Source organism: Amblyraja radiata, chromosome 9 (genome assembly GCF_010909765.2).
Source record: "Amblyraja radiata isolate CabotCenter1 chromosome 9, sAmbRad1.1.pri, whole genome shotgun sequence".
NCBI lineage: Eukaryota > Metazoa > Chordata > Chondrichthyes > Rajiformes > Rajidae > Amblyraja > Amblyraja radiata.
This window is the reverse complement of record NC_045964.1, coordinates 24,910,786-25,199,143: the sequence shown is the minus strand read 5'-3', so window position 1 is coordinate 25,199,143 and position 288,358 is coordinate 24,910,786. Positions and strand designations below refer to the sequence as shown.

General features: G+C 41.7%; 8 protein-coding genes across 17 annotated transcripts; 4 read left to right on the top strand and 4 right to left on the bottom strand.

The window, feature by feature from the left end:
- Positions 1-23,248: 23,248 nt before the first annotated feature.
- arg2 (arginase 2) lies at positions 23,249-41,019 on the top strand. Its single transcript, XM_033026918.1, has 8 exons — positions 23,249-23,400; positions 23,622-23,694; positions 35,447-35,621; positions 35,729-35,888; positions 36,043-36,137; positions 37,001-37,105; positions 38,989-39,122; positions 39,222-41,019. The coding sequence occupies exons 1-8, from the start codon at positions 23,284-23,286 to the stop codon at positions 39,422-39,424; spliced, it is 1,062 nt and encodes a 353-aa protein (XP_032882809.1). The 5' UTR covers positions 23,249-23,283; the 3' UTR covers positions 39,425-41,019.
- On the bottom strand, positions 39,871-51,580 carry vti1b (vesicle transport through interaction with t-SNAREs 1B). The gene is made up of 6 exons (XM_033026917.1): positions 51,365-51,580; positions 44,898-44,953; positions 44,548-44,733; positions 41,050-41,223; positions 40,838-40,899; positions 39,871-40,241 (listed from the first exon to the last, which is right to left on the bottom strand). The coding sequence occupies exons 1-6, from the start codon at positions 51,498-51,500 to the stop codon at positions 40,145-40,147; spliced, it is 711 nt and encodes a 236-aa protein (XP_032882808.1). The 5' UTR covers positions 51,501-51,580; the 3' UTR covers positions 39,871-40,144.
- A 9-nt stretch (positions 51,581-51,589) lies between these two features.
- LOC116976884 (retinol dehydrogenase 12-like) lies at positions 51,590-78,251 on the top strand. 3 transcript variants are annotated; one of them, XM_033026916.1, is made up of 7 exons: positions 51,590-51,910; positions 58,730-58,848; positions 68,966-69,121; positions 71,564-71,668; positions 74,320-74,529; positions 75,046-75,235; positions 77,695-78,251. In XM_033026916.1, exons 1-7 carry the CDS (start codon positions 51,906-51,908, stop codon positions 77,795-77,797), a joined length of 888 nt encoding a protein of 295 aa, XP_032882807.1. In that variant the 5' UTR covers positions 51,590-51,905; the 3' UTR covers positions 77,798-78,251. The 3 variants fall into 3 exon arrangements, with proteins under 3 accessions (XP_032882807.1, XP_032882805.1, XP_032882806.1); XM_033026914.1 differs by having other exon boundaries at positions 51,737-51,852; XM_033026915.1 differs by lacking the exon at positions 51,590-51,910 and adding an exon at positions 52,514-52,716.
- A 1,561-nt stretch (positions 78,252-79,812) lies between these two features.
- zfyve26 (zinc finger FYVE-type containing 26) lies at positions 79,813-162,668 on the bottom strand. 5 transcript variants are annotated; one of them, XM_033026908.1, is made up of 42 exons: positions 162,531-162,668; positions 160,212-160,497; positions 157,902-157,980; positions 156,940-157,029; positions 156,107-156,662; positions 155,026-155,138; positions 151,349-151,513; positions 149,212-149,300; positions 147,607-147,770; positions 146,046-146,237; positions 144,084-144,791; positions 141,979-142,071; positions 139,689-139,754; positions 138,222-138,373; positions 134,074-134,266; positions 132,546-132,809; positions 131,949-132,068; positions 130,419-130,583; positions 129,500-129,724; positions 129,169-129,274; positions 125,283-126,022; positions 123,745-123,944; positions 120,966-121,070; positions 118,932-119,054; positions 118,079-118,255; positions 116,966-117,215; positions 115,355-115,453; positions 114,579-114,745; positions 108,513-108,649; positions 106,891-106,919; positions 106,665-106,801; positions 104,514-104,734; positions 101,610-101,757; positions 99,541-99,750; positions 97,621-97,839; positions 95,668-95,865; positions 95,371-95,576; positions 92,678-92,816; positions 92,497-92,556; positions 89,601-89,783; positions 89,329-89,379; positions 79,813-83,982 (listed from the first exon to the last, which is right to left on the bottom strand). In XM_033026908.1, exons 2-42 carry the CDS (start codon positions 160,448-160,450, stop codon positions 83,776-83,778), a joined length of 7,785 nt encoding a protein of 2,594 aa, XP_032882799.1. In that variant the 5' UTR covers positions 160,451-160,497; positions 162,531-162,668; the 3' UTR covers positions 79,813-83,775. The 5 variants fall into 5 exon arrangements, with proteins under 5 accessions (XP_032882799.1, XP_032882800.1, XP_032882801.1 ...); XM_033026909.1 differs by having other exon boundaries at positions 147,619-147,770; XM_033026910.1 differs by having other exon boundaries at positions 155,026-155,105.
- A 12,214-nt stretch (positions 162,669-174,882) lies between these two features.
- On the top strand, positions 174,883-205,654 carry LOC116976881 (galectin-related protein-like). 2 transcript variants are annotated; one of them, XM_033026907.1, is made up of 4 exons: positions 174,883-175,049; positions 188,575-188,663; positions 198,269-198,443; positions 205,220-205,654. In XM_033026907.1, the coding sequence occupies exons 2-4, from the start codon at positions 188,620-188,622 to the stop codon at positions 205,361-205,363; spliced, it is 363 nt and encodes a 120-aa protein (XP_032882798.1). In that variant the 5' UTR covers positions 174,883-175,049; positions 188,575-188,619; the 3' UTR covers positions 205,364-205,654. The 2 variants fall into 2 exon arrangements, with proteins under 2 accessions (XP_032882798.1, XP_032882797.1); XM_033026906.1 differs by lacking the exon at positions 174,883-175,049 and adding an exon at positions 187,469-187,979.
- A 14,880-nt stretch (positions 205,655-220,534) lies between these two features.
- Positions 220,535-242,467, bottom strand: plek2 (pleckstrin 2). Of its 2 annotated transcripts, XM_033026904.1 has the most exons (9): positions 242,113-242,465; positions 235,799-235,963; positions 234,177-234,358; positions 230,722-230,813; positions 228,820-229,007; positions 225,760-225,861; positions 223,626-223,709; positions 222,183-222,264; positions 220,535-221,185 (listed from the first exon to the last, which is right to left on the bottom strand). In XM_033026904.1, the coding sequence occupies exons 1-9, from the start codon at positions 242,158-242,160 to the stop codon at positions 221,058-221,060; spliced, it is 1,071 nt and encodes a 356-aa protein (XP_032882795.1). In that variant the 5' UTR covers positions 242,161-242,465; the 3' UTR covers positions 220,535-221,057. The 2 variants fall into 2 exon arrangements, with proteins under 2 accessions (XP_032882795.1, XP_032882796.1); XM_033026905.1 differs by lacking the exon at positions 222,183-222,264 and having other exon boundaries at positions 221,066-221,185; positions 242,113-242,467.
- Positions 242,468-255,362: 12,895 nt separating this feature from the next.
- eif2s1 (eukaryotic translation initiation factor 2 subunit alpha) lies at positions 255,363-271,437 on the bottom strand. Its single transcript, XM_033026901.1, has 8 exons — positions 271,249-271,437; positions 266,413-266,654; positions 264,450-264,529; positions 263,186-263,337; positions 261,839-261,945; positions 260,600-260,697; positions 258,997-259,140; positions 255,363-255,894 (listed from the first exon to the last, which is right to left on the bottom strand). Exons 2-8 carry the CDS (start codon positions 266,651-266,653, stop codon positions 255,769-255,771), a joined length of 948 nt encoding a protein of 315 aa, XP_032882792.1. The 5' UTR covers position 266,654; positions 271,249-271,437; the 3' UTR covers positions 255,363-255,768.
- Positions 271,438-271,770: 333 nt separating this feature from the next.
- atp6v1d (ATPase H+ transporting V1 subunit D) lies at positions 271,771-285,111 on the top strand. 2 transcript variants are annotated; one of them, XM_033026903.1, is made up of 10 exons: positions 271,771-271,884; positions 272,718-272,891; positions 278,041-278,158; positions 278,743-278,822; positions 279,200-279,267; positions 280,696-280,740; positions 281,801-281,904; positions 282,166-282,232; positions 283,792-283,870; positions 284,687-285,111. In XM_033026903.1, the coding sequence occupies exons 2-10, from the start codon at positions 272,851-272,853 to the stop codon at positions 284,823-284,825; spliced, it is 741 nt and encodes a 246-aa protein (XP_032882794.1). In that variant the 5' UTR covers positions 271,771-271,884; positions 272,718-272,850; the 3' UTR covers positions 284,826-285,111. The 2 variants fall into 2 exon arrangements, with proteins under 2 accessions (XP_032882794.1, XP_032882793.1); XM_033026902.1 differs by lacking the exon at positions 271,771-271,884 and having other exon boundaries at positions 272,632-272,891.
- Positions 285,112-288,358: the final 3,247 nt, after the last annotated feature.

Here is a 288,358-nt window from a genome sequence, read left to right as displayed (position 1 = left end):
AAATAAGATAAGACACAGGTCGGTGGTTGAGCAAGTAAATATTCAAACAGCAAATCTATTATATTCAACAGATAGATTTATCCATGAGAAAATACATAATCAATGGTTAACAAAGGACGTCAATGATAATGTTAAATTGCAAATATTATACAAAATAGCAAAGGCAAGTTGAAGACCAGAGGATTGGGAAGTTTTCTGGTTCCAGCAGCAAAAGATAAAGACCTATAAGAAAGGAGAAAATTGATTTTGAGAATGAATATCAAAGCAAACTGAAAGTTTCTACTGATTTGATAATAATCAGGATATGGTGGTAGTTGTGGGACCCATAATGAAAGAGGCTGGTGAATTAATGACAGGAAACAAATAAATAGCAAATATGGTCATCAATGATTTTGTTGTTGTTGTTGATGTTGCTGCTTTGCATCAGTTTTCACTTGTGAAGGATATTTCAAATATCCCCTAGAATAACAGACAGGCTAATTTCCAGTCATAAAGTGGAACTTATAAAAGTCTCAATCATAAGGGGTAAATTATTAGAGAAACTCACGGGGATAAGGGCAGATAAATCATCAGGAGTCGATAGCTTGCACCCAAGGGTGTAGAGGAAGTGCTGCAGAGACAGTGAAAACATTGGTTGAAGATTTTCAGAACATGATGAATTCAGCGTGGGGGCTCATGAAGATGGGATAACAGGCAATGTGATTCCATTGTTCACAAAAGGAGGAAGACAGCAGGCTAGGAACTATAGACCAATTAGTTTAACATTTCTTGGTAAATTCCTGGTCTAACTATAGACCAGCTTTTTGGATACATGTCACTGTTCCTCCACTGACCTGTGTCTTAGCTTATTTTCCCGTTACACCTCGGACATCTTTACCTTCATCTCTTGTGACAGAGTCAATAATTGAAGAGACAATAACTAATTCTTTTGGAAATTGTAATATAATAAAACATAGTCAACGTGGTTTTATGAAAGGGAAATTGTGTTTGACAAATTTGCTCGACTTCTTTGATGATATGACAGGAAGACGTTAAACTATTAATGTAGTGATATTTACATTTCCAAAAGGCGCCTACTGGAGCGTTACGTAAGATACTGGTGCGTAAATCAAGAGCCCAAGGTATTAGAAGAGGCATGTTAGCATGGATTGAAAATCATTAAATATCACGACTGATCGTTTATTTTTAGAACCGCTTCTCTGAACAAACCCCGTATTCCATGATAGTTTTAGGTTTAGTTTAGTTTAGTTTAGTTTAAAGATACAGCGTGGAAACGGGCCCTTCGGCCCACTGAGTCCGCGACGACCAGCGATCCCCGCACCCTCACACAATCTTACAAACTAGGAATAATTTACAATTTTTACTGAAGCCAATTAACCTGCAAACCTGTACATCTTTGGAGTGTGGGAGGAAACCAGAGCAGCCGGAGAAAACCCACAAGGTCACAGGGAGAAGTACAAATCTGTACAGACAGCACTCGTAGTCAGGATCGAACCCGGGTGTCTGGCGCTATAATGCTGCAACTCTACCGCTGCACCACTGTGCTGCTCTGATAGCCTTAAATTCCTTGATTCCTTGTATATGAACATTTAACATTTGTATTTAATGTCAGACAAATGAAAGGATTGAGACAGAGAATCCCACTACCGGCACTTCTCCCCAATATTCCTTCTGGTTTCAGCAAGTTCCGCCACATGTGAACGATGGCGGCCTCACCTAATTTTTAAACATTACGGAGGTTGGTGGGAAGGTGGATGGGATTTGGCCGCAAACAGTAAACAAGCATGAAAGTATATAGGTTAACCCCAGGAATGATTAGGTTAACTTATGATGAGCTTTTGTTGGCACTGGGCCTGAATTCGCCGGAGTTTAGAAGAATGAGGGGGGACCTCATTGAAACATACAGAATTGTGAAAGGCTTGGATAGAGTGGATGTGAAGAAGATGTTTCTAGTGCGAGAGCCTAGGTCTCAGAATTAAAGGACGTTCTTTTAGGAAGGAGATGAGGAGGAATTTCTTTAGTCAGAGGGTGGTGAATCTGTGGAGTTCTTTGCCACAGAATGCTGTGGCGGCAAAGTCAGTGGATATTTTTAAGGCAGAGATTGATAGATTCTTGATTAGTATAGGTGTCAGAGGTTATTGGGAGGAGGCAAGAGAATGGGTTTGGGAGGGAGATATAGATCAGCCATGATTGAATGGTGGAGTAGACTTGATGGGCCGAATGGCCGAATTCTACTCCTATCACTTATGACCTTATTGGTTGCTTTTTTCCTTGGCATAAAAAATTCACTGGACCTGAATCTACAAGAGTGGGCCTAAATAGATGAGAGTTCATCTTTAATAGCTAATACTATAAGCGGACGGTATTCTGTCGTACTACTAACCTACTGGCAAACAAAAATGAATTTCAGTGTACCCTGTGGTCTTGCACATGGAAATTTCCTACTCTTTTATCTGAACTGGACTCATCTGACCACACACAATATATTTTGGTTCATTGCCATATCAGTTTGAACTCAAAGTCATTGCATGGAACGGCAATGTCGAAACTTTGTGCAAGGGCAATATTTACAAAATGTCGCACTTTATCCTTGTGAGCCTACAGTGTAAATGGCACTTGAAATATCAAGGCCCTTCCAGCTTGTTTCATGCAAGAATCAGGCAGAATTCCATGCTCAGTTACAGATTGTATGCAAATAATAAGATTAATGCAAACTAATATCTAGCTAAATATCATGAGCAAGATTAATTGTGAATATGTCATCTATATTACTAAAAGTCTGTTCTTGACCGGTTTTGGCCATCTGTGCTGCGATTTCCGAGAGAATGCCGCCACCTACGGCCGTCATTTTTGGCCACCTTGCTCAGAGCCCCCCTCCGCCATATGTGTGCCGAGGATTTGTCCCGTCGATGAAAAATGACAGAGATATTAATGATTTTACAAAATTCCCCATTCTCTCTGCTGCCCCTGCTGGCGGCAGGGGGGAGGGACTATAAAACCAGGAAGTGGTGTGCCTCAATCAGTGTCTGCAAGCTGGAGGAAGGCAGAGGGTCACGTTTCTCTGAGCTGTGAATAACACTGAACACATGTCTACTCAAATGTAAGTGTCCTTAGTGGTTCTAAAACGCTTGCAGAATGTGTCTATTGGTTCTAAAATGTTTGCAAAAAGTGTTTATTGGTTCTAAAATGTTTGCAAAAAGTGTCTCTTTTGGTTCTACAATGCTTGCAGAATGTGTATTTTTTGGTTCTAAAATGTTTTTTAGGTTCTCCCCCCCCCTTTCCTCCCCCCCACCTCACCCCTCCTCACCTCTCCTCCCCCCCCTCTCCTCCCCCCCCTCTCCTCTTCCCCCCTCTCCCCTCCCCCCTCTCCTCTCCCCCCTCTCCTCCCCCCCCCTCTCCTCTCCCCTCTCCTTTCCTCTCCTCCCCTCCTCTCCCCCCCTCTTTCTCTCCCCCCTCCTCTCCATCCCCTCCCCCACCATTCTTCCCCTAAATCCCCTCCCCTCCACACACCCCTACCCCCTACCCTCCCCCCTCCCTGCTCCCCACCTTTCCCCCTCCCCTCTCAGCACACCCCCTCTCTCCCCCTCTTTCCCCTCTCTCCCCCTCTCCCCCCTCTCCCCCCCCCCGCCTCTCTCCCCCCTCTCTCCCCTCCTCTCCTCCATCCCCTCCCCCACCCTCCCTCCCTCCCCTAAACCCCCTCCCCTCCACACCCCCTACACTCTTCCCTCCACCCTCCCCCCTCCCTCCCCCTCCCTGCTCCACACCTCACCCCCCTCTCAGCACCCCCTCTCTCTCCCCCTCACTCTCACCCTCTCTCTCTCCTCCCCTCCTCCCCCACCTTTCCCCCCTCACCCACCCACTCTCTTATCCTACACTCCACCCCCCTATCCCTCTTGCCCCTCTCTCTGTGTCTCTGTCTCTCTCTCTGCCTCTGCCCCTTCTCTCTCTACCCCCGCCCGCCCCCCCCCCCCCCCTATCTAGATGTGACTGCAAGTTGGGGGCTATGTGTCAGTAGATAGGGTGGTTATGGGGTAAAAGGAGCAAATTAATAATATTAATATAATAACAAGGGGGTAATTAGCGTGAGTGCGGGGGGGGGGGGGGTATAGTTAGTGTGTGTGACGCTGCGTGCTGCCTCCCCCCCCTCCCCCCACAACTGCACGTTGGGGGAACAGACCCAACGGGTCTGCACTTGGTCTAGTTAATTTATAGAATTCTAAGCAGATCTGGACCTACACTTCATTTCAAAAAAATGAACTATAAATGAACTGAAAATTTTGATTCATATATTGAACACTCCTTTACTCATAGAATCATTGATATTGTGCAAAGGAGATAGTTTAGACTTGTTAACACTGCTTTGCATGTCCTCAAAATAATGTTTGCATTTCAAATATTTAACCAAATCTTTTTTAAATTTTCTTATTATTCTGCTCGTGGCACCTAGAAATAGACTGGGTGACAACCAAGAATAGTTTGGTGACTACTGGAGAGACAGTTTACAGCACGGAAAGCCGGCACCCGGGAAAGGCTGGGTTAGCACCACAGTCTGTGTCTTTCGTGAGAAAGACACCCAACAAAGCTACGGAAAGGCCTAATGAACCACCATGGCCTAAAAATCCATCAGGCGAGAATGAAATGCTCGGAGAAGGAGAAAAAGGTGCAGCGCACACAGGCCTTGAACCTGGTGAGACGCAGGAGGAGCCCGGCCAGGACTCACCCCACAGAGCCCAGTCCCTCCACGCACTAGAGTCTCCCAACCGCTGCAGGGTAGTTATTAAGATGGCTGATCCATGGGCGGTTGCTGCTGGGACGCAAGTCGGGGCCTGATCAACCCCGGCTGGGTCGCCTGGGCGAGGGTGTCTGATGTTGTGTGACCCGAAACACCCGATGACCCCAGGTCACATCACTGAGGATGCGTCTCAGCGCATCTAGAAGATGTATATTTTTCACATTGTCTTTGCCCCTGAATCAGGCTGCTCAAATCCTTATCTGTATCTTTGGTGCCAGTGATCTTAATGAATCCAAAGCAGTCCTGGCCCTCCTGCCTTGTTCCACTCACCACAAACGTCGGCCTTTCAGAACCTTCTACCATCATCCTAATTCATACTAATTGCTATTCATTCATAACCTTTCCGTTTGACCTCCAATTCTTCCCTGTTTAAACAAAGTCTCAGTTTTACTTTTTTCTTCTTCTTTGCTTTCAAATTATTCCCTGGTCTTACTGTTCCTTATTTTTGTAAACTCCTGCAGTCCTTTAACCTGCTCCATTATCAATACTCCTCCAGTTTTGGGCTCTTTAATTCCTTTCCCACTGCTTCAATATAAGCTGTCATTTTTTTTAGTAGTGCCAAGGAACTGCATATGCTGGCTTATCAAACGAAGACACAAAGTTCTGGAGGATCTCACTGGGGCAGGCGGCATCTCTTGAGAACATGGGTAGGTAATGTTTCGGCTCGGGACATTTATCTTCAGAAGGAAGAAGAATTCATCTGAAGAATCCCGACCTGAAACATCACCTATCCATGTTCTCCAGAGATTTGCGTTACTCACCAAGTCACTCCAGTATTTTGTGACAGGCATGTCTTTTAACTATTTTTATCCATGGAATTCTCACTGTCTTTTACCTTCTAATGTGTTCCTTGAAGCCTATTTTTTTGATCAAGCCTTTGATCATTTTCCCAAATATCTCCTTATGTGCAATAACAAATATTGTTTTGTTTTTTTATTGTGCCCTCAGGAAATGTTTTAGGATGTGTATTCTGCATTAAATCTGCTATATAACTGAGAACGGTTGTTATTGGTTGACTCTGCTAGCAGTTATTGTGCTTGCCACATCAAAAAAGTTTTTTGTTGTTACTTCAAAAGTGCACTGACAGTCTCAAGCTTGAAATTTTTTAATCCATGATAAATGATTGTTTTACTCAGAACATCAAAGTACACCACATTCATGACAGGACTTTGAAACATGTGGACTTGGATCTGTTAACGATTATCTGCCTGTTTACTGACATCACTAAGTATTTCCATTGCTTTTCAAGCAAACTGGTTGATTTTTAATTTCTCCAACTACTGAAGTATTATTCAAAGCATAAACAGACCATTCAAAGTTAGGGTTCAAAATAAGGATATTCTGGATTCGTTCATCAGATTAGTTTATTGCCGGTGTCCCAGGGTGTAAAGAAAATTATTGTTTGCATAAAGCTAATTTGTTCATTTAGTTCATTATTATTAATATTGTCACATGTACCGAAGTACAGTGAAAAGCTTTTTTTGTTGCCTGTTTTTCTGTTAGTCTACAGATACAGGATAAAGGGAATAACGTTGAGTGCAAGCTGTTGTAATAAAGATTTTAAAGAGTGGAGTCATTTGTTCAGAAGTGATAAGAGCAGAATGATGCCTATTCGGCCCATCAACTGTATTCCACTATTCAATCATGGCTGATCTATCTTTCCCTCTTAACCCCATTCTCCTGCTTCTCCCCATAACCCCTGACACCCGTACTAATCAAGAATCTATCTATCTCTGCCTTAAAAATATCCATTGACTAGGCCTCCACAGCCTACTGTGGCAATGAATTCCATAGATTCACCACCCCCTGACTAAAGAAAGTCCTCCTCATCGTCCTAAAGGAACATCCTTTCATTCTGAGGCTATGGCCACCAGTCTTGGACTCTCCCAGATGTGGAAGCATCCTTTCCTCATCCGCTCCATCCAGGCCTTTCACTATTTTCCTCAAAAGTGAATTTGCTAACTATATTCTTGTATGAGTACGCAACATTTCTCTGAACTAATTTTTGGAGTTCATTTTCAGCATTCAATATCTGGACCTTTCCTGGTGATGTTTAATATGTCAGTGATGTTTGAGATTTCTCTATCTGCTTATTTACGTTTAGTCAGATCTCATTTACAGCTGCCTTAATTTCTGCAAGAAATGGTAAAATTGGGTCACAATGAGCTGATCTGAAATTCCCAGCATACTCACATATTTAGGCCTATCTTGTCGTAGAGTCATAGGGTAATATAGTGTGGAAACAGGCCCTTCTGCTCAACTTGCCTACACTGGCCAACATGTCCCAGCTACACCACTCCCACCAGCCTGTGCTTGGTCCATATCCCTCCAAACTTGTCCGATCCATATTGTTGACCCCTAGCTTCCAGGAACTGTGGACATGGTGTTACCAACAACAGGATTTCAGGAGGTGCTGTGAGCCAACTTTACTGCAAAACACCTCTGTAAGTTCAGCAGCCTGTAGAGGCCTGCCCCTGAGTTCAGCACAGTGGCCCAGTGATAAGGTTGCATCCTTACAGCACCAGAGACCCGGATTCTATCCTGACCCTGGATGCTGTATGTACGGAGTTTTTCTGTTATCCCATTGATCACGTGGGTTTTCGCCGGGTGCTCCCGTTTCCTTCCACACTCCAAAGACGTGCAGGGTTGCAGGCTAATTGGCTTTGGTAAAATTGTAAATTGTCCCTACTATGTAAGATAGTGCCAGTGTATGGGTCGAACACTGGTCAGCATGGTCTGATGGGCCTGTGTCCACGCTGTATCTCTAAAGTCTAAAGTCTCCTTCTTCTTCTTGGTGTGTTGCTACACTTTTGCAAGCAACTGCATAATGCAGGCTCTGGCATATGGGTTCTGGTTTGCAGGGATCTGGGAGGGGGCAGGTAAGTAAATGCTCCATAGTTTGGGTTGCCTCCCCACAGTCACATTCGGTTGGTCCATCATTGTTGTACCCCCACCTGCATGAGGACCTTGCACCGTCCGGCCCGTGTTCTGAGGCTATTGAGGCAGAGCCAGACTGGCCATGTCTCTTTCGCTCCCAATGGAAGAGACTCCTCAGGGTATAGTGTCAATGTGTGGGGTTTTGATTGTAGGTGTGTCACTCAAGCATCTATCCTACAGGTGCGGGGGTTATCATTCAGGGGTTGAACTGCATGTTGGAAGCTATTTCTGGATTTTAACCTCTTTGGAGCCTGGACGTGTTGGAAGAGTGGGTGACGAGGGTCATCCTCCTGCTTGGTGTGTTCCACTTTTGAGGATACTGCTCTTCTGATTGGAGGGGGTGCAATACCACACAGCAGGTACAGGTCGTCAACTCGTGTGGGTTTGAGGCAACCAGAGATGGTTCTGCATGCTGCGTTTAGCACCAGATCCAACTTCTTGGCGTGTGAAGAACGTTCCCAGACTGGGCAGGCATATTCGGCTGCTGAATAGCGTAGTGCATGAGCAGTACTCCGGTTGGTTCCTGGAACTGATCCCCATTTAGAGCTGGCCAGCTTTCTCAGGATGTTGTTTCTGGCTCCTATCTTTGCTTTTGTCTTGATATCATGGTCTTTGTAGCTTGGGGTGCGGTCCAAAGTAAAGGGCCTGTCTCACTGGGCGATTTTATTCGGCGACTGCCGGCATCATATCAGTGTCACTAAAAATGTTGAACATTTCAAAATCCAGCGGCGACAAAAAAAAATGTTGTGACACTTGAAAAAACACCGCGCGTCAAACGTCATCGCGCCGCGACACGCCGCAAATTTTTCGGTGACCTAATACATCAGTCAATGCTGACAGTCACCGAAAAAATCGACAAGTGGGACAGGCCCTTAACTCCAAGGTATATGGGTTTGGCTGAGTAGGCTAGATTCTTCCCATAACAGTGAACAGTAAATTTGCAGTTCGCATCACGGTTCTTGAGGTGGAAGGCGCTAATTTGTGTTTTGTCTGGGTTTACCCATAAAAGATTAAGTAAATTGCCCGTAAAGTCTACTTATTCCAGCTATTAAAGGCATGAGGATCATTTTAATATCTCATTTAGAAACATTTTTTAAATAATCTTGATATTCTGAGATATTTACACAATTTTACAATTGAAGAAATTTCTGAAATTATATTTTATAAATATAAACATAAGTAATTATAAGAAACTAATGCAAAATAATGTACAAAACTAACTAACGATTATTTTGCTCCTTAGGCCAAAACTCCTTAATCTGCTGCAAAATAGATTGATGGCAACTCTAATCTGGTGCTAGATTCAAGAGGCAATTCCCCTGTTTATCCATTCTGTGTATCGTTTGATAACTGTGCAGAGATGACCATGGCTTCCTGCTTTCTAAACAGCTAAACACTGTCAGAGCTCAATGCAATTGTTGTCATCAGCCTGTCAGAAACAGAAAAGAGGGTGATTAAATTGATAAATCTGGAACAAGACACCAAATAGTGATAGAAAACAGCTGACTTCTACCTTGCTGTGGATCTCCCAGTTTGAAATTATTTCCACCACCTTTTAAAGTGTTTGGACGAAACAGGCCCTTTGGCACCGTCATGTAAACCATCAAAACCCTACTTTTACAATAATCCGAGAGGACACAAAGTGTTGGAGTAATTCAGCGGATCTGGCAGCATTTCTGGAGAGCATGGATAGGTGACGGGTCTGAGGAGGTGTCTCGACCCAAAATGTCACCTATCCATGTTCTCCAGAGATGCTGAGTTACTCCAGTATTTTATGTCCTCTTGTGTAAACTAGCATCTGCAGTTCCTTGTTATTAACATAGTTTTGTTTGGTTTAGAGATACAGTGTGGAAACAGGCCCTTTGGCCCACCGAGTCCACACCAACCAATGATCCCCACACATTAACACTACCCTATCCACACTGGGGTCAGTTTGCATTTATATCAAGCCAATTAACCTACAATCCTGTATGTCTTTGGAGTGTGGGAGGAAAGTGAAGATCTTGGAGAAAGCCCACGCTTATCCTATATAATAATCCTACCCTTATCCCATTTTATTCTCCTCACATTCCTATCAACTTCCCCAAGATTCATGGAGGCATGGAAGCAGGCCCTCCGGCCCACCTAGTCCATCGAACTCCCATATGCTATTCCATGTTAGATGTTCACTTGCACCTCCTCCAACCTCAACTACTGCATTCGCTGTTCCAACTGCCGACTTCTCTACATCGGCGAGACCAAGCGCAGGCTCGGCGATCGTTTCGCTGAACACCTACGCTCAGTCCGTCGTAACCAGCCTGATCTCCCGGTTGCTCAGCACTTCAACTCCCCCTCCCATTGCCAATCTAACCTTTCTGCCCTGGGCCTCCTCCATTACCAGAGTGAGGCCCAGTGCAAATTGGAGGAGCAGCACCTCATATTTCGCTTGGGTAGTTTACACCCCAGCGGTATGAATATTGACTTCTCTAATTTCAGATAGCCCTTGCTTTCTCCCTCCTTCCCCTCCCCCGTTCTCCTACAAGTCCTACTGTTTCCACCCACTTTCTATCTTTTTCCCTTCTCGCCCCCACCGACTTCAGTCTGAAGAAGGGTCTCGACTCGAAACATTACCCATTCCTTCTCTCCATAGATGCTGCCTCACCCGCTGAGTTTCTCCAACATTTTGTGTCTACCCGCTATTCTATGTTATCTCACTTTGACATCTTACACACTAAGGGCAATTTTGCAGAAGCCAATTACAACCTGTACGCCTTTGGAATGTGGGAGGAAGCCGAAGCATCCGGAGGAAACCTACGCATTACAGGGAGAATGTACAAAGTCCGCATAGACAGCACCCATAGTCAGGATCAAACCCGGGTCTCTGGCGCTGTGAGGCAGCAGCTTTGCCGCTGTGCCACTCTGCCGCCTAAATTAGGGATTATGCAGAAAATACAACCTCTTCACATCTCTCTGAAGAAGGGTCCCAACCTGAAACGTCACCTATGTTCTCCAGAGATGCTGTCTGAACCACTGAGTTAATCTGGCACTTTGTGTCTTCTCTTCACATCAGCCCCGCTTTAAATCTGCACCAATCATCCTCAAACCACCATCTAATGGGAACCACATCTTTCTAGGTTATTCCAACCATCATGATCCATCGAGCTTCTTTCAAATCTATCAACCTACTCTCCAAAGCGAACAGCCTATGGTTTATAAATGTTCATTGTAATCTTTCTATTTTTACATGCAATCCATCTCACTAGCATTATCCTCACTGTTTACTATCGTTGTCTGAAAATTTTGACATTTTACCTTGCACGTTGATATTCAAGATATAAATATATATAATCATTGAAATAAGCTGCCCATTTAAATTTGGTGCCGTGATGGGATTTGAATTTAAACTGCATGTCAATAGATTCTAGTTCCATAACTTAACTCAGGTTTCATGGCTGTTTGTTAGTTTTTATTTCAGATCTGCAGCATCTATCTTTATCACGATCATTTCTGTCTTGCAGCCCAAAAGAAAATAAAGCTGCACAATTGATCTTATGTCCTATGGTACAGCTGAGTAAAATGGAATCAATCCCAACATGGCTAGGCAGAGATAATAAAAGAGCAGTGTCATCCAATGTAAATCTATCCCGTGTACTTGGCCTACAAAAGAGGTCAGAAAGAGAGAAGCAAATTCCTAGATTACAGCTCATATAACTGAATGTAGTAACATCATCCTCTCATGTAAAGTACCACACTTAAAGCCGCTGCTTGAAATAGTTGTTATTTGTACTGTCATTTGGTTTTGCTTATGGTGTTTACATCCAAAAGAAATCTTCAAAATATTTACTTCAAAAGAAATATTCTCAATCATAACCAAACAATTAATATAGAGAGCCACTTCAGCTTCAGACAACTAATTACCATTGCAACGATCAAACCATAATGATATGGCCTAATAATGCCCCTTGCCCTCCCCAGAATCACTTCATTTTGAATACTAGAACACAGGCAAACAGATGTGTCCCAACCTTATGAATAATTGTAGCCAGAAGCAATAATAATGTGGACTCAAAAACGTCATAATAATGGGGATTCTAAAACATCAGAGTCCTAAGGATCAACTCAAAATTGATCAACAATGGATATGGTTATTTCACGTTAAAATAAAGCAACTCAGATACTGGCGATCTAAAGTTAAAAGAGAAAATAAGACAGAAAGTGCAGGAAAAACTCAGTGCTTCAGGCTGCATCTATAGAGAACATGGATAGGTGACTATTCAGATTGGGACCCTTCTTCATAGTCTGCATCCTGCAGTAAATCCCCCATAAGCTCCATCGTCTGAGACACTAAGATGTGAGCTGTTTAAAGATTGAGAATCACTGCTTGAATTTTACGATACTCTGTAATTTAATACGTGAAAATAACTATCACCGTCAGAAAGCTCAAAAGTAAAATGCGTTGGTTTCTTCTCATTTATTCCAAAGCATTTAATATGCATGAAACAACATGATGAACAAGAGTATTGTGGGCTATTCCACAGCAGTTATAGGATAGAAAGTGTGCGCACCTCAAACAGAGAATGAAATTATCAGCCAGTGGCTCTTTGCACAGTTATTGGGTCATAGTCATAGAATGATACAGCATGGAGACATGCCCTTCGGCTCAACTTGCCCACACCAGCCAACATGTCCCAGCTACACTGGTGCTACCTTTCCATGTTTGGCCCATATCCCTCCAAACCTTTCCTATCCATGTACCTGTCTAATTATTTCTTAAACATTGGGTTAGTCTCTGCCTCAACTGTTTCCTCTGACAGCTTGTTCCACACACCCTTTGTGTGAAAGCCTTCATCTTGTCCAACACAACACTCAAAACTATGGTGTTTTAATCAAATTTATTTTCTGTCACATTTCTTCTCAGACATCCAGTTTTGGTTGAGGTATAATTTATATTGATTGGGATAGTCAAAGCTATTGTCACAGATATACCTCCTCCAAACCATTCCTTTCTCCCTGATTTAGACCCTGGCCAATGTCACAAGCAGATCACATTCCTGTCAAACTATTTATAATTTGGGCCTCTGACTTTGGGGGCAGCACAGTGGCGCTGCAGTAGAATTGCTGCCTTACAGCGCCAGGGACCTGGGTTAGATCCTGACTATGGGTGCTGTCTGGACAGAGATTGTACGTTCTCCCTGTGACCACGTGGGTTTTCTCCGGGTGCTCCGGTTTCCTCCCAAACTGCAAAGATGCACAGGTTTGTACGTTAATTACCTTTGGTAAGATTGTACAAATTTCACAACAGCAAGAAATGTTTAGTCCATGGTTTTCTGAGAAACAGTTGGGACATTTGTTCCATTGGGCAATATTTATTTTTAATAGAATGAATGCAGTAACGATCTTTATTGTGAAACCAGTTATTGATTTATCTTTAAATTTCCTCGCACAGCTGACGGCACAGTGGCACAGTGGTAGAGTTGTTGCCCTAGAGCGTCAGAGACCTGCGTTTGATCCTGACTACGGGTGCTGTCTGTACGGAGTTTGTACGTTCTCCCTGTGACCACGTGGGTTTTCTCTGGATGATCGAGTTTCCTCCCACATTCCAAAGACGTACAGGTTTGTAGGTTACCGGTAATTGGCTTCTGTAAATTGTCCCTAGTGTGTAGGATAGTGCTGGTGTACAGGGTTACCACTAGCCACATCTTCCCATCTCCACCCCTTTCCGCCTTCCGCAGAGACTGTCCCTCCGCAACTCCCTGGTTAACTCATCCCTTCCCACCCAAACGACCCCCTCCCCAGGTACCTTCCCCTTCAACTGCAGGAGATGCAACACCTGTCCTATACCTCCTCCCTCGACTCTGTCCAGGGACACTGACAGCCCTCTAAGGTTAGGCAGAGGTTCATTTGCACCTCCTCCTACCTCATCTACTATATCTGTCCAAGATGTGGGTTCTGATATATCGGCGAGACCAAGCGCAGATTGGGCGATCGTTTCACTGAACACCTACACTCAGTTCGTCTGGAACTACCTGGTCTCTTGCCAAACACTTTAATTCCCCTTCCCATTCCCACACTGACCTTTCTGTCCTGGGCCTCCTCCATTGTCAGAGTGAGGCTAAACACAAATTGGAGGAACAGCACCTCATATTTCGCTTGGGCAGCTTACAACCCAGTGGTATGAATATTGATTTCTCTAACTTCAAGTAACCCCAACATTCCCTCTCTCTCCATCCCACCCCCACCCAAGTGGCACCAGCTTCTTGTTCTCACCTTGCAAACGGCTAACAATGGCCTGTTTCATTTATCACGTTACCTTTTGGGTTATCTTTCATTCATTTGTTCTATATCTCTCTATATCACCGTCTATATATTTTGCTTCCCTTACCACTGGCTCTGGTCTGAAGAAGGGTCTCGATCCGAAATGTCACCCATTCCTTCTCTCCTGAGATGCTGCCTGTCCCACTGAGTTACTCCAGCATTTTGTGTCTAACTCTGATTTAGAATTAAACTGAAGACACAATGTGCTGGAGTAACTAAGTTAATGAGGCAGCATCCCTGAAAATTATGGATAGGTGACGTTTCAGGTCAGGACCCTTCTTCAGACTTCAGAATTAGTGACTGATCGGCTGGTAGTTGGTGGGGAGTTAAAGTGGGCTTTGGAACTCAGTGATAGAAAAGGTGGAGATAGCAGATTAGTGCATTAAAGAAATACTGGATGATCACTTTAATCTGCATAATCTGCATTAATATTAAGCAAAAACTGGAATGGACACCTTGTCTAATGGCTCCATGGATATCATAGCCACAGTGGATTGAGGTGCCTCCGTCTGAGCCATAATATTCCATTATTCTGTGATCCTTCCTGTGAGCAGTTTAGCAAATAGGGCTTTAGGGTGGAACAGTGGCGCAGTGGGTCGAGCTGTTGCCTCACAGTGCCAGTGCCCGGCCTCAGGTGCTGTCTGTATAGAGCTCGACCATTCTCCCTGTGACTACATGGGTTTCCTCCGGATTCCTCCCACATCACTACGACGTGCAGGACTGTAGGTTAATTTTCCTCAGTAATATTGCCTCTAGTGTTTAGAGAGTGGATGAGAAAGTGGGATAACAGAGAATTGGTGAGAGTGGGGGATCGATGGCCGGAGTGGATTCGGTGGCCCAAAAGCCCTGTATCTTTCAATCAAAATATTTGCAAGATGGTGGTTTTGTGATTAAGATTGTGGAAGGTTTTGGTCCAAGGATCCAATGAGTAGTCAGGCAATAAAATAGTTTCCAGTTAAGATTGCGATGTGATCCCAATCAAATTATTTCCATTTGGGAAATCCTTGTCTGCTACTCACTGTTTTGCAGTTTTATCATGTTATAATAAGTATCAGCTCATGTGGAATCAATATTATTGACTGAAACCTTAAGGACCCTCATTCAGAATGTGGATTTAGAATTCCAATGTGTGCTGTGGGCCAAATCCTAGGTACTTACTCTGGCACTGAGTGTATGATTCGCTGTGATAATGAGCTTAAATTCCCTTGAAATTCTTAGCTCAGTAAAAAATTCAGATAGTAGACTGAATTGTGGTATTTATTTGACATGATTTATTGATTTAGAAGCGGTATGCATTCAAGCTATCTCCTGACTTGATAACTCTCTTTGGCGCTGTGCAAATCTATCCTTTGGCCTCTTTCCCCCACGCCACACCAGCCTCCTCCCTTCTACTTTAAATTCCAATTCTGGGTGCATTAAGTCTCTGTGTCAATTGCCCCAGTCCAAACCAAGTGTGGTATCCCCTATTTTCCTCCTTGTAGTCTCCACATATTCATAGACCTGGGCTGCAGGCTGTAGTTGGTCTCACTGTAAAAGTTGCCTGGCTTTCTGAATATTCCGCTTTACAGGCATTCAGCATCTGCAGTTTACTTGCTATTTGATTCATTAATATGATTCATTTTAGTTCTGGCTGTTTCTCGTCTCCAGTTTATTACCCCCTCCCCCTCCCTTCTACTTTCAGTCAGAAGAATGGTTCAGACTCAAAATGCTACCTATTCGTTTTCTCCAGAGATGCTGCCTGATCCACCTGCTTACTCCAGAATTTGGTGCCTGGCTTCATTAATAAGCAAGTTGTTTCTGATATTCTGAACTCTGAAATGAATCAAAAACATTTCAAAATATGTATAGGGGCAGGATTTACTATGTTGGCTCATCTCGCTGCTATCTATTATCTTGCGCACTCCATTAGGATCTAAGGTGGCTTGTTCACTTCTCAGTTCTGTGGGTATTGATGTGACTGGCGGTTCCAATGCAGGATCCAGAGGTACTACTGGGGTGAAGCAGGCAATGCCTGATGGTGCAGGTGGCTTTGTTAACACCACTGCTGGGCTGGATCTATATGGGATTTGAGTAGTAGGACAAAAAGGAGGGTACCATCTTAGCTGGTCAGTTTGAAAGATTAGGAAATTAAAAGAGAGTACACTCAATGTTAAATTAGGTAAAGCCAAGAAAATAAAGTGAAATAATGACTTGATTAGAGAGAAAAAAGGCAGAAAGTAAAAGTAAATAAGTAAAATTTAATTCTACTTATTAAAAGCAAATGTAACTGTCCAAATTTAACATTTGGACATTTTTTAAATATCCTGTCAATTGTTTGATTGAAGAATTAATATTCCACACTTACAACAATTAAGTTTGTTATAATTAACTAGAGGGTATAGGTTTTAAGGTGAGAGGGGAAAGATTTAAAGAGGACATTTGGGGTATGTTTTTAACACAGAGGGTGGTAATTATACGAGGGAGCTGCCAGAGGTAGTGAGGGTAGATACAATAATAATGTTTAAAATATATTTGAATCGGTATATAAATAGGACTAGTTTCTCAGAGGGATATTGGGCAAATGCATGCAAGTGGGGCTAGCTGGGTATTGGGGGTTTGTTTCCGAGCTGTGTCATTCTGTGACTACAATGAACAAGTGTTTGGACTTCTAACGTACCCTCGTGATTGTAAAACGCTTGAAGATAGTCTGAGAACAAGATATAACTCCGTTGTTTTCTCCCCTTCAGACAGATATAGAGGTCACCTTCCCCTGAACTATGTTTTCCTCGTTTCCAGAGGAGTCGCCAGAAATACCCTTCGGGATGGGAGTGGGGGTGGGGGGGGGGAGGTGAACTGTGCGAGTAAACATCTCGCACACTGTGTTGGCGGCTGGAAATCTTGTAGCCTCAGCCTTCACCAACGAGCGAGCACTGGGTTACACGTCGACAGCGGCAAGGTTAGAATTCCTGCGTAGCTGACTGGGGAAGGCAGATGAACAGTACACAACTTCAGTGCAGGTCAAGTTTCTCACACAATCCTGTAGGAAAATCCCCAAAGCAATCGCAGTGCCAGGCACCGCGCGGAAACTTTTATTCCTGTTGTTGACTCACGAGTGCTGGAATAGTACCAGCCGCATCCTCGTCTATTGGACGCAGCTTTGTGTGGCCAGACCTATTGCATGGCTTATCCCGGCTTGTTTAATGTCCATTGGCCAGGGTTGGTCGTTCTGTAGCCTCCTCTGTCCCTGGGCACTGTGTGTTTGGATTAACAGGTCCCGGTCCCATTGCAAGGGTAAACAGACTGCGCCCCATTTCTGGAAAGGGTGCAGAGAAGAATTACAAGGATGCTGCCAGGGCTAGAGGGTCTGAACTATACAACACATAATCCTCCGCCATTTCCGCCACCTCCAACGTGACCCCACCACTCGCCACATCTTCCCATCTCCCCCCATGTCTGCCTTCCGCAAAGACCGCTCCCTCCGCAACTCCCTCGTCAATTCTTCCCTTCCCTCCCGCACCACCCCCTCCCCGGGCACTTTCCGTTGCAACCGCAAGAAATGCAACACCTGTCCCTTCACCTCCCCCCTCGACTCCATTCAAGGTCCCAAGCAGTCGTTCCAGGTGCGACAAAGGTTCACCTGTATCTCCTCCAACCTCATCTACTGCATCCGCTGCTCTAGATGTCAGCTAATTTACATCGGTGAGACCAAGCGTAGGTTGGGCGACCGTTTCGCCGAACACCTCCGCTCAGTCCGCCTTAACCTACATGACCTCCCGGTGGCTCAGCACTTCAACTCCCCCTCCCATTCCCAATCCGACCTCTCTGTCCTGGGTCTCCTCCATTGCCAGAGTGAGCAACAGCGGAAATTGGAGGAACAGCACCTCATATTCCGTCTGGGGTCCTTGCGCCCTTATGGCATCAACATTGAATTCCCCCAATTTGGCTAGCCTGTGCTGTCCCCTCCCCTTCCTTCACCCTCTAGCTGTCTCCTCCCACCCTCCCATCCGCCCGCCCTCGGGCTCCTCCTCCTCCCTTTTTCCTTCTTTCTTTCCCCACCCCCCATCAGTCTGAAGAAGGGTTTCGGCCCGAAACGTCGCCTATTTCCTTCGCTCCATAGATGCTGCTGCACCCGCTGAGTTCCTCCAGCAATTTTGTGTACCTCCTATAGGGAGAGGCTGTCGGCTGGGACTCTCTTCCTTGGAGCGCAGGAGGATGAGGTGTATAAAATCATGAGAGGAATAGATCGGATAGAGACAAGATAGAGTCACTTGCCCAGAGTAGGTGAATCGAGGACCAGAGGACATAGGTTTAAGGTGAAGGGGAAAAGATTTAATAAAAATCTGAGGGATAATTTTTTCACACAAAGGGTGGTGGATATATGGAAGAAGCTGCCAGAGGAGGTAGTCGAGGCAGGGACTATCCCAACATTTAAGAAACAATTAGACAGGCACATGGATAGGTCAGGTTTGGATGGATATGGACCAAATGCTGGCAGGTGGGACAAGTGTAGCTGGGACATATTGGCCAGTGGAGGCAAGTTTGGCCAAAGGGCCTGTTTCCACGTTGTATCACTTCATGAGAAAGCCAGACACGCAAAAAGGGGAGAGACCTAATTGTTTCAGTATTGTTATTACACGTTTTGTTACATATACACTTTAAATGGGTCGATTGTAACCATGCATTGTCTTTCTGCTGCCTGGCCAGCAACAGATGACTTTGGTTGAAATAGGTGCTATCACAACATTTAAGAATAATTTAGACAGATACATGAATAGAACAGGTTTAGAGGTATGTGAGCCAAACGCAGGCAGGTGGGACTAGTGTAGGTTGGCTCATGCAAGTTCCCATGGCTACTCATTAGTAGAAAGGAGGAGGAGGAGTTGAAATAGAGACGTTAAGGGTGAGAACAAATTTCACAAGGAAGTGTGTCGGTAGAGAGAACTAGTTGGATCTATGATCTAGAAATAAACAATGAGCCCCAAGTCCAATGGGAGTAGCTGTGAGGGACAGAGCATTGGAAGTTGTTTATTTTTTACTTTAGTTTAGAGATACAGTGTGGGGGAACAGGCCCTTTGGCCCACCCTGACCAGTGATCCCTGCACACTAACACCTACCTACACACACTAGGGACAATTTACAATTATACCATACTAATTAGCCTACAAACCTGTACGCTAACCGAGACCAGGGAGAAAACCCCTCTCCCATTGTTTTCCCATCCACTTCCCCCACTGATCCCATCCCCTCAACTTCCCTCCTTTATAAGGTTTCAATCATTCTCATCAGAGTCCATAATCTGCAGCCTTTAGTTTTTTCTACTTATCCCCTCTTCACCCATCGCTTGTTGCTATCTCCCTCCCCCATTTGAATCTACCTATCTATCTAATGCCAGCTCTAAACCCATCCCTTCCTCCTCACCTTTACTTTCTCCCCTCTACTCAAACAGTACAGATAAAGGGTCCTGATTGAAATATCAACTATCTATTTCCCTCCGATGAATCCCTTCAACGGTTTGCTTTTTGTCCCTTGTTCTTAGGTAGACTAGACTTGATGTCTTTATTTTAATAGGAATAAACTGCAAATGCTGGTTTGTATCAAAGATACACACATTGTGCTGGAGTAACTCAGCGTGTCAGGCAGCATCTGTGGAGAAGAAGGATAAGTGACGTTTCAGGTCGGGACGCTTCTTCAGAGATGGAGTGGGGGGGGGGGGGGGGGGTGGGCGTTGGTAGAACTTTAGGCAGGAAAATTCCTGGATACATCATGGCCGGCAACAGATGACTTCAGGATGGGTGGTCCCTGGTGGGCCAATTATTGGGTAGAGAAGGTGTGATCTCAAGAGGGATATACTGTTGTGAACTGTGGAACTGGTTAAATGACTAAGATGGTGGGAGGGGGACAAGGATGGAGGGAGATGAGGGAGGAGGGTAATGTTAATAGCAACTCTACCACTGCGCCCCCGTGCCGTCTTACTCTAATTCTCTAATTTTAAACAACTTGTTTAAAATTAGAGAATTAGAGAAGGATGGCACGGTGGTGCAGCGGTAGAGTTGCTGCTTTACAGCGCCAGGGTTGCAGAGTTTGTACGTTCTACCCATGACCGCGTGGGTTTTCTCTCTGGGTGCTCCGGTTTCTTCCCACACTCCAAAGACGTACAGGATTGTAGGTCGTTTGGCTTTGTTAAAATTGTAAATTGTCCCTAGTGTAGGATAGTGCTAGTGTACTTGGCTAGCACACGTCTGCGCGGACTCGGTGGGCCGATGGGCCTGTTTCCTCACTGTATATCTAAACGAAACCAAACTAAATTCACCATTCATACCACTAAGTCATAAGCTACCCAAGCAAAATATGAGGTACTGTTCCTCCAATTTGCGTGTGACCCCACTGACATTGGAGCGACACAGGACAGAAAGGTCAACATGGGAACATTATATTATATTAGTGGCATAACCAGAAAGGTAATTTATTTGACATCCATAGATATCAATCTGTTCTGCTTTATCTTGTTAGATTACAATTATTTGCTTTCCAATCTCTGTTACAATTATTTGCTTTCCAATCTCTGGCCCTATCCCCAAACTCTATCTCCACTACATTGACAACTGCATCGGGGCTACTTCCTTGACCCATGCAGAACTCATGGACTTTGTTAACTTCACTACCAATTTCTATCCTGCTCTCAAATTCACTTTGACCATTTGGTTTCTTGATCTCACCGTCTCCATCACAGGAGATAAGACTATCGACAGATATCTATTATAAACCTACTGACTTCCACAGCTATCTGGATCACACTTCTTTCCACCATGCCTCCTGCAAAGACTATCCCCTACTCCCAATTCCATTGTCTACGCCACATTTGCTCTCAAGATGAGGTGTTCCATACCAAGATATCTGAGATGTCATTATTTATGGAATGGAGATTCCCCTCTTCTATCATAGATGATGCCCTTGCACGTGTCTCCCCTTTACCCCGCAGGTCTTCTCTTGCTCCCGTACTCCCTAGTCGCAACAGGGACAGAGTACCCCCAGTCCTCACCTTTCACCCCATCAGCCGTCGCATACAGCACATGATCCTCTGACATTTTCACCACCTCCAATGGAATCCCACCATTAGTCACATCTTCCCAACTCCACCCCTTTCCGCAGAGAACGTTCCCTCCGCAACTCGCTGGTTAACTCATCCTTTCCCACCCAAACCACCCCCTCCCCAGGTACTTTCCCCTGCAACCGCAGGAGATGCAACACCCGTCCCTATACGTCCTCCTTCGACTCTGTCCAGGGACCCCGACAGTCCTTTCAGGTGAGGCAGAGGTTCTCTTGCACCTCCTCCAGCTTCATCCACTGTATCCGTTGTTCAAGATGTGGACTCCGGGTATGTTCCAGGCGAGACCAAGCACAGACTCAGCGATCGTTTCACTGAACACCTTAGCACAATCCGCCTTGGCCTACATAATTTCTCAGTTGCCAAACACTTTAACTCCCCTTCCCATACTGACCTTTCTGTCCTGGGCCTCCTCCATTGTCAGAGTGAGGCCAAATGTAAATTGGAGAAACAGCATCTCATATTTCGCTTGGGCAGCTTACAACCCAGCAGTATAAATATTGATTTCTCTAACCTCAAGTAACCCCACCCTAGTCGTCATACTAGTTACCCTGTCATCCTGTTGAGGTCCTTGCTGACCAGTATGTATACTCATTATCACCTATCCCACAACCAACAATAGCCTATTGTGTGCCCCACATTTCCTCAATTATCTTTGCTATTTGCATCTCTTCCACTCATTTTTCCTAAGTACTGTCTTTATCTCTCATTCCACTTTCCCCTGACTCTAAGTCTGAAGAAGGGTCTCGACCCGAAACGCACCTATTTCTTTTCTCCAGAGATGCTGCCTGACCCGCTGAGTTACTCTAGCTTTTTGTAATAGTCTTCGGTTTAAACCAGCATCTGCCGTTCCTCCTTACACAATAAGCGAGTTTGGTATTCCGAAAAACGCAAGGAATCATGGGATTTGTCAAAGGTCACAAGCGATAAAAACTATCGGCAGCCGTGCTGCAGCATGGACACGGACCTGCACCTCATCTGCAGCCAGGACCAAACCAGATGCTAGCTCTTACCACAGTCAGGAATAGAGATATCAAAGTTTCAAAGGTATCAAGTCCAGTCTCCCTAAGAACGAGGAATAAAAAGCAAACTGTTGAAGAGAATCAGCTGCCTGATCAGCATCAGTTGTGGGAAATGGACTGTTGACATTTCTGGTCAGGATCCTTCATGGATTGGAACTGAACAAAGATCCAAGATGGAGCCCAAGCCATGCGACTCTTTGTGTGCTAGTCACAGAGTGGGTCTGCTATCACACATTACAATTGTTCCACTTTAAAAATCTCCCTTTATCTGTACAATTATATCTTTCTCTGTGGATGGCTCGACTGTAATCATGTCTTTCCCCCAAACTGATCAGCGAGCAACAAAGGCTTTTCACCGTACCTCGGTACACGTGACATTAAACCAAACTCAATCTTGTAGCGAGGAGATAAGTAGGGAGGAGTGGGATAAGAACTGGCATGCACCTGTCGCCTCTGAGTAGAAGATGAAGACATGCAAGCTGCAAAAAATGCAAGAGGAACCTGTAAAAAATGCCTCCCACCAACACAAGCTGATATAAAGTAGAATCTGCAGGAAGAGTGGTGACTTGCACGCTGATCTAATTAGCTCTGCCAATCTCTCTACGTCTTGGAACGTCAACAGCACGATGCCCTCTTGAACAGTGGCGCCTTTTGCTATAATCAAAGGCTAACAACCGAACAAGCTTTAATGAAGGCAGCCATCCTCAAAACAGAATAACAGATAGCACCTGCTACAACAGTGTAACAAAGTGTATCAAGTAGTCCGACTTGGTTTTTTAAGGTACACATGCACACATTGCAACACATAAAACATTAGCTACATGGGCAAGGTGTTCCCGCGTAAGACATGAGCAGTAAGTAAAAGACATGAGAAAGTAAGTAAAAGTGTAGAAAGAGAGGACACCATTTATCTGCTCATCATGGTTGAGTTTGTCAGAGCTCTGAAAGTTTATCCATGCAGCAAGTATGCTGTAAGCTAGAAGATATTTTAAAATATTCTGTTGCATTGTGGCAGTGTATCCACTTACACATTTTCCTTTGAAAGGGTCCCCGCCCCTCCACTGACGCCGGCTGCGCAGCGGCCAATTGCAGCGGGATGATGAAACGCTAAGTTATAAAAGGAGGCGCTGTCTCCGCATTATTTGATTGGAACCATGTCTCTGCGACCGAGGTTTTTGCACCTTTTGGGAAAACAAGCCGGGGCTTTTCCCAAACAGAAACGTTCGGTCCACTCCCTGGGTCTGATCGGTGCTCCATTCTCCTATGGCCAGGTACTTAATAGTTGCATTGACTTAAAATCCGACGGAAAAGGGAGGGAGGGTGGTTTGTAGAAAGAGAGCGTGTAGCTGAAACTGCCCACCTTGGAACGTCAACAGCGTCCACATATCTAATGCATTTTGAATCAAAACCGGTTTCTGTGTGTGTGGTTCGTTTTGCGATGCTTCCTGCATGTGTTTTGTTTTTGTTTAATCGAGTTATTGTTTCATTGCAGAAGCGGCGAGGAGTCGAAGGTGGGCCCCAAGCAATCAGGGACGCCGGGTTGGCCGATCGCTTATCGTCTCTGGGTAAGTACACGGCTGCAGGCAGCGGCGTGGAGAGTGAGTGAGTGAGTGAGCCCGGGCGCCCCCACTTTCTCCCTTCCTCAATGCAAAATAAAACCCAGCTTCTTCACCTTTTGAACATCATTAATTTATTTACATCCTTTTTTTCACGGGTTCCCTGCTCGTTGGCGTTTTGTCCGTGTTTTTTCTTTTAAATTGAGCAGCAGCTGTAAATACCTAATCCCGGTGCTTTACTCCCCCTGGCTTCTATTATTAAGACTTTCCACCACATGGCGTAGAATGTCATGTGGAGGACGGGGACGTAACTCGGCGCTGTAGCCAGAGTGCAGTATCAATCGTAGAGCTGGAGAGCAGTAGGAATCAGTGTTACTTCAGACTCCAGCCTCCCAAACAAGTGGGAAAGAATACTTTGTAGGAAGGAACTGCAGATGCTGGTTTAAACCGAAGATACACACAAAATGCTGGAGTAACTCAGCAGGACGGGCATCACCTCTGGATTCAAACCCTGAATTCTGGATTGGCATCTCTGGAAGACAATTCCTTCTCTCCAGAGATGCTACCTGTCCCGCTGAGTTACTCCAGTATTTTGTGTCTATCTTCTGGAAAGAATACTGAACAGGATAAGAAAATGGGGAAAAAAACAAACCAAAGATTTTGGAAACGTGAAATATAGAGAAATTTACTGGAAACACTTGGCTGATGCTAGGTCTGACGAAACAAACTTTCTTATCTTTCCATGCAATAAGTGTTACTGCCGTTTTTTTAATGTTTTAATTGTGTTGACTAGAATGTGGTGTGTTTGTGTGGCATATCAGTGAAATCGATAAATGGCATAATTATCTTCTGATTTCTCTGAGACTTCATCAGCTTGAAGGGCCGAATGGCCTACTCCTGCACATATTGTCTATTGTCAATAAAACGTTTTATCATAACAGCTGATCTTGTGTTTGCAGCTTGTGGTGTTTACAATTAGTTGTTTAAGAAGTGGTGGTTCGAGTGGACAGGGTGGCAAATAAGGCTTTTGGCACATAAGACATTATCAGTAGCAGCTGTAAAAAAAGATTGGTGAGGCCGCTCTTGGCGTATTGTGTACAGCTATCGTCAGCCAGCTATTTGAGAAAAGACACAAAATGCTGGAGTAACTCAGCAGGTCAGACCGCATCTCTGGAGAACATGTATGGGTGATGTTTCATGTTGTGACTCTTCTTCGGACTGATTATAAGGGGACGGGAAGAAAGCTGTAAGAGAGGACAGGACAAAGCCTGGCAAGTAATAGGTTGATACAGGTGAAGGGGGCTTGATAGGCAGATGGTTAGACGAAGACAAGGTATCCAAGCAGAATATGAGGTGCTGTTCCTCCAGTTTGTGTGTGGAAGACGCTGGCTAAATGAAATATGCCATTAAGCTGGAAAGAGTGCATGAATGGTACTAGGACTAGTATGACTGAGATTTTGAGATGTTGGGCAGGACTTTATTCTTTGAAGGTAGGAGACTGAGTGGTGATATTATGAAGGTATTTAAAATCGCGAGGGACATAAATAGGGTGAATACAGTCTTTTTTCCCCAGCGTAGGTATTCACAAAATTCAGTGCTCTGGATTGAAATGAGAAATTTCTTAAGAAACTGCTGAATCTGGAATTATCCAACCCAGAGGTTCAGTCTTCAAGTTCAGGCAAAACTGTCTGAAGAAGGGTCTCTATCTGAATCGTCGCCCATTCCTTCTCTCCTGAAATGCTGCCTGTCCTGAGTTACTCCACCATTTTATGTCTTTGGGCAAAACTAATATTGATTACAGGACGTTAAAAAAGAATGGGATTTAAGGACAGTTTGAGAAAATGGATCTGAGACAAAGTTCAGCTGTAGTGAATGGTGAAGCAGGCTTAAAGAGTAGGATACTTATGGGCTTGTCCCACTTAGGCGATTTTTAGGCGACTGTCATAGTCGTAGCAGGTCGCTGAAAAACCAGCGATTGGACTAATGGGCCAGTCCCACTTAGGCGATTTTTTTTAGCGACTGCCGGCGACTACGACAATGGAATTCACCGAAGTCAGCACCGGCGACAACCTACGTTAACCTGGCAACAACCTATGACAGCACCTACGTCAAGCTACGCTCATTGGCGTCAAACTCATGGTCGCCACCGTTGCCGAAAAATTTCCAATAAGTTGAAAATCCAGCAGCGACAAGAAAGACGCTACGACACATTGGGCGACTGAGGAGACTACTCACGACCATACAGGGGACAACCGGCAACCATGTGGCGACGGCCTCGTCGCCTGTAGTCGCCGAAAAAAATCGCCTACATGGGACAGGTCCATTTGTGGGTTGAGTCACCTACAAGTGACTTCACTGTGGGTGTTAGTGTGGGTCACACTTTCCTCTTATAGATAGAGTCCTGGTCCAAAGATTTGAGTACAGAATCTAGGGTGATAACTCCCTTGCAGAAATGAGGACTGGAATTGTTAGCCTGGATTTTCTTGGAAGAGACATTAACCAAGGCTTCATTCTGCTCTCTTGCATAACTGGGGTATCATTGCACCATTTTTGTCCTTGGAGTCCTAACAACATTTCTTTCAACTAACATCACTAAAATTAAATTATCTTGTGCCTATAGCTCTTTGGGACCTTGTACATAAATTAACAGCTCCATTTCACAGGGTGACCACAGCAAAAAACATCTGCGTGTAATGTGCTTTGAGTTCATGACAAGTCTTAAAAAGCCAGACTTTTTTTAATTGAAAAATAAGTCCTCTGGCAGAAGTCAGGGTTGCAATGGAAGGGCACTTCAATGACATGCCAGAGCTTGCCTCTGTGGCGAAGATTGATCATTCAACATCTGATTGTCCCATCTCTATAATACTAAAACCCTTCCTATTGTTTGTGTTTGTGCCCGCGATGTGTCAATTTGGTTTTCCTATCTTCTTCCAAACACTAGGCCACAGCCTTCTCATTTTCACATATCCTACTCACATTTTCCTGGTGTGGCGATAAACATCTTCCAGTCACATTCCCACATATATTTCTGAAGATATTCATCCTTCAAATTAAAAAAAAAAAAGCCCCTAAAACTCACCCAGTTTGGGGGGAGAAAACCCGAGTGACATCACAATGCATGACGGGGCACTCCGGGAGGAAGGGGCACTCCAGCGCTCGCGGTGAACAGGGAGTGGCGGCGGCTGCCGGCGCCAGTGGGGAGGGTGGTCCTGTGGTCCCCGGCTGGAGCCGAGCCTGGAGCTGGAGTGAGGGCCGAGCCCGGGGCTTGGGATGGGACCCTGACTGGGGCCGAGAAAGAAGCTGCCGCTGGGGCTGGGTTCATGGACTAGCCGGGGTCAGGGACGTGCCCGGAGAATGAAGTCGGGGCCTGGACTGGAGCCCCAGGCGGTGGACGAGCTGACGGCTGCAGTCTACAGCCAGGCCTGGGCAGAGTACAAGAACCAGGCCGAGTTCCAGGCCCTGGCGCTGCTCTACGACCTGGGTTGGTCTTGGTGAGGGGAGGAGGATGAGGGTAATGAGGAGGAGGGAGGTGGGGTGGGGTGTGGGGTGGGGTGGTAGGAGATGGGGCTTCTTCTACATTTTATAAACTAGAGTATTATAGCATGGAAGCAGCTTGGCCCAACTTGCCCACACTGATCAACAAGTCCTATCTGCACTAGCCCCACCTGCCTGCATTTAGCCCATATCCCTCTAAACCTGTCGTATCCAACTGTTAAAACAAATTGCTCAGCAGGTCAGGTACATTTGGTGGGAGGGAAATGGAGTTTAATGGTCGGGTCTCTTTCTACAGATGCTACCTGACCTGCTGAGTGTTTCCATTGTTTTCTACTAGTTCACATTTTGCAGCATTTACATCTTTTTGATCAAACTATCCTTGCAGACCTTCTATCTTTGCAGACCTTGAGATTCCACCATAAACCCATACCGCATTCTTTCCCTGGCAGCTTGGAAGTCTGCTTCGGTTTAGTGCTTCCTACAACTATACAATTAAAGCTGTACAGTTATTTTTTTTAATGGTGTTGAATTATGGATAATGCAGAATTCTGTGCTCCATGTACAGGAGGGAAATGTATGTCCGACTACTCTCTCCACTTCATTTCTGTCGTGCACCTCACTCAAACTGAATCCACTGGTCGTTAGATCTGTTATTGCATTCCATCAGAGTCTGCTTTTGCTGGGCTTCTCAGCATATTGTTTAATTTTGTTTACTGTCATGTGTATTGAGGTACAGTGAAAAGCTTTTTATGTGCAGAAAGACTATATATGATTACAATCGAGCTGTCAACGGTGTACAGATTCAAGATAAAGGGAATAACATGTAGTGCACGATAAAGTCCATCAAATGCTAATGTTGGAGTAGGGGTTGAAAAGAGTTGTGCGATTAATGAATGATTGCTGATCCGCTTCTGGGACAGGCACGCAGAGTCACCTTGTTTAGGCACCATCTTTCTTTCTTCATTGCAAGGACTTGCTATTCAGAACCTATCAGATGAGGACCAGTATAGATTGGAACCCCCCCCCCCCCATGTGGTCCAGTCGGAATGGCTGGGAGGAAGAAAAAATAATTGTCCCTGATCGAATGGCAGAGTAGACTCAATAGACCAAATGGCCTATTTCTACTTGGAGTGATACAGTGTAGAAACAGCCCCTTCAGCCCAACTCGCCCACACTGGCCAACAATGTCCCAACTACACTAATCCCACTTGCCTGGGCTTGGTTCATATCCCTCCAAACATGTCCTATCCATGTATCAGTCTAACAGTTTCTTAAATGCTGGGATAGTCCCTGCCTCAACTACCTCCTCTGGCAGCTGGTTCCATACATCCACCAGCCTTTGTGTGAAAAAGTTAATCCCCGGATTCTTATTAAATCTGTTTCCCTTCACCTTGAACCTATGTCCTCTGGTCCTCTATTCCCCAACTCTGGGCAAAAGACTGTGTATCTACCCGATCTATTCCTCTCATGGATTTTTTAGCTCTCTAATCTCCCCTCATCCTCCTGCACTCCTTGGAATAGAGACCCAGTCTACTCAACTTCTCCCTATAGCTCACACCCTCTAGTGCTGGCAACATCCTCGTAAATATTTTCTGAACCCTTTCAAGCTTGACAATATCTTTCCTATAACATGGTGCCCAGAACTGAACACATTATTCTAAATGCGGTCTCACCAACGTCTTATACAACTGCAACATGACCTCCCAACTTCTGCACGCCATACTCTGACTGATGAAGGCCAAAGTGCCAAAAGTCTTTTTGACCACCTTATCTACCTGCGACTTGACCTTCAAGGAACCATGCACCTGTACTCCTAGATTGTTCTGTTCTACAGCACTACCCAGAGTCCTACCATTTACTGTGTAGGTCCTGGCCTTGTTCGACGTCCCAAAATGCAACACCTAACACTTCTCTGTATTAAATTCCATCAACGATTCCTCCGCCCACTTGGCCAATCGATCCAGATCCTGTTGCAATCGTTCACAACCATCTTCAGTAACTGCAAAACCACAAACTTTTGTATCATCAGCAAACTTGCTAATCTTGCCCTGTATGTTCTCATCCAAATCATTGATGTAGATGACAAACCGTAACGGGTCCAGTACCGAACCCTGGGGCACACCACTAGCACAGACATCCAGTCTGAGAAGCAACCTTCCACCATTATCCTCTGCTTCCTTCCATGGAGCCAATTTGCTATCGCTCCTTGGATCCCATGTGAACTAACCTTCCAGAGCAGCCGACCTTGTCTTATGAACTTATGAATTCAGGGCAACTGCAACGATTGTAGTGTAATGGTGGACTTCACTGAGGCAGTATACAGAGTCGGCATGTTTCTGGTACCCACAAACATTCAGAGATCTTGGGAGTGCGGTTTTATCTTGGCCTTAAAGACTCGTGGTCTCGGCGGCACCGATCCTCTGTCTGCCACCATCTTGAAAACGGCCCTTTGTCCAGCATCCACCACTGCTGCCAGATCCAGTCCAAGGATGGAGAATCGTGATTATTTTTAAGAACACTTAACATCCATAGGTAGTGTAATTCTACTCAAAGTCTGCAAACTCAAATAACTCAACCTGAACACTCTGTTAGGTTCGATTTACGCTTTTGGGAATGTTAATGCATGTTTGTTGTGTACAATTGCAACTTGCTATCATTTCACTATACCCTTTTTAGTTTGCTCCTAAGAGTTGATGGCTTCTTTATGTGGCACTCACAATTTGTTGATTGAATTGGGGTTGGTCATGATGGAATTTGACCATTTAGTTTGGTGGATTGTTAATGCAATAGAAGAGCTACCATGTTATTATGCCCGTAGCATGCAGATGCTGGTTTAAATCGAAGGTAGACAAAATGCTGGAGTAACTCAACGGGACAGGCAGCATCTCTGGAGAGAAGGAATGGGTGAGGTCGGACCCTTCTTCAGACCAAGGGTCTCGACCCGAAACGTCACCCATTCCTTCTCTCCAGAGATGCTGCCTGTCCCGCTGAGTTACTCCAGCATTTTGTGTCTACCTTTAGAAATTACAAGATGTTCTTCAAGAAAGTAGAGGAAATTGTGCCCAAAGCACAGTAAGTGGGATTAATGGACTTCCTTTGAAATTGACCAATCTTTTGATCTATTGGCAAATTCAGCATCTCATCATCTGAAGAGCCCCATCTAATAGAATCTTTCACAGGGTAGGAATAATGCAAGTTAGAGGCAGTTATACTGAAATTTAAGATTGCATCTTGATTACTGTAATGATAGGCATAAACCTAGAGTTTAATCCCTAGTAATGCAAGTTGACACCAGAGGGCCTGAGGAGCATTTTTAGCCTTCAGTGAAAGCAAAATGAACTTTGATAAATATTATGGGAAAAAACAAGCTCAAAAACATGAGCATGAACGGATGAATAGAGGAAGGCCCACTGAAGTATTGATCACAAAGGGTAAATTTAAGATAGATTTCAATAAATTGATACTTAAGATTTTTGTTTACTTTGTGTATGTGCCACACTCGTGTCATGTTTCTTGGTGGGAACACTAAAAGTAGCTCCCAATTAATGGAATGGTAATGTACAATCTGTCCCTTTTATTGGATACATGTGGTTAATATAACATGTGGCTTACATCTTATATTTCAGTGCAGCTGTGGCAAGAAGCCAAAACAGCGAGTAGTATTCCTTTAACAAGGAAAATAAAGAAATGTGGAGTTGAACTCTCTGGCAAAGTGCAGTATAAAAAAATAAACCTTGCCTTTCATTCATATGAAATACTGTATCTTCAATTTCTGTTAACTGAAGACTTAATGTTTCAGATTAATGATTTCATCAGAACCATTCCGATGAAAGGTCATTAACATGAAATATTATTTTCTTCTCTCAAATGCTTTCTAAATTGTTTTTTTTCGAGCCTTTTTAAAGATTTGCAGCATCTATTATTCTAATTATGTTCTACATGCTGTGTGTTCTTTCTGCTAACTTTTCAATATACAAATAAATATGCTGGATAAAGAATAATTAATGATGGTTTGAGATCTTGTACTATTAAAGTGGAGTGTCATCCAAAGTAATTTCTTTCATCATTGAGCATTAATATTATTTAATTAGTTGAACTAAAAGCTGTAAATAACCAGGAGGATCTCAGCAGATTGAGTAGCATGTGAAGATCTGGGTTTGGGGGAGGAGTGGGAGGAATTGTTGGCATTGGAGGTCAAACCCCTTCACAAGGACAGAGTGGAGAAGGAGGATGACATAATGTTGGAGTAACTCAGCGGGACAGGCAGCATCCCTGGAGAGAAAGAATGGGTGATGTTTCGGGTCGAGACCATTCTTCAGTCTGAATAAGACTGAGTTCCCGCTGAGTTACTCCAGCATTTTGTGTCTACCTTCGATTTAAACCAGCATCTGCAGTTCTTTCCAACACGTGGAGAAGGAGGATAGCCACTATAGTGGGGAGAGGGGTATGGGTGGAATGGGCAAGTAGGGGGACCAAGGAATAGTGATGAATTACGGACAGATGGAGCCAGGTGTGGGAGGGATAGAGTTGGGAGGCAAAGGGGGTGGATCATAGATGGTAGCATATACAAAAGCACAAGTGGAGGGAGGGGTGGTGGTTGAAGGTGGAGACAGCCAGGACGGTGTTAAGCTGGAATGAAAAGTGCACAGATGGCTGAATAGACAAATTAAATTTAATGCACAGAAATGTAAAGTTATACAGTGAGGAAAGATTATATAGAGTAAATGGCACAATTTTATAGGCTATGAAAAACCTTGTTGTAACAGTCCATAAATTCATTACATGTCATTACATTTTGAGTGGCTGGTAAACTATGGGATACAGGACTTGCAAAAAACTGATTGCATCCAAATCAGGTTGCTACACCTTGGGATGGTTATGAAAGTGCTGAGCAGACTTGCCAGAATTGTCCTACGGATAAGATTGTGCCTACAAAATTAAGAGTGTTTATATGTCATAAGAACCCAAACAATGAACTTTGTTCAGTAAATACTGCAGTTGTACGGGCAAAGCTGAGGTTCTTGGAGGAAAGAAAGTTAAGAGGGAATTTGATAGTGTACAAGACGTTGCTGGGTTTAGAATTGCAACAGAGGGCTGCTTTTCCCTTATTACGTCATTCAGTGACAGAAGTGCAGATCTAGTCTTCAGCAAATGATTCACAGATGTGAAAGAACTTACTTATGTGGCAATCTGGTTATGATATGAGACACGGTGACTGCAAATATGGTGGAAACAGTCCAACAGGTAATAGGATAGACACAAGAGAAAATAATTTACTGTCGCAGACGGAAAAAAAAAAAGCTGAACTGCATTCTATAAAGAGGAGACTTGGATTGTTTCGTAAAGAGTTAGCATGGACTTAGTGGGCAGAATATCCTCCTTTGCCATAATGCTATCGTTTACGCATTAGTTATTATGCATGTTAATTTTAGTAGATCCCTGTTCTTGATTCAATATGAATTTTCCTTTGATCCCACATGCCTGACATTTCCTTATTATCATTTGAAATATACCCATTGTGTTTAAGGGGACACTTATATTCCTAATTATAAACATTATTTGTAATGTTTTTGATGTTTAATTTTTTTTTAATTTTAAATTATTTAATGTTTTACATTTTGTATATTTGTGATCTACAAACATTATTTGATTTTGATATCTCATAAATTGATCTTTGCTTTCTGTTTTGCTATTTTTTGCAATTTATTCACTAGCCCATGAGAAATAAAACCAGGAGTAAACTATTTAACCTCTTTTTTTATATTCTGCCATTTAACAAGATCAGTTTCCAGCACAAACTCATCACATAATTCCATTTTTTAACAGATCTGGTGACTGAGCTTCCGTAGCCTACTTGATTGAGAATAAGACAGTCTTATTTGAGTAAAGACATTTCTAATTTGTCTGTATTGGTTGACCCTTTATTTGGGTCGGAAACCATAGACATGGCAAGCATCATTTTGTCCCTCACATGGTAAGCCCAGTAGAACCTTTATAAATCTCTTGCCGTCCACCAGGATATAGGTTTTTGTCTTTGTGATTTGATGTTGCTCGTGGTGCTTTTGGCAATTCGAACATTCGTTCCTTGAGATTATATAGTGGTTCCGTATCACAGTAATTCTTTACATTTCCTTCTAATTTACTGGGAGTTTGTACAGTTTATCATGAACAGATTATCTTATGACCTGAGAGTAGGCTTTACCCAAAGGTAGAATCTACCTTGTGGCTTTGAACACCTTTAACTTACTTACATAGACTTTACACAGAACAATACAGGGACAGCCCCTTTGGTTCAAAAGCTCCTTGCGGACATAATGCCAAGTTAAACAAATCTTCTTTTTCTGACTCCTACCCTATTTATGCCTCTCAATTGTATGTAAAACTATCATGTCTCCCCTCAATCTCCAACGATCCAGAGCAAACAATCCAAGTTTGTCCAAACTGTCTTTCTAGTTAATATTCTCTAATCTAGGCAACATTCTAGTAAAACTCCTCTGCACCCTCCAGAATCTGCATATCCTATAATGAGCCGAACAGCTCAGCACACATTACTCCAATGTGGGATTAAACAAAGTTCTATAAAGCTGCAATGTGACTACGTGCTCCAACCACTGAAGGCAAGCGTACTACATGCCTCCATCATTCTGTCTACTTGTATTACCACTTCCAGGGAGCTCTCGACTTGGACTACAAGATCCCTCTATATATCAATGCTGTTATGAGTCTAGCCATTAATGATATACTTTCCCTTTACATTTGACCTCCCAAAATGCAACATTGCACACTGGCTTGGATTAAACCATCTGCCATTTCTGTAGCTTTTCTATATCGCGCTGTATACTTTGACAGCATTCCTTACTCTCTGCAATTCCACCAGTTTTGGTGTTGTGTGCAAACTTACTAATCAACCCATTAACATTTATGTCAAAGTCGTCTATATGTATATTGCCATCAAGAGGTTCCAGCACAGATCCCTGCAGAACTCCAATTTTCAAAATATGATTGTCTGCAAACTTATAGGAATGTAGCTATAAACTAAATCTGCTGTGTACATTAAATTGAATGAATGCTTGAGCACCTTTGGCTGCAGAAACTATCCTTAAGACACTCTGGAAATTGACATCCTTTCCTCAATGAGTTTTTTTTTAAAAATTCTCACATTTAACCTTTCTTTTGTTTCAGCATTATGTTTTGACATGTAACAAGTATTTCCTGCAACTACTTCCAAGATCATAATTTTTTTTTGATTTTGCTTTTAATTGTACCCATTGACTCTTTTGCCTGCTTAGAAGTTAGATCCCTGACCACGACTGAATTACTTTAATCACCATGCGCCCTTTCCCTGTGCTCCTTCATAGGATAGAGATGGAAAATAATAAAGAATGCTTATTTAGGTAAATGGATAGATTTTGGTTATTTTATTGTCATATACCCACGGTGCAGTGAAATTTCTACTTTGGCCGATGCACATAAAATAAAGTGTGCAATAATGACACACAACAATAAGTACAAACAATAAATGCAAAGCAGCAGAATGGTGCAAAGATTGTAGAGCAATCTGAAGCACAGAAAAATAAAATACTGGTGCAATAACTAATTGAGATAGAGTTAAGAATATGTAGCAGCACTTTCAATCAATCTGATAGCCATGGAGAAGAAGTTGATCTTAAATCCAGACGTCTAGCCTTCAAGGCTTCTGTATCTCTCCCAGAAGGAGGAGGAGAGAAAAGGGTCAGAGGCATCCTTGACAATGCCAAGGTGGCAGGCATCCTTGACAGTGCACACTGTAGTCGGTCTTGGAATGTTTTTTTAAGAAATACAGGTTCTTCAGCACACCAATTCCACGCCGACCAGCGATCATCTATGCACTAGTTCCATCCTACGCACGAGGGATAATTTAAGAGGTTAATTAATCTACAATCCTGTACACCTTTCAAATGTGGGACACAACCAGAAAACCAAAGCACCTGGGGAAAACCCACACAGTCACAGGGAGAGCGTACAAAGTCCCTGTAGTCGGGATCGAACCTGGGTCTCTGGCGCTGTAAGGCAGCAACTCTACCACTGCAATACTGTTACTGGTTTACTAATTAATTTGCATTTAGAGTTAGAGTAGATTGGGAAAGAAGAAACCATATTGGGTAGGATGATTCAAAAAAAATCTCAAACATGGCTACCCAAATCATTCTAAAAGAATAAAATTCCAGATTGTTTGGCAAATACTTTTTTAAACTGTGCAAACTAATCAGCATGTGTTAATTTCCAGGTTGGAAACTGCATGACTATGGAGACTTGAAATTCACCACTGTACCAAATGATACATCATATAAGAATGTTCACCACCCAAGGACAGTGGGTTTAGCAAACCAGACATTAACAGCAGCAGTAAGTCGAGCAGTTGGGGAAGGTCACATAAGTGTTATGCTTGGAGGAGATCACAGGTGAGTATCAGGAGCAGGCAACTAAAAGTTTTAGCTCTCATCTCTTACTCACACCTAATACTGTTGCACATGGACTGCTAATTTATGCATTTCTTTATCCTAACCAGTTTAGGAATTGGTTCTGTCCACGGGCATGCCCAACAACGTCCAGATTTGGGTGTCATCTGGGTGGACGCACACTGTGATCTAAACACGCCCCTTACATCCCCTTCTGGTAATCTGCACGGACAGCCAGTGTCATTCCTTATAAAAGAGCTGCACGACAAGGTAAAAACCATATTTGAATTAAACCAGTTAAAAACATTATCAACTTCGTACACATTGAAGATGTACATGTCTATCCTAGAATTTGATTAATTTCTCCAGCCACATTTTATCAATGGGTAACTTTTATTTGATTTACAAATTGTATTTATTTCAGATCCCATTACTTCCTGGATTTTCTTGGGTCACTCCTTGTATATCTGCAAAGGACCTGGTTTACATTGGAGTGCGGGACGTTGATCCTGCTGAAAAGTAAGGATGTTTTCTAAAATTGCCCACTCTTTGTATATGAATGAGTTGAGATTGTTTGGAGCTTTGGCTCTGAACATGTGCTGCATCTATGACGGATGTTGGGGTGGCTTTGATTCTGCAGAGGCAAGGTAGGTTGAACAGTTCCATCGTCCAACAGATTAATTCCACTCCGGTGGGAAAGCTTGTTGGAGAAAGACTGAGGAAAGCGTTGGGTGATTATGAGACATTGTTTGACACTTGTTTACACTGAGATTAGGTCGATGCAGACCCATTTAAGAGTCTGGCTTGTATGCCTTCGTGTAGCAGAGATGAGAGAAAATCTTGCAGGCAACAAATTCAAGAATGCTGCTCCACAATTCCTCTAATTTGATGGTCAAAGCTTCAAGTCAAAAAAGGTCAAATCTAGTTACTGAAATATAATTGATGGATATCTAGATTAAAAGATGCATGCATGATATTTAACTAAGTATTTACAAGTATTTATTTCACCATAAATATATATTCAGAAAGTCACAGCATGTACTATCTTTCATATCCTCGGGATGCTTCAATATGCTGTATGATATGCGTGGTAACTTGTACAAATATAATTGTCAGGTTTTGCACGACATTCTCAAAAGCAAATAAAAATGTACAACTTCTGTTTGTGATGCTTGACACAATGCGCAAAAATAATTACTTTCTTGGAAAGAATATGTATCTGTGATACCTCAAATGTCATTATTACTGTTTGCAAATCCAGATGGCATTTGCATATTAATGGCCTAGAATTCATAAATTCTACCTTGAATTGCCAATAATGTAAAATTAGTACCAATAGTCTATAATGACAACTATATATTTTTTTTAATTCTTGCCACCAGCTATATCCTGAAACATCTTGGCATCAAATACTTCTCAATGAAAGAAGTGGATCAACTTGGAATACAGAAAGTAATGGAAAAAACATTTGATCATCTCATTGGAAAGTAAGTAAAATAACTGTTAAACCTGCCTATATTCTTCACACTGCCCAGCAATGATAGTTACATTGAACAGTACAACACAGGAACAGGTACTTTGGGCTATAATGTGTCTGCTGAACGTGATCTGCCTGCACATGATCCATATCCCACCATTCCCTGCATGTGCCGATCTAAAACACATTTAAATGCCATTATAGTATCTGCCTCCACTACCACCCTTGGCAGTGTATTTCAGACACCCACCACCATCTGTGTAAAAGGAATTTGCAGTGCACATCTGGGTTTAAACTTAGCCCCTCTTACCTTAATGCTGTGCGCTCTAATATTTGATATTTCTATCCTGGGGAAAATATAGGTATAATTTCATAGTGTCTACCTTTTCTATTCCCCACATAATGTTGTATACTTCTATCAGGTCTCCCATCAACCTCAAGTGTTCTCAAGAAAACAATATTTCTGCCCAACCTACATTTGTTGCAAATAACCTCTCATCCAGGCATCATTCTGGTAAATCACCTCTGCACTGTTTCCAAAGCCTCTCTATCCTTCCTGTATTGAGGTGACCAGAACTGCACGCAATATTTCAAATGCCTAACCAAAGTCCTATAAGGCAGCATCATGACATCCTGACTCTCAGACTAAATTCCATCTGCCATTTCTCTGCCCATTTCTGTAGCTGATCAATATCCTGTTGTAAACTTTGACAGCTTTCCTCAACGTCCACAGCTCCAGCATGGGTGTCATCTACAAACGTACTAACCCACCCATTTACATTTATGTCTAAGACATCTATATGTATATTATAAGCGGGAGATCACATCACAAATCGCTGCACAACTCCACTGGTCACAGACCTCCAGCCTAAATATAATTCCAGCACAACTTTGTCTTCTATCAATAAGTCAGTCATGAATCCATACAACCAAGTCATTGTTAACCCCATGCACTTTATTGTTTGGTTCAGTTTACCATGGGGGTGTTATCAAATACCATGCGAAAATCTATGTTGACAATATCCATCGCCCTATCCTCATTTTCACCTCCTTTCAGAACATATCAGGAACATATGGAGCAATTAACCCATTGTATTGCAAATAGGAGTAAATCCTAGTCTGAAGAATCTTCAATAGAATTTCCTATCATGCCCGTAAGGCTCACCAGCCCATAATTTCCTGGATTCTCTCTAGTTCCCTTCTTAAATAAAGAAACTATGTTAGCTACTCTTCATTCCTCCAGGACATCACCTGTGGCTAGAGAAAATGCAAAGATCTTTGTCCAGGTACCTGCATTCTTTTATCTCTGTCCATAACCTGGGATTGGTTCCTTCAGGCCATGGGGATTTATCCATATTCTTCAAACACCCCAACACTGCCTCTTTAATCTCAAACTGCCCTTGCATATTAGTATTCTCCACACTGATCTAACTGCCTGCCACGTTCTTCACCTTGGTGATTACAAATACAAAGTACTCATTTAGTACTCCACCTACATCACAGACTCAAATTCCATTATCCTTGAGTGCTCCTAGCTTCTCTTGTATTTAATGCACATATAAAAAGCCTCTGGAATTTCTTTAATTTGACTCGCCAACATCATTTTGTGGCCCTTCTAATCATTGTATTGGTTCTTATCACAGGCCATAAAAGAAAGTTCATTTAGCTAAGTTCTCATGGAAGGATGGGGCTAAAGGTGAGAGTAGGTGGGGAATTGTACTAAAATTGTTCTGCAAGGTATTATCCAGATGATAAATTACCTCCACTTTAAATTGTGGGTCAGCATAACATGATTTCTAAAGCAATTTGTAAATTTCTTTAAAAGTATAGATTTGTTTATTTAAGAGGCAAAAAATAAATGTGAATCCAACAACCTGGTGTGTTGCTTTACAGAAAAAGACCATTGCACCTGAGCTTTGATGTTGATGCTATTGATCCATCTTTAGCTCCCGCTACTGGGACTCCAGTGATTGGAGGGCTAACTTACAGGGAAGGAATGTATATCGCTGAAGAAATCTACAACACTGGTATGAAACAATGTGTAGAAGCAGTTGGTTGCATAGCCAGAGATTTATTTTTAAGGTAGTTTTTCACTTGTTAACTTGTACCCATTGTTTCTCTGGCAGGAATGCTATCTGCAATGGATCTAGTGGAAGTCAATCCTAAACTTGCAAATACAGAAGAAGAACTGAATGCCACAGTAAATATTGCCGTGGATATTATTTCTTTTTCTTTGGGACAAGCACGGGAAGGATCGCATGGCAAATGTAGTGAAATACCAACTCCCGATTCTGCAGATGAAACAAGTGAACAGACTGTACGGCTTTAGAACTGACAAAAGACAAGTTGGCTGTTACAACAACCCCATCATTCAGTACTCTGAGAGAAAGGACTTTGGGGCTGGGGGGATCTTGTAAAAACGTTCCGCTCCTTGTTCTACATACTTTCATTTTGGGATTCTCTAATAGGGCATTGTTCTCTGACCATCGGCTGACATCCCACTTCTCTACAAGGTATTACGAACAACCTTCAGCTCTGAGCTTTCCAAACATTCCAGTATGAATAGGATTGGAGCCAATACCCTATTCAACTATCTGGAGAGAGATCTGGATCACTCGAAGCATCACCTCTGGCAGAAGAAGTAAATCTGCTGGCAGAAAGGCTGTGTTCGTGTATGTTAAAACTGTGATTCGTACTTCTCCTTCCAAAATGGTCGAGCATACTTTTTAAATGACTTGACCTCAACAGAAACGTGTTCAAGCCCCTTAGGACATGTTACATATCAAATGACTTTATTAAAAGTTTGTGCACATCACTACAATGTAGTTATTCGCAGTAGCATTTAAAGAATTGAAGTGCAAATTTAAAATTGCTTCACCTCAGACAAAAGTAATTCCTGTAATGAGAAGGGTCTTGTAGTTGAAGTCCTCTCAGCAGGTTGAATACATGAAGAAAAATTATTCATCGGTATATGGATTTTCATGTACTTCAATCATCTTCAACTATGAATCCTAGGCACTGCAGCCAATCTATATATGCATGACTTAAGTCAATGGTTGTGGAAAAACTTGAGGTATACAACAGTTCCAAGAATTGCCACTTCCAGAAGAATAATAATGCCCAGTAACAGCTTGTTTGTCATAATCCTGGAGAGATAAAAACATTAATTTGAGAAATGTTACGCCTAGGTCAAACACTGGCTTTTATAGCAGGGAGAGATCACTTTTATATGGCACTGAAGGGTTGGGGAAGAAATTTTCAGATTTGTTCCAATGCACTGCTTCAGTAAGAAAGCAATTTTTTTTCTCATCTTATAAATTTTAGGTGAATTTTTTTCCTCTGGGTGTTCAGCTACACAAATGGAGCAACAATTAATTAAAAATACCTGCTTTGTAATCAAATTGTGTGACATTGGATGCTTATTCGCATTCCCTAAAAAAAACAAGGGAGTAAAAGGTGCAAGTCCACATCAGTAAGTATCCTAAGGACCAGTTTGGACATTTTTCGAATTTAAATATCGAAACAGCTGGCGCTCAAGTTATGCAGGGTACAAGTGCACTACTGCCTTTACAGTTCTATGGATGGAAATGTACAGTACTGGCTGCAGAAAATAATTCCTGCTAAACTATTTCAGATGCAACTTATTGAGAGCAGTGCCGAGGGGCTACTTCTTTGTTACCTTGGAAAATATGTGGTACTAACTTTGTTACATCAGGCAATTTTAGTTGCTCTTAACTCTTACCTTCTGGACATGGCATGAAGTATTTTCCGACTTCGACTCAAATTCTCACCCGTATTAATTAGCTTCAGAACAAAAAACAGAATTAATATCTCCTTGTTTGATGTGCATAAATAATGTACAACTTTTGATATTTTCAGATTGGAGCATTTTATATTCTGGTATTTCCAAAATAAATGTTGTACAGGGTACTTGCATACCTAGTGAGGACTTACCCTATCTTTTGAACGTTCCAGTTGCTCTCTCTGCTCTCCAAGTTCTTCAATTATTTCTGAACCTATCTGATCAGTCTCTGCTGCTATCCTTTGAGAACGGTCTACACTCTGGCTAGCTCTGGCAAGACTGTCTGTACCTTGCAAAAGCAAAGCACGCTGGGAGCTTAAGTGACTCTGCAACAGAAAAAGATTGTTATTGGAATTTACTGAAAATCTGAAATGCTTATGAGTCTGTTTTTAAGTCAGACATCAACTAAAGATTTAATTTCCTTAAACTTTAAGATTTATAAGATTATTTTGCCAAGCAAATCATTACACCCAGATTCAACCTAATCAATATTTAATCTATCCTTTTGTCAGTCTTGGGGACCACGCTTTTATAGTATATAACAAGTTACTGCAAATAGAAACATAGAAAATAGGTGCAGGAGTAGGCCATTCTATATGATTATGGCTGATCATCCAGAATCAGTACCCTGTTCCTGCTTTCTTCCCATATCCCTTGATTCTGTCATCCCCAAGAGCTATATCTAACTCTTGAATACATCCAGTGAATTGGCCTCCACTGCTATCTGGCAGAGAATTCCACATATGAAGGCCAACATGCCATTAGCATTCTTCAATGCCTGCTGTACAAGGACACACAGGTCTCATTGCACCTCCCCTTTTCCCAATCTGACACCATTCAGATTATAATCTGCCTTGTTTTTGCCACCAAAGTGAATAACCTTACATTTATCCACATTAGACTGCATCTGCCCACTCACCCAACTTATCCAAGTCATTCTGCAGCCTCATAGCAACCTCCTTGCAGCTCACACTGCCACCCAGTTTTGTGTCATCTACAAACTTGGAGATGTTACATTTAGTTCCTTCGTCTAAATCGTTAATATATATTGTAAATAACTGGAAAGGCCCATTAATTCCTACTCTTTGCTTCCTGTCTGTCAATCAGTTCTCTATCCATGTCAATACCCTACCCCCAATACCATATGCTCTAATTTTGCACACTAATCTCTTGTGTGGGACCTTGTCAAAGGCTTTTTGAGTTGAGATACACCACATCCACTGGCTCTCCCTTATCCATTCTACTTGTTACATCCTCAAAATTCCAGAAGACCAGTCGAGCATGATTTGCCCTTCATCGATCCATGCTGACTTTGACCGATCCTGTCATTGTTTTCCAAATGTGCTGCTATTACATCTTTAATAATTGACTCAAGCATCTTCTCCAGTACCGATGTAAGGCTAACTGGTCTATAATTCCCTGTTTTCTCTCTTAAAAAGTGGGGTTACATTTGCTGCCCTCCAGTCCACAAGAACTGATCAGTTTAAAATGATCACCAATACATCCACAATTTTTATGGCTTCCTCCTTGAGTACTCTGGGATGCAGACCATCAAGCTGTGGGGATTTATTTGCCTTCATCCCAACAGTTTACCCATCACCATTTCATGACTAATGTGAATTTCCTTCAGTTCCTCTCACGTTAGATCCTCTGTCCCCTCGTATTTCTGGGAGATTTTTTTGTGCCTTCCTTAGTGAAGACAGAACCAAAGCACTTGTTTAACTGGTCTGCAAATGTTGTTTTATACCAAGGATAGACTCAAAATACTGGTAGGCAGCATCTCTGGAGAAAATGGATAGGTGATGTTTCCGGTCGGTACTCTTCTCCAGCTGATCCAGTATTTTGTGTCTGTCATTGCTTTTATAGACTTGCCTAAGGGAAGAAAGCAATTTTTTAATTCCCAAAATACTTTATTATGTTGCTGTTTGATTAACTTGGTATAGTAAAAACCATTTTATTTTCAAAAATTAAATAGAACAAGGGAAGCTGGATAGGCAAGCAAATGAATGCCTGAGTTTTAAAGTGAACTAGACCAAGAGGGACCCGTTGGGTCCCATCCCATCAACACGCGGTTGCGGGGGGGGGGCCTGTGGCGTCACACACACACTGAGCACCTCCCCCACACACAGGAGGGGGGTGGAGGAGGGAGGGGAGGGGGGGGAGGGGAGAGGGAGAGTAGAGGAGCGGGAAGAGAGGAGGTGCAGAGGAGGGTGGTGGGGTGAGAGGGACAGAGAGGAAGAGTGGGACAAAGGTACAGAGAGAGGGAGGAGGGGGGGGAAGAAAGGGCGTGTGAGAGGGAGCGTGTGGGGGGCAGAGATGGAGCGGGGGCGAGAGTTTCAGGGGTTGGGGTTGGGGGGGGGGGGGCGCATCGTCAAAGTTGAGGGCTGGTTCTCGAACGCAATAATCACTTGCTCCCGGCAGATCGAACAAGAAGACAAATTGGGTTTTTTCAAAGGTCTTGCGAGCGGCACGGCCAGGCGAGTTCTTCAAAAGCAAGCCGGTGACCTCTGGATCTGCAGAACCTGCCCATTCTTCCTGCAATAACGACCGCCGCCGCCATGTTGTTGAACTTCAAGAAGCCCAGCGGAGTGTGCTGGATGACTTGATCACGTGTTCACGGGCTTCAATCCACGTAACTGGCTGCGCATTGAAAAGTCTGCGCAGCTGGTCGCGAGGAGCAAAGGCATTGTGACGTCATGCAGGTCGCTTCTGATTCAGTTCTATTTAAAACAATTTTAGTAAAAAACTTGGCAAATAATAAACCAGATTTTCAGATGAGATTTTTGAATTCATGAAGTAAATCTCTACCAGAATATATAAACATTTCACTGTTACCACTTCGGGTTTTGATGGAGATATGACTGACAACCAACCAAACAAACAAACTAACGAAAATAAGTTGTAATAGTTCTATGATATGATGCCCCTGACAAACTGGGTATTTCCTTCCAAACAGTCCTACATAAAATATGGGCCTAGGACCACAACATAATAATGCAAACTGAAACAGAATCTGACTGAAGAGTTACAGATTGTACAGAAAAAAGAAATAATGATTTAAATGCACAATCGGATAATCATATTGGAATAAAATAAACTTTGGTTATGGATCAATGCATCTGACACAAGAATCTCAGGTGTCAAATGATCGATTACTTTAACTAATACAATTACATCATTGGTGAGTTTCACAAGTTACCAATAAAAAAGAACTACCGATAAAAAAATAATGCTAATTGTGTATAAACACAAAAAGCGAGAGTAACTCAGCGGGTCAGGCAGAGAGAGAGTAAAAGATATGCAAAAAGTTATGATGATCAAGGAAAGGTGGAGCCCACAATGGTCCATTATTGGAGGTGGGCTAGGTGTTAACGAATTATACAGACAGTGAAATTAGTACGATGAATAGGGTGGGGGACGGTCTCCAATGCAAAATTGACACTGGGCAGCAGATAAAATATATTACAGAATAAGTGGCATATGCAAAACGGAATTTACTGTCAATAATTCTACGGGGTTTCGGCCCGAAACGTCGCCTATTTCCTTCACTCCATAGATGCTGCTGCACCCGCTGAGTTTCCCCAGCAATTTTGTGTACCTGGGATTTATTGGGCCTCATTATACAATAATACTTTAGTTGCAGTACTTACACTTTGTTCATTTTCAGCACCATGCACTGTATACTTAAAGTCACTATGTACTCCATATCCAGTATTGACATTTCTTGCATCACGCTGTAGCTTGATGACATCTTTTCTGTATGATCGGATTTTGATATTCATCTGATTACGAAATGATGATGGTGCATTCCTCAATTCCTTTTCCATTCCATCCAACTAGAAACAATAGTATCCAGGAATAAGGGCAGCAGGTTTACAACAGGCTTAAACTATGCCCCCTAAAATTTGTAGCCAAATTAATTGAGTAAACAGTCATGCAATGGGAACTAAAATATTCAACTGAGTGACTTTTAATTATGTCTCTCTAATTTGGTACTTACAATTTCATTTGCTTCCTCCACCTTTTCATCTATTTCCCGTAGAAATCTTTTCTGATCTGCAAAATATGAAATAATTTTAAAAAGCACGATTTCAATAAATAATAGGTTGCATCATGATTCAGTCCTCACAAGCCCATTAACAACACCAACCCCGATTCCACCAGCTTCAGATAGTAACAAAACAAATCTTGAATATTTTTTCTCCATTTTAATTCTCGGGGCCATTGAGTTACTGGAGAAAAAGGTAACATGGTTTGATCTGTAAAATTATTTGGATTACTTTGTGCTCAAAGTATGGTTATAATTATCTTGAGTACGAGATCTATATAGGTCAGTGACTGCTTATTTACAGTCATTGACAACTACACACTAGTTCCTTCAGTGCTTCAGATATTTATGATTCCAATGCCTGTATTCTTTTAACTGGTCTAGCACTGTATTTTTCAATTATACTTTTGATAATTCTTCAGTGGATTATCGTCAACTAATTGTGATCGCCTTTGCATTCCCACGTAATCATGTTTGCAGCTGAAGAAAAAAAGCAACAAAATTCTAGGGTGAAAAGGATTTAAATCATTACAAAATCCTTGACAGCTATTAAATCAGTACTCACAATCACAATAATACTTTATTAGCCAAGTATGTTTTGCAACATACGAGGAATTTCATTTGTCAAGTCAGTCATACAAATAAAAAGAAACCAAACATACAAAATACATTTTAACATAAACATCACCAGTGACTCCTCCACATTCCTCACTGTGATGGAAGGCGAAAAAAAAAGTAAAAATCTCTTCCCTTCTTTGCTCTCTCACGGTCGGGGGCCTCGAGCCCTCCATTGATGGGACGATCTTGACGCCCATAGCCTGCGGCGTTTGAGCCTTCCGCATCGGGGCAATCAGATCCTGCATCGGGGGATGTCAGCTCCCCCGCACCGGACGATCAAACCCCACGTCGGGGCTGGTCGAACCTCTGCGTTGTTGGAGCTCCCGACTAGCCTCTCCCGAGACTGCGAGCTCCGATGTAAAGTCCGCAGGCCGCAGTTGGAGCGATCCCAGGCAAGGGATCGACTCCATTGTTAAGTCCATGCCCCGCGGTGGGGCTCAAGTCAGTCCGAGGAAGCCTCCAGCTCCATCAATGGTAGACCGCAGAGTGACCGGAGATGCGACCCCAAAAATAATCGCAGCTCCGGCAAGGTAAGAAACTGAAAAAAAAGTTTCCCCCACATAAAACAACCGGAGAACATTTACACAGACTTTTAACACACACTCAAAATTTTAAAAGATTAAAAAACAGACAGACTGTTGGCGGGGTTGCCAATCGTTTGGCGCCCCTGGTGGTATGCACGTTAAATATGTTTAAGTATTGAGGATGCCAGGAGTACTTAATGTTTTGTGTGAGGCCTTCAACATACATCAAGAAGCCTGTAGAAAGGAACTGCTCATGCTGGTTTGTAGCAAATATATCCACAAACTGCTGGAGTAACTCAGCGGGTCAGGCAGCATCTCTGAAGAAAAAGTACGGGTGATATTTCGGGTCAGGAGTCTGAAGGGTCCCAACCCTTTTCTCCAGAGATGCTGCCTGACCCGCTGAGTTACTCCAGCACTTTATGTCTATCATAAAGAAGCCTGGCAGACTTGCTTATCCTTTTGAGATTAGAAGAATCTCAAAACTACATTGAAACCTCCAACATTTTGTGGGATTTCACTTGAGTCGATACAGGGGCGATGTTTCCCTAGGCTGCAGAGTCCAGAAATAGAGATCACACCCTCAGAATGAGCCAATCCTGACAAAGTCTAGAAGATATGTTCAACTGGAGCACACTGAACCTTTGGAATGTTCCACCCGAGAAGATTCAGTCACTGCATATCAGCAAGGACATTAAAAAATTAAGGGAATCGAGGTAGGGGTTGGAAAAGTGTCACTGAGCTAAAAGATGACAAACAATCTTACTGAATGATAACAGCAGAACACAAATTAAAAGGGCTACTACTATTAGAAATTACTAATTACAATTTGTGTTACAGGTGGGTAAGGTCATCCATTGCTGAACCTTGTCAAGGTCTTTATCAAGATAAAGAACCTTATTAATGTCTTTATCAAGATAAAGACATTAATAAAACTAGTTTTGCCCAAAACAAATAGAAGCCTGGCAGACCTGTATATGAGCTGATGTGTCAGCTCAAAGCTCTTCTGAGACTTCTCACCAGAAATAAACACACATGCTTGAATTGCTTGTCAATACAAGGTCGGCTGTGATGCAAATTAGGGAATATACGGCCTGAGCACTTCTCATCATGCACCATTAAGTGAGCTTGTCTTAGTTGCAAGCTTGTGATTCCAATGCCTGTGGAATTCATTATTCAATTTTACCATTGTTAAATTCAGAAATGTTACCTTTTAAAATATTTACATCAGAACAATGTGGAAAATCAAGACTGTATATCTGGATAGCATTGCTAAGGAAGATCACACACTGAATTAATTTATTTTAAACTGAGATCAGAATGCCAGCGCATAATCAATTGCCATGCAGCAGGCTATTTAAAACATTAACAGGTTTCCACTGTCTCAAAACTGTCACTCTGTTTTTTTTTTAAATCACAAGCACTACAAAAAAGTTATCAACTTTAAAAGAGATGAATAGCTACTTCCTTCAGGCATGAGAAAGGAATAAACAGCACAAGTGAACACTGAAATACACTTCCTTAACATTTGGGCCAAATCATAATCGGGAGTTGTCTTTCGGACATGTAATTATAGTTGCAGAATCATATATTGTAATATTGGTTTATTATTGTCATGTGTACCAAGATATAGTAAAGAAAATATCCAATCAAATCATATGATACAAGAGTACATCAAGCCATACAAATACAGCAGGTGGTCTAAAAAGAAAAATAATCAAGTGTAGAATATAGACTCCACCATTATAGTGTTACAGATCCAGAGAATGTGCAGATAAAAAAGTGTAATGGCTGCAAAGAGGTAGGCTGGGACATTGAAGCATCACCCTTCCCTTAGGAGAGGTCCATTCAGTAGTCTGATACCCGCTATTTATGAATTTGGTGGTACATGCTCTCAAGCTTTTGTATCTTCTTCCCAACAGGGGATGGACAAAGGGAGTGACCAAGGTGTACATGATCCTTGATTATATTGGCAGTTTTTCCAAGGCATCATGAAGTGTACATGGTTTGTGTAATAGACTGGGCTGTATCTACAACTCTCAGCAATTTCTTGCAGTCTTGTGCAGAGCTGCTGCCAAACCAAGTTGTGATAAATCCCAATAGGATGCTTTCTGCTGTGCAGCTATAGAAATTGGCAAGAATCATTGGAGACATGACCTTTATCTTGCTAACGCTGAGGGAGTAATTGTCATTTTGTCACCATGTTACTAAGCCCTCCATCTCCTTCCTGCACTCTGTTTCGTGATTGTTCGAGGTCCAGCTCACTACGGTGGTGTAACCTGTGAACTTGTAAATAGAGCAGAATTTGTTCGCTAAGTCATGAGTGAATGGTAAGGGACTGAGAATATATTCCTGCAGGACACCGGTGTTGAGAATTATTGTGGAGGATATTGTGTCACCTATTCTTACTACCCATATTTCCCGGCAATGAAGACGCACCTGCGTCGAAGACGCACCCCCATTATGAGTTGCTACATTTTGAAAAAAAGGCTGTCAGGACAGGATCAAGGGTTTGGTTTAGTCAGTATAAGGAAGTGAAACTCCTTCAAGGAGGCAATCTGGACCAGGGAGCCTCCAGCTTTGCCTGTCCCACAATGCGTTGTGCGGTTCAGGTCTGAGGGACGGGGACTTCCTGGCTCAGGGAGATCACATAACGGGGGGAGAGAGAGAGAGCCCGTGACGGAGCAGCCAGCCTTCTGCCCAGTAGCTACCCGCCAACCACCACCTCCACCGGTTGCGCCTGTGCCGAAGGACATCGTGTTTGGCTGGCGGAAGGGCCGGCAAAACGCACTGAGGTGGCGGCCGGTTCCGCTGTCCAGTCCCGGAGGCCGCTTGCAGCCGCCCAGGTCGGCTGCGTGCCCCGCGAATGGTTGCAGTTCCCAGGTCGGCTCGCTTGCCTCAGGTCTGGCTGTTGCGCCCAGGTCGGCTCGCTTGCCCCATGTCAGGCAGCAGTTCCCAAGTCAGCTGCGTGCCCTGGGAATGGCTGCAGTTCCCAGGTCATAAATCCACACTGTCTCTAATCATTTTATTATTCTGTTTTAGACATTCAGAATAACAAAATTAATAAAGACAGCATGAATTTATAAGGCATTTTGTTATCAATCCTTAATTGAAGGGGAAAGTTTAGAGATGCAACAATAGCCCGTAGATCAGTACAAGGAGGAAGCAAGAAAACGTGGTACATGTGGGAAAACAAGGAGTGATAAGAACATGGGGAGCGTGAGTTTACAACTGATTTTTAGAGTATTGAAAGCCACTAGAGATTGGTGAGCCTGCTGTCAGCAGAGTAAAAGTGAGGAGGGTAGCAAAGTTGTGATCTTATTGTCGAAGCTTTTTAGGAGTGAGACCACTCAGTCAAAAGTACAAGTATTGGAAATGTTGAACAAGTAATGTAAAAGGACACAAAGAGCTGGAGTAATTCAGCAGGTTTGATAGCATCTCTGGAGAACATGGTTAGGTGACGTTTCGGGACAACACCTTTCCTGCTTTATAATTCCTGATGATCTAAAGCTTAAGCATAATCCTTCTGCGATATAATTTAAGGAAAAATAAAGAAAAGATTTGCGTTACAGCAGGTTTAAAATAAGAAATGATTTGTGTTACAGCGCAAGGGGAAGCTTGATTTACTCTACTGGAATAATGAGAGAGCAGCAATGGAAGTAAGGTCAGTCACTCAAGCAAATATCAATGGCAACTGAAAGATAGGAATGAAGGTAACAGAGGGACACTGAACGAGAAGGTTTGGAGTAAAACAGGATAAAATGCTGGGAGTAATTAGCGAGTCAGGCAGTATCTCTGGGGAACACGGATAGGTGGTGTTTCGGGTAGGGGCCCTTCTTTAAACTTGGAAGAGTCCCATACGAAAATGTCAGCTATCCATGTTCACTAGAGATGCTGCCTGACCCGCTGAATAAAGGGATCAGGGGGAATGGAGAGAAGGCAGGTACAGGATACTGAGTTGGATGATCAGCCATGATCATATTGAATGGCGGTGAAGGCTCGAAGGGCCGAATGGCCTACTCCTGCACCTATTTTCTATGTTTCTATGAATTACTTCAGCACTTTGTGTCCTTGTTTTTAAACCAATATCTGCAGTTCCCCATGTCTACAAGAAGATTTGTAGAATTGGTTAGATAGCAAACAAAATCACTAATATCAAGGACAGAAATTAAGACACAATGGATTTGGTAGTGGCTGAATGGATTTGGGCCTATCAGATTTGATTGGCAAAACAATGAACTGCAGATACACAAAAATGCTGGAGAAACAGCATCTATGGAGCGAAGGAAATAGGCAACGTTTCGGGCCGAAACCCTTCTTCGGCCCGAAACGTTGCCTATTTCCTTCGCTCCATAGATGCTGTTGCAGCCGCTGAGTTTCACCAGCATTTTTGTGTACCTTCGATTTTCCAGCATCTGCAGTTCCTTCTTAAAAACAATGAACTGCAGATGATGGTTTACGAAAAAAAAGACAATGTTCTGGAGTGTCTCAGCAGGTCAGGCATGCAAGTGTCATTTCAGGTTGGGGTCGTTGCATCTTAAGATCAAGACTGCCACAGTTTAGTTATAACACATTTTAGAGGAGATAGAGGAGCAGAAAAATATTGCCTGGAGAGATAAGTCTTCACCTCTTAGCCTTCTTTGTGCACATTTTAAATCTCAGCAAAAGTCGAGTTTATAAACTGAGGCCCACGGGGAACTGTTAGAAGTTTGGGTGAGCAATTAATTGCTCAAAGACAAACTGAAAATACTGGAGAAATTTCGCTGGTCAGGCAATACATGTACAGAGAGAAACTGTCAATGATCTTTCCTCAGAATTATCCATAGATGCCTGAAGAAGGGACCCATATTCTCCGGGGTTGTTGTTTCTACTATTCTCCACAGATGCTGCGTGCCCGCTGAGCATTTTAAACGTGTTTTTTGTTTGTTATTTCGGATTTCCTGCATGAGCAGTTTGTTTTGTTTTGTTATTAGATTATTGGCGAAATCAGTGGTTTACATTTATCCTTCGTTGCGGATAGCAAGCCCGTCCTGGCCCTGCATTGACAGCAGGGATTTGCTCCATGGGCTGAGACATTGTAGCTGAGTCCCCGAGAGGCAGGAGGTGGAGTCTGGACGACCCCTGCCCTCCCCGACCCCCCGATCTCCCGGGACCCCCGTTCTTGCTGACCTTCACCCTCCGATCTCCCGGAAAATTGCCCATTGCGGATCAGCTGGATCCTCGTCCCCCGCTCTCCCGGGCCCAGGCTATCCCGGACCCCCCGCTCGTCCGGACCCTCACCTCCCGAGCGCCCGGCCATCTGCTCGCAGCGGCTCGCCAGCTCCGCGCTGACAGCGCCGTACGCCTCGTGCAGCTTCTCGAACTCCTCCGAAGACATGCTCGCGGCGTCTTCATGCAACCGCCGCTGCTGCCGCATTTCCGGCCGCCGCTCCACGGGGCGTCGCTCGGCCCAGCGCCGGGCCCAGGCCCTGCCCCGTCCCGTCCCGCCTCCCTCACCGCCACCGCACACGACGGCTGTCACATGAACCGCCGAGCGCTCCCACGTCGCAGCTCACACTTCACTCATACTCTGCTCATCATTCCTCGCCCCGTTACACCGGCGTGCGGTCTCCGAGCAACCACCATCTCCCCCCCCTCCCTCCCTCCCTCCCCTCTGTGCCCGGGGCCATGGCCGCCCACGGCGTCCTGGGAGTTGTAGTTCTTATCTCGTCCGATTCTGGAATAAAAAGACAAGAAACGACTGGTAATAATCAGCAGGTCTTACCCAGGTAGCATCTGCGAAGGGAGAAGCAGAGTTAACGTTTCAGTTTGATTAACGTGAATGAGGTGAACACAAAAGGTCGGAGTAACTTCGGCAGCATCTCTGGAGAAAAAGGAAAAGGTGAGACCTTTCTTCAGATGAGACGCGAATGAGAACTGGGACTGAAAGCGGGCAATGAGTGGTTCCACCGCCATCCATCCCTGGGCTTGTCTGAAGATAGGACTCGGCCCGAAACCTCACCTATTTCTTTACTCCAGAGCTGCTGCCTGACCCATTGAGGTACCGCAGCACTGAGGTACTGTGACTATCCTGGGCTTGGAACCGAGCAGCAGCGGGTGTAACCCCTGCATCCCCCCTCTCTCCATCTCTCCATCTCTCCCCCTTCCAAGTCACACCAGCTTTTCGTTCTAACCTAGCTACAGCTAACAATGACCCGTTTCCTTTATCATTCATTGTCACTTTTTGGGGGTATCTTTCATTCATGTGTTCATATCTCTCTACATCATCGTCTATATCTCTCATTTCCCTTTCCCGTGACTTTCAGTCTGAACAAGGGTCTCGACACAAAACATCACGTATTCATTTTCTCCAGAGATGCTGCCTGTCCCGCTGAGTTGCTCCAGCATTTTGTGTCCATCGTCGGTTTAACCCAGCATCTGCAGTTCCTTCCTACACAGCAGCTGGCGTTTGACAGGAGGGAGCAGCGCCCGCGGGATTGTGGGTGTTGTCGTTCCAACGCCATCAATTCTCGGGGCTTTGCAACAGAGCAGCTCTTTGCATCCGCGGTTCTGGCCATGTCGGTCCTATTCAGCTTTATCGGGATCTGTGCAATTGCTGCTCTTCTTCTAGCTGCTTTTGCTCCATATATCAGGTTCGCGTCTCTTATATATATTTCAAGCATTGCTAATGTCAGCTATTGTCTGTTATTTAATATTTCTACCACCTACAATTTTTTGAAAAGAAATCGTATTTGGTCTCGGAGTAGCGAATCTGTAACTGCGGAAACGTGTATGATGTTATTTTCGAACCAAGTTGAACCTTATCACAGTTTAAAACAGTTTTATAAGTTTGCTGGGCTGCTACATTTGACATTAAATATTCTTAGAGAGTCCTGATCCATGCTAATTATTGAAATAAAAAGCAGAGCAGCTGCGTTTTGCAAAATTCGTCAGTGCAAACTTTGAATACTCTAGCTTTTCATCGAATAAATTGGTGAGAGTAATATTTCCGGTGCTTTTTCATCAAATTGCGTTCCTCCCCGTTAAATAACAGTTTGACGCAATGGAATAATAGGGTGAATTCACGAAAGGTCCGAAAGGACCGAAAATTTTAACTGGGGGACAAGCGTCACTTCCGGTACATGTTAGTGGATGGGAAAACACGCACTTTCACACCCGTTAAAAACATCGAAAACGGCCAGTTTTTGAGCTGCAATTAACTGTGCCAGTCGGGGTGACCGTGAGGAACAGCTACCTAAATTTACAGTCCCGCGCCGAAATAAATGCACATTTTAAAAAGGACTGGTGAACAATTATCGTTCTGTCAGCAGAGAGCACTGCAAAGACGTTTAAAATAATGTTCAATGCGATGAGGGTTGGAGCTCCCGATCAGGTCATGGGCGGGACCTCTGTCCCTTTAATTTTGGTTGGTTACTTGGCGTTCCGGCTGTTGTTTCATTCTCTGCCCTGCGGATGAATCCCAAAATCATTTTTTTTCTTATCAAGTCGGCTAGAGGTCGTGAATGACGTGACATAACCCAAGTCCAAGGGTACAGATGAGGTTTACCCGAATGCAGCCCGGATTAGAAGGTTTCAGCTATAGGGAGAGGTCTGATAGACATGGAGTGTTTTCTCTGGAACGTCAGGCCGCATGGCCTACCCCTGCACCTATTTCTATGTCTATGTCGGAGGTTGAGGGGAGACTTGATAGAAGTGTATACATTTATGAGAGATATAGGCAGTCAGAACCATTTCCCAGGGTGGAAATTTCCAATACTAGAGGGCATAGCTATAATGTGAGAGTGGAAAGTTTAATGGAGATGTGCGGGGCAAGGTTTTGACCTGGATAGTGTTAGGCTTCTTGAATGTTGTTGGGATGGCCCTAATCCATCATTAAGCATATCCCATCACTTGTCTTCCTTATAGCTGGAGGAAGAACTGAAAAGAGTCAGGAGGTCTGTCTCCATACAGATACTCAGCCTGTGAACTGCCCTTGCAGCTCCATCCAGTTAGGTTTCTGGTCAATGGTTATCATCAAGATCCTGATGGTCGGGAACTCGGTAATCGGTGTGCAAACCATCCTCAAAACTTGTAAATAAAACAAATTACAAATCCAAAAATCTAGATATAGAAGAGGAGATGGGGTGAAGAATTATTACTATCAATCTCTGAAAATAAAGCTGAATCTTTGCATGTCTACAGAAGCCCTCAGCCATCATTTCGATATTTTTCAATGATTATTCCAATACTATCCTGAATAACCTCTGCTTTTCCCTCAAGAAACTTAAGGTGATCCTAAATTCTGCTCCCATTTACAAACTCGCACCGTGACTCAGTCCTGCACATACTGACCAACTCTAACAACCGATTCAACAATGCCACAAATTAAGAATTTGTTCTTTATTCCCTCAGTCCTTCAGTCGCCTCATTCCTCTCTGTTCTATAAATGCAGCCCTGCAGATCTCAGATCTCTCCACTCTCCTATCCTGGACTCTGCCTCCTCTTGATTATAATTGCTCCATCAGTGGCCATGGATTCAGTATGAAGAGGGGTCCCGACCTGAAACGTCACCTAATTGTGTTCTCCCTAGATGCTGCCTGACCCGTTGAGTTACTCCAGCACTTTATCTCCGTTTTTGCATAAGCTGACTGATTCCCAAGCTCTGCAGTCACAAGGAACTGCAGATGCTGGAATTCATGCTCTAAGCTTCCCTTTCTCTCATCTTTTAAAGATGCTCATGAAAATCTAAAATATACTTATAAACTGCAGATGCTGGAAGTCTGAAATAAAATCCATTACGCTTTTGGAGGGAAAATGCTGGGTGTACTGATTCATTTGTGCATGTTCTCTGGAACCACAGAGTAAAGTTTCACCAAAAATTTCATCAACTTGAAAGGTTAACTGTTTCTATTCTCAGTAGCTGCTACCTGTCTTGCAGAGTATTTTCACCAGTGTCTTCACCTAAATCAGTAAGCATTTGAACAGCTGCCTTAATATCTCTGAACGGATCATGGTGTAAAATCTTAACATTCCCCTATGTACATTATGTACAAATATGTACTATGTACAAATCTTAACATTCCCCTTTCTACAGTTTATTTTTAAAGGTGCAAAGTGCAAGTTATTTCTGTGTAACACAGTCCACCCTTCACTCTCTGACATCCAATTAATGAATTAGTCTATAGCTTTGCTTTTACTGATGGTGGATGGATTGACTTTAGGGGCATTGCATGAGATTAGTAGTAGGAGTATGTCATTTAGTTCTCCGAGGCTGCTGTGCATTTCAATATGATCATGACTATTCATCCCAAATTTGGTACTCTACACCTGCTTTCACCCTACATCCCTTGATCTCTTTAGGTATTAATACTACATCTAAATACATCTTGAATGTATTCAACAAGTTGGTCTCAACTTGCTTCTACGGGTTCATTACTCTTTGGGGTCAAGATATTTTTCCTCGTGTGTAGGAAGGAGCTGCAGATACTGGTTTATACTGAAGATAGACACAAAATGCTAGTGTAACTCAGTGGTTCAGGCAGCATCTAATGCATGGAAGAAGTGTTCCGACCCAATCCGTCACCTATTCCTTTTCTCCAAAGATGCTGCCTGACCCATTGAGTTACTCCAGCATTTTGTGTCTATCTTCATTCATTCCTGCTGGGTTATAAGTTAGCCAAGCAAAATATGAGGTCCAATATCTCCAGTGTGCTTGTTCGCTCACTCTGGCAATGGAGGAGGCCCAGGACAGAAAGGTCAGTATGGGAATGGGAATAGGAGTTAAAATGGTTGACAATGGGGAGATTCAGTAGGCCTTTGCGGGAGACCCAGCGTAGAATACCTGTACATCGGCGAGAACAATTGTTGAGATGAGAGGGAGGGCTGACATAAACAGTATGAATAATGCTGTGTTAGACATATCTTAAGATATATTTGAGGATCTCACCCATGGGATAAATGCACTAGCAACAGCAAATTCGAGTAAGAAACAAGGATCTGCAGGTGCTGGTTAATACACAAAAGGACATAAAGTGCTGGAGCAACTCAGCAGGTAAGGCAGCATCCCTGGAGAACATAGATAGGTGATGTTTTGGGTCGAGAGCCGAAATATATAAGACTGGTTTGGGGAGAGAAAATAAGTTATGATGAACAAGTGTTTTCCAGGTTAAAGGACAGTAGGCAATGAAAAAAAATAGTGACTACTGTTTATCATTTAAACTGTTTTCACAGTTTCAGCAGTAAACAGTAGCCTTTATCATTTATCATCAATGAGAAGATTCTTAAATTATTAAAAACTTAATAAGTTATTTTGTCATTTAAAAATGTTTTGAATGAAAAAATTAAGAATCTTTCTAATTTTTCAATGATAAAGGCTACTGTTTACTGCTGAAACCATGAGAACTGTTTAAATGATAAACAGTGGTCACTATTTTTTTTCATGATTGACAACTTGGGCTTGGGCTTGTTTCAATATTTGCAGATGACTCAAAGCTTGGAAACATGGTAAACAAGGAGGAAAGGCAAGGTTTTCAGGATAGTCAGGCTGGTGGAATGGGCGGATACAGGGTAGGTGAAATTTAATGCAGAGATGGTATCTCTTGATAGGGAAAATGAGCTAAATGGCTTTCTTTGTACTGCAGAGTTTGTGTTGTAGCATTAATCTGGGAGAAAATTAAATTGCATTGGCACGGCCTGGGACAAATGTCAGCACAAATTTGACAAACTATATGGAGGAAAGCTATAGGGGAATGAAGAGGGAAATGCAACCGGTGTCTTGTATGTGGACCTTCAAAATAGAATCGACAAAGTTCCTCATAATAGGTTATGTAAGCAAAATTAAACCCCATGTGACAAAACTGGCTGAGGGGCAAAAAGCAGTAGGTAGTGCTGAAGGATTGCTTTTCTTTCGAGAGAACTAAATGCTAAGTTCCTGATGTACCAGAGGGCAGAAAAGTGTGTTCCCCAAAGACCAGTACTAGGATTTCATACTCCTTTCCAGCACATATTAATATCCATTATTTGGAAAGGCAGATCATAACTACAAATTTCCAAATCCTTTGAAACTCTGAAGTATATCGCAGAGAAAACAGAAATAAAATAGGCCGATCCATGACAAAATAATTAATTAACACATTTTGACAGAAACAATGAAATGTGGCAGGACAATTTTTAAAGAGTTATAGGAACAGGTACTGTTTTAGTTTAGTTTTTTGTTAGAGATAAAACCTGAAAGCAATTTTACATAGGCCAATTAATTTACAAACCTGCACATCTGTGGAATGTGGGAGGAAACCAGAGCACCTGGAGGAAACCCACATGGTCACAGAGAGAACGTGTAAACTCCACACAGATAGCACCGGAGATCAGTATCGAATCCCGGTTTCTGGCTAGGTGACGCAGCAGCTCTAGCAGCTGCGCCATTCTGCGTCTCTTTTTTTAATCATCTAAAATCCTTGAAGGTGACAAGATAAGTAGAAAAGGCAATTTTGTTTTAAAAAAGGAAAATTGGAGAGTAGAAAATAGCAGAGGCTAGAAATTGAAAAAAAAAAATGGCAAAAGTATTCAGCAACCATCCATGGGGAGAGAAACAAGGTTAATGTTTTAGATTGAAGACACTTCAATAGAATTGGAAAAGTGAGAAAACAATTGTGGAAAGAACATGGGCCATCTTTGTGATAGAGTACATATCAAAATTACTACAGATTCACTACGGTCTGACTAAATAAAATCTTCCTCATCTGTCTATTGGTACGTCCTTTTATCCTGAGTCTCTGGTCCTGGACTAGTAACCCTCAAACACACCAAAGAAAGTTTGAATTCATGAAAAACAATTGAAGATACATTACAGAATATTGAATTGATGTTCAACAGATGCAAAGCTAAAATGGGTTGCTTGTGAAAATACAGGTTGGAAATCTGAAATAAAAAACAGAAATTGCCAAATACGCTTCAGGTCAGGCAGTTTCTGTGGAAAGAGAAACAGTTAACTTTGGGTTAAGACACTTCATTGGAATTGGGAAAGTGAGAAAACAAGATATTCGGAGAGAAAGTGGGGGAGATGGGTAGAACGAAGGGAGTACCTCTGATGGATGGTGACCAAATTAGATAATGTGCTTTATACTCCCTTGCCTGTGCTATAATACAGGTGTCCATCAGATAAGGCAATACACACAAAGAGAAAAATGGACCCAAAATCACAGATGGAGGCTTGAAAGAAATGGCTAGATCTGATACAGGTGGGAAGAAAGAGGAAGTTTTGCAAAGTTGGAGGCCATAAGACATAGGAGTAGAATTAGACCATTCGGTCCAGCAAGTCTGTTCCACCATTCGACCATGCCTGATCCAATTTTCCCACTAAATCCCATTCTCCTGCCTTCTCTCCGTAACCTTTGACGCCCTAATTAATCAAGAACCTATCAGTCTTTACTTTAGAAATACCCAGTTACGGCCCCCACAGCCACCTCTGGCTATAGAAGTTCCTGCTCATCTACATTTCTAAAAGTATGTCCTTTTATTCTGAGGCTATGCCCTCTGGTTCTAGACTCTCTGATATAGAGTCCAGAAGGCTGTGGTGTGCCTAGTTGGAAGATGAGGTGGATCTGTTTGCGTGTGTTGGGCCTTCTTGTAAAGATCTCGTTAATGCTTTCTTTTTAACTTACTCCTCAGGAGGTGTGCAGCTGGTGGTGTATGCACATCTGACACCAAACTAAATGGGAAAACTGTAGTGATTACAGGGGCTAATACTGGCATTGGAAAGGAAACCGCCAGGGATCTGGCACAGAGAGGTGAGATATTGTCAGGAAATAACAGTGTATGAATTTCAAATCGATTAACAAACATGGTTTCATGTCCGTTTGCCTTTGTCCAAGCTCTTCACTGTATCTCAGTACTTGTGACAATGATAAATTAAACTCAACTAGCGAAGTGAGAAAGCCAAACTTGGTTAATGAGACTGTCAAAGTTTGTTTCTTAAAAAGCAGATAGCAACAAACGTTAAAAGTAAACTATGGCAATCTTTAATTGATTCGTCAAACGGGAGTGGCAAGATCTACAATGAGAAGCTCAATTCTTCTCGGGCTCCACTCACAGAACAAAGAAAAGTTAGCACAATTATACATTTTTCTTACAAGTAAAACACTCCTACCAAGTCTGAATATGGCATGACTGAAATATTTTATAGCCTTTCAGAATATAAGAAAAGCTGTGTCCAAATCTAGCTCATCCAATATTAAGTTATTACTTATCTCTGGAGCGTCAGCTATTTTTTTTCAGGCCCACACAAAGCTTTTCAAAAAGGGGGGTGGCATGACAGGATTACAAAATAATGTGCGCGCATCACACATCACGAGCACAAAGTCCCTCGCGGCCGGGGTCCAGGGGCCGCTTAAGAGCCCTGGAAGCTCTGGGGTTTTAGATGCTTTCTGGTGCATTCTGAGCCTTATATTGGAGCATTTTTGCACCAAATTTATGACCAATATTTCAGAAATAATTTTGGTCAAGAGTAATAAGTGGGTGGAATGGGATGATTGGGGTCATTGTTGTATACATTTTCTAAGATCAAGAATTGAAGTTGTCCTTGTTTTAATAATCAAGTTGTACTGTTGTAAAATGTTATGTAAAATGCTATAAAGGAGCATGCAAAAACTGCAAATAAATATATGTTTTTGTAGTAAAAAAAACCTTGTTTTAGAAAATGTTTTGTGTGTTGATTTGACTGCCTGTTACTGTTAGACTGTGTTAGTGTGTGCAGTGTACCTATAATGGACCTCGTGATCTAACAACTTCACATCACATCCATTTCAACATGGAATAGTGATGTGAATACAACATTTAGTTCGACTTCAATTTCCATCATGAAAATTGAAGTAAAACTAAATGATGCATTTACATTATCGCTTTACTATGATCGCTTTCAAACTAACCTATTTACTGTCATATTATTATAACAAATTCTAGTTCCATGTTGACTCATAAACAAGATCACAAATCACATTTTGAATCCTCAAACACAATGTGATTGTGATTAATTGCAGAGCTGCCAAGTTTCACCGAGCATTTCCGTATTTTGATGGCTGAAAATCAGTATTTTGTTGGGGAAATCGGTATCTCACATAAATGCAATAGAATATACTAAGCAGAAATTGGATTTTTGAAAACCAGTATTTTGCATGCAACCTCATGTGTTCTCAAATATCAGTATGGAATACTGAAAATCAGTACTGAATTATGAAACCAGTTTTGAAATGTGAATTTATAATTCTTGATTTTGATTCAATAACATATAAAATATATAATAACATCGCTATACTTATAAAACTCTGATCTTGCATGTGTGTGTGTGTGCGTGTGTGTGTGTAATCACATCTTCTCGAAAACATGATGCGGTAACAGTAAAACTTTTACATATTCCGGTAGAGAAATCTGAAAATGTCATGCTTTATTTATCGAGTTATTAATGAAAATGGTCAAGATTTTGTTTTGGCGACGGGAGAACGGTCTCCTGACCAGCGGTGAGGCTCCGACGCTTGAGGCGATGGACCGGACAGACAGACACCTCAACCCCCCCTCCCCCCCCCTAATCTCTCCCTAATCATCCGGCGGGCCGCAACCAGAATTTCGGGTAATTTCCGTCAAAATGGAAACGCTGATTGGGCTCTCGGGATTTTTTCTTACTCTGGGAAGCACTCAACACATCCCCCCTTCGGACAGGCCATGTTACTGCAGGATTCCATCTTAATTTCTTTATTACAAAGACAACCGGTCCTCCATATTATGTTCCATATAATTTACAAAGTCATTCAGACTTGGCACCGAGCCATTCTTTTGTTCTACGAGACCATGCTTTTGTAGAAGAATGACTCAATTTTAAGATTTGACATTAGATTTGACTATTTGCTCTTTCAAGACTATGGCAGGGCTCTCACTTAACTTTTTTTCTCTGTTGCCAGTCGGGCAACCTCGACAGCTTTTTTGGTTGCCAAATGACAGTTTAGGTGGTCATTTAAGACGGCTTGCATGATGCGTGCGATGATGTGCTCGAACGAAGTGCGTAGTTCCCAGTCGGAATTATGGTCAATGAAGCATTCACATATTATTTCTGCTTCAAATAAAGTCACAAACTAAACATATTCACCAATCAAGACATGATATATACCACAATGGCATGCAGCAAAATTACAATACAGTATCTCATCTCTTTTTACACGTTGCAATGAATGCAATTTCTATTATTTCCTTCCACTTCCAAACAAAAAGCTAGTTGGGTTATTCAGCATATGATCAACCTCGGTGAGACCAAGTGCAGGCTTGACGATCGCTTCGCACAACACCTACACTCAGTTCGCAATAATCAACCTGATCTCCCGGTGGCTCAGCACTTCAATTCCCCCTCCCATCCGACCTTTCTGTCCTGCGCCTCCTCCATGGCCAGAGTGAAGCCCACCGCAAATTGGAAGAACATTTCGTTTGGGTAGTTTACACCCCAGCGGTATGAACATTGGCTTCTCTAATTTCAGGTAGTCCTTGATTTCTCCCTCCTTCCCCTCCCATTCCCAGCTCTTCCACAGCCTACTGTCTCCGCCTCTTCCTATCTTTTTCCCGCCCCCCCCCCTCCCCCTCCTGACATCCTTCGCTCCATAGATGCTCCCTCACCCGCTGATTTTCTCCAGCATTTTTGTCTACCCATTCACACAAGTTCTGTAATCCCACTTTCCTCACCAACTCTCTACACATTAGGGGCAATTTTACAGAGACAAGTTAACCTACAATGCGTCTTTGGGATGTGGGAGGAAACCCACACGCTTGCAGGGAGAATGTGCAAATTCAACACAGACAGTGCCCGAGGACAGGATGGAACGCAGATCGCTGGCGTGTGAGGCAGCAAGTCCACCAGCTGTACCACTATATTTTATTTTCCAACACACAAAAAATTATACGTTGATAACTTTGGTTATAAAAAAAAAAGAAACTATCCATTTTCAGTCTTAAATCTCTAAGTGACGCTATGTCCTCCTTTACAGCTACTGTATGTTTTAGTTCAGTTCAAGACTATGCGGAAGTACATTGGCCATAAAGTTACTGCCTAAAATTGCCAGAGACCCGGAATTGATCCTGAATATGGGTGCTGTCCGTATGGAGTTTGCTCCTTTTCCCTTTGATCACATGGGTTTTCTCCGGGTGCTCTTGTTTCCTTCCACATTCCAAAGGTGCAGGAACCTTTTTCGGACCCAACCCAAAAAGTAATATTTTCCTTTTGTCCAGAGATTCTGTCTGACCTGTTGAGTTACTCCAGCGTTTTGTATCTATCTTCAGTTTAAACCAGCATCTGCAGTTCCTTCCTACACACACGATACTATACAATAGAATTTTATTAATCCCAATAGGGAAATTGTGTGTGTTCGGTGGGCCGAAGGGCCTGTTTCTTTAAATTAAACTAAAAACACTAAAACCACAGGAAATCTAAAGAAGGGTCTCTACCCAAAGCGTCATCCAATTTCTTCTATCCAGAGATGCTGGCTGCTCCATGGAGTTTCCCCGCACAATTAAAGCATGGAATAGTCTTCACCCTACCATAGTTACCCAACCAGACGCAACTACATTTAGGGTAGCTCTTTTTCCCCCAAGAACCCTTTTTTGCTGAAGTCCAAGTCAAGAGTCAAGAGAGTTTTATTGTCATGTGTCCCAGATAGGACAATGAAATTCTTGCTTGCTGCAGCACAACAGAATATGTAAACATAATACAGAACAGGAGATAAAAGTTCAGTGTGTCTATATGCAGTGTAGCTGCTGCTGCTGCGGCTTGCTGCAGTGTAGCTGCTGCTGCTGGTGGCGCCGACGATGGCGGCCACGGTGTACTGCTCCTTGTTGTTTTGTATGTTTGTTCGTTTGTGTCATCTGTGAAAACTCTACAAAGATTATTTTCACGAGAGGTACTCATAAACATCGGACCTACAGTACCCCCAAACATCGTTCCGGATTTCTCTCACTCGCTGGATTATTTGGACATACTCGTCGGCGGGGCTGTGGCTGCGTTCAAGGTCTTGAGACGGAGGAGGACCCGTGGGAAGCGCTCTGGAGCACTCACCCGACTCCGGTGACGAGGATCACGCACACCACTCCTGAGCATATTCCTGGCAAACGTACGTTCTCTCAAGAACAAAGTGAACGAACTGCAATTTGTGCATCTGACAAACAAGGACTTCTCTCGAGCTGCTGCCCTGTGTTTCACCGAGACCTGGCTTTGTGAGTCGACCCCGGACAGCGCGCTGCAACTGGCTGGCTTCCAACTTCACAGAGCGGATCGCGAAGTGGAGGCAGCGGGGAAATCAAGAAGCGGTGGAATATGCTTCTATACCAACCAGGACTGGTGCAGCGACATCACGGTAATGTCAAATTTCTGTTCTCCCAACCAAGAATCCTTCTTTATAAACTGCAAACCCTTCTACTCTCCATGGAAATTTAACTCCTTTATTCTCGCTGGAGTTTACATTCCCCCCCCCCCCAAGCCTGCGTACGTGGCGCAAATGCAACTCGCTGACCAGGTAATGAGGGTAGAGAGTGACTTCCCAGACTCCATGGTCATTGTTTTGGGGGACTTTAACAAAGCTAACCTCAGCCGTGACCTTCCAAAATACAGACTTCATGTTACCTGCCCCACCAGAGGGGAGAGAACACTCGATCACTGATATACGGCAATCAAGAACGCATATCGCTCTGTTCCTTATTACGACCTACAGGCAGAAACTAAAAGCTGCTAAGCCTGTGGTCAGAACAACGAAAAGGTGGACAAGCGAGGGCATTGAGAACCTACAATCCTGCTTTGACTGCACGGATTGGAATGTGTTCAGGGAAGCAAACACAAGCCTCGATTAGTATACGGACATTGTATCATCAAATGTGAGCTTTTGCGAGGACAGTTGCATTCCAACTAAGACCCCGGACCTGGTTCACCAAAAACAAGCCCTGGTTCACTGCAGAACTCAGACAGCTCCGACGGTCTAAAGAGGAGGCCTACAGGAGTGGGGATGCAGACCTCTACAGGCAGGCCAAGTACAAGCTGAGAAGAGGAATCAGAGCTGCCAAAGAAAGGTACTCTGAGAAGTTGAGGAGCAAGTTCCCAGCTAGCGACTCTTCTTCAGTTTGGAAGGGCTTGCAAGAATTACCAGCTACAAGAGGAAAGCCCCCCGCCCTTGTCAAGCTTCTCAGGTTTGCGGATGACACAAACCTGATTGGACTGATCCAGGATGGGGAGGAATCTGCCTACAGACAGGAAGTGTCACAGCTGGCGTCCTGGTGCCGTAGCAACAACCTAGAGCTCAATGCTCTTAAGACGGTGGAATTGATTGTAGACTTTAGGAGAGCTTCCCCCTCCCCTCACACCACTCACCATCAACAACATCACAGTCACAGCTGTGGAGTCTTTTAAGTTGCTGGGAACCATCATCTCCAAAGACCTTAAGTTGGGGGCTACCATCAACTTCACAATCAAAAAGGCACAACAGAGGATGTACTTCCTGCGGCAGCTGAGGAAGCACAATCTGCCACAGGCAATGATGGTCCAATTCTACACGGCCATCGTAGAGTCTGTTCTCACCTTCTCCATCATGGTCTGGTTTGGCTCAGCCACCAAGCACGACACCTGGAGGCTGCAGCGAATTGTCCGATCAGCAGAGAAGATTATTGGCTGCAACCTTCCCTCCATTGATAAACTGTACACTGCAAGGGCCAGGAAGCGAGCGGGCAAGATCATCTTTGACCCCTCTCACCCTGGCCACAAACTCTTTGAATCACTTCCCTCTGGAAGGCGACTCCGGATTGTCAAAGCTGCCACAGCCAGACATAAAAACAGTTTTTATCCACGAGTAGTTGCTCTACTCAACAGCCAAAAATCTGTAGCCTCCGGTATTTTGTTGGTTCACATGCTTGATCAATGGTGTTTTATCATTAATGTCTTATTATTATTAATGTTTAGTGTTTTCTGAGTCATTCGTAACTGTCACTGTATGTCATGTTGTTACATGTGGGCGGAGCACCAAGGCAAATTCCTTGTATGTGAATACTTGGCCAATAAACTTACTTACTTATACCATAGACCATATATATACACCAAGAAGCAATAGTTACTCCAGGGAGTTACTCCAGCTCCAGGGAGTGATTCTGCGTTGGTTTTCAGCGGTCGCGGCGAGGTGGCGACCAGACAGCAATGGCGGCCAGATCTCCCACAATGCAAAGGGAGTGAGAGAAAGTGCCCGACGCCGACCAGTTGCCGTGGCAGTGCGCATGTGCAGGGCAGCACATGTGCACAACCACGGCCGATGATGTGCTGGCCGTGGTTGTGCGTATGTGCAGGGGGTGGATGTGCAGGCCGTGGCAGTGCGCATGTGTAAGGCGGCCGGCCGTGCCGGTGGATGAGGAGCGATCGGAGACCCGGCGGCCCGGACACGGATGGCGGGCGGAGACGGAGAGTGACAGAGAGAGAGAGAGAGAGAGAGATAGAGAGGGGGGCGATCAGAGTTGAACGATAGGTGTCCCGGATGCTTGTCAAGCCGAGCAAAATGCCATGGCTCTTAGGTTGCACGGCGGGATTTTAGGTCGCCATTGGCACGCGGGCAACCGTTAATTTCGAGCCCTCAATGGTCAAAACGACAAACAAAGACCGTTGGGTGTTCTTCTGCAAATTATCTCATCTCTTGATCATAGAAAGAGCTTTCTGGCCACAAAGAATCATCAATGTCATTCGAAGGTTATGCATGACTAGGGAACAGTTTTATCCCAAGAGCTATAGCGGCTCTGAACCGGCCCTAATGAGTGCCCCCCCACCCACCCCTTTTGGACAGTCTCCCTCAGATGGTCACGTCAATCAATTCAGCTTGTTTATTTATGTATTGTATTTATTTACCTTTCTTGTACATCAGTGGAGCTGCACACTAAATCTCGTTGCACTGACGTGCAATGACAATAAAATATATATTATTATTATTATATTATTATAGAGCCTTGCTTAATGTGTGGAGAGGGAGGGAAAGAAGTGATAAAAACCTTTTCATAGCATTCAACCAAACCACTGACAACGTCTCTAATCAGGAACATATTAATACAGGGGAATAATCACAAGTACCTAGGTTTATGTCATAGGAACATAATTGTCAAGTATTTTGTTCTTATCCTCACTTCTTTCCCTCCCCCAAAACACATTGAGAAAGACTCAAGAGCATAGTGGGCCCTAGTCATACATAACCTTCTTGTGACATTGATAATTCTTTGTTGCCTATTCCTGTGATCCAGAGTGACGTGATTCCCAAAAGAACACCAGATGGTCTTTGTTTGTCATTTTGGCCACTGTTCCATTAACCTAATTTGGCTTTCTCATTTCACTTAGCATGGACAAAGTCAAACAGACATGAGTCACAGATTTAGTTCTAGCCAGTGCAAATCCACATGTCACCAACTTGTTTATAGAAAACATGATTTTGATCATTTGAGGTTAAACCAAAAACTTGCCTTTTAAATAGCCATTTTAGAATATATCTTGTATCACATTAAGGAAGAATAGTTATTCTAGTCTCCCATGTGATGAAGTGCTTTCTGAGGTTGGTTATGACAAAAATTAACTCCTGGCTCAATGAACTGGACCCATTTCCATTCGCCTACCATCACAACAGATTGGCAACGGATCCAATCTCGCCCGCTCTCCACTTACCACTGGAACACTCGGACACAAGGAACATGTAGGTCATACGACCACAGCTTGCCATTTAACATCATCAGACATCGTCACTCCCAGGGGTACTGGGTCTTTGCTCTTCCCAATGCAACTGTGTCCTTGACTTCCTCATTGGCAAATCTCAAACAGTGTGGATTGGCAGCAACACTTACTCTTCATTGACCATAGGCACAGGAGCACCTCAGGATGGTGTGCTCTTCCCCTTGCTTGACTCTCTCTAAACCCATGACTGTGTAGCCAGACATAGTTTCAACACCATCTTTACATTTGCCAACATCGATATTGTCATTGGATGAACAATGATTAACGACAAGTCAAAGTGCAGGAGGGAGATTGAGATTCTGGTTGAGTGGTGCCAGAACAACAATCTTGCTCTTACCAATGACAAGACCGAGGCGATGATTGGTAACTTAGAGTTATACAGCATGGAAACAGGCCCTTCAGCCCAACCTACAAGACCCATCTACACGTTCCACCTGCCTGGGTTTTGCCCACATTTCTTTAAATCTATACTATCCAATGTTTCTTAAACATTGCAATAGAAACATAGAAAATAGGTGCAGGAGTAGGCCATTCGGCCCTTCGAGCCTGCACCGGCATTCAATATGATCATGGCTGATCATCCAACTCAGTATCCTGTACCTGCTTTCTCTCCATACCCCCTGATCCCTTTAGCCACAAGGGCCACATCTAACTCCCTCCATAGTACCTGCCTCAACTACCTCCTCCGGTAGCTCATTCCATACACCCCACCACCCTTTGTGTTAAAAAAGTTACCCCTAAGGTTCCTATTAATTCTTTCTCTCGCTCACCTTATGTCCTCTGGTTCTCAATTCCCCTACTCTGGGCAAAAAACTTTGTCCATTTACCCAATCTATTTCTCTCATGATTTTGTCCACCTCTATAAGATCACCCTTCATCCCTCCTATGCTCCAAGGAATAAAGTCCTAGCCTGCTCAACCTCTCTAAGTGAAATCTTACTGAAGAGCAGAAAACAAAATTTAAAATCTGACCAAGGCTGGGAGCTAAACATGCAGGGGTATTCAATATTCAGGAAGGATAGATAGAAAGGAAGAGGAGGTGGGGTGGCATTGCTGGTTAAAGAGATTAATGCAATAGCAACAAGAGACATTAGCTTAGATGCTGTAGAATCAGTATGGGTAGAACTGCGAAATAGCCAAGGGCAGAAAACACTTGTTGGAGTTGTATACAGACCATCAAGTAGTGAGGTTGGGGATAGCATCAAGCAGGATGGGTGACATTAATCTACATATAGATTGGGCCAACCAAATTGGTAGCAGTACTGAGGAGGAGGATTTCCTGGAATGTATACGGGATGGTTTTTTAAACCATTATGTAGAAGAACTGACTAGAGGGCAGGCCATCCTAGACTGGGTATTGGAGTCACTGAAAGTAAGCATACAGGTACAGCAGGTAGTGAAGAAAGCTAATGGCATGTTGGCCTTCATTGCAAGAGAATTTGAGTTAAGGAGCAAGGAGGTCCTACCGCAGTTGTACAGGGCCCTGGTGAGACCGCACCTGGAGTATTGTGTGCAATTTTGGTCTCCTAATTTGAGGAAGTTTCTATTATTGCTATTGAGGATGTGCAGTGTAGGTTCACCAGGTTTATTCTCGGGATGGCAGGACTGACATATGATGAAAGAATGGGTCGACTGGGCTTGTATTCACTGGAATTTAGGATGAGGGGGGATCTTAGAGAAACATTTATGTCAAAGGATTTGACAGGCAAGATGCAGGGAAAATGTTGCCGATGCTGGGGGAGTCCAGAACCAAGGGTCATAGTTTAAAAATAAGGGGTAGGCCATTTAGGACTGAGATGAGGAAACATGTTTTCACCTAAAGAGTTGTGAATCTGTGGAATTCTCTGCCACAGAAGGCAGTGGAGGCCAATTCACTGGATGTTTTCAAGAGGGTTAGATTTAGCTCTTAGGGCTAAAGGAATCAAGGGATATGGGGAAAAATCAGGAACAGGGTACTGATTTTAGATGGTTAGCCATGATCATATTGAAAGGCGGTGCTGGCTCGAAAGGACAAAAGGCCTACTCCTGCACATATTTTTCTATGTTTCTACATTGTGTCAACATTAAGTAAATGTATGATCGTGTATATAAACAATAAGTACAATTAAAACCTGGTACTAACAAATGGGCTTCTCACAGGTGCTCGAGTAATCATGGCCTGCAGAAATTTGACCAAGGGAGAAACTGCAGCTCAAGAGATTCGTGAAGTCACTGGAAATAAACACGTCATAGTTCGGGAACTGGATTTAGCCAATACCAAGTCCATATACCAGTTTGCTGAAAATCTCACTCAAGGTAATTCATCCCTACGAGTAATATTTTTATTTATTTAATACTAACCAGTTGTGATCATTTAAATTGATCAAGGAATGTAAAAAGTTGAAATATTCTGCTGACATATCACTCAAGATTGGGATTAGTTCATGAAGATAAAGTTCCAATTAATGACAATAATATTGAACAGTTACTACATTTTAATATTTACTAACAAATCTAACAAGGTAGACAAATTATTGAAAACAAGATTTTTAAAAACAAGATAAAGAAAAAGATTTTAAAACATGCGTCTGTTAATAGAGAGTGTCGGGGATTAATTGATAAACCAAACACAATGGATATCCTGAGATCCTGAAAGAAGAAGCCAAGCATCTCAAAAAATTCAAGGAATGCAACTTTGAATACGGGTCTGGTCATTATTATAAAAATAGTTATAGAAGCATAGGAGGCAGTGCCAAAAAACAATTAACAAGAACTATGCTGGAAGTGAGATTATAACTATAAGAAGGGACTGAACATGCTGGGCTCTGTTCTGCAGAAAGGAAAAGAGCGAGAATGGCCCAGAAGAGTTCATTCAGATTTAAGGCTTTAATAGAGCACATGCAGAGAGGATTCCTGCCGTAGTCAAGACCAGAACGAGTGAATATAAAATGGTTACTAATACATCCAATAATGAACTCAGGAGACACTCTTTTGACCGACAAGCTGTAAAGATAAATGCCCTGATATTTATGAAGATGAATGAAAAAGGAATGCAATAAATATACTAACCAGCTTGGATGAAGAAGTATGGTTTTGGAGTATGAAGCAGAAGGACCCATCAATTCATGGAAGGACCCATGAAGGTCATCAATTTGTTGCATGATTTACTTTTTATATTCTCTCAATGAATTACACTGGCTGCTCTCAGTTGCTACCTACTGGAATTTCAAAGCATCACATACAGAAAGGACTGAAGAAGGGTCTCGACCCAAAAACATCACCTGTTCCTTTTCTCCAGAGATGTTGTCTGACTCGTTTTTGTATCAATCTTTGGTTTAAATCAGCATCTGCAGTTGTTTCCTACACATCAGGAAGGGTGATAGATTCAGCTCATGAAAACCCAAATTTAATTGTGATATATTTTGGGCAAACATCTATCATGGAATGATGGACCTTTGTGAAAACTGGGACACAATTCAACCTACTGTGTAAATGCTAGCTGATATATAGAACTGTTTAGGTTATTCCCAGTTCAATTGAGGGTATGGGGAGAAGGCAGGAACGGGGTACTGATTGGGAATGATCAGCCATGATCACATTGAATAGCGGTGCTGGCTCGAAGGGCCGAATGGCCTATTCCTGCACCTATTGTCTATAATTACAGCCTCTTATGAGTTATATTCCACTAAATAAATGTACCATTGGACATTCATGTTGGAATTTTTCACCAAAGTCCACAAAACACACTCTCCTGCTGCGTTTAAAGTCAACAAGGTGGATTGATAAGAGGTTAACCAATCCTCTCCATCCTGCCTGTCATGATATGCAGCCTTAATTTAAAGAGTGCTAGGCTATCATTAAAGCAACGCAGCATGTAAGTGAAGTGTGTATTTTCATGCCTTTATCGCTAATCTTAATGTCACTGGACATGAAGACTGTTAAAAGATTGGAAATGGTGGCTCTGAATGTCCAGGTACAAGAGAGCCACCATGTTCACCTTCTACATGCACATTGACTCTGCCTCACTATTTCCTAGTCTCTAAGATTAATTTCTCTGCCAACTCCATTTTCCTACCCAGTTACCATATTCCGTAACTTCCTTGCTGTCCAGAAATTTTTTTTTAAAATCACCCAATGCTCTATGGAGTCGAGCATCTCAAAGATTCGCATCCTCTTTGGAAGTAATTTTTTTTCATTTTGAACTTCGCTCTTTGAATTACAGAATTGTAATAATTAAAGATTAGAACAAAATTCTGAGCCCATAACCATGCCAGATGAAAGAGCCTCTCAGCAGCATTACCAGGATTGTTTTTGTCAGTGTCTTATTTCTTATTGCAGAGAAGCAAAACTGAGCAAAAGTGTCCAAAACCTAACTAACTCTTGGTAATAAGGCATAAACCCTGATAATCTGTCAGCATATCAAAGAGAGAAATCAGCAAGAAGATGTAGGATTCTAAAAACAATAATGTCCAGGTTCAGGAATAGCTTCTTCCCAACAACCATCAGGCTATTGAACACTACGAACGTCCAATACACTCTGAACTATGAACTGATTGTGTTGCACTAGGGATTTATTTTTTGTTTTTATATGCATAATTTAAATTTTTTTATTGATCTTCATTTTCTATGTTTTTTTTATACTATTATCTATTGTGTACTATGTTCACAAACCTGTTGTGCTGCTGCAAGTAAGAATTTCATTGCTCTGTTTTGGTTTATGTGACTTATTTTCTACTGCCCAATTCTATTTAATGACAGAGGAAAAAGTAATCAACATTTTGATCAACAATGCCGGAGTGATGATGTGCCCCTTCACGAAGACAAGTGATGGGTTTGAGATGCAATTTGGTGTAAACCACCTGGGTAAGTTGTTAACAAGTTCTGTGTAATCTTGTTATGGGTAAACTGGCTGATGGATTTAGCTGTATCACAAAAGTGCAATGTATCAAAAACAATTAGTTGACTGAGATATGCCTTGGGAGATTCTTAATCAGAGAACTGTTACAGCCCTTTGGCCCACCCTATCCATGCCAAACAAGTTGACATTCTGCACTCGTCCCATTAGCTCGCAACTTGCCCATATCCCTCTAAACTCCCTCCTATCCATATATCTGGTCTAATATCTTTTGAAAGTCAGAATAGCATTTGCATTTATTGCTTCCTCTGGCAGCTCATTCCAGTTACAGACTACCTTCTGAGTAAAAAAGTTGTCTCTGAGGTTCCTCTTAAATCTCTCTCCTCTCACCTTAATCCAATGCCCTCAAGTTTTTGAAACCTCTACCCTGGGAAAAAGAGCGTAAGCATTCACTTTATCCATGCCCCTCATGATTTTGTATATTTCAATAAGGTTACCCCTCAGCCTTCTGCGCTTCAAAGAAAATATATCCCAACCTATCCAGCCTTTGCATGTAACTCAAGCCCACACGTCCGGGTAACATCCTGGTGAATCTTTTCTGTTCCCTTTCGAACTTAATAACATCATTCATATAGCTGGGTGACCAGAATCGCACACAGTGCTCCAAGTGTGGTCTTACCTATAACATGTCCAGCTCCATCATGATATCCCACTTCTGTTGTCATTACCCTTCCTAAGGAAGGCAAGTGTGCCAAATGCCTCTTTATCACACTGTCCACCCGACCTGCCATTTTCATGGAATCATGCACATGTACTCCCAGCTCTCTCTGCTCTACAATACTGTGCAGGCCTCTACCAACACAGTCTGACATGCCAAAGGGCATTACCTCACACTTATCAGTGTTAAATTCCATTTTCCATTCCTTGGCCAATCTGCAGAACCGATTTAGATCCTGTTGTAAATTTCAATATCCTTCCATCTGCAAAATTTAATAGACTTCAGGTGGAGAAAGGCCTGTTGCTGCTTGTTTATTTTCCCTTTAACATATGATTGTTCTTACAAGATCTACAAACAGTTCTTGACATGTTTTAACTTTTTACTGATTTTACAACCTATTTTTCAGGATTGAGGTAATTTCTCATTTATCTCATCTTTTATTATTTCATTGTTAATGAAACCCTACTTTTAACATTCTGTTCTCTCTTGTCAAAAAATAAAGTATTCTAGAATATTTATTTCCCGACTTTGGTTATCATACCAGAAAATAAAAGTAATTGCTGCATGATCAAATCCTTAAATGTCTCTTTGGTCCGTAAATTCTTTTTGTTCTGATTGTGTTTTGATTTTTGGTGTAGTATTTTAAATGTTACCTATTTTTCATCTTATTATGCCTTTTACTGTTACTAAACTCTTTGACCCTTCCTGATATAATTGTTTAACTTTATCCAAATTACTATTCTGCTATTCAGATTTACTATTCTCTTCATACTTATAAATTACTATACATAAATACTTTATTACTTTAATTAACTTTACAGTTGTATTTAACCAAAATAGATATGAAGATGAACCCTTTTATATTTCTGTTTGACCCATTACAGATCTTGTTGTTAAAAAAACCAAAAATCATAGATTTAAAAATTTGATTGTGTAAAACCCAAATACTTGTTGTCCTGACCCCTTTAAAGAATTCCAAGGTGAAATAATCTTATCTGCAATCTAACAAGATGACACAAATACCCAAGTGTGAAATTCAATTCCAGCAAGAATACAAATAGTTCTCCAACTCATTCAGTCTTCTTTTCCATTGAAGTCCACAAAGTTAAATTTCAACTGACTAATCCAGCCGGGTACTTCATGGATAGGCTTCATCCTTATGGATGAAGTCTTCTGAATGAGTTGCTAAATGAAGCCCCTTTCATGATGCATGTCACCGACTAGTGTTCATAGAACAGGCTAATGTTTCTCTATTTGGAACCACCAAAAAGAAAAAGCAGATGAGTGTTGTTTAGCACATTGGTTCTTCAGCCCATTCTGTACACATTTGGCTTGAAAGTAATAACAATTACACCACCAATTACATTTATTGTTGTGAACTGCTTCCAAGACCATGAGTAATTAGGTGCTTGTAGAAACAAGAAACTACAGATGCTGGTTCACAAAAAGACACAAAGTGCTGAAGTAATTTCAGTAATTCAGCAAGTCAAGCAGTATCCCTGGAGAACATGGATAGGTGACACTTCAGGTGGGAACCCAGGAGAAGGGTCCCGACCCGAAACGTTACCTATCTATGCTCTCCAGGGATGCTGCCTGACCCGCTGAGTTACTCCAGGGCTTTGTATCTTTTTTTTTGCTGTAATAAGGTGCTTGCTGAGTACGTCTTTTTTAAACTTCTGGGCATAAAAATCCTCTAAATTTAATTACTGTTAATATACTGATCCAAGTATTGCACCACTTAGTAAGAATGATGAATTTATAATTGGATGGCTGGAGGGAAGAAGCTGTTCCTGAACCTGGACTTTAGTTTTCAGGCTCCTGTACCTTCTTCCCAATGGCAGGGGTGAAATGAATATGTGACCAGGGCGGTGTGGCTCTCTGATTATGCTAGCTGCAGAATCTAAAATCAATGATGATGTTGTATTATTTGCATTTCTTTAGGACATTTCCTGTTGACCTTCCTGCTTATCAATCTCATTAAAAGATCAGCACCCGCTCGCATTGTTAATATATCGTCCTTGGCTCACAACTTTGGCCGAATCAATTTTAATGATCTGCAGAGTGAGAAGAGTTATGACGGGAGTTCTGCTTACTGCCAGAGCAAACTAGCAAACGTACTGTTCACTCGGGAATTGGCCAAGCGTCTGAAAGGTATGCTGCAAATATTATCTCCAAAATATCACTAAAACAGTTACAGAAATTGCCAGTCCCTAGTCATTGGTTTATTTCAAAAAGGTACAGCAAATTAGGGTTTAGTTTGCCTTTACGCTATGAATCTGATGTCCCTGCATCTTTCATCTAACAGATGCCAATAGATAATCCATTAATACTGATTAATAGTCCCAGTGTACAAGCATTGGCAGTCTTTACTTTGCTGGTGGTAAGAAGCTTAGTGGCTTTAAAGCTGTGATCCAAAGTGGAGACATACAAACAGATATATCCCAGTTCCTCATCACAAAATGCTGGTAAATACACATAGGATTCCCAAACATTAACTGACAAGCTACCTGCGCCAATTAGGAAAACGGTCAATTTCTCAATGATTCAGTTAGCAAAGGCAAGTGGGTTGCTGTGATGCATGCAGTGTGAAGGCAGTGTGAAGGCTCTAGGTTTGATTGAGATGTCGGCTTATAAACTGGTGTAATACTCATGTTTTACTTAATGCAGACACCAAAGTCACAGTGAACTCTGTGCATCCAGGCTGCGTGAAATCAGAACTAACCAGACACTCCTGGGTCATGGCTCTGGCATGGAAGATTCTCACTTTCCTCATCAAAACACCAAAACAGGGTGCACAGTCCAGCATATACTGTGCAGTTGCTGAAGAACTGGAAGAGGTTTCTGGTAAACATTTCAGGTTTGTAAATTACATTTTTTTGTCATTTTAATTTAATAAACCTCTATGTGCGAAAATGAGAACAAGTATACAAAACTTCAGAGTGTCATACAGATCAAAAACAGGCCCTTAGGCCCAACTCGCCTAAGCTGACGAGGATGCCCATCCATGCTAGTCCCATTTGTCTGCTTCATGTTTCAATTAATTCAGCAATGATACAATTGGCCATTGCAGTGTGATTTGAATAGTTACATGGATAGGAAAGATTTGGAGGAATACTAGACCAAATGGGATCCGTTGGGTCCCGTCCCCCAATGCAGGGGGGGGGGGGGTCTGAACACAATATTCCACCACGGACCCATTGGTCCCAATGCTCACCACTCCCTAGAGAGGAAGGGGGGGTAGAGAGGAAGGGGGAGGGGGGAGAGAGAGAGAGGGAGAGGGGCAGTGAGGATGGGGGTAGAGACGGTGGGGGTAGAGACCCAACCCCATCTCCCTCCTCATTTCCCTCATCCTCCTCCCCTCACTCTCATTCCATGCTCCAGGACCAACCCAGGTCGTAGAGCAGCGCCAGGGCCTGGAACTCGGCCTGGTTCTCCTACTCGACCAAGCCCTGGCTGTAGACCCAGGTTCATCCTTGGGTCCAGCGGCAGCCCCTGGCTGTCAGCTCAGCCACCGCCTGGGCTCCAGTGCAGTTCCGACTTCACCGTCCCTGACCCTGGACCCAAGCTTCGTTCCAGCGGCGGCTCCTTTATTGGCCCGTCATGGCACCGTCCCAAGCCCAGGGCTCGGCTCTCACTCCAGCTCGAGCACCTGGCTCAGCTCCAGCCAAGGCCCACAGCGCCACCCTCGCCACCAGGTGTCGGGCGTCGGCAGCCGTCGCATGAACACTGGAGTACCCCTCCCTCCCAGTGTCCCGTTCTGCCTTGCGGGGTTTTTTCCCCCGAATTCGGTGAGTTTTCGGGCAGGAGTGAAGGAGGGGGTGGTGTTAGAGAGGGAGGGGGGTAGAGAGGGAGGGGGGGTAGAGAGGGAGGTGGGTAGAGAGTGAGAGGGGTTAGAGAGGGAGAGGGTAGAGAGGGAGAGAGGGAGAGGGGGCGAGGGTAGAGTGGGAGGGGGTAGAGAGGGAAGGGATAGAGAGGAAGAGGGAGAGGGTAGAGAGGGAGAGCGACAGGGGGGAGAGGGTAGAGAGGGAGAGGGACTGGGGGAGAGGGTAGAGAGTGAGGGGGAGGGAGGTAGAGAGGGAGAGGGGAAGAGATGGAGGGGGGTAGTGACCCCACATCATCTCCCTCCTCATTTCCCTCATCCTCCTCCCATTTCCTGCCGCAGCACCTGCCCAGGTCGCAGAGCAGCGCCAGGGCCTGGAACTTGTCCTGGTTCTTGTACTTGGCCCAGCCCTGGCTGGTTCTTGGTTCCACCGGTGGTTTCTTTCTCGGTCATGGCCCCAACCCAAGCACCTGGCTCTGCCCTCACTCCAGCGTCTCCAGTGCAGGCCCAGACCCAAGCGAGACTGCAGGCGGGCGTGGACTCGAGGACCAAAAATTCCAGCGTGGTCCTCCCCCCCCCCGAAGAGCCGGAGTACGTTGTGATGTGATTCTTTTTTTTTGCCAAAACAGTTGAGTCTGAGACGTGTTTAAAATTTAAATGATCAATAACTTTGGGAATATAGGTGGAAATGCGATGGGAATATGTTTATGACCTCCACATGAATAAAAGTGAGTAGAATTTGTGAAAATGGGAAGGCTGTGGCCTAGCGTTTGTAAGGAAATGAGGACAGACAGACAAATGAGCCAAAATGGGCAAATGGGACAAGCTTAGATGGAGCATCCTGCTTGCATATCAAGTTGAGCTGAAAGGCCTAGGTCTTTGCTGTGTGACTATGACTATGATTGTATTAACTGGAGAAATAGGAATGGGGAAAATCAGATTTAAAAATGTTGATTTTCAGTGAAATGCAGGGGAAGGATGGGAGAAAAAGCAGACAGATACAATACTGCCCTAAGTTGACAAAAGGAAGCAACTGACAATTTTGTCAAAATTGAGTTATTGCTTGGTTCAGGGTATTTGAGATATGCTCTACACAATGGTAAACAAAATAAGTCTTCTCCGAGTACAATTTGAAAATATTTATACCAGAGAAGTAAGAAATTCCATCATAGAGAGCTGAAAGAAAAACACGTTTTCCTCATTTACAAGAAAAAGCCTTTCTGTCAGTTGCTTCCTTTTGTCAAAGTAGGACAGATACTCATCTTATGTGGTGCTGATTGCTGATAGCGATTAATAGCTGTAAACAGCATCAATACATTTAGCAACGTACCAGAGACAAAAGTAAGAGAGAGGACAAGTTTGAAAAATAATGTTACCCTTTTCAGGAATGGTTAGCAAGATTTTGGGTCAGTTGCCAATGTTGGTAAGGAAATGAATAACAAGAAAAGAGCTCTGCATCTTACTGTCTCCATTTCCACCATTGATTTTCTGTACAGCGACTGCCAACCAGCATTTGTGGCTCCACAAGGTAAAAATGATGAAACAGCCAAGCAGTTGTGGGATGTCAGCTGCAAACTTTTGGAAATTCAGTGGGACTGAATTCTCAATTGATGGAAATGGAAGAAACCCAAGAATAAAGCAAACTGAAGGTTTATTCTTCATTTCTGTAGCAACTTTGAGACCTATTGTAAGAAAATTGATCTCAATTAAGTTGACTCATTTCTTTTAGACCATCTAAACAACAACCTATTCAATGTAACCTGCAATGGCTATATGTTGCAGATATGTGCAGTCTGCTTAAGAATGTTTACCAAGATTTTGGATTAGTTTGCAAAATCAGCTATTCTGTCAAAATCTAAACTCATGAGGCTGTGAAATGTTGACAATTCATTAACTGCTTCAATACATCACTACTGCAGCTGCAAGTCACTGCAACACTGTAATGACCAATGTATTTTTGTGCTTGAGATTCAAATCTACATGCAAAATGAGGGTTAGGTATTTTCAAAAGTGTTATCATTAGGAAATAAAGTAATTAAAATTATCTATTGCACTTCTGCAGTTTCTTGTAATTATTTGTTGGGTTGTTCACAGAATGACTTAATCAATAATGGATACATTGGTAATGGGCAAAAGCATAATTGGTTCCTGCTTCACAGATAAGCAGAGTCACTTGAAAACCACTGTCCAAATTCTTGCTGGTATTTACTCCACTTAAGTGGCAACCAGTCAGGATGTGCTGTCACACTCTGAAATCTGAGAATTACTGACAAATTGAAAACACCAAAAATTGCTAGTTCGCTCTATGGCTAGGTTCCAGGTGGAGTATGAGACACTCCATGAGTTTAGTCACTCGTTGTGAGTGAATATATACATTGCCAATTTATGTGCTGTTTTCAGGGGTATATTGAAGATGGGAAAATTGGGGATTGGAGCAATTCTCAACACACATTGGTGTTCTCTGGTGCTCACTGTCACTTGACCAGGATGATTTTTTCAAATCTATTAAACTTAATATATATTTTTTTAATTAGTTAATTTACATCCTATGAATTAAACCCTTCACTAGTGAGGGGAAGGATGTAATATGCATGCCAATTCTGGCTTCCCTCCGAGCTGCTTCTTCGCCCCTTCCTCGCGGCCTACCATCGGACTGGAGCGGCGTTTCCTGTCTGGATCGGCTAGGACTACAGCTTCAGCAGCGGCACAGCGCTGGGACACCATCACGGAGCCGGCGATGCCCTACCCGGGTCGCCGTGCGGTAAGCTCCGGAGTGCTGTGACTGCCGACTCCGAGTGGCTGCGGGCGGCGCTGGATTTAAAACACCGCTGAGCTTGGGATCCGAGATCGCCAGAGTCGGAGCTCCAACCAGCGCGGCCTGAGGACTTTGGGTGTCGCGGTCTCTGACGAGGAAGTGGCCGCTCCAGACATTCCAAGCCGCTGAGGAGTGTTCACCCGACGCCGGAGTTCCATCTTCCCGGCAAGAGGGCCTATAACATCGGACTGGCTGCGGAGGCAACAAATAGGTCCCGACCTCGGGTGATCACAGAGGAAGAGGACTGAACGTTCTGGTGCCTTTCCCCACAGCTGAAATTTTTGATTTTGATGTTGAATTCTATAATGTGTTGCGTCATTTTTCTTCTTTAAAAAAAAAAAAATTCTATGGATGTACGGCAACAATTATTTCTTCTATGTAAAGCACTTTGGTTTCAACGCGAGATGATTTAAACGTGCTATATAAATAACATTTACTTACATACTACTAGAAATAAAGCACAAACATATATTTAGACAATCCGATCATAAAAAGGTGATTTGTAATTCAGAACAGAAATATTGATGCATAAAATTGTAATTTTGATTGGCAAAATTTACTGGTGCAGTAGTCTTGATAAAATATACGTTAGATGCTGTTTAACCTCCAGAATACAAATATTCACAAAGATTTGTCAGGAGCTACTCCTAAAATGGTCAGGTTACAGTCAGCCAGTTTCTTAGAAGGTTAGACAAATAATCGCATCTTATTTGGCATGTAACATAAATTCCCATGGTAAAGCTGTGGATTATATGTAAAAGTGTTTTTTACAGTGCAGTTCAATCATAGATGCTCTTACTTTAAAGTAAAACAATTAGAACGTCCAGTTTATTCAGATATTACATTATGATAGTACACAAACAAAAACACATTTTTCTTTTACAGTTAGAGCCCTCAATATGATTATTAAAATAAATCTCCTCTGCTCCATTTGCAACCTGCATCACTTCTGAAACACTCTTATATGTCAGCCACAATTTTCACATACAAGTCTTTTAATTTCAGAATTGTTTAGGCAAGATCTGTGGAACAATATGTTTCCCTACCAATTACAACAACTCTAAAACTAGAAAAAAATATATATCATAGGCAACAGCAAAAGGGGGACAGCTCTGCATATTTTGCTTCTAGATGCTTTTATGACAAAGGAGAAGTTAAAATGGTGTTCAGAAAGGTCAAATAGTCTAGCATCCCCCTCCAACTCCATCTTCCAATTACCTACCTGTCAGATTTGGCACCAAACTGATGGAGCATTTTTGATGGAACAACAAATCATTAAGAATTAAGCATTAAAAGTTTCAGCAGAGTGTTGCTCATTTTATTTCGGAGAAAATATCAGCCTGTCAAACAGTTTGCAATTGCAGCAGTGAAGTTCGCCACGAGAAAATCCCAGGTGGAAATGAAAGGCAGGGGAAGGGCAAAAGTAGAAGGGAAATGAAAAATACACAATTTACTACTTATTTCTGCTTAGCAATGAAATTCCAGTAAATGATTTTTATTGATTCCTTCAAATATTTTTCAAATTCAGCTGAACTCTTAGGCCGCATCATCTTTTGCTCTTTAAGGCATTTAATGCAAGTGCAATAAAGTGCCATTGAACGATTGAAGAACTGTCCAATGCTAATCTAATATCTGCTAATATTCAAGAAACTATTCTGAAGTGGAAAGCTATTTCTTGCATTTTAATAACCTGGCGATGGTAGTGAAAAGGTCCTATATACCAGACCAATCCAACTGAGTTTAAATATAAACTCAATTTAGCATTAGATCATACCTAGACTTTAAATAGAACTGGATAACGGAAAATAACAATACTAATTTTGATTTAAAAATGAGCAAATTCCAAGGAACAAACTTTGAGATAATGTCATGATGAAACTTACAAGTCATCTACAGTATTTAAATTCATTCATGTGGTCTTGTTACCAACCTAAGCAACATGAATTATTTATGCGTATAAATTGTATAATTTATATTCAACTTTAAAATCTGTCATACTTTGTTTTGTGTTCCTTGGAATTTGCTCATTTTTAAATCAAAATTACTATCGTTATAAATTATTATGGCAAAAAATATATTTCATGATGGGAATTGGGTGAAGCAAATATGAAGATTCCATTCAATCTCACTGCACATTTATAAGAACAATTTTGCACTATGATGCATCTTCTTTAAAAATGAAGAATGGCATTACAACATTATAGCACATTAGTAAGTGTTATAGCTTTTCAAGAGGACTAGTGTTTACAAGGTTGTTATGAATTAGGAATGTGCCATATTGAATATAGTATGTTTGCAGCTTTGTCGCACACTAAATACAATATACCTAGTCTTTATGGAATCTTCCATATTACTATGCCACATGGTAATTTTTTGCATATTTATATTCCTGCATTATCATGTGAACTATAGTATTTGCAAATAAAATGCATTAATGAATGTTATTAATTATTTCCCTTATATTATAAATGTTCTAATCAAATATATGTATGATGATGAAATGAATATTATACCAACTCTGAAAAAGATCCTAAGAATTTAAATCTGTCAAATAAAAATCATAATTGTACATATTGAGAAAAATAAGGATATGGATGTGAAAGAAAGCATCACATTAGCAAAAAAGAAAGAAAAAAACAGGATCAATTATTCATTACATGAATTGCAGAAGATTAAACTAAGATACATGTGGTCACCTTCTCATTCTCCATTATTTTCATAGATATTTTCTATTCAAGCTAGGCATGTCATTTTTAGATTGTGGTATTTATTCAAAGTGACAAGCTACAATTTTCTAATGTTTGCATCAGTACTCAGTCAACCAAAAAACAAAGGACATTATTACAACATTCAGAGTTTAGCATAATTGTTTGATAACATGTTCGTGAAAATTTGAAGATACACTTTCATAAAATATTGCCACTGGCATAAAGTATCAGAGATCATGGTTTAACCTTTCATCTTTATCTTTGAACAATCGAAAGTGACCACTGATAATATTCACAGTGAACTCTCCTCCCAACTCAACATTTATTTAAACTTTACTGCTAGTATCAGCCACCTACACATCATAAATTATTTGTTGCGACAATGAACATTTGCAGACTTGATCACTGTGTTATACTTTTCACAATAATTAGTTTATTTCTTGACCATGCCAAGCAAATGATTATACATTTATACAATTACATCTGATCAGGAAGGTACAAATAGTAAAATAAAAATACAATAGGAAAACTGAGTTCAGTACTTAAAAATATATTCTTATTGAAATGGAGGTATGTACACATTTGTATTTAAAATTCTTTTTCTCCTCTATGTACACAATTAGTATTTTAACTGCTTACTTAAAATACAAATACATTGTTATTTCGATTCAGTTTCATAAGTATATAATCTTTAAAGTTAATGGGTATACCACCATAAACTTTTTTTTTACCCCAAATTATCTCCAAAAATAACTCGACTTTTAAATTGAAAACAACTATTTCTCCAGAAGGAACTGATGACAGATATTGATGTTGTATTTCTTTGAAAGGGAGATTTTCTTTTTACTATTTGCTACAGAATTAGAAGGTTTACATAATTTAATCTCTTTTAGGTCATTACATCATCTAATCCCATAGGGTTGTAGTAAGGAGGGTGAAGGAGGAAATATTTTCCTGGATACATTGTAAAAGCTGATCTTCAATGTACCCATATTGGCAAGAATAAGGGTAATGGGCAGACTTTGAGCTGCCTACAGTACTGTTGGCACTCACCATCTCATGTCGCACTGCACAAGATACCAAAAGGCTACAGGCGCTCAAGGAAGTGTCAAGAACCAGTCCAAAGAAAAGCAATGGTGATGAAGAGAAATTGATAGGAGATGGGGGGGTGGGGGGGGAGAAAGAGTAGTACTTTAACTTGCTCATCTCTAGACCAATCAGTCATGAAAGTTACAGCAGAGCTCACAATCCATGGACTGACAACTGCGTGAATATCAGTAATTCTGGATATATCTGAAGGAATGGGTGGACATTCCAGTGTGGCTATGGACATGACTGCCAAAGGCAGCACATGCGGAAGAGGTTGCTCAAGGACAAAGCTTCAGGACAGTCAGAGGCGAGCAAACAAATTTGTTTTGATGGCACAATCTTTTCACAAAAGTAGATTACAACAGAGATTACTTTAGAAATCTGTTAATTCTGATTTCGCAAGTTTCGGTTTTCTGCAAATTGATCGAACTACAGGTACTACAGGATTAATGAAAACATCCAGAGAGACTTTCGGATCACAGCCACCAGAAGAAAAACAACATGAAAATAGGTTCAACTCAAGCTCAACTAGTAACTTGAGTGGTTCACACTCGAATTAAACCATACCTCACACAATTCAATAGTGCCAAAACATAAACTTATTTGAAGTGCAGTCAACACTGACTCAGTTATTACAGTGTTATATATCAATTGCATGCTTGTAGCCAACTCCCATTTTACAGACCGTGCCAGATTTGTAGTGACTTGACACATGTCCAAATCTGAAATGGAATGGGCGGGGAAAAGAAAATGCATGAAAACAGTCCCAAGTGCAACAGTAACCTTTTAAAATTCAAGTAAAAAAGTTCAAAGATTGCATAAGAAAACGTGACAAAAAATACTGCTATTTCCATGATTGTCCAAATAACTTCAGAACGTCATTCCCTTCCTTCATCGATAAAATGTTATTTCATGGCAAATTTTCTTGAGGTAGCAATTTAGATCCTGTGCAGCCTCGCTCTCCTTTATTTATTGCCATGGGTTTTTTGTGTTTGCGTTTTAGGTTGGTGTGATTTCAGCCAGTCCCTACAGATCTTTGGTATGAGTTCCTCCTGTGCTCTTTCAGCAGCCTCCAGCACTTCCCGTACACTGCACACAGCCTGCACAACATTGAGCTTCACCGCAACCAAATAGGCTGAGCGGTATTTATTACATAGCAAGAAAGCTTTGATCTGCAGATATAATCAAAATGTTAAGTTACAAGATACCCGTGGGAACATGCAGATCAGGGTCCTGCAGGTGGAATACGAATTTTAAAAATCACAAGATTTTGTACATCACTATATACAGTTGGTAGAGCTGCTGCCTCACAGCTACTCGGAATCGATCTTGAGCTTGAGTACTGCCTGCGTGGAGTTTGCACCATCTCTCTGTGACCACAAGACAAATTGGAAATACAAGGGTGGAGTTCAAGGGAAAGAGAGTATAGGAAAAGTTACGAAAGACACCAGAATTAATGGGGCAGAAAGCTCACGAAGGGATAGGAGAGTGGCCAAATGAAATATGAATCAATGTGAAAGGTGAGAAGTAATGGATTAAATGTATTATATATGAATGGAAAGTATAAGAAGTAAAGTGGATGAGCTTGAGGCTCATTTAGGGATTGGTAGATATGACATTGTGGGGATTACAGAGACGTGGCTGCAGGAGGATCGGGACTGGGAACTGAATATTCAGGCTTATTCGTCCTATAGAAAGGACAGGCAGGTGGGCAGAGGAGGTGGCGTAGCTCTGTTGGTGAGGGATGAAATTCAGTCCCTTGCGAGGGGTGACATAGGGACTGATGATGTGGATAGAATTGAGGAATTGTAACGGTAAGAAGACACTAGAATAGAATAGAATGCTATTTATTGTCATTCAAACCTGGGTTTGAACGAAATTCCATTTCTACAGTTTTTTTTACATTACAAACACAATCCAAGACCCACACTTAACATAGTTTACATAAACATCCATCACAGTGAGTCTCCATCATCTCCTCACTGTGATGGAAGGCAAAGTCTTTATCTCTTCCCTTTGTTCCTTCTCCCATGGTCCAGCAGTCCAACTGCAGTGTCGAGGCGAACTGGGGCTCCGATGTTAAAGCCCCTGGCGGGCGATGGTAAGTCCTGAGGCCGTTTAAGCCACGCCGGGCGATGTTAGGCCCCGGCTCCATGTCCTTAAACCCGCGATTCCAGCGGGAGAAGTCGCCGTTGCGGAGCTCGGAAAAGCGGTCTCCCACCAGGGACCTGCGAGCTCCCGATGTTCCCGTCCACTGGGTCTGCGGCCGGTGCCTCCGAACTCCAAAAGTCGGGTCGCAGCCGCGCGCCACCACAGCTCTTCCCGCTCCGAAGTTGGCCAGCTCCGCGATGTCAGTTCCGCAGGCTCGGCAACTGGAGCCCTCAGGTTAGTCCCGGCCAGAGGTCGCCGCCGGCTCCACGATGTTAGGCCCAACGTCATCCGAGACCCGACAGGGAATAGTCGGGTCCCCGCACAGGGAAGAGATTAACGGTTTCCCCCACAGCCCCCCCCACCACCCCCCACATATACACAGCTAAAAAAATAAATAAAAACTGACTCAAAGACATACATTTAACAAGACAAAAAATGGGAGTTATCTCCAGGCTCCCATACAGTAGCCTTGATATAGGGTGCAAGCTGCAGCAGGAGTTAAAATTGGCATGTAACACAGGTAATGGGAGATTTCAATAAGCAGGTAGACTGGGAAAATCAGGTTGGTTCTGGACCCCAAGAAAGGGAGTTTGTAGTGTGCCTCCGAAATGGATTTTTGTACTGGAGCCTACCAGAGAGAAGGCAATTCTGGATTTAGTGTTGTCTAATGAACCAGATTTAATAAGGGAACTCAAGGTAAAGGAACCGCTAGGAGGTAGTGACCATAATATAATAAATTTTAATCTGCAATTTGAGAGGGAGAAGGATAAATCAGAAGTGTCAGTGTTGCAGTTGAACAAAGGGGACTATGAAGGCATAAGAGATGAGCTGGCCAAGGTCGACTAGAAAAGGATCCTGGCAGGAATGATGGTGGAACATCAAGGGCAGGAATGTCTGGGTATAATCCAGAAGATGCAGGATCATTTCATTCCAAAGAGGAAGAAAGATTCTAAGGGGAGTAAGAGGCAACCGTGGCTGACAAAGGAAGTTATGGATGGAATAAAACTAAATTAAAAGGTGTATAACATAGCAAAGAGTAGCGGAAAGCCAGGGAATTGGGAAACTTTCGAAGGACAACAGAAGGTAACAAAAAGGGCAATACGGGGTGAGAAGATGAAGTACTAGGGTAAACTGGCCAAGAATATAAAGGATAGTAAAAGCTTCTTCGGGTATGTTAAGAGAAAAAGATTTGTAAAGACTAATGTGGGTCCCTTGAAGGCAGAAACAGGTGAGATTATTATGGGGAACAAGGAAATGGCAGAAGAGTTGAATAGGTACTTTGGTTCTGTGTTCAATAAGGAAGACACAAACAATCTCCCAGATGTACTAGAGAACGGAAATAAATTTGCATTAGGCGAGAAATAGTATTGGTTAGACTGATGGGACTGAAGGCTGATAAATCCCCAGGGCCTGATGTTCTGCATCCCAGGGTACTCAAGGAGGTGGCTCTAGAAATCATGGACGGTGATCATTTTCCAATGTTCTATAGATTCAAGATCAGTTCCTGTGGATTGAAGGGTAGCTAATCTTATCCCACTTTTCAAGAAAGGAGCAAGAGAGAAAATAGGAAATTATAGACCAGTTAGCCTGACATCGGTGGTGGGGAAGATGCTGGAGTCAATTATTAAAGAAGTAATAACGGCGTATTTGGATAGCATTAAAAGGATTGGTCCAAGTCAGCATGCATTTATGAAGGGGAAATCCTGCTTGACTAATCTTCTGGAATTTTTTGAGGATGTGACAATTAAAATGGATGAAGGAGAGCTAGTGTATATGGACTTTCAGAAAGCCTTTGATAAAATCTCACAGGAGATTAGCGGGCAAAATTAAAGCACATGGTATTGGGGTAGGGTATTGACATGGATAATTGGTTGGCAGACAGGAAACAGAGTAGGAATAAACGGGTCCCTGTTAGAATGGCAGGCAGTGGCGAGTGGAGTGCCGCAAGGCTCTGTGCTTGTGCCGCAACTATTTACAATATATATTAATGATTTAGATGATGGGATTAAAAGTAACTCTAGCAAATTTGCAGATAACACAAGGCTGAGTGGCAGTGTGAACTGCAAAGAGGATGCTAGGAGGTTGCAGGATGACTTGGACAGGTTGAGTGAGTGGGCAGATGCAGTATAATGTAGACAAATGTGAGGTTATCCACGTTGGTGGCAAGAACAAGGAGGCAGATTATTATCCCAATGGTGTCAAATTAGGAAAAAGAGAAGTGCAACGAGACCTGGGTGTCCTTGTACAGAGGTCAATGAAAGTAAACCTGCAGGTACAGCAGGCAATGAAGAAAGCTAATGGCCTTCATAACGAGAGGATTTGAGTATAGGAGAGTAAAGAGGTCTTCTGCAGTTTTACAGGGCCCTGGTGAGACCACATATGGAGTATTGTGTGCAGTTTTGGTCTCCTAATTTGAGGAAGGACATCCTTGCTGTTGAGGCAGTGCAGCATAGGTTCACAAGTTTAATCCCCGGAATGGCGGGACTGTCATATGCGGAAAGATTGTAAAGACTGGGCTTGTATTCACTAGAATTTAGAAGGATGAGAGGATATCTTATAGAAACATATAAAATTATAAAAGGACTGGGCAATTAGATGCAGGAAAAATGTTCCCAATGTTGGGCGAGTCCAGAACCAGGGCCACAGTCTAAGAATAAAGGCGAGGCCATTTAAAACTGAGATGAGAAAACACTTTTTCACCCAGAGAGTTGTGAATTTGTGGAATTCTCTGCCACAGAAGGCAGTAGAGGCCAATTAACTGGATGAATTTAAAAGAGAGTTAGATAGAGCACTCGGGGCTAGCGGAATCAAGAGATATGGGGAGAAGTGACACGGGTTACTAATTGTGGATGATCAGCCATGATCACAATGAATGGCGGTGTTGGCTCAAAGGGCCAAATGGCCTCCTCCTGCACCTATTTTCTATGTTTCTATGTTTACATGAGTTTCCTCCAAGTGCTCGGGTTTCCTACCACATCCCAAGGACGTGCTAGTTTGTAGGTTAACTGGCTTCTATAAATTGCCCCTAGTGTATAATAAGTGGGAAAGTGAGATAACATAAAACTAGTGTGACTGGGTGATTGATGGTTGGGGTGGACTCGGTGGGCTGAAGAGCCTGTTTCCATGCTGTATTTCTAAACTAAAAATACCGAATAGGCCAAAGGATCAAGCAAAAGAATACCAGACCATTGGTCCTGGATTACTAAAAGGCATGAATGTCAATGGCTAAACAAATTATATGGACTGCTTACCAGGTCAAAAAGCCAGAGAGCGATGTGGAGAGCTGAGATATGCTGAGATATGCCGCTTTAGATATGAGAGTCTGAAAATCAATCCTTGATCCTATTCAGTTCATTCACTGGCATGGAGTCAATGCTCACATGAATGGTAACAACCAGCATTTATTTATTTTACCCTCACGATCACCAGTCTAACATTGTCTAACATGAAACTTGAGGCAATTTTCTCCACTTAACCAGAGGGATGATCAATGTTTTAAGCATTTCAAAATTAAATTTTGCATTGTCTTTAAATTACTCCCTTTCTATGTTACTTGCTCTAATGCAGGGTTGACAGAGAGGCCAATGCACAAAGTTGTAGTAAAGGAGGTTGCAATTGATGAGAAACAAGGAACTGCAAATGCTGGTTTACGTAAAAGACACAAAATGTTGAAGTAACTCAGTGGGTCAGGCAGCATTTCTGGAGAACATGGATAGGTGACTTTTCGGTTTGGGACCTTGATTAGAACTGTTGCAGTGCTGTCACAAGGACAGATGTCAATACATACTCAGTTGTATGCAGTAAGGTAGATGTGGGGGTGGAAGATTGCAACCTTCACGTGTTCCGCCCCGTTTCGACGAAGGCAATCAACCTGGCGTGCACAATCAAATAGAACAAGTTGTCCTACAACTTTAGGCTGTGCACGCAATACGCAAGAAGGTAGATGTGCATGGATGGGAAGAGCGGGTGGGAAGAGGTAGAGAATCTTGGTAAAGGAACAAAATGTATTACATCATACCCAGATGTTGCTTCCTTGTAAATTTTGGAGCATTTTATGTACAGTTCAAATTTTGATGCACTGCACCTTTACTGGGTTTATCTTACATTGCCATCTGCTGTCCATGACTTGCCTATATTACAGTTCTTCTTAATCTAAAGACTGTTAAGAGTTTTTGAATACCGCTAATGTGACTGGAGCAGTAGTTTGCTACTGTAGTAGCAGGTATTTTGCAGGTACAGTAGCTTGCAGGTATTCACCTTGCAATCTTCAAATATATACAATCTGCTGAATCAGGAATTAATCACTTCAAACCCAGTGTAATTCCCAAATATGAAAAGGTTATCTCAACATTTCCAAAATTGCCTACCTTATTATCATCTTTCTTCATTTCAAGAATCAGTTTCTCTAGCTCTTTTGACTGAAAAAAAAGGATGAATGTCTTAATCAATTCATGGAAATATTACAGCAGATATTTAAATGTTTAAATTTAGCTGTACTGCGACCCCCACATCTAATATGTGTTTAGTACAACTGGATGGGTTAGAGTTGCATTTAAATATTGTCCTCCTAGGTGGAAGCAGGAGATAACAGCTTTCAAGACCAACTGATCATTGGTAATTACATTTACATTGTTCTCACCTGTGAAAGGTGCTCATCAGCACCTTCAATAAATCGGAGGAGGAGGTTATCCGTGTCGTCACCACTAGCAACTCCTGATTCACTCACACATTTCAGCAACTGTCTGATTTGACAAACCTTGTGCTGCTGCAGAAGATGTTTTGCTGCTTTATCATAGACAGCAGCTGCATCCAACTGAAAGTCCTGAAGATAAAAATAAATAGGCATTAAGGAATACAAACTGGACCAAAATATGTGACATTGTGTTGTACAGTTAGAATAAAACTTGACAACTGGAACTGTATCTGCAGCAGAAAATTTGCAGGAGATATTGAAGAACTTTCAATGGTAGTACATGAGATTATGAAATAGCTGACAAGAGGACATCAATTTGAAAATGTCAGCGCAAGAGCAAGGAGTAAGACTGCTATAAATTCCTTTACACATAGTGTGGAACGTGATCTGCCTGATGTCTGTGGGGATGTTACATGGAAACAGTTTATTTTCCCAGACATTTTTTTCCCCTGCTGGTCAGTTTCTAGAGTAACTTTTAATTGCATCTCTAATTCCTGATTGAAAATAGCATTTTAACCAACTCAGTCCGTGTAATGCGAATAGTGTTTCCATCAAATCGCAATTATTCACCCATCACAATATGTTCAATTAGCATTATGGAATCACATGTTACAGCACAATCCTTGTAATACATAATTCCATAAATACTGTGCATCCCACATCTTTATAGTCCAATCATTTTCATATCCTTAGCTTTTCCATGGTTTCCTGAAAATCTATGTAAATTATATTAGCAGTATTTTATTTATCTAATGCCTCTTATTTCATAAGATTATTGATCTGTTATTTGGGAATATTTTTGGACTGCCCCCAATTTAACTTTCCCTTTAGCACTTAAGAATTTCCTCCTGTATTGAAGGTTTTAACAATTATCCCTATCTTAGTTATCAGTATCTGTATCTGGATAAGGATTATTACACCTTGCATCTTTTTCTACTGTAAAGAACAAAGTGCTGGAGTAACTCACCGGGTCTGTGTCCTTTTGTATCCTTTTTACTGTTTTTTTTTTTTAAACTTAAGAGTTTACAGTGTTTTCTCCCCAGCTTCCCTCAGAATCTGCTCATGTACACGTTGTGTATTAATGATTAGGCCTCTTAATTTTTTTTGTATCATCTTCCATTCCATTCCTTACTGCACCTACTTTTTGGGAGTTATACAATCGCAGTAGCCATCACCTCTGAACAACAGGTAGCAACTTGATTTATCTTGCATTTCACCCAGTTGGCAGTTTCTTATTACTGTCTCTTATCTGGAGGAGATAGTTGAGGCAGGTCCCATTGCAAAGTTTAAAAACATTTAGACAGGAACATGGATAGGACAGGTTTCAAGGGACTAGTGTAGATGGGACATGTTGGCCGGTGTGGGCAAGTTGGGCCGAAGGGCCAGTTTCCACACTGTAAGACTTTATGACTATCAGTTCTAACTAGACTGTCCTTTCCCTACACATGTGTTTTTTGCCCTATTTTTTGTATTGTTAATTTTCTGTTATATTTCCTAGTTTTAAATGCCATTCTTATTTGTGAATTTAATGTTTGTTTCCTTTCAATGAAGTTTATTTTTCTATTTTCAAGTTTGTTTGTATCTCCTGGTTCAACCACCAAACCAAAGATGTCTTCCTGCCTTTTCATGCGTCAGTAAATTTAAGAAGGTTCCTTTTCGATCTATTTACCCGAAACCCAATCCCATACTAGATTACAAAAATGTACACATTTTTCAGGGGACATTAACAGACATCTGGTCAAGCAATCTGCATCAGTGTTCAAACCTCTCCTCTTGCCTCCCTCCCATCTTCCCTCTAATCTCGTATGTTGATCACTTCCTTTTAACTGCATCAACACTCCCTGTGGTAGGAGTTCCACATTTTCACTGCTCTTTTGAAATAAATTGCTGGAATAAAATGTTTTGATGATAATTAATTGCTGACCCTTCATACTGCTGTCCTCTATTTATGCTCTTCCCTTCAAGTGGAACGTTCACTCGGCATCTACTCTATCAGAAGCTTTTACATTTAAAAAGCTGTTACAGGTCTCAGCCTTTTCTTGTACAAAAATGACTCGGTGTTCAACTTTTCCCAGTATGGATGCCCTCACAATTCCAGTATTATCTTCATAGGTGTTTTTTGTACCCTCTCTACTAATTCCACACCTTTTGTTATAATGTGACAGATATAAATGTATGCAGTGCTTCAAGTCTTGTGTAGGCAAAGTTCAAATTTATCCTTCTGGAAATAGGTCTAATGTTTGGTTTGCTTTTTTGTGGACTGTTAATCAGTGGTACAATTTGCAGTGTATTTATAATCCATGGTTTAATTTCCTTCTACATCACATAGATGTTATGTTATAAGCAATCCTATTCTTACTTTGCATTTATTTTATTCATCTGTGTTGAAATTCATTCGCCAATTGTTTGCTTTGTTCTAAAAAATGTTTCCATATGTTTTTGTAATTTGACGATCTGCAACCAAGAGTGAACCACTTTCCCTCCCCCCCCCCCCCCCTAAAGTTTGGATTGGTGAGGTCCTTGTCTTCCAGTAGGACCCTATTGCTTTAATAATAGAATGATTATGTGCAGATTTAGACATTTGAGGTAATGGTAACAAAAGCTCCATCCTGCTCTCATGCATAATTGCTTTTTAGCAGAGATAACATAAAGGGGTTCAGAACCAGAATTTTAACTTGGTTTCTCCATCTTGCAGTCCAGGTGTGGAATCAATTACTGACATTGTAGTATCAGCACTATTGATCGCAAGACTCAAAAGAGAATCATACCTAGAACAAACAGAGTTATACAGCTCAGGCGAGCAGAGGAACTATAAATTTATGAAAAATAAGTTTTACATTACCTGAATGACTCTGAAAGAAATTCCAAAGCCTTCTTCGATATTTTTACCTCCAAGCAGAACCTGGAACAAGGGCAGCAATGACATTATTGGCAACTTCATACAAAAATAGTTTCTTGTTTAGTGGTGTCTTCTTGAATGTTTCTGGGAATAACAGTGAAAGTCACACTGTTGGACAACACACCTTGCATGCAACCTCCATCTTCATTTTGTTATTTCCAAAGAGATTGGCAAGAGGTCCACTGATCCTTGAACTACCCGAGATCTCACATCGATGCAAGAACTTGGTAACTTCAATCTGCAGCTCAATTGTGTTAATGTACCTGGTAATAAACACACAAAAAAGATTTTGCACATGATCGGCTGAATGACAAGCAAGAGATAGCTTTGGAGTTATTATTGGATTGCCTCTGTTAATGTTACTTGGATATGGTGCTCGGATTTAAACTTCAATAATAAATCTATCTTATAGTGCAATCAAAAAGAGGAAATTATTGACTTTTACGATGGCACAAAAGAAAGATGGAATTACTGTACTTTACTAAGACCCTTTTAAAAATATGCAACAAAATATTGAGAAAGTAGGCAAGCAGGCGCATGTTAGGTTCAGGTAAATAAACTATTTTATAAAGTGGTTCTCAAGATACGAGTCTTGCTGTTTGTCCTGAACAGCTATCTTTAGCGTGATGAGGCAGTCCCATCCAAATAGATGTGAATTATAAAATATTGACATAATAATTATGTAATTTAAAGCTTTGCCCCCTTTCCCCCTAACTTTTACATCTGGTAAAATATCTGCAAATATTTATCGTTGGGAAAGTCAGAACCTCTTTCTTCCCCATCAACCCTCCCAATAAAATTAATGATGCACATGACAATTCCACTGCCAGAGTTTATAAACTGTACAGAAAAATATGACGATCTAATTCATGTCTATCTACCACCATTTTGTCCAACTTAAACTACCAAGAGAATTAAGAAAATACATGAATTAGTTACAGCAATGTTTACCTCTTCCTAGCTAAATCCAGCTACAATTTAGCACATTTAAACTGCAGCAATTAGTGTTTTGAAAAATTTCAAGCATGATGGAAATTATTAATGTAACATTTATAATATGGACAATTCACTTTTAATGCTCTCTTGCGAGGGGCAAATTTCTATTCCATTGGTGAGGACCCACAGTCGAAATCCGAGCCTAATTTTGAACTTGGGTTAACCAATACCCAAGTTGTTTCCCTTTATGTATACAGGTGCACAACCTTTTATCCGAAAGCCTTGGGACCAGACACTTTTCGTAATTCAGAATTTGTCGGTCTTCGGAATGGAATTTTTTTAGCGTAGATTTTAAAGGCTGGCTCAGTGGTAGAGTGCTCGGCTCATATCCGCAAGGTCGCGAGTTTGTGCCTTGATCCCGGCAGTAAACTCGGTCGCGAGTTTGAGTCTTCAATGTAGTTTTTTCTTGCAGAATAAATGTTTGTATGAAATGCAGTGTAGGAGAGGTGTACTGACTGTGTGGGCAGAACTTTGGAAGTGATTGCCCACCAGTCTAAAAAGCCGCGGTGTCTCCCTGTCCCTGGGGTAGCAGGGGGCGATCAAATAGCACAATACCCCCCTCCCCCTCCAGAGGAATCCGCTCCCCGATGGGCCGCTACGGCGACAAGTGGCAGTTTGCCCACAACCCGAGTTGCGCCCCCTCATCCGCCACCCCAAGAACAAGACGTACCTTGCACACCATCAGCTTCTGCCCCTACGTGTTCCTCTGGAGTTGGAGCGGGGCTGGGCTGGAGTTGCTGCTGGCTGTGGGTCTCTGGGATCTCCGTGCTTGCAGTGGGCCTGGGGGTCGGTGTCCCGTTGGTCCTGACGTCTCCGGCCACCCCCATGGACAGGAGCTGAGACTGGGAACTGTACTGCCCTTGCCCCCTCCCTCTGCAACTGCAAACAACCCCACTCTCCTGCAAGGGCGGTACAGTTCCCAGAGGATGGCAGGTGGCCGGAGACGTCAGGACCAACAGGAACCCGCTCCCCGATGGGCCCCTACGACGCCCCGAGCTGCGCCCCGTCATCCGCAACCCAGGTTCCTCTGTAGTTGGTGGGGCTGGGCTGGGCTGCTGTTGGCTGTGGGCCTCTGGGATCTCCGTGCTTGCAGTGGGCCTGGGGGTCGGTGTCCCGATGAGGGGGCGCAGCTCGGGGAACAGCTTCTGGTGGTCCTGACGTCTCCGGCCAGTTTGCAGTTTTCCTCTGGAGTTGGAACGGGGCTGGGCTGCTGCTGACGGTGGGTCTCTGGGATCTCCGTGCTTGCGGTGGGCCTGGGGGTCGGTGTCCCGTTGGTCCTGCTGCAATCGCCGACGTGAAGACAGTGCAAAGCCCCCGCGCCGGTGCAATGGGCGGGGAGCTGGAGTGGGGAGGGAAGGGGTCACACACATGGCCGGGAAGCAGAGGGGTGTAGGTGGGGTGAAACTGAAGGGAGCGAAAATCTGCTGCTGCCTGCCCCGCTGAGTTAAAAAGTTCCCACGCAAGACTCACGATACACTGTGTATCGTGAGTCTACCGTGGGAACTTTTTAACTCAGCGGGCAGGCAGCAGCATATTGTCAATTATTAACCCTCCCGCGCAATATAGCCTCACCTTCTCTTTTATGAATGGGGATTTAGTTCCCCTTTCTTCGAGGACCGACCGGAGGTTCCGCTGTCACCTCTGCGGGCCGCCCTTGGTGAACGTTTTCAAGGACCTTTCTTCAAGGACCGAAAAAATGGCCGCTATTCGGAGGTTTTCGTTATTTGGATCTTCGGATAAAAGGTTGTGCACCTGTACCTTGAAAATATTTGCAATCATTTTACTAATAAATTATTAGTCCAAGAGATCTTAGCCAATTACCTCGAGACATCTGCTGCAGACATTTTCTTGCGAAAAGAGCTGGTAACTTTTTTCCTGGTTGAACTGCGGTTGGAAACTTCTTGCAAGTACGTTTTCAGGTGACCTTTGGCATCTACCAGGCAGTTTTGTTTAGCTTCCAATGCACTATATGATTCTGCTTTATGACTGAAAAACCTGATGCACGTCATGGCTGCTCTCATATGGTCCTGAAATGAAGACATCGCCAAATATTGATTTACAGGATTGTAAATACTTTTCTAATGGACTTCAGACAAATTAAATTTGCGATTACCTTACCTTCATAAAGCGCTGCAGATCGTAGAGAATGTTGAAGAAACCCTGTATCTGCAGATGTTTGCAGGATGCAATAAGATGGCGACTCCATTTCTCCAGACTTGGATCCAGTTCCTCCATCAAATTTTCTAAAGCATGTAGTTTTCCAGTTTCATAACTTGGGATAAAAATCCCTCGGATGAATACTTCTTCTGGACAATCCTAACAGTTGGAAAGCATACATTGTTCAAAATGCAAATCAGCACATCGATCGAAGGTTTAAAACAGTTGCATCTGTAAAATCCCGAAAAAGAGGGCCTTTAAACAATTGAAAATGTAAACATAGTCCTGAAACAATTACCTACCAATCTTTTTTAGATTTAAGGATTTATAGGAAAGATGTCAACAAAATAGAGAGAGTACAGAGGAGATTTACTAGAATGTTGCCTGGGTTTCAGCACCTAAGTTACAGAGAAATGTTGAACAAGATAGTTCTTTATTCTTTGGAGCGCAGAAGGTTAAGGAGGGACTTGATAGAGGTCTTTAAAATTATGAGAGGGATAGACAGAGTTGACATGGATAAGCTTTTTCCATTGAGAGTAGGGAAGATACAAAGAGGACATGATTTGAGAATTAAGGGACAAAAGTTTAGGGGTAACATGAGGGGGAACTTCTTTACTCAGAGAGTGGTAGCTGTGTGGAATGAGCTTCCAGTGAAAGTGGTGGAGGCGTTCGATTTTATCATTTAAAAATAAATTGGATAGGTATATGGACGGGAAAGGAACGGAGGGTTATGGTCTGAGTGCAGGTAGAGGGGACTAGGTGAGAGTACGTGTTCGGCACGGACTAGAAGAGCCGAGATGGCCTGTTTCCGTGATGTAATTGTTATATGTTGTTATATGTTATAAATATAAACACATTGTATTTTAGATTAGAAATACAGCATGGATAGAAACACTTCAGCCCACAGCATTAATGCCGACCATTGATTACCCATTCTCTCTTGTCATATGTTATCTCACTTTCTTATTTACTTTAGGGGCAATTTAAAAAAAATTTTTTTACAGAGGCCAATTAACCTTCAAACCTGCTCATCTTTGGGATGTGGGAGGAAACTGGAGCACCCGGAGGAAACACCCGGAGGGGGATCATGGAAACTTCACACAGACATCATCCAAGGGAATCTCTGGCACTGAGGCAGCTGCTCTACTAGCTGCAACCACTGCAATTTCACGTTACATGTTTTGAAAATTGGTATTTTTGTTTTATCCTAAGATAAACAATAGGAAGTAATGTTTGTATCGACCTTCAGTGCAAAAGAGCATCCTCCTAGCCCTGCTCAGTTAATTAGCATAATCTTTTAACCCATGTGTCTTCACTACTCCTTCCACATTCAAACCAAATTCTAAAAGATTTATTCTGAATTCCCAAATGGACTTATTGGTGAATATCATGATGTAAGCCCTCTAGATTTAGACTCTGTTCCACCTAGATTATGCCCTTGATTAATGTCGGTAGCTAGAAGATTCAGGAATAATCTAGATCAGAGTTTGGCCTGCAGGAATTCACCAAAGAATTGTTTTAAACTAACACTATCGAAACGTTAAAGAAACATTTAGACAGGTACATGGATAGGACCGGTTTGGAGAGATATAGGCCAAAAGCAGGGAGGTGGATGGGACATGTTGGCTGGTGTGGACTAAAAGGCCATGACTCCACTACTATCAGAATTTATTTTCAAATTGCATTAATTTCCCTTAAGAGCATTCTCACATTCTCCAGTTGCAAAAGCAGGGAGGTATCCTGCATCCCGTTTCATTCCTTGGCTGTAAATTCCTGCACCTGAATCCACATCATTAATAGGCAGGAAACACCACTGTACCACCTTACTACCGCACTCATGATCCTTCTGCATCAGTGATTTTATATAAATTTATCAGTGGCATGTTGTAAAATACATCGAGAGCAGTGCCTTACTTTGTTCAGCAGATGCTGCAGTGCTTCTCTTGTGCAGTTGTGTCTCATATAAAAACTAATAATGGCCAGGTTGGTGCCATAACTTTGCAGGTAAAACAAGCATTCCTCGTAAAAGACTTGTTGCTTGACCTTTCCGTCCCCTTTAACTTCTAAACCTACACCATCAACCTTCAGCATGGCCTCCAGGTCTCTCAATGAGGCGAGGATGTCATCATCCTGCTGTTTATGGAGAAACAAAAATAAACATAATCATGAAGACAGGATATAAAGGCCAGAGCAACTTGTCTGAAAGTTGATCAAAATAGCATAACACATCACAAAATGTCAAGCATCGATGATGGAAATCTTCTTAAGTGACAATCTTCCATGTTTCAAATGTTGACATCGCCGTCATCGTCCGTCCTGAAAAGGACGCAAGCTTCTGGCGACAATTAGTGGGAGCCATCACTTGTTGCAATAGATGGTGGTAGCAGAATTAGCTTAGGACACTTCCAGTTTCCAGCCCCGCGACGTGGACGCTTCTGCTATGGGGTCGATGATGAAAATAAAACCTTGCAATCTTTTACAATAAGTTAACAACATACATGAGAAAATAGCCATACAACAACTGGCCATGCTCCCAGACTGAATGTCTGTTAACCATCGGATGTTTAAAGATACTAACAGTGATTGAAACTATTTTTATAGATTAAAATTAATTCATAACAGTTAGGAGCAGAATTAGGCCATTCAGCCATCTTTGTCTGCTTCAGCTGTCTACTCTGCCATTCTGTCATGGCTGATCTACCTTTACCTCTAAACGCCATTCACCTGCCTACGCCACATAATCCCTGACATCCGTACTAATCAAGAATCTGTTTATCCCTGCCTTCAAAATATTCATTGACTTGGCCTCCACAGCTTTGTGTCAATTAATTCCACAGATTTACCACTCTAAATATGATGAATAAAGTGATGAAAGTCCATTAATGAACCAACCAAATGGTTCTCTATTTCCATAGAGATGTTATTCAGCTATTCAAATATTAAGATACTCAGCAACCAAGACCTGTTGATATTTTATTATGATAAATCTATAATAAAACTACTTAATGTTTCATTTGATCAATACGTCGAGGATATGTCGAGGATTAATCTGGGGTAATAAAAATTGTGCCCATTCAACCAGTTTATAGAATAAGAGGATTGAGATTGTACAAAACCTTAAATCATAACTTCAGGTAACTATGGGGAACTTTGAGAGTAACAAATGGCACGATGGCTGTCTATCATTGTTTTTTCACCAACATTCAGGAAAATCACAATCTGACTGTCGATAAAGATCATATTCAGTTTGCAAATTTCTAACTTGAATATCTAGTTCACGGAGTATTTCTCTGCATTAAAAGCTCACTCGGACTTTCCTGATGAGGGTGTATGTCTGTCAGAGGAAGTTAAGTGTGTTAAGTTAAGTGTGTAAATGCCAATGCATCAAAGCCCATCCGTACAGCTGATTCAGGAAATGGAATTCAATTCTATGACCTCATAGCTTAATGCTACAAATAACACATATATAATGTGACCTTTCACTAAAATAGGGTCTTTGATCAGTTTTAGAGGTTTGTGGTTCTTCTTTTTAAGTTGCATAATAGATTTTAATATATTTTTTAATAACTTAATTGTGGTCTGAAGTAAATTAACTATATGGTGTATTTTTTAATTTATAATTTTCAAATAATTTTAAACTGCTAAAATTGCTTAAACTTCAGAATAGCGTCATCCCAAATATCTGGATGGACAGAGCATTTGTGACCACTATGAACATTATGAACACCATGAACACTGACCTCCCCGCCATGTCTCCTCAAGCATTTGTGAAACCCAAATCAGTCCACCAGAGTTACCATTTATATATCGTATTGCAAAGTTAAAAATCATTACCGTAGAAAAATATGGTTTTACAGAAGTCTCCAGGTGCTGCACTATTTCTTGCAGGAGTGAGGAGCCAAGAGTTAGCTGATTTTGGTCGAAAGGTGGTTTTAAGCAACGACTAAATTTCTCCCGTGCTCCAGATAAATTCCCTACTTTGAGGCAGGCTAATCCCCAGGCATGCCAGACTCCACTTGGATCCAGGCCACTCTTGGTTGAAACCTAGAAAATAAAAGTCATGGACTTCATACAATCTTGCGTCCGATACAAATTGAGTAACAGGAGTAATCAAATGATATTTATATTTATAACATTTAAAATACTTAAAATAATGCATTGAACACCCAACTCAGAACATACCTCAAGATATTACTGTTTAACTCTAAAGGGCCTGTCCCACTTGTGTGTCATTTGTGCGTCATTTGCGCGACATCCGAAGAATTGGTTGGCGCGTCATAACGCAAGCGTGGTGGCGTATGCAGTGGCGCGTAGTGGCGTATGCAGTGGCGCGTGGTAACGTGCGGCGCCCCAGGATTTTGGGATGCTCAAAATCCTCACGCGCCACCTGTGTGACGTATCCCTTGCGCACGCTGACGTGCTGATGGCATACGCTGATGTACTGACGGCGTACGTGTAGCGCATGGTGACGCATGGTTACACACAGTGATGCACGAACATTGCCTATGCTAATTTATTATGCATCACCATGCGTCAATGTCCGTAACCATGCCCCGCCCGTCCGCCATCAGCGCGCCATTTGCGCATCATTTGAGCGCCGCACCACGTGACCAAGCGCGCGTAGTTTTGAAAAATTTTCACTGGGAAAATCCTTGCTACAGAGATCGAACTAAGTACGAACGACATCGCAAATGGCTCCCAAAAGAAGCAGGACCCTCAAGAGCACATGGCGCGCGACTGTCGTACTGCTAGATGATTTTCGGGCGACTGTCGAGCGTCAGTCACTACCGGCCTGTCGCGTAAATGACACCCAAGTGGGACAGGCCCTTAACTCAAAAAAGGAAGAAGCACAAGTTACTGTATTTGCGATCACAGGAGATCGCATAAATAAAAAATTCTAGATGGCACGAGGAACTACGGATGCTGGTTAATAAACAAAAGGACAAAGTGCAGGAGCAGGTGAGGCAGCATTTATGGAAAACAAGGATAGGCGACATTTCAGGTCGGGACCCTTCATTCAGACTGATTGTAGTAACGGGGAGAAAGCGAGAAGAGAGGTGGGTGGGGGAGGGGAGGGAAAGCGGAAAGCATTGATGGAAAGAAAGAATTGGATCAGTTTTATTCTCAAACTTGTTATAATTACTGATTACAACATTGGAGGTCATTCAACCCACTGGATCCACATCGGTTTAAGCAGAACAATCCCATCAGCCTCATTATCCTCATCCTATTTACCTTGTAGCTTTTCAACATATTCCCTCTTACATGCATGTTAATTTAAATTGTTTCTTCTTATAAATTACCTATAGTACAGGGTAATTTAGGATGTAGAAAGAAACCAGAACATCTAAAGAAAACCCCAGTCACAAGGAGAACGTGCAAACTCCACACAACTGAAGGCCAGATTTAAACTTGGGTCCCTTGATTATAACGAAGCAGTATTAACTGCTGTTCCACCAGACCATTCTCATATTGATTTTTTAGTCTGCATTGACAAGCTCTGAATTAATATATTTAACTGAGAAACCGAACTGATACTTTCCCTGCAGCAAGTGTCTAGTGTACCACGATGAGTTATTAGGCAACTTGTTTGACTTTAAATTAGAACGTTGCTGACTCAATATCTGGTCAACCAAATTACAATGGATGCCAGCTAAATTATTTGCAAATTCTCACTGCATGCGTATTGGTTTTGATAATTCCTTACATAATAATGGTGACTCCAATCTTTAAGTCATCGACATGAAATGAAGCTTTAAAATACTATTGCAAGAGTCTTGTCATCCTGATAGACAATTTCCCAGTACTTCAATGTTACCACACCATACGCCTACTAGATGTCAGATATTAATTGCATCCCTGATGGCAGAAAATATATATTTGAAATAAAATTTCTCATTTACCTCAACTGCCAATGCGTAGTATTCAGTTTCCAAAAGCTTATTTCTCAATCTTGTGATGGCTGCTGGTTGAAGGATTTGTTCGAGGGATGGCACATCTTGGTAGTTAGCAGCGACCAGAATCTTCACTACATCCACCTTGCTGATATAACTGCATAATGTGACAGAAAACATGAAATTAAGCTTGAACAAAAAATATTCTACGAGAAATACGATGCGTAATGAAGGTCTTGTTCAATTTCAATATCTCTGGAGGTAAAAGAATGCCACAGATATTTTCCACTAACATGCGGATACTGTGACAGTCATAAAAGCACTTAATGATCATCATGTTGCACATGGAAGACTACTGGCTGCAATTTGAAGAGTTTTTCAGATGCAGAAAGCCTTCATAAACTAGCTGTGTGAATGGACAAAGACACAGCACATGGGATAGAATGAAATTAATATGAGGTCATCAACTTTGGTTGAAAAAAAGAGAAGAATATCTTTTCAATGGTGGGAGTATAGACGATGCTGGTATTCAGGAGGACTTGGAAATCCATATACTGAAAGTTTGAATGAAGATTCAGCAGACAAATAGCAAGGCAAATTATGCATTGACCTTTACCAATACAATATTTGACCGCAAGCAGAGATAGATACACAGAAACAAAGAACAGGCTTGGCGGGCCTGGCTTAACAGCTGCAGCCCGCCTGCAGTCCGTCTGTTTTTTCTTTCTTTTTGTTCCTTTGTCCTGTTTTTAATTATTTTTGTTTTATTAAGTTGTGTATGTGTGTGGGTGGGGTGGGAGAAGCATGTTTTGGTCTCTTCCTTCGGGGAGATGTGACTTTATTTCTGTCATATGTCCGTCTCCGTCTGCGCCGAGGCCTAATGGCGGAGCTGTGGCAGCGCTCCAGCGGCAGCGGCAGCAGCGACCCGACTCGGCCTCGGAGCTGTGGCGGCGGCGGCAGCGGCTACCCGACTTGGCCTTGGAGCTGTGGCGGTGGCAGTGACCACCCGCGGAGTTTGAACCGGCCCGTTCGCCGAGCACGGTTGAGCCGCGGGACTTACCAGCACCCGGTGGGGTCACAACATCTGGAGCCTGGATCGCCTCGGCGCAGAGGGAGAACAAAGAGGGAAGAGACAGAGACTTTAAGATTTTGCCTTCCATCACAGTGAGGAGCTGTTTGGTGAACTCACTGTGGTGGATGTTAAATTTGTGTTGATTGTGTGTTTTTGTCATTTTTATTATATGTATGACTGCAGGGCAACAAAATTTTGTTCAGGCCGAAAGGTCTGAATGACAAAAATAAAATTCAAATTCAAATTCAAAACAGTATAATACAGGAACAGGCCCAATGCACACATGTCAGCACTGAAATCCTATCTGCCTTCACATAGAGTGTATCCTACTTTTTCCTGTCTTTGTTTGTTCCTGTGTCTGTCTAAATCGCCTAAATGTTACTATTGTATTCAAGCCACCTCCCCTGGCAGCACGTTCCAGGCACCTACCACACTCTGTGTAAAATAAAAGTCTTGCAAATCTCCTTTAAGCTTGCCCTCTCTCGCCTTAAACCTACGCCCTCTAGTATTTGACATATTTCTACCCTGGGACAAACATTTTATCTACCTTACTTGTCTCACATAATGTCTAGTGGTTAAGGGCCAGTCCCACCAGCATACGATTGCATGTGTCTAGCGCGACCAAACGTGGTGGCTTGAGGCGTACGGCCTCGGTCCAACTTCCGTCTGGAGTTGTACGGGGCTGGTCCCGACATCATACTCACCAATCAGCTGGGCAGGAGGCGGGCTGACTGAATTTGGACGTCGCACGGCGTTGGGCGGTTACGTCATCACGCAACGGCACGCCGGGCGGTGACGTAATCGCGCAACACCACGCACTAGGCGTACGCCGTCAAGACGCTGCGTACGGCATCGAGACGCTGTGTACACCCGTCGAGGTGCTGCGTACGGCCTCAATGCGGCTGCGGGCTGACAGGCCGTTGTCGCGCGGACAGTGTCAGTTTTTCGGAACCCCGCACGATTTCGGGACCAGCCCCGCACAACTCTACGGCTCCGGCGATCGAAGTGAGACCGGCCCTGCGAGGCCGTACGGCTCAAGCGACCACGTTAGGTCGCGCCAGCCGCATGCAGTCGCATGCTCATGGGACTGGCCCTTTACTCTACCTATGGAAGGATACGCTTGCAAGAGAGGGAGTGGAGCAAGGATTCACCAGATCAATTGTTGGGATGACAGATTTATCATACAAATGATGAGCATATAATTCTCTTCAGTTTATAGGAATGAGATGTGAAAAGTACAATTTTTCCAATGAGACTTCAATGGGTAAATATCAAGCTGATATTTTCCTATCTGGCCTGTCTAGAACCAAGGATAACAGTTTTAAAATAAGGAGTTTGACATTCAAGATGAGAGGAAGTAAATAATTTAGATTTTCTACTCAAAACCTATGGGGATGCAGTCGCTGTGATTTTTGGTTATGAAGGGAATCAAAAGGTATGGGTCAACCACCACTTGAGAACCTGTAGACTAATCCAATGGCAATGGCGCTCTGTGCACAGAATATCCGAACATAATAGGTAGACACTAAATGCTGGAGTAACTCGGAGGAACAGGCAGCATCTCTGGAGAGAAGGAATGGGTGACGTTTCGAGTCGAGACCCTTCTTCAGTCCGAACCTATAGCTGTACAGACCCAATAACATTACGAATTTAAAGAAGCCATGCACTATTTTTGCACTTTTTGTATATAATTTTTATAAATAAAGTTAATAAAATGGCAATTTGTTGTATGAGACCATAAATCACAGATGTTAGCGATAAAGTGCATCTTTGTTTTTATTGCAGCTGTTCTTCCACATTAAGAGCCAATCAGTTTCCAGTTACCATGCGGAGTTCCTCACCTGTCACAAAGAGCCAAGTCCTGGCTCCTTCCTGCTTTCACAAACATCATTTTAGCACTAAATAGGAGTTGCTTCATGATGTCCATTAAGAGGCATGCATCCACTTCTGGGTTTGTCAATGCTCGTGAGAGTTTGCTGCAATGGTCTATCAGTAGATGGCCGCATACCATACTATTGCTGTGCAAATTAAGTATGGCAATACACAGAGAAGCACTGGGAGCCTGCAAAACATATCAGTAATTTTACAGTTTCATTGATTGCCTTCATTTCTGCACATTTCCTACTAGCCTTCATCATTCAATGTGTTCCCATGTCTTTGTCAACAATAACAAGACAAGCTGCAAGGTGGTGAATTTCAGACTCGGCTTCTCTTCCATTTCCCATCACCTGTGCCTCACTTCATGGTGAAAAAATTGCCTTCGCCACAATGCAAGAGGAAACTCGAGCTACAAACAAGGACTTTTCAAGAACAGTCACAACTACATGCAGGAACAATTACAACAATCAACAACTGTCTCCTGAAGACTTGTGCTGTGCCGTCTAGCCCAGTTGATGTACGCATCAGCGAAGACTATCAATTATATCTGGAACTATTCACATGAATTATTGAAGAACTTAAAATTGCTTAAACAGCTTTATTTCATGAAACTTTTGGATGTTTTTGTTTACAATATATGGAAATCCATTGAGGTTTTAATCATTTCTTTCCTCAGAAAAAATATTGAAAAGCATTCCATTAAATTCTACCATATGTTTTAAGTACTATTACAATGTTGTAGTGCGTGGGTCTCAAAAGGAAGCACGAAGTCCAGTGTTTTGAGAGGCACCTTTAATTATGTTCCTCCCGGTTGTAGGGAAGACCAAACGAGAGAAAGATGGCACCCAAACCCCTGCCTTTAAACCCTCTGGCTAAGGGCCGCCTCCGGACTGAACCACTCCCGTGCCGAGGGGTTCGACAGGTATGATGGCATGACCCTTGGGGGCCGCCACAATGTTGTGTTTAGTTCAGTTTAGAGATACAGGCCCTTTGGGCCACCAAACACGCAGCGATCAGTGATCCCCGTACACTAGCACTATCCTACACACTACACCGCTGAACTACTGTGCCGCCCCAACACTGCATTAAACAGTGCATTATTCATACATTATATAGTGCATTACACATTGCATTATACAGTATTCCCAACAGTGCATTATATTACAGTGGTAATGCTTTAATTCTGACTCAGAAGGTTGTGATTATAAACCGGATTCCAAGAATTTGGTATGTAACCCAGGCTTGCATTTCGATGAATTGATGAATTGAATGCTATAATATTAGAGCTATTGTCTTTCAGACTAATCAAGCAGGTACTGGGTATCTGAAAACCCCCCACAGAAAATGCCGGATTTACTCAGTGGGTCAGGTAGTATCTGTGGTAAGAGAAGCAGAAAGAAAATGGGGAGAGAAGGGGGAAGTACTTAAAGCAATTATAAATGGAGAAAAATATGAGGTTCATGGGACCAATAGTTGACATGTTCTAGTTCTTATGAAATATTAAAGTTGTTCAGTTGGGTGCAATTCAGTAGAAATTTGCTTTATTACAGCTGTAAGATGCATGCCACTGACTTTTTTTTAATGTAGCCATGAAATGAGCTTGATTTGTTTTGTAGCCATGTTCTTTTTGTAGCCATATTGTGAAATATGACACTCAAGAAATCTCAAGAGATGACTTAGGGACAACATGGTAGGATGGGAAACAAATTCATATCTTTGGGAGTCTTGTTTGCATTAATGCCGAACAATTTTAAGCTATTATTTAGAATTTGTAGAGGTGGGTTCAAGAAAGGATCAACACAAGTTATCTGACTACCATGGGAAAATAATAACATTTATTTTGCATAGTGTACACTGCACAAGTATATTGTCATGTCAGACTATCTACTAAAATAAATGGATTATATTGCAGAATGTATATGTTACTGGCACTGAACTGCCCAAGTAATCCATAATGTTTTTGATATTTCATTTCTTTTGAAGTGATCCACAGCTTGTCATGGTTGTAACTGTAACCGATGTGCATCAAACAGAAATTCAAACTATTTAATAGTTTTGCAACAAAAATAATAAAAGGTACAAATACAGGAGAGCAATGGGTTTCTATTTCTCACCTGTTCATAGAAAAACTCACTGCGCTCAATTTCATTTTCAACCTCGTTCAGAGTCAGACTCCAATGTACCTCGGCAACTCTTGGCATCTGTAAAGCGACAGCAAGTTCCGAGCCAGTATCATCGCAACTTGTGGCATCTAATACACAAAAATGGAGTTGTACACTTGCATCATTAAGATAAGAAAAAACTAGAGAATATTTTCAAAAATATTCTTGGGTTGCTCACCTTCTCCTTCATCCAGTTGTTCTTTTTCTCTATAGAAGATGAGATCAGATACAGAAAAATATATAGATTAATGCACAGTATTAATCTTTTTTAAACTGGAATTTAAACTTTATTAAATAATTGGCACTTCAAGAAACCTTTATGTATTGTTAACATCCAATGTTTATACAAGCTTTAGTTTGTTTCAATTGGACACACTTACTTTCAGGGCATATTATAACAAACTTAACTTTCAAAATTTATGATCAGCTTGATCAATGTCCAGGATGTATATAGTGACTGGTAGTTGCCAAAGCAGAGTTACCTTCCTGCTCTTTATGCACCTTGTTCCATCTGTTGCAGATCATATCCCCATTCTGTCACTGAATTTGGATAATTGTTTGTAATTATCTGATACTATTTGTATTGCAAAATAGGTTAAGATCTAGCACCAGTTTCTGCCAATACTATTAAAATTTGACTATTCCCTTTACGTGGAAAACCTTCCAACCCCATCTCACACCCAGAATTGTTTCCTCAATATCCTCGAGGGTAGGATCTAGGAAAACATATCCTGAGAGTGAGCATTGGGTCATAAAGCTATTGAGCATGGAAAACTTGCCTGTGCCGATCGATCAAGTTGAAATTCTGGGCTAGTCCCATTTGCCTGCATTCAGCCTATATCCCTCTAAACACTTCCTATTCATACCTCTGTCCAAATATCCATTGAAAGTTGTGATTATAAATAGGTAATTATAGGTGGGCTATAGTTTAAGATTGTTCACTACTACACACCATTGTATTCAACAATACAAAGTCAATGATACCAGGCAATCGCTCTGGATGAACATGTTTTGCTTCCACTCTAGTCCTGGGGGCTCCAAGGTGACTGCGAAGGCCAATGTTTGACCCGCAGACTCAGTCAGAGAAGGGACCTGCGGATGAATAATGTGTGTCGTAATGTGCTCCTCTCACTCTTTACTTTAGGCTTCTATATGGGGATTCTCAAGGTTTCAAGGTCAGTTTATTGTCACGTGTACCTATTAAGGTACGGTGAAATTCTAATGCAAGGGCTCAAGATTCTCAATTTTTGAGGATATCCATAACTATTCCCTTCTGTTCACCTGGTCAAGTCTAATCTTGTGACAGGCAAGAACTAAAAATACTTGTTATGAAGCACAAGAAGGATTTTAATTTTTTTAATTTTTTTAAACACCAATAAAGAGTGCCACAGATTGCAATTAATATCACCTTCTTGGAAAAGTCAGCTTCAAAAAGTTAACCACCACAAGAAAAGCTGGCTTTTCCAAGCGATGTAGATGCTGTATCGTTACATGTATATTCAGTGTTGCACTAGACAGCATTCAACTGCTTGATAAATGATTAACATAGTAAGGCATTGGAAAATAAAATTTCATTTAATATTTTTAAATGTAGTCAAATTACATTGTAAATATGAATTAATTATAGCCAGATGAGTGACATATTTGAGCAGAACTGATTTTCACCAGATTCTAATAAACGCATATGATAGTACACATGCAAACATTGCAGTGTTTCCAGAATAAACTTGGTTATCTACTTATCACAATAGGCACTGCTGCCACTTGATGAAATCTAGTCCAGAATGAGGTCAGGCTTACTTTGTATGATAATAATTGTAACACTGGTCGCAAACCCGTGCTGGGTTCTCTCTGCAGTCCTTAACCACCATTTTCTTTGCTGAGCAAGACTGGCAAACAACCCGACCACAGCGCCTGCAATGATGTCGACGATTGAACTAGTCAAGAAAGATAGCTTTAAGTTAGAATATTATATATGCTACTTTATGATTCAGCAGATCTTTGAAAGTCACATTCAAATTTTGCTTCAGTTTGTAGCACACATTCTTTTCTGTTTAAACCACTGCTAAATTCTTATAAATCAAGAACTCTGCAAATGCTGGAAATTTGAAATAAAGACAGAAAATAGTGAAAACACTCAATGTGTCATGCAGCATCCGATGTAGATTCTCGAATCAGAATCGTTAACTCAGTTTCTCTTTCCATAGATACTGTCTGCCCTCAAACCACTGACTCTGTAAGCCTTCAGCAACTTCTACATTAAAGACTCTACCATTCATTCTTTTATGTGAGCATCAATTAACAATTGATTCGACAAGAGCATCTGTGCACCAGCCAGTGTAGCATTTTACACATTCACATTCCGCTACCTTGGCTTCATTAGCAAGGTCAGCATTTATTGCTCATCCCCAAATGCCTTGAGTAGATTGTGATGAGCCAGCTTCCTACACTTTGACAAAGATATTGCTTTGTGCAGTGTTCAAGGATTTAGATCCAGCAATGGTGAATGGCGTCAATATATTTTCAACTCAAGCTTGGAAGCAGTGAAACAAAAACTGCACAAGGTGGAAATGTCAAAGATGAGAAAGCATAGCTTTAAGGTGACAGGAGCGAAGTTTGCAGGAGATGTGCAGGGCGAGTTTTTGTTTTGAAACACAGAATGGTGGGTGTCTGGAATGTGTTGCCTATGTGGTGGTGGAGGGAGATACAATAGTAATAGCATTTAAATAGCTTTTGGATAGGCACATGTATATGCAGGGAATGGAAAGATATGGATTATGTGGACTGTGGGAGAAATGGGTGCGAATCTAGGTGGGCACAGGGAAGAGGGGGGGGGGGGGGAGATGGGTGGGGGTTATGCTTGTTGGTTAGTTACCTAAAATGGAAGCATTCATTGTTCATACCATTGGGCTGCATGCTACTCAAGTGGAATACGAGATGCTGTTTCTCAAGGTTGCATATGGCATCACTCTAGCAATGGAGGAGGCCCACGATAGAAAGGTCCATATGGGAATAGGAAGGAGAGTTAAAATGGTTAGCAACCAGGAGATCCAGCAGCATCTCATAATTCCATAACTATTTGAAAACTAATTGGATTGTGCTTGCTGGTCCCAAAATGCACACCCACTCATCCTTCAGTCACTTGCCCTGCCCAATTCTCCATGGCAAGCTTTTACCTCTCCCTTGTAGGGCACTCTGATATTGCCTGATGAAACTACTACCCCATCTAAGCTCTTGGTACTGTGGTAATCCTGTCTATATTCGGGCAATTTAAATCACCGACTATGACAATTCTTCCATTCATGAAGGCAACTTACCATGACTTTTTCAATGCCAATCAGTGATAAGCAATAAATGCTGGTGCTGCGTTCAGCACTAACATAGTATCAAAACAAAGGTAGTGAAGTCTAACATCTTCATCATTAACAGAACTAGCTGAAAACCTGCTCCCTCCAGTTAATTATTTCCCTTTCAACTAAGATCCTCTGAAAGTCTTTGAACGTTTTTTATCCAATAGATATCCCTGCTGAACTTTCAGTTGAAAGAATAGTTAAATAAATCAGCAGCTATTAGCTGTACAAGCTCAATGATTTGAAAATGTAATCCTTGATATCAATACATGAGCTTCAAAGATTTAGTTTTAAAAGATTTTGTGCAAGTTTGCACCACAGAATTAATAAGCTCTGAAAGCTATTACATTTCACAGTCTCAGATCAGTCAGAGGAAACCACTCATATTTTTAGAGCTTTTTTCAGCTGGTTTTGCTAAATTGTTGTTCAATCTGTATCGGTGGAAAAGTCCTTTGAAATAGGATCACTCTATAAATGAAGATGTCTTCTCTAGGAAAAATACGTGCAATGTACAGATGAGTATAATTCAAACAACTGGTCTAAGCAATCCCATTTCCCTTTTGAATGTTCATTGGGCATTTGCAATATGGCTGTTATTTCAAGTATTTGGACATTAGGTTCTGGATCCAGGATGCCCAGTTAAAAGATGAACCGAGATTAAAATAAAACAAAGCCTCCATCAAAATGGAATCATTGTACAAAGTTGGAAACCACAACAAAACTTGATTACAACTGTCAATAATGCAGTTGTACATAATGTTCTACAGAGGATTTCAGTGACAGGGAGAAATTGCTTAGCCTTGGATTGTTTTCTCTGCAACATTGGAAGTTGAGCGGAGACTTGATAGAAGTGTATAAAATTATGAGAGGTATAGGTAGGTTAGACAGCCAGAATCTTTTTCCCAGGATTGAAATGTCCGAAGCTAGAGGACATAGCTGCAAGGCGAGAGGTGGAAGATTTAATGGAGACATACAGGGTTTTTTTTTATTTATTTTTTACACAGTGATGGGATCCTGGAAAGCATTGCTGGGGTGGTGGTGGAGGCAGATACCACAGCGACATTTGAGAGGCTTTTGGATGGGCACGTGGAAGTGCCACGAATATGATATATTAATGAATATGATATAGTTGGGATCACGGAGACATGGCTTCAGGGTGACCAAGGCTGGGAGCTGAACATCCAGGGATATTCAATATTCAGGAGGGATAGACAGAAAGGAAAAGGAGGCGGCGTAGCGTTGCTGGTTAGAGAGGAGAATAACGCAATAGAAAGGAAGGACATTAGCTTGGAGGATGTGGAATCGATATGGGTAGAGCTGCGAAACACTAAGGGGCAGAAAACGCTAGTGGGAGTTGTGTACAGGCCACCTAACAATAGCAGTGGAGTTGGGGATGGCATCAAAACGCTAGTGGGAGTTGTGTACAGGCCACCTAACAGTAGTAGTGGAGTTGGGGATGGCATCAAACAGGAAATTAGAAATGCGTGCAACAAAGGTAAAATAATTATAATGGGTGACTTCAATCTACATATAGATTGGGTGAATCAAATTGGCAGGGGTGCTGAGGAAGAGGATTTATTGGAATGTATGCGGGGTAGTTTTCTAAACCAACATGTAGAGGAACCAACGAGAGAGTAGGCTATTCTAGACTGGGTATTGAGTAATGAGGAAGGGTTAGTTAGCCGTCTTGTTGTGCGTGGCCCCTTGGGCAAGAGTGACCATAATATGGTTGAGTTCTTCATTAGGATGGAGAGTGACATTGTTAATTCAGAATCAAGGGTCCTGAACTTAAAGAAAGGTGACTTTGAGGGTATGAGACGCGAATTGGCCAAGATAGACTGGCAAATGATTCTTAAAGGGTTGATGGTGGATATGCAATGCATTTAAAAACTGCATGGATGAACTACAACAATTGTTCATCCCAGTTTGGCAAAAGAATAAATCAGGGAAGGTAGTGCCACCGTGGATAACAGGGGAAATCAGGGATAGTATCAAAACAAAAGATGAAGCGTACAAATTAGCCAGAAAAAGCAGCCTACCAGAGGACTGGGAGAAATTCAGAGTCCAGCTGAGGAGGACAAAAGGCTTAATTAGGAAAGGGAAAATAGATAATGAAAGAAAACTGGCAGGGAACATAAAAACTGACTGCAAATGTTTTTATAGATATGTGAAGAGGAAAAGATTAGTTAAAACAAATGTAGGTCCCTTGCAGTCAGAAACAGGCGAATTGATCATGGGGAACAAGGACATGGCAGACCAATTGAATAACTACTTTGGTTCTGTCTTCACTAAGGAAGACATAAATAATCTGCCGGAAATAGCAAGGGACCGGGGGTTAAATGAGATGGAGGAACTGAGTGAAATCCAGGTTAGCCGGGAAATGGTGTTAGGTAAATTGAATGGATTAAAGGCCGATAAATCCCCAGGGCCAGATAAGTTGCATCCCAGAGTACTTAAGGAAGTAGCCGCAGAAATAGTGGATGCATTAGTGATAATTTTTCAAAACTCTTTAGATTCTGGAGTAGTTCCTGAGGACTGGAGGGTAGCTAATGTAACCCCACTTTTTAAGAAGGGAGGGAGAGAGAAAACGGGGAATTACAGACCAGTTAGTCTAACATCGGTGGTGGGGAAAATTCTGGAGTCAGTTATTAAAGATGGGATAGCAGCACATTTGGAAAGTGGTGAATTCATTGGACAAAGTCAGCATGGATTTATGAAAGGTAAATCATGTCTGACGAATCATAAGATTTTTCGAGGATGTAACTAGCAGAGTGGATAAGGGAGAACCAGTGGATGTGTTATATCTGGACTTTCAGAAGGCTTTCGACAAGGTCCCACATAAGAGATTAGTATACAAACTTAAAGCACACGGTATTGGGGGTTCAGTATTGATGTGGATAGAGAACTGGCTGGCAGACAGGAAGCAAAGAGTAGGAGTAAACGGGTCCTTTTCAGAATGGCAGGCAGTGACTAGTGGGGTACCGTAAGGCTCAGTGCTGGGACCCCAGCTATTTACAATATATATTAATGATCTGGATGATGGAATTGAATGCAACATCTCCAAGTTTGCGGATGACACGAAGCTGGGGGGCAGTGTTAGCTGTGAGGAGGATGCTAGGAGGCTGCAAGGTGACTTGGATAGGTTGGGTGAGTGGGCAAATGTATGGCAGATGCAGTATAATGTGGATAAATGTGAGGTTATCCACTTTGGTGGCAAAAACAGGAAAGTAGACTATTATCTGAATGGTGGCAGATTAGGAAAAGGGGAGATGCAACAAGACCTGGGTGTCATGGTACACCAGTCATTGAATGTAGGAATGCAGGTGCAGCAGGCAGTGAAGAAAGCAAATGGTATGTTAGCATTCATAGCAAAAGGATTTGAGTATAAGAGCAGGGAGGTTCTACTGCAGTTGTACAGGATCTTGGTGAGACCACACCTGGAGTATTGCGTACAGTTTTGGTCTCCTAATCTGAGGAAAGACATTCTTACCATAGAGGGAGTACAGAGAAGGTTCACCAGACTGATTCCTGGGATGGCAGGACTTTCATATGAAGAAAGACTGGATAGACTTGGCTTGTACAAGCTAGAATTTAGAAGATTGAGGGGGGATCTTATAGAAACTTACAAAATTCTTAAGGGGTTGGACAGGCTAGATGCAGAAAGATTGTTCCCGATGTTGGGGAAGTCCAGAACTAGGGGTCACAGTTTAAGGATAAGAGGGAAATATTTTAGGACCGAGATGAGAAAATCATTTTTTACACAGTGGTGAATCTGTGGAATTCTCTGCCACAGAAGGTAGTTGAGGCTAGTTCATTGGCTATATTTAAGAGGGAGTTAGATGTGGCCCTTGTGGTTAAAGGGATCAGGGGGTATGGAGAGAAGGTAGGGATGGGATACTGAGTTGGATGATCAGCCATGATCATATTGAATGGCGGTGCAGGCTCGTAGGGCCGAATGGCCTACTCCTGCACCTATTTTCTATGTTTCTATGAATAGAGGAATACGGATCATGTAAAGGCACTTGAGATCAGTTCAGGTAGGTATCATGTCTGGCACAAACATTGTGGGCTGAAGGGCCTGTTCTTGTGCTGTACTGTTCTATATTCTATGTAATGCTACTTCTGCAAACAAATGCTGAGATTTGTTGTTTTCCCAGCATGAAAACAAAGGTGATTGATCTACAGATTCATCCACATAAAAATGTTTTTGCAAATCATTTGCTGTAGAGTTCATGTTCAACAGCCTGAACCCGTGGGTCAACAAGATAGCGTTTAATACAGCGTTTATATGGTTAATATATTTATTAATTTCCATGAATATGAAAGCACTTTTTTCTTATGGAAGACTGCATTTCCTTTGCTTGATAAATCTGTGGTGAGAAGCTGCTGGAAGTCAACACAAATCATAGCAAAAATTCAAATTCAATTTCGACTCTGACATTTCAGAGAACCTTTCCAAGGCAATTAAATAAAAAAGCTGGAAAATGTTGTGAACTTTACCTATATATCTCCTTACCATGGTAAACCTTTCCTTGTAACAGACCAAGCAAAACATTGCCTTGCTGTCAGGTACCCAGTCTTTTTTTGCAGGTGGGTTTGCTGGAGGAACAAATTCACTGGTCGATTTAGATCTTTGAATGGATTCTTCTTGAGGGTTGGATGGTCCATGAAGAGTTGGATTAACTGGAACAAGAAATATGAAGATATAGAATAAAACAGAAAATTAAGATAATTGATATCCAATGATTGTTGTAATTAAGAGTAAATTCTTTGTTAAACTATCTATTAACTAACATAGAAAATTATTGGCTCTGAACATTTATTGATTCTGTAAAAGTATTTATAACAGATCAACGAAACAAGGCGAGAATGGCGGACATTGGATCACGATTATTTCACACAAGATTGGTGTTGAAATCTAGATGAGAAAGTGGAGAGACGAGGAACTGCAGGTGCTAGTTTACAAAAAAGACACATAGAGTTGGAGTATCTCAGCGGGACAGGAGCATCTTTGGAGAACATGGATAGGTGATCTGGGTTTAGACCCGTCTACAGGTATTATGGTGGTGGGAGAAGGTGAGAAAGCTGGAAGAGAGGACTGGCAGGACAAAGCCTGGTGAGTGATAGGTGGATACAGGTGAGTGGGAATTTGATAGGCACATGCTTGGGGATACAGCAGGATTGTGGATTGAATTTAGAATTGCTCTAACTAATGATTGCTACAGATGCATCATGGACCAAATAACTCCCTGCTGTTGGGTATACGTTATGAATTTTTGATATTATTCTCACCTGAAGGTAAGCTTGTCGCTTGTTCGATATTTGGCAATTCTGCGAGACTCTCTGGTCCTGCACTCTGAGTGAGCAAATCTTGCAGATTAATTACAGAATCTAGACAGAAGAAATAAGACATCACAACTGGTTTAATGTCACGTGTAAAGTACAAAATTCAAGAGCTCAGAGTTAAAGCAGTTTCCCTTCAGTTTTCAGGAATCCTAAATGCAAACCCGTAATTAGTCCAGGAATAATGATATACTCTTGAACATAAATACTGGGTAAGCTATCTTAATAGCAGGACAATAATAATTAAGTCTAATCACTTTTCACCCTAGTCCGGAAAATTGGTTAAAAAAAGGCCTGTGATAAACTCCCCCATGGTAGGCTGATCCAGAAGATTAAGATGCACGGGATTCACAGTGATTTGATTGTACGGATTTAGAACTGACTTACTAATAGAAGACAGAAGGTTTCGGTAGAAAGGCGTTATTCAGGCTGGAGGTCTGTGAACAGTGAAGTTCCCCAAGGATCTGTGCTGGGTCTCTGTTGTTTGCGATATAAACAACTTGGACATAAATGTAGATGAGCTGGCAAGTACGTTTGCAGATGACACCAAGATTACTGTTGTTGCAGACTACGAGGAAAGCTGTCAAAGTATACGGCAGGATATAGATCAGTTACAGAAAGGTTGGATAAATGGTAGATGGAGCTTAATCCTATAGCAAGTGTGAGGTGTTGCACTTTGGGAGATCGAATCAAGAGGAAAGTATAAAGTTAATGGCTCAACAGCATTAATCTCCTTAGTTTTGAGATACAGCATAGAAACAGGTCTTTCGGCCCACAGAGTCTGTGCCGACCAATGATTACCCGTACACTAGTTCTATCCTACACACTGGGGACATTTTACAGAAGCCGATTAACCTACAAGTCTTGGGAATGTGAAAGGAAACCGGAGCACCTGGAGAAAACCCATGTGGTCAGAGAGAGAGCGTGCAAACTCCATACAGATAGCACCCGTAGTCAGGATCGAACCCGGGTGTCTGGCGCTAAGGTAGCAACTCTACTACTGTGACATTAAAAAAAGATTCAAACTCTACATGGAGAAATAACGGCAAGTTTTGAATTATAAAAATATGAAATAAAACTGAAAAGTAACAAGAAAATAGTTACAAACGAATAAAACACACCGATCAAGATGAAAATAGTTCACGTGGGCTATGAAGTAAAGCATACCCGAAAAGCCACAGAAGAAGACATTAAAACAGATGTAATACTGGCAAACTGCTGATTTTTTGTATTCAACATAGTTGGAAAACATCAGGAGTGTTTAGCAAGTGGAAATTTACATCCCAGGATTGGACATGTGTGAAAATGAAATGGAACACATAAAGGAAATTATGCCAAAAATCTTTCAGTTTAGTTTATTGTCACATGAAAAGCTCTTGTTGCGTGCTATCCACGCATTGCGTGCTCCTGCCACATCGAAAGACAATGAGGCAATTGTTCCAATCAAACAGTATCTAATAAAATCTGGTAATTCTTCTACCTGCAATTTGCAATGCAGCCATCCTACAAGTACAAAAGTAGTTCTTCTTCACAAAGAAATAAAAGCAGGACAAATGTTACCTGATCGTGTTTTCTCTCGCACTGCATACGGAACTTCAAGAGCCTTGGCTGCATATTTGGAAAGAAGGCAATCAATGTCTTCAATGGCAAAACCTGCTTCTTGCCCCACAAGCAATTGATGAAGTGTCTGGGTCGCTACTGAAGCCCAATCCACTTTCATATTCATGAGTAGTTGCTCCAACATTAACAATGGATTTGAGGACAGGTGTGAATAGGCATCATGTGCAGACTCCGGTAATGTTAGTAAAAGCTACGAGAAGGAAAATGCACAAGAAAAGTACATAAATCAATTGCTCACCGGGCATCAAAACTGATGAGCAAAATAATAAAATAATTCCACAACAATTTAACATTTTCAATGATTAATTCAAAGCAAAGCTTGAGTAAGAACGGTTGTTTATCTGTGTCAAAACATTCAAATGCACATTATTTTGGAATGTAGAATATGTTATGATAGTAACTTGAAAAGTTAGACACTTGCACCATTAATGAAGCCGCCACCTTAGTATATAAAATCGTAAGTTCTTCTAACATTTCTACTTTTAGAATTTGCTTTCTACGCAACGGCTTCTTTATCATCACGTGTACCAAAGTAAATACTTTTTATACTTTTTGGCATATTTTGACATACTTTTTGGCATACAGATCAGCAAGACTATCACCATGCAAATTCTAACATTCATTTTTAACCGAGTTTTACATATCAAAGAGATCAATTCCCTCTGCAGATTCATAACCAAACTAAATTGATCTTTTTAACTATGCTGATGTAGAATTATTCCTAAAGATAGATACAAAGTGCTGGAGTAACTCAGCAGGCCAGGCAGCATCTCTTGGGGGGAAAAGGAATGGGTAATGTCACCCATTCATTTCCTCCAGAGATGCTGCCTGACCTACTGAGTTCCACTAACATTTTGTGTCTATCTTCGATATAAACCAGCATCTGCAGTTCCTTTCTAACTAGAATTATTACTACTTTGGTTTGGCTTTTTTTTCCTGAACGATTAAAGGATCATTGCAACAGAACTGGAAATTCCAATACCGAGTGATAGTTTATGAAAGGGCATTTCTGATCAATTTGAGAAACAAAAGACTGGTCCTACGAATCTTTACCTTGGATCCAATGCGCATTGCTTGAATTTCATGACGTCGTGCAGCAGAGAGACTCTTATGAAAGTGAGTGGTAAGGTAATTGGAAAGAAAATGGCAAGCAGCTAGTCCCGGGTGCTGATCCAGAGCTTGTTCACATATAACTTGGCACATGTCAGGATCACAAATCCCCTGCAGAAGCTAACAGAACAGAATGAAATAAGCTGATATTCAATACACATTAAAAAATACCAAGCCTGTATGCCTATTACAGGGTCTTAGTAATTAAACTGCGTTTATCCATTTTGTATTTCAATTGCTTCTATCTTCATTTCTAACACAATTCAAGAGGACTATGACATAATTTATTATATTTTCAATACAATAACACAGTATATCAATATCAATGTATCCATACAAACTATTAACAAGCCGTTTTGAATTTATATTGAGCTTTATAAAGATTGCAATTTTTCTTGTATAGAGCAGAGCAGTTTCAAAAAATATCTTTCTAATAATTTTCATCCAGCATCTCATGAGAATCAACAAATTATTTTGAAAAATTATATAAGCAAAAGTCATCTCCCAACACACTCAAGTGACTATTATCCAACAGAGGCTGGAGATGAGGCATTGTCAGGCTGTTCATCTGTGAAGAACCACACAGCTCAGCAGGTAAAGCTGGGTTTAAAAGGGGAATGTCATGTTACAGCTCAAGAACAGCACTTAATCCTCCAAATAGGTTTATAGCCCATTCTGGACTCCATATCAAATCTAACCTTTCCAACATTCACAGTATTTTACTTTGGTAGTGCAAATTCATAATTATCTCTCTCATAACAGCACAAGGTCATTTTATTTTTATTATAGCACTTGCCTGGAAAGCTCGCTCTCCATCTCCTAGCTCAAGAAGGTGAATGAGATATTCATGCCGGAGTTTCACTGTGAAGTGCGTTGGAACAGGGTGCAACTGAACCCAAGCCTCACAAAGCTCAAACTCCTGGAAATAACAATTCATCAACCTCTCAGTGAACAGCATTTAATAAGAGCAGTAAAATTGAGACACTTGAAAGTACAGATGCCGGGAACCTGAGCAAAAAACAAACTGCTGGAGGGATAAATCAATAAAAGCAACAACATTTATTTACATAGTGCCCTTGAGATAGTAAACCATCACAAAGCCCTCCACAGGAGTATAAAGGGGCTGTCCCACTGCGGCGACCTAATTGGCGAGTTTGCCCTCGACTCATACTCATAGCATGGACGACACGAGGTCCTAGGAGGTCTTTGTAACTCTCCTTCATGCTCGAGAGTAGTGCCCGCGTACTCGAGGCCTTAGCTAGGTCGCGGCTTATTTTTCAACATGCTGAAAAATGCCCGCGAGTAAAAACAAAAAAGGTCGTGATGGAAAAAAATTGATATTTTTTTTTACTCGTAGGTTTAGTCGAAGTAGGTCGTAGTAGATCGGCATGTTATTCGTAGGTAATCGAGGGTAGTCAAAGGTAATCGTAGATAATCTTCACCATAGTTGAAGGGAGGTCGAAGGAGATCGTCTTCACTTTTCACTGTTCGGTGTCCAATTTTCCCGAAGCTTGTCGAAGCTTTTATAAGCCTTTATAAATCAGAGCATTGAGTATAGAAGCTGGGATGTAATGTTAAAATTGTACAAGGCATTGGTGAGACCAAATCTGGAGTATGGTGTACAATTTTGGTCGCCCAATTATAGGAAGGATGTCAACAAAATAGAGAGAGTACAGAGGAGATTTACTAGAATGTTGCCTGGGTTTCAACAATTAAGTTACAGAGAAAGGTTGAATAAATTAGGTCTTTATTCTCTGGAGCGCAGAAGGTTAAGGGGGGACTTGATAGAGGTCTTTAAAATGATGAGAGGGATAGACAGAGTTGATGTGGACAAGCTTTTCCCTTTGAGAATAGGGAAGATTCAAACAAGAGGACATGACTTCAGAATTAAGGGACAGAAGTTTAAGGGTAACATGAGGGGGAACTTCTTTACTCAGAGAGTGGTAGCGGTGTGGAATGAGCTTCCAGTGGAAGTGGTGGAGGCAGGTTCGTTGGTATCATTTAAAAATAAATTGGATAGGCATATGGATGAGAAGGGAATGGAGGATTATGGTATGAGTGCAGGCAGGTGGGACTAAGGGAAAATAATTGTTCGGCACGGACTTGTAGGGCCGAGATGGCCTGTTTCCGTGCTGTAATTGTTATATGGTTATATGGTTTAAGCTAGTCTTCAGCATAGTCGAAGGAGGTCTTCAACATGACACTTTTTCAAACTCTTCTAAACTCGCCAATTAGATCGCCACCTAGTGGGACGGCTCCTTAATTGAACAAAATTTAACACCGAGATATCAAGAAATATTGGGCCAGAGAGTTAGGTTTAAGTAAAATAGGTAAAAGAGGTAAAGAGATAGAGAGCTAATCCTTGTTCATTTGAAGTAAATATGGTCAAAAAGCCAGTTGTGGAGTGCAGGAGGATGCCTGGGATCTCTTTAACTGGATACACACCCATTTCTCCCTTTTACCTTTCCCCGTCCCCTTCCTCCTTCATTCCTTCCTCTGGCTTCACAACTCAGGCCTCTTCATACACTTTTTGTCTTTCCATATCCATTGTCCAACCATCTGCTAATCTCCCCCCCCTCATCCGTATCCACCTATCATTTGCCAGACTTTGTCCCACCCCCACCTCTCCAGCTTTCTCCCGCACTAGTACAATCAATTGTAAGAAGGGTCCCGATCCGAAACATCATCTATCCTTGTCACCAGAGATGCTGCCTGACCCACTGAGTTACTCCAGCATTTTGTGCCTTCTTTTAAACAGAGCATTCAAATAGGTTAGCAGCAATGATGGTCAAAAAGAAATCGTAAGAAGCAAAAAAGAATATTTTCTTACCCTGCACTTCAAAATGATGTCCATCACAACACGTGGGTTCTCACTGGATTCAGTTCGTAGTTCTTGCCAACCATGCCAAGGGATTGGAGACCTAAGATTAAGGATCTAACAACAGAAACATTGATTTTAGGATCAAGAGGCCCTCTTTTGATTCCCCTACCCTTCGAAAAGGACTGTGTGCACTCACCCTATGTCCTTCATGATTTTATGCACCTCTACAAATTCATTCCTCAGTCTTCTATGCTCCAAGGAATAAAGCCCTACACTGCCATCCTCTCCCTATATCAATCCCTCAAGTCTTGGCAATATCCTCAAATATTTTCTACATTCTTTCCAACTTAATGGCCACATTCCTATAGCTGGGTGATCAAAACTGAGCACAATACTCAAAGTGTAGCTGTACTAACTTCTTGTGAGACTCAAAATAGCATCCCATCTTCTATACTTAATTCCACAACTACTATATTTGCTATATTTAAGAGGGAGTTGGATGTGGCCCTTGTGGCTAGAGGGATCAGGGGGTATGGAGAGAAGGCAGGTACAGGATACCGAGTTGGATGATCAGCCATGATCATATTGAATGGCGGTGCCAACTCAAAGGGCCGAATAGCCTACTCCTGCACCTATTTTCTATGTTTACTGAAGTCTAGTGTGCCAAAAGCCGTCTTCACCACTACTCACAGCCCTACTGTTCAACATGAAGTTCTAACCTAGTTTGATTTTCCAAAATGCAACACCTTGCACTGACCTGAATTACATTCCATTTGTCATTTCTCAGCCTACTTACCTAGGTGTCACAATCCCACTGTAATTGGAAATAATCTTCACCGTTTACGATACCACCTGATTTAGCATCATCTGCAAATTTACTAACCATGCCTTATACATTTCCATCCAAATCATTTATACGGATGACAAACAAACAATGGACCCAGCACCGAGCCCTGCAGCACACCATTAGTTACGGGCCTATATATTTTTTTTTAAAACAACCCTCTATTTTCTACTATCAAATCAATTATCATCCAATTACCATAGCTAGATCTCCCTGAATCCTAAGTCTAACCTTTCAGAGCACCCTATCATACAAAACATTATATTAAAAAAAACCTTACTGAAGTCCATACAGACAACATCTACCGCCCTGCCCTCATCAATCTTTGTGGTTACTTCTTCAAAAATAACTACATCAAATTCATAAGGCATGATCATCATGGCTAATGTGATGCATACATTTAAGCCATTTTTTTCTCCAGCTTCTCATTTCTTGGATCAGGCCTAGAGATTTACCTCAGTGTCAATAGAATCTCAGCATCACCCCTGCATGCAAGTGTAACAGCAAAATCACTGCATATTGGTTCTCCAGTAAAGGAGACTGCATACATTGTGAGCACCAAGTACAGACATTAGATTGGAAGAGGTTCAGGTGAATCACAGAATTAGGGTGGAACAGTGGTGCAACTGTAGAGTTGCTGCCTTACAGCGCCGAAGACCCGGGTTCGATCCTGACTATGGGTGCTGTCTGTACAGAGTTCGTATGTTCTCCATGATAGAAGAGCACACAATGCAACATGTGTGGTTGTCTTGGCCTATCAGAGATATTCTCTTTGTCTGATCTATCCCTCCCACACCCTCTTTGCAACATAATGCAACTCTTTCTCCACATTTCTGATGAAGGATCTTTGATTTGCAACAAACTCTTTTTCCACAGATGCTGCTGTGTAGGCTAATGTTTGTCGCTACTAAATTCTGAATGTTTATCCATTCTTCACCCATTTGAAGATTGCTCACCTTTTGCTCGGCTCGTACACGCTAGAATTTAGAAGATTGAGAGGGATCTTATAGAAACTTACAAAATTCTTAAGGGGTTGGACAGGCTAGATGCACGAAGATTATTCCCGATGTTGGGGAAGTCCAGAACAAGGAGTCACAGTTTAAGGATAAGAGGGAAGTCTTTTAGGACCGAGATGAGAAAATCATTTTTTACACAGAGAGTGGTGAATCTGTGGAATTCTCTGCCACAGAAGGTAGTTGAGGCCAGTTCATTGGTTTGATTTAAGAGGGAGGTAGATGTGGTCCTTGTGGCTAAAGGGATCAGGAGGTACGGAGAGAAGGCAGGTATGGGATATTGATTTGGATGATCAGCCATGATCATATTGAATCAGGCTTGAATGGCATACTCCTGCAGCTATTTTCTATGTTTCTATGTTCCCCCCCCCCCCCCCCCCCCCCCATCAAAAATGGAGATAAATGTACATGGTGGGGATCCTGAATTTATTGCATATGTTGGACTTCTTGAAAAAATATTAGTTTACTATTATTGGAAGTGCAAATTAATGTTACTGATGTTTTATCCTACATGTTAAAAACATCTCATCCTCTAATAATTTTACTTCAATGTGAATGATGTTGTGGGACATCTACAAGCATACAAGTATAAATATTTTTGTTTAATCACAAAACATCACATAAGATTGAAAAATTACAAAACATAGCAATACTTCAAAAACTTCAAGTGGCCATAAATGATTTAAAAAATAATTTCCTACATTCACAGACCCAATGATAAGTAGCTCCTGCTTAAAACATTGTACAGCAAATTATATTTTAAGAATGATTCTGCTGCTAATTAAGGCAGAACCTGTTTACAACATTCATTTGGTGACGCTGAGACAAGTTCTGTGATCTCACATCATCCAACCAACAATTTCTGGTTATCTTGTATAATCACGTTTTTCTTATTAAAATATTAATGTAACCATAACTGGATGCCACATACCTTCTGATAAACCTGAAGTTCCTTTTTCTTTGCAAGCAGATCAGACTTTAATTCTCTTTTGTTCATATTAGAATCACTCAGACAATAAAACAGAACCTCAAGACATGCTTCAAGTGGCCATTTTTCTATGCAGTGAAGAACCAGTTTTGCTCGTAGAATACCATTTCTGATACGGATCAGATATTCCCAACCTTTGTTCTCTGCCAAAGTTACAGAAATTGTTAATAATTCTAACGGCTGTGGTAATAATTAAGGCAAAATACAAAAGAGAACCACGTTATAAATAGAAGATTAAATAGATCCAAATCGGGTGGACCAGTAGCGCAATGGCAGAGTTGCTGCCTTGCAGCGCCAGAAACCTGGGTTCGATCCTGATTATGGGTGCTGTCTGTATGGAATTTGCATTTCTCCCTGTGACCTGCATGGATTTTCTCCAGGTGCTCTGGTTTCCTCCTACACCACAAAGACGTGCAGGTTTGTAAGCTAATTGGCTTGGTAAAATTGTCCCTAGTGTGCGTAGGATAGTGTTAGTGTGCGAAGGTCGCTGGTCAACGCGGACTTAATGGGCCAAAGGGCATGTTTCCGCGCTGCTTCTCTAAACTAAACAAAAGGCATGGTTTTTTTCTTAATTTTAAGAATGGCATCAATCTACCAATATAATAGGAAAGCCTTGCTCAACCATGTCATTGCAAACCCCATTAATCATTAATCACCATATTTGGGACCATGCTCCTAGAAACTATTCTCCCCTTCTAAGTAACAGTTTAAAATTTTAATCGGGCTTAAAAGCTTGAAGACTTCAGTAATAAAATTCTTACAGGATTGGGCAGGCTAGATGCAGGAAAAATGTTCCCGATGTTGGGGGAGTCCAGAACCAGGGGTCACAGTTTAAGAATAAAGAGGAGGCCATTTAAAACTGAGAAGAGAAAAAACTTTTTTACTCAGAGTTGTGAATTTGTGGAATTCTCTGCCACAAAACACAGTAGATGCCAATTCACTGGATGAATTTAAAAGAGTGTTAGATAGAGCTCTAGGGGATAGCAGAATCAAGGGATATGGGGAGAAGGCAGGCACGGGTTACTGATTGTGGATGATCAACCATGATCACAATGAATGGAGGTGCTGGCTCGAAGGGCCAAATGGCCTCCTCCTGCACTTATTTTCTATGTTTCTATGTAATAAGGGGTAGGCCATTTAGGACTGAGATGAGGAAAAATGTCTTCACCCAGAGAGTTGTGAATCTGTGGAATTCTCCGCTACAGAAGGCAGTGGTGGCCAATTCACTGGATGTTTTCAAGAGAGAGTTAGATGTAGCTCTTAGGGCTAAAGGAATCAAGGGATATGGGGAAAAAGCAGGAATGGGGTACTGATTTTAGATGATCAGCCATGATCATATTGAATGGCGGTGCTGACTCGAAGGGCCAAATGACCTACTCCTGCACCTATTTTCTATGTTTCTATGTAACTTGCTCTTGCTTGAGTATATGGCAATTTTTCTATGTTTTTAATACTTGATCACAAGAGTTCAGTAATCTTACCTTCTATGACAGCACAACTAAGCAGGATATCTTTTAGATTCTCAAACTCTTCAGTCTCATCACCGTACAATTCAAGAACCTTCAGCAAGCCAAGCCAGCGTCTATCAGACAAGAGCTGTCTGAACACTTCTGTTATTGTGCTCACAGCTCTCTCAGAATGAAGGCCTGACAGCAAAAGGGTAATACATGGATTGCCGCACAGAGAGTCCACAAGACTGGTGGTTTCTTCTTGGGTTTTCGTGAAAGGCTCAGCCATTGTAGAAAGAAAATGCTCAAGGACTGGAAATCCTTTCATTAACTCCTCGCACTCCTTGCAGATCTGTTCCATGTCCAGGGGTGCCTCCGTACGACCACTTAAACGTTCCTTCCACGACAGACTGTGTTTAAGTGCCCTGTGCCCTTGGGTAGCTGTTAAACAGACAAGGACTGCTAGTAACTGTGAATGTGACTTGAGAAAATTCAGACCAGAAGGAATGAGACAATATGTTCCCAAGGAATATTCTGATAATTCACATTCAGGTATCTCTTCTGCCAAGTCCAATGCACTCGAGAGGGCGAATCCTAAATCAGGAAGACAATCTTTGGTGTATTCTTCAATCTGTTTACTTATTTCACTGAGAAAAGATGGACAGTGTCCGAGTTTCCTGGTGTTCCTCAATGGAAGACGCTCACAGCAGCAGTTAACAATGATCTCTTGTACGTTTAACTTCAGTTCCTCCTTGTGCAGTAGCATGAACAACCTAATGAGAGAATTGAGAAATCTATAATCAAGCTAGGTGAACTCATGCCATTGGAATCTAATATATCAATAGGTTGAGAAACATTCATAATGTAAAATGGTTGTCACCTTGACAACAATACTTTCAAAAGGGTAATGAAATTCAGCATGTAAGTTCTTTAATGGACCTGTCCCACTTAGGCAATTTTTTCAGCGACTGCCGGCGACTGTCATAGTCGTAACAGGTCGCCGAAAAATCGGCGACTGGATCCCCCAACGATAAAGTCTACAACAATGTCTACAACAACCTACCACCTAGTCGATGTCCAGCTACCGACAACCAGCGACCCATTAAGACGTCCACCTACGACCACACCTACGACAACCTACGTCCACCCGCTACAAGCCATGACCCTATCAGCGACAACTGAAGCCAACTTAAGACAATTCAGTCACCGGTACCTGTCGCCGGTTGACGTGGGTAGTTGCCAATGGAATTCACCGAAGTCAGCACCGACAACAACCTATGTCATCCTGACGACAACCTACGACAGCACCTACGTCAGGAGAAGCTCATTGGCGTCAAGCCAACAGTCACCGAAAAGTTTTGAACATTTCAAAATCCAGCAGCGACCAGAAAAACGCTACGATTCTTTGGGCGACTGAGGAGACTACTCACGACCATACAGGCGACATCTCGGCGATAGCCTAGTCGCCTAAAAAATCGCCTAAGTGGGACAGGCCCATAAGGATTTCAATAATGTTTTAAGATGTAATGAAACTAAACATTTTTTGGACTTGCATTATAATTCAGAAAACTATCAACTCTGTGAGAATATACAAATTTTCAGGAGGGGAACAGGGGCTCTTGTGTACCTGCAAAGTACAAGGCTGTAGTCGGGGGTGGAGGTCAGGAATGTGGCCAGGTGTGCAGTAACCTCACTAGTGTGACCTCACCTTGCATTTCAATAACTGGGAAGAATTATGGAACACTCTCCTCAGTTTCGCCTGCTTGCAGAAAATTGGCTCCATCCTGTGTTTGCTTCATAATGATGTGATCCTAATCAATTCTTACTTGTTCTTACTTGCAGTAGCACAACAAGGGACAACAAATATTCCAATATGCTGGAATTGGTTAAACAGAAAATGTAGAAAATGAAAAACACTTACATGGCACTATTGACCATAATTATATATCTTAATTAGATTCATTGAAAGTACTGCACTGTGCAAACTCAAATTACTTCCTTCCAGAAATCCTGCTGGCAACTCTCCAGTGCCATGCTAACTATTTCCATAATCTGGACTATGATAGCAGTGAGGATTAGTGTGAAAAAAAACAACTTACTTTTGTCCCAACACATCTTTGAATCTTACCCCTTAGGATTCCCCTTCCCCCTTACCTTCAACAAACTATACACAAGAGGGAATGATTAAGTGCTCATCCTACACCAGAAACCAAGGGCACAGACACCCAAGCACAAATTGACAAAGCTGTAGCATCCAGATGATGTATATGTTTATGCATGCTTACAGACCAAGCTCCAAATCATGCTGCCAGTCCCGTGCCATGGTGTCCACTGTCATAGTGTGATCAGGAAGATATTTGTGGCACAAAATAAGAAGCAAAAATTCATGGCTTTCAGATTTTCTGACAGAATGGTTCAAGGAGCTTCAATAGGGATATAAGAAAATCCCAGAAAACATTACTAACTGTATTTAGATGCATTTGCTTCTCTTCAATATACTTTATCACCATATTCTGCCAATGAAAACATTGAACAAGAAAATAAAATGTTTCAGGAGTATAAATGGCATTAAAACAAAATCTCCCACTTTGTAAAAGCTGGATACACCTATAGCACAGCATTAAGGAGCTTCACAAAAACAATTCAGTCAAAAGATTATTTCCAGAATATGGATCAAGTACATTTCAGGTTTACTCAACTATCCACAAAGAATTCAAAAACATGTTTATATCATTTTACAGCTTTATCCTCCATTTGCAAAACCTGAAGTTCATATTATAAATGTAGCACAACAAAATTTATCTTTTGTTCTGAATTTATGCTTTCTGACATCACTGCTACATTTCCATTTCAAGTTGATTAATTTTATGTGAAGAAACGCTGCCTGACCTGCTAAATTACTCCAGTACTTTGGAAAGGTAAAATAAATCAACTTTACATACTCTGCCTGATTGAAACAATTGTGAAATTATATCTTTCAAAGTCAGATGAATAACTCAGAACATTCACGTCAAGGAGTTTGAGGAACAAAATGTGCATCGCAAATACCACAGGTAATTATTTGCAGATTAACGGTTAATCAAAATCAGTTTGTACACTGCGTGCAAATCAAACGAGGGCTGCACGGTGACACAGCGGTAGAGTTGCTGCCTTACAACACCATAGACCAGGGTTTGATCCTGACTATGGGTGCTTGTCTGTCATCGAGTTAGTACGTTCTCCTCATGACCTGTGTGGGGTTTGTGTGTGTGTCTGTGTCTGAGGGTGCGTGCGTGCGTGTGTGTGTGCGCGCGTGCGTGTCCCAGACTGATTCCTGGGATGTCAGGACTTTCATATGAAGAAAGACTGGATAGACTCGGTTTGTACTCGCTAGAATTTAGGAGATTGAGGGGGGATCTTATAGAAACTTACAAAATTCTTAAAGGGTTGGACAGGCTAGATGCAGGAAGATTGATCCCGATGTTGGGGAAGTCCAGAACAAGGGGTCACAGTTTAAGGATAAGGGGGAAATCTTTTAGGACGGAGATGAGGAAAACATTTTTCACACAGAGAGTGGTGAATCTCTGGAATTCTCTGCCACAGAAGGTAGTTGAGGCCAGTTCATTGGCTATATTTAAGAGGGAGTTAGATGTGGCCCTTGTGGCTAAAGGGATCAGGGGGTATGGAGAGAAGGCAGGTACAGGATACCGAGTTGGATGATCAGCCATGATCATATTGAATGGCGGTGCAGGCTCGAAGGGCCGAATGGCCTACTCCTGCAGCTATTTTCTATGTTTCTATGTTGGATAGTGCACGGGGATCGCTAGTCGGCGCAGTGGGCCTAAGGGCCTGTTTCCGCACTCTAAACTAAAACAAACTAAGTGACTAAAACAATTAACATCATGATGGAAATCAGAAAAACCATTACAGCTTTACATACCGGTCAGGTGAAGTTGGCTTCTCAAAAAGCAAATGTGCAAAAAGTTGCGATGGAGTCTGCTGCAGAACTATGAAAGGATTTCCTACTTTTATATCTGCAAGTTGATCTGAGATTTAAAAACAAAATCACAATTAAACTACACAATAACTCAAATTACCCAAGATTAACACAATTTTTACTACTATTATTTTTCTCTTTCCTCTCCTCCAACTGTTTGTCAGCTTTATACATATGACATGATTTTATATAAAGGTCTCACTTAAAAAATAGAACTAAATCAATGCAATTTTGAATACTTAAAAGATAGGATTAATATATTCATAGGCCTTACCAGTATCTCGGTTCATACTTCGAACAAGCACTGCTGAAAGGGTGTTGATATAATCAAACATGCTTCGCACGTAGTCTGGTCTAATTTGATTCTCCGTCGAAGCTTGAATCTGTCGATCCAAATTCTTCAGCAACTGCTTCATTTGGGAACGAATCGTGTGTCCTTCTGAATCCTGAGATCGAGAACTTGTTTGTTCAAGGCAATTGAGTATGTTCGTTTTTGTCTCTAAGACAGACAAAAAAGTTTTTTTTTTTTAAAATTCATGCTGTGCTTTATATTTTATGTTTGCTTCAGCATTGTCTACAGAATATGTCAAGAACCTTACAACAGATATCCAATTCCGACAAGGACATTATTGTTTTCCTAAAAAGAGACAAAAAAGTGCTGCAAAAGAATGGGCATACTGCACTACAACTGGGAATGAATTTAGAGTGTAGGCCAGCACTAGAACTAACAGTTGTTGAAGTGCGAATATCCCCAATCAATATATTCAAAAGGTAGACCTCAGGAAAATAATTTATACTAATCCTAATTCTAAAAAAATATTCCTTAAGTTTTGTTAATTCCTTAACTTTGCAATGTGTATGTGCTGAGGCAAGGTCTAGCTACACAAATCTGGATATGAGGGACAATGGAAGCTGTAAGATGCTGTATTTATCTATATGATGAAAATAATAGATGATTGTCAGAGAGCCATAAAGACCTACATCATAGGAACAGGCCCTTTGGTCCGCCATGGCTGTGTTAACCACTATTTGGTTCCAAAATAAATATTCAGTACTATTGACATATAGTGAGTAGAACAATACAGTCAGTTCCACAAATCTTGCTGGTATACACACCATGAATAACTGCAAGATCGTTCTGAATTTCAGAAATCACATATTGGAGTGAGACAGACTCCATTTCTATTACTAACCTGTGGACTTTATGGCTGTTTGAAGTTTCTGTATCACCTGCTCCAAGCACTCTGAAAGGTTAAGTTGTGAAGTGACGCAGTCTTCAGAAAGTTCAGTGTAACAAGCTAATAGAAGCTCTGTCAAGCTGCAACTGAGGTGTCTGGTAACTCTGTCATCAGCGGACTCTGGCAACACATGAGAACGATGAACTACTACCAAACATTCTTCACATACAACTTGCATACATATTTTGTGGTGTTGCTGCCTCACAGCTTCAGTGACCAGTGTTCAGTCCTGATCTGTGGTGCTGTCACCCACCCTGTAACTGGGTGGGTGATGTGCAGTTGGCAGGTTAAATGGCCATTGTTAGCCGGCCACTAATGTGTAGGTGAGTGGCACAATCTTGGGGGAGTTGATGCAAGAATAGGTTGCAAGGTAAATCAGCGGGTGAATTGGATTGCTCTATGAGCCAGCATTAACTCGATGGGCCAAAATGGCCTTCTGTAATGTCAAATAGAAATTCCTTAGCTAAAAATGTTCCGCGAAAACCATTAAAAAGTTGGAAATTTGTTATTAAAAATAATATTGAAAGCCAGTGTACCTGTTCAATTTTTCCCAATCTAAAGGTTAATTCTCGGGATGGCAGGACTATCATATGCTGAGAGAATGGAGCAGCTGGGCTTGTACACTCTGGAGTTTAGAAGGATGAGAGGATATCTCATTGAAACATATAAGATTGTTAAGGGCTTGGACACACTAGAGGCAGGAAACATGTTCCCGATGTTGGGGGGAGTCCAGAACCAGGGGCCAGTTTAAGAATAAGGAGTAAGCCATTTAGAACGGAGACGAGGAGACACTTTTTCCTCACAGAGAGTGGTGAGTGTGGAATTCTCTGCCTCAGAGGGCGGTGGAGGCAGGTTCTCTGGATGCTTTCAAGAGAGAGCTAGATAGGGCCCTTAAAAATAGCAGAGTCAGGGGATATGGGGAGAAGGCAGGAACAGGGTACTGATTGGGGATGATCAGCCATGATCACATTGAAGGGCCAAATGGCCTACTCCTGCACCTATTGTCTAGCTATTAAAGATAAGTGTGTTTCTCTTCTAATATTATTAGTAGCTTTAAGCACCTACAATTCTATTAATTTATCCACTTCTGTGTTTTTTTTTGTATTTTCCACAAGACTGTAGCTGTCACACTAGGCACCACCAGAATACACCTTACAGATGAGGCAAACATAAATTAACCTAAAAAACATTGTGTATTTTAGGTAATTTGTAAATACAAGCAATCAATTTTATACTCCTAATGGATAAAACATTCTTAGCATATATTGGACTAAGGGGCGTCGCACATTTTATATTTAAGGGAATTCTTACCAATAGAGGATATACAACTTTGAGTTGGACTCAATGTTCAAATTTAACTGGAGTAATTTGAACAGCTTCTTCAAAATAGATAATTTTGGAGACAAAGATAAAAGAGAAGAAAATTACAGCATATTTCCATAAACCTAAGGAAGGTAAAGTTAAGAGAAAGGAAGGTAACTTTACTGATTTTTGTTGGTCCATGTGAGCTATGAGAAAAGTTCAGGATTTTGCTCATTTGTTGAAGGACTGAAGGAAAACCTTGGATTCCATCGGGATGACAACCAGCAGAATCAAGTTTTCTACCTGTGGTGCACACAATGTAAGTATAATCGATCAGTTTGGAAGCTTGATGACTGAATACAGAAACAGTGATATATGAAAACACAATAAATAACTGAATAGCAAAGTGCGGTGTGGTCTGAACTGAGTTCATTTTACATATGTACGTGCTTGAATTAATGTGTCTCGAGGGACTGGAGATCAGTCAAGTAAATTGCAGATTCCTTCTGAATAGAAGCTTGGGCTATTTTGTACTCTAACACTTTGAATTTGACGCATCTTCATGCATGGAAGGTTCAATATTAATAGGTAAGATTTTATACGTTGGAAAAAAAATCAATTTTTTTCCATTCAATTGCAACCTTCCATCGGCACCATCACAGCACCAAGTTTATTCTTAAATTAATCAAAACAACATTAAGACTGGTTCAAATTTCCAGCAATATTTAGCACCTTGGTTTGTTCACATTCTGTTCAATTAACAAAAAACATTTATCTTGCCTTTTGCCTCAAAGGTTGCCATTAGTTTCCTTTCTGCAGTCTCCAGCAGCTGTTTACAGGTTTTCCATAATTGGCACTGGGTACAAGCAAGATCAAAGACAGCCATTGCAGGAGCACTGAGGTCATCCAGGACATCATGGAGAGGGTTGGTTGGCTCAATCTGTACCTTACTCTTCCAGAAGTCCTCCAGTAATGCTGAGCTGGCAACCTCAGACGAATTAATCAACTTCTCAACAACATCAGAAATGGAATAAAACACCATTCCTATAAATGAAAGATATTATCGTGATAATCGACCAAAATACCAGTAATCTAATAGTGTAACATATGTGCAGGAAGGAACTGCAGATGCTGGTTTATACCGAAGATAAACACAAAATGCTGGAGTAACTCAGCGAGACAGGCAATATCTCTGGAGAGAAGGAATAGATGATGTTTTGGGTCAAGTCCCTTCTTCAGACTGAGAATCAGGGTAGAGGGAGACAGAGATATGGGTAAGGTGTGAAAACGATAGATCAAAGGGGACAAAGTTCAAGGAAAATGTAGAATGTACCATTGTTAGCTATGGGGAAGGTGATAGCAGCATCTCACCCAACAAGTAAAGATAAATTTTGAAGATACTGCTTTGCACCGGGTGATGCCGTCAGCGATGGCAGCCTTGCCAACAGTCTGTCTGTTTTTTTCGTCTTTTTTGTTATTTTTAGTGTGTTTTAAAAGTATGTGCTAATGTTCTCTGGTTTGTTTTATGTGGGGGGAGGGGGTCGGGGGAAACTTTTTTCAATCTCTTACATTGCCGGAGATGCAATTGTTTTCTGGATCGATTCTCAGGTCGCTCTGCGGCCTAACATCATGGAGCTGGCGGCCTTGCTCGAGACTGACTTTGAGAACCACCGCTGGGCCATGGACTTACCATCAGAGCCTGCGATCCCTTGCCTGGGATCGATGCTCCAACCGCGGCCTGCGGATTCCACCATCGAGGAGCTCGCAGTCTCGGGTAGAGACTGATGTCGGGAAGCTCCAAAGTCGCAGAAGGTTCGACCAGCCCGACCCGGGATCCGGTCGCCCGGAGCTGGGAGCTGAGATCCCTCCGATGCGGGAGCTTGATTGCCCCGATGCGGAGGGCTCGACCGCCGGCTGCGGGAGCCAAGATTGCCCAACAACGGAAGGTTCGAGTGCCCCGACCACGGAAGACCAAAGAAGGGAAGAAGATTGAACTTTCTTTGCCTTCCATGACAGTGAGGAATGCGGGAGAGTCGCTGTGATGGATGGTCATGTTAAAAATGTATTTGGGTGTCTTGTTACTCTTTATTGGTATGACTATGACAATTCAAATTCCTCTTATGTTGCAAAACATACTTGGCTAAAGTACTATTAGGATTATGATTATGAAAACTAAAAATACTGACATTATTCCCAAATAACCAAAGCAACTTTCAGCTTTCATTGCTTAGATGCTTTCAAAATTCAGGCATTAACAATCCAGGTGTCCAAAATCATATGCTGAACTACAAAGGAATCTGATAGCTACCTGCTGCTGCAGCATCACCGATTGCTTGAAGTGTGAACCGACCAACACTTAGTTTGCGATTAACACTGTCCATGCCTTGGTTCTCCATTTTCTGCTCTACTCTAGCAAGTTCACAGATCACTTGCTGGTATCGTTCCATGAAGATCAGTTCACCATAGCAGTAGGAAGATTGCATTTCAAACATCAAAGCAACCTGCAAAGAATACATAATGGTTTTGTCAAGACACTCTCGCAAATAGGGAGAGTGTTTATTTGTCATATGCACCAATGAAATTATTACTTGCTACAGCTTTAAAGTAAATTAGATGCAATGTTAAGACCATTAACTTGCTGAGATTTCAGAATCTTTATACTGGGGAAGCAGTTCACAGATCCTATGTCAGGTGAGGCTTAGCACTTGATCCACAGACCCATTCATTTCAATAGCGATAATGTGAGGTACAAGAATGGAAGTTAGATAGTTTTTAAATTCTACATTTGCAATAATTTTTGTGGAATCGACGTAGCTTGGCTGGAAACAAAGAACTACAGATGCTGGTTTATAAAAAAAGGCAATGTGCTAGAGTAACTCAGCAGGTCAAGCAGCATCTCTGGATGCATGTACTCCAACGTAGCTAGGCTATGTGTGAAAGATTTTCAGTAGTTTTGTGGCTGGTGCTTGTTCTGGACACACTCTTTCCTATCCCAAACACCCGCCATGTGTTCTTGTTCTTTTTGTGCAATTCTCTGGTATTGCTGAAGCCCTCACCAATGGGCCCAGTAAGAAAGCTCAGCTTTACAGATCTGAAACAGTTAAGTACTGCGCCAGTGGTGAGAACAGTTGGCTGGATGCATAAAGCAAAATCCAATCAAAAACAGCAAGTTCGATGCTGCAAACTCAGTAAGAATGTAAATACAACAGCAAGAATGAATCTTATTTTGATGTGCAACTTATTACATTCCACTTTTAGTCATAAAATATAAAAAGTTATTAAAGCACTATTTTATGAAAATCTAAAAATGTTGTAACTATATGGCCCTTGAAGTGAGGGGTGACTGGGCGGATAAGAATGGGGGAGTAGATTAAAGATGAAGGGCGGAGGGGAAATAGAGAAAAGAAAGGGCAAGGACAATTGCCTTTGGTTTTCTAGGTCAGCTCAGGGGCAGTTAATTGTTACTGACATTGGTATGAAATGAGTTGCACGTAGACCAAACCAAATTAGGATGGCAGATTTTTTTTCCATAATGAGACCATTTGCGGTTCTTTGTACACGGAATTTATTATTTTCAAAAGAGACGTATTCCTTTGTCCACACAACAGCAAATGGAGAGACTTATTGTTCATTTTGATTCATGGAAAGTCTAAATCACCTGCTGAAACTAGACAAGTAAAAGAATACTGCAGAGTACCCAGTTAGAACAGGTGGTTATGTCAGCACAATCTTATCTTCAAAGCAGTCAAACCAGAAATGTACTGAACTTATCACGGTGTTATTAATTCAACTAGAAAATTAACATTTTAGTTACCAAACTGAATATAGGTGGTCAACAAAATATTGATTTTGTTTTGCTAGAAAAATCAAAATATCCACCCTAACAATTAAACTATCCCTCAATACCTTGTTAGTAAGTCACTTATTTACCATTTCCTTAATTAAAAATGATTTTAACGGCCATTATTTGTAGAAACTTGTAAGAAACTTCATTAAGAATATTGTGTTCAGTTCTAGGCAAAGCAGCTCAGGATCAACGCGTTGAAGCCAAGATTCTCTAACGATATCAGCACTAAATAGAAAATTATTAAGGCAGGTTGCTTGAGCAGATTCTCGGTCTCCCGAGTATGGAAAGGATTGAAAAATTCTCTTTTAAGGGTTTAAGAAAATGAAGAATATTGACAGAGTTGATAAGGAGAAACAATTAGGATAGCAAGAATTAGCAGCATAACCTTAAATGTTATGCTTAATCATGCAAGGGTGATGTCAGAAATGCAAAGAAGGATGTTTGAAGAACAGGTCAAACTCTCAAAACTCTGCTGAACAACTGAGAACAATAAAGTGCAGAATTGAAGGTAGACACAAAATGCTGGAGTAATTCAGCGGGACAGGCAGCATCTCTGGATAGAAGGAATGGGTGACGTTTCGGGTCGAGAGCCTTCTTCAGACCGATGTCAGGGGAGTAGGTGGGACAGAGATAGAATGCAGTCGGAGATAGTAATGGCCCTGTCCCACTGTACGAGCTCATTCAAGAGCTCTCCCGAGTTTTTAAAAATAAATCAAAGGCGTGGAAGCACGTAGAATGTACGTAGCTGGTACATCGGAGCTGGGGACGTCTCTTAGCGGCTCGTAAAGCTAACAGCAGGTACTCGGGAAACGCGATAAGCTCGGGAAGACTCATGAAGATTTTTCAACATGTTGAAAAATGTCCACCTACGAGTACCTACGAGCAGCCATTACCGTAAATCTCCGAGTTCGAATCAGGGCAAACACGGGAGAATGAACTCGTACAGTGGGACAGGGCCATGAGACTGGTGGGTGAACTGGGAAGGGGGAGGGGATGGAGAGAGGGAAAGCAAGGGCTATTTGAAGTTAGAGAAGTCAGTGTTCATACCGCTGGGGTGTAAGCTGCCCAAGTGAAATATGAGGTTCAAGGTTCACATTTATTTGTCACATGCACCATAAGGTACAGTGAAATAATTTACCATGTAGCCATACAATTAAAAATAACTCAACACACAATAGAATTGAACATAAACATCCACCACAGATTTCTTCACGGTGATGGAAGGTAATAAAGTTCAGTCAGTCTTCCTCCTTTGTTCACCCGTGGTCGGGGCCATGAACACTCTGCAGTCGCCGCTACGGACGGCCCGATGTACATGCCCCCTCGTCGGGATGTTCGAAACTCCGACGTCGGGACAGATCGAACACACTCGCGGCTTGGAGTTCCTGAAGCAGCCGCTTCCTTACCGGAGACCGCGGCTTCAGAATGTTATAGGCCGCAGGCCGACGGTCGGAGCTGTTCCTCCAATGAGGTGCTGTTGCTCCAATTTGCGCTGGGCCTCACTCTGACAATTCAGGAAGCCCAGGACAAAAATGTCAGATTGGGAATAGGAGGGAGAGTTAAAGTTCAGAATTGAGACAGGTAGATTTATTCTCACCGGGGATATTAAAATTAAGGAATAAATAGATTAGAAACTGCTAATTCCTGATATGACTAAATGACAGAATATACTCATGGGGCCAAGTGGCCAATTCCTGTTCCTATTGTTAAAATGTTCAACAAGATTAACAGTTGCCTGCAGTATCAGGTGTCCATGAATTATCAAAACTAATGTCAAGGAACTAATAGTATGATCGTCACTTTTTAGATAATACCATTCACTACGTTCCTATTTTAATGATAACAATGTGGCAAATGAGGCTCTTTAAAGTTATATAATTTATCTTCTGGTTTTGTCAGGATTTTCTCTGAACATCAAATGACAGAACTATTCCATCACCGCAACATAAAAAAAAAGTTCTAAAAAAAAAGTGAAATATAATTGTGAGTAGCTACCAAGATTATGAGTTACTCCAGCATTTTATGTCTATCTTTGAGTCCAAATAAATCAGGTTTGCTTCTAATATGTGAAATTTCAAAGACAGCTAGCTCTCCCTTCCCTGAGCACAGTGGCAGTCAACACATCTTTTAAAAAAAACATTGATCAACAATTTATCCTTGAATATGATTTAGTAGTCGTTAAGAACGTGCCAATGTTCAAACAATTCAAACAATCATTCTTTATGTGCAATTCCATAGAAAGATGTAGAACTGACAAGATGAGTATGGATTAGGAGCAGGAGTGGTGAATGAAGACAGGGAACAACAGAGGAGAATCATACTAATGATGATTAATTAATATTAGTTTGACTAATATAGATGCAGCTGCACCCGCTGAGTTTCTCCAGCACTTTTGTCTACCATTAGTTTGACTAACTTGAGTACCAATAAGCATTTATGCAACATTTTATATCAAAGCAAATACATAGAAGAGGAAGGTCCCTAATGGAAAGAATAGGAAAGCAAACATTTGTTTCCACATTCAGCATCGTACTCTTAGCGCAATTTGAAAATTACATACGAGGATTGGTCATTACATTCTTTATCCAGGAAACTAAATTCCAATTTACCTGATGTGCTTGGGAAAAGTTTTCTCTCAGGATACAAGATATGAGAAGGGACTCTGGTGGAGCCAGCATCATAGGAAGTAGAAGATTACGATGGGGGATTTGAGCCTTAATCCCATGTTCATTTGTTGCAGTCAAATTTACAACACCTCCATCTGCAGTGTTTAACATCAATAAGTATGAACTGAAACATGATTTTGGAAAATGCAAAGAGAAGCCAATGGTATGTATATTTTCAAAAACATTCAACTAAACAACAAAAAAATTGATAGTTTTATGCTTTGATGAACAGAAATTGTATTTCAGTTATGTACACTTAAATATGCTATCAATACTTTGTTGTAACTGTTGTTAAAAGGTACTCTGAGAAAATGTCATACACAACTCTTCCCTGCCACATCAGTACCAAAACGAAGTATGCAACGTTTTCAAATTCATTTTGTCAGCGGACAGAGCAAGGATTCGAACAGTGATAGGACACACTCTGAACAATTTCCTACTGATATTTTCATTAGGAAAATTGAAATTGGATAAATGTATTATTCCTTGTCAGATATGGATGTCTCTGGCAGGGCCAAGGTTTATTACTCATCCTAATTGTTCTTGAGAAGGTGGATTTGAACTGCTGCTATAGTAAACTGTATACCTCAAAACAAATCACACAATAAACACAAAAAAATCTTGACAACAGTTCAATTTTATATCCAAGGTAGAAATATTCAATGGTGAGGAAGACACAGGCTTGGAAAATTATGATATAAAATGTTCGATTGGCATTAAGATTAATCAGGGGGTAGAAAAACATGGGATGGAATAAAATGGGAAACTGTCGATACTTATGCGGTACTCATAGGTGTCCTTAATCTACATTCAGATTGTTTAAATCAAGAGAGAGAACGTGTCTGCGTGTGTTGTTTTGTTCAGATCAATATATCGAGGAACCTCCAAGAGAACAGACTTTCATGGACTGCGTACTGTAAATTATCCATTCCACAATCTTGTGCAATATCCTTTAAGGAAGAGTGACCATTACATCATAGAATTCTTCATTGAATTGAAGTAATAGAGTCAGGAACTAGGGTGTTGAATCTGATTAAAGACACCACGAAAGTATAGAGTGAGTCGGCTATGATAATTTTGGAACTTGGCTATCACTGAAAGCAGAGGCCAATTAAATGCATTCAATGAGTAGAGAAATATATCACTTAAGCTGAAGGGATCAAGCAAAGTGGATGATCAGCCATGATCATGTTGAAAGATGGAACAGACCCAAAAATGCCAAAAGGACTGGTGCTGCTCTTATTTTACATGTTTATTTATGCTGGCATCCAATCAGACAGCATTCCAGCTGTTGGCAAAAGATTATATGATTCAAACAACTCAACGAGGTGACAGTATTTACTTTGCTCATAAACAAAATAAAACTACTGCTGCGATCTTTAAATTGTAAATCTGCTATCCATAACATACCTGAGGTGCTGGTACTTAAATCACCACTCATACTCTCCACTGTCAACTGAGAATTAGAACTCTGTTCTGTTAAGACAGAAAATTAAGAGAGGAAATTGTTGAGAGTGAAAAATAACTGATAACAAATTAGGAGATACAGCATCTCAAATGAGACAAACCAAATTTTCATGTGATAATGAACTCTCTGCTATCCATAGATATTTTGCAAGCTTTTAAACAAGAGGCTCAATCTCATCTTTTATCTGATTCAGTACAGCACCTTCTACTAGGAATCATAATAATGTAGCACAAAATCACTGGAACTTTTCAAGCAGAAAGCATAAGGAAATATTCATACAGAAAGCAAACCTATGTGGGATTGAGAGGAGGTGATAACAGGCTTCTTTTTATATTTCAATATTAATTACACTCAGGAAAAGTGAAAGACTTTCACTTGCAAAATTAATGTTTGTGCTACAAGTTTTACAAGCACGACTTACCATACTATTAAATATTAATTTCCATCGGAATGCAGTAACACTATCTTTATCTGGAAGTGGATATGTACAATTATTTCATGCTAATAAATAAAACACAAATGCTGCAAATACTCAGGTCAGGCAGCTTCTGTGGAAAGAGAATCTGAATGAAATTTTCAGTTCAGTTAACTTTTATGAGAACCCAGAGAAGTTAGAAAACAAATTGTGACAGGTCCAGTTCAAAGTAGAGGAAGGTTTATTAGTTGCAGTTAATCTGTCTGGAGGAGGCACAAGTAGATAGAGATGAATGAGAACAGAAGAAAGAGAAGGAAAATGAGGCTGGAATTAAGGCACTGACTGCAGTTGATGAAAATGTGAAATAAAAGAGAATGATGAAATATCAAGCGTCAGACATCTTCCGTGGGGAGTGAAAAACAAAGTTATCATTCTGTTTTGATCACGGTTTCATTAGCATGAGCCGTTCTGATAGATGCAGGAAAGACTAGCTATCTGAAATTGTTGAATTCGAGGTTCACTCCTGAAAGCTGCAACATGTCTTGTTGAAAGATGCAATACCGCTCCTCATTGAGCTTCAATTAAAATATGGAAGAGTCCAAAGACAAAGTCAAGTAGGACAGGGATGGAAAATTAATGTGACAGGCAACTGGAACATTCTGGTCACCCTCATGGACTGTAGGACACCCTGCAATGTGCTACACGTGTTCAGTCCATTGTGGTTACTCTGAGTTTTTAAGAAGGAACTGCAGATGATGGAAAATCGAAGGTACACAAAAAAGCTGGAGAAACTCAGTGGGTGCAGCAGCATCTATGGAGCTCCATAGATGCTGCTGCACCTGCTGAGTTTCTCCAGCTTTTTTGTGTACCTGTGGTTACTCTGAGGTTCTGTTCACCCTTTCACCTCAATCCTTCATTCTAACCTGTTTATCTATGGCATGATACACTATTCCAATAAAGCTTAAGATAAGTCTAGTTTAGTTTCGAGATACAGCATGAAAACGGGCCTTTTGTGCAGAATGCATGGTGCTATTTTCCAGTTTGCATGTGGCCTCACTCTGGCAATGTAGGAACCCCAGGACCAAAAAGACAATATGGGAATGGGAAGAGAAAACCAGTTAGTTAAAAATGACCACTTCTGACGAAGTCATTAATATACAACACTATCTTGGTTATTTTTCTCTCCCATATTATCTTTTGAATGAAATTTCCAGTAACTGCAGTCTTCAGTATCTTATAAGTCAAGCATTGATTTTCTCTCTCTCCTCTGTTCTCATTCACCTGCCTCTACTCACAGCTTCTCCAGACACATAAGTTACAATCCAGCAAGCCTTTTCTCACCACTTAAATCATTCAGTCTCCCTTGGACTCCGACCTAGCAGACATTTCCTTTTATGCCTCTACCATTTTTTTCCCCTACAATTTAAACTTGTTTGCTTTCTAACTTTTCCAAGTTCTGATGGAAGTTCCACAACCGTCATTATTTCCATTTTTCTCGCTCTACATCCTATCAAATATTTCCAGGATTTTTTGTTTTATTTCAAAATTCAAGCAATTACAAGTTTTTTGTTTTGAAACCTTCTCACATTTCAATGCAACTTCTGTAGGAATGGTGGGGTTATAAATGCTTGTGAGAGAAACAAAGGGCCATGAACATCATTGTAGCATTTCTGTCTAATTGTGCACGTGTGCATGCCTGAAATCAAGATCATATTTACTCAATAATAAAACAGAGCACTGCAAGTCTAACCATTAATGTCAAAGTAAAAGTTTGTTCGACATCTTTAAAGGAATATAGGAAATATTGCTTTTCTTACCAATTCTGTTCCTTTGAGCTTTGTTTCTTCTCTTCAATGTAGAGCGCCTTGACAGAGATGGATGCTTTTTAGTGAATGACCGTAATTCTCCTTCTGCAAAATAAAAATGTATTACAGATTGATCTAACTTGTGACACACAGCACCAGCAACAACACATGTTTATAAACCAATTTTAGCACCATGAGCCGTCCCCAAAAAAAGAAATATAAACTTTGGGGTAATGAACAATTTAGTAATAAAAATATGGTAGATCGAGTTTCTTCATCAAAGCAGTACTTTTTCTTCCCTCGAAAATATCAACTTGCAGCAGTAAAGTTCCAAAGTACTCTTTTAAAACCAAACTTAAAACCAACCCTTGCTAGCATGTAGTACAGTGAGTAATCCCAAGATATACAACCCAAGTGATCCTACATTTGTAATCTTCTGCCTAACTATCTATATTAACTTTGCAGAACTTCATCCCTTTTTATTCCAGACCTTTAAAAAATAAAGCGATTAGTTGTATTTTAACTGTCAATTTTCCAGATGTTGTAACAATCACTGAGAAATCATAGGCATTAGAACAAAATTGAGAAATTGTAGACATTAGAACAAAATCCAATTTTCTTGTGTCTTCCAGTTTTTGAAGGCTCTAGCCAAAATCTAGTCATCCTTATGGGCCTGTCCCACAGGCGATTTTTCAGCGGACTGCCGGCAACGGTCAAGTTGCCGGCAGTCGCCCGAAAAACCAGGAACTGGAACGGCGACTGTCAGAGTGGAACACACACACACACAAACACATCGCAAAGGTGGGGGGCCAGGGCAAGCGGGGGGGGGAAAACACTGTCTGAAATTCACATGGTGCAAAGCCAAGGTGATACAGACACACACCGCAATGAAAAGGAAGGTTGGCGCTGTAATTAAGATGGCTAGCACACTGTACGGTAAGTCATTTAAAAGAGTGGTGGAGAACGGGGGAGAAGGGGTGGGTACAACTTTTAAGAAGCCAGACAACTTTTAATATGCCAGGGATACACAGCTGTGAAGTTCGGCAGACATTTAACATTACCGGTCGGTTATCCTTGGTTCTGAAAACTCCTGCTTACGTTTTTTTCCCCAATGAGCCAATGAAAATGATCGGACAGCAAAGGTGATTAACTAAAACTACCTACGACTACCTACAACTACATGGCGGCCCCACTACAACTGCACCTACAAGATTATCGATTATCTCCATGGCGACCAATTTTTGGTTGCGACAATTTTTTTCAACATGTTGAACATTTTACAACGACCATACTGTGGCCGTGACTGGTTCCCAGAATGCGGGAACTCCTCGTGACCATAAAGGAGACTCACCCAACACCACCAGCGACATGCGGCGACCATGTGGCGAGCGCAGTATCCTGCACTCGCCTAAAAAGTTGCCTGTGGGACAGGCCCATTAGTCTTAAGGAAAGAGGCAGAGGACTAAAGAATTACAAATTCTGTCTAAACTTTACATCACTGTTCAAAAAAAGGGATAAACCATACAAATGTAGGATCACTTGGGTTGTATATTTTGGGATTACTCCCTCTGCCACATGGTAGCGAGGGTACAAATAGAATAGGACAGATTAATGCATAACTAAAAAACTGGTCAGAGTGAGGCCTTTAAGTACTAGGATCAATGGGATTGCTTCTTGAAGAAGGACTGGTTACATTTAAACTGGAAGGGTACCAACATCCCTGAAGGTAGATATAAGGAACTGCAGATGGTGGCAGAAAACAAGACAAGTGCTGGAGTAACTCAACTGGTCAGGTAGCATCCAACTCCGGAGAACATGGATAGGTGACATTTTTGGGTCAGGGTCTTTCTTCAGACCGATTGTTGAGGTTTGTGGGGGGGGGGGGGTGAGAAAAAAAGCTAGAAGATAGGAAGGGCAGGACAGAGCTTGGCAATGAACTGAGTGGGACACTTAAAAATAAAACAGCTCCAACAATGATTACTAATCCAAATATCCTTAAGTAATCTAAAAAAAAAACTGAAACAGTGTTCTTTAACCAATATTTTAACACGTCATTTTAGGACTGATAACTTTTGAAAGCTATTTTCATGTATATTTAATAATGACAAGATTCTTACCAGCTGTGTTATTGCTTGTTATTATTTTGTATCGCCATTGGGCTTCACAGATATACCTGGAAAGCTGAGCTAACCGGCTTCCAAAGGAATCTGTGCCAATCGAGCAGTTTAGGCACTCCACTAGTTGGATATCATCTTCAGATACATTGTCACTTGTCCAAGGAACGTGGCATTTCATTGCCTCCAGATGACCTTTTATCAACTCAAGAAATATATTCATTGTTGTTGGATTTACTAAAAAGTCATTACCGCGGCTGGTGCTGCTCATAAAATGATTCAGATCTATATCACCCAGCTGTTTTGTGGAGGAATCATTTTCTGCAAACTTACTAGACGTTGAGAATATATTCTTAAACTTGTGCGTGCAGTCATCCTGGACCATCCCAGAGCCCTTCTGTGTGGCATTCTCTTCTAAACCAGTATTTGAATGCTCACAATTTGAGACGTTATAATCCACAAGTTTTACAGTGGATTCCAGCTGTCCTACATTGAACCCAAATTCCTTCACCACTTGTATTTGTTCCGTGTCTCCCAGTTCTTCAAGCCAAAATTGCTGTTCTAGTCCTGCTTTATCACCAATGAGGTCATTATAAGACAAGAACAATAATGAGAAGATATTTTCCAACACCTCCAGACGGAAAGGAGCAGGAAGCACTTGCAGAAATTCCTGGCATTTGGATAAATACAACTTGAAAATGGCAGAGCCACCTGTTTGAATAAATAAAGATTGTGTTATTATTTAAAACTAGGTGTGCTCCATGTTGCTACTAAACGTTTCTACATCTGACATTCATTTCAGTCTGACAGGTTATTGAAGTGCTCCTTCTACTAAACTCAAGTCACACAAATTGAGGTGGTGTAACATTAGTTATTTGATTTCTACTGAATTCAGTCTGAGTCGCAGCACATGCAGGGATGAAACGGACAGGGGAGAAAACATGATAAATAAAAATCAAACTGCTGGGGGAACTCAATGTGACAGGCAGCATCTGTGGAGGCAGAGTGATAGTTGCCGATTCAGGTTGAAACCCTACATCATGAGATCTGCCTCCACAAATGCTGCCTGACCTGCCAAGTTCCACGAACAGTTTGCTCCAGATTCCAGCGTCTGCAATGTCGTGCCTCAAAATAAAAGCACCCAGAGAGTTGTGAATTTGTGGAATTCTCTGCCACAGAAGGCAGTAGAGGCTAATTCACTGGAAGTATTTAAAAGAGAGTTAGACAGAGTTATAGGGGCCAGCAGAATCAAGGGATATGAGAAGAAGGCAGGCACTGTTTACTGATTGTGGATAATCAGCCATGATCACAATGAATGGCGGTGCTGGCTCGAAGGGCCAAATGGCCTCCTCCTGCACCTATTTCTATGTTTCAAGCAAATTGCCCATTGACTTTGAGGTCAATGCTCTCCCAAGTGGTCACTTAGTTGAGTGGTTGCTAGCCCAAATAAACCAGATTCCACTCACAAATCAGTAACTTCAACATAAAAATATTTGTCAAATGAAAAAGTAAAGAAGAAAGAAAAACTGAACATTTGCATTGATTGACAAGCTTTTAATCTAAAGCAAACTCTTACAAGTAAAAGTTGAAACCTAATATATCACAATATCTTTGAATTTATTACTTTAAATTGGAAAATAAAGACTGAATTATAGTAATAGAATAGTATAAATTGTATAACAACCCAATAAGTGCAAATTATGGTGGCACATTGATACACAAACATGCTGGCGGTTGTATATGCAGCAACATGCACTTGTAATTGTCGCTCAAGAGGACAAGAACCAATGGCACCAACTGGGCACAAAAGATTGCTATGATTAATGAATATAACGTACAAAATTAAAATTGAACATTTTCAAAAGAATAATTTAAATATATCTAGGCTAATTTTTAAACTACATGAACTTCCGGACGAGAAAGAAAAGATGGATTGAAAGATATTGCCAATGGCTTTATTTTTACCTTGACTACCAGATTGATCCTTTTCAATCACAGCATCTTTAACAGCTGCATCCAACGCCCAATATGGACACTCTTTACATGAAGTTGGCTGGTGTGCGTTTATACAGAGTGCATATATGGCATATTTAATAGCACACAATGCCTGATACAATGTCACATTCCGCCTCTGCGTCATGCCCAGACATCTTGCGCCTAACATACCAAAAAGAGACAAGTAATGCAAAGGAAACAAATATTTTACAAAGAGATATTTATATTGGTGAACTTATCCACTCAGAATAAATAATTATCTAAACCATCTAACTCGTCATCAAGAAAAAAATAATAATGTTTTTTTTTCAGGTACGAGTTCCCATTAACAAAACAATCTCAAATGGTTTGCTGTATTGCTTTGCATTTACTCCTGTAAATTAGGCTACGAAGAACGATGGTCAGAGCTGATGCTGTAGAGAACTTACACGCAGATAGAAAATTGCATCACCAAACACAAATTCCTGACTGAGAAATATGACACATGGAGAAGACAGCTCACCACTCTTGTACATCTCCTAATGAACATGGTCTGCCTTTACTTTTAGCCGAGTAGGAATGTATAAAACTCAGGAAGAAGTTTCATCGTTAAAAAGATAAAGTACATCTCTTTTCAGTTTCCCCCAAAAAATCTTTCAACCAGGTGTAACTGCAAATTGCCTACTGAATTCATTACCCATCAAACTTCAAGAATTAAGTAGACAAGTATTGCACATTTGAAATGAAAGAAAATGACAGAAACTCTCAGCAAAGACAAGCCAGCACCAAGGAGGAGAAAAAGAGAGCGACCAATTCAGATCTATGAGCTCACATCCAAATTGTGAATACACCAAGAGATAAACAGATTTTAATATGGAGTAAAAGGAAGTCTGTGATAGGGTATGAGGAAGAGCAAACTATATAACAATAATATAGCAAAAAAGCACTAGAAACAGTGTACATGCAGAATGATTATTGGAGTTATTGAAGAAATGCCAGAAATCTGAAACAATGTTAATGGAAATGCTTATCATGTGAAATCAATAAACTCAATTTTAAGTCCAGAAGGCTGCATAGTGCCTTGCCAGAATACAAGTGAATTTACGTTGTGCGATGTGGGGATAGTAGTGGAGGCCAGTTATATTCAACAAAGTTAAGCACTGAAAAATTCCATCATTTTCTACTCCATATTTCCCCAAAGTTCTTCAACAATTTCAATCATTTACACCTCTACTAGGCTTTTAATGCATTGGACTACCACTTTATTATTTTCATTTAATCTTTTCTATCTTCCATGCCTCCACAGATCTTCCCTTTTATTTTTCCTCATCATTTCCTCTGCATCCTAAAACCCTGTAACTCTCTAATTGTTCCGAGCTCTGATGAATCTGAACAATTCACTTTGTTTTTCTTGCCAAATCCGATGCCTAATCAGCTGAGTACTCCCAAACATTTTCTGTTCTTTAATTACACATTTGCATTCAACATAGTACTTGAGGTTAATGCCACAGAAATGCCTTATAACAATTCAGGATAACCAAAAGAAACTAACAATTAACATCACCCTTATCATTAGCAGATCGTTTCTGGAGTAAATCAATGACATCTTCCGTATTCAGTGCAGGTAGGTTGGTAAAATGATGCAGACTATACAAAGCAGAATGGCAATCCAAACTGTGCAGGTGATCAATAAATTTCTTCTCAGGAATGTAGTATCTAAGAAATGTATTTAAAAAAAGAACAGGAACACGAATCAAGACACATATGCGAAACAAACATGACAATGAGGTCAATTAAAATCTGCATGAGAAATTGTCCCTATAATTGGAGTGTTACTTTCTCTTTGTACCTGTACATTACAGTACTTATGCATACGACAATAAACTTGACTTGAAATTGCTGACTCGGTCATGCACCAAACTGCCCTGCTGCCCTATTAATGTACTGTAGAAATGGTGGCCAGACCAATCAGGCAGCTTTATTAAAGTGTGACTATTAGGCTACAATGATGCACAAGGAAATGCAGCTATAAATGAAGAAAATGGACAAAATTGAAAGAGCCCCGATAAAAATACTGCCTTTACTCTTGCAGGGGCTAGGAATGTTTCTTGTAGATTTGGAAAAACATCTTGCTGATGTTCAACTTCCTACTGGCTACATTTTCCAGAGGATAGAAGAAAGAACCTTTATTGATAGTCCCACAGTACCTGTCCTGTGACACAAAAATTGAATAGTCCTCTTATTTGAGTCGGCCAAAATAGCACAGACGATGAACCACATGCAACCACATGCGTGGCCAAAAGGATTTATCAGCCAATAATTAACTGATTTATTATTTTAACAATGTGAAAAGAATTACTTAGTCATGTAAAGCTGGCATTTAGTCATTTATATTTATAACCACCAGGTGGCACCGCAATGGCAGCCTCACCAGCAGCCTGTGCGTTATTTCGACTTTTTTTTTGTTATTTTGAGTATCTAAAATGTATGTTTTACTGTGGGGAGGGGGAAATCGGGGGAAACCTTTTTCAGTCACCTACTTCAACGGAGATGTGATTTTTCTCCGTGTCACATCTCCGTCCCCTCCCCACGGCCTAACAACTGGATTGGTGCGGCCTTTCCTGGAGACCGGCCCCGGAGCTTCAAGCCGTAAGCGCGGCATTGACTTACAATCGCAGAGCGGTTGACCCTTTGCCGAGGATCGTTGTAGAAGTGCTTCGACCGTGGGCCTGTGGACTTTAATACCGTGAAGCCAGCGGTCTCCGTCCGGTAAGAAAACGCCGATTCGGGAGCTCCATGCCGCGGAGTGTTCCGATCCGTCCCGACACCGGAGTTTCGATCATCCCGACGAGAGGGCTTGAACAGCAGACTGTCGGCAGAGGCAGTGCTGAGGGTTCAAGGCCCCGACCACCACGGGTGAACAAAGGAGGAAGATGACTGAACTTTATTGCCTTCCATCACATGTGAGGAAAGTTAATTCCACTGTGGTGGATGTTTATGTTAAATTTATTGTGTATTGCGTTCTTTTTACTTGTATGGTAACTCAAATATCACTGTACCTTAATTGGTGCGTGTGACAATAAATGGGAACTTGAACTTGAAACACCCCAGGGGTAGAGTGACGTGATGATGGGGAAAATAATAACAAGGTCTTTACCTGTTTTCTTTTAAACACCACTCAAGCACCTCAATCTGAGAAGACAATCCAGAACAGAAGTTGTGCAGAACAGCATCACAATACAAATCCTAAAAGAAAGAACATCAAAATGTACGTGAGCTGTTTATTTACAAACCCGCACTATAATGCCTCTTGAAATACAATCAAGGAAAGTTGTATTGTTTTGCCAATTTCAAATTATTCCGGAATAAGCCAGTTCGGTATTCCAAAATACCCAAGGAATCATGGGATTTTTCAAAAGTTATTCGAGAATTTAAAAAAGTGAACGGGGTGCCTGGTAGCGGGGGAGAGCAGGGTATAACAGCGAGAGAGAGGGGTTGATGCTAGTGGGAGACAGGGAGAGGTGGGGGAAGAGAGGTTTCAGTTACGCAGACAACCACTGGTAAAGCCATGGCTCGTTGCTTCTAGGAGAATCGAGAAAATGTCCTCAATCGAGAGAATGCAACTTCAGAACCCCCTCGTCTCGACCGCGCTGGAGATTTCCGCGGGCACAAGGAACAAATGACCTAAAGTTTGCATTGAGTGAACTGAGTGTTCTTACTGTCCTCGTCGTACACCAATGTTGTGTGAGAGTGGTTGGATCCCGGGATCGAGGAGTCAGCACCCAACAGGTGAGCAGGCCGCGGTAGCTGGTGCCTCTCCGCTCGCCAATGGCAGAACTGACACCTCTACTCCCCGGGTCGGGCGCTGCCTCCACGACCCCGCTGCTCGGCGGCGGCCGACTAGGATTCCAGAGCATCGCCGATGCCTCACATCAGCTCCTGATCCCCCGCCGCCTGTCCGGATAATGTGACCGATGTTGGTTGAACTGAAGCTTGGATCTAACCGCTCTCACAAAACACCGGTGTATGGCGAGGACGTTTAGAACACTCAGAACCATAAAAAAAGATGGTCCCTCGATGCCTCAACCTTTCAGTAGGGTCCTGTCTGTTCTGACCATTGGTCTCAACTCCACTTCAAATGGAAGCATTTTAAAAGGAGTCTTTGGTGTCAATGTATACAAATCCTTAAAGGTGGCAGGGCATGCTGATAAAGTGATTAAAAAAAGCACTTTGATTGTTCAGGTTTCCAAAGAAAGGAGCAAAATAGAAAATAAGTTATATAGGTGTTTAGATATGTCTTAGTGCCCTAGACCTAGGAAGGATACAGATGAAATGTACCTGATGTTACCACAGTATTGAGGGATTTCAGTTATGAGCAGAGGAAAAATCTGACTAGTACTCTTGTAAGAGAGAAAGCTAAGGGATGAACTGATTTTAATAGAGTAGGTAGAGAAAATCTAAGCCCTCTAAAGAATGGGGTAATTACTAGATAGCGTAAATTTTGGAGTGAAAGATCTAGATAGGAATTATAGGGATCTGGACTGCTCGATCTTAAAAAGTAATGAAAGCAAAAATAATGTTTGAAAAGTAGTTTGAGGTACCTGTGAACTATAAGAGCAAGGACAAAAATTCAGAACGTGAAACAAAGCATCTACCACAAACAAAGGCAGACAGAATAGGCTCCTTCCTTGCTGTGTCTGTATGTTTTTGATCCCGGGTCCCTGAAGTATCAAGGCTACGGCACTACTGGATCCATTTTTTAATTTCACCGAGCTGACTGAAAATCTTAAAGCTGCAGGAGAACAGTTTGTAATTGTTAAACTCTCGAGAAGTCTCAGCTGGAATTTGAACTCAATGAGTAAACTGGTCTAGATCTCAGCTGCTATATATATATATATATATATATATATATATTTATATTTTATATATATATAAATAAATAAATGAATGGATAAATAAATTATATATATATAAATTATTGGAAGCAGCTGAGATATATATAGATGGATAGATAGATAGATAGATAGATAGATAGATAGATAGGAATAAACATCTTCCAATATATATCTATTGCAGAAATGAAATTGCTAAGTTTAGGAAAGTAACATGAAACTTTAGCATGATGTTGTCTTCATTTATAATCCTTGCTATTAAATCAAAATGAGAATAACTTGCACTTGGGACCCCGTTTACTTAAATCATCATTCTTCCTGAATGGTTTGAATCTCAATGAATAACTATGAGAATGCAGTGAGCAAGCAACTGAAAGACTCTACTACCAATGCTAACTATACCTTATTTTCATGAAGAGTACACAGTAGAGTCTGAGCTGATTCCAAACTTTGGCAATAACTCCATCCCAGTAACACCAAGAGTCGTGCAAAGGGCTTAAAAGTGTTCTTCAGCAATTTACTTAAAGTGCTGTAGTCCTCCCGCTTTATTAACTGCAAGGCAGTAACCTACCAAAAAATGAGTACACAATCAGTGTATATTCATAAAATTATTATTCAGCTACTTCTCTCATTCGAGCACAATTTCTTAAACCATATAGTTCATCGTCCAAGTGGTGATCCTGTTGAAATTACTGCTGCTCTGCTTTGCCTTGAGTAAAACCTGGAGCTGTGAGAGGAGGGCGAGTGAGACATTGGCAAACTTAGACTAATGACACTGACAGTGTTTACAAAATAGTACTACATCCACCGTGGAGAAAACAAATGCCTGAAAATTAAATTATCATTCATTTCTGGCATTAAAGGATCAATCTCAATTTATTTCCATCAAATATTGTATCATGTACACATTCTGTTTTATGACGAATGTATACTCAACTTTGTTTCAGTGTCATTATTTAAATTACAATTGTAAACACCATTTTGTCAAAACCATCTGTAGTGAATTACAGTAACTACCATGGAGGAAGCACCTGCACTATAAAGGAAATGATAGTCAGAAAAAATAGAGGCATCAATAGCAGTTTTATTGTGTAAAAGAGAGAAATTATGCTTTAAAGTCTGTCTCAGAAAAGAGTAATTAAGCACAGACTCGACTCAGCAAATGAGAATTCACTGTTCATCAGAAGCACCGTCCATATATCAATGACACACAGTAAATGGTCAACATTAATGGAAACTGACTTGAGGGGCTAAATGGTTCACTCCTGTACAATGTTCATTTGACCAGTCCTTTTGCACTTTGCAGGATATGAAGCCACATTGTGAATCATGTTCGATGATCTAACAGTCATAATCTGTTCAACATTTGAGAACGCTAGTGGAGAATTGAAACCAGCCTAAACCAGATGACGCGAACACTCCAACAAATGATTACAAACGAGAGCCTCCGAAAAACAACCTCAAACACAGTTTAAGGATAAGGGGGAAATCTTTTAGGACCGAGATGAGGAAAACATTTTTCACACAGAGAGTGGTGAATCTCTGGAATTCTCTGCCACAGAAGGTAGTTGAGGCCAGTTCATTGGCTATATTTAAGAGGGAGTTAGATGTGGCACTTGTGGCTAAAGGGATCAGGGGGTATGGAGGGAAGGCAGGTACAGGATACTGAGTTGGATGATCAGCCATGATCATATTGAATGGCGGTGCAGGCTCGAAGGGCCGAATGGCCTACTCCTGCACATATTTTCTATGTTTCTATGAACCTTGTACAGAGTTTGTAACAAAATGTATAATAAACGTGTAAATTACAAGGCAAATCTATAATATTAATTCCCAAAGGATTTACAAGAATTTTTGTCTTTTTAAAACCAAATATCACTACAGCTAAGACTCAATGACAGTGAAATAAAAAAGACAGCTGATGTTCCCTCTAACTCTTTGTTCACACTGGGTGCGCTGAAATGAGATTTAAAGTAATTAGAAAAAGTTTGCAATTAATGGAAGTGAAACATTTGTCAGAAATATGTACTGTGATGGTGAAAGGGAAAAACGCGAGTGTTGGAGGTTGAAAGATACAGCATGGAAACAGGCCTTTCAGCCTTTCGAATCCACACAATCCATCGACAACCCGTTCACACTTATTCCACTTTCTCATCCATGCGCTTCACACTAGGGGAATTTACAGAGGAATTAACCTACAAACCCTCACAGCTTTGAGATGCGGGAGTAAACCAGATCACCCAGAGGAAATCCATGTGGTCACAGGAATCCATTACAAACTCCACATGGAGAGACCTCCACATGGAGGTCAGGATCAATCCCGGGTGTCTGACGCTGTGAGATGTCTTCTTACTGGTAATACAAACTGACAATTGGAGCTTTCATCAGTAATTGCTGAATAAACCAGTACGTAAACCACACATTAATACCAGTTCATTACCACAGATTAATATCAATACTAAAAAATGTTTAAATTTTACATATGAAGTAAAAATATGAACATTGAAAATTTACATAAAACCTTCTTGCTCGATAATAAACATTGATACTTAATTTGCTATGGCATAAAGATTTGGAAAGACTATAATAAAAACAGAAAATGCTGCCAATACTTAACAGCACCTTTGGAAATAGAAATACAGTTAACATTTCAGATCAATAGCCTTTCATCAATTTATAATTCATATCCAGAAGGAAAAGGTTGAGAATTTCTCAAAGCTATACACTGCAGCCTTTTTCAATCATTGTATGTTAATTATTACACTGGACACCAATTCACATATGAGAAAGGACAGTGTGCCAATCTATGTCACCCGGCCTTTTTTTGCCATTAAAAATGTTGCCCATCTGACTTTCCTGCACTAAAAGATATCTGCAATATGAACTTACACCAAGTCTCTTGTTGTCATAATAAACAACATGAATTTACATTTAAGCTCCATCAAACTTCCCCCTCCTTAAAGCAGGATGACGAATTAAAGCCAAGCAATGTGGACAAGTCTGCCCCAGAATCTAGAATCATAGTTATTGTAAATGGTACCAAATATTTATTTATTTATCACTTTCTTCAGTGATCTATTCGCCTTTAAAATTTATGCTCTACATTTCCAACCAGTAATGAGATATTGCATCTTACTTCTATTAATTTTACTTTAGTGGAGCCCTGCAATAGGGGCATTTGTCCTTAGCAACTTTTTAAATAAATTATTGATAAGGCTGAAATATGTTAAAAATATAAGAAAAGCGTACAGCTTATATTTAGTCTCAAATCAGGCTTTTCTCCAGTAGATTAATACAGAAAGGCAAGTTTAGGTTTGCCTCAGGTTGCTGTATATTGAGATAATGAATGACTAACATTTGTCTACCAAGTGACAAATGGCTGATGTCTTTGATATGTAAAATGCCTTGCATCAAATGTCCGATGTCTGTGAGCGAGGAAGTGACGAGAGCGGAAACTAGATTGATCTAAGGGGTATTAACAAATGGCCAATGTCTTTAAAATGTAAAATATCTTGTACCATATGGCAAAATGCCTTTGATGTGATGCATTCTGTAGAAACCTTTATTTTCCTGTACCTCTGACCATGACTAATGTTTGTGGAATGTGCTAAGGTGACAAAAAAAACTACATAATACGATGTAATTCTGTTGTTCGAGGAAGTGGATGAGGACAGTGAAGTGCCTGTATTGCTCACTTGACTAGAGTTCTCCCTCCCTTCCATCGGCCGATAATAAGTAAAGTTTTGAACTGGTCTAAAAACGTTTGTGAGTTGTCTGTGTATTAAAAAGCGAACCTGTTTAGTTGTTATAAAAGTAACTTTTTCATTATGATCATTTATTTTATTACATATCCCTTGGAGCTTTGCTGTGCATAACGTTCAGAGTACTGGAGTTTATAGTTACACAAATAAATCATTGTGGAACAGAAGTTTAAAAAGTGTACACTTTTAAAAGTTAATAAAAGCTTAGAGATAATTGACGCTTGGTGAACATTTTCAGAATCATTCCTATATTGTTATTAATTAACCGATTCAAATGTCAGTATCAAGGCTTCCCATTGATTTACTCCCAATACATACCAGAACCTGTTCCAGAAAGTGCTTACTATGGCTTGTGCTGTAGAAATATGCTGCCTTCCAGACAGGAGGTTCCTCCGAGTCTGTAAACAATGCGAGAATAACCCTTTCAGCTTCTAAAAGTTCATAAGAAACAGAAAAAATGTTTTAATTAAAACTAATTTCACATTATGTGATGAATCTCACACTGCCATATCCCTCCATCCACACACACTTGCTCTCAATTACCGTCCAATGGCAAACTTGAAAGGGGCATCTATAATGGCCATAGCAACTTAATAGAGCATTGACTTTCATTGCAAAGTCATTCCTCCATACTGAATAATTCCTGCCAAGGAGGAGATTGAATAACCATTTTTATTGAAAAAGGCAGGCTCTGAAAAATCAAATATTTCAAATAAGTTTAAAAATAACTTCTGCAGTATTAATATCAAACTACGTAATTTCCCATTTCCTTCAGATACACAACAGAAGATGAAAAAAGTAAGAGTCTTTTTCAGGCCTCAATCTTTATTATATCTACTGGCTAATGAAAATTTAATGGCAGAATACAAGATGGTCACTGTTCAGGGTAAAGCATTAGGCAACCCCAATTATAAATGTTAAAATTATGTTGTTGTAATAACATATAATAGAGGCCAAGTAATTACAAAGGTGAACCTTGGTCAATGATAAATTAGCTTATTTAAATCAGATTAATTATGAAATGTGTTTAAATTGGCCCTGTTATTTAAAAAAAAAAAAAAAAAAGGTAAATTGGATATTACATTTGCCCTAACTATATTCCTGTTGCTTAAAAATTGTACACAAGGATATTATTGTGGTCTGAGTGAAGCTTGTTATTTCTATAACCTCAGATAAACACAAAGTGCTGGGGCAACTCAGCGGGTCAAGCAGTATCTCTGGGTGCTAACATTCACATTCAACAAAGCTGTTAACATTCACATTCAACAAAAAAGGAAAAAGTGGGGATGAGAGGTAACATGAAAAAAAACCTGCTTATAAACCATTAGCTTAAATAGTAGCAAAGGAAACCAAATGCAGTAATTTCTGTAAGTGAGCACCTGAAGAATGATGAAGTTACCTCTGTCAGGTGAGATTTGTGCAACTAATTTCTCTTTACTCTTCTCGATGGATGTAGCACTATATAAACTGATCAGAGTCTGGTTCTGTTTTCCCAGCATAAAGCCAAGTAGGTGATCCTCATTCAGTCCATATTCTGTTGCACAACAAGCACTGTAGAGTTCCTCACACAACTGTCGAATTTCAACGGCCTGCCTTTCCACATCAAACGTAAGCACAGAAATTACAGCATAAATTTGGTCTGCAGTCAACTCATGCATGTCCACGTCAGATCCATCCACGACTTCTCCCTGGCGTGCTTTCTTCAAGGAACAGAGAGCAGAATGGAGAAAGTCAATAAATAGTTTCTGTAACGCATGATTGTATTCCACAGCAGAATTGTTGCTGTCTTCCACCAGAAGATAACTAATCACAGCCTGCACAAGTTGAGGGTTCCTGGATAAAAGATTATATAAAGAGGAGAATGCTTCAGAACTTAGTTTGTGCTGACTGTAGTCCACTTTTTTCTCAATCACCAGATCAGGGTTATGGCAGTTTAAAAAAATATCATGGAGCTCCTGCACAGAAAAAATTACAGATTATTAGCAAGACTAAATATTGATATCTTTCATCAATAACTAAATCATACATCATCTCAAGAGCATTACCAAAAATCAAACATACCATGACACTAAAGTTGCCAAAGAACATTTTACCTACTTAATACCATTACCCGTACCTGTACTTAACCCGTACGGCAATATTACATAAAGAAATTAAAGTTGAATAATAGTTGACAGCCAACTTCGAAAACTGGCATTCAAAAGAATCACTGAAATAATTTAGATACATCACCTTTATTACATCTTGTGAGACCTGTGGTTGTAGCAGTTCCAGTAGCAAAAAAAATTCAATGTCTCTCCTTATAAATGGCGGTAACGATATCTGATGCAAAAAAAAAAAGTTGTATTTTAGAATAAGGCAATCTTCGGGTAGCACAGAGGCACAGCTGGTAAAGCTGCTGCCTCACACCTACAGAGACCCGGGTTCAATCCTGACCTCGGCTGCTGTCTGTGCGGAGTTTGCACATTCTCCCTGTGATCGCGTAGGCATCCTCTGGGTTCTCCCCACAGCCCAAAGGAGTGCGGATTTGTAGGTTAATTGGTTTCTGTAATCAGCCAAAAGTGTGTAGGGAGTGGGTGCAAAAGTGGGACAACATAGAACTAGTGTGAATGGGTGATCAATGGTCGACTGATTATGGAAATCCACAAGAACTAAATTAATTGTAAAGGTTCAAAGGTTCATTTATTGTCACATACACCAATTGGTGTAGTGAAATTTGAGTTGCCATTGCAGCACATTAATAAGAATACAACATAACATTATAAAGGAATTTAACATTAAACATAAAAAACATGTCCCCACAATGGTTCCCACTGTGAGGGAAGGCACAAAGTCCAGTCCCCATCCCCTTGTCCACCCATAGTCGGGCTTTTTGAGGCCTCCGCAGTCACCGCTACAGCGGCTCAATGTTTCAGGCCCTTCTCGCCGGGTGATGGTGCTCCGGCGTCGGGAAAACCCTCTCAGCGGCTTGGGATACCTGGATACCCCCCCCCCCCCACATAAAAAGACTAGACCTCCAAAACAAAACACTATTTGAACATGCTAAAAATTTAAAAAAGCGAAAAGACAGACAGCTGCAGGTAGGGCAGCCATACCCAACTGGACGGCGCCCCCCTAAAAGGTGTTATCTGGAAATGAATGCACAAAAGTACTGATATTAACAAAATTTATAGAATCACTAAGTACCTATTTACCTGATCATGTGACCACCACAATTCCAGCTCCAAAAGCCACAGCCAGGCAAGCCAATGAGGACTTGAAACCGATTCCCATCTGCAAATAGACGACTTGTTAGAGAGCAGGCAAGGTAAATTTCAAGAGTAACAAAAAATTAAATGCATTATTTATAAGACAGCTACAATGTTTTCTTCAATCTAGTTTTGAAATATTTAGGAACAATGAACTGCAGTTGCTAGTTTACAAAAAAATAAGACACAAAGTGCTGGAGTAAGTCTTGCAGCATTCCTGGAAAACACGGGTGTGTGCTGTTTTGGGTTGGGACCCTGCTTCAAGCTGAAATATTTAGTCTTCTGAGGGGTGGATAAAGCAGATACAAAACAGTTTACAAAAGTGTTTGAGTCTCCTGTAATATAGATCACGAACAACCCATGGATGAGCTATATTTGTTAATCTGTCTGATAGCTCAAACCATGGCTCAGAGATGGTAAAGGTCAAGCAGTCTCTGTACATGTTTAGTGATCCATAATAGATGTGCACGAGTTCATGTTGGGCAAGGGCACATTTACACATGCTCCATGCTGACTGCTCCAAGCTCAGCCCACTAACATCTGCTGCATCAGTGCAACTACCCATACTGACTCAAGTAATCAATAATTTCAGGAAAGAGCAAAGGAAGAACAAGATATATTTTATTGTCCTTGATGCAGCACCCAAATATCCCAGCCTACAGATTAAATGTTTCCGTGGGCATTATTATTTTAAACCAGCAATATTTTGGATGAATTATAATTGCAGTTCCTTTTGTTTTGGTGAATTGTAATAATGATCTACAACTGTGCCTGTTGACAACCATTTTTTTCACATCCTAAAAGTTATCGAAGGAAGGGGACAATGAGCAGGTGGGTGCCCGAAGGGAGGAATGGGAAGGAATTTGATGGATACAGGCCTAGACCTATGGCGATACCTGATGAAGCGACACACTAAAAGATTGGGCCCTGTGATAATCACTAGCGGGCCAGTGATGAGTTGAAGGGCTGAGAAAACTGCAGATCAGGAGGTAGACAGGAGGGCTGACCTTCAGGGGATGTTGGCCTCATGGGAGAATAGGTGGGAAATCCACAAGAAGTGAATAAAAAATGCATTCTACAATAAAGGTCTTGAGAGTACAACAGTAACGATGAAGTAATTTGTGTGGGATATTGTTTGAATAGTTAGTACTTTTAAACAACCCATTAAAGAAAATGTTCCTAAAACGAAACCCAAGATGGAAGACCAAGGAAAGACATTCCCTTATGTTATTTAAAAAAAATAATGAAGTAGCTCATTCTAAGGAAAAATGGATTAGAGAAAACCCTTGTTAAAACGTACCATGGGTGGGGAATAATATCAGTTATTGCCAATTGCCCGCTACAACCGAGTAAGGGATCCGCTCCAACCGCCACTCTGTGAAACAACGAGCCGTTTTCAAATTTTTTTAAGTTAAAAATTTTGCAAGCTAAAAATACTAAAGGCTGTTTGTTACGTTGTTAAGTGTCCATCAAGCAATTGCATGTCAATTTCAATGCTTTGTCGATTTCAATAGGCTTCGCAGCCTGTGTTCTTAAACTAGAAGCCGGTGTTCTTAAATAAACAGTCCTCTATAATTGAAATCCATTATAAATAGGTCTGCAATAATGAGGGCTTACTGTATTTAAATGCTTTGCTTAAGTAGTCAATGATGGGAGTTAGAAATTTAAGATCATCAGCAAACGTAGGAAGAAATGCAAGGAGAAATCTCCCATAAAGAATGGATTTTGAGTTCCATGTTTTGCCTCAGGGCTCAATTGAGGCAAAGCCAATCCTTCTTCGCTGTCTGAAGATGGGTTCCGACCAGGAACATCACCTGCCCATTTCCTCCATTGATGTTGCCTGACCTGCTGGGTTTCTCCGTCGCTGTGTTTTGCTCAAGATCCCACTATCTGCAATATCTTGTATCTTAATTTCTTCTTTTGCCTGAATGGTGAGAAAGTTACATTGGCCCCATACAGAAAGGTACAAATGAATTTATGGTGAAACCAAATATGCGCATTAATGTATTGCAATGAGGTAAGGATGAGAGAGAAATATTGTGTGGAGAATTAAAAAAAACTGTAGACCTATTGGGCAATATAGACAGCTTATATGGTATAAATTTATTTTTAGTTTTTGGAGTTTTAAAGCAAAGAAAGACATGGGACAATGGTTTTTTTTAAAATATCAAACAAGATGGTCATTTTTAGTTTGATCCATTACATCTCTATGTTGTAAATTTATATGGTCCCAACAAATTCCCTCAAAGTACTCACAACAACTTGTATGGACAGGCAACAATTGCTTGAAGGATTTCTTTCACTTGTTCAGCACCTCCTTTCCACTGCTTTAACTGGGGCATACAAGCTTGCGCTAGGGCCCAGTGTCCCTGCCGCAAATGCTCCCTGAAGAACACAAACAGCCTCTCCAATGAATCCTCTTCCTCTCTTCCAAACGGATGCATTTCCATAGTCCTCATCCCAGTGGGTAAGTTTGATGACGATCTCTCCATCATAGAAGAAATCTGTACTGGACACTTATACAGCACTTAAGATGCATCATCTGTAAATAAGAAATGTACATCAAAATCAGTTTACTAATAGCTATAACTGTTGTTATGCACAATGCTAAGCACAAAAGATACAGCCACCTAAATTTTGCATTGTTAATTTTAATTACTCTACCAATGGCGCCCATTATTTCAGTGCCTGTTTCATTCCTTTGAAAGCTGTTATATGTATCTCTTCTCCATGCCTTCCACTATGCCATGCAAAAGCTAACACCTCAAAAAGTGCAAATTTACAGAAATTAAGGATTTAGTGATTTAAATTTTCATATTGAACTTTGTATCTTGTGTATCGAATTGAAACTGAGAAATTAACATAATCTTTTTAAAAAATAATAGAAGCACAGAGAGATTTAACACTGATATTATTAAGGAAGAGCTCATTTGTTATCTTTGAAATTTTAGACAATGACAGTTTGGCTCCAATTATAGATTCCAAAATATTTATCATTTTGCATGATTTCTAACATGGCGTCAGTTGGCCAGCGGCTACAATTCAAAAATCATCTTGATCTCACACCTTTAAAGGACTTAAACTATTAAATGGACTCTAGAGGTGAATTCATTTTGCTTTTGCCAATACATATTCAAAACTACCTGATATTAATAAATAAACTGGTGAATAATAACATAATATGAAATAAACTATGGAACAAGAACATTTTAGAATTTAAGAATGTACACTCAACATACTTTGAGCTGGTTGCAAGTGCCCCCTAACCATTACCCACAACAGACTTTCACTTCTCTCAATTTCATGCTGCTTTGTATTATTTTAAAATAAAATCAGTTCCCCATTTTCTACCCACAACATTGAAATGTTAAAACCAAATGAAAAATCAGGGACTACAAACCAAATTCAATAGAACTAAAAATCTGGCATTTATAGTATTACACATTATATTTTACCATTCAGTCCCATCAGAAACTCACTGTGTAACTCAAACGACATTCCTCCAATTTGCCAAATTAGATTTTGCTCAGAACAATCATTGAAATTATTTCTCAGCCTGCAGGGCAACCCAAAAAGATTTACTGATTGACCAACAGCTAATTCATAAATGTATCATACCCTCCAGATGAAGTCATTTTAAAATCACAAATTAGTGTACCCTACTTGCACTGTTAAGAATACAAATCCTTATCAGGTTACTTGTTTAGCTTTCAACCTGAGTGTACTTGATGAAATCAGGTGAATGAGATGCTTTTCTTTTTTCTCAATAATAATGATTTAGTCAGACACTATTACATAGAATCATTGAAATACTTAATTTTGCCTTTGCTGCCATTTGGCCCAAGTCCACACAGTAAGTCCACCAGTCCAAATTCCGTTGTTCTTTAATCAGCCCTGCAAATTATTTTCCATAAGCATCTCTCCAATTTCTTTTTGAATGTCTTGCTTGACTCTCATCCTTACAAACTGCAAATTCGAGATTGTACCAGCTTGTTTGTATACAATCATTCTGCCTTTTGCACCCCTGCCTCCATCGCCATATCTTGTCAATTATTTGCGAGAATGTGGGAAAGCAGAGTTCTCAGTCCTGGTTAGTGTCTAATAAAACTATGCAACCTCCATTCTGCCAATAGGGCTTGATTGCCATTTTTGGAGCTGCACCTGAAGCGCTGGCCATCATTCAAGCGAGGTCTTGACACAATCTCCTGCGAACTGCATCTCAACGAGGCGCAGTAGAGTCAACATTTGCTACACTGATTAAAGCCTCATCGTCAAAGTTTGCAACTGGTTAGGAGCAAAAGGAGATGCATAATTGGAAAAGTAGATTTGCAAACTATTAAATGTGTGAGTTTATGTTGTCAGAATTTATAGAGATAACCGAGTAGTTTTAATCACTAAGCCAGAGTGCATGACTTAATGTGAGCTCAGTTTTAAATCTCCTGTTTTATAGCCCAGGCCCGGGACTTCAGATCGTCCCTAAACAGCAGAGGTGTGCACAGACCCCTCTTCCAGCCCCCCGCCCTTTCCTCTGCGAAACTGCCTGCCTGGGCCAGTTCCAGTCCCCACAAGCCTTACTTTCCGTGGCTCAGTAAGACAGAGTGGATCTCCTCCAGCCTTCCTTCCGCCGGTCCGGTCCGCTCCAGTGTATAAAGGGCCATCCACTCCGGCTACCAGTCACTCTCCCACATCCTCACCAGCCATGGCCGTCTGGGCACCACGTGACGCGAGCGCCGTCGGTCACCTGACCGCTCACGGGCCGGGTCACGGGTCACAGGCGGCGCGGTTCCCATGGAAACGGGAGTGTACCGGCGCCATTAGAGGCCTGGATGGAAAGGAGCGGAATTCCGGCCTTCGCAGAGTTTTACTCGCTGGCAATAACTATTTCATTTGAGTCTCCCGCTGCCGGCTGCGGACGTTATCAAAAACAAATCTGTACCTTCAAAGTACCATAAATGCAACGTGGGGATGAATGGACATGTCCTGTGGGGGCAGATGCAATAGTGGCGTTTAAGAGACTTTTAAATAGGCACATGGACGTGCAAGGAGTAGAGGGATATGGATCATGTACAGGCTGATGACATTAGTTTAACGGCATCGTGTTCGGAGCAAACATTGTGGGCTGAAGGGCTTGTTCCTGTGCTGTACTTTATTATGGAAGATAGACACAAAGGCTGGAGTGACTCGTGTATAAGAAGGAACTGCAGATGTTGGAAAATCGAAGGTACACAAAAAAGCTGGAGAAACTCAGCGGGTGCAGCAGCATCTATGGAGCGAAGGAAATAGGCAACGTTTCGGGCCGAAACCCTTCTTCAGCGGGTCAGGCAGCATCTCTGGAGAAAAAGGATGGGTGACATTTCAGGTCGGGACCCTTCTTCATTGTCCCATGTTCGGTATAAACCAGCATCTGCAGTTCCTGTCTACACACTATTCTATGTTCTCTCTACCTCTGATGATCCCAAAGGCTTTCAGTGGATTACGTATTACATAGAAACATAGAAAATAGGTGCAGGAGTGGGCCATTCGGCCCTTCGAGCCTGCACCGCCATTCGTGGCTGATCATCCAACTTAGTATCCTGTACCTGCCTTCTCTCCATACCCCCTGATCCCTTTAGCCACAAGGTCCACATCTAATTCCCTCTTAAATATAGCCAATGAACTGGCCCCAACTACCTTCTGTGGCAGAGAGTTCCAGAGATTCACCACTCTCTGTGTAAAAAATGTTTTTCTCATCTCGGTCCTAAAGGATTTTCCCTCTATCCTCAAACTGTGACCCCTTGTCCTGGACTTCCCCAACATCGGAAACAATCTTCCTGCATCTAGCCTGTCCAATCCCTTAAGAATTTTGTAAGTTTCTATAAGATCCCCCCTCAATCTCCTAAATTCTAGCAAGTACAAGCCGAGTCTATCCAGTCTTTCTTCATATGAAAGTCCTGACATCCCAGGAATCAGTCTGGTGAACCTTCTCTGTACTCCCTCTATGGCCAGAATGTCTTTCTTCAGATTTGGAGACCAAAACTGTACGCAATACTCCAGGTGTGGTCTCACCAAGACCATGTACAACTGCATTAGAACCTCCCTGCTCATATACTCAAATCCTTTTGCTATGAATGCTAACATACCATTGGCTTTCTTCACTGCCTGCTGCACCTGCATGCCTACTTTCAATGACTGGTGTACCATGACACCCAGGTCTCGTTGTATCTCCCCTTTCCCTAATCGGCCACCATTTAGATAATAGTCTACTTTCCTGTTTTTGCCACCAAAGTGGATAACCTCACATTTATCCACATTATACTGCATCTGCCATACATTTGCTCACTCACCCAGCCTATCCAAGTCACCTTGCAGCCTCCTAGCATCCTCCTCACAGCTAACACTGCCCCCCTGCCCTCGTGCTGTCGGTATTTTTTATGGGGAAACAACCAGGCAAATTTGTGTGCAGCAATGTCCTGCAAACACCAATGTGATAATAGGGAGGTTTCACGGCAGTCGGGTCACGACCCATGACCCGTACTGTTGCTACGCTACGCCAAGTGGAGTACACACGATGAACTGCAGGTAAGCACTAACCATTGTTTCCAGCGTAGCGGGCCCGTTAAAACCAGCCAAAATTGTCAATTTTTGCGCTGTAAATAATTATGGAAATCGGGATAAGCGTGAGAGACATTTATCCTTTCAGAATTCCAAAAGTGAGGAGAAATGACGGTAGATAGAAGCGAGAGCTTCTCTTCCCCCCCTCCCCCCCTCTCTCCCCCCCCTCTCTCCCCCCCCCCTCTCTCCCCCCCCCTCTCTCCCCCCCCCCTCTCTCCCCCCCCCTCTCTCCCCCCCCCCCTCTCCCCCCCCCTCTCCCCCCCCCCTCTCTCCCCCCCCCCCCTCTCTCCCCCCCCCCCTCTCTCCCCCCCCCCCTCTCTCCCCCCCCCCCTCTCTCCCCCCCCCCTCTCTCCCCCCCCCCCTCTCTCCCCCCCCCCTCTCTCCCCCCCCCCTCTCTCCCCCCCCCCTCTCTCCCCCCCCCTCTCTCCCCCCCCCTCTCTCCCCCCCCTCTCTCCCCCCCCCTCTCCCCCCCCTCTCTCCCCCCCTCTCTCCCCCCCCTCTCTCCCCCCCCTCTCTCCCCCCCCCTCTCTCCCCCCCCTCTCTCTCTCCCCCCCCCTCTCTCTCTCCCCCCCTCTCTCTCTCTTCCCCTCTCCCCCCCCACTCTCACCCCCCCTCTCCCACCCCACTTCTCCCCCCCACTCCCTCTCCGTGTACCTCCGTGTCCCTCTCCATGTGCCTCTGTGTCCCTCTCCGTGTGCCTCTGTGTCCCTCTCTCTCTACCCCCCTCCCTCTCTTGCCGTGCCTGCAAGTTGGGGGCTATATGTGAGTGGATGGAGGGGGGTAAAAGGAGTGAATTAATAATATTAATGTAATATCAATGGGGGTGGTTAGCGTGTGTGTGTAGGGGGGTGGTTAGTGTATGTGAGGGGTTGGTTAGTGTGTGTGTGACGCCATACCCCCCCCCCCCCCCACCGCAACGTTGAGGGGATGGAACCCAACGGGTCCCACTTGGTCTAGTTACACATAAAAGTTTATCTACAAGACAGTAAAATAAACAAAATTGTGTGCAATAAAATAAGATATTATGTCTTATTGGTAGTGCAAGAGGTGGCCCATAGTGTTCCCTTGTCGAGACAGAATTAGGTATGTCTGAAGAAGGGTTTTGACCCAAAACATCACGTGCATTTTCTCCAGAATATTCTCCAGTATTTTGTGCCTATCTTAGGGTTGTGCAAGTTGGTGCAAGACCTGATAGGTTTAAGATTAAGCAGTTAATATTTCAACATTGCCCAAATCAAACAGATCCACACCATTCTATATCTTAAGAATATTCATCGGAATCATTGAAGATTATTCACTCTTTTGAGGGCAGCCTAAATTGCATTTATATTCTTCAGGGAACGGGGGGGGGGGGGGGGGGGGGGTTCCCTCTTCTACCATGGATGAGGCTCTCACCAGGGTCTCTTCTATACCCCGTGACTACTCTCACTCCCCATTCCCCCCACTCGGAGCAAGGGCAGAGTCCCCCTTGTCCTCACCTTCCACCATACTAGTAGCATCGTCACAAAATTTTGAGATTTAAAAAATCAAGTCTGCAATTTATCCCATCAGATAAAGCATAAAAATAAGTTTAATTTGACACCTAATTCACTTTCATATCTCAAGTATTTAAAAGGTTATGGCCATTTTCATACTCGGAAATTAGCATCTTGTTCCCTATTGATTTTCTATGGACATAACAAAAAAGCTATGATCGTGGACAATCAAATGGCCATAACTTTCTTAAAAATTAAAAGAACTGAATGAAATTTTCAGTTATCATAGATTGAAGCATTCTGAAACAAATATAAAATAATCTTACTTGGATGACCTGAAATTAAAGCATATAATTAGTTAGTTACCCAATTGTAGCTAATTTCAGACTTCAATTACTAGATCTAAACATCTATCCATTTCTTAATAAATGATTAACATTTTTAAATAGCCTAAGTGTCCAAATAATATTCACAAATAATTCACAATAAAACATGATTTTTAAATCTCATTTACATTAATTTATAGGCCAAATGGAAGGAATTTAGTGTTCAATTGCTGCAAATTAAAGTCCATTTAAATCAGCTTTCTAGTGGGATCCTGTGAACGCGCTGGTTTAGAACGTTCACATTGCGCTAGATTTGTGCCCTCAAATTCCCAGAAAAATACTGCGGGATATAATGGGGCCCAAATTAGCTACTCGCAACATTAAACTTTGTATAAAGGGATCTTAAGAAGCCCTTTTTAACGTAAAAATAAACAGCCTACCTTCCGTTTTCCCCTGTATGAGATCCGGCCCGTTGTCGGCGGTCGGGGGTTTAGAGGTTAATTTTTAACCTACTATAACAAGTAAAGAAAGCCCTTAAAACTAAAAATAGCACCAGCTACGGAATCTTCCAGCGATTTTTTGTTAATAATTAACTAGGCTGAAAAACCTCGATTTGAACAGCCTAGGGAAAATCGCGTTTTAAACCCACCCCCCTCTAAACGGCGCCAAAATCGCGCACACGGGCTGGGACAGATTTTCAGCGACGCTTCAGGTAGGCTTTGCAACATACCTAATACCAGTCGTCAGGTACAACAAATAATCCTCCTTCATTTTCGCCATCTCCAAAGTGACTCCACCACTTGCCACATCTTCCCATCTCCTTTCCGCAGAGACCGCTCCCTCCATAACTCCCTGGTCAATTTGTCCCTTCCCACCCAAACCACCCCCTCTCCGGGCACTTTCCCTTGCAACCGCAAGAAATGCTACACTTGTTGCTTTACCTTCCCCCTTGAATGTAAAGCATTCAAGGATCCAAGCCGTCTTTACAGGTGCGGCAGAGGTTCACCTGCACCTCCTCAAACCTCATCTATTGCATCCGCTGCTCTAGATGTCAGCTGCTCTACATCGGTGAGACCAAGCGTAGGCTTGGCGATCGCTTCGCCGAACACCTCCGCTCGGTTCGCAATAACCAACCTGATCTCCCGGTGGCTCAACACTTCAATTCCCCCTCCCATTCCGAATCCGACCTTTCTGTCCTCGGCCTCCTCCATGGCCAGAGTGAAGACCACCGTAAATTGGTGGAGCAGCACCTTACGTTTCGCTTGGGCAGTTTGCACCCCAGCAGTGTGAACATTGACTTCTCTAATTTCAGGTAGTCCTTACTTTATCCTCCCCTTCTCAACTCTCCGTCAGCCCACTGACTCCTCCTCTTTCTTTCTCCCCCCCCCCCCCCCACCCTCACATCAGTCTGAAGAAGGGTTGCTTATTTCCTTCACTTCATAGATGCTGCCTCACCCGCTGAGTTTTTCCAGCATTTTCGTCTACCTTTATATCTTGATATTTTGTTTCAGTGAGTCGTGCTTTTGCAAACTTTTTTTTGTGTTGAATCCACTGTTTTTGTATATTTCATTGTTACTCTTTATACCACTTAGTAGTTTATTTAATTTATGTATATATTTTAGTGTATTTTGTTTGATAACCAAAGTTTTATTTTGCTGTTAAAATGGTGATGCCCCTTTAAGGCTACAATTGATTTGAAATCCACAACCTCTCTTCAGGGGATCAATGGTCCGTGGAAGACTGCAGCTCCAAGATTTTGTCTTGTCGAGCAGCACTACCAGCTGCGTCCCTATGCCTTTCTCCCGGGGGAGCCTGTACCATGGGACACTAGGAATTGCAGTTGCTGGTAAATAAACAAGAAGATACAAAGTCCTTGAAAAACTCAGCAGGTCCAGGGTCAGGAACCCACCCAAAGGCTTGTCGGTCGACAGGACCAGTAATCTGCCGAAAGGCTCATCGGACAGTTTAACCGGGAGGGAGCTGGAGATGTCGGATGTGAGACGTATGAGCAGGAAAGAGGGAAACCTGGGTAATGCCTCCAGCGCCTTAAAGGTAGACTGCAGGAGATGCTCCTGGGACACAAAGATGGTGAGGAGAGGAGAGGGACGTTGGTTCACGGTAACTGCTCCTGTACACCAAGCGCGCGGGCTGACCGGACTTTGGAATTTGAATAATGGCGTCAAAAATTACAGCACCTGCATGTATAATATATACAAAAAGAATTTCACTATGCTGTTGCATATGTGACAAATAAAGCACTATTGACATAAACTACAGAAAGGATTGCTGACCCCATAACATTCGTCATCCCCTTTACCATTCATACTCACCCCCACCTCCGACCCACCCCAACACTATCAGTGGTATACAGCCTATCTCAATTTTCCACAGGTCTTAAAATAACTGTATTTTAATACCCTTCCCCTTCCCAGAGGTCAGACTACCACAGTACCTCCTTTGTCACGGATTTAATAACAAAGTTAAGATTGTTGCTAAGTGAGCGGAGGGATGTGCATTCAGATAGGATGAATTTGGAGGGGAATAAAGAAGTCAAGACAGTTAATGTCGCACTGGTAGTTTGAAATTAAAAGGTCCAGTCAGAGCAGGGGTACAAGAGGGGGAAAATGTTGGAGGTTATTGAGATCATCACTCGTAGATGAGGATTCCTTCCCACATAAAAAGGGGTACAAGGTCCAGTCTGACACCAGGGGTACAAGAGGGGGAAAATGTTGGAGGTTATTGAGATCATCACTCATAGATGAGGATTCCTTCTCACATAAAAAGGCCTTGAGGCAAAGGCATTGGAAGCAGAGCTCTATATCATGGGAGGTCGTAAACTTTTACACTTACAATTGACATATACTTATATGGACACTGGATTATCTATGACGAATGTGTTTTCCAAAAGCCAACTAGCATAACAACAATCTCGGTCTTAGCTCATCAATCAAAATCTCCTCTCAGGAAACATGATGGAAAATGAGGCAAGACTAACCATATATTGGAAAACTAAATCTCAAATAATCAATGTATCAATAGGTAACTTGTCTGAAAATTGTTTCAATACTTCACACAGACGCAAGTGAAAAAAAATATATTGCATAAGATGAAAGTAGTACCTATTTAAATTGAGTAGTGGTGAAACATGTCAGTCATGTCATATATTTTGGGAAAGGCCACAGTGGGATCATTTAAGAATTATTTTTAGTTATGAAGTTTCTTTTTGGCCAAACACACGATATCTTGCCAAAAAGAATGGAAGCATTTAGCATTACTATAATTGGAAGTAAATATTTTAAAAAGCAGCATTTTAGACCAGAAATATTTCTTCATCGCAACACAGCATGAGAAACTTAAGCTCAACATTTTTTTTTGTTGTTTCTGTTTTTAACAGAAAATAAATAATTGTGACTAACAACATTATACTCTTATCAACATTTGGACTAGTGCCCATGAAAATATTTCAGGAAGTCCAGGCAGCAAATTATACCGTACTTTGTTTGTACCTTCTCACTTCTAGCGTCTACTGAGAGGATCAATTCTCATCTATACTGCTTTGTCACTAATGAATCAGATTATGTACGATACAAAGAAAAGTACCCTCTTTTGGACTCCCATACAGCTTTTCCTGCATCAAAAAATATTGGTGGCTAATAAATTCCTGATTAATCTTGTGTCAACATGTCCTGATGTAGCTCTAACATTTAAAAAAGTATTCTTAACATAGAACAGCCCAGCACAGCATAGGAACAGGCCTTTCAGACCACCGCATTTGTGCCGAACAAATGAAACTGTTTATTAAACAAATTAAACAAGTTAAACTAATCTCACCTGCCTGTACAAGATCCTTATATCTCTATTCCCTGCACTTTTGTGTGCCAATCTGAAAACCTCTTAAATGCCACAATTGTATCCAGACACTCAGTGCTCTCCATTAAACTTTCCCCCTCTCACCTTAAAGTTATGCTGTCTATTGTTGGACATCTCCATCCTTGGAAAAAGGTTCTGACTGTCTACCCCACAATAACCCCACTCTCACCATCGACGGCACCACTGTCTCCCCATCTCCCCGGGCCCGCAACCTTGGCGTGATCTTTGATTCTACCCTCTCCCTTGAGCCTCACATCTGCCATGTCATTAAAACCTCCTTCTTTCATCTCCGCAACATCGCCAAACTCAGACCCTCTCTCAAACCTCCCGCTGCTGAAAGACTCATCCGTGCCTTCATCTCCTCCCGACTGGACTATTGCAACTCACTTCTCCTTGGCATCAGCTCCACCTACATCAACCAACTCCAACTGGTCCAGAACGCAGCCGCCCGACTCATCACCCACACCAAATCCTGGCATCACATCACTCCAGTCCTCAAACAACTTCACTGGCTTCCCATCTCCCACCGGATCACCTACAAAGTCCTGATCCTCACCTACAAAGTCCTCCACCATCTGGCCCCCCCATATCTCACTGACCTCATCTCCCCCTACCAACCCTCACGGTCCCTCAGATCCACATCAGCCGGTCTCCTCTCCATCCACAAGTCCAACCTCCGCAGTTTTGGGGACAGAGCCTTCTCCAGGGCAGCTCCCAGGCTGTGGAACTCCCTCCCCCAACTGATCCGCAATTCCGTGTCCCTCACCATCTTCCAGTCCCGCCTCAAGACCCATCTCTTCACCTCTGCCTATCCTTAGCCCCACGTCCCCCTCCCTTTTCATCTGTGCATGAATTGCCTCATATTGTGTTTTGAATTGAATTCTGTCTTTAATTTGTGTACTAGTCATGTCTCTACTATTTATTTCATTCCCCTTACATGTTTTTCTTCTACCTGCTAAATTTTTGTAAGGTGTCCTTGAGACTCTTGAAAGGCGCCCATAAATAAAATTTATTATTATTATTATTACCCTATCTAAGCATCATAATTTTATATTCTATCAAGTCTCCCCTCAACCTCTGACGTTCGAGAGAATTCAATCCAAGTCTATCCAACCTCTCCCTATAGCTGAAACCCTCTAATCCAGGCAGCATTCTGGGAAAACTCCTCTGCACTCTCTCCAAAGCCTCCACATCTTTCCAATAATGGGGCAAACAGAACTTCATGCAATACTCTAAATGAGGCCTAACCAAAGTTCTATAGAGTTACATCGTGACTTCTTCACTCTTATATTCAATGCCCCAGCAATGAAGGCAAGCATACCATATGCCTTCTTTGCCACCCTATCCGGCGGATGGCGGATGTGCGGGAGTGGGCGCCGTCTGTGTATGGCAGCCTGCCCGCAGTCCGCCTCTACACCTTTCTTTATTTTATTTTATGTTAGTGGAGGTCTTTTATGTGGGGGGTGGGGGTGGGGAAGGGGGAAACTTTATTCTTAGTCCCCTACCTGGTCGGAGAGGCAGCATCCCTCCGTGCTGTTTCTTCGCCCCGTCCTCGCGGCCTACCACCGAAAGGGGAGCGGCGTTTTCCTGTCGGGACCGGCTGGGACTACAGCTTCGGCGGCGGTAGCGCAGCACTGGGATACCAACAAGGAGCGGGCGATGCCTACCGGGTCGCCGTGCGGTAAGCTCCGGAGCGCTTTGGTCGCCGACTTCCAACATCGCGGAGCTGTGGCTGCGGGCGTTCGGCCGCGGGCGGCGCTGGATTTGGATTTGGAGCGCCGCAGAGCCAGAGATCGAGTTCGCCGGGGTCGGAGCTCCAGCCGGCGCGGCCGGAGGACTACGAGTGCCGCGGTCTCCGCTCTCCGGGGAGGGGACAGCCGCTCCAGACTTTTCCAAGCCGCTGAGGAATGTTTCACCCGACGCCGATGTTTCATCTTTACGGCAAGAGGGCCCTGAAAATCATCGGACTGGCTGCACGGCCACAGATGGGCCCTGACCTCGGGATGTTTCACAGAGGAAGAGGACTTAATTTTCTGGTGCCTTTCCCCCACAGTGGAAATGTTTTGATTCTGCTGTGGGGGGATGTTTGTGTTGAACTCTGTAATATGTTGTGTCCATTTTTATTCATTTTTTTTAAAAACCTTTTTCTATGGTTTGCAATGGAACTTATTATTATTTAAATTATGTAAAGCGCTTTGGGGTCAATGCAAATTGGCTTAAAATGCGCTATATAAATAAAGTTTACTTACTTACTTACTTACTAACTATCCACTTGAATCCAAGATCCTTCTGCACATCAATGGTGTTAAGGGTCTTACCAATAACTATACTTTCCCTTATATTCAACCTCCCAAGTGCAACAGCTCACACTTACTCTAACTTCATCTGCCATTTCTCCTCCCATTTCTGTAGCTGATCTGCATCCCGCTGTATCTTATGACAGCATACCTCACTGTCTGTAACTCTTCCAATTTTGTGTTGTCAGCAAACTTACTCACCAACCCATCTACATTTATGTTCAGGTCATTTATTATATACAGGTATTACAAACAGCAGAGGTCCCAGCACAGATACCTGCAGTACTCCACTGGTCACATATCTTCAGCCAAAATATCTACCTTCCACCACAACCCTCTGTCTTTTATGAATTTACCAGTTTTGAATCCATATGACCAAGTCATCGTGAATCTTACCAATAGGCCTACTAAAATCCATATATACAACATTCACTAGCCTACCTTTATCAATCTCCTTCATCACCTCCTCAAAAAACTCAATCAAGTTAGTGAGACATGCTGACTATCCCTAATTAGCCCATTCTCTTCCAAATGGAAGTAAATCCTATCTCGATGAATTCTCTCCTACCACAGGCGTGAAGCTCTCTGGCCTCTTGTTCCCTGGCTTCTCTCCACTGCCCTTCTTAAACAAAGGAACAACATTGGCCATTCTCCAGTCCTGAGAGACCTCACCTGTGGCTGGGGTAGAAACACAGATCCTCTTCACTACCCCCACAATCTTCTCTCTTGTCTTCCTCAATAACCTGGGATAAATCCCATCAGGCCTAGGGGACATCCACCTTAATGCTCTTCAAGAGTCTCAGCACCTCCTTCTTAATCTCAAACTGCCCTAGCATATTTGTATTCTCCACACTGATCTTGTTGTCCTCCAAGCCCTTCTGCTTGGTGAAAACAGGTGCAAAGCACTCATTTAGTACCTCACCACTGACTCCAAGCATAGATTCCCTTCTTTATCCTTGAGAGGTCCTACCTTCTCCCTCGTCATCCTCTTATTTTGAATGTACATATAAAAGGACTTGAGATTTTCCTTAATCTGATTCGCCAATGACATTTCATGGCCCCTTTTGATCCTTCTAATCACCCACTTGAGTTCATTCCTACTCACTTTATATTCCTCATATTCTTGTTTAAAAAAAGTAGATGCATATTTCTGATTGTGAGATTAAAAAAGGCTGCGTATTTCTTGCGTTTTCTGTTTTATTTTGGATTCTGTTGAAAGGCGTATACGTGAAACATTAATACATCTATTCTATTCCTTAATGGTAATTGAACTGCTACATTTCCAGAATTTTCTAATTATATTTCAGATTTTTAATATATTTCTTCTCTTTGCACCACTTATTTAGATTTTACTTTTAAATAGTCAACCAGTCCTCAACTCTCTCCAAGGTTAAAAATATGCATCCTCCTTGAGTAGCTTCCTGTGTGCTGACAGCTGTCAAAATTTAAATTTGGACAGGAAGGAACATTAATTCTACTACCACATAGTATTTAAGAAACATCTGTATTGTTTTTTTAGTTATCATTTTGTTTCTGAAACCTCTAGCCCAAGCCAAAACAGCATGTGTTTATATACCAACTTTAATGTGGAAATATGTCTTAAAGGATGTCTGAAAGGATGCTTTAAAGAACATCATCAAAAACTTGTGCCACGCACATTAGGGCAGATATCCAAATGTTAGGTCAAAGAAGAAGATTTAAATACCTTAAAGGAAGAAAGTGAGGCAGAGAGTAGTTAATGTCTGGACAGGGAATTTCAGACAAGATCCACACAGCTGAATACATGACTGACATTCAAGTCGTGATTTATTAAGCGATGATCAGTAATGAAAAATCTGAAACAGTTATGAAGATGGAGCTGTAACAGAATTCAGGAACATCAAAGCCACGGAAGGATTCAAAAACAAGTGTGAACATTTAAAATCAATGTGTCATCTAATTGGGAGCCTATGTAGATTAGCAAACACAGTGGCACAGAACCAGATGTGAGTTACAATATGAGTTTTGGGATTACCTCAAATTTACAGAACATAGAATAATGGATGCCAGCCATTCCTATACTACGGTCAGGAAATAACAAAGGGTGGGATGGATGTTTTAGCAGTTGATGAACTGAGCCAGATATGCTTGAACAATGTCACACTAATCTTAGTGACAGCAAAAATACATGGTTCAAAAATAAGCTAAGTTGCACCAAAGTTGTAAACCATACTTTGAAACCTGAAAGGTGCACGTTAGAAATCTGAAATAAAAACAGAAACTGCAGATACTCAGTAGATGAGGCAGCACCTGTGGAGAAAGAGACAGATGTAACTTCCCAGGTTAAATTCCTTGTCTTGAGTTCTGATGAATAGTCATTGACGAAACATCAGCTCTTTTTTTCTGCCTGACCTGCTGAGTAATTCCAGCATTTTCTGTTTTAATATATAATTTCAGGAGAATATCAGAGGAAGAGAGCAGGAATCAGGGTTTTATGGTGAGGATAAATGACGGTGGCAGCAGTCTTCCTTGGACTTTGTGGGATAACATTTACTGGTAAGCTGTTTGCATTTAATGTTATTAGGGATTGTAGCAAGACTATATTCACATTCAACCTAGAATATGGACAGATAGCATAAAGCACAAGCTCAAGAAAATAATAAACCATTTTAAATTAAATTCCAAATACTACATATCACTGCTGACTCTAGATAAATATAACATATGTTGCATTAATTAAACCATATAACTCAGGGTGGCCCGAGGATTAATCATTGAACTGAGTTGAGTTAACTCATCACAGATGTGGTCAAAATAAGGGCACAGCGATTAACCCTGATGTCATCAATTTTGTACTTTAAATCAGATGGAAATATTTATGCTTTTAACACATTTAAAACCATTGCTCCATTATAGGCCATTTTAGGCGTTACATATTTTGAAAGCTGTGTTAATTATCAATTAATACACCATAACTAAATTTTCCAATAACTGTGACCGTAAATTTATGTTTTCTAGTTTGAGTCCTATTTCAGACCTCAGAAATGTGATCCGCAGATGGGCATGAATCAGATGTTAGAACGATTTATCAACAGAGTAATTTGGTCAAACTGTATTACACCAAGAGACCAATTTCCAGTTAAAGTGAGATAAGTGACTAATTCCAGCAAACCTAAAGTGAGATAGTTTTACCACTATCAGTGGGAAAGAGAAGTCTTATAAATCTGGATGGAATAGAATATGATGATAATGTTCACATAGGTACATGAACACTAACATTGTGCTGATGGAAATAATCCCTTTTGTCAAAGATATTACTATTACAATAACAAGAGGGGAAAAGTAATTTGTTTTGGAACATTTTGCAACTTGATTAAAGTGAAGAAGTACAAAGAACAATTTGTAGAACATAAGCAAAGGAAGAAGGAATATCCCCAGAAAAACAGAAAGACCACTTAGCTCTTCCTTTAAACTTAATAGTGAATTAATTGAAGTTTGGTGCAGAGATAAAACTCTATGGGTACACCTAAGTGCATAAGAATAATAGATATGTTTGAAACAATACAACAGTCCATGTAAAGATAACGCTGGTAAAAATCAGATGAGCAAACAGAATAGTTAAACTTAAGAAAGATACGAAATATCAAAGTGACAAACAGCTGGGTAACATATGCAACTAAATGACACTGGGGAAAATTAGTATAATATCCTGGAAAATATTATTTTGGCATGAGAGTAAGGGAAATAGTGAGTAGTTAGGCACAGCATTAATTTGCAGGAGAGAGTTTTCAAAAAGATAAAGAATTAACTATTGTACAATAAGCTATAATTTATAGTTAGTTTAAATTAAAGATCTGCATCAGAAAATGCATCCACCTACTCGTTTGCCAAATGCTGACCAGGACTTTGAATTTTATTGTTTTTCTTTCTTGTCATGAGCTCTTATTAAATTTGCTTTAATTGTGGATTCACATTATTTTCATTCCGAGTTTAACAAAAATGTAAATTGTGCCAGAAAATAGCTAAAAATTGAGAGGTTGAACAACCTGAAGTGCATGCTCTGCTACTGAGAAAAGCAATAGAAAAGTTATCTAGTTACCCTTAAGTATTTTCATTCCTGAAACACAGCCATTCTAATTTTTTTAAACTATATTTCTCATACATTTACACAATCCATAAAGCATTCATCTGCCAAATAATTCTTGCAACATTAACAGCACATGTCTCATGTTAATTGAATTGGAATTTTTGAAATAACGTGTTTAACAGAATAACTTAACCCCTGCTATTTTGAGTGATCCAATTATCTTGTCCAGGGCTGGCCTTAAGCCAATTGGACCAATTGCTCCCAATTGGGCCCTGCGCCTAAGGGGGCCTCGTGTTAATTTTCCATATTTCGTACGTAAATGCAATATGAATACGGAAATACGAATTTGCTTTGTTCAATATGGATTTTAAAAAAAAAACATTTGCGTTGTTAAATACGGATTTTTTAAAAAAACGACCATGGATAATCGTTACGAGTCACCCGCTGCACCAGCCATGAGACAAAAATAATTTGTTAACTACCACTGTTAGCGCTTGTTAACAACCAGTGGTTAACACGTAGTTATACAATGTGTTATCAATACATCGATACACGTTCCTCAGTAAATGTAATTGTGTTTTCACCAAGTATTAATGACGCCGCGTTCCTTCGAATAAAATTCACGGGACCCCCGTGAATTTTAATCAAAGGAACGCGCCGTAATTAATACTTGGTCAAAACACAATTACATTTACTGAGGAATGTGGATCAATGTATTGATGACACATTGTGAGAATTGAGGGCTCCGGACCGCGAACACGGGCTTCTTGTTGGTGTGCAGGTAAAGTCATTCACCTACCGACCCACATTGTGTCTTTCTGTCATTCGCTCTCTCCCTCCCTCCCTCTCTCTCGCGTGCTCCCCATCCCGCTCCCCATCTCGTTTCTCTCTCGCTCTCTCACTCCCTCTCTCTCACCCTGTTGCCTCGGCATTCCCGGAATCAATAAACAATAGACAATAGGTGCAGGAGTAGGCCATTTGACCCTTCGAGCCAGCACTGCCATTCAATGTGATCATGGCTGATCATCCCCAATCAGTACCTTGTTCCTGCCTTCTCCCCATATCCCCTGACTCCGCTATTTTTAAGAGCCCTATCTACCTCTCTCTGGAAAGCATCCAGAGAACCCGCCTCCACCACCCTCTGAGACAGAGACTCAGACTCACCACTCTCTGTGAGAAAATGTGTTTCCTCGTCTCCGTTCTAAATGGCTTACTCCTTATTCTTAAACTGTGGCCCCTGGTTCTGGACTCCCCCAACATCGGGAACATGTTTCCTGCCTCTAGCGTGTCCAAACCCTTAACAATCTTATATGTTTCAATGAGATCCCCTCTCATCCTTCTAAACCCAGAGTGTACAAGCCCAGCTGCTCCATTCTCTCATCATATGACAGCCCCGCCATCCCTGGAATTAACCTTGTAAACCTACGCTGCACTCCCTCAATAGCAAGAATGTCCTTCCTCAAATTAGGGGACCAAAACTGCACACAATACTCCAGGTGTGGTCTCACTAGGGCTCTCTACAATTGCAGAAGGACCACTTTGCTCCTATATTCGATTCCTCTTGTTATAAAGGCCAACATGCCATTCGCTTTCTTCACTGCCTGCTGTACCTGCATGCTTACTTTCATAGACTGATGTACAAGGACCCCCAGATCCCGTTGTACTTCCCCTTTTCCCAACTTGACGCCATTTAGATAGTAATCTGCCTTCCTGTTTTTGCTACCAATGTGGATAACCTCACATTTATCCGCATTAAACTTAATCTGCCATGCATCTGCCCACTCCCCCAACCTGTCCGTCACCCTGCATTCTCATAGCATCCTCCTCACAGTTCACACTGCCACCCAGCTTTGTGTCATCTGCAAATTTGCTAATGTTACTTTGAATCCCTTCATCCAAATCATTGATGTATATTGTAAATAGCTGCGGTCCCAGCACCGAGCCTTGCGGTACCCCACTAGTCACTGCCTGCCATTCTGAAAGGGACCCGTTAATCCCTACTCTTTGTTTCCTGTCTGCCAACCACTTCTCCATCCGTGTCAGCACTCTACCCCCAATACCATGTGTCCTAATTTTGCCCAATAATCTCCTATGTGGGACCTTATCAAATGCTTTCTAAAAGTCCAGGTACACCACATCTACTCTCCCTTGTCCATTTTCCTAGTTACATCTTCAAAAAATTCTAGAAGATTAGTCAAGCATGATTTCCCCTTCGTAAATCCATGCTGACTCGGACCGATCTTGTTACTGCTATCCAAATGTTCGGCTATCTCATCTTTTATAATTGACTCCAGCATCTTCCCCACCACCGATGTCAGGCTAACTGGTCTATAATTCCCAGTTTTCTCTCTCCCGCCTTTCTTAAAAAGTGGGATAACATTAGCTACCCTTCAATCCACAGGAACTGATCCCGAGTCTATAGAACATTGCAAAATTATCACCAATGCATCCACGATTTCAAGAGCCACTTCCTTAAGTACCCTGGGATGCAGACCATCAGGCCCTGGGGATTTATCAGCCTTCGGTCCCATCAGTCTATCCAACACCATTTCCTGCCTAATGTGGATTTCCTTCAGTTCCTCTGTCACCCCAGATCCTCTGGCCACTACTATATCAGGAAGATTGTTTGTGTCCTCCGTAGTGAAGACAGATCCAAAGTACCTGTTCAACTCATCTGCCATTTCCTTGTTCCCCATAATAAATTCACCTTTTTCGGTCTTCAAGGGTCCAACTTTGGTCTTAACTAATTTTTTCCTCTTCACATACCTAAAGAAGCTTTTACTATCCTGCTTTATATTCTTGGCTAACTTACCTTTGTACCTCATCTTTTCTCCCCGTATTGTCTTTTTGGTTATCTTCTGTTGTTCTTTAAACATTACCCAATCCTCTTGCTTCTCGCTCATCTTTGCTATGTTGTACTTCTTCGCTGTAATTTTTATACTGTCCCTGACGTTCCTTGTCAGCCATGGTCGTCCCTTTCTCTCCTTGAAATCTTTCTTCCTCCTAGGAATGAACTGATCCTGCACCTTCTGTATTATTCCTAAAAACACCTGCCATTTTTGTTCCACTGTCATCCCTGTTAGTGTATCTTTCCAGTCAACTTTGGCCAGCTCCTCCCTCATGGCCCCATAGTCCCCTTTATTCAACTGCAACACTGACACCTCCGATCTACCCTTCTCCCTCTCCAATTGTAGATTAAACCTGAACATGTTATGGTCACTGCCTCCTAATGGCTCATTAACCTTGAGGTCCTTTATCAAATCCGGTTCATTACATAACACTAAATCCAGAAAATTCTCCCTGGTAGGCTCCAATACAATCTGTTCTAAGAATCCATCACAAAGGCACTCTACAAAGTCCCTTTCTTGGGGTCGAGTACCAACTTGATTTTCGCAGTCTACCTGCATGTTGAAATCTCCCATAACAATCACAGCAATACTTTTGCTACATGCCAATTTTAACTCCTGATTCAACTTGCGCCCTATATCCAGGCTACTGTTTGGGGGCCTGTAGATTAGTCCTATTAGGGTCTTTTTACCCTTACAATTCCTTAGTTCTATCCATACTGACTCCACATCTCCTGTTTCAATGTCACCCCTTGCAAGGGACTGAATCTCATTCTTCACCAACAGGGCAACCCCACCCCCTCTGCCCACCTGTCTGTCTTTTCGATCATTTGGCGTTTTGCGCTGCCAGCTGCATCTGCGGTTGCTTCCTGTTGTGGGGGGGAAGCCCTGGCCCGTGGCGGCTAATGGTCTGTTCCCTCCGCGGGTGCCGCCTGGCCCACTGAGTTCCTCCAACACTCTGTTTTTTGTTTGGCTCTGGAGTTGAAGGTGGACATGGGGGGCTGGGTATCTCAGCGGGACGGGCGGCGGCTCTCGGGAGTGGGTGGCGTTTCGGGTTGAGACCCTTTTTCAGACAATCACAAGTACTCTCACCGACAATCACAAGTACTCTCACCAAGAGTTCAGTTCAGTCTGAAGAAGGGTCTGCTCTCCAGAGTCGCTGCCTGTCCTGCTGAGTTACTCCAGCTTTATGTCTATCTTCATATTCAGAGTTAAATAAAAAACACAGAGTGCTGGACGACCTCAGCGGGCTAGGCGGCATCTGTGGAGGGAATGGTTTAAGAGTTGTTTCGGGCCAGGGTTCTTCTTCAATAGGAAGGAACTGCAGATCAAAGATACTAGAGCGGATACTAGTATCTTTGCTGCAGATCAGGCATGATATTCTTCCGATTTAAATCGGAATTCCGATTTTATTGTTTTCCTATTTCTCAATTTTTTTGTGCCCGATTATTTGGCGGCCAATCAAGCGCTGTTTCTAAGGGGGATGTATCCAATTACCGACCAGCTTCCCTTAAAATTCCCGTCCAATCAACAAATTGGTCTCCTCCTGTCAAATCAGCCGCTGTCTCCAAGGGCATTGTGTCCAATCACATTATGCAGTTTAATGGTAATTAGCAGCTACGGTAAAGGTTGGAAGCCAGCGGAGGTACTGACAGTCAGACGAGAGCAGGAGAGATTAAGACAGTGTATAATCCATGGCACCTTAGTGTACAATTACATAATCTATACTAAATAACAGGGCTGACAGACCTTGGCTGGGAACCTGGGGCTCATCAAATTGTTCCCAATTGGGCCCCGCACCTCCTAAGGCTGGCGCTGATCTTGTCTATCATAATCAAAGAACAACAATGTTGAGAGAGATGGCAGTTAAAGGGCATCATGAATCTTTTGCATAAAATATTCCAATTATATCCCGAACAGTGAAGTTCAATAAAGTAAAAACTAATTAGAATCAAACAACAACAACCTGCATTTCTGTGGGGAATTTAACATCGCAAATCCTCCCAATAGGCTTTGCAGGATGACTCTTAGACAATTTGAAGAGATATTAGAATGAGTGAACAAAATGAAAATTCTCGAGTTAATAAGGTAACAAATTCAAGATTCCCTCATTTATGTTCATACTTGTACAATGTATCTGAAATTCAGTTGGTATCAATCTCGCCCCTGAGTTAGAAGGCTGGGTAAAATATGGGTGGGGTGGTGAATTAGACACCACTGCAGAAACCTTACATTGACATTCTTCTGCGATTCAGAGAACATGCACTAAGAGAGGTGAGATTAAACTGAATTTCAGTTAGCTCTCACAAGTGAATGCAACACTCATGATGGTACTATTTTGAAGAGTGAGAAGATAATCTCATGGTTTGTCCAACATTTTTCTCAGTCAACATCACTAAAATTGATCATCAAGTTATCATTATACAGTATTGCTATTGGTGGTTACTTGGTGTGATTGCTATGCATCCTATATTACAGCATTGACTCGACTTTAACTATTATTTTCTGCATATAAAGCACTTTCAGACATCCTTGGGCTACATAAATGCAAATATATCTTCATTTTAAATCTCTTATGTATATAGATACCAAATATGTTAGCATGCAATAGTCTCAGCATTTTTGAACATCTTAATAAGACGAACAAGAGACGTATATATTCTCACTCATATCCTTAAGGTACCTGACATGCATCCCATCTGGACCTGGTGCCCTGTAAACATTTAATGGTTTCATGTTACTCCTGGTGTATGCTTCACTGATCTCAGTATTTAATGGTTCCCGCCAGAAAGTTTGATTGGATCTAACATTTTATGTATAAAATTAATTTAATACATCTGTTATTTCCTGATGCCCTCCTGTGTGAACTTTTTACCTAAAGTGTCCAGTAAAGGAACTTACCAGTGTTTTGCACGCTACATATTTCCTTGGATTCACTGACTCTTTAATTCTTTCCATTTGATTTGGTATAGTCCATAACTTTTTCTCATCAAACAATACGGACAAAAGACCTTCAGTTTCCCAGTGTCACTGGAGATTTGTTACACTGGATAGTAAGGATGAATAAATATCATTCGGTTACCGTATTATTGACTACAACCGCCCGTTTAAAATGACTGCTCTTTAATTCTCAACCACTGGATATTTGCCTGGAAACATATTGCATGTTTTCGTTCAGTGAGATCATTCAATTTTAATAGACTGAGGTGTTAAATCCGGCACCACTTCACAACAAGCTAAATGACCTATAATTTAAATAGAGCATTTAGGATCGATAATAAAATTCCCAAGACTATTTCACATATATAATTCCAGCACCACTTCACACTGAGCTGTCTGTGATGTTTAAAGGGGCTGGCATCTGCCCTGATCCGTTGTTCGGATAAAACACTGTTTGAAATAATTTGAAGTTTTGAAATTAATCCTTGCAGCCTAATGTACACTTTGGGCTAAGATTTGATCCCTGCACAAAGCGCAATGTAAACGGAATGGAATCTCTATTAACATTCTGAGACTCTACATAATGGAAGTAATCACATTCGGCCCTTCGAGCCAGCATTGCCATTCAATATGATCATGGCTGATCATCCAAAATCAGTACCCAGTTTCTGCTTTCTCCCCGTATCCCTTGATTCCGTAACCCTAAGAAATTTAAACATGGGAGGCTTTTTATAGTGAAAAAGAAACTGCATGACATCATTTTTACCATGTGATGATTTTTCCACACGTCGGTAGTCGTTGTTGGCTCAAGAGTAACTCGGGAGAGAAACTTGGTAACTCGGGAGAGGAACTTGGTAACTCGGGCAAGGAACTTGGTACATCACAGAAATGAGAAGTAAACGGCAAACTTATACTGTCTGAAGAAGGGTTTCGGCTCGAAACGTTGATAATTTCTTTCGCTCCATAGATGCTGCTGCACCTGCTGAGTTTCTCCAGCATTTTTGTGTACCGGAAAACTTACACACGTGGGAACTCGTTTAAACTTGTGAACATAAACTTGGAATCTCGTAGAAAACCACGAGTGTGTTTTTTTCTTTCACTCGGGATCACTCGTGGGTGTACTCGCACCGTGAGACAGGGCCATTACTATTTAAAAGACCAAGTCTGAACATTGTCTAAGTCTTGCAATGAAAAGCCATGAGTTGCCATGATTTGAGAATTTCTAGAGAATTGAAGATTATACATTAATCAGTGAACATCTGACCAGGTGTGGTAAGTTTAGGAAATTGTAAAATATGACTGTTAGTTTGTCTATGTCAGGTGGTTATCTGGAGTTTTGTCTGGGACAGGGACAGCATATCCCTACTTGTGAGTTGGAGGGCTTTACAGTGTTAATTCGGAAGGTATAGGGGGATAGGTGGAACTAGTATACATGGGGCATTTTGGATGGCATGGGCAAGTTGGGCCCACGGGTCTGTTTCCATGCTCTATGACTCTATGTATGTCTGCCACATCTAACATTGGTGTTTAGTCAAACATAGATGGGTTGTCTAGTTTTATTCATTGTTTTGTCCACTGTCTTGCAGTAATAGGGTATTTCTGTTTGGGTTGATGGGTTATTTGAGAAGACTGTTAAGGATCACAATCTGCCTAGAAAGTTAGATGTGGCCCTTGTGGCTAAGGGGATCAGAGGGTATGGAGAGAAGGCAGGTACGGGATACTGAGTTGGATGATCAGCCATGATCATATTGAATGGCGGTGCAGGCTCGAAGGGCCGAATGGCCTACTCCTGCACCTAATTTCTATGTTTCTATGTTTCTAAAATACAGTTGATTTCCTTTTAAAGAGTTAAAGATAAATGCATTTGTGTATCTATGCCATAATTTTAAGATTACAATTACAGGTACTTGTGTTTTAATTCCATGTATTAACTTATTTAAATCACCCAGTTTCTTCTGAGGGATTTGAATTTAACCTTCCAATTATTAGTGTTGCCCTCTGGATAGCAAGTACAATCATTTAATCACTTTGTGAGTGTTATCCCTGTAACTTGTAGATGTGATTCTCCCATCGGTCTTCTGATCAGTTTGCATTAACTTTATTTCACCCAAAACTCTGCTGTCCTTATATTAACTCATAACCTTCACTCTTCCCCCTGCTAAAGATAACTCCTGATATAGCATCTAAAATGCCCTGATTTTAACATTCAAATTCTGTTTACAAAAATCTTCCCATGGACTAGCCAATCCATGTATCATTTCAACTCTCAGCGCTAAACCCCCTGAAATATTTGTGCTTCTACAATTCTACCTCTTGAAAAGTCTCTACTTAACTGCTCTATATCACTGGTGAGCTAGTGATTTAGAGTGCTCTAAATCACTCTGTCACACTTTCTTCCTTTAAGGCTCTCTATAAAGTATATTGTTAGTACAGTTAAGTCCACGGATCTTTATAGATGGAATTATGTTAGCAATTGATGATTTCAGCAACAATGTCGGGTAAATATAAAACTCAGTGACACGAATTGAGTCATATCACTGCATCCACCAGGTTCAGATGAACTAATCTTTAGACTTTAGACTTTAGAAATACACCGTGGATTCAGGCCCTTTGACCCACCGAGTCCGCACCAACCATTGTTCACCCGTACACGAGCATTATCCTACATACTATGGACAATTTACAGAAGCCAATTAACCTGTACATCTTTGGGGTGTGGGAGGAAACCGGAGCCCGGAGAACCCCAAGTGGTCACAGGTAGGTTGTTTTAACAGTAAAGGTTGCACAGATATCCATTGGAAATTAGAAGTGTGAAAGGCGACTTGGTTGAAACATTTAAATTCCTGAGAGATCCTGACCGAGTGGATGTTTTCTAAAGAATCAGGAACTAATAATGTGGTGATCCTTTTAAGACACACGAGGTGATAATTTTTCTTTTAGACAGTCACGAGTCCCTTTGTTCTTTCAAGGCAGAAGCATATTCTTTGAATATTTTTTACACAAAGTTAAATCGTTAAGCAAAGGGGTGAATGGACACTGGAGGTAGATGGGAGAGCAAAGATGAAATTAGAATCAAACCAGACATGATCTTATTGAATGGTAGAGCAGGGTTATGGGGCAAGTGGCCAACTCTTTCCTCCAGTTCATATCTCCTAGCAGAGGTATCATGTTGCTTGAGTTTAAACTCATGGGGCATCCAATCATTATTTTTCATTTAAAACTGATTTGATATAAATGGAATCTTAACTGCAGTCTAAATCAGATTCCCAATAGATGTGAAAAATAAGAGAATTCACTGTTTAAAAAAATGCTCTAAAAATAACACCCTGTAAACTCATCCAATACATAATAAGCTTGGCCTCAAGGATGGTCTCGACCCAAACCGTTACCCATTCCTTCTCTCCACAGATGCTGCCTGTCCTGCTGAGTTACTCCAGCATTTTGCCTCTGTCTTCGGTATAAACCAGCATCTGCAGTTCCTTCCTCCAAGTCCAAAGCGTAGCTATGGGCACCCGCATGGGCCCCAGCTATGCCTGCCTCTTTGTAGGGTACGTTGAACAATCCCTGTTCCAGGCGTACACTGGCCCTATCCCCAAACACTATCTCCATTACCTTGATGACTTCATCGGCACCCATGCAGAACTTATGGACTTCATCAACTTCACTACAATTTTCATCCTGCGCTCAAATTTACTTGGACCATCTCCGACACCTCCCTCCCCTTTCTTGATCCCACAGTCTCCATCACAAGAAATATACTATTGACTAACGTCTATTACAAACCCACGGACTCCCACAACTATCTCGACTACACTTCTTCCCAACCTGCTTCCTGCAAAGACTCTACCTCCTACTCCCAATTTCACCGTCTACGCCGCATCTGCACCCAAGATGAGGTGTTCCATTCTAGAACAGCCGAGATGTACTCATTCTTTAGGGAACGAGGGTTTCCCTCTCCCATCATAGATGAGGCCCTCACTCGTGTCTCCTCAGTACCCCGCAGCTCCGCCCTTGCTCCTCCTTCCCCTGGTCACAGCAGAGACAGAGTCCCCCCAGTCCTTTCCTTCCACCCCATCAGCTGTTGCATACAACACAGAATCCACCAATATATCCGCCACCTCCAATGGGATCCCGTCACGAGCCACATTTCCCCATTTCTACCCCTTTCCGCAGAGACCGTTCCCTCCGCAACTCCCTGGTTCCCTCCCCTTCCCACACCTGAAATTACCCCCTACCCAGGAACCTTCCCCTGCAGAAGATGCAACACCTGTCGCTATACTTCCTCCCTCAACTCTGTCCAGGGACCCCGACAGTCCTTTCAGGTTAGGCAGAGGTTCTCTTGCACCTCCTCCAAGCTCATCTACTGTATCCGTTGTTCAAGATGTGGACTATTGTACATCGGTGAGACCAAACGCAGACTGGGCGATCATTTCGCGGAACACCTTCACTCAGCCTGCGTGAACCGACCTGATCTCCCAGTTGCTGGACACTTTAATTCTCCTTCCCATTCCTACACAGACCTTTCTGTCCTCGGTCACCTCCATTGTCAGAATGAGGCTAAATGCAAACTGGAAGAACAGATCCCATATTTTGCTTGGGCAGCATACAGCCCAGTGGTATGAATATTAATTTCTCTCACTTCAGGTAGCACCGGCATTCAATTCTCTCTCTGTCCCTCCCCACCCAAGTCGCACTAGCTTCTCATTTTCACCATACAGATTACAGTGGCCTGTTTCTTTTATCATCGTTACTTTTTTGCATACCTTTCATTCATTGTTCTTTATCTCTCCACATTACCCTCTCGTTTCCCTTATCCCTAACCAGCCTGAAGAAGGGTCTCGACCCATTCCTTCTCTCCAGAGATGCTGCCTGTCCCGCTGAGTTACTCCAACGTTTTGTATCTTATCTGCAGTTCCTTCCTACACATAGCCGCTTACAGTCCGTGCCAACAGTTGGGGGGAAAGAGTGAAGCCTAACAAAAGTTTCCGAAACCAATTGCGCTGTTATGATCTACGAAGCTGCGGCACTTTAGTTCACCACCTAGCCAGGTGTTTTACGTGAGCAATGTTTTGCAATGTTAATGTGGTTGAACTATAGGTGTGCCCGCTCAACCGAAAATTATGCAGTATTGTTTCCTAAACAAACTCGTTAAATCAAGAGAAAATGAACGCGAACATATTGGAGGTTCAACATTTACCGATTTCGTAAGTTAGCTACGCTTTTATACACGAATGATGCACACAACATATGATGAGAAATTGGCTTGTAAACTTTGGCGCGAGTTTTCTGCTTGAAGCGCAGCAGTGTGCATTTTGCAGCCATGTGCTCCTATAAGATTACTCTATCGGCGCTGAAAGTCAGCTTGCAGACTTTAAGGAGGATAGTACAAACAATGAGGGCGGAGACGTGAGGAATCTCCACCCTGTGGGGTTGCCATGGCAAGCGGCGCGGTTGGGATCGCTTGTGGTCAAAGAGGATGGAGGCAGGCGCGGCACGGGCTCGAACGAAGATAAGGCATCGCCACTCTTCTGCATTCACTGATCTGACCCCCCTCAGCAACTTCTTCGCTCAAAAGAAAGCAAAAAAATGGCGGATAATGACAACACATCACCCGTAAGTCTTTTAATGTAAATTAGTTTTATAGTTGCAGGGTGTTTTTTTTAAAGGGTTAACTTTGGTACGAATACAAAGTCTCAATTTCCAACTTTACCTGGCAATTGAATTATGGTAATTCGGTCATCTTGCTTTTTTAACGTGTGGAAAATAATCTTTGCAAACTACCGATTCCATACGAATGCGTGACATGTGGTTGAGCTTTCGTGGCAGATTCAGGGATCACCGCTGCACATTGGATCCAGTCCATATATTTTATAACACACTTCCAACGAAATATAATTTCCATGCTTCCTAATTTGCACGTTTCCAATCAATTATGAGACGTGGAAACATTGATTAATGATCATATATATTTAAAATAATGAGAGTCTGAGGGGAAAAAAGTTTAAATCGGTTACTGCAGTGAGGCGGGTGTCCATACATTGGACACTTTGCAGGTTATTTTATGAAGATGAATGTTATTTGTTCAACTAAACTACGGTGTGAACTTTGCACGCTGTATCATCGAACCTTAACACAACGTATAACAGAAACGTCCGACGTCATGTTGACTTTCAAGTTTGCATTAACCTTTGCTTTATTAATTTTACAGGTGAAGCCTTTTGTCGGTCAGATCAAAGGTGGGTTGAAGCCATCGATGAAGATGACCATTATGGGGATAGTTCATTCAAAGCCTGACAGGTAAAGCACGATATAAAACGTCTTTGGGTTCAGGGGGGGTAACTAATTTCTCTTATCTTTGTTCCTTGTCGACAAAGGGCACTATACTGTCAAAATGTACTTTTTGCATTTAACCAAATACCAAAAGAGCTGATGGAAGGCACATTTAACATTTTTCTACAATGTTTATGTACAGTAACATACGAAAATCCAAAATATATTTTGCACGCCTATGTGCCTTTGGTTATTGCCTCGTGAAGATAATAACTTTAGTTGAACTCTTAATGGATTTGATGTTTGGCTTCAAGAGTTGTGCATTGAGCAGCCCAAATGGAGTGTGACAATTTACTATACGTGCCAGAGGAACAACAATTAAAAAGAACAACATTTTACTTTTAAGGCATACTTATTTTGGTGCACACATTGTTTCAGACCTTTAACATAACTGGCTTGCTATTTGCATAGGAGCACAGTTGCATCTTTTTAATTCCTGAATTTTCTGAAATGAAGCATGCTAGAAAGGATCAACTGTAAATATTATTAAGAATTTTTGACATCACTAAAGATTAATTCTGTGGGTTAACAGCTTTGGTGCTATGCTGAGCAGAATTTGTAGCATGTCATTGTTTGGGGCTGGAAGAAATAAAGCTCAAATAAAGCTCAATCATATGGCAAATATGATGAAGTGCACTGCACACTAGCACTGAGGATTGTGTCTCATCTTTCCCAGATATCCCTTTGGAAGGATATTTTATGAAGATCTTCAGATCAGAAGCAAAAACCAAGCTGTCTTATCGCAACAATGTTGCCAAAAAAAAACCTGACTTAAGTGGGTCATCTATTCACTAGATGTATCTTCTGACTTATTTGGAATACCACATTAAATATTCATTTATGTTACAAGAGGGGAAGAAACAGCACACGAAGGCAGATGGAAAATAACTAGACTACTTCAAATCGGCAAAAGAGCTATTAGCAAATGGATTCCAGTATGTGACAACACTTCTTATTTGAGTAGAAAGTTAATCATAGGAAATAAGTTTTTAAATGTAATAATGCATCCATCTCACCCGAGATTTTGTTTCCCTTTAAACTGTGAAAACTGGCAAAGGGAGAAAGAAAGCAAAACAGAGTTCACATTTTTGGCACAGGAAGAAATAGCATTCCCTATTTTTTTTTGTAAACATGTCATAGAAATCGTCATTTACTTTCTCATGGCCTTGGGGGAAGGGGGTAGTTCACAGAAATAAAGCACAGCATTCCCAAGACTTGATCATTATTTATGTACTGGTGAGTCATCTTTGGCCGAAAATACATATATACCCTACAGACTTCCTCACTACCAATTATCAAGCACATTATTCTGTAACAACAATGCAACATCTTGCTAACTGCAGATTAATGGCAATTAAATGTAAGCAAATTATATAAATTAATTATATTTTTGCTTGAGCCAATTGTGCACTCAGAGCTAGCACAAAAGCTTTCTTAAAGTCTTGACGTGGTGGTGTGCGCTGAACTACTTTGCTTCCAAAATTCAGCTCCATTGAGCCAATGGATCCCAATTTCCAAAGCAGAAAACAATCAAAAGTTGCTCCATAAACAAGGAACTGCAGATGGTCATTTCCACAAAATGACACAAAGTGCTGGAATAACTCAGTGGCTCAGGCAGTATCTCTGAATAAAATGGATAGGATTCATTTCAGGTCAGAACCCTTTTTCAGACTGCAAAAGCTACTAGCACATTACTAACTCAGAACAGGGTTTATCATGACTACTCATGTTATTTACTTTATATTTTATGTTTCAATTTCTTGAAGGCCGCACAACATTAATGAGACAATGCTAATGAAACAATAGCACATTAACAAGCATATTTAATTCCTAACTGAAGTTGTCGATAAGCAGAAAGGAGCTTTTATGTTGTAGTATTGCTTTCTATGTTCCAGCATTTGAACATAAGTACATAAAATATTATAGTAAAGAAGCTTTAGCCATTCTGGAAAAAAATGCAAACTGAGAAATTAAGTATAACTTTGCAATGAGAATATTTTTCTCAAAACATTTCTCAGTTTTCCACATCCTTCCTCCTCCCATCCCTCACAACTTTTACAGTCATCTATCTTCATGTTCAGCTCCTCGTGAAAACTACCTGCTCACAGAGGGTTTGGAACTCTGTTTAACACATGCCAATGAATACTAGGTGAGCTGTTGATTTTAAATCTAAGGTTGATAGACTTTTCATAACCAAAGACAACATTGTGCATCAGGTACAGGCAGTTATAAGAAATTGGGTCAACAGATTGCTTATTGTCACAGTGGATAAGTGAACAAAACCTGAGGATTTATATGTTAGAATCAAAAAGCTTTACAGCATGGAAATAGGCCACCTTCCCTGCAAATAGATTCTCCCAGTCGACCTGTGCAAATTCCCACCTCCTAAATCGCCCTGTCCCCAGTTTAGGACCTTAATTTGTGGGCCTGTCCTATCTTTCTCCATAACTATTATAAAACTAATAGAATTATGGTCACTGGTCCCAAAGTGCTCTCCGGTTAACGTTGCAATCAATTGCCCGACCTCATTCTCCAAAACCCCTGTCCCACGGTACGAATTAATTCCACGAGTTCTCCCGAGTTTGCCCTGATTCGAACGCGGAGATTTACGGTAATGGCCACTCGTCGGTACTCGAGGCTCTCGTGGACATTTTTCATCATGTTGAAAAATCTTCACGAGTCTTCCCGTGCTTACTTGCCGTTAGCGAGTCTTCCCGAGTACCTGCTGTTAGCGCTAAGAGACGTCCCCGAGTTCCGACGTACCCGCCACGTTCATTCTCTGTGCTTACCATGAGTTTGATTTTTTTTAAACTCGGGAGAGCTCTTGGAATGAACTCGCACAGTGGGACAGGGCTTTTAGAGGAGGTCCACTGTTGTCCCTTCTCTAGCAGTCAAGAGTGTTTTAGTGTCGGATGTCGAAATGAAACAATGACATTCTTACTTGCAGCAACACACCAGATATGTAAACATAGTACTCAGTAGACATCATAATAAACAACAAAAAGAAGTTCAATATATAAAATATACTGCAAAGACAGAATCAAAGCCCCAAGTCCCTAGTGCTATCAAGGCAGTTCATAGTTTGGAGTTTAGTTGGACTTTGTAATGTTCGTAGAGCGACCACCTCTGTATATTGATTAAGGAGGCTTTCGAGAACCGTGTGCGGACGAGGCACCGACGGACGAGAGGCCGAAGCAAAGAAGTTGAAGCCAAAGAACCGAATCGAAACAAGGCCGAAACGCCAATAAACCGAAAGTCAAAAGACAAAACGCCTACTAACCGAAAGGATGGGACGCCTAAATTCAAACTAACCGAAAGGGCAGGACGCCTAAAAGCCAACAAACCGAAAAGCTGTGTCACCTAAAAGCAAACTTACCGAATGACCGCTCTGTCGAAACGATACCTACCCGAAAGGCGGCGTCACCTACAGGCCAAAGGACCGACTGCCGCTTAACAGAAAAGTCCAATAACGGACTTGACACTGACCGGGTGGAGCGGAGGTTTGGGACAATGTTCATGCCTTCACAGTGATGTGATGGATGCGGGGATCTGGACCAATTGCTGACAAGTCCTGCCCCCCGGCAACGTCAAGTCTGTTATTGGACTTTTCTGTTAAGCGGCAGTCGGTCCTTTGGCCTGTAGGTGACGCCGCCTTTCGGGTAGGTATCGTTTCAACAGAGCGGTCATTCGGTAAGTTTGCTTTTAGGCGACGCAGCTTTTCGGTTCGTTGGCTTTTGGGCATCCCGCCCTTTCGGTTAGTTTGCATTTAGGCGTCCCATCCTTTCGGTTAGTAGGCGTTTCGTCTTCGGACTCTTTCGGTTTATTGGCGTTTCGGCCTCGTTTCCATTTGGTTCTTTGGCTTCGACTTCTTTGCTTCGGCTTCTTGTCTGTCGGCGCCACGTCCAGGTACCTTCTAGAACACATTTAACAAATTCTACATTCTTTACAGTATGCGAGTCACAATCAAAAGCAGGGAGTTAAAATCTCCCATTAATACTATCCTATTATATTTACAGCTCTTGGCAAACTCCCTATACAACTGGTCCTTTAATTCACCCTGATTATTGGGAGGTTTATAATCCAATCCCATCAAAGTGATCATTCCATTTCTATTTCTAAATTCTACCTACATAGCCTTACTGGAAGATCCCCCAAGAGTATCCTCTGAGCACTGTAGTAATGTTCTCCCTAGAATGTTCTTCCTCTTCTCCTGGAATTTTCTGTTCTAATCTGTTCTTTGCTGTGGTATGGTTCCAAGTTTACCCTCTGGTAATGTGCTTAGGTGGCCATTGTTCATACAATAGCCTGTCAGCAATGGCCAACATAATTGATTAAAAAAAACATTCCTCGGGTGAAACCCATATATGATCTTCCAGCAAGAGTGACTTATTTAGATGTGAGAGCACTGCGTAGGATTTTTTTTTAATTCTTAGATTATTTAATCATTTGCAATGACCTAGATGAGTCAGATAACTACCCAGAGATCAGGATTACCTATTTTTTAAATTCTCAGCTCACTGGATAAATCACTGAATCAGTGAGAGAGAGGGAGTGAAGTTTGCTTTAGAAGTTGACTTCAGATTCCAAGGTAATTCTTGTTCAACTGAAGTCCCTTCAACCCCTATTATGAACTTAAATGCCACAGCTAGTTATATGATAGGCCTAGATAGAGTGGATGTAGAGAGTTTTTAGTAGTGGGAGGGTCTAGAACCAGATGACACAGCCTCAGAATAAAAGGATGTACCTTTAGAATGGAGATGAGGAAGAATTTCTTTATCCAGAGGGTGATGAACCAGGAATTAATTGACACAGATGGCTGTGGAGGCCACGTTATTGGGTATTTTTTAAGTGGAGATTTATAGGTTCTTGATTAGTTAAGGGTCTCAAAGGTTACGGGGAGAATGCAGGATAATGGGATTGAGTGGGAAAGATAGATCAGCCATGATCAAATGCAGAGTAGACTCGATGGGCCGAATGGCCTAACTCTGCTCTTGTCATGATAAATTTTCACGGGAAATTGTGACAAATCTTATATGTTTCAAAGATGAAATAGAATGCCGCGAAGACGTTTGTTGAAAGTTGGCCAAAGTCAGTTACTCTTGTCAACAATTTTCAAGCATTACAAAAATGTTCCCATGCATTCTGAACCAGTTACAGTTTTGCTACAGGGTCCAGTCATTCACCCATAAATTCCATTTACAAATGGGACAGGATGAAGAATTTAATGGTGGTAAGAGGAAATCTGCCCTCGAGCGGAACAGTGATATTTAAAGTTGAGGTGTTGAGATATTAGTAACTTCTTGTCCCAATGTCAAAATTCTGCAACTTCCTTTAAAAAAAGTGAGGTGCATGCGTGGCTCCTCATCTAAAAATACACGCTGAGTCATTCAATGTTGGAATTGTTTTACAACAGCATATAACTAATTGTTCCAGCATGTGACAGCCCATCCACTTCAGAGTGCTACTCTGTGTAATGGCAACACCCCTGCCAGATCCCTTCTGCTTTACTCCTGTTTTTTCCCCTTTCATCTCTTACTTAAACATTTTTTAAAGCAACCTCGTAATTTCTCATTTTTTCAGCTCAGGCAACATCCTTTGGATTGAGTATGTGTAGGGAGGAACTACAGATGCTGGTTTAAACCTGGACAGACACAAAGAGCTGGAGTAACTCAGCGGGTCAGGCAGCATCTCTGCAGCAAAGAAATAGGTGATGTTTCGGATAGAGACCCTTCCTCAGACTCAAGTCTGAAGACTTCAGTCTGAAGAAGGATCTCAACCCAAAACGTCACCTATTCCTTTTCTCCAGAGATGCTGCTTGACCCGCTGAGTTATTCTAGCTCTTTGTGTCCTTCCTTTAAATTGACCTGAGCAACCCAGCTACAGAAATCACAGTGTTTCTGAATGTAATAATAATAATAATCAATTTTATTTATGGGCGCCTTTCAAGAGTCTCAAGGACACCTTACAAAAATTTAGCAGGTAGAGGAAAAACATGTAAGAGGAATGAAATAAATAGTAGAGACATGACTAGTACACAAAGTAAAGACAGAATACAATTCAAAACACAATATGAGGCAATTAGTGCACAGATGAAAAGGGAGGGGGACGTGGGGCTAAGGATACGCAGAGGTGAAGAGATGGGTCTTGAGGCGGGACTGGAAGATGGTGAGGGACACGGAATTGCGGATCAGTTGGGGGAGGGAGTTCCAGAGCCTGGGAGCTGCCCTGGAGAAGGCTCTGTCCCCAAAACTGCGGAGGTTGGACTTGTGGATGGAGAGGAGACCGGCTGATGTGGATCTGAGGGACCGTGAGGGTTGGTAGGGGGAGAGGAGGTCAGTGAGATATGGGGGGGCCGGATGGTGGAGGGCTTTGTAGGTGAGGATCAGGATTTTGTAGGTGATCCGGTGGGAGATGGGAAGCCAGTGAAGTTGTTTGAGGACTGGAGTGATGTGATGCCAGGATTTGGTGTGGGTGATGAGTCGGGCGGCTGCGTTCTGGACCAGTTGGAGTCGGTTGATGTAGGTGGAGCTGATGCCAAGGAGAAGTGAGTTGCAAAAGTCCAGTCGGGAGGAGATGAAGGCATGGATGAGTCTTTCAGCAGCGGCAGGTGTGAGAGAGGGTCTGAGTTTGGCGATGTTGCGGAGATGAAAGAAGGAGGTTTTAATGACATGGCGGATGTGAGGCTCAAGGGAGAGGGTGGAATCAAAGATCACGCCAAGGCTGCGGGCCCTGGGAGATGGGGAGACAGTGGTGCCGTCGATGGTGAGAGTGGGGTCACTGATCTTGCTGAGTGTGGCTTTGAGGAGGAATTCTGTCCTATCGCTGTTGAGTTTGAGGAAGTTATGAATGTAGTGACAAGGATTTGCAGATGTTGGCTTACATAAAAAGACGCAATCTGAATAAGGGTCCTGACCTGAAAGATCACCTATCCATGTTCTCCAGAGATGCTGCTGACTCACTGACTTACTACAGCACTTTGTGGACTGTAGTGAAATGTTGTTTACCTTTGACAGTGGATTGTACCCTACTTCTCAAGTAGATATATGTGAGGAAGACGTAAACTTTGCCCAAAAGCACAACTTAAAAGAAAGAAAGAATGGTTGTTTCTGCTCTGAGATTTCAGATGCAGTGAATCAAATCAGCCAAAGACTGGCTTGTACAGTGCTGGAGAACTCAGAAGGGGTCTAAGAAAGTTCATCTGCTTGGCACTTTTGGCCAAAGTTTGTTCAAAATACTTCAGCCTTGTCTTTGGCACTCACCGGGTGGCGCCACACGATGGCAGCGTCGCTAACAGTCAGTCTCGTTCTTTTCTTCTTTTGTTGTTTTTAGTTTGTTGTTAAATGTATGTTTTAGTGTATCTTTAGTTTTGTATTGTGGGGGGGTGGGGGGAAACATTTTTAATCTCTGTCCTCGACGGAGATGCAACCTTTTCCGTATCGCACTGCGGCCTAACATCATGGAGCTGGTGGTCCCTTAGCTGGGGATCGACTTTTGGGAGCTCCAACCTTGGGAGTCTGTGGACAACATCGTAGAGTTTGCGATCCCTTGTCAGGGATCGACTTTGGGAGCTCCAACCGCAGATGCCTGCGGACTTAACATTGTGGAACTCGCGGTCGCTTGGTTAGGGACCTACTTCGGGAGCTCCAAGCTGCAGGAGCTTCGACCACCCAGATCGCGGGAGCTTAGATCGCCCTGACTGCAGATGGTTCGACTCCCCCGACTGTGGGAGAAAAGGACGGAAGAAGATAAGACTTTATTGCCTTCCATCACAGTGCTCTGTGGTGGATGTTTATGTTAATTTTATGTAGTTGTGTGTCTTGCTGCTATTTTGGTATGACTGTATGGCAAATCAAATTCCTTGTATGTTCTTACATAAATTATTTGTATCATGTATCTAGACTGGCCATCATTGTTGAGAGTGGGCATGCTCTTGGTTCCCCACTCTTGTTAATTGTAGAATTGTCTACCACTAGGCAGGATTATTAACGACTTCTAGTATTTCTTTCTAGTCATTTGATTAACCAACCCACATGAGTATGTATCCCTATTGCTATTGAACCAGATCCCTCTACTCGCTGGAGTTTAGAAGAATGAGGAGGGGACCTCATTGAAACCTACTGAATAGTGAAAGGCTTGGATAAGATGGATGTGGAGAGGATATTTCCACTGGTGGGAGAGTCTAGGACTAGAGATCATACTAAGAATTAAAGGAAGTTCCTTTAGGAAGGAGATGAGAAAGAATTTATTTAGTCTATTGGGAATCTGAGCAATTCTTTGCCACAGAAGTCTGTGGAGGCCATGTCAATTGATATTTTTAAAGCCGGGATAGATAGATTCTTGATTAGTACTGATGTCAGGGGTATGGGGAGAATGAGATTAGGATGGAGAGATACCATTGGGTGGCGCCCGTAATGGCTGCCTCGCCAGCAGTCTGACTTGTCCCTTCTCTGTTTTTATTATTTTAAGTATGTCTTGAATGTTCGTTTTAATATCTCTCGGTATGTTTTATGTGAGCGGTGTGGTGGGGGGGGGGGGGGGGGGGTCGGGGGATACATTTTTCAGTCACTTACCTCGACGAAGATGTGATTTTTCTCCGTGTCTGATTTCCCCCCTTTGCGGCCTACAATGTGGAGTGGTGCGGCCTTTCCTGGAGACCAGCACGGAGCTTCAAGCCGCGGGTGCGGAGCGGACTTACCATTGCGGAGCCTGGGATCTTTTGCCGAGGATTGCCAGTGTTGGAGCTCCGACCGCGGGGCCTGTGGACTTTAACACCATGAAGCAGCGGTCTCCGGTATGAAGCGGCCAACTCGAGAGCTCCATGCTCGAGTGTTCCGATCCGTCCCGACACTGGAGTTTCGATCATCCCGACGAGAGGGCCTGGACATCAGACTGTGGGCAACGACAATAGCAGAGGGTTCAAAGACCCGACCATGGTGAACAAAGAGGAAGATGACTGAACTTTATTGCCTTCCATCACAGTGAGGAATGTTGATTCCACTGCGGTGGATGTTTATGTTAAACTTTGTTTTATGTGCTGTGTGTATTTTTGGTTTTTACTTAGCATGGCTGTATGGTAACTCAAATTTCCGTGTACCTTAATTGGTACGTGTGACAATTAAATTGAATCTTGAATCTAGATCAGCCGTGATTGAATGGCGGAGTTGACTTGATGGGCCAAATAGCCTAATTCTTCCCCTATTACCTATGACATAATAGACTGAGGAAACTATGAGTTTTTTTCCATGAGTCATATTTTAGGCAATCAAATTAGGAAGCAAGAAACGGAATCACCCAATATCACATCTTTGAATCAAGCCCCTTCTGATTTGAACCTTCAACATGATGATTACAGACGTGCCCTGTCTGACTTGACATCACAGTATTGTGTGCACTGTAGCATATATGTTCCAGCTTTAATCTGTGCACAATTGTTGCTCAGGTGAAATATCTGAGAATAGATGTCGTTGTGGGCTGGTAATCTGTCTTGAGTTACAGTTTAGAAACGAGTACAAGGAGAAAAGGAACTGGAAAGCAATTCAAAATGGAATCACTTTTTGTGTTATTATCTACAGATTTGTGCTAACTCTCATCAGCAACCCTTTGGAACCAGAGACGGACATCGGCCTCGAAGTGACTGTTAGCTTCCGGGAACGCTCAGTTGTTCGAAATGCCAAAGTTTCAGGCAAATGGGGAAAAGAAGAGAAAAATATACCTTATTTCCCTTTCACACCTATGCAACACTTCAAGGTGAGTGTCAAGTTACCTCATGTAAAAGTACCATGTATTGCTATCTTTAGATGGTATCCTAATGAGAACTATAAAAGAGAGAAGAGAGAGTAGATATGCCATTGAAAGGGAAAAGATGCTAGAAATGCTTATCAGGTCAGCCAGCCTGAAATATTAACTGTTATTCTCTTCACTGACACTGCCTCATCTCCTGAGGTATTTTCTATCCAGCATCTTTTATTTTATTTCATGTTTTCATCATTTGCAGTTGTTCCTAGTTTTTGGATAAAGATAACATTTTAAATGAATAGGCAAGTAAGTGTAAGCTAATGAGTTCATTAGCAGAATTTCTATTCAATTTACTCTGGCAAATATGTAACTAATTTTGCCCAGGAACAATCATTTTGTTTTTTTCCACATAAAGAAAGCAATTTCTTTGTGGACCAACAACGTTTGAAATCTTTGATCCCTTTCTTAGTCAATACATGCATTGAGTAGCTGAGAAAATATGTAGGAAAGAATTGCAGATGCTGGTTTAAATCAAAGATAGACACAAAATGCTGGAGTAACTCAGCGGGACAGGCAGCATCTCTGGAGAGAAGGAAGTTCAAGTACAAGTACAAGTTTACATTTATTGTCACTGTACCAATTGGTACAGTGAGATTTGGGTTGCCATACAGATAAAAAGAACACAACACACGATAGAATTTAACATGAACATTCACACACAGCGGAATCAACGTTTCCCACTGTGAGGGAAGGCAATAAAAGTTCAGTCATCTTCCTCTATGTTCACCCGTGGTCGGGGCCTATTGAGGCCTCCGCAGTCGCCGCAACGGCGGCCTGATGTTCAGGCCCTCTCGCCGGATGATGAAACTCCGGCATCGGAAGAACACTCTCAGCGGCTTGGAGTTCCAAATCGGCTGTTTCCTACCGGAGACCGCGTCTCCCGAAGTTCACACGCCGAGCTGGGCGAAGCTCCACACGGCAATCCTTGGCGAAAGATCCCAGGGCCCCGCGTTGTTAAAGTCAGCGCCGCCCGCAGCTGGAAGCTCTGCAGACCACAACTCCACGGTGTTAAAGTCGGCAGTCCCAGCACTCCGGAGCTCCAACACGGCAACCCCGGTAAGGCATCACCTGTTCCGTGATGGTACTTCAGTGCTGCGCCGCTGCTGAAGCTCTGGCCGGTCTCCGGCAGGAAAGGGCGCGCCAATCCAGATGGTAGGCCCCGAGGAGGGGGGCGAAGATGCGGCTCGGAGGACAGACGCATCCTCGGCCAGGTAGTGACTGAGAAAACAGTTTCCCCCTTCCCCCACCCCCACCCCCCCACATAAAAAGACTAAAAGACATCCAAAACAAAACTTTTTGACAGACTAAAAAATATAAAAAAGAATGAAAGGAAGAACAGCTGCAGGCAAGGCTGCCATACGCAATGGAGCCCCATTCTTCAGACGGGTCTTGACCCGAAACGTCACCCATTCTCTCCAGAGATGCTGCCTGTCCGACTGAGTTACTCCAGCATTTTGTGTCTATCTTTGAGTAGCTGAGACATGTTCAGGATTCATCCCTCATTTGTGCTGGGTTAACTGATGTCAGTCGAAAGAGCAGTAGGAATAAATGTTAGCAGTAGGAACACATGCATGGTGTAACAGAGGATAAAACAAATAGCAATATCTGATTGTTATTTCTCTGTCTCTGCTGGTTCATAATTGGCTAGTATAGGCTAAACATGCCTTTAGATTCATAGGATCAATTTTAGCCAAGACAAATGAGGCTGAAAGTTTTCAATATCTGGCAAAAGAGGAGGAAAGTGAGATTAGTTGCAAACAATGGGCTGATGGTATCCTTCCACATGTATGATTCTATAAAGTGCATGTAAATGTGCAGGGTAGGTGAGGGCAGACATTGAAGTTATGGCAGTGTGTGTACTTTGGTATATAAATAAATCATGGCAACTACAAAGAAGGTATTTTGAAAGATTTGTGAAATGTAATCGTGATGATAATGGGACTTTTATGGATAATGCATTTGCTGAAAGGATTAAATGTGGGTGATCCATGCAAAGTATATGTTATTGGAAATGGAAACATAGTCATTCTGAAAGAACCCCATCAGTAAGTGGCAGTGAGAGATCAAATGATCTGATGTTTGCTGTTAAAAATCCAAATCTATTAGCTCACAGAAATCCACTGTATCCAATTTATTTTATGGTAGTGCACAGTATCTTTACAAGGACGTGAAACACAATTAATCTCCAAACCTGTCATTAATTGCTAAAAGAATGCCACAGCTCAATTCATTGCTCTTCCACCTGCATCCAAGCAAGAAATAAAACTCAGTCTGACCTAGGTGAAGGTACAAAGATAGACACAAATGATTGTTCTTGCACCAATAATAAATAGTTGGCAGTGCAGTAAAAACTGCAGCTTTAGATTCCCACCCTTTGATGAAAAAGAGTGAATGGTTTACTTTGTGCCATGATTGCTTTGATTGTATTTATTGAACCTAGACATCTGTTCATTCACATTTAGTTTCTGAGCTGGAATCTAATTTCATTGGTCATATATTTTGGAAGAAGGAGAGGGAATATATAGTAAATTGTGTTATTTTAAATGAGGTGGGGGAGCAGTGAGCCAGGATTTCACCTGTACAAACCCTTGAAGTTGGCAGAACAAGTTCCAACAAAAGAAACACTCAAGAGCCCTGATTTTATAAATACAGTGCTAAACCGAGGAAGTTGTACTCAACTTTTATTTATGAATGGTTAGTCTCAAATGGAGTATTTAGTTATGGGCACTATTAGAAAAGACTTGGCAAGTGGAAAGGAGATTCAGTAAAAAAGATAACCAGGATGAGACATTTTGTTTATGTAGAGACAGATTGTTCTCTTTCGTGGAAGTTCATGGGAAATTTAGTAGAGATTTTCAGAGTATTAAATCATTTTCATTAAGGGCGACACGGTGGCGCAGCAGTAGAAGTTGCTGCCTTACAGCACCAGAGACCCGGGTTCGATCCTGGCTCTGGGTGCTTGTCTGTGCATAGTTTGTATGTTCTCCCCGTTGCCTGTGTGGGTTTTCTCCAAGAGCTTCGGTTTCCTCCCACACTTCAAAGACGTACCGGTTTGTAGGTTAATTGGCTTGGTATAAATGGTTTTTTTAAATGTCCCGAGTGTAGAATAGCGTTAATGTGTGGGGATCGCTGGTCGGTGTGGACTTGATCGGCTGAAGAGCCTGTTTCAGCGCTGTATCTCTAAACTAAACTAAACTAATAGAGGAATTGCAAATGGCAATCAAGTTGATATCAAAAAGATAGAAATTTAAAGTACAGGTACACAAACTTTTATCCGAAAGCCTTGGGACCAGACACTTCTCGGATTTCGGAATTTTTCGGATTTCTGAATGGAAGATTTTTAGCGTAGATTAGGTAGGTAGCGTGGGCGGCTTGAAAAGTCTGGAGCGGCTGCCTCCTCCCCGGAGTCCGGGGAATCATTGTAAATCATTGCTTAAATGTTAGTCAGTTAGTTTGGAGGGATTTTATGTGGTGGGGGGGGGCGAAGGGGGAAACTTTAATTCTTAGTCCCCTACCTGGTCGGAGAGGCGGGGAGCGAGCAATGCCTTACCAGGTCGCCGTGCAGTAAGCTCCGGACCGCTGTGGCCGCCGACTCGCAACATCGCGGAGCTGGGGCTGCGGGCGTCCGGCCGCGGGCGGCGCCGGTTGGAGCTCCGACCCCGGCGAAACTCTACCCCTGGCTGCGCGGCGCTCCAAATCCAGCGCGGCCCGCAGCCGGACGCCCGTAGCCCCAGCTCCGCGATGTTGGGAGTCGGCGACCACAGTGCTGGGATACCAGCGGGGAGCGGGCAATGCCTTACCGGGTCGCCGTGCGGTAAGCTCTGGAGCGCTGTGGCCGCCGACTCCCAACATCGCGGAGCTGGGGCTGCAAGCTTCCGGTCGCGGGCCGCGCTGGATTTAGAGCGCCGCGCAGCCAGGGGTAGAGTTTCCGGGGTCGGAGCTACAACCGGCGCCGCCCGCGGCCGGACGCCCGCAGCCCCAGCTCCGCGATGTTGGGAGTCGGCGGCTACAGCGCTCCGGAGCTTACCGCACGGCGACCCGGTAAGGCATTGCCCGCTCCCCGCCTCTCCGACCAGATAGGGGACTAAGAATTAAAGTTTCCCCCTTCACCCCTCCCCCCCCCTTCACATAAAAGCCCTCCAAACTAACTGAGTAACATTTAAGCAATGATTTACAGATGTTTAAGTGTCTCCCCGGTCTCCGGGGAGGAGGCAGCCGCTACAGTAGTACAGACCTGGGTTGACCGTGGGTCGTTTCGGGTCAAGTTTGGCGCCAAACGCGAGCTTTGGTGTGCAGACGACATCCTGGAAAAAATGTCCGGTTTTCGGAGCTTTTCGGTTTCCGGAACTCCGGATAAAAGGTTGTGCACCTGTAATAGAAAAAAAACTAAGTAGATTAAACAACATTTTTGCACAGCACCTGATTGCAATCTGAAATAAAATCAAGGAAGAGTGGTGAAAGTAGATTCAATAAACTGTTAGATCAAAATGCATTTGCAGAAATGAAGGCACTAATGGAATTAGTGCAAAAAAAGGTAATTGTGACATTATATATGATGGGATATGTTACTGTTGCTCTGGAAACTCTGCTCTCCATTGGCACTCTACATCAAGGAATCACCCACAGCTTGGTGTAAAGAGGCTGCCTGAGAGGGCTCAGGCAAACAGTGTGGCTGCTCAACTTTGGGTGATGTGGCTCAGTCTCCACTCTGACCAGTCAGTGTCGGCCACTTTGGGAACTGGCAACTCCTGCCAGAGACCCTAGATTGGAAAAATGGTTCATCTATGATTGAATGGAGGAGCAGACTCAATGGGCCGAGTAGCCTAATTTTGCTCCTCGTCTTATGAACCTTCTGTAGTCGAGGGCATTTCATTGCTAAATGTGTTGACAATCCACTCAGATTCTGCAGTGTCTTATCACTTGCTGTTGGAGGTGATGGACGCTGCTTATCTCCCCCTCTCTTTGTTCAGCGGCACAGCAATCCCCAGCCTGAAGATTTCTCGTTAGTAACAAGATCAAAATCCAGCAACCATTAATGAACTTGTCATCAGAGGAATCCCTCGGAAGCAGGGAGCTGCATCTGAAAAAGAGAAAGCTGTATCTAGGCAAATGAAAGCTGTGTAGTCAAACAAAGAGGAGAGACACATCTTCTATCACGTCCAAATGATGGCTGTCAGAGACCAGATTAAAAACACAAGGAGTACCCACTCAGCCCATGCTGTTTAACAACAAGCCGTTTGACCTGAGGACCGTTAGATAGCTTTGGGCCTGTACTCATTGGAATTCAGAAAGTTGAGGGGGGATGTTATTGAAACCTACCGATTAATGAATGGATAGAGGGTTCATCCAGTAGTGTGAGTCTAGGACCGGACGGCATAATCTCAGAATAAAGGACGAACGTTTAGAATGGAGATGAGGAGGAATGTCTTTAACCAGAGGATGGTGAATCTTTGGAATTCATTGCCACAGACGGCTGTGGAGGTCAAGTCATAGGGTATTTTTAAAGTGGAGATTGATAGGTTCATGATAGTAAGGGTGTCAAAGGTTATGGAGAGAAGGGAGGAGAATGGGGTTGAGAGGGAAATATAGGTCAGTCATGATTGAATGGAAGAGCAGATTCGATGGGCCAAGTGACCTAATTTTGCTCCTGTCATGCACTTATGAACATTCTGCGCTGAACCAAGGGCATTTAATTGCTGTGAGAGTGCCAGCAGAGGGCAGGACCTTGTGTCAAGTCACCAGCATACCAGTGTGCAGCTGAAAATATATTTGTTTTAAGTATGGAGAGTACATATCTGCAAGTGTACAGACTGCTGCACAAGCTTAGGTATGCTCCTGGTAGGGCCACCCATGGTGATATGGTCGAGGGTGAGGTCCCTGACAAAGAGCAATCCAACCAAGACTTCAACGGTGGAACAGGCGGAGGATGATGGCTGACTTTAGTGGAGCGTCACAACGGCTGGGAAGGTGGATGAAGGCTGCAGCAGAAAAGGGTCCCTGGTCATCTTGGACTCCATGCCACTGGATCCTGACCCAGATCTGGCAAGGACCGTGTGGTGGCTGCCTGTGCTCCAGTCTCCCCACGTTAAACAAAGTCACGCACAGGCCTCCTCCGTATAGGGATTCCACCGTAATGACCCTATGTAGAGGAGAGGACAGTCATACTCGTTTCGAGTGACTGCCGTTGACAGACTGTTGCACTCAGAGCACTCTACTGACTCACCAGTCTGCAGGTGGGTTTTTTGGGTTTCTTGAATAGTAATGTTTTTTAAGAACGGTATCGTGTGCTTAAAGAAAACGGTTGAAGGGCAAAGAGGAAAGAGCAGATGAATGGAAACACACAGGTAATGTGATGGTACAGGCACCGTACACAAGGGGCAGCACAGTGGCACAGTTGGTAGAGCTGCTGCCTCACAGCTCCAGTGACTCGGGTGGAATTTGCACATTTTCCCTGTGATTTCTCTAGACCATTCCTCAGACATGTGGCTTGGTAGGTGAATGGTCACAGTAAATTACCACGACTCTTTAGGTGAGTGGTAGAGGCTGAGGGGAGTTGATGGGAATCTGTGGAGAATACCATCGGATTAGTGTGTTCAGGTGCTTAATTGTTAGCGCAGACACAAGTGTTTCAAAGGGGCCATTTTCATGATGCGCTAGTCTATGACCCACTGTCATGTCTGATTCCATAATTCTTCAGCATTCTTCAACATTTTAAAATTTGCTTTCAGATGGAAATCCTATGTGAACACCAGCAATTCCGTGTGCAAGTCGACGGACAGCAACTGTTTGACTTCACGTATCGCTTCCAGCAACTACAAAAATTAACTGCATTAAAAATTACAGGTGACCTTCGACTGACAAAAGTAGTTTAATCCTTGTACTAAGTTTCTCGAAAAAAAGTTACAATTTAAGGCGATGGTTTACCCAGTAAGAATTGTTTTAAAGAATTGTTTTAAAGTCTGCACTTTCTTCAGTCCTGCAACATTTGCCTTCTGAGCAGCGAGCATTATGTCTGGCGGGCAGTAAAAAAAAATAGTAAAACCATTTAGAATTTGTTTGACTTGAGTTTTTCAAATATTTGATTTGACTTTAAAAGCAAGCCAGCATCTTGAACTGTTAAGAACCAACTTTTTTTAATTAAATATTAATTATGTTCCAAAGTCTGTCAGCTTTTGCTTTTAATGACTCATATCACATTGCAGTCAACCATCTCTTTGCATTACTGAGTCCATTTAGTTAGGGTATGTCACTGTCACAACGATTACATGGACATATGGTCCTTAGGAGTTAATGACCCTCCCTGTTTTTTTTGCAGGCAATATCTGTATTAGATAACATCTTTATTATTTGTTATCATCGTTATTTTTATTAAGTTGGCTAGATATCTTACCAGATAGGGAGCAGTTAACACTGATGTAATGCACAAATACTTGTAGCCTTGAACTGCTGTTACAAAAGCCGTAGCAAATTTTGAACATTCTGCGCTGAACCTCACAAAACTCCCCCTCCCCATTCTCCCCCACACACTCCTTTTCTACCCCCCATGTCCTACCTGGACTCCTACCTATTTCTCCCCTCCTACTCCTCCAACATATCTTCCTTCTTCTGGCTTCATTTCGCAATTCTTCAATCCTGTTGCACACCTTCCTCTTTTATCTCTGGTCTTTGTTCCAACCATGCCTATTAAAACCTCCTCGCCTGTGTTCACCTGTTACCTGGCATGTCTTGTCCAGTCTCGCCTCTATGCCAGCTTTCTTTCACCCACCCCCTCCCCCTCAATCAGTTTGATGAAGAGTTATATTACAGTTGTACAAGCACAAGAAGCATTGTGTTCAGATTTGCTCACCCTGCTATAGCAAAGATTTCATTAAGCTATAGAGTGCAGGGAAGATTTACAACTATGTTGCCAGGGCCTGAGGGCATGATGTATTAGAGAGGCTAGGCAGGCTAGGACTCTATTTCTTGGAGCATCGGAGTGTGAAGAGCATTCTTATAGAGGTGTATAAAATCATGTGGGGAATAAACAGGGTTAATGCGCTTTTTTCTTAGGGTAGGGGTATCACGAATTGGAGGGCAAAGGTTAAGATAATAAGAACCTTAGCGGCAACTTCTGAGACCCGGATTACCCACACCAGGTATCTCAAGGACCTTGGAAAATGCCATAAATACAGTTCTGTAAAATTCCCCGAATTCATTAGAAGGATAGGCTAACCAACGTCAGCATTCTTCTCACAGGAAATCTTCCCCAGTGTAAGGATTCTAGTTATTTTTTGGGTTGTGCGGGTAGATTATGCCATTCGCATGACCCACCAGACACCTGAAACAGATACTCTATTTCAAGCTATGTTGTGGGGAGAAATTATCAAGTGAACTAAGAAAATGATTCAAGCATTGGCTCAAAGCTTTCTTGAAGAAGTGAACTTCACACCTGGGAATCTCATGACCACTCAAACAATGAGGATCATGTTGAGAATCTCAAGGCCGTACATCAGGATCACACAAAGCTCCGCATCAGAGGCAAAAAGAACATACCACTTCACAAACTATCCACCCCATTAGTCATCTTTGGCTTTCCATGAAAGAATCTGCAGAATGAAGCACCACAAAATAGGATTGGAAGACCCAATCTAATGGTATTTCCTAAGAAGAAGGAAGTTTGGGGGATCATTTGGCAATTGAACACTTTTGGATTTCCAGAGTTCATGACAACACCCATACAAATGTAAGTCTTTTGCTGTTTTGGTTGAACATAATTATGATAACATTTAAAATAAATTGAGGTGACACATTATGATTCAGATTTAAAGTGGGAAAACACACCCAGTCACTCCAATGCCCCCTCTAATAGACATTAGATGGTTCCAGAGCTTTGAAAAGTTGACTGACCCATTGGTTGTGAGTATAGAAATTTGAGTTACACTGAATGGTTTGAATAGAATTGAAGCTGTTTACTCACCATCACATAGCAAAGTTTTGTTCATATCAATATTCCAGCTAGGAGTGGTCAGAATTGTATAAAAAATAAATAGTGCCATTAAGAGTACATTTGCAATGTCTGACTAATGAAAGGCCTAAGATAGACACAATAGCTGTAGTAACTCAGTGGGTCAGGCAGCATCTCTGGAGAAAAGGATTAAATGACATTTTGGGTCATAGAGTGATACGTGGAAACGGGCCCTTCGGCCCAACTTGCCCACACCGGCCAACATGTCCCAATTATACTGATCCCACCTATCCACGTTTGGTCCATATCCCTCCTAACCTGTCCTATCTATGTACCTGTCTTAACTGTTTCTTAAACGTTGGGATAATCATTGCCTCAACTACCTCCTCTGGCAGCTTGTTCCATACACCCATCGCCCTTTGTGTGAAAATGATAATAGGAAAATGTTTCTTTTTTTTTTTTTTTTCCCAAAGTAGTGTGATATTTTATGCAAAAGCACAAACTACAGACAGTTATTCTGCCTTGGCTTTGTATAAATCCTGACGTAGCAATAAGCAGATTTAATGCTCTCATTGCAAAACAAGGCATATAACACAAAATAACAAATTATAAATAACATTTATATATTTTATGAAACTAGTATTATGTGGATTTAAAGGACTGTATAACATGGTTAACATGGTTTTAAAAGGATTCTTCTTTGAAATAAAAATTATTTAACTGCCTATTTTCGGTACAGTAGGTGAAAAGAAGTAAGCCATATGTTCCATTTCAGATGTGGTTTGTAAATAAAATATGTGATGGTAAAGAAAAAGCAAACATTTAACTGTCAATATGCAGAGAAAGATGACAGGTGGAGAAGATAAAATAGAATGGAAAACAGGAGAACTGATTGCTATAGGTGTAGGTGGTGCTGGCTGAGGTTGGGGTGAAGGTTCGTCAATTGCAGTGGATAGATCTTGAGGAGGATAATGGAAATTAGCAGCAATATGGTACTGCCTGAACTACTGAGTATTTCTAGTCTTTCTCTTGTTTGATTTCAGATTTCCAGCATCTGCACCATTCCAGCACTTTTTCTCCCCCTTCTCTATTTTTATTCAACTCTTTCCATTTACATCTCCTCCAAGCAGATGAACTATGATTAACAAACTTTCACCACCCACTCGCAGTTGACACCGTAATCAGCTGTGTCGTTCAGTCTCTATTGGACTGAACCACTTTGCAGATTTCTCCTTTATTCTCACCACCCGTTTCTCTTTCCTGCAACTCTAAACCTTTCATTTATGACCTTTTGTTTTTTTTGTTTTTGTTTATTTTATTAGAAGTTAATACAATACAAAACAATACAGTGGCACCTAATTTTAGGTGCCAACTATGTCATACCGTAATCCATTCCATGTACAACCTCTAGTTTTATGTTATGAGTAAGCAAGACAAGAAAAAGAAAACAATAGAAAGGGGAAAGAGTGGAAAAATAGATGGTAGAAAGTAGAAAAATGTGAAGTGTGTATATAAAAAATAAAAAAAATAAAATAAAATAAAAAAGAAAAGGTGGAAAGTAGAAATAGAAGAGAAGGCCCCTTAAAAGAGAAATTTTCAAATCTATATTCGGAGATGTAGATCTATCCACGTCATGAACTGAAATCAGCAATCCTTATGGTACCGCTGCATCACATGATTCCAAAAAGTCGATGAAAGGAGACCAACTCCTTAAGAATTGGTCATATTTATCTATTAGTCGGAGTCTCATTTCTTCCAGGCGTGATTCCTATTAAATCTTTTCTCCATCACCTTAAAGCAATGTCTTCTTTTCCTCTATTTACCTACTCTGGGCAAGAGACTGTGCATCTACTCGATCCATTCCTCTCATGATTTTATACAACTATAAGATCACCTCTCATCCTCCTGCGCTCCAAGGAATAGAGTCCCAGCCTACTCAACGTCTCCCCATAGCCCAGACCCTCTAGTCCTGGCAACATCCTCGTAAGTCTTCACTGTACTCTTTCCATCAAGGGTTGAGACCCTTCTTCAGACACGAGCCAAAACGTCACCTAATCCTTTTCTCCAGAGATGTTGCCTGACCCGCTGAGTTTCTCCAGCATTTTGTGTCTATCTTCAGTGAAAACCAGCATCTGCAGTTCCTTCCTACACATAATGAAAGGCCGAGATAGAGTGGATGTGGAGAGGATTGTTCCAGTAATGGGAGAGTCCAGGACCAGAAGGCACAGGCTCAGAATAAAAGGACATACCTTTAGAATGGAGATGAGGAATTTCTTTAGTCAGGGGATGGTGAATCTGTGGAATTCATTGCCACAAACGGCTGTGGAGGCCGTCATAGAGTATTTTTAAAGCAGAGATTGATAGGTTCTTGATTAGCAAGGGCATCAAAAGTTACAAGAAGACAGGAGAATGGAGCTGAGAGGGAAAAATAGATCAGCCTTAATCGAATGGCAGAGCAGACTCGATGGACCAAATGAACTAATTCTGCTCTTATGTCTTATGGTTCAAGATTCAAGATTCAAGAGAGTTTATTGTCATGTGTCCCAGATAGGACAATGAAATTCTTGCTTTGCTTCAGCACAACAGAATATAGTAGGCATAAATAAATACAGAACAGAACAGATCAGTGTGATCATATACCAATGAATATATATATATATATATACACACACACATAAATAACAGATAAAATGCAATGGGCTATTAACGATCAGAGTTTTGTTTGAGTTGAGTTTAATAGCCTGATGATAGCCTGAACCTGGATGTTGCAGATTTCAGGCTCCTATACCTTCTACCTGAAGTCAGCGGGGAGATGAGTGAGTGGCCAGGATGGTATGGGTCTTTGATGATGCTGGCACCCTTTTTGAGGCAACGACTGTGATAGATCCTCTCTGGTGGGGAGGTCAGAGCCGATGCTGGACTGGGCAGTGTTTACAACTTTTTGCAGTCTTTTACGCTCCTGGGCGCTCAGGTTGCCGAACCACGATGCAACCGGTCAGCATGCTCTCTACTGTGCACCTGTAGAAGTTCGAGAGAGTCCTCCTTGACATATCGACTCTCCGTAATCTTCTCAGGAAGTAGAGGCGCTGATGTGCTTTCTTTATAATTGCATCCGTGTTCTCTGACCAGGAGGGATCTTCAGAGATATGCACGCCCAGGAATTTGAAGCTCTTGACCCTCTCCACCATCGACCCGTTGATATAAATGGGACTATGGGTCCCCATACTACCCCTTCCAAAGTCCACAATCAGTTCCTTGGTTTTGATGGTGTTGAGAGCCAAGTTATTGTGCTGGCACCATTTGGTCAACCTATTGATCTCACTTCTATACTCTGACTCATCTCCATCAGTGATACGTCCCACAATAGTGGTGTCGTCAGCGAACTTGATGATGGAGTTTGCACTATGACCGGCTACGCAGTCATGAGTATAGAGTGAGTACCGCAGGGGGCTGAGCACGCACCCTTGAGGTGCTCTCGTGCTGATTGTTATCGAGGCTGACACATTTCCACCAATACGGACAGACTGTGGTCTGTGAATGAGGAAGTCGAGGATTCAATTGCAGAGGAATGCACAGAGACCCAGTTCTGAGAGTTTGGTAACCAGCTTGGAGGGGATGATTGTGTTAAATGCCGAGCTGTAGTCAATGAATAACAGCCTGACATATGAGTTTTAGTAGGTAGACAAAAGTGCTGAAGAAACTCAGCGGGGTGCAGCAGCAACTATGAAGCGAAGGAAATAGGCAACGTTTTGGGCCGAAACCCTTCTTCAGACGGTGAGTTTTTGTTGTCCAAATGGTCCAGAGCGGAATGGAGAGCCAGCGAGATCGCATCCACCGTTGATCTATTGTGGAGGTAAGCGAACTGCAGTGGGTCCAGGTTTTTTTCGAGATACGAGTTGATTTGCGCCATGATCAACCTCTCAAAGCACTTCATCACCACCGACGTTAGTGCCACTGGTCGATAGTCATTGAGGCACGTCACCTTGCTCTTATAGTCTTATAATATTCCCATTATATCTTGTCAGCTGAAATCAATGTCAACACAAACTAAGAAACCTAACATACCAAAACGCCAGAGGGCAAAAAGTAGCGCTGAGTGTTATTGTATAAATGTGGAAATGGATATTGCCAAAAGGAATCAAGGAGATCAGGATAACTTGCATTTCAAGCCCAACATTTTCTAAAAACAAATTTGTACACCCTGTGTTGCCTTTTCTAAGATTAAAGAGATTAAGCTACAAATAAGGATATCTAATGTTAAGTGTTCGAGCCCCATCTGATGATGTTCGGGGAGTCCAGAACCAGGGGCGTAGTTTAAGAATAAGGGGTAAGCCATTTAGAACGGAGACAAGGAAACACTTTTCTCACAGAGAGTTGTGAGTGTATGGAATTCTCTGCCTCAGAGGGCAGTGGAGGCTGCTTTCAAGAGAGAGTTAGATAGAGCTCTCAGGAATAGCAGAGTTAAGGGATATGGAGAGAAAGCAGGAACGGTGTACTGATTGTGGATGATCAGCCATGATCACATTGAATGGCGGTGCTGGCTTGAAGGGCTGAATGGCCAACACCTGCACCTATTGCCTATTGTCTACATTTTCTTGCTGTCTCAGCCACATTATAAAGGCCATACATGAGGACATCTCTTTTCACTTGTAATTTGAATTAGACCTATCCTTAATTAACTTTCAAAATAACTCCATTGTTGAAATAGCAAACTGCCATCTGAAGCCCACCCATGTCAACAGAATTAAATTTCTATTATTGAGCAGCAAAAATAACACTGAAAATTCAGTAAATAATTAAAAATTTGCACAGTACCTATATATAAGTCACATCTGCAATCCCGTGCTCTCTTGCATGTTTGCACTTGTTGCTCAGTTCAGTTTAAGTTTACTCTGTCAACACACACCGTGCATGAATCCAACATTTCGTCTCCCTGATCAATACACATAGCAAGGTTAGTTTCCACTATCAGAAGTTTAATAACTTCTAAGATAAAGAATCAGAGATATGAGCATCAAACAACATTGTAGTTTTGTTATATGTGGATATGTGTAACAAGTTCAGTATGGTAGTATTGCAATCTAACAGATATTATAGTGATGCCTGGCTTTAAGATGATGGACTGTGAATTAATAGTATTCACAGGGTCTTTGTAGAATGGAACTTATGTGTGTCAGCACTGGAGATGACGAAAAGGCCTGAATCCAGAACAAACATCTATTGTACTTTGTACCTACTTTAACAATGGCTGTTTCAATTTGTTCAGTATAAATCCAACGATAATAATTTTGCTGTATATTGATTGTCACTCTGTGTTGCCATGGTGATGTTGGCAACCCATTGCCTTAAAGTGGTATGGTTAAAGTGGTGATACCAAGAATCTGACAAACACATTTATTTATGTGCCCTGGTTATGTGAACTTGCATCTCGGTTAATTAGCATGCACAGTTACCCTCTTTGATATCCTCCACCAAACCCCATAACCCTCTTGGACACAAAGCGCTGGGGTAGGCAGCCTCTGCCAGTTCCTTGAATGCTGCCTGACCTGCTGAGTTATTCCAGCACTTTGTCTCCTTTTGTGTACACCAGTATCTGCTGTTCCTGTTTCTACCTATAACCTTCTCCATGGTTAGAACAAAAAAAATCACGGCAAGAATGATCTTTTAAATAAATATCTCAATTATTTTATTGTTAATAAAAGAAATTCAAAAAGTACTTTCATTTACAAACCTTTCATCCAACTATTTAAAACAAATCTACACTCTATAAATGCTGAGGAATTTGTGTTACTTTCTTCCGTAGACTTTACAGACTAAACTCTTTTAAAAATGCTTTAAGAATTCCAGGTTTCAGTTCAGGGCCCACACGGGTTCACACCGTCCTTATAAGTAAACAGTTCCAGGAAGTGGAGACTGTGGCTTGGAGTAGCAAGTAAACAAGGTCATACCAGAGGAGACCGAATTTCACATTAAGTAATGAATAAAACTTGTAGTTGTCATTTCCTTGATGTTGCTGATAGAAAAAAAGAGGCAAGCAAAATGAAAAGCCAATCCAAGAAAGTGGGAAGATAGAAAAAAAAAAAGTCCCCAACAGCACAGCACTACGAGAATGGTGGCTGGCAAAAAGAATCCACTACATCTTAAATAGAAAAATAACAGCATTTTGGAAATTTGAGCCATGATGTGTCATTGTTTGATTTTGAAATTTGTATTCAATGCTTTTTATTGTGCTTGAAGAAAGCTCCTGTTTCTCTTTTAGTTAACGCTTTAGTCTCATGCAGATAAATAATAAACAATTAAATTGAATTTTATGTGAAACTCCATTAATATGTGCAAGCTTTGAACCAAAAACAAATAATTTTCAGGCAAATCTGGAGTTTTTCTCATAAAGTTAAAGCGAGGTATTCCCTTGGCAAAATGCGAGGGTAATATCCAGCACATTGAGTCATAAAACAACATTGATCATTGTAGACTAGTCGATCCAGTCTCAGCATCTTTGAGATTAACAGGACTCTTCAGTGGTCTACATATTAATCTTCATTCTGGTTTTATACCAGGTCCAAAGCATACACTTTTGTTCATCATTTTGATTTTTTGATAATACACTTACAGTTTTTATAAATCAATTTAAAAAAAGTTTTTGGCCTTTTGCTTTTAAATCCACTATTTTCTCTATTATTTTATCATGCGCTATTTTCTGAATTATCTTTGTAGCAATTTTTATAATCAACAGTGGGCACCACACATGCCGTTTAATTCTCCACTTCCTCATCACTTTCTAAAGCTTATTATTAAGTGCTATTAGTGGTTTAGTTAATAACTCCTTTTCCATAGTTTCTTGACTGCCTTTCTAATGATCTCAAATGAAAAAGATTACACCAGAAGAAGACAGTCCCCAAAGTGTTTGTCTTTTTATCAGCATCAGGATATCTGCATCATAGTCAAAGAGTCTTTGAAAAGTTGCTTTACTGCTTCAGAAAGCCCTCTTGAGGAGCTGGTGAGGAGGAGTAAACTAGGACTAAAATGATCAAAGGATTGGAAATGTTTAAGAAAGAACTGCAAATGCAGGAAAAATCGACTGAATTTCAGTCTGAAGAAGGGTCTCGATCCGAAATGTTACCTATTCCTTCGCTCCATAGATGCTGCATCACCCGCTGAGTTTCTCCAGCATTTTTGTCTACCAAAGGATTGGAAATGATAATTTCTTTAGTGGGAGAGAATGAAGATGAAAGATATCATTGTGACAATTACAGAGAAACTCACTGAAGACCATGCCACTGAGCAGAGGAAGGAGAAGAAAGTCATGAAGATATAGGAGTTGGGCCAAAAAAGGCCTTCAGTCAAATCAAAAATGAAGTTTTTGACACCTTCCCAAGCCAACAGTGGTCATTTGTGACTGGTCCTGGTCTTCTTGCCTCCAGCTCTTCTCTCCCCCCACCCCCCCTACTTTCAATATGAAGAAGGGTCTCCACCCAAAACGTCACCCATTCTTTTTATCTGCCTGACCCACTGAGTTACTCCAGCATTCTATGACTATGCAGTTTTTAACGTTTGCTTTCCATCCAAAGCCCAGATCATTTGCAGAGCTATCAGCAAGCATGAGGTGGAGTGAATGATTAAGGGAGGATACAAATGTAGAATAGAGTACAGCCAAGAATATTTTTTTATTTCATCTGTGGATGCATGGTAATCCAGTGAGCTTTACTGAGAAAGGACGAAACATTAGCTTGATATAACATGGGGTAGATGTACAGTGCCCTCCATAATGTTTTGGACAAAGACCCATCACTTATTTATTTGCCTCTACTCCACAAATTGAGATTTGTAATAGAAAAAATGTGGTTAAAGTGCACATTGTCAGATTTTATTAAAGGCCTTTTATATACATTTTAGTTTCACCATGCAGAAATTACAGCTGTGTTTATACATAGTCCCTCCATTTCAGGGCACCATGATGTTTGGGACACATGGCCTCACAGGCGTTTGTAATTGCTCAGGTTTAATTGTGTTTAATTACCTCAATTCAGATAGAAGAGGGCTCTCAACACCTAGTCTTTCCTCCAGTCTTTCCTTCACTTTTGGAAACTTTTATTGCTGTTTATCAACATGAGGACCAAAGTTGAGCCAATGAAAGTCAAAGAAGCCATTATGGGACTGAGAAACAAGACTAAAACTGTTAGAGACATCAGCCAAAGCTTAGGCTGACCAAAATCAGCTGTTTGGAACATCATTAAGAAGAAAGAGAGCACTGGTGAGCTTACTGATGTTTGGGGATTTTTCTTTATTATAGAGAGAATTCATCTGTCATCAGCTGTGGAGATCTCCCTTGGCCTGCCAGTTCCTTTGTTATTAGTAAGTTCACCAATGGACATTATTAACATCTGACAATGTGCACTTTAACCACATGTGATTTTTTCTATTACAAATCCCAAATTGTGGAGTACAGAGGCAAATAAATAAATGATGGGTCTTTGTTCCAAACATTATGGAGGGCATTGTGTGTGTGTGTATCTCACCATCAACAGGTGGAAAAAAAGGAATTTTATAAATTAAGACTTACTCCAGCTACATTTGAAAACTATTTTCAATCACAATCACAATAATAATTTATTGGCCAAGTATGTTTTGCAACATACGAGGAATTTCATTTGCCAAGTCAGTCATACATATAAAAAGCAACGGAACACACAAAATACATTTTAACTTAAACATCCACCACCGTGACTCCTCCACATTCCTCACTGTGATGGAAGGGCAAAAAAAAGTTAAAATCTCTTCCCTTCTTTGCCCTTCCGCGGTCGGGGGCCTCGAGACCTCCGTTGACGGGACGATCTTGACTCCCGTAGCCAGCGCCTTTTGGGCCCTCCGCATCGGGGCGATCAGCTCCTGCATTGGGGAGGATGTCAGCTCCCCCAAGCCAGGCTATCGAACCCCATGTCAGGGCTGATCGAGCCTCTGCGTTGTTGGAGCTCCCGACTAGCCTCTCCCGAGGCTGCGAGCTCCCAATGTAAAGACCGCAGGCCGCGGTTGGAGCGATCCCAGGCAAGGGATCGACTCCGATGTTAAGTCCATGCTCAAGTCAGTCCGAGGAGGCCTCCAGCTCCATCGATAGTAGGCTGCAGAGCGACCGGAGATGCGATCCGGAAAATAATCGCATCTCCGGCAAGGTAGTGTCCTCCACTGTGAGGACAGTTAAAGTCTGGTCAGAGGAGGCGGACTCCACACTTCAGCAGTGTTTTGGAAACACTGACTGGAAGGCGTTTGCAGCCCAGGCCACCCTTGACTCCCACACGGACATTGATTCCTATACATCCTCTGTTCTGGACTTTATAAACTCCACCATCAACAGTGTAATCTCTCTCAAACGGGTGACCATCTTCCCAAATCAAAAGCCATGGATGAACAGCGAGGTCAGGCTACTGCTGAAAGCATGGGACACCGCTTTCAGGTCAGGCAATGCCCGAGCCTACAGTTCATCCAGGGCTAACCTGAAGAGGGGCATCAAGAAGGCCAAGCACTGCCATAAGCTAAGGATTGAGAAGCATTTCAACAACAACTCCGACCCCCGACACATGTGGCAAGGCATCCAGGCCATCACGGACTGTAGACCCACCAACACCACCCCCACATCCAGCGACGCCTCCTTCCTTGAGGAGCTTAACCACTTTTATGGCCGCTTTGACAGGAACAATCTAGAGACAGCCATCAAGGTTGTGCTCCCTGCCGATCACCAGCCCCTCACACTCACCCCTTACGACGTGTACGTGGAACTGAGCAGGATCAATGCACGTAAGGCTGCTGGCCCTGACGGCATCCCCGGGCGCGTCCTCAGGGCCTGTGCTGCGCAGCTGACAGACGTCTGGACTGACATCTTCAACCTGTCACTTGCCCAAGCAGTTGTCCCCACGTGCCTTAAAACCACCTCCATCGTGCCGGTGCCAAAACACTCCACTGCGGCAAGCCTCAACGACTTCCGCCCAGTTGCACTTACTCCCATCATCACCAAGTGCTTCGAGAAGCTGGTCCTGGCACACCTCAAAGGCTGCCTACCCCCCACATTGGATCCCTATCAGTTCGCCTACCGCAAGAACAGGAGTACGGAGGATGCCATCTCAACGGCACTTCACTCCACCCTCTCCCACCTCGACAACAGAGACACTTACGTAAGAATGCTGTTCATCGATTACAGCTCAGCATTCAACACCATTATACCCTCTAAACTGATCACCAAACTCGGTGACCTGGGCATCGACCCCTCCCTCTGCAACTGGATACTGGACTTTATAACCAACAGACCCCAGTCTGTTAGGTTAGACAAGCACACCTCTTCAACCCTCACCCTGAACACCGGCGTTCCACAGGGCTGTGTGCTGAGCCCCCTTCTCTACTCTCTCTTCACCTACGGCTGCACACCTGTACATGGTACTAACACCATCATCAAGTATGCAGATGACGCAATGGTGATTGGCCTCATCAGCAACAACGATGAGTCGGCCTATAGGGAGGGGGTCCAGCTCCTAGCAGCATGGTGCGCTGACAACAACGTGGCCCTTTACTCCAAGAAGACCAAGGAGCTCATTGTAGACTTCAGAAAGTCTAGGGGCGGCACGCACATCCCCATCCACATTAACAGGACGGAGGTGGAACATGTTTCCAGCTTCAAGTTCCTGGGGGTCAACATCTCCGATGACCTCTCTTGGACCCACAATACCTCAACTCTGGTCAAGAAGGCTCACCAGCGTCTCTTCTTCCTGAGGAGACTAAAGAAGGTCCATCTGTCTCCTCAGATTCTGGTGAACTTCTACCGCTGCACCATCGAGAGCATCCTTACCAACTGTATCACAGTATGGTATGGCAACTGCTCTGTCTCCGACCGGAAAGCACTGCAGAGGGTGGTGAAAATTGCCCAACGCATCACCGGTTCCTCTCTCCCCTCCATTGAGTCTGTCCAAAGCAAGCGTTGTCTGCGAAAGGCGCTCAGCTTCGTCAAGGACTGCTCTCACCCCAACCACAGTCTGTTTACCCTCCTACCATCCGGGAGGCGCTACAGGTCTCTCCGTTGCCGGACCAGCAGGTCCAGGAACAGCTTCTTCCCTGCGGCTGTTACATTACTCAACACTGTACCTCGATGATTGCCAATCACCCCCCCCCCCCCCCCGGACACTCCTCCCATCCAGGAAAAAATAATTGCACTACTATGACTGTATGCACGTAAATATATTTATTTATTGCTCATATTCTATGTCGCTCTTCTAGGGAGATGCTAACTGCATTTCGTTGTCTCTGTACTGTACACTGCACAATGACAATAAAGTTTGAATCTGAATCTGTACGAAACTGAAAAAAAGTTTCCCCCTCCCTTCTCCCCCTACATAAAACAAACCGGAAAACATTTCCACAGGCTTTTAATACACACTAAAACATCTTTTTAAAAAGACGAAAAAACAGACAGACTGTTGACGGGGCTGCCAATCATTCAGCGCCCCGGTGGAATTCTCTAACCATTGGCACCAATTCTAATACCAGTCTTCTACTAAAACATAGACACCTACAGAAGAAAGGTCTCTGACAAGAAATATTAACTCTGTCTGTTCTGCTGAGGATTTCCAGCACTTTATGTTTGTGTTTCAGATTTCCAGCCTCTGTTTTTCTTTGCCTTTAGATACCTGGCTATGAATTTGTTGCACTGGAACCCTTACCTAAGTGGATCCCCCTAGTGAGATGGGCTCCACAGACCTCGCCAGTGACCATTCCCCAAATATGTGGGGATGCTAGGCCATCAAGAGGAACATAATCATCTCTTTATCTTAGATTCATTTTGAGCTAAAGTTTCAGAAATGTGCCAAAAAAGTAGGAATCCTTGCTGATGATTCCTCGTTAAGTTAAGACCATTGTAACCACCGATCCCCTCCTCGCCACTAACCCCTTGTGTGCAGATCAACAGCTCGGCATAATCCAGGCATTGGATGCAAGATCTTTCTGGCTTCTACTGCATTTGGTATTTGTTGGACTGCTGTTAAATCAAGAAGCAAATTCCATTGAGGATTCCTGCAGCTTCTGTTTCTGCGCTGACTAATCCTATCTGGGTTTTAGTGGAATCGTGCGGAAAGCACAGCTTTGGAGTAGTGTGCGTGCTGAGCCAAAGAATATAAGCAAACTCTTTGTTGATGGTGAAAATGTTACGGACGCTTGTGTTCTGTTGGTTATCTGGGTATTATTACAGGAGAACAGTCCCGGAGGGAACTGAATATATTTCCAACACCACCCTCCCCACATTCCTTGCACCAAACTTTACCAGTTTCGCTTTTTAATTTAGTGATACAGAGCGGAAACGGGGCCTTTGGGCCACTGAGTCTACGCCGACCAGTGATACCCGCACACTGACACTATACACATACTAAGGACAATTTACAATTTCACCTAAGCCAATTAACCTACAAACATGTACGTCTTTGGAGTGTGGGAGGAAACCTGAGCACCCGGAGAAAACCCACGCAGGTCATGGGGAGAACGTCCAAGCTCCAACAGACAGTATCTGCAGTCAGTATCAAACCCGGGTCTCTGGTACCGAAAGGCAGCGACTTTACTGCTGCCACCACCGTGTTGAATAAAAACAGGCCAGAGATGAGATAATCTAGCCGGATCCTTTAATAATTATAGTAGTATTCCTTTAATTACACTCAAAATTGCTAGCCAACGTAAAATTGCATTGAGTAATATTTTAAAGTCTCTGCCACTAAAAGAAAAGTCCAAGCTCATCAGCTATTTGCACAACATTTATATTTGGATACAATACAATAAATAGAAAAATAAAGTGCTTCAATAATTATTTGGGAATATAAATAGTGACAAGATGATAAGTTTTTGTTCTTGCCCAAGATTTCAGCAGACAGCATTGTTAAGGCCCTGTCCCACTTTCCTGAGTTACTCACGAACTCTCCCGAGTTTTCCCCTTGATTCGAACTCGGATAATTACGTTAATAGCCATTCGTAGGTACTCGGGGCTATTTTTTTTAACTCGTGGACATTTTTCAACATTGAAAAAACGTCCCGACTTACCCGATACCCCAAGTTCCAATGGCTGGCATTACGAGCCACTACAAAACATCTACGGACTCCTACGAGCTCGCTACCGACATTCCCCGAGTTCGAATCAAGGGTAAAACTCGGGAGAGTTCGTGAGTAACTCGGGAAAGTGGAACAGGGCCTGTACTGTGTTGCATTGCCGTTGGGAGCTTTTGAGGGTTGTCCAATTAGCCTGGTAAACAGTTTACTCATTAAAAATTTACAGGTAGACATAAAACAAATCTTAATGCAAAGTTTAAAAATTACAACAACCTAGCTGTTCCAGTTTTGTATCTAAAGTCTACCATATTTCATTCTTCCTGTAAAACAGTTCAAAAAGTCAGTGGATAATTTTTCTTGACAGTGCGCCATTCTCTGTGAGAGTGTGTAGACAAATAACACATGAGAAATGTTTTCATAGTTAAGACTGCCTTCTCCCATAATCGAACATAACACTACCTTGAAAAGAATCAACTGCTACAAGATTGACCATAGAAATAGTTTTTCCAGTTCTTTTTCTGTGTTATATTTTCCAACTGTGGGCATTTACCAGATGTTTAAGATACTCGTTTGATTGCATGAATCCACTCAGATCTTTCAGCACTAGAGCCAGCTTGTATGTAATAATGCACATCGTTGGTGGTAATGATCTTGAAGAGGTTGCCTTGAACATTTCCCTTTATTCCTGAAATATGAAAAGGTAAATATCAATATTTATTATATTATAAAAGGAAATCCAGTGTGTGACCAAAGTCCTCTTACTTAAGAATATATCAGAGTGGCATTGTGACACAGCTAGTGTTGCTGCTAATTTACAGCTTCTGTGACCCAAACTCAATCTTGTCCTTTGATGCTGTTTATGAGGAATTTGCACATTCTCCCTGTGGAGTTTCCTCTGGGTACTCTGGTTTCACTTCACAGGCCAAAGACATGCTGATTAGTAGGTTCGTTTATCACTAAAAAATGCACAGTGTCAAGGAGAGTGGTTGAAATTCAAAGGTTAGAGGCAAACTTCCACATGCCTATCAAGATGCCCCATCTACACTGGTCTAACCTGCCCACGATTCGCCAATATTCCTCTCAACCTCACCTATCAGTGTACCTGTCCAAATATATTTTAAATGATGTTATTGTACCTGCCTCTACTACCTCCTCTGGCAGCGCATTCCATACACCCACCACCCTTTGTGTGAAAAAGTTGCATTTTGGGTTCCTATTAATTCTTTCCCCTTTCACCTTAAACCCAGGTCCTCTGGTTCTACCCTACTCTGGGTAAAAGACTATGTGCATCTACCCTATCTATTCCGAACTATCCCCTCTGGTTATTAAAAGTCAACTGCATAGTGTGGGTCTGCAGACACCATCTCCAAGCCGGGCTGGACTAACATTACAGACTTACTTCACTAAAGAAAACAAATAAACTTAATGATAAACCAGCACTATTCATGATCATTTTTCTTTCCAATGCCTGCTCCTAAATTACAAGGTTCTTCATTAAGTTCCAATTCTTCCAATCTGGTGCTCTGAGAAGCCCCTAACAGCACTCCTGCTTCATAACCACTGCAGGACTGTATTATTTCAAGCAATGCATAATGGTTGCCCAAAATAATGGTGGCCCAATAAACAGTTTGCTACTCTAGGTTCTTTCCTCCTTTGTTTCTAGTCAAGATGCCAAACCTCACCTGGTGGGATTCCATTATCTTCCAATGCAGATACCAAGCAGCCACGAAGTGACATACCACCAACTGGTTCATTATTTGGTTCCTATTAATGTAAAACAGTTATTTCAAGTCAGTTGGGCATAAGCTTGAAATAAACTTATGGAAACATTAAAACTGCAAGGAACACGAATTGAGTGTGAATTATACTTTGTTAACATTATATGTGCATTCTGAAATCACTGCTTCAGGCTAAAAACAGCCTTTTGATGATGTTAGTGAGGACATGTTAAATGTTCACATAATGTTATTTTATTTACCATTGATACATCTCCTGGACTAGTTATCTAACATCAATGATCTGCATAAAATGAGGAATTCAGTGGTGCAGCATATCAAACTCAGTTTATAGTCATAGAGCTATACAATTCAATGATACTTTATTGTCACATGTACCTAGGTACAGTGAAATGCTGTGTTTTGCACACAAGTACTTCTGCCCAATTTGTTCATACCGATCAAGTTCAAGAGTCAAAACAGAACAATTAAAATCTTACTGCAGCTTTACAGGCATAACAATGCAATAACACAATAATTAAATACACAATAATGCAAATCATTAGTAATACTAGGTAACCAAACCATAGTTCAAATTTAAGTATGCAGTTCAACCTATACAGTCTACAGTAGACTGTTGCTGAGGTTGGGTTGTGATTAAGTTGTTCAGGGTGGTTCAAGTGCCTGATAGATAGTGGGATGAAGCATTTCTTGAACCTCAACATTATCGCCATGTACCTTCTTCCCAATGGTACCCAAAAGGTGAAAGTGTGGCCAGGGGGTGTGAGTCTTTGAAGATATTAGTTGCCTTTTTGAGGCAGTGCTTCCTTTAGACCCCTTTGATGGCAGAATGGTCAATACCCGGGAAGGATGGGTAATATCCGCCACTTTCTGGAGTCTCCCTCCTTTTTGAATGTTCAAGATACTGAAGCAGGCCAGATCCAACCTGCCAACATGCTCTCGATAGACCTGAAGAAGATTTATAGATATTTGGTGAAATGCCAAATTTCCTGAAATCTCTGAGAAAGTAGAGGCTTTGATGAGCTTTCTTTGAGATTGTACCAATGTACTGGCAGATCATCAGACATGCATACACCTAGGAACTTGAAGCTGTTGTCTTTCTCTATCGTTGTCCATCAATGAGGACAGGTCCATTAATACTCAGCTTTTCCTTCCTGAAGTCAACAATCAGCCTGTATCCACAACACTCCCCAGGGCCCTACCATTTATTGTATAGAACTGAAGAATCAAATAATTAGTCCATAATTAGATTTAGAACCAAATCTACATTTACTGTAGTAGTCAAAAGGGGTTGGGAGGGACATGTGAAGATCCACAGGCACTGCTCCCATCTCCTTATGTAGAAAACTACTCTCACTGTAAACTGGAGTTAAAGCACAAGACAGGTACCTTGCAGGGATCATAGTAATGTAGGTGTGAAGGATCCTCCCTCAGAACAAAACTTCGCACTTTCCAGTTCTTTCTTTTGTGTCCCTAAGCAAAACAAACAAATCATCACATTGAGGATATTACAATGCATGGAAGCGAAAAACACCAACGTTTAGCAGAGATATGATTTTCTTAAACATGTTTACTGTTAGCAATTGATATTCTGTGAGGCTTTCAAACTTGTCACCTTTGACTAAGAACTTTATACAGATTTTAATACTCAGGACCTGTGCATGTTATCCAGGATAAAGCTGAGCAGAATTTGAAACACCATGCAGTGACAACAACAGAACCAACTCCTAGCCCCACATCACACTTCCAATGGTATTGGGACTATATGTTTCTTTATTGTCACATGTACCAGGTGCAGTGACATACATCTTTTGCATACGGCTCAGCAAGACCATCCCCGTGCATAAGCACAATCATCCTAGTTAGTACAAAATGTACAGACCAGCCCACTGAATCTATAAGCAAGAGGCGCCATTTTGGCACCATTTTACAGTCCCAGCTGCAGCTGGCCACAAAGGCCCGTTACAGCCGTCGCCTCCATTCGGTCGTTCCGTGAACCAATGTCACCACCCACCGCTGCTCCCAAACTTGCTAGAGTGTGAAGGCAAAGCATCAGCAGGACTCTGGTTCCTTCTCCAAGTGGTCATTTTTTAAATGAGAGCAGACTGTAAAACAAGATCTCATCGGATCCTCCCCAACTTATGAACAGTCGGCATATACGAAGCGACTGTTTGGGAGAACGGTGGCATGGATTTGCCAGCTGCTCATGGGTGAAATCATCTTCCGCTGTCTGGGAACACTATTCGCAGCCACATTTTTGCAAACTGTCCGGGTTATAGAATCATATAGTATGCAAACTTGCCCATGCCGACTAAGATACCCCATGTGCACTCGTCCCAGTTGCCCACATTTGACCCATATCCCTCTAAACCTTTCATATCCATGTACTGTCCAAATGTCTTTAAAAATGTTATTATAGTATCTGCCTCAACTAGTTCCTCTGGCAGCTCCTTCCATATACCCACCAACGTTAGTGTGAAAACGTTGCCCCTCAAGTTCCCATTAAACCTTTTCCCTCTCACCTTTAACCCATGTCCTCTGGTTCTTGATTTCCCTTCTCTGGGGAAAAGACTGCATTTACCCCATCTATTCTGTTCAAGACCAGAATCCTGCCTTAACCTGTACATATTTCATTTTGCTTCAAGGGATCACTGATCGCCAATTGAAATGAGAGTCTGAAAACTAGTTACCTGCTTCACCAGATCCTGGTGAACTTCTACCGCTGCACCATCGAGAGCATCCTTACCAACTGTATCACAGTATGGTATGGCAACTGCTCTGTCTCCGACCGGAAAGCACTGCAGAGGGTGGTGAAAATTGCCCAACGCATCACCGGTTCCTCGCTCCCCTCCATTGAGTCTGTCCAAAGCAAGCGTTGTCTGCGGAGGGCGCTCAGCATCGCCAAGGACTGCTCTCACCCCAACCATGGATTGTTTACCCTCCTACCATCCAGGAGGCGCTACAGGTCTCTCCGTTGCTGGACCAGCAGGTCCAGGAACAGCTTCTTCCCTGCGGCTGTCACACTACTCAACAATGTACCTCGGTGACTGCCAATCACCCCCCCCCCCCCCCCCCCCCCACCCCCCCCGGACACTCCTCCCACAGGAAAAACACTATGTCTGTATACATGTAAAAATATTTATTTATTGAAATCATATTCTATGTCGCTCTTCCAGGGAGATGCTAACTGCATTTCGTTGTCTCTGTACTGTACACTGACAATGACAATTAAAGTTGAATCTGAATCTGAATCACCGGTTAACTTTTTCCTTGATCTAGTAGATGAGCACTGACCGAGGATTGAACCCAAATCATTCACTGGTATAGATTACCCAGTTAACTTATGCACATGAATACTATTAACAATCAACATATCAACTCTTGGAAACATTTTCACTAACGGCATTTAGTGTGCAATTGACTGCATCTTAACTGAGAGATGAGCAGGATCTTTCCATTTCTCCGTAATTTCAGAATATTTTCACGTTACGCCAATTGAAATGAGAGTCTGAAAACTAGTTACCTGCTTCATCAAAAATCCTTGCTTTACAATCTTGCCACTGAGATCAATATGTGGTATTTCAATTTTATCATTAGGACTACCCGTTTTCCTCTCACTTTTTGCCTGCAAAAAAAGTAAAATACTTTAGTTTTAGAATTCTGACCAGCCTCCCACACAACCATTCACCCACTCATATCCCACAAAGAATTAATAGAACTGGTTTGTCCTTCAGAAGTTACAACATGGTGACAAAACTCATTGAAGATAACATGGCATCTAATGTGTGTAAAGGATTGTTAACAATGAACAGTAAAGGTAGGATTAGCGATTCCCCTTCTTTATTTCATAATTTAAACTTGCACAGGGACAATGATCCTCCCAGCTTTTCACTCTATAACATGAAGAATCTTTTCTTTTTTTTAATGGCAGCAGGGTCAGTGACTAGATGGCACACACTTAAACTAACTGGAAAAGCAAGTAAAGAGAAGACAATATAATTCCGTTTGATATTACTATCAGAAATGCAATATTGAAAACTAGTTACCAGCTTCAACCTTTTACTGTATAATTGTTTATTTACTTGAAACAGGCATATTTGCAGGTAAATGACGTGAAGAGTAGGACTAAGTGGGTACGTCTTTCAAAAAGGGTCAGCATAGCAAAATAGCCTGAATGGCCTCCTTTACATTCTTTGATTCTATCTCAGCCCCCCCAATTAAAACTACTTGTGCATTGGACATTTTCATTGTAAGTCACAGTTTCAAAGCAAAAGGTCAATGAGCAGCAAGTTATTGTACAATTACTATTTTTTTAACCTGACAACATCAAGAATAACAATCTTCGATACATACAACATAAACAAAGCCACAAGAAGACACGGAAATATTAGAAGTCAAAGAAGAAAGAATTTGGGACATGTGACTATCAATTATTCGTAAAGTTCAACAGGCTAGATATTCTAACTCCTCACCAACAGTTACCTGTATATCAATGTTCATGGAATAGGTGGCAGTCAACAAATATCAGAATTAAGGAATTAATTACATCAGGATGCACCACCAACTTAGGTTGCCCCTCGAAGATAGACACAAAATGCTGGAGCAATTCAACAGGATAGACAGCATCCCTGGAGATAAGGAACAGGTGATGTTTCGTGTTGAGGCCCTTCTTCAAACAGAGTCAGGGGAGAGGGAGACTAGAGTTATGTGGAAGAGTAAGGTTTGAAAGCAACAGATCAAAGCAGATAATAATCTTGGAAATGTAGAATGGATCATTGTTAGCTGAGAGGAAGGTGACAACGAGGCCATACAAACAGCAAAATTAATCAGGAGGACAGTGAAACTAGACAGAGACATAGGGTGGGGGAAGGACAGAGAAAGAGAGGGAAAGCAAGGGTTACTTGAATTGAATTGAATACATTAGATTAGCCAAGTAAGTATACATACAAGAAATTTGCCTTGGTGCTTTGCTCGCAAGTAACAACACAATATACAGTAGACAATTATAAATAAACCAGGAGGCTAGACTTTTGGCTCTTGAGTAGAACTACTGCTTGTGGAAAAAAGCTGTTTTTAATGTCTGGCTGTGGCGGCTTTGACAGTCCGGAGGCGCCTTCCAGAGGGAAGTGCTTCGAAGAGTTTGTGGCCAGGGTGAGGTGGGTCAGAGATGATCTTACCCGCTCGCTTCCTGGCCCTTGCAGTGTACAGTTCGTCGATGGGTAGGGGGGGGGGGGGAAGGTTGCAGCCAACAATCTTCTCGGCTGATCGAACGATGCGCTGCAGCCTCCGGATGTCGTGCTTGGTGGCTGAGCCAAACCAGACCATGATGGAGAAGGTGAGGACAGACTCTACGATGGCAGTATAAAACTGGACCATCATTGCCTGTGGCAGATTGTGTTTTCTCAGTTGGAGAAATCAAAATTCATACCGTTGGGTTGTAAGCTGCCCTATCGAAATAAGAGGTGCTGTTCCCCCAATTTGCGTTGGGCCTCACTCTGACAGTGGAGGAGGTCCAGGTCCGAACGTTCAGTATGGGAATGAGAGGGGGAGTTAAAGTGTTTCGCAACAGGGAGATCTCATAGGCCTATGCGGATTGAGCGGAGGTATTCAGCAACACGATTGCCGAGCCTGCCGATAGTCATTGATACAATGGAGCAAGGGCTCAAGATTGCAACTGATAAAGGAAAGATGTTGTTAAGCTGGAAAGAGTGCAGAGAAGAATCACGAGGATGTTCCCAGGACTTGAGGGCCTGAGCTGTAGGGTTGGACAAACTAGGACTATATTCCTTGAAGCATAGGAGAACGAGAGGTGATCTTATAGAGGTGTACAAGCTTGTTAGGGGAATAGATAGGGTAGATGCATAGAGCCTTTTACACAGAGATGGGGGAATCAAGACCAGTGGACATAGGTTGAGGGAAGAGGGAAAAGATTGAATAGGAATATATGGGGTAACATTTTCCACACAGAAGATGGTGGGTATATGAAATGAACTGCCTGAGGGAGCAGTTGAGGCAGAAACTATAACAACATTTAAAAGACACTTGGATTGGTACACACATAGGAAAGGTTTAAAGGATAGACACATAATGCTGGAGTAACTCAGTGGATCAGGCAGTATCTCAAGAGAAAATAGATTGAGGACATTTCAGGTCGTGACCCTTCTTCAGACCCAACCTAAAACATCACATCCATTTTTCCAGAGATGTTGCCTGGTCTGCTGAGCTACTCCAGCATTTTGTGTCTATCTTTGGTATGAACTAGCATCTGCAGTTCCTTTTTATTATGTAAGGTTTAGAGGGATATGGGCCAAACACGAGCAGGTGGGACTAGTGTAGATGGGGCTCCTTGATCAGCATGAGCAAGCTGGGCTGAAGGGCCTGTTTCCGTGCTGTATGACTAACTATAAAGCTCAACATTCTCCAGCAGCAGTGTCCGAGAGACTTGTGCCTCATTCTGGGAACTTGAAGGTGGGCTAGTATTCTTACTTTGTGAGAGACAGAGGAGCAATAACAAAACACTGCAGAAGAGAAGAAGATGCTTGTGCATGAAACCATTACAACTGATGCAATGCAGGAGACTTACAAAACAATACAATGCTGTTGAATCATCGAGGAACTGCTCTGTGCTGACGATATTCCACCTGGCTTTTGTGCTTTTATCTCCAACGGGCTTGATCAGATCATCTTCGATGAGAAGGGAGGCGATGGTGACGGCGTCTGATCGGGAATGGGCAACGTTTTTGGACACCAGCCAGTCAATAGCTGTCGAGCCTGTAGACAAAAATAAAATAAGGATATGATTGAGAAGTGTATTGAGGCTCACAAAGATAGCAATACATTCAATAAAGGATCAAAACTGGTTAAGGTGCATGGGATCATGACCCCAAACATTTGTAAGACCAGTTAGAGGAAATCCTGCAGTGCCAGTGTTTCAATGCCTATTTCAGATGGAAAAGGGGTAAACCACCAAGAGATTTTCTTGCAACCTCACTTCCAAAGAATGGTCAGACCTTTCCTCAATGGTTGCAGGGGAAATGCTCTGTTCAAATATTCCATAGGCCGACAATTCTCATACACCCTAATAAATATTATTCATTAGCGATCAAAGGCTGGAAAATCTATTTAAAGGTGGATTAATAGTATCTTCCTATTCCATAACAGGTGGTGCACAAGTTAGTGCGGTCACTTCACAATTCCAGTGGCATGGGTTTGATCCCGACCTCAAACATTATCCATGTCAAGTTCGCACTCTCTCTTAACAAACCAAATATGTTGTATAGGGGTATAAGGAGGGGGAGATGGGAATGAGAAGATTGCACTTCTCGGAGCCAGCATTGACCCAATAGGCCAAATGGCCTCCTATGCAGTGACAAGAAAAGATTTAACACAATGTTTTAATGACAGACTCCTGCAGAATGCCTAAAATATCAGATCTTACATTTTCAGGATACATTGACTTCAATTGGAATAAGAAAACCACTGTTAAGCAGCTTCATGCTCTTGCTTTTTCTTGTAATGTTTTAGTAAAGTGGAATCAAGTTACACTGAAATGAACTAGGACACAGGTGTTTACAGAACGCTAGTCTGTCATACACCACCGACATGCTGGGCTTTTGTCTGGGCAAATCCAGTGCCAGTCTTTTCAAGCGTTTGTTCTTGCTCCTCCTCCCCCCCAAATAATTAAGTTCTCAGAGTAACAGAAGTTGGCAAAGGGCAACTAGCTGAATCCAAACTAGCTGCCTGGCAACACTGCAGACACAACAGGTGAAATACAGAGGGCATGTTGACATTAAAATTCATTCTCCAGCAAGGACCAGGTTCAGAAACAGAAGCATGGTGTCAGGAATCCCAGCCCCCAGGGCAATGAAAGGGATCCCAGTTTCATCAAGATGATCCCTACCCAATTTGTTTTCAATCGCTATCACTCATTCTTATTTTACCCCAATTTCACATGAGCCTCCTTTCCACCACTAAAGACATCTGGTTCACTCATCTGAGCAGGATTTTAAATATTTATCGTGTTTCAAAAAGCCACATATTCTCTTCCTGGGTACTGAGTTACAATACATGTTTTTTTATCTTAAACAGAGTCCACCAAGAGTGAAAACTAATTTACACACATGAACTGCCATGTATTGTTTAATAAATATATATAAACTGAATCAATGGAGCGAAGAAAATTACCACAAAGATGACTAATAAACATTGTTGAACTCCATAAACATGTACATTTTGTCTGCTCATTGTTTGAATGGCTGCTTGATGTGAAAACTTGAAATGAAAATGACATGAAAAAATTGGAGGTATTATTGCCAGTGCAGAGGAGATTAAAAGATAATTTGCTGAAGGCGTTTCACATTATCTGCAGATGAGACACAATGGATGAAAGCAGGTTGTTTCTTGTGGTTGGGGGATCTAGAATGAAGTGCACACTTATGAATTGTTAAAGAATAAGATTTAATTCTTCAGGTACACTCTTGCTTACCGGTGAAGCATTGTTTGTAGGTGTTCCCATATTCACCGTTTGTCATCTCCTTGATCCCACTGTTGGTTTCTTGCATCTCTTTGATTACGTGACTGCAAGTTAAAGAGATTGTGTTTTTTTTAACTTATTTACACATCCCCAATGCAGTTGTTGCCTGTAAACTATTAAATGCCCCTTTGTACGAGCCATGTCAAGTTGGGAAACCAATGTGTTGTCAAACCCAGCATGGGTTCGGCAACATTGAAGGAGTGGGTGTGGAACCACACTGGCCACCCGCACAAGATATATACTGTTCATTTCCTTGTGAAAACAAAACTAGGTTTTAGCAAGTGCAGCAAATTAATGGTCATCTTACTGATATTAGCTTTTTAAAAATAAATAAAAGTAACCTCTCAAATTGACGGTGAAATTTGACCTCCAGTTCTCTGGATTATTCACCTAGCTCTTAGCATTATTAATCTTGATCTCTGTATTGTTTGTCCAGTGGCATGTCCATGTATAAACACCTAGGATAATATAGTCAGATTGGATTAATTTGAACAACTTCTTCATTTGTCCTGTTTTTAATGGTTAATATATGGTGCTAAAATTATGTTAATTAAACAACAGATCAGAAAAATCCAATTTACTTATCTTATATCTTGTTCTTTGCTTATCCCTTTTCTATAGTTTCTTTTTAATGCCTACTGTAAAATGTACTCAAGGTATGCCTACTTTGACGAAGTCCCGTTCGTCTCTCCGACAGGAGTTCTGCGAGACATTCCCGCTGTAATTCCTGCTCTATGTTCTGACCCAAACTCACTGCCACAGCCATATGTGCTTCCTCAACACTTGCCTGTGCTGCCATCTGGCTTCCAACTCCATCACTAGGCCACCCAGTGTGGGTCCAACCAGGATTCCTGGTACCTACACGGAACGCAGTTTAGCACAACAGTTCTCCTTCCATGCCCTGTGATATACACTCTCCACCATGTGTTGGTACCTGCAGGCTCTGGGCCTCACTCACCCCGACTTGCAATGGGCCTCAACTTTACTTTACTATCGGCCCAAGTCTGAAGAAGGGTCTTGACCCAAAATTTAATCAATCCATGTTCTCCAGAGACATTACCTGACCCGCTGAATTACTCCAGCACTTTGAGTCATTTTTTTGCATCTGCAATTCCTTGTATCTCCCTCTTACTTTATTTCCTTCTTATTGCACCAAATAAAATAAAATACATATTGAACAACTGGATTGTTTAGTAACATGCTTCAGGTATTAATTACAAATATTGGATACATTAATGGGATTAAGGATTGATAAATCCTATGGTTCAAATGGCCTGCAAACTGGGGTTTTAAACACAGTGGCTGCAGAGACAGTGGATGCATGGGTAGGGATCCTTGTTGCTTGACCAATCCAGCACACTATATTTGAGGATGTTATTAATAGGATAGATAAGGAGGAACCAACGATTACTACGTATCTGGATGTTCAAAAGCCCTTCGTAAAATAGGGTATTGAATCAGAGATAATATATTACTATAGATAAAGGCTGGGTTAAAGTTAAAATATAAATTGAGAGCAGGACAATACTGAACACTTTCGAGTTGGCGGTCTCCCAGTAGAAGGGAGTGAGATAGATTAGTGTGATCACAGCTGGCAATCTACATCAATGACTTGGATAATACTCGATATTTTCCTCTGTTTGTTAAGAACACAAAACTAGATAAGAAAGCGAGCTGTGATGACAAGGCGACGACTTTATACAGAAGTACAGACAAGTTGAGGGGGTGAGCAAGGGCAACTAATGTGGGAAAACATTATGTTATTTACTGTGATAAGAAGAAAAGAAAACAACTTTTTTTAAAAGAGTGTAAAATTACAACATGGTCACAATTGGAGGATTAATTGCCCTTGCACTTAACACTCAGGAACATAACGTTAAGCCAAAAGGTTCGGAATTCAGGTGTCTTGTATTATACAGACGCCTGATGATCATATATGGTTTTGATGAGATAATGCGGATAACATGTACAGTTTTGAGGATCTGTTCCCAAGGGTGGACATATTTGCCAGGTTTTCTAGATTAATTCCAGTGAAGTGGCAAATCCCGAGTAGTGTGATATATATTTTCAGCAGTTTAAGAATAAACATAGTTTAATTGAAGCATCAAATTGTGAGCAAGCTTGACAGGGAGACTATTTCCCTGGCCTGGAGGGGCTCAAACAAGGGGGCATTGACTCGGAAATGTGATCTAACGTTTAGAACAATAAGGATTTGTGAAATGGAATGGCCTAAGGCACCAAGGGCCTTTTTTACTTTGGACATAAAGTGCTGGAGTAACTGAGCAGGACTGGCAGCATCCCTGGAGAACATGGATAGGTGATGTTTCGGGTCGAGACCTTTCTGCAGAATGATTGATGGGGATGAAGAAAGCTGGAAAAGGGGAAGGGCAGGAAAAAGCATGGCATGTAATAGGTGGACACAGGCAAGTTTTTTTCTGATAACCAAATGGAACCGATCTTAAGAAAGGTCTTGACCCAAAACGTCATCTATCCATGTTCCCCAGAGAAGCTGCCTGACCCATTGAGTTACTCCAGTACTTTGTGCCCTTTTGTGTGTTGACCAGCATTGGTAGTTCTTTGTTTCTGCTTTTTCACTTTCATTGTTCTAATAAGGTGACACAAAATAGTTTCTGGATTTCTGCTGCCCTTGGCAAACATTAAAAGGGACTTTACCAGCTGTTAAATGCAAAGCAGAAAACTACCATTCTAAAATAAACCATGCACAATTCACAGCACTTTAGGGGTGAAAACAGTTAAAGTACTTTATATTTTTACTATTTCAAATATTTATTTGATCTGCATTATTGTTGAGATGATAAGAGATGGCAAGCTATAATTATGCCTGTCTTGATGCCCAGACTACAATTGTTTGGTAATCTGAGCCAGGGTGACGTTTGGTCTGCGACAATTAACCTGGAGGGCAATAACTGATCTGAAATGCATTGTCTGAAAGCATGGTGGAAGGAGATTCAACAGCACCTTTCAAAAGAATATTGGATAAGGAGTAAATCTGTGGAGTTGCGGTGAAGGAACGAGTCGGGGACTATGTCACTGATCCTTTTTCTCCAGAGATGCTGCCTGACCCACTAAGTTACTCCAGCACTTTGTGTCTATCTTTCAAGGACAGACATGATGGTCAGAATAGACCCTTCTTTGCCGTGGGACTCAATCGTGCAGATTTCCCTGGCATAGTAACTTCTTCCCATTGGCAAGTAGCCTATCCTTGGTGTTCCATTTGGATAATGATTACCTGGCCTTCACTGTCTACCTTACGCATAAAGACTGGCATTTAGCCTTGGGTCCAGAATGAGTGAGCAACTTCACAACAGAAAGCAGAATTTTTTTGGCAATAGCAAGATAGAAACAAGACATACTTGATGGCCAATAATCAGAACAATAACACTTACCTCAAGCAAATGTTTGCTGCTATTTCGAAGGACGTGTCAGAAGAACACAGTTGCTTTTGATGTTCTGGGTTAATAGCCCTGATCACAACATTAATATCTTCAGCCCACGAATCTCGCTCCTCACGGCAGGAAGCTTCAAGGAAATGCTCGACAGAATTCTTTGCCTTCAGTTTTATCACCAGCTGTCAAAATAAACAGGTAACAAGATCTTTGCAAGTTCTTTTCCTTTGCCAAAATTGTACTGATTCTGCAAACTCTGCATTCCTTAAAATGTTACAAAACTGATATCCCTCAGGTGGACTGTGACATGTAGAACAAAGCCACATGGGATCGAATAGCTCCCAGACTCAATGCTTTATTGATGTCTTTAAAATAAATCTCAGCAGAGGCCGCAGTTGAAATGCTGCAAGGTAAGAGAGCGTATTCTAATTGCAAACGAAATAACAATGCAGAGAGTATCAGAAAGAAATTGCACAATCTTAAATTGCATCGCAAAATTATAGAGGTGCTCTACAGGATTAGGGAATCAGAAATTCTTGATGAATGTCTGAACAAACATCCTAATACTGAAAAACTAATAGCTTATATTTATAACACCCTACTAAACAACGAGGTACCACCGACCAAACCATATAGATACAAATGGGAAAATGAAATAGGTCATCCTATCACGAAAGATATGTGGGACGAAAGTTTACAACAAATACATCAATGTTCATTAAATGCCAGATATACTTTAATACAATTCAAGGTCTTATATAGACTACACTTCTCTAAAATAAAACTAAATAGAATCTTCCCACAAATCTCTCCTATTTGTGATAAATGTCTACATTTAGAGGCTAATTTAACACATACGTTTGCAAACTGTATAAAACTTAAACATTTCTGGACTGATATTTTTGAAATAACTTCAGAAGTTATTAATACAAAACTGGACCCAGACACAAAATTAATAATACTTGGAATATCAGAACAAAGCTTACCACTCACAACAAACCAAAGAAATTTCCTCAACTACAGTATAATAACCGGAAAAAAATTAATATTAAAATTTTGGAAAGGCCCTACAACCCCCACAATTAAAATGTGGATTACGGAAATGTCGGAGACCCTATACTTAGAAAGAATTAGACTTGGCTTAATGGACAAACAAGATCTTTTCCATAAAATTTGGGCTCCATTCATTAACTATCTGAAGGGATAGATTGGCACAGCACGAGGACCCAACTGAAACTTGAACTCAGGAATAGATGAAAAGCTATACTTTATAACCTACGAACCTATCTCCATTGATGTATTACAGGTAACCCATTCCACCTCCCTTGTTTTTCTGTTGTGTTTTTTTTTTGCTTTCTATTTTATTTGTAACTTTCTACCCTCTCTTTTTCCCTCTTTCTATAAAAAATAAAAACACTAGAAGCAGAAGTAATTGATAATGGAAAATTTTAATAATGTATGACTGACGTATATGAAAAGTTTTTTTACTATAATATGTAACTACATTTTATAATATGTCTACTTCTAATTTAAAAAAAAAAAAAAAAAAAAAAAAAATTATAGAGGTGCAAGAAACAAATTTACATGCATAAAATTTAAGAAACTTGCTTTAACATTCTTACCGGCCTATTTTCATAATCCAGACAGGGACAGGAAACAGTGCATCCTACTAAAGAAATGATGCCTCTAGGACGAGATTCCTTCTTTCCTCCTTCAATTTTATGGTAGAGAAGTTGATCCTTGTACAATACAAACCACCGTGCTTTCCAGTTGTGAATAACATGACCCTGAAATTAAATTAAACGTATTAAAGCACCCTACAAATAATTTATAAAGAGCAGAAACACCCTTGAATGCCATCATTTTTTTTCTTCTCTTTTTATCCCTTCCTTTTTATTAGTTTATAGACCTTTCTTTTCAGGTCTATCTTTTAAAAAAATTATATAAAAAGAACAGAAGCTTTGTATGAATGTAATTGATAAACAAACCGTGTTGCTATTATGTGTTTACGCTTCTAATAAAAACATATATTTTAAATAAACAAATAAATAAATAAATGCCATCATAGGATTTTTTTTAGTAAAAAGTATTAACTTTGACGGATAAAATCAAGCTCCATTTATTGGGTATTATTTACAACTGTGAAGATTAATGGAATATTCTTTGTGGTGTTATGTTCAATCATACTTGAACTAGTTTGCTTTCAAATAGTTTGAGGTCTTAGCCTGGTGTCTGTTGTGTAGCCATGTTGAAGCAAGAATGTATTTAACTCAAAATAAACTGATCTTAAAAAGGGTTGGGCACTGCACTATGGAGGCAATTTGGGCTCTTTGCAAATGAAAGTCAACCAGGTACACCATGAGGATCCAAGGGGCCTTTGAATGAATTTTTAAGCCAGATTACAATCTGACAGATTGGTTTTGTTGATAATCAGCCAGAGGGCTATTCATTCCGAAACACAAACAGGTTAGACTTGTTGTCCACGGAAATAAATTGAATACACAAATCATATAATGCGTGTAGGAAGGAACTGCACATGCTAGTTAACACCAAAGATGGACACGTCAGGCAGCATCTCTGAAGAAAAGGAATAGGTGACATTTCAGGTCAAAATCCTTCTGAGGAGGAGAATTTCAAAGATCATACAATGACATGTGTTTGTTTAAATCTAACTCTATTCCTGTCTTCTCCATGTCTCTGCTGTCTAGTTGAATACCAGTGTTACAAATCCGCATATAATTAATATCCATTGTTCCGCCAATATCAAATTCACCCCCAAAGCCATCGAAAATGTCAATGCCCAAATTGTTGTTGGAGAGAAGCTCAAAATGCTGATATATCCAAAGCGTAATCGTCAAATCACCAGTATTGATAAAAAATAAATAAATGGTGGAGGAATAATTTTGCTATCTTATAGCATGATTAAGATATCAGGAGTAGAATCAAAAACAGGTGCAGGAAGAGTCAATTAATCTGTCAAGTGGCGATTTTTGAATGTTAAAGAGTTTGCAGGGCAGGATCAAGGTCAACGTTTCAAGGTTTGATCCCTTCTGCCAGGAGTGATCACTAGGGCAAGTTGTATTCAAAATCATCTATTACAGAGAACTGTGTATACAAGCAATATTTGATTACAAATGGATCATTGAATAAAGGCAGTATCAGTTTAGTATTGGTAAGTATGATAAACTATTGAAGGAAAATGGAATTGAACTGTTTTGTGAGTTGTGGCCAATCTTACCCTTGATTAGTAAGGGTGGCAGGGGTTATGGAGAGAAGGCAGGAGAATGGGGTTGAGAGGGAAAGATAGATCAGCCGTGATTGAATGGCGTAGACTTGGTGGGCAGAATGGCCTAGTTCTGCTCCTATAATTTATGAACCAATGATTCAAGTTTAATTCAGGAGTGAGTTTCAGATGGGAGGGTTGGATCACTCACCTACAGCCACACAGACAAAATTTGGTTGAATTATATCAATTCTTGCTTCCAAAACCTGCTCTAAGGCAGCATATCTAAAAAAAAAAACTAATATTAAATTCCCTAGTACGAGATCTCATAACATGACCTGGTCATTACAACTTCCATGGGATGGAATATGGACATAATGAACACCCATGAGTAAACGCATGAGCTCCTCATATCCTGAAGTCAAGGACTTTGCATCAAGCACCTTCTGTCGCCTGGTGGTGGGGAGGAGAATCTATCACGCTCCAAGGTGCTCAGTGCAATCATCATGCGCACAAACCTAGTAGCCGGATTCATTGACAATATACCCAAGTGTGCAGGATAGTTTTTTGCAACAATACATAGAAGTACCTACTGGAGAAGGGGCGGTACTGGACCTCCTGTTAGGAAATGAGATGGGTCAGGTGGCAAAGGTATGCGTTGGGGAACAGTTCGGGTCCAGTGATCACAATACCATTAGTTTCAATATAATTATGGAGAGGGACAAAACTGGACCTAGGGTTGAGATTTTTGATTGGAGAAAGGCTAACTTTGAGGAGATGCGAAAGGATTTAAAAGGAGTAAATTGGGACAGTTTGTTTTATGGGAAAGATGTGGAAGAGAAATGGAGTACATTTAAAGGTGAAATTTTAAGAGTACAGAATCTTTATGTCCCTGTTCGGTTGAAAGGAAATCGTAAAAATTGTAAAGAGCCATGGTTTTCAAGGGAAATTGGACACTTGGTTCGGAAAAAGAGGGAGATCTACAATAGTTATAGGCAGCATGGAGTAAATGAGGCGCTTGAGGAGTATAAAGAATGTAAAAAGAATCTTAAGAAAGAAATTAGAAAAGCTAAAAGAAGATATGAGGTTGCTTTGGCAAGTAAGGTAAAAGTAAATCCGAAGGGTTTCTACCGCTATATTAATAGCAAAAGGATAACGAGGGATAAAATTGGTCCATTAGAGAGTCAGAGTGGCCAACTATCTGCAGAGCCAAAAGAGATGGGGGAGATATTGAACAGTTTCTTTTCTTCGGTATTCACCAAGGAGAAGGATATTGAATTATGTGAGGTAAGGGAAACAAGTAGAGTAGCTATGGAAACTATGAGGATCAAAGAAGAGAAAGTACTGACACTTTTGAGAAATATAAAAGTGGATAAGTCTCCAGGTCCGGACAGGATATTCCCTAGGACATTGAGGGAAGTTAGTGTAGAAATAGCAGGGGCTATGGCAGAAATATTTCAAATGTCATTAGAAACGGGAATAGTGCCGGAGGATTGGCGTACTGCGCATGTTGTTCCATTGTTTAAAAAGGGGTCTAAGAGTAAACCTAGCAATTATAGACCTGTTAGTTTGACGTCAGTGGTGGGCAAATTAATGGAAAGAATACTTAGAGATAATATATATAAGCATCTGGATAAACAGGGTCTGATTAGGAACAGTCAACATGGATTTGTGCCTGGAAGGTCATGTTTAACTAATCTTCTTGAATTTTTTGAAGATGTTACTCGGGAAATTGATGAGGGTAAAGCAGTGGATGTTGTGTATATGGACTTCAGTAAGGCCTTTGACAAGGTTCCTCATGGAAGGTTGGTTAAGAAGGTTCAATGGTTGGGTATTAATGGTGGAGTAGCAAGATGGATTCAACAGTGGCTGAATGGGAGATGCCAGAGAGTAATGGTGGATGGTTGTTTGTCAGGTTGGAGGCCAGTGACGAGTGGGGTGCCACAGGGATCTGTGTTGGGTCCACTGTTGTTTATCATGTACATCAATGATCTGGATGATGGTGTGGTAAATTGGATTAGTAAGTATGCAGATGATACTAAGATAGGTGGGGTTGCGGGTAATGAAGTAGAGTTTCAAAGTCTACAGAGAGATTTATGCCAGTTGGAAGAGTGGGCTGAAAGATGGCAGATGGAGTTTAATGCTGATAAGTGTGAGGTGCTACATCTTGGCAGGACAAATCAAAATAGGACGTACATGGTAAATGGTAGGGAATTGAAGAATGTAGGTGAACAGAGGGATCTGGGAATAACTGTGCACAGTTCCCTGAAAGTGGAATCTCATGTAGATAGGGTGGTAAAGAAAGCTTTTGGTGTGCTGGCCTTTATAAATCAGAGCATTGAATATAGAAGTTGGGATGTAATGTTAAAATTGTACAAGGCATTGGTGAGGCCAATTCTGGAGTATGGTGTACAATTTTGGTCGCCTAATTATAGGAAGGATGTCAACAAAATAGAGAGAGTACAGAGGAGATTTACTAGAATGTTGCCTGGGTTTCAGCAACTAAGTTACAGAGAAAGGTTGAACAAGTTAGGGCTTTATTCTTTGGAGCGCAGAAGGTTAAGGGGGGACTTGATAGAGGTTTTTAAAATGATGAGAGTTGACGTGGAAAAGCTTTTCCCACTGAGAGTAGGGAAGTTTCAAACAAGGGGACATGACTTGAGAATTAAGGGACTGAAGTTTAGGGGTAACATGAGGGGGAACTTCTTTACTCAGAGAGTGGTAGCTGTGTGGAATGAGCTTCCAGTGAAGGTGGTGGAGGCAGGTTCGTTTTTATCATTTAAAAATAAATTGGATAGTTATATGGATGGGAAAGAAATGGAGGGTTATGGTCTGAGCGCAGGTATATGGGACTAGGGGAGATTATGTGTTTCCGTGCTGTAATTGTTATATGGTTATATGGTTATAAGTAGCATCAAATTTATCAATAACTCTGAACAAATTAGCACTGACTGCCTGTGTGGTACAGCGATGGGGAAGAACCACTAAATAACAATAAAAAAACAATGGCTAGAAAAGGAACATTCAAGATAGTTTTACGAGTTTTTTTTTGTCACCACGTGCATTACACTGCTGTTATTTTTAATCCTCCGGTGACTAGATATTGCTGAATGGAGGTGGTGACCTTTCCTCATCTTCAACTTTGAGTAGGTGGCCCTGAGTCACTGGATTAAGAGCACCACCCCCCCCCCCCCCCCCCCTTCCTATTTTAACAAAATTCTCCAATTTTAGGTAACATCTTAAGGTGAAGAGAGAAAGATATTATAGAAATCTGAGGGGTAACTTTTTTACACAAAGGGTGGTGGGTATATGGGATGAGCTGCCAGAGGAGGCCGTTCATCCAGGTACAATTGCAACATTTAAGAAACATTTAGACAGGTACATGGATGGGACAGCTTCAGAGGGATATGGGCCAAACATAGGCAGGTGAGCCTAGTGCAGATGGGACATGTTGGTCGCTATGAGCAAGTTGGGCAGATGGGCCTGTTTCCACGTTGCATGACTCTATCTAACAACCCTCTCCTCTCCCCTTTCTCCTATTCCCACCCCACCCAATAACCCCACCGGCACCTATTTCTACCCTCCCCCTAAAATCCTTCCTCTGACTTCACAATTTGCAACTCTTCATCTTTCTGCTATAAACCCTGACCGTTGTTCTCAGCATCTGCCTATTAACCCCCCTCCCCTGTGTTCACCTATTACCTGTCAGCTTTGTCCTGCCTCCCAACTCTCCTTTTACAAGAAGTCTGAAGAAGGGTCCAGGCACTACACGTCACCTATCCATATTCTCCAGAGATGTTGCCTGACCCGCTAAGTTCCTCCAGCACTTTGTATCCCTCCCTCCCTCCTTCCTTCCCGGTCTGGTCAGCGCTGTTCTGCCACGCACATCAACACCTGGTCCGCAGCCAACAAGCCCCCTCTCCCCCCGTGTGTGGGCGTTGCTTCAGGGTCGGCTCGGACTGCGGTTGCGGACAAAGATAGGTTGCGGTTCCCTCCGCAGCTCAAGTTCCCCAACTGCTACATGAAGACAATAACTGGAGCAACGTCTCCAGAGGGTCTCCAGCGAGAGCCACTGATGTTGGGGGCGGCAATCTGAAGAGCTGGGCATGGTGGAGTTTTACAACAGCCCGGCAGGGGAGGAGAAAACCATTCGGCCCTTCTCCCGCTACTAACTCACCCCAGAGCCCTCCCACTGCCAACGCAACCTCGCTTCAGTCTCCTCACATAGATTGGGAACGGTGGACAAAAAGATAGAAGACCCCCTCCTCCTTGACAAAAAAAGATGAAACAGCTCCATAATTATTTTTTTCGAATGACTCAATCAGGGTTTTATTTTCACTGTTTCAAGTCTCTTTGGAAAAAAGAGAACGGTACGATAGGCAAGCATATTGTAACCTCATGGCACACGCGTTCCTTAGTCCAAGTAGAGGCGGCATCGGTGATCATGCGCCCCGAACAGAGAGAGGAGGGAAAAATACAATCAGGTGAGTATATTCATTTCCTAACGTTTAGAAATTTGCTGTGGTTCTCTGAGAGGGTGAGCGGGAGAAATGATGTGGAGACGAAACAAAACTGAAGAGACAAATTCTTAAAATCTAGCTAGCCCATCATTCTTTGGAAACAGTCATGGTTGCAATTAATTCACGTTTAAGTCTATCACTGTACATGTTAAACGCCACTGGATGTAATCAGAAAGGCAATAGGCTCCCTTACCCTTTTGACCAGGAATCCTTGTCTTATCACAGCCGTTTCTCCCTGCATGTTGGCGATGAGTATCCAGACGCTATCTGCGTGCTGCACTGAACTGTGAAACTTTAAATACTTCAGGAAATATGACGACAAGTCGCCCGCCTCCTCCGCACCTTGGGTGCACCCAGCATGACTAATTCTGAGTAATCCTTGCCTGTGGGCCTATAAAGTAGTTATTTGATCAGCAGGTGATGTAAGAAAAAATCCCTGCCGCAGGTGAAGGTCACAAAGGCAAAATAAAAAGACCAAGAGGCCACCCCGACTTCCACACTGTTTCCCCATTCCCCAGCCGGAGAGGTCGAGAAAGTTATTGTGTGTGACACATTCGGATATTTGCAGTTCAACTATCTGCTGCAAGTCTGTAGTATGTACATACTACAGGTTTTCCTGTGTGGGTTGTGACATGTCTGGAAATTCTCCACACCAGGATAAAGCAACGTTGAACTTGATCGGATGTCTATGCACGTTTTGGGCAGAGTCCCAGCAGCCAAACGTTGTTGAGCATAATCAAAGTTATACTCCAAGTGTACACTCAGTTTCACGTCATCGTTATTTTTTGTGATGACTTACAATAAATTAATGGGATGACTGAATCCAATGTAGTTGTTTCAAGCCTCAACCCTCGCCATGGCTCTATCACTTTCCCAGCCAGTGTCTGAGGACAAACCAGACGCATTTCTGATGTTGTATTTATTCTCAGATGAGCTGATGTCCACGTCCATGCACCGACCTCAACTCACCTACCCCTGAAACTCTCAACTGTGCTTCTGTTAACTTGACTGTCTCAGAGTTGTCTTGGCTGGCCATAGGCTTGTCTTCACTTGCCATAATCTCCCATCAACACTGTGTGCATTGATCGACATCTGAAGCCAGTTCCTGAATGTCTCAAATTAAATTTCTCATTCTTGTTTTAAAATCTATTTATGACTTTGTGCCTCACTATCTCCATAACTTCATCAACCCCATGCCCCATTGTAATCATTACACATCTAGTTCTCTCTTCTGCACCAACCGTTGGTCATTATGCCTTCAGCTATACAATAGAAAATAGGTGCAGGAGTAGGCCATTCGGCCCTTCGAACCAGCACCGCCATTCAATGTGACCATGGCTGATCATCCACATTCAGTTCCCCGTTCCTACCTTCTCCCCATATCCCTTGACCCCGCTATCTTTAAGAGCTCTATCTAACTCTCTTGAAAGATCCAGAGAACCTGCCTCCACCGCCTTCTGAGGCAGAAAATTCCACAGACTCACAACTCTGTGTGAAAAAGTGTTTCCTCATCTCCGTTCTAAATGGCTTACCCCTTATTCTTAATCTGTGGCCCCTGGTTCTGGACTCCCCCAACATCGGGAACATGTTTCCTGCCTCTAGCGTGTCCAAACCCCTAATAATCATATAGGTTTCAAAAAAAAATTTAAACCACCAGTGGCGCCGTACGATGGCAGCTCCGCCGGCAGTCTGTTCGGTTTTTATATATTTTTAATTTTTAGTGTTTGTTAAAAGTTTGTTTTAATTGTTCTCCGGTTTGTCTTATGTGGGGGGAGGGGGAGGGGATGGGGGAAACTTTTCAGGTTTTTACCTTGCCGGAGATGCGATTGATTTTCGCATCGCATTCTCCGGGCGTTCTGCTCTTTGTTTCCTGTCTGCCAACCAATTTTCTATCCATGTCAGCACCCCATTACCATGTGCTCTAATTTTACCCACTAATCTCCTATGTGGGACTTTATCAAATGCTTTCTGAAAGTCCAGGTACATTACATCCACCGTTTCTCCCTTGTCCATTTTCCTAGTTACATCTTCAAAAAATTCCAGAAGATTACTCAAGCATGATTTCCCTTTCGTAAATCCATGCTGACTCGGACCGATCCTGCTGCTATCCAAATGTGTCGCTATTTCATCTTTTATAATTGACTCCGGCATCTTCCCCACCAGGCTAACTGTAGCGATGTTACAACACTTACCTTCAGCGGCGCTGCAGTTCTGCCACTGGCCGTGTGCACGACTTTGGCGCCTTTGAGGGGGGGGTGGGGGGGATTAAAATGCCGTTTTCTCCTGCCTGTCTGAGATGGATTTCCTCGGCCTGCCAGCTGATGCAGAAAAATCGTTCCGACATCCGTTCTCGGAAGTTTAAAAAAAAAATCGCGGGACAATTTAATCGCTGGAGTAAAATAAAAAAGCGACTTCTAACACCCTCAACGCCTACAACGGGACGGATCTAAGGGGACAAAACACGGGGTAAGTCGTATATTTTACATATAAACCTGTTTCTTAGGATGACTTTAATCAAAATTTCCTTGGCGAAAATGTGATTTTGGCCCCATACGAATCGGCAGTGTTTATCCTGCCGAGGTCATAGGTATGTTGCAAAGCCTACCTGAAGGGTCGCTGAAAATCTGTCCCAGCCCGTGTGCGCGATTTTGGCGCTGTTTAGAGGGGGCGGGTTTAAAACGCGATTTTCTCTAGGCTGTTCAAATCGAGGATGTTCAGCCTAGTTAATTATTAACGAAAAATCGCTGAAAGACCCCGTCGCAAAAGCTATTATTAGTTTTAAAGGCCTCGTAAAATAGTTATAGTAGTTTAAAAATCAACCTCTAAACCCGCGAACACCAGCAACCGCAGGGTCTCATAAAGCAGTCAACTGAAGGAAGGTTGTATATTTTTACATTAAAAAGGGCTTCTAAAGATCCCTTTATACAAAGTTTAATATTGCGAGTAGCTCATTTTGGGCCCACTATATCCCGCAGTATTTTTCTGGGCATTTGGGGCACAAATCTACCGCAATGTGAACGTTCTAAACCAGCGCGTTCCACAGGGACCCACTGGAAAGCTGATTTAAATGGGCATTTATTTACAGCAATTAAACACTAAATTCCTTCCATTTGGTCTATAAATTAATGTAAATGAGATTTAAAAATCATGTTTTATTGTGAATTATTTGTGAATATTATTTGGACATTTAGGCTATTTAAAATTTTTAATCATTTATTAAGAAATGGATAGATGTTTAGATCTAGTAATTGAAGTCTGAAATTAGCTACAATTAGGTAACTAACTAATTATATGCTTTAATTTCAGGTCATCCAAGTAAGATTATTTTATATTTGTTTCAGAATGCTTCAATCTATGATAACTGAAAATTTCATTCAGTTCTCTTAATTTTTAAGAAAGTTATGGGCTTTTGACTGTTCACGATCACAGCTTTTTTGTTATGTCCATAGAAAATCAATAGGGAACAAGATGCTCATTTCCCAGTATGAAAATGGCCATAACTTTTTAAATACTTGAGATATGAAAGTGAATTAGGTGTCAAATTAAACTTATGTTTATGCTTTATCTGATGGGATAAATTGCAGACTTGATTTTTAAAATCTCAAAATTTTGTAACATTGCTACGATATGGGGTTCAAATTCACCGCAATCGCAATGTTCCAATCGATCGCGTTCCACAAAAACCCACTCGCAAGATGATTTAAAAGCCCATTAATTTACGGGAATTAAACATTAAATTCCTTCCATTTGGCCCATAAATTCATGACAATGAGATTTAAAAATCATGTTATATTGTGAATTCTTGTGTGAATATTATTTGGACACTTAGGCTATTTAAAAATGTTAACCTTTTCTTAAGAAATGGATAGATGTTTAGATCTAGTAATTGAATTTTGTAATTAGCTACAATTAGGTGACTAACTAATTATATGCTTTAATTTCAGGTCATCCAATTAAGATTGTTTCATATTTGTTTCAGAATGCTTCAATCTATAATAACTGAACATTTCTTTCAGTTCTCCCAATTTTTAAGAAAGTTATGGGCTTTTGACTGTCCTCAATCACAGTTTTTGTATTAAGTCAATGGAAAAGCAATAGGGAACAAGATGCTAATTTCCGAGTATGAAAATGGCCATAACCTTTTTAATACTGAAGATACGAAAGTGAATTAGGTGTCAAATTAAACTTCTTTTTATGCTTTATCTGATGGGATAAATTGCAGACTTGATTTTTAAGATCTCAAAATTTTGTAACATTGCTACTAACTGGCCTATAATTCCGTTTTTTCTCTCCCGCCTTTCTTAAAAAGTGGGATAACATTAGCTACCCTCCAATCCACAGGAACTGATCCTGAATCTATAGAACATTGGAAAATGATCACAAATGCGTCCAAAATTTCTAGAGCCACTTCCTTAAGTACCATGGGATGCAGGATGCAAACCATCAGGCCCTGGGGATTTATCAGCCTTCAGTCCCATCAGGCTATCCAGCACCATTTCCTGCCTAATGTGAATATGCACTAAACTCTAGAATTCCTCAAACACCTCTGCTTTTCCTTTCCTCTCTCTTTAAGATGCCTTATCAACAGATCTTATATGGGCTTTGGCTCTGCTACCTCCTTACAAACCCAAAAGGGTGCCAAATTTCCTATGACATTTTACTTCATTAGAAGTGCTCTTAAATATTGTCATTAATTTGTTTTGGCATTATGGGTTTGGGGATAAGCATTGGCCAGACGACAGGTGAACTTAATTCTTGGTCTTGTAGCTGTCATGTGAAGGGAAAAAAGGGTCTAACTTGAGTTCATCTGAAAAGCATCACCTCTGCCGTTACAACATCCCTCAGCAGTGCATTGAGTCGTCAACCTTGCCGACAACCCTGGCGCTGGGCTCAGGATACTACTAATTTGTAAGAAAGCAGTATGCATAAGTGGAAATATTAACTATAGCTGTGGGCAGCAGAGTGATGGAGCAAGTAGTCACTGCCTTGCATCTCCAGTGACCCGCCTACAATCCTGACCTCAGGTGCTGTATGTGTGGAGTTTGCACCTCAAGGTGAGAGTGTGGATTTTCTCTGATGGCTCCAGGTAAATGTGCCACTGCAAATTGTCACTTGTATGTAGGCGAGTGGTAGAATTGTAGTATCAGATACTGTCTGGGTTCACTCGTCCTGTGTTTATATGTATTAATGTTCCCCAATTGGGCAGCACAGTGACGCAGTGCCTGACTTACTGCGTCAGAGATCCGGATTCAAACCTGACTACGGGGGCTGTCTGGACAGAGTTTGTACATTCTCCCTGTGGTCACATGGGTTTTCTCCAAGTGCTCCGGTTTCCTCCCACACTCCAAAGCAATATGGGTTTGTAGGTTAATTGACCTGTATATTGTAAACTGTCCCCAGTGTGTAGGACAGTGCTAGTGTATGGGGTGATCGCTTGTTGGCATGGACTCGGTGACCCAAAAAGCCTGTTTTTATGCTGTATCTCTAAAGTATATCTGAGATAACTGAAGTTTAAGGACCTGCTATAAAAAAACACAGTACATGTAAAACATAGATGGGGTGAAAGTGGCTTTAATTTCTTCCTGGCATGGCTGGTACTGCTGCCATTGTTCATTTAGCTCATTTGTACTGATCCCACAGATACTCAGACACTGGTTCATCATACCAGCCTGTCGGGCACCTTTCATCACTGACAGTGGAGCAGTTGAGCATTTAGTGACGTGCTGGAACATGTCCTGGAAAATCTGGTGAAACCATTTGAGAATGGACCAGGGAATATGCATCAAGTAACTAAATGGAGTGAAAACAAAGCCACACCTGTGCTGATTTAACATGGTCTTGTCCAAATCTTGACACACACAGTGCTGGAGTAACTCAGTCGATCAGGAGCATCCCTGGAGAACATGATAGGTGATGTTTCAGGTCAGGACTCTTCTTCAGACTGAACATCATCTATCTATCTGTGTTCTGCAGAGATGCTGTCTGACCCACTAAGTTACTCCAGCACTTTGTTGTCATTTGTAAACCAGCATCTGGAGTTCCTTGTTTCTACTTTTGTCCAAATCTTGGTGAACAACATACAGCTCGCCTCAGTCGTTGCCTAACCTTGTCACTCTGTTGACTGCTCTAACCCAAGTGACAACTTAATCTTAACATGGACCTCTAATCCAGGAGAAAAGTAGCAAGCCCCACTCCCAATGCTTTGAAAGTCTGAACCCAGTCTAACTGGTTGTAAAATTGTCAATGTCTGCTGCATTTGCAAACTTATAAAATCAATCAATATGTTAAAATCATGATTATAGTATTAAACTTTGGGAGTTTGGCTATTCATTTGGCCTAATGTAAGGGGAAAATATACAATTAAAAGAAGGCCCTTAACAGCATTGATTGCAGAGGAATCCTGGAGTCTGAGTCTATAACTCCCTGAAAATGGCAACACAAGGAGGTAAGAGTTGTAAACAAGGCATAAGGAATGCTTGCCTTCATTGGTTGGGGTATTGTATGCAAGAGTCAGGCAGTCATTATGCAGCTCTATAGGATTGTGCTGAGGCTGCAATTTGAGTATTGTGTACATTACAGGAAGGATGTGGAAGCTTTAGAAAGGGTGCAGAGATGGTTTACCAGAAGGGTAGCTGGTTTAGGAGGTATTCGTTACAGGGAGAGTTTGACAAACTTTGATTATTTTCTTTGGAATGCAGGAGGTTGAGGGGAGTCCTGATAGAAGTATGTAAAATTATGAGTCATAGAAAGGATAGATAGTCATAACCATTTTCACCAGGAAGGGAATATATCAAATACTAGAGGGCATAGATTTAAATGTGAGAGAAGCAAAGCTTAAAGGAGACGTACAAGGTAAAAAATTTTTTAACATAGAGGATGGTGAGTGCCTGGGACACGTTGCCAGGGTGGTGGGGGTGGAGGCAGATATAATAGTTTCATTTAAGAGACTAATGAATGGTCACACGGATATGCAGGAAATGGAGAAATATGGATTATGTGCAAGCAGATAAGAGGAGTTGGTTGTGGCATTATGTTTAACACAGGCATTACTGGGCCAAACGGTTTGTTCCTGTGCTGTACTGTGCTCTGTTCTAATGACTATATTTCTAAAGTACCTAATTGGGCCATTCAGGAAGGTGTGTTGTAACATTGATGCACATCTCAGAATTATACAATTTTTCTATAAATAATGCTAAAATAGCAACTTAATCCATTCAAAGTGTAAGCAAATTATTCAAACTCGTGCCTTGTTTTACCACAACTGAATACAATCAAAACTAGTTCTCAGGAGTTTATCGGCACGGAGGCAATTCCTTTGCCTGTCTAGTTCTGTAATTGTGGCTAATCCAGTGTCCTGTCACATGACTGTCTGAATTTGAAAACCATAAAGAATGTGTTGCCTGCCTGTTATGACTAGCCAGTAGATAATAACGTGTAATTTAAATGTAATCATATACACACTGCATGCCCAAAAATGGTTACAGGTTATTTCCAGACAAGTAGCAAGCTAAATAATTGCCTCCAGCTGCCTGCATTGCATATGCCTTTGTGTTAGGGTGGAGTTTGGTATGAATCATTAAGTTTTATTTTTACCAAGAAAGACTGCTCAAATTGATCGCATTATATCAATAATAGCTTTCCACTTGAGTATTGTGGGGAGGGAACAGCAATAACATACCGTGAATTTGGTGCAAATGATAAAATAACCCTACCGACAAAGAACAGATTCTAATTCCTGCAAATTGACAATAGTTAGTAGCACCTCAACGAGTTTCAGATTGTTCTAAGACAGTGATAAGGACTGGAATGTCATTTCAGAACCTTAACATTGGGCCTCTGCTTTACCAGTTATAATAACCACAATTTTGGAGGTTCCCACTGCAGATTTTATGTAGAATGAGCAAATGTGGCCTGCACTATCCAATAAGGACTAAAGTGGGGTGCAATTGGATAAAAATAAGATTTGAACATAATAGAAACATAGAAAATAGGTGCAGGAGGAGGCGCTTTGAGCCAGCACCGCCATTCATTGTGATCATGGCTGATCGTCCCCTATCAATAACCCGTGCCTGCCTTCTCCCCATATCCCTTGACTACACTAGCCCCTAGAGCTCTATCTAACTCTCTCTTAAATCCATCCAGTGACTTGGCCTCCACTGCCCTCTGTGGCAGGGAATTCCATAAATTCACAACTCTCTGGGTGAAAAAGTTTTTTCTCACCTTAGTCTTAAATGACTTCCCCTTTATTCTAAGACTGTGGCCCCTGGTTCTGGACTCGCCCAACATTGGGAACATTTTTCCTGCATCTAGCTTGTCCAGTCCTTTTATAATTTTATATGTGTCTATAAGATCCCCCTCATCCTTCTAAACTCCAGTGAATACAAGCCTAGTCTTTTCAATCTTTCCTCATATGGCAGTCCCGCCATCCCAGGGATCAATCTCATGAACCTACGCTGCACTGCTTCAATCACAAGGATGTCCTTCCTCAAATTAGGAGACCAAAACTGCACACAATACTCCAGATGTGGTCTCGCAGAGCCCTATACAATTGCAGAAGAACCTCTTTACTCCTATACTGAAATCCTCTTGTTATGAAGCAACTCTGTAGGGATTAGTTTACCGACTCGTATAGCAAGTCTCACATTTGTTGCAATGCAGTCCAGAAGTAGAGAGTATCAACTGCCTGCAGTTATGCTGGTAAATCTTAACTACTGAAACCATAGCAGGTATGGCTCACTTAGTTGAAACAGTACCAGTTAGATTGGGTAAATTCAGAAATTCCATTCCTCTAAATGGAGATGAACAGTTCTTCGGGATGCATTTAATAATTCAAGTGTTTTCTGGTGTTTTAATTTTAGAAGTTTAATACTATAATCATGTTTTCCTATTTGACCAAATTTACTTCCTCTTTGGTGATCCAAGGTTCCCTTATTTTTCCACTCTTATCTCCCCCCCCCCCCCCCCCCCTCCTTATTGGAACACATCAGTCCTGAACTTTAATCAACTGGTATTTAAATGAGTCCCACATACCAGATGTGGATGTATCCAATAACATATCTTAAGTGAATCGGAAGTAAAAATGCAGATTGCCAATACCTACAACATTCAGATGCTTTGCTCCTTTCAATATTTACACTGGATCAAACAATTTTATCTTGCATTTCTTTTCCACAATTCAGTTCCCCCTTTTCCTCCCAAAGACATTGACACCATTTTGAATATAGTCGCACATGTACATTACCTCTGGCATCTTAAACAATTGGTCATTACAATACTCATTTGTGAGCCTTGACAGTGAGCAATATATTTTTGCAGCCGTCTGTAATTCTGTTCTCTATTCCAGGAACAGTCACCTATATATTTCCAATTATTACCCAAACCCATTCTAGCAAAAGTGACTGTTATTCAGCCTCCATGTAATGGTGAAAAGATCATTTTCATTTAAACTCATTTTCTATAACAGAGAAGCTTTCAAAATTTGACCTGTGGAAAATCACTTCAATTTTACAAAACCCACTGCTGTTGAATACTCATCTAGATTATAAATGAGTAGGAACAGCAATAGGAAGTTTAGCTGATAGAACAGTTAACTTTGGGAAATGGAAAGTAAAAATGGTTATCTAGAACAAGTCAGCAGTAGACAAAGGAAAAATATAAATAAGATAGTTAAATGTTCAAACACAATAGGGATTTTTCTGATGGTCAAACGACCCTCTTTCACGAGGGACGGAGGAACCAGTCACCAGAATTTCACCTTATATCTCTTGAAGTATCTTGAGATAAAACAATGTGCTCCAATATCAAAGTGACTGGAAATCTGAAATAAAAACAGAAAACGCTGGGAACATTCAGTAGGTCATGCTGCATCTGTGGAAAAGCAAGCTGAGTTTACATTTCAGGTCAAAGACCTTTCTTTAGAAATGGTGATCTTTTCCAAACCCTCATGTCTTCATCCTAATATGTTAAGATACTACAGATGCTGTCTGACTCAAGTGTCTGAAGAAGGGTCTCGACCCAAAACATCACCTATTCATTTTCTCCAAAGATGCTGCCTGACCCGCTGAGTTACTCAAGCACTTTGTTTTTGTCTCCAGCATTTATTTATTCATGTTTGTCTGCCCAAACACCTTGCACAAGCTTACTTGGCATTTTGTTGTGCATTCCTTTCTGAACAGGATTAAGCTTTGAGGGGGCGTTGGAGACAATTAGACACATAAAAGCAGAGGTCTCTGTGGGAAGCATTTCAGACAGTCGTCATCTTGTAGAGTGTAGAGGAGGTGGCGACTCTTTACGGACGGAGCGGTTCAGGAGATCCTTCACCCCTGCAGCCATTAGATTTTATAATTCGGACCGCTAGGCTGTAGGGGGATGCATTTTGCAATTATTAATTTTTAACTGTTAATTATTGGTCTTTTTAAGTATTTATTGCTCTCAGGTAGTGTCCACATTGTATTCTATGTATTTTCTGTCTGCGTTCGTTTTGAATCTGTGGGTTTGTTGGTTGGGAGCTTCTGGACATCTGAATTTCCCGGAGGGGATCAATAAAGTATTTATTATTATTATTATTATTATTATTATTATTATCCGGGGAGGGGGGGAAGAAGAGGGGAGGGGATAGGGGTCAAGAAGGCTGGAGCAGAAGCAAAAATTACCTTTGCTAACAATGAAGCGAAAAAATCCAGGGAGGGCCAAGTAGACGACAATGACACCAGAAATGTGGGCATTAGTTGGGAATGACAGGCCCCAGCTTAACGCATTAACTAATTTAGTTAATGATATGACAGAGATTTCATGAAGGAATCTGAAGTTACTCAATGTTTAAGTAAAAATAAAAATTACAGAAGAAAATTGTTTGATATAAACCAATTTCTAAGATGAAAATAAAATGGATAGCTTTATCTTATTTTCTATTCCATCCCCCCCCCCTTGAAACTTGAAACATTAGTTTCTATCATTATTTGCCAAATTATCAAAAAGAATGATGCATTAATTATAGTTTGCATTGTTCATCTGAAATGCTAAGACTGAATGAAATAGCCCTTACCCAAAACTGCATGAAATTGCACAATCCTGGCTAATTGATAAAAATGTTTAAAGTTGCATACAGGGAGAAGTTCCCCCTACTCTTCCAAAGCACACTAGCTGCTCACTCGGGTTAGTACAAGAATCAAATTTGCATTGTAGGTGCAAATTCTCTCCAGCACCTTCACACTGCATATAGAACAGCTCCCATTCCCAGAAAAAATGAAGGTGAAAGCTAAATGCCCATAACTATACAAAATAAAAATAATTCCAGGTAAATGATTAGGGCCGAGAGGTTATGAAGGCAGTCAGATCACCAGAAGACATTCTTAAATCATACATATAATTAAGAAATGGTAGATATATTTAATGATAATTTTTGCTGGTGTGTGTGTGTGCAGGAATGAAAAGTAAAGTATTAAGGATAACATCAGGAAGTAACAACAAAAATATAGAACTGGAGAAAATGCATGGGGCCATTTTAGCGTAGGCAGATTTGTCGGCAAAGGAAATAGCAACAACTTTACCTTCAATATTGCAGAAAGCAGTGTATATGAAAATGATAAGGAGGGTTGCCAATATAATACCCACTTTCAGAAATAGCACATACTGCAGTAAATTCAGATAATGTGTTTTCCAACAAATTGGAAATCCCGACGGTTCAGTATCCGACTCATCAAGGCCCTGGTTCCTCCATTGCTCCGAATCTCACCTTGTTCTATATCTCTACACTCCCTCAAGCTGGAAAATGTCGCACCAGAGTCCAGAGCATGGCAGAGACTAGGCACAGTGAGATTCTTTGCTTGCATATTTATACAGTAACAGCCACCTGCGCTGACAAAGTTACAAAGCACGCCTGCTCACTCTTTTGTCTCCCCCTTCCCCCCAAATGCCATTGTCCTTTGTGTGTGTGTGTGTGTTCCCCTCCCTCATGGCAGTTCCCCCACTGTCCTTCCCCCCCTCCCTCACGGTGGCCCTCCACACTCTCATCGACCATGGGCCGACCCGTGAGGCATCGCCGCTGCAGCTTCGCCCGACCCGGGCTTCTACCCAAAGATTATAGATCTTTGCTTCGACCCGCAAGGCCCCAACCCGCGCTTCTACACGGCGACCTGGGAGGCATTGAGACCGTGGCGCCTCGATAAAGGCCTCCGGGCGCATTTAATGACAGTCAGAAAGAATTCATGAACAATTGGGTATTGACAAATTTAATAAATGCAACGAGGATTCTATTATTGGATTCCATTTTCCAATACTTACTCCCGACTTGGGCCAACTCAGATTTGGTGAGAATTTGTGACAGGTTAGAGTAATATGTATGGCATGACCCAACATTTAATTGTTCACCACAAGGCATTAGGACGCAAGCAGTAATAAATCAAAGGCATCTGAAATTATGGCTATGCCGTCAGTCTGATGTGTATTTAAAAATGAGGCAAGTCCTCATTCCAATAAGAAAAACTGGAAACAAACTGATAACTTTAGCCAATACTCAGTTGAAATGAACTGGAGCCATTTCATATAAAACCAAGAACTGTTTCAATCATAATACGTGCAAAGTTCAGCTGATTACTATTCTTCAGCAGCTTAGTACAGCCATGCCAACGAATGAATAATGGCTCACCATACAACTGCACTATACTCAAACCCATTCTCCATCTATGACCGTAGATAGTCAATGCACTTTAATGGCTGTTAACACGGACTATTTAAGTGCAAGCATTTCTATAGTGGCCTAAATAATAAGCGAGGCAATAAATGATGAAAGTAATGATTATATTGCCTTGAGAGTATGGTTATTAAAATTGTAAATGCTGTGTTACTGGTGTTTTTTTAATCGAATACTCCCAAGTAATTTAGAATTCCAAAGTGTTAATACCACAACAACTTGCGTTTAGACTAGTATATGGTTTAGCCGGTAGAGAATTGGAAGTTTGCACTTTAGACATGAACACTTTTGGTTTTATGTTGATCAATGTCACACTTTGTGGGATGTGAACTAAATAGGCAGAAAGAACAGGGGAAGTACTATAGCAGGCCAAATTTTTTAAAGTTATGTTTGATTCAAAGATAACACCACACATTTGGGAGTGCTCTAGTGAAACATCAAAAAACAAAAAAGATGCTTTACTATTTAATCCTATTTGATCATCATAATATGATAACCCAAATTCAAAGCAACCAAAGAGGGGTGGTTTTGATTTGCATTTCCAATTTCTTGTATTGTCAAGTTACACAATCAAAGTGCAAAGATAGCTCTGCGGAGGAGACAAATCAAATGTTCATGTCCAAAAGTAGCCCCTACTTTAATCCAATGTTAACAATGTCAGATATTTTAGTCACAGTCATCCATAACAGATTATTAGGTACTGCACAAAGAAAGCTTAAGAAATATTAAAAAAAGACTTGAAGTTTCACTAATGTAATTGTATTTTGCCAATGTTTATTTTTTCGTTTGATGTTTTGAATACAATCTTTTGGGGAAATAAAAATCCCTTCTTCCAAAGAACAACATACTTAAGAAACTGAAAGCAGTGATTTTCTGGTGTTTTCAATTGGAAGGAGTTCCGCTGCAAATAACAGTAAAGAGCAAGTTGAGTGCCCGACTTTCTTTAAAGAAATCTAGCTGTTACAGCTTTACAAAAAATTGCATTAATCTGGTTCATTTTATATTGGATATGAAAAGGTTCAGAACAATTTCCAGTCATGTTAGGGCAAATGAGTACTCAAATATAGGTATGAAATATTTTGGATACGTCCAATACTGATGGCTTAAGAGTCTGGTATTTGAATGGAATTTTGTCAAATTCCACAATTCAACAAGTAATTAATCTACAGTTTTTGCTTCCATTTCATCTGCATCATCATCTCCGTCAACCTCAGCATTTTCCCGCTCCAGTCGCTCAAGTTGTCTAGCCAGCTCCGTCTCATCCGTATCTGTAACCACTTTGGGCTGTAAAAGCATCAACAGATTAATGCAAAAGATATGACCCAAGGTATAACCTAGATTGTACACAGTTGTTCAACATCCTCCACGCCTCAGACTTAAATGGCCAATTCCTTACTCTCAAATTGTTTCCCTAGCTCCCACGTTCCTTAGTAAGGGGAAACATCTTCCCTGAATCTGGCCTGTCGAGCCCTTTAAGAAATGTTTACATTTCAGAGTTCCTCTCACATTTTTCTAAATTTTAAGTCCAAGCACCCGCCTCAGCAGCACCTCAATAGAGGCAGCCGAACAAACTGAAGATTCTCACTCTTTACTCTCTGCCCAATACCCAATTGTCAATTCATGTAAATTCTACATAGTCTAAAACAGCCAATCTCATGTGGTACCTTTCTGAAAGTCTTCTGAAACTGAATAGATTGCAGTCCATGAATTCCCCCATCTGTTCTATTATTCAAAATCATCAAAAAACTGATTAGTCAAATTTTACTTTCATAAACCTATACTGATTTAGCTCAATTCTTGTATTATTTAAGGTGTTCTGTTATGTCATCTATCTATATTACTAAATCTCTGTTCTTGACCGCTTTTGGCCGTCTGTGCTGCGATTTCCAAGAGAACGCCGTCACCTACGGCCGTCATTATTGGCCACCTTGCTCAGAGCCCCCCTCCACCGCATGTGTGCCGAGGATTTTTCCCGTCGATGAAAAATGACAGAGATATTAATGTTTTTACAAAATTCCCCATTCTCTCTGCTGCCCCCGCTGGCGGCAGGGGGGGGGAGGGACAATAAAACCAGGAAGTGGTGTGCCTCACTCACTCTTCAAGATGGAGGAAGGCAGAGGGTCACGTTTCTCTGAGCTGTGAATAACACATGTCTACTCAAATGTGAGTGCCCTTAGTGGTTCTAAAATGTTTGCAAAAAGTGTCTCTTTTGGTTCTACAATGCTTGTAGAATGTGTCTTTTTTTGGTTCTACAATGTTTGCAAAAAGTGTCTCTTTTGGTTCTACAATGCTTGCAAAAAAATGTCTATTGGTTCTAAAGCTTGCAAAAAAATGACTATTGGTTCTAAAGCTTGCACAAAAAAAAATAACTATTGGTTCTAAAGCTTGCAAAAAAATGTCTATTGGTTCTAAAATGCTTGCAAAGGTGGGAGGGAGAGGGACTATAAAACCCGGAAGTGGTGTGCCTCAGTCTCTTCAAGATGGAGGAATGCAGAGGGTCACGTTTCTCTGAGCTGTGAATAACACATGTCTACTCAAATGTGAGTGCCTTAGTGGTTCTAAAATGCTTGCAAAAAGTGTCTATTGGTTCTAAAATGCTTGCAAAAAGTGTTTATTGGTTCTAAAATGCTTGCAAAAAGTGTCTATTGGTTCTAAAATGTTTGCAAAAAGTGTCTCTTTTGGTTCTACAATGCTTGCAGAATGTGTCTTTTTTGGTTCTAAAATGCTTGCAAAAAAATGTCTATTGCTTCTAAAGCTTGCAAAAAAATGTCTATTGATTCTAAAGCTTGCAAAAAAATGTCTATTGGTTCTAAAATGCTTGCAAAAAAAGTCTATTGGTTCTAAAATTCTTGCAAAAAATGTCTATAGGTTCTAAAGCTTGCAAAAAAACGTCTATTGGTTCTAAATGCTTGCAAAAAAATGTCTATTGGTTCTAAAGCTTGCAGATAGTATCTCTATTGCTTCTAAAGTTTGTGTGCGTCGTCTGTCTGTGCGTATGTATGAGTTGTTGTGTCCGTGTAAGTGTCTGTGGATGAGTGTGAGTGTCTGTGTATGTGTGAGTGTCTGTGTATGTGTGAGTGTTTGACTGTGTCTCTGTGTATGAGTGTCTGTATGTGTGTCTGAGTGTGTGTCTGCGTGAGTGTCTGAGTATCTGTGTGTGTCTGTGCGAATGCGTGTGTGGAGAGCCACTAAGAGTGCATGGGGGGAGATTGAGGGGAGATGGACTGAATGCGTGTGGGGGAGGGGAATGGCATGGAGCAGAGTGGGGGGGAGAAGGGAAGAGGGGTGACTGAGTGAACTGCCACCACCAGCTGTGAGTGACTGGGCTGCCAGCCCACCAGCCATGAGTAAGTGAAATGCCAGCCCACCAGCTGTAAGTGACTGAAGTGCCAGCCCACCACCCATGATTTAGTGAACTGCAAGTCCAAAAATCCATTCAGTCCACAATGTCCATACTAGCCCTCTGGAAACCAGTTCCTTCAGTGCACAACAGCCTGAGTGACTGAGCTGCCCGGCCTGAGTGACTGAGCTGCCAGCCCAATAATCCATTCAGCCCACAATGTCCATACTAGCCCTCTGGAAGCCAGTCCCTTTGATCCACAACACACATACTAGCGCTCCAGAAACCCCCCCACTGGCCAGCAATATTGGAATTGGTGGAGAGGTGGAATATTGCGTTGGGGGACCAGCCCTCCCATGTGATGCTGGGACCCAACGGGTCCCACTTAGTCTAGTTCATTATAGATTTCAGCAATACTCCTGCTGCTGACAATTGACTGTTCACTCCCACCCTCCTTTCCAAAATAGAGAGGATCACATTTGCATCACTCCAATGCACTGGAACAAATCCACAATCAACCAAACCTAGGAAGATAACAGCCACAGTATTCACTTTCTTCAAAGCCACCACTTTCCAAACTGGAGCACAAGCCAAAAAGCCCCAAAATGATCTGTCCGTTGATGGTCAAGTCTCTTACCTCCTCTCTGGCCCAGTGTCTAACAGCTACTGATCTGTAGAAAGTAATGTTGAGTGAGGAGGGCATAACCTGATGCAAATGCATTAGCAGAGTGGAAAACAATTCAAACCCTTCACACTGCTGTGCTTAGATTGTGTAGCCAGGCCATGTGTCACATTCCAGTAAACAATTAATGTTTCAGTTAATGGGCCACCAGAGCATCCCGACCTAGTTTGCAAAGTCAGCTGTTTTCTTTCCTGTATGTTCACTTCTCTGAAATTCTTGGGTTGTATCATGTTACAGTTGAAATCACTTGTGCACTGATGGAATGTGCACAGGATAACCACAATAAACGTTTTCACTACATTAAAAACCACATTGGATTGTAAGATTTAATGTAGGAATGTGCAAGCATGAAAACGAGACTGACCTCCATTTGGATATTGAAAACTCCTCTTTTCTCCTCAATACGATCTTTAATTGCGGACATGGCTTGGTTTAGAACAGAAAGACCTTCTGTTCGTTCAAGTGTTGTGGTAGTCATGACGTATCTTGGAGGAGCTATTAGATTTATCTGGACAGGGAAGTAAAAGTTAAGTACCATGATTAATTATTCACCACAATTTAAAAATGGAATTCTGGAATTCTCAGTCACCCACACAGTTCCACAAAATAGTTTGGCTGAGGAGGACTAAGCCAAATGACATGTTCACAAAAAAATTGTAACCTAATATGTTCCGCATGATACGTTTTGCATCTAATTCATTTTCCTTGAACATCACCCGAATCATTTCTACGCACAATATCAAATTATAAATTGGAAGTTAAGGATTACACAAGTTTGCTGGTTTTCCATAAATTAACTGTTTTTGTTTAATTAAATTCTCAATATCTAACTGTTACATCTATATAGTTCACCATTCTGAATTCAATACATTTTAATTTAGTTCATTGTCATGTGCAACGAAGTACAGTGAAAAGTGTTTGTTGTGTGCTAACCAGTCAGCGTGAAGGCAATACATGATTACAGTTGAGCCATCCAGTGTAGTTGTATGATAAGGGGAATACCATTTAGTGCAAGATAAAGTCCGATTGAAGATAGTCCGTGGGTCTCCAATGAGGAAGATAGTAGCTCAGAACCATTTCCTAGTTGATAGGATGGTTCAGTTGCCTGATAACAGCTGGGAAGAAACTGTTCCTGAATTTGCAGGTATGCATTCTCACATTTCTGTACCTCTTGCCTGATGGGAGAGGGAAGAAGAGGGAGTGAGACTCGTCCTTGATTATGCTGGTGGCTTTGCCGAGGCAGCGTGCAATGTAAATGGGAGGGAGGTTGGTTTGTGTTATGGTCTGGGCTGTGTCCACAATTCTCTGCAATTACTTGCAGTCTTGGATGGAGCTGTTCCCAAACCAATTTTGATGTCTCGGGTCACTGATTTGTTAAACTTTTGCTTACCTGATCATCCTAATAAACCCTCATCTAAATGCAACAATGTGATATTTAAATAAATATAAAGATCGAAACGTAACATAGGAAGTTTTTAATGAAATAACCATGGTATTACCATCACTTATGTTCAGCAGCGGCAGCTCATTTTTATATATAATGTGCTTCTTAATATGCTATTTATTTTAATTACAAGCACCGAACTGTGTTCATTGAAAAATTTAATGCTCAAAACAGATGGATAAATCTACAAAGTTGGTACATTACAATTCTCACCTCAGTTTGAGATTTTTTTTTTTTAAATTTCCCACTTAGTAAATAAATTGATTGTTAACAATCGCAAAACTACAAATAACTTCCAGAAACAATGATTTGGCCCAACTAATATGTGCTTTACACAAATTTCCTCCAATCCCTTTTATCCATCTATCAGAATATCATTTTTGTGCTATAACACTAACCAAAGGCCAAATTCTTTACCCTGCCTGGCTCCCCTCGTTACTGAAAATTCACGCCAGACCTCAGATTCGTTAGTGGAGTCAACTACTTGACTAGCTGTACAAGTAACAGTTAATAGAACACTCACCTTAATGGGCATAATTTCTGTAGAACATCCTAGACCAGCTCGAAGCGCCTCTTTTACAGCATCAATGCCTTCATATCCATAACATGCAACTTCAATATCTGGTTAAAGAAAGAAAATGATCATTAAGAAACAAGTGAAAATTGAAGCAGGAAAATAAAAAACCCAATTTAAAAATAACCAATCACAATAATGGTATTCAATATATGTAAAGCATTAGCAAAACAGAACATCAAGGCCTCTGATGACATTAATAAACAAAAGTTCATAAAGAGCCACAAGGAAATATTAAGATGGCCAAATATCTACATTATGGAATAGCTTAACAGTGACTAGAGACACCGATATAGGGAAAGATCCTAGGACTGAGGGGTGTGGCAGCTAAATCATGAAATGTAAGGAGGCAACGATTAAATTAGATCAACAATGATCAAGGGATCAGGATTTGAGCAGTGCTGACATTCAAGATTTGATACGGATTGCAGAGCCTGGACTCAGTGGCAAGACACCCATGTTAATGTATGGATGAGAATTTTAAGACCTACGATACGATAGAACTTTATTTATTCCAGGAGGGAAATTAAAATGCCAACAGTCATAAAAAAACACAAAATACATGAAACATGAAAATAAAGTGAGTGGCAAGGCTTTGGGGATGTGCAAAGATTGGGGGGGGGGGTCAGCCTCAGTCTACCCCATGACAGAAGGGGGAGGAGTTGTAAAGTTTGAGATCCACAGCAAAGAAGGATCTCTTGTGGCGTTCTGTCCTTCATCTTGGTGGAGCCAGTCAGGTTGATCAGTATGTCATGTCACGTGAGCTGTATTGTCCGTGATGCTCCGCAGTTTGAGGAGCATCCTCCCCTCCAAAACCATCTCCCATGAATCCAACTCCACCCCAAAGACAGAGCCAGTCTTCCTGACAACTTGACAGCAATGCAGATCAGTCAGCAGAGAACAGATGGATAAGCAGAGTTTGAGTTACACATGGTCACATGGGTGAGATTAAAGCAAAACTGTGACTTTTTAGACAATTACATCTATGTAAGCACAAGGAAAGGAGGGAATATAAATTTACACAATTTACATTGAATCATTTTCTACTAATGTTGATGAATAGTTCAATGAATCATTTACTTTTTATCCAATCTCATGCAAACACCAAACCCAAAACACAACCAATTAAGCTAGAACGAACTGCCAACTGTGTGCCCTCATGGTAGTACAATATCACAATAAACCTACCTGCTCGAATTTTAACAGCCTGTGGGGTCAGACGCCGTCTAATATTTTCAAGCAACACACCCCGCTCTTCTTCTGTCAAATCAAGAGTGTCTAGAATGGTAGGGTCTCTACACATGAGGTTGGTGTGGGGGAATGGAAGAGAGGGACACGATAACATCATTTAGTCAGACTAAAGTCCACGCAAGAACAATCTGTGCACAGCAATGTACAAGCAATCAGATGAGTAAAAATAAATGGCAACGTGGAAAGAAATTTTCCATCAACTAAGAATCTTAGTTGGTGCTGTGATTTTCTCCATAGATCTACTGAGCCACACAGAACAGGAAAGCAGTTATTAAATTCATAGCTTGCTCCCAAGGTTAAAATGGACAGTGTTAAAGCTAATCTCAGTCCTGTTGCTGAAAGGATACTGGAGACCAATCAGACATGTTTGGCACTCTTATCAAAACCAAGTGTTCCTATTGCAATTACAAGTGCAGATAGGATTGGTTCCGGATACAATGATTCAGTGGAATTGTTCTGTGACATCATGGCTTGCATACAAGAAATAGTTTGCCCAACAATGTCGTTAAACAAGTTAAATGCACAACAAATTTGTCCAAATCTAAGACACTGTGTGCACCATGTTTACTCTTATTTGTAGGATCGCTGAAGCAGGCCAACTCAGTCAATCTGCATATAGATTCTACACAAGTTGAGGCCACCTCGTATAAATAGGCTAGAAGCAAATAAATTAAAAGGCTTTATAATGCAACAGGCCCTTCAACTCAATTTCATTACTTGAACACTAGGCAGATCTTCAAATAAAAACAATGTTCATATTGTTAGCCCTGCACATCAATTTACATTGTCTCGTTTGTTATAGTAGTTTTTGAATAAGGGTGGAATCAAACTTTTTAAAAATTAATCTCCGAAGTTAAAGTAAAATTTAGAAGCAGCATGTCAACAAAGTTTCCATCTGCTGACATCACGTGTCAAATTAAATAATTGCCTCATGAAATCATGGGGATCGTGCCTAGATTACATTTACAAAAGAGTGTTTATGGGATATATTCCTTGAAAATATTCAGGCTGATGTGACACATATTACATTACTTTATAACAGGATTGCAAATGGAATGAACAACAAAAATATCCCAAGACCCCTATGGGTGAATTTTCCCTGTTGTAATACAAATTACTGTGTTTCCATCATGATAAACAGAGGGGCAGACTTGACAAAGATAATGCAGCTATATTAACGTCCATGACAATTAAACTAGTTTAAAAAAAACAACCCAAATGAGATAGGAGGAAGCATCCCAGAAAATTCCCACCCTTGAATGAAGAAAGTAATTTCATTCTTACGAAACTGCTTGTTTAAACGCATCATAAGCTCCATATCCAGGCCTCCGGTACTTCTCATCAAAAACCCACGCTGTCCTCAGAAATAGAGAGTCTAGCTGTTCATCTTTTGTGTATTCAAGCACTTCTGCCACATGTCTTAAGATACTGTACACCTATAAAAAAAAAAGCATGATAAATGTTTCACTCAAAATTTAATAAACAACAAACGCCAATTTATTTATTTTTTAATGGAAATTTATTTTAAAGGTGGAATCTGTCTTGATATCCCACAGAATATCCCACAACTTCTCATTGAAATTGAGTCAATGGTATTACACTTAAAATGGTATCCAGAGTGAACATCAAGCAGATTAGATGAAAACCAAGCTTATTTTTGTAGTTTGGCAAGGGACAGCACAACTCCAAGATTCTTAGAGTAGTGCTTTCCCACCACACCTATTGCAAATCACCAAAACAGGGAGAAAATTAGTCGCACTCTAATTTGAAAGATCTTCAATTCAGTGCCTCCCTAGCAATAGACATCTTGTTTATTTTCTCACCATTTATCATGAATCAGGACTTTGCTATGATTAACAATCAATTATTATAATTTGCAGCGCGTCTGATATTAGTAGATTTCTGGATATTAAGGCTCAATGCATTATATCCTACTCATGGACCAACACTAGAAGCATATCCAGAGCTGACGAAAATTTCTAAAAGGCTTGAAATTGTTATGTAACTCAAAGGGCAAGAGTGTCATCAAATGGGTCAAGACGACATTCTACAACTAAATTCTGATCAACTGGAATGCAACCTTTATTCTGTCCTTTCCATCAAAATTATAAAATAAACTTTATTAGTGAAGTGTAATGACATTTTTACTCCACTAGCCAAATTGGAAAGGATCTAAAACTTATCCCACAATCCAATGTTAAAGAATTGGAAAGAAAATGGTTCTGTCTCACTCTACTGTTAAATCCAACAAAAAGTGGATATTAGACAAGACTACTGGGAAGAAAATGAATTTGAAATACTGGAAGCCTCTTATGCATGATTGTCCATTTGCATAAAAAGAACTAAGCATGAAGAGGATGCTTCCACTGGTATTTAATATACAAATCTTTGTGCAATGCTGTTGAATGTAACAAGCTTGCAATCATACAAACTAATGTAAAGCCACAATTTATACATCCAATTGCAGAGCAAGTAAATAATTGGCACATTTAACCCAAGACCCAGATTTTCCTTTTCTGTAAATGTGAGAGAAAATGAAAATACTTACAGTCTTAGATTTGGTAAATTTGTCTTCACATTTGATGGTTTCTTCTTGTGAAACTCTGCGCTTAGACAGATCGATATAACCTGGATTAAACAGGAAAGAATAAGCAAGCACTGTTTCACTGTGCCACCATTTACCAGTCAATCGTAATGCTAGTCATTGACTACAGTTCAGCCTTCCCATATCATTATGCCAAACAAGTTCACGCTTACATTTCTGGACCCCTGCACACCTGCAACTGGCTTCTGGACTTGACCAGCAAATCTTGATCCATTACAATTGGTCTATCATTTCCTGCATCCTGATCCTCAACACTGATGTTCTTTCGGATTGTATGCTCAGTTCCTTGTTCTACCCCCTATACACCCATAACTGCATGGCAAGTACATTGTCAACTTAATCAAGTTCACTGATGATGCCACTGTTTACTGTTGTCAGTCAGACCTGCAATAATGATGAAATGGAGATCGAGAATCTAAGGTCATGGCATCAGAATAACCTAGATCTTAACACCAGTAAGTCAGCAGAGTTGGTTGTTAACCGAAGGAACACAACCCAATCCTCATCAGCAGAGCTGCTACAGAGATGGTCAACACCTTCAAGTTTCCAGGCATCCATATCACCAGCAACCTAATCTAGTTTCTTCACACTGATGTGGCGATCAAGAAAGCGTGATCATTGTATTTACTTTCTTAGGCATTAGAGAAGATCAGAACATCAACAAGGATGATTTCAAACTTCTGCAGACATGCTATAGAAAGTATTCTGACGAGATGCATCACAGCCAGGCTACTGCTCTGCCCATGACTGTCTGAACCCACCGAGAGAAGAGAACACAGCCCAGTCCATCACAGATTTGTCACTTCCTTCCATCCAGACTATCGTCACTGCACATTGCATCAGGAAGGCTAGAAGTATTCTCAAGGATGCCTTGCACCCCGGCTTTTCCCTTTTTTCTCTTCTACCTTCTGCGAGGAGATACAGGAGATTGAAAGCTCAGATGTCTAGACGTTAGAACAGCTTCTTCCCCTTTGCGATCTGACTCTAGAACCATTTACCGCTTTCAGATCCCTTCCAGGAGGTGCTCTACCTCATTTGGTTGATCTGTTTTTGCTTTTTAATATTCTGTCTTGCACTTGTTATTGTATTAATCTTTATTGTATGTACACTTTGAGCTTCATGTGAATAAAGAATTTCATTGCACCCTAGTGTATATGACAATAACTAACAGGAAAACTTATTTATCTGTAAATATGCCTTTTTGTGCAATAGACCCTGGCCAAAGCTCTTGCAGAAAGTCCATAGCGTACAACTCGGGTTAAATCTGTTATTACACTTCACATTTAATTGATCTTTAAAGCTTCCAAAAGGGAAGAAAAATTACTAAATAATCTCACACATCAATCCATTCAAAAAGCCAAGTTCATCATATGCACAATTTTGCTAAATGGTTCTAATTTGCAACTATTAAAGGGCATTTGAATATTAAATTACAGCAGAAGCTTTTAATCCAGTTATTATGGAACTATGTTAGGAGAAAAGATTATGCACATACATTAAGCTTTAACTTTAAGAGGAACAATATGAACTTACACAGCAACTGTCACATTTACAAGGCATGTTTCACAACCAATCTCCCCCCCCCCCCCCCCCTTCCCATTGCATCGATTAGAGATTTCTTGCTCTTCCTTAAAAATCTTACAAAATCAATTACATCTGCCAAAAAGTAGACATGGCTTAATTTAGTATAAATTCAAGACAGTACGACTCACGTGGCACTGACTATGCTCAAATCCTACATTGGGTCTTGTTCATTCTTTCTGACACAGAAACAAGACAAATGACATTTGTGCCAAGAGACAAGAGCAGCAAAGCAACAATTTAAGAATGCAAAAATTCCCTCAGCTGTGCCACACCTGGAGATTTGAAATATCAACACCTAAAGAATGCAATCTCCATGTCTTACCTTTCTCCTTGTCCACTCTGATCACGACCACACATTCATTCCTACCGATACGAATAAGTTTGTTGATAGATCGGATACGTCTCCTTGAAAGCTCACTGAGGAGAATCATGCCTTCAATGTTGTTGTATTCTAGAAGGCTTACATAGGCACCCATCTCTGCGATAGAACGGACATTTACCATCACCACATCTTCCACTTCTGGAAATTTGTGCTGGTAAAATCGACAGCTAAGAGCTGGCATCCTGAAAAAGAAAAAAAAGTTGCAATGTTTCAGTATATTAAATGAACAAAAAAAGTACTGGAGTAATTCAGTGGGTCAGGCAGCATCTCTGGAGAACATGGATAGGCAATATTGTTGGTCGGGACCCAAATGGGAAGATGCAACTGGTGGTGTGATCACGTTGAATGCAGTGGAAATGTGGGAGAATTATGTGTTGGATGCAGAAGCTGGTGAGCTGAATGATAAGTACCAGGGGACTTTTAAATGTGTGAAAGGTTATGGACATTGTATTGGTAACCTGAAACAAAAAACGAAACCCACTTTTCCCATATATTTGCTTCTCTTGGTCACAGCAATCTACATTTCTATCAGGAGGCCTTTAGAGGCGCCGCGGTCTCAATGTCCCCCGGATTGCCGCATAAAAGCCCGGGTCGGCATCACGGAGGCGTGAAGTACAATGTCGATAGCGGGGAGGCCTCTCTCGGCGGTGAAGCGTCGGCAACAGTGAAGCCACGCGACGATGGGTCCTCGGCAATGGTGAAGCCTCGCGGGTCGACCCATGGTCGACAGTCGATGAGAGTGTGGAGGAACTGTGGGGGGGGGGAAAGAACAATGGAGGTTCCGACATGGGGTGCCGCAGTGGGGGGGGGGGGGGGGGGGGGGGGGGGGGGAGGAGGGGAAATACAACTTTAATAATTTAACAAGGAATTTAGGTGGTATGTTTTTGTTTACCTTGCACTCTACTTGAAACTAGTTGTGTTAAACCAATTTTCTGTAAAAATCTGAATAGGATCAGCTCAGCTGTGATGTTTCTGCACAATATCCACTTGCATAATATATTTTCTGGACATATCAATGGATGGCATTTGGGAAATTCATGTATTTTGTTCTGTGTTTCTTTCAATTGAGAACTGGGATCAGCTGACTGTACAAACAAGGGATTGAATTTCAAATATTATGAATTTTAGCAGTTGGCATTCCTCCTAAAGGATGCTACATTGATATTGGAAAGAATAGATGCAAAGTTTTAACTGCGAACGAGAATTTTATAAACATTCACAATGTTGTTTTGAGTGCCCATCACAATTTTACTTTGTAAAATTAAAAAGTCATCTCATTTGTATTATTCTCAATATCCTGTTTTGTACTCTGCTTTAAAATGCAAGATAGACCAACCTGTGCTTCAGCTATTCTGTGCAGCAAAATATTCTGTGCAATTGTATTCAAACCCAAAATTCAATGCACCTCGTCACAACTACTGGTGTCAAAACGTCAATTTTAACTAATTTCATAATTATAAATCATCTCCTCCTTGCTTTCTGTGCTAATGGAAATATTCCCAATACTTTATGTTTAATTTCTCATTTGAAATATAACAATGCAGTGGCGTGAAGGCTGGCAATCCGGTGGTAATGCTGAACAAATGCTAGGGCTTTCAGAAGAGTCACCATTCAGATGAGACAATTGGTTAAACCCCTCTCAGCTGAGTCAGGACCCAAAAGTTCCTATGACACTATTTAGAAGTGTGGAGATAGAAAAAAAAATATCAAGTTTTCAGTCAATGTTTATCCTTTAACTAATATCTAAAGTAGTCTATATCATGTCACTAAATGAAGCATCCACGTTTTCAACTACATCTGTGACTACACTTTGAAAAGTACTTCACTGATTGCAGAGGTTTGAAAGTGCTATACAACTATTGTAAAACAGTACACAACTTAGTTGTAAAATATCAGCTTGGATTTGATGTTGTGTAGTCAAGAGTTTCTGACCTAGAAGCATGCATTCCAAAACCAATGACCAAAATAGATCTAGCACTGACCTTGCAATGGATGCAAAGTTAACCCACATCAGAGCACTTGTAACCAAAAGTAACCTCACAAAATGTTCAACTATTGGAATTAGTTTTGCTTTTAGCCCCACTCGGATCAAGACACCATGAATTAAGTCACATATGATAATTACTAAATGCACCAAGCCTTCACTGTTCAAGATCCAGCACAGAGATGACGATGACAACTTTTCAGCACATACCCATTGCTCCCCACTGAAAAGAGAAATAACAAATCTGGGTGGTACAACTTGAGCCCAAGGGGTATAGAAACAGGATGTCACAAAATAAGGGGGCAGGCCACGGATTCTTCATTCAAAGACTGATAAATATTTGCAATTCTCTATCCTGGTGAGCTGCCAAGACTCATTTACTGTTTGCATTGAATAGAGAGATTTCTGGATATTAAACCAATCAAGACATAAACAATAAGCCAGGCCAATAGCATTCTAGTGGAAGGTCTGCCACCAGATTTGACTGATAGCCTACTCCTTGTTTTACAGTGGTGCAATTATATCCACCACAATAATTATTTCACTGTTCACAAGCTCAAATGGTTTAATTCAGAAGATGAAAGAAAAACTAACAGGATAATTAGAAACAAAGAACTGCAGTTGCTGGTTTATACCAAAGATAATCACAAAGTGTTGGAGTAACTTAGCGGGTCAGGCAGCATCTCTGGAGAAAAAGGATGAGCGATGTTTCGGATCGGGACTATTATTCGGACTGAAGAGGGGTCCAATTCTGAAAAGTCATCCATCCTTTTTCGCCAGAGATGCTGCCTGACCCACTGAGTTACTCCTGCACCGTGTGTCTATCTTTGAAGTAAAGGGATAAACTGGAAATTGCCGCGCCATACAGTTAGCTTTGTTCTCACGAGAATTTTTCATCTTATTTGTGACAGAATATGAAAACTCTATAAAATGAGTTATAGGAGTATAATTTGGCCCTACGGCCCATGGCTGATCTCTACCACCTAATCACATTTTTTTGCCTTCTCCCCATAACACTTGACAACCAATCTAATCCAGAACTTGTCTATCTCTGCCTTAAAAATATCTACAGACTTGGCAATGATTTCCACAAATTCCCACCCTCAGACTAAAGAAGTTCCTCACCTTCTACATAAAAATGTGAGGTGTTGCATTTTGGGACATCTAACAAGGGCAGGACCTACACAGTGAATGGTAGGCCTCTGGGGAGTGTAGAGGGATCTAGGAGTGCAGGTGCATGGTTCCTTGAAGGTCGTCGCAGGTAGATAAGGTGGTCAAAAAGGCTTTTAGCACATTGGCCTTCATCAGTCAGAGTATTGAGTACAGAAGTTGGGATCATGTTGCAGTTGTATAAGACGTCGGTAGAATAGAATGCCTTTTATTGTCATTCAAACAGCTTGGTTTGAATGAAATTGCATTTTCTAGTCTTTAACATTACAAAAAAAAACAAGTCCCACACTTAACACAATTTACACAAACGTCCATCACATGTATCTGCAACACCTCACTGTGATGGAAGGCAAAGGTCTTATCTCTGTGGTGATAAGTGGTGGGACCACATTTAGAATATTGTGTTCAGTTCTGGGCACCATGTTATAGGAAACATATTGTCAAGCTTAAAAGGGTTCAGAAAAGATGTACGAGGATGTTGCTAGGACTAGAGGGTCTGAGCTGAGGTTGAGTAGGCTGGGTCTCAATTCCTTGGAGCGCAGGAGGATGAGGGATGATCTTATAGAGGTGTATAAAATCATGAGAGGAATAGATCGGGTAGATGCACAGAATCTCTTGCCCAGAGTAGGGGAATCGAGAACCAGAGGACATAGGTTCAAGGTAATGGGAAAAAGATTTAATAGTAATCAAAGGGGTAACTTTTTCCACACAAAGGGTGGTGGGTGTATGGAACAAGCTGCCAGAGGAGGTAGTCGAGGCTGGGACTATCCCAAAGTTTAAGAGACAGTTAGACAGGTACATGGATAGGACAGGTTTGGAGGGATATGGACCAAACGCAGGCAGGTGGGACTAGTCTAGTTGGGACATGTTGGGCCAAATGGCCTGTTTCCACACTGTATCACTCTATGACCTCCTTTTTAAAAAGCACCCTATAATTCTGAGGCTATGACCTCTGGTCCTAGGCTCTCCCACCAGTGGAAAAATCCTTTCCACATCCACGCTATGCCTTTCATAAAGCTGCAAGCTTCACAGTGAGTTCCCCCCTCAACCTTATAAACTCCAGCGAGTGGAGGCCCAGTGCTGTCAAACGCTCATCGCATTCATTCCTGGAATCATTCTTGTAAACGAGCAAAAAGCGATTTTCAATTGGTCCTAATACATATTACATTTAGTCAAACCGACAGTATATTTTATTGAAAAGCAAAGACAAATCCATAAAATGTGAGCTAGATGCCAGAATGATGCAATACTCGGCCTTGCACTTCACCAAACCCCGTTTCTCAACCACACGTGGGCACACAGCATACAACGATCAACTCGAAAACAATGATGGTGCAGCCTGCCTGGCGAAAAGGGGGGGATGCAGTCTCTAATGTGAGAGAATAGCGGGCCATAAGGGAGGTCCCCGCCAGACCGGCTCGGATTTAACCTGCCTACACATAGTCGCTTTGAGATCCAAGTAAGAGATACGGGTGGAAAACGGGGCCGGCGGGTGGAGGCGTCACCCCGCCGCCAGGCTGCAAGTAAATGCGCCTGAAGTAGGCCGCAGCCCGGAACATGGTCCATGGAGCAGCGGCGTGGGTGCGGAGAACAGGCCGCGGCGGCCTTCACGCCTCACCTACCTGACGCGTGTCGTGCAGTAGCACCACTGCTGCTGCTGTTGTTATTGTTGTTGGTGGTGTTGTTGTTGTTGTTGCACAGAGGAGGGCGAGCGCTCTCACAGCCGATGCCGGTGCCGCCCGCTGTCCTGTCCCGCTCGGCCCGGCTCAACTCACAGGCCCCAGAGAACTCACCGCCGCCACTGCGCACGCGCTAGCAGCAACACCGCCGCCACTGCGCACGCGCCAGCAGCAATACCGCCGCCGGATGCCGATGTCACATCCGTTCCCTCCCACCTCCAGCCCAACCTTGTGGCTCCTCTATAATCTTTGCTTGTGGCGCCATCGTCGCCTCTCCCCAATTTATTGATATCTCATTTGAAGTGGGATTTCCTCCTGACTTCCCCGTCCTGTATTTCCGCGATGGTTGGCACAGATCGGTTGTTGTAAATCGGCCGCAACGCCCCAAATGCGCGGAGGCTGCAGCGGGACCTGGCGGCCGCCATCTTGGTAGTGATGGCCGCCATCTTGGTAGTGACACAGGCAACGGCAGCTGCTGCTTCTCCAGTCGTCAGTGGTTACAACTGGCACAATACACACTCAGTGCTGGAGTAACTCAGCGGGTCAGGCAGCAGTTCCGGAGAACACGGATAGTGAGAGGTCGGGTGTGGGAAAGAGCTGCAAACTGCAAATGTTGGTTTAAATCAAAGGAAGACACAAAGTGCTGGAGTAATTCAGCAGGACTGGCAGCATCTCTGGAGAGAAGGAACGGGTGACGGTTCGAGACCCTTCTTCAGACTGGTTAGGGATAAGGGAAACGAGAGACAGGTTGAGCAGGCTGAGACTTTATTCCTTGGAGCACAAGATGATAAGGGGTGATCTTATAGAGGTGTATAAAACCATGAGAGAAATAGATCAGGTAAATGCACAGTCACTTGCCCAGAGTAGGAGAATCGAGACCAGGGAACATAGGTTTAAGGTGAAGGGGGAATAATTTAATAGGAACCTTGAAGGGTAACTTTTTCACACAAAGGGCGGTGGTGTGTGGAATCAGCTGCCACTGGAGGTAATTGAAGCAGGGACTATTGCAACGTTTAAGAAGCAATTAGAGAAGTACATGGATAGGACAGGTTTAGAGGGATATGGGCCAAACGCAAGCAGATGGGACTACAGATGGGGCAGGTTGGTCGGTGTGGACAAGTAGAGACGAAGGGCCTGTTACCAGGCCTGTTACCAGGCCGGTCGGTGTGGAGGCGAAGGGCCTGTTTCCACGCTGCATGACTCTATAACACAATAGATTTGTAAACACAACACTCAATAGATAACATAATAAACATGCAAGGAGAAACATCCTTATTTCTGGATTGAACGTATCGCGTTGTTGGGAAGAAAGGGGTGGGAGAGTCTGGTCACATCCGGCTGTTACGTGATGTGCGCAGCTGACGGTCGAGGTGCCAGAGCGAACGGAGGTAAACTTTGGCTCTAAATTGCAGGCGCCGCTTGTCCGGACCGGAGCCGACCTGACGCCAACGCTGCGCCTTACTGAAGGTCATTCCTCAGAGCCCCCGGAAGATTGTCCTTCTTTCCCCCATTACACGCAGGTGGATTACTGCCCGAGAGCAAAACATGTCGGGGAAGGAGAGGATTGAAGTCTTTCCGTCGCGAATGTGAGTTTTTTTTCTTTGCATTTACCCGTTATTTCTAATTTTGGATCAATTTTAGGGCGGAAATATGAGGGATTCTGGAGATTTGCATTGCTTTCTGTTAAATTGACACGAGTGTTTTAATTTTCTATGCGAGTGTGTTTTACTGCGTAGCCCCAATGTAAGGGCCTGGTCCTTGCTGAATCATCTGTCTCTTTCCAAATAAAGGAACTGTCATTGACTACAAACTATGAAGTTTTAGCAGTGATTGAAGGTGGATGGTTCTTGGAATTGATTGCTGTGTCTGTACCCAGTTTAAACGACTTACTACTATCATGTTAAGTTGCAATTCTGCATTGCGATTGGGTTATTGTAATACGCTTTTGTTTTGAAGCAGAAGACGTCTAACTAAGAATTATTTGCGTATGTGAATACGAGAACTAGTTACGAATTTACTACAAATAATTATAGTTTGCATTTGGTCATCGTGTATTGCTCAAACTCACTTTGAACAAAGTGCTCATAGAGTGGATTCCATGATCTGGTTACAATTCTAACCTCCCTTACTGTCCATGTGGATTTTATAAGTTCTCCAAGTGAGGGATAGCTCCACTTTCCTCCCATAGATGTGTAGGTTGGTGGGTTATTTGGCCACTAATTACTGCCATAGTTTGTAGGTGAGATGTAGAATTTGTGGGTTTTAAAGGTAATCTTAAAATGCAAAGGTTGGAGGGAGATTTAGTAAGGAATGGGATGGCTTTGTGCAGTATAGGTGTAATGAGCCAACTCACCTATGATATAGGGAAACACTGAATAATATTTGATAATAGATTATTTCAATATATTGACATGGAACAAAATGTACATTCACTGGATCCAAATTTTTTCATCACTGCACTGGATGGCAATAGTTCAAGATGGCCATAATTCTCGAAACAAGTAGGAACAATCAATAAATGTGACTATCAGTATTGTCACTTCCCATGAACAATTTAAGAAAATTCCAGGGGCGGCACAGTGGCGCAACAGTAGAGTTGATGCCTGACAGCAGAGACCCAGGTTCGATCCTGACTACGAGTGTTGTCTGTATGGAGTTTGTATGTTCTTGTGATCGTGTGGGTTTTCTCCGGATGTTCCGCTTTCCTTCCGCATCAAAGACATGCAGTTTTGTGGGTTAAATGGTGTCTGTAAATTGTCCCTAATGTGAAGGATAAAACTAGCATACTGTATTGCTGGATAGAGCGGACTCAGTGGGCCGAAGAGTCTGTTTCCACGCTAGAGCCCGCCGGGGGCTCCAACAACAAGACCCGGAGCGCGGCCTTGCATCGCTCGGCGTGGCTTTAATGGCCGCGGGACAATTGCCATCACCCGCCGGGGGCTTTGACTGACATCGGGAGGGGAATGGGGAGTGCAGGGGAGAGATAAGTTTTTTTGCCTTCCATCACAGCGACGGAGGAGATGCGCTGTGATGGATGTCTGTGTAAACTGTGTTGTGTCTTGGGTCTTTTTTTTCATGTGTGTATGACTGCAGAAACAACATTTCATTTGAGCCTCTATGAGGTTCAAGTGACAAATAAATTGTATTGTGTATCTCTAAACTAAACTCCAGAGATGCTGCCTGTCCTGCTGAGTTACTCTAGCATTTTGTCTATATTTTAACCAGCATCTGCAGTATCCTCCTACTTTCTACATACAGTGGAACTGGTGAAAGTCTTTGAAGGATGACATATTAATTCCTGCAATGTTTCATGTTATCACTGTTAATTCATGGGTAGTCTTTTCCCAAGATTCACTCTTCCACTAACCACCAAAAAAGGTTATTACGTATTAGCCTTACCATTTAAAAATTGGCTATCATAAATTGTAGTACTTCACAAGCAAATAATTGAGCAGTTTCCAGGAGATGTGAAAAGTAGTCTGTTTTACAAACTGTGACTGTCTTCTGTGACCTTTTTATAATGCAAACCATTTTTTGAAGTAAATATTTTTATGTAAGCAGATTGAGAACTGGTTTGAGGGGGTTATGATATCTGATTGTACCAGAGAACTAAATCAGACCTCACCATGAATAAACACGATTTCTGCACATTTTTTTTAACATAGCTTGATTGTTCAACACTCTGGTATATTTATCCTCATTAACGGAATGTAAAAATCACCTTTTTGGTGATGTACATATAGGGAGGTTTCACGGCAGTCGGGTCACGACCCATGACCTGTACTGTTGCTACGCTATCCAAATGGATTACACGCGATGTACTGCAGGTAGGCACTTAACATTGTTTCCAGCGTAGCGGGCCTGTTAAAACCCGCTGAAATGGTCAATTTTTGCGCTGTAAATAATTATGGAAATCGGGATAAGCGTGTGAGACATTTAGCCTATTTCAGAATTCCAAAGGTGAGGAGAAATGACGGTAGATAGAAGTGAGAGCTGAAGGGACAACAACAGCCAGAGTGCTTGGCAAATATAGGCCGTTTGCTCACTGCATTTCATCAACTAAGGCATTATTTGTGTTTTTTCTTGATTCCTTTGGCATCGAAAAAGATTCTGAAGTGATAAATCTGGCTGTAATTTTTTTAAATCGCCCATGGTTCCCAAGTTGGTTTTTACATACAAAATGAAAATGCATCCGAAGAAAAATTTACGGCCAGATTTATCACTTCTGAGAATTTTTAGATACCAAAGGAATCACGAAAAAACACAAATAATGCCTTACTGTTGATGAAATGCAGTGAGCAAACGTGATAATTCCCAATATTTTCAATGTTTACCAAGCACTTTAGCTGCTGTTGTCCCTTCAGCTCTCGCTTCTCTTTACCTTCATTTCGCTTCACGTTTGGAATTCTGAAGTTGGGTACATGTCTGTCACACTTACCCCGACTCCCACAATTTTTTTCAGCGCAAAAATTCAACAAGGCGGTTTTTAGCAGGTAGGAAAGTACGTGTTTCTAGCATTAATAACATATACCGGAAGTGACGGATGTCTTCCAGTTGGATTTAACGTGCAACCCCCCTATAGACCTGATTTGAAGACAGTAAAATAATTCATATGCAAGGTAGCCTGGTTTATTTTTCAGGATCTGGGCATTGTTGACAAGGCCATTTTTTTAGCCTACATAATGACCATTGAAACAAGTACCTCGTTTAAGAGTCAGGCATGTGGATAGGTCTGGAGTTGCAGTTAAGCTAGTTGGCACATCTCCCATGCTGTAGTTTTTGTTGAACCAGATAGAAATGAAATTTTAAATTCCAGATTATTACGAGAGAGAACAACTACTTTCCCAATTCTGATGAGTATAACCAGTTCATCATGATTAAATAAACCTCCACCAAGGTTGATGGATATTGCATTATTTTATCCACTTTCAGTGAATAGTAAAAGCGGTCTTTGAGCTTGTTGTGCTTGCTATTTAGTTATTTTTAATTGTCTTAAAATTACTTGTCTCAACCACCTTCTCAGGCAGGGTTACAGATTGCAACCACACTTTTGATGGAAAAAGAAACTGTTGTTCAGATCCCCTCTGTATCTTTAACCTTCACCTTTAACCTATCACCCTATTGGTTTTTATGCCTGAGCTATATGGAATCTTGCAATCAGTGTTATCCACGCCTCTCCTATTTTCGAATACCACTATCGAGAATGCACTCAGCTTCCTCTGCTCCAGGGAAAACAAACCCAACCTATCGAGTTGCTACCCTAATTTAGTTTAGTTTAGAAATACAGCTCGGAAACAGGTTCTTTGGCCCAGAGTCCACGCCGACCGGTGATCCCCGCACACTTATGGGCCTATCCCACTTCAGAGACTATGCAGTTGCCACATGTTCGCGCAGGTGGTTGCCGGGGAGTCGCCTGCATGGTCGTGAGGAATTCCCGCATTCTGGGAACTAGTCGCGGCCTCATTATGGTCATCGCGAATTTTTCAGCATGTTGAAAAATTAGCGGTGACCAGAAAGAAGCCCCCATGGAGAGTAGTGAGAATTCTCTTGCCGTAGGTGGGTCGCCACGGGGTCTTAAGTGGGTTGCCAGGAGGTCGAAGGTTCTCGTAGGTTGTAGCCGGTACTGACCGGTGAAATTCATTGGCTCATTGGGAAAAAGAAACGCAAGCAGTAGTTTTCAGAACCTAGGCTAATCGACCGGTAATGCTAAATGTCTGCTGAGTTTCACAGCCGTGTATCTCTGGCTTCTTAAAAGTTGTCTCCACTTCTTCTTGCCCCCCCCCCCCCCCCCCTCTTTTAAAGGACTTACCGTACACTGCTTTAGCTGTCTTAATTACAGCGCTGACCGTCCTGTTCATCGCGGTGTGTGCCTGTATCACCTTGGCTTTGCACCATATGAATTTCACTCAGACAGCGCTCCCCCCACTTGCCCTGTCCCCCCCCCCCCCCCTTGCATAACGGGCTTGTGAAGGGGGGGGGGGGGTGGTGCGGTGTGTGTCCCCCTGTCTCCCGGTCTCACCCCCCCCGTTCCTACAAACCCATGTACAAACTCCGTACAGACAGCATCCGTAGTCAGGATCGAATCTGGCTCTCTGGTGCTGTGAGGCAGCAACTGTACCGTTGCGCCACCGTGCTGCCCCTCACAGATATTCTATCCCAGGCAATAATTTTGCAGAGTTTTCTTTGCACTACAGTGTGATGTCTAGAACTGTGTAGAATATTCTACAATGGCCTGACCAGATTTGTATAAAGTTGTACCAAGATCTCTCTGCTCTTGTATCCTATGGCCTGGCTAACAAAGATAAGAATCCAATATGCTTTCATCACCACCTTTTTCTCTACACGTGCTGTCACCTTCAGAGATCTTTGGATACTAATGTTCCTTTGTTCATCAATACTCCTCGGGATCTACCATTCATGGGATATGTACTACCTTTAAACCTCCCAGAATGCATAATTCCGTACTTATCAGTATTTAATGCCCTGTACTAGCTGGTCAGTATAATTCTGTAGCTTCATTGCCCAACTTATCAGATACCCATCAATTTTAAATTTAGTGTTATATCTGCACTTTCCTTTTGCCACCTTTGTCCTGGGTGACAAAGAGAAATGGGAGTTGCTTAGTTTAAACATTTTGAATGTGTTGATAAGAAGCTATGTCAATTTTACGTGGATTCTAATGAAAAGGTAATACAAATATGACATATCCGCTGTTTCTTTATCCTGTTGCTACAGGGCACAAACTATAATGAAGGCCCGGTTGAAAGGTGCTCAGACTGGTCGCAATTTACTGAAGAAAAAGTCTGATGCTCTTACACTACGCTTTAGACAAATCCTGAAAAAGATCATAGAGGTGAAATTTATGTATAAAGACCACCAATATAAGTTGAAATAAATATTCCTGTTTATTGCTATTGTGGTTAACATTAAAATTTCAGTGTATTACAAATTTTGATCAAGAAATGGCTGGAATTGGTCAGTTTCAAACACCATATCTATTTGGCAACCTTTACTGTTTTTATATTCATATTTTTCTTGCTAGTGAAATAGATCTTGTTTTATAATTTGTGGGGAGATGCATTTCCACCCACCTCCCCTAACCTTTGCTTTGTGGTGTTTGACTCCACCCGCTGTGTTATCGTGCAAACCTAATGCTTCTTTATGAGTTTATAGATTGTGTGTGGATGCAACAAGTTTTTTTGGCCTGCACCAAGCAACATTGATTGGGGGCAAGTCCTCCACATGTTATTTTAATTAAACTTTACCTTTGTAAAGAATGACAGAAGGAACAAATAGCAGGTTCTTTTTTTTGAATGTATAAAGGAGCAGTGTTCTACATTTAAAAACAAAATAGCGACAATAAAGTTAAGTAAAATAAAAGCCGTGAACTCTGCACAATATTATTTTATTTATTTATTGTGATTTATCTGTTTCCAGACCAAGACATTGATGGGTGAAGTAATGAGAGAAGCAGCTTTTTCTTTAGCTGAAGCTAAATTCACTGCTGGAGATTTCAGGTATGACTATAAAGAAAAAAATATTTTGCTAGATTACTTATTTAATCCTCTTGGTACAAAATTTGCAGCATTTAGTTATTGGTTAGTTGGTGTTGGAAAACCATGAATTGATGACTGTTGCATTCACGTTATGCACATAATTTATACATTCTATGTAGTGGATTAACATTAATGTTGAGTAAATTGACACCATTTTTTTTGTATTTAGCATTTTGTACTCCAAAATTGTATGTTGCACATTAAGGACATAGGCAGTTGCATTATCCTTTCCATTTGACCTTTTATTACTAAAATTGTGTATTTGCATGATATATGAAGGAGTGTATTATCCAAGTTGGTTATTATTGTATTTAATTTCTTGATTCTGGTATATGCAGTACTACTGTGATCCAGAATGTGAACAAAGCTCAGGTCAAGGTCAGAGCTAAAAGAGACAATGTAGCAGGTATGTTTTTATTGACACTTTGATATCTTGGTTCTCTTGGGAATTGGGGCATTTGTATAGCTGCAACATCAGTTTTACACCTAAATTAGCAAGAAGCTTTAATTTGATGGGATTTGGATGTTTTTGTAAACCTTTGCCAATTTAAAAGAAGCACCAGCAATGTTCTGTAGACTTATTGCCAGAGATGCCATTGACGACAATTTATTTTCCTGCAATATGTTGTCATGATCAACCTTACAGTGATGGGGGAACAATACATTTCTTTGTGTGGGAAGGAATTGCTGGTTTACACTGAATAAATGCATTTGGTTTGTTCAGTTGCTTGTTTTGCAATGAGATCTATCTGATATTTTGCTACATTTATTTTTTCAATTTCTTCCTCCCTTCGGTGGGGTAAGCCTGCTCCCTCATCCTGCTGGAGCCCGAACAACTACTTATTTTTAATGTGATAGAATGAATTCTGTAATTGGCTGTCCAAATAATATACAAGCTTTAAAAGTTAGGTGGTTTCAATACTAATTCCATTTTGCACTAAATGTAACGTAAACAAATGCAAAAAAATTAGGGACTCATAATGAATCTAAAGAAACAAAATATGATGGGGTAGAGGGAGAGAAAATATTTCCCCTTATGGTTTGGATCAAAACCAAATGCCGTAAATTCAATTGCAAATGTTATCTGTGTGTTCATTAGAAAGTGGAACACTACCCCCTGTAATTGTCGGAAGTGCGGTTAACCAAAATCTATATGACAAAAGGTGGAACGTCTTGTCTTGTTTGGAGTATAGACACAGTCACAAGAGCAATTAAATCATATAGTCTGCTTGGACCTGATTTATCTGAAATTTCAGGTTTGGAGCCCTGATTTGGATCCCTTTCCAGGAGGGAAAAGCATCCTGTGTAGTTTTAGTGGTGGATAGATTGATACTAATGATCAGTCAGTTCATTTCTTTAGCATTGTAATAATATGTAGCAGACCTAAATGACCAACAAAATAGAGGATAAAAATTGCAACCTTTTTCAACACCTATGTCATTCGGGGGGGGGGAGGGGAGGGGGGGGGAGGGAGGGGGGGGAGGGAAGGGAGGGGAGGGGGGGGGGAGGGGAGGAGGAGGGGAGGGGGAGGGGGGGGAGGGGAGGAGGAGGGGGGGGGGGAGGGGGAGGGGGGGGGAGGGGAGGAGGAGGGGGGGGGGGGGAGGGAGGGGGGGGAGGGGGGGGGAGGGGGGGGGGGAGGGGGGGGAGGGGGAGAGGGGAGGGGGGGGGACACGTCAGTTGTTGGCTGCTTCTCAAACTTCTACAAAGTGGTAAAGGAATGTATATTTTTGAGCAAGAAAAGGAGCAGTGTATGAATTGTATCTGTAAAAAAAATAGTGACTTGATATGAAATTTGTTTGCTGTTCCCTCATTTAGTGCATTTATGTTTTAATAGGTGTTATACTGCCAGTGTTTGAACATTATCACGAAGGAGGAGATAGTAAGTAAAAGCTCTACTTTTATCAAAAATGGAAATGTTAATTGTGCTTCTTAATGATGAAGTGGTTTATAGTAGCTGCATTATCCATAGAAGATATGTTGCACCACAAGGGATCAATGATGTCCTCTGTTGGCCTTGCCCTTGCAGGTTGCTTAAATCACAATTTGATGAAAATGTTGCCTAAAAGATGCAGAGACAAAGCACTGATAATTTGGGACAGCAGTTGTGTATTGCAGTAAGGATGTATCTGTCCTTAACACCATGACAGAGGAATCATGGCACATTCAAGTGTAGGGAGAAAAAGGAAATGTAGTCCTAGCGGATAGCATAGTCAGGAGAATAGACACTGTTCTGTGACGCAGAGAAGTTCCAAAGGCTCTTCTGCATTGGAGAAGAACTTGGAATGAGAGGTGGTGGATTAAGTGCTCTGCGTGTATCAGGTTACATTTGGAATAGTATAAATGCTGATCCTTTTTATATTAGCAGCACTATCATGTATTCCTGATTTATAGCTGCTTCTTTCTCAACAATCCCTAACACTAGCTAAACCTACTACATATGGCAAGTGAGAAAGACAAATATTGGAGTTCAGGGCCAAAATGTTACTGTAAGGTTCAAAGGTAAGGGCAACAAAATCCATGGAGCCCTGGATATCAGTGTTAAAAGGACAATTAAAGAAGAAAAAAACATACCAGGTTTAGATAAACTGAAACCAGGAAAAGCCAGGCAAAATAATTGAAAGTATAGCAATTCTTAAGAATTTAGTGTAGCAAAAAGGGTCACAAATATCAGTGGTAGGCAAGATTGGAAAACTCAAAGCATATTATATTCAGGATAAAGGAATATGGAAAGAAAGTAGGGCAATCTGGACAAAAATGGTAATCAAATAGTTATGTATTCCACATAAGGACCCCCGGCAGTCCTTTCAGGTGAGGCAGAGGTTCACTTGCACTTCCACCAAAACCCTCCCCCACATAGTTATAGTTGGAGATGCACAAATTCTCCTAAATTTTTAGTTGCAGTGCTTGAGCTGATGTTATTGAGTTTTTTTAAAATTAAGGTTATGAGTTGACCGGCCTGGCCAGAGGTGGAGAACAGCTGGCTAAATTGAAGAGGAATTATGCCAAAGCAGTGGAACTTCTGGTTGAACTGGCATCATTGCAGGTATGAGGTAGTGAAAAGCAAGACTAGGATATGATCTTGTACCGTTAAAAGTTTAAAATTAAGTTTTAAACGTAACTTAAACGTAAAATTACATTAGCAGAAGTACACTTTCATTAATGCACCATAACTATCAATCTTGTTAATGGTTATGCTTGACTAAGATGTATGTTTTGAAGTATAAAGAAAAAAACATGAAAGTAGGCAATTCTTAGTTTTTGTTTGCCACTATTAGCAGACTAAACTTAACTCTTTTTATTGCAGACTTCATTTGTGACATTGGATGAAGCTATTAAAATTACAAATAGGCGTGTAAACGCAATTGAACATGGTAGGCTCTTCATTTCTGCTATTGTCTTTAAGATATAACAATTTCAGACAATTGAGCATCTCAATTCATTAAAAAAAAAATCATGTTGCAAATCTTAGAAAATGTGAAAGCATTCTCATTTAATTTTTTTCATAGGCAATCACATGAAATCAATTTAGTTAAACCTTGCATAGCTGGATTTGGTTTAATGGATTGAATAAAATAGGTAATTCATGTTTCCTTTCTGTAAACTAGGATATAAGCATTTTCTTCCAAAGGGGCTGTCCCACTTGGGCGACCTAATTGGCGAGTTTAGAAAAGTTTGAAAAAATGACATGTTGAAGACCAGCTACGACTAACTTTGGGAAAATTGAACATCGAATAGTGGAGAGTGAAGACGAACTCCTTCAACTATGATGAAGACTATCTACGACTACCTTTGACTAACATGCTGACCTACTACAACTGAACCTACTAGTAAAAAAGTATCTTTTTTTTTCCATGGAGACATTTTTTAACATATTGAAAATACGCCACGGCATAGCGGAGACCACTCTCGAGCATGAAGGAGAGTTATGAAGACCTCCCACGACCTCGCTGCGTGTATGAGTCGAGGGCAAACTCGCCGGAACTCGCGGATTAGGTCGCCCAAGTGGGACAGGCCCTTTAAGCAGTCCATGAGTACAATTTCCATTTGTGGCTAGAGACCAACGAAGGCACTGGAAAATATAAAAGTGTAATTTATTCGAGCAGCAGAGCAAAGCAGTCTGAAAATTTGATGAATAGGTTTTCCTCTATTGATGATTCTGAGATTGTCAATTATCAGCTTTGTTGGGTCAGAGAACAAAACCACAATGGCACAAGTATTCTGGATTATTGACCATCTTAAAAAAAAAGTTGATCTATCACACACTACATCAGAAATGTAATATTTACTAATGGCGATGAAACATTCCAATAAGTTTGGAAATCGTTTATCGTTGTAACTTAAGCAGGTTTTTTTTCAGGATCATAAGCGGTCTCAAAACTTTCTCAGGTTCAAATTCTCATCAGAGATGTTCAAACGGGGAGTCATTCCAACCTCTAGTTATTTCTCCTGACCTATCTCCTTATACATAATTTTAAACTTATTTCTATGTCACCATTTTCCTAACCGGATAATGCAAATTGTCCATTGGACTAGAAAATGGCTGCTTCATTGAAGGTTTTCTATGCATGCAGAGTGTTGGCAAAGATGAGGTCACTAAGTATGAAAATCCATATCTTAGAAGAAAAAAAAATGTACAGTACCTTGAATACAGTGATACAGAGACATCTGGTAACAAGTCCAGAATGATATGAAGGTTAGAGGATGAGAAATAATTATTCTCTGAAGGTGTGGTAAAAGTGATTATCAATGCAGGACAACCTAATTTTATAATACAACCTTGGGTAAGGGTGACAATTGCAAGTGGAAAATGTGTAATTTCTCCTTTTACAAACTGGCAAGATGCAAATCTGGAATTATGTGTCATACCCTGTATTAGAATTGATGAATGTCATGTTACTACTCAACTAATTACTGTACCATTTTAATTTAGTTATAATTCCTCGGATTGAACGCACCTTGTCTTATATCATTACCGAGTTGGATGAAAGAGAAAGGGAGGAGTTCTATCGGTGAGTGTTGTGGCATTCTGCACAGTTCCCTGAAAGTGGAATCTCATGTTGATAGGGTGGTAAAGAAAGCTTTTGGTGTGCTGGCCTTTATAAATCAGAGCATTGAGTATAGAAGTTGGGATGTAATGTTAAAATTGTACAAGGCATTGGTGAGGCCAATTCTGGAGTATGGTGTACAATTTTGGTCGCCTAATTATAGGAAGGATGTCAACAAAATAGAGAGAGTACAGAGGAGATTTACTAGAATGTTGCCTGGGTTTCAGCAACTAAGTTACAGAGAAAGGTTGAACAAGTTAGGGCTTTATTCTTTGGAGCGCAGAAGGTTAAGGGGGGGACTTGATAGAGGTCTTTAAAATGATGAGAGGGATAGACAGAGTTGACGTGGATAAGCTTTTCCCACAGAGTACGGAAGATTCAAACAAGGGGACATGACTTGAGAATTAAGGGACAGAAGTTTAGGGGTAACATGAGGGGGAACTTCTTTACTCAGAGAGTGGTGGCTGTGTGGAATGAGCTTCCAGTGAAGGTGGTGGAGGCAGGTTCGTTTTTATCATTTAAAAATAAATTGAAGTTATATGGACGGGAAAGGAATGGAGGGTTATGGTCTGAGCGCAGGTATATGGCACTAGGGGAGAATACGTGTTCGGCACGGACTAGAAGGGTCGAGATGGCCTGTTTCCGTGCTGTAATGGTTATATGGTTCTGTTGGAACGTCTCTTAAGTTTGTTACTGGGTTACTTAAATATACATAAAATAGCAATGTGGGACATTTAAAAAGATAAAGGCATCATTAAGCAATGTCCACTCTACATACAGGTTAAAAAAGATCCAGGAAAAGAAAAAGCAGTTGAAGGAAAAGAGAGAAAAAGAAAAGGAAGGTCGGAGATTAAAACATGATAATGCACCAGCCAACCTACTTGAAGATGAAAAGGACGAGGACCTGCTCTTTGACTAATCTAAGCAAGGAGCTCCCATTACCTACCATTCACTGAAGCAGCGAGCTTAAAATTGTGATGTATTTGTATGTTATATTTAATATTGATTTGCAAACCCAATTACACTTGTCAGGTGGATACTGTTTTGTAAGTTCACAATTTGTTACATGTAAACAAAACATTGATTCTTGCACATTTCTGTACTGTATGGGAGATGTAATTATTCACTATTACTCTTTACAGTGAGCTCATGAAATATTTCCTGCAAACCAAGTTGATTAAATGATTTTAAAAAGCAATGTTAAATAGTTGGATGTTCTTGTGTTGTAACGTTGTGGATATCTGAATTTCCCCTGAATAAGGGGATTAATAAAGTCTAATCTAATCTAATAATGGTAATTAAAAATAATACAGGAATGTGTCTTTAGCTCTTTGAATATTCCATGGAAATAGCTCAAAGTAGATAACAGCAATTAAAACAGTTTCTAAGTCACCTTGTTGGTTAGTAATTAGGTTCCCATTTTTCTCCTCCGTGCATATTCATTACATATAGCTTACCTTTGTTGTGCTTTTGACCCAGCCTGGATTCTGGAAAAGCAGTATTCATAGGTCAGTTTTTAAGGAAGAACCCACTATTTTCTCTCATTATTCTCCTTTGAACTACGAAGATGCTACCATCTGTTTTATACCACGTCTGTAAAAAAAAAAGGCAGAATCCAATGATATTCAAAGTTTATTACGTGGTGTAATTGCACTAATCAAAATTTGTATATTTCACAATGGTTCTAAAATAATAGTAACATTTTAAAGTTTGATCTGTACTAATAGATATATAGAATGAAGATAGTAAAGTTATATATTTATGTCCCTTGCCCAAGTATGATTGCAAATAGAGGGAAAACTCAATAATCTTTCTGGCTCTCATACCCTAAGGCAATGTTCTTAAACTGGTGAATGGTTCACGACTTAATTTATTCAGATATTTATATGTTTTTTCTATGCTTAATAAAAGCATTGCCATTAAAGTGGTTAGTAAGCTCTTAATGATTGTGGAGCTGGAAATCTGATATGGTTTTCTAATTTCAAAGTAGCAGTATAATTCCCAAATTTACTGTAATATAACCTTTCATGGAAGACCAGACGAGCTAGTGGGATCATACATTTATAAATGGCAACACTGGAAGATCGCCGTAGGCAACTGTTGAACTGTAACTTTACTTTGTGTAGCAATTTAGCTACCAAAGTTGATATTTGGTGGTATTGTGAGCTTTTGTCGGGGAGAGATATAGAAAGTTATATTAGTTGGATACTAATATATTAAATCACATACTCCATAGTGTTTTGAGCTAGTTTTCCAAGAAAAACAACTGCAGTGATCAAAGCCTGAAAGAGTAGGATGGGGCTGAAGCCCAGTGTTTAGATGTTGGAATGGTTTTTATCATTCTAATACAGGTGCACAACCTTTTATCCGAAAGCCTTGGGACCAGACACTTTTCGTAATTCGGAATTTTTCGGCTTTCGGAATGGAAGATTTTTAGCGTAGATTTTAACGGCTGGCTCAGTGGTAGAGTGCTCGGCTCATATCCGCAAGGTCGCGAGTTTGCACCTCGATCCCGGCAGTTACTCGATCGCGAGTTTGAGTCTTCAATGTAGTTTTTTCTTGCAGAATAGGAGAGAATAGGAGAGGGTTAGGCTGGGATCATTCTCTGCGAGATGATCTTAGTGCGGGAGACAAGTGTAGGAGAGGTGTACTGATTGTGTGGGCAGAACTTTGGAAGTGATTGCCCACCATTCTCAAAAGCCGCTGTGTCTCCCTGTCCCTGGGATAGCAGGGGGTGATCAAACAGCACAATACCCTCCTCCCCCTCCAACTCCAGAGGAATCCGCTCCCCGATGGGCCGCTACGGCGACAAGTGGCAGTTCGCCCACAGCCCGAGCTGCGCCCCCTCATCCGCCACCCCAAGAACAAGACGTACCTTGCACACGCTTCTGCCCCTACGGGGAGCGTGTTCCTCTGGAGTTGGAGCGGGGCTGGGCTGGAGTTGCTGATCTAGGATCTCCGTGCTTGCAGTGGGCCTGGGGGTCGGTGTCCCGATGAGGGGGCGCAGCTCGGGCTGTGGGCGAACTGCCACTTGTCGCCATAGCGGCCCATCGGGGAGCGGCTTCTGGTGGTCCTGACGTCTCCGGCCACCCCCCTGTACAGGAGCTGAGACTGGGAACTGTACCGCCCTTGCAGGTGAGTGGGGTTGTTTGCAGTTGCAGAGGGAGGGGGCAAGGGCGGTACAGTTCCCAGTCTCGGCTCCTGTCCAGGGGGGTGGCCGGAGACGTCAGGACCAACAGGAACCCGCTCCCCGATGGGCCGCTACAGCGACAAGTGGCAGTTCGCCCACAGCCCGAGCAGCACCCCCTCATCCGCAACCCGAGCAGCACCCCCTCATCCGCAACCCGGGTTGCTCTGGAGTTGGAACGGGGCTGGGCTAGAGTTGCTGCTGGCTGTGTGTCTCTGGGATCTCCGTGCTTGCAGTCGGTGTCCCGTTGGTCCTGACGTCTCCGGCCACCCCCCTGGACAGGAGCTGAGACTGGGAACTACCGCCCTTGCCCCCTCCCTCTGCAACTGCAAACAACCCCACTCTCCTGCTCACCTGCAAGGCGGTACAGTTCCCAGTCTCAGCTCCTGTACAGGGGGGTGGCCGGAGACGTCACAGCCCGGGCTGCGCCCCCTCATTAGCAACCCCAAGAACAAGACGTACCTTGCACACCATCAGCTTCTCTCCCTACGGGGAGAGTGTTCCTCTGGAGTTGGAATGGGGCTGGGCTGCTGCTGGCTGTGGGTCTCTAGGATCTCCGTGCTTGCAGTGGGCCTGGGGGTCGGTGTCCTGTTGGTCCTGACATCTCCGGTGACTGGCACTGACCTGCTGGCATCGCCGACGTGAAGACAGTGCAAAGCCCCCGTGCTGGTGCAATGGGCGGGGAGCTGGAGAGGGGAGGGAAGGGGTCACACACATGGCCGGGAAGCAGAGGGGTGTAGGTGGGGTGAAACTGAAGTGAGCGACAATCTGCTGCTGCCTGCCCGCTGAGTTAAAAAGTTCCCACGCAAGACTCACGATACACTGTGTATCGTGACTCTACCGTGGGAACTTTCTAACTCGGCAGGCAGCAGCAGATTGTCAATTATTAACCCTCCCGCACAATATACCCTCACCTTCTCTTTTATGAATGGGGATTTAGTTCCCCTTTCTTAGAGGACCGACCAGAGGTTCCGCTGTCACCTCTGCGGGCCGCCCTCGGTGAACGTCTTCAAGGACCGAAAAAATGTCCGCTATTCGGAGCTTTTCGTTATTTGGAATTTCGGATAAAAGGTTGTGCACCTGTAGAATGATTTTCCAATTCCAGTGGTAATTTAAAGAAAAAATTCACTCCTAGTTTTTTTCACATATTTTTTGGATGTTCAAAAAGTTGAAAATAAACACTTAAGAAATGAGTTAATTTATGTTTTTTGCTCATGTGACAAAATAAATTATGAAATTATACAGAAGGGAGAATAAGATGAAAA

Bases quoted from the DNA above. Each gene is read 5' to 3' on its own strand.
- zfyve26 (XM_033026908.1), bottom strand. From the start codon at position 160,450: ATGATGGAGAGATCGTCATCAAACTTACCCACTGGGATGAGGACTATG. The intron at 157,030-157,901 runs GTAAATAGGTAC...TTTTTGCATCAG, and splicing joins TGTGGTGGTCACATGATCAG to ATATCGTTACCGCCATTTAT. The intron at 89,380-89,600 runs GTGAGAACAATG...CTTTTTTTTCAG, and splicing joins CTGATGAGCACCTTTCACAG to TCAAAAGAGCTAGAGAAACT.
- plek2 (XM_033026904.1), bottom strand. From the start codon at position 242,160: ATGCAGGGAGAAACGGCTGTGATAAGACAAGGATTCCTGGTCAAAAGG. The intron at 235,964-242,112 runs GTAAGGGAGCCT...ATTTAATTTCAG, and splicing joins AAGGATTCCTGGTCAAAAGG to GGTCATGTTATTCACAACTG. The intron at 221,186-222,182 runs GTGAGGTTTGGC...TTCATATTTCAG, and splicing joins AGATAATGGAATCCCACCAG to GAATAAAGGGAAATGTTCAA.
- LOC116976881 (XM_033026906.1), top strand. From the start codon at position 187,953: ATGGCGGATAATGACAACACATCACCC. The intron at 188,664-198,268 runs GTAAAGCACGAT...TATTATCTACAG, and splicing joins GTTCATTCAAAGCCTGACAG to ATTTGTGCTAACTCTCATCA. The intron at 198,444-205,219 runs GTGAGTGTCAAG...ATTTGCTTTCAG, and splicing joins CACCTATGCAACACTTCAAG to ATGGAAATCCTATGTGAACA.
- LOC116976884 (XM_033026914.1), top strand. From the start codon at position 51,752: ATGGCCGCCCACGGCGTCCTGGGAGTTGTAGTTCTTATCTCGTCCGAT. The intron at 74,530-75,045 runs GTATGCTGCAAA...TACTTAATGCAG, and splicing joins ATTGGCCAAGCGTCTGAAAG to ACACCAAAGTCACAGTGAAC. The intron at 75,236-77,694 runs GTTTGTAAATTA...TTTTCTGTACAG, and splicing joins GTTTCTGGTAAACATTTCAG to CGACTGCCAACCAGCATTTG.
- atp6v1d (XM_033026903.1), top strand. From the start codon at position 272,851: ATGTCGGGGAAGGAGAGGATTGAAGTCTTTCCGTCGCGAAT. The intron at 278,823-279,199 runs GTATGACTATAA...TGGTATATGCAG, and splicing joins TTCACTGCTGGAGATTTCAG to TACTACTGTGATCCAGAATG. The intron at 279,268-280,695 runs GTATGTTTTTAT...ATGTTTTAATAG, and splicing joins TAAAAGAGACAATGTAGCAG to GTGTTATACTGCCAGTGTTT.
- eif2s1 (XM_033026901.1), bottom strand. From the start codon at position 266,653: ATGCCAGCTCTTAGCTGTCGATTTTACCAGCACAAATTTCCAGAAGTG. The intron at 264,530-266,412 runs GTAAGACATGGA...TGTTTAATCCAG, and splicing joins CAGAGTGGACAAGGAGAAAG to GTTATATCGATCTGTCTAAG. The intron at 261,946-263,185 runs GTAAGAATGAAA...CCTCATGTGTAG, and splicing joins GCGTTTAAACAAGCAGTTTC to AGACCCTACCATTCTAGACA.
- arg2 (XM_033026918.1), top strand. From the start codon at position 23,284: ATGTCTCTGCGACCGAGGTTTTTGCACCTTTTGGGAAAACAAGCCGGG. The intron at 37,106-38,988 runs GTAAGTAAAATA...GTTGCTTTACAG, and splicing joins TTTGATCATCTCATTGGAAA to AAAAAGACCATTGCACCTGA. The intron at 39,123-39,221 runs GTATGAAACAAT...TTTCTCTGGCAG, and splicing joins TGAAGAAATCTACAACACTG to GAATGCTATCTGCAATGGAT.
- vti1b (XM_033026917.1), bottom strand. From the start codon at position 51,500: ATGCGGCAGCAGCGGCGGTTGCATGAAGACGCCGCGAGCATGTCTTCG. The intron at 41,224-44,547 runs GTAAGTACTGCA...TTTCTGTTGCAG, and splicing joins GTGCTGAAAATGAACAAAGT to AGTCACTTAAGCTCCCAGCG. The intron at 40,900-41,049 runs GTAAGTCCTCAC...TTTGTTCTGAAG, and splicing joins TGGAACGTTCAAAAGATAGG to CTAATTAATACGGGTGAGAA.